Source organism: Notamacropus eugenii, chromosome 1 (genome assembly GCF_028372415.1).
Source record: "Notamacropus eugenii isolate mMacEug1 chromosome 1, mMacEug1.pri_v2, whole genome shotgun sequence".
Taxonomy (NCBI): domain Eukaryota; kingdom Metazoa; phylum Chordata; class Mammalia; order Diprotodontia; family Macropodidae; genus Notamacropus; species Notamacropus eugenii.
In genome coordinates this window covers 671,947,474-672,192,189 of record NC_092872.1, presented here as the reverse complement: position 1 = coordinate 672,192,189, position 244,716 = coordinate 671,947,474, and the positions used below count along the sequence as shown (strand labels likewise).

General features: G+C 36.4%; 1 protein-coding gene, 1 long non-coding RNA gene and 1 pseudogene across 6 annotated transcripts; 1 reads left to right on the top strand and 2 right to left on the bottom strand.

Moving 5' to 3' along the window:
- Positions 1–9,823: 9,823 nt before the first annotated feature.
- On the bottom strand, positions 9,824–200,981 carry MAP4K3 (mitogen-activated protein kinase kinase kinase kinase 3). 5 transcript variants are annotated; one of them, XM_072635804.1, is made up of 34 exons: positions 200,786–200,981; positions 149,583–149,640; positions 113,221–113,311; positions 101,614–101,678; positions 98,839–98,894; positions 98,194–98,241; positions 96,735–96,777; positions 94,710–94,782; positions 91,314–91,445; positions 91,028–91,090; positions 90,865–90,946; positions 90,660–90,770; positions 84,545–84,623; positions 76,845–76,903; positions 75,377–75,439; positions 70,156–70,214; positions 63,893–63,931; positions 63,613–63,666; positions 61,845–61,887; positions 58,062–58,221; positions 57,456–57,568; positions 54,768–54,809; positions 52,652–52,736; positions 40,607–40,686; positions 36,964–37,024; positions 36,739–36,856; positions 31,576–31,634; positions 25,474–25,577; positions 23,457–23,628; positions 18,839–18,907; positions 18,641–18,733; positions 14,492–14,562; positions 11,672–11,727; positions 9,824–11,247 (listed from the first exon to the last, which is right to left on the bottom strand). In XM_072635804.1, exons 1-34 carry the CDS (start codon positions 200,894–200,896, stop codon positions 11,160–11,162), a joined length of 2,700 nt encoding a protein of 899 aa, XP_072491905.1. In that variant the 5' UTR covers positions 200,897–200,981; the 3' UTR covers positions 9,824–11,159. The 5 variants fall into 5 exon arrangements, with proteins under 5 accessions (XP_072491905.1, XP_072491907.1, XP_072491908.1 ...); XM_072635806.1 differs by lacking the exon at positions 200,786–200,981 and adding an exon at positions 200,059–200,388; XM_072635807.1 differs by lacking the exon at positions 75,377–75,439 and having other exon boundaries at positions 200,786–200,979.
- On the top strand, positions 200,071–203,822 carry LOC140521106 (uncharacterized). Its single transcript, XR_011972798.1, has 2 exons — positions 200,071–200,159; positions 201,112–203,822. It is a non-coding gene; the product is annotated as an uncharacterized lncRNA (long non-coding RNA).
- Positions 203,823–223,554: 19,732 nt separating this feature from the next.
- LOC140519517 (uncharacterized) lies at positions 223,555–224,487 on the bottom strand (annotated as a pseudogene).
- Between the last annotated feature and the right edge of the window lie 20,229 nt (positions 224,488–244,716).

The window sequence follows — 244,716 nt, the reverse complement described above, 5'->3', positions numbered from 1 at the left end:
GTAAATTACAATCAAGACAACACCATTTATTTACTCCCTACTACGTGCCCGGGATATAAGGAAAGACAAAAACCTAATCCTTGCTCTTAAGGATCTCACAGTGTAATGGAGGAAAACAACACGCAATGATGAACAAAAAAGACGCACAGACTGAAAATGGAGAATGGTTTTAGAGGAAAGGCACTAAGATTGAAGAGGACTGGGAAAGCCTTCTTGCAAAAGATGAGACCAGGAAGCTGGGAAGTGATGAGGAGGGAAAAAGTGGAGGGGGGGAGTGGAGAGTTAGTGAAAATGCTTTGAGTTGGGAGATGGTGTCATGTATGAAGAAGTGAATGAAGGCCAGTGTCACTGGATTTCAGAATTTGATGAGGTAAGGTATGAGAACACTGGAATTGTGTATTTGATCCTGGAGGCAATAGGGAGCTACTGTAATTTGAGTGGGAGTAGGAGTGGGGAGGATGGAATCAGACTTGCCCTTTAGGAAGACCAATTTGACATCAAGTAAAGATGGACCAGAAATAGGAGGGAATTGAGAAAGGGAGACTAATTGGCAGGCTACTGCAATATCCTGTGCAAGAGGTGCTGAGGGCCTGCCCACACCAGGGTTCTGGCAGTGTCAAAGGAGAGAAGGGAGACCTTATTAAGGTAGAAACAGCAGGGTCTGATTAGAGAGGAAGAAGTGAGAGAGACTGAGGAGTCAAGGATGTCGTCCAGATTTTAAGCCTAGGTACCTGGGAGGATGGTGGTACCCTTGACAATAATACAGAAGTTTTAGGAAGTAAAAAGGGCTTGGGGGGGCGGGGTGCAGGGAAGACAACAGATTCCGTTTTGGACTTGTTGATTTTAAGATGTCAATAGAATATCCATTTTTTTGAGGTGTTTAATAAACAGTTGGAGATTATGACTATTAAATTGGGGAAAAGGTTAGAGCTAGACAAAGATGAGAGTCATCTGCAGAGATATGATAATTCAGTGCTAGAATTTCTATTAAAAGATACGTGCGTGCTTTGAAACATACTCAATATATCTAGCAGTATTTATATTTAGTATGTCAAGGTGATGGATTGTGCTTATGTTTGCTTTTTCCTATTAAAAAAACTTTTTGGATTTCTTAAAGTGATAGATCCTTTTTTAATATCAGGTGTTATGTTCGTGTATCAGGAATTGGAGTGTGAGACCTCTAAGACTCTCCCCTTGAAGTGTCCAGAGTTCCACTGAAACTTCTGAAGACTCAATCAATAAACATTTATTAAGCTTTAAGTATGTGCTAGGCACTGTGCTAAGAACAAAAGATGCAAAGAATGGCAAAAACATGATCCTAGCCTGCAAGGATTTCACATTCTAATAGAGGAAAAACATGCAAACTGCTGTGTGCATATGGCATACCTACAGGAAAATATGCATCTCACACTGAAAATCTGGCACTCTGAGATGAAGAAACAATCTCCTTATTGCCAACTGAGCAGGAAGAGCCATTGGCTCAATGGATCTTTTAATGTCAGTGGTCTGTCCTCTGTTCTGCCCTGAGTAGATGATATCAGAACTGTCTAATCTTTCTGGACTAATGGGAGGGGGTGGGAATGATGAACTCCTCCCATCCCCGCAGCATGGTAGCTGCTAACACATGGCAACAAAAGCTCATTTCTTGACTGGATGAACCTGAGCCTTGATCCCAGAACCTTGTCTGCCCCCTCTGCTTTGTGATTCTTTGTCTGAGTCTAGGTGACCTTCTAGTGATCCCAAGATGGATATATTTAGGCTTGGAGGCAGTCTTGTGAGTCTGAAAGGTTGGGTCATTCTGGTCCACAGTTGGTTCTGGCTGTACTGCAGGCAGTGTTCTATCTACATCCATTTCAGTGCTTCTGAGAGATGACCAGCATCTGGAGGATGAGCCCAGCCCCTGGCCTAGGTTGCTAGAAGACATGGATCTGGAGGAAATTATATAGGACAGTGCAGAGACAAGGTGAAATGGAAATATCTATAAAGCAGTATTGCAAATTTAATAATGTCTTAATGTTTTAAGTATCAACCTCCTGGGAGTATAATAGTAGTAATGCTATTACTGTTTAAATTTTTCAGTCAATATATGTTTGTGGGTCATGTTTTATTTTTTTTTTTCCTGTAGAGGAAATAAATAGCTGTCCTATACCTGATCTACAATATACATTGAATATTGTTCTGTTCTCTCTTCCAACCTTGAGAAGACCCTACACATACTCTAAAACCTAAACATTAAGTTATTTTTTTCTTGGGCTTCCTGGGTGGAATTGTCAAGTGCCAAAGAGTTAGAGAAAAAGAGCATGATCCTTCTTTTAAGTAATCTGGCTGTCTTACAATGGAACCTGGTCATCCTATGTGCATCCAGAGTTGAGAGGATCTCCTCAGTGGAGACAGAGATCTAGATTAAAGGGAAAAGATAAGAACATTCTAAAGGGTTGTAATGATTGTTCTGCATTGTAAAGTCTCAGAAAATTGTGGGTGCTCCAAGACTCTGTATGATGGCATTACTGACTCACCATCAGCAATCTCAGACTTTCCATTCCTTGAGGGGTTGCCAAATTTCGATCAATGACACATTTACAAGATGTATATTGTTGGTCATGGCCTGTGGCCATGCAAATGAGTAAACATAGAGGTCCTTGGCACCATGTTCTTAACCAGATGAACTAATTTTACAGATGATTTAAATTTTCATGATGATAAATATCATTTCCTTGCTTTGCATTTCTTAACACTTAGGCAGTGTATCTGCTTTTACTGTCTTTAATTTGCCTGTAATCTGAAAATTGACCTACAGGGAACAATTAATTTTCCCAACTAGGTTATGTGCCACTTGAGGGTGGAGCTTATTCAGCTTCTGTATTACCCACAGTGCCTACAGCACTTACAGAATGATGTAATTAATGCTTGGTGAAGGAAAGATGTTAAAATGTTGAATAAATTATTCGTTTTTTTAAAGTCTAGATTAACTACTGACTAGTTTGGTCAATAGCATAACAATAAAACTTATTATTTTATTTCTGCCTAATTGAAAAATTTTTCTAAGGCTATGTTATATCCACATAAATTATAAAAATTACTTTTAGATACTATTTTTTTCTATGTAGCTCAGAGGCTAATGGCAAATCAATTATCAATTTACCATGAGACTGGGGGACCAAGGCATAAAAAAGGGATCAGCGAAGTCAGCCAGTAGTGCCTTGCACACAGGCGAAGCTTAATAAATGATACTTAACTGATTTTATTTTGTCCAAAATAAAATAAAACAGGAAAGGAAAACCATTTTTTTCAAAACAACCATATTGCATGGAAATATCATATTAGAACAGAAGTGTGTTGAGACAGAGAAAAGATTGGGTATACAACAATCAGGAAGAAGTGGGCACAGTAGCCATGTGTCTGATAAACTTAAAGGTACCAGCTACTGAGGTAAGAACTATTAGAAATGTGAATAGTTGTGAAAACTGGAAAGCAGTATGGCAGAAATTCGGTTGAGACACAAATCTTGAAGTGTATATATCTAGATAAGCTCCAAATGGAGCTCCAAGTCCACATAAAAGATGACATTATATGAATTACAGAAGCAAGGAAGAAATTACCTTTCAATAAAGGGAAAGAAAAGATCTCAGAATATAAAATTGACCATTTTGATTACATAAAATATCAAAGTTTTTGCTCAAACAAAACCAATGCAACTAAATACAAGAAGCTGATTTCAAATTTATAAGAATAAGACCTATTCTCCAATATATATGAAAAAGTAGTTTTCTAAGGAAGAAGTCTAAGCTATCAATAGCCATTGGAATGAGGCAGGGAATGTTCTAAATCACTAATAATGAAATGCAAATGAAAGTCACTCTGCTATTACCTCACATACACCAGATCTGCAAAGCTGATGAAAAAGGAAAATGACAAATTTTGGAAGGATGTGGAAAAATATGCACATTACTAAACTGTTAGTGCAACTGTGAATTGGTATAATCATTCTGTAAAGCAATTTGGAATTCTGCCCCTAAAGTTACTAAACTGTACATACCCTTTCATTCATCTATTCCACTTGATTCCAAAATAAAGAACTATAGGCACAGACATATTTATAGTAGCTCCTTTTGTTGTGGCAAAGAACTGAAAACTATTGGGATACTCATTAATTGGGAAATGGATGAACCAGTTATGGCATATGAATATAGTAGAACATATTGGTTACTAGGTGGTACAGAGGATAAGTACTGGGCTTGCAATCATGAAGGCTCATTTTCATGAGTTCAAATCTGGCTTCAGACTCTTCTGAGATATGTGACCCTGGGCAAGTTACTTAATCTTCCTTTGAGTCAGCAATGTCACTTCTAGGACTGTATCCCAAAGAGATCATAAAAATAGGAAAGGGTCCCAACATGTACAAAAATATTTATAGCAGCTCTCTTTGTGGTGGCCAAAAACTGGAAATCAAAGGAATGTCCACCAATTGGGGAATGGCTGAACAAGTTGTGGTTATATGAATGTAATGGAATCCTATTGTATTGTAATAAGAAATGACGAACAGGAAGACTTCAGAGAGGCCTGGAAAGACTTCTATGAACTGATGCTGGATGAAAGAAGCAGAACCAGGAGAATTTTGCACACAGCAACAACCACAGTGTGTGAGGAATTTTTCAAGTAGATTTTGTCCTTCATAGCAATGCAAGGACCTAAAAAATTTCCAATGGACTTTTGAGGCAAAACGCTTTCCACATCCAGAGAAAGAACTATGGAATTGGATCGCAGAATGAAGCAGACCATTTTCTTTTGTGTTTCTCCCAGTCATTTTAATTCTATTTTTCTATGGTGAAATTGTATTTAATAGGAATGTATGTGTAGAACCTACATAAGACTGCAAGCTGTCTCAGGGAAGGAATGGGGAGGGAGGGGGGAAAGAGGAGGAGGGGAGGGAAAAAAATCTAAGATATATGGAGGTGATTATAGAACACTGAAAACAAAGTAATTATAAAAAATATTACTTAATCCTGTTTGCCTCATGTAAAATGAGCTGAAGAAGGAGACAGAAAACCTACTCCAGTGTCTCTCCCAAGAAAATCGCAAATGGAGTCATGAAGAGTCAGACACAATGGAAAAAGAACTCTGAAAGTCAGCCAGTACTGCCTTGTTTTGAAAAACTTTGCAAGACTTAAGAACTCTGGTCAATTCAATGACTAATCATGATTTCAGAGGACTGATGATGAAGTGTGCCTCTCATCTCCTGATAGAGAGGTCATGGACCCAGGAGGTTGAAAAACATATTTTTCAAATGTGACCAGTGTGGGAATTTGTTTTGCTTTACCCTACATACTTGTTACAAGGGCTTTGTTTTTCTTTTCTGGTTTCAATGAGGGAGGGCACAAAGTGGGAGGAAGCCAGAATATTTTTGTTCATTGAAAAGACTAAAGAAATTTTGGGTGGGGGGGATGTGGAGAGAGGAAGCATGGTACATAGGGCTGTCTTATCTGTCTGCTCTGTTTCATTTGCTGAATTTAATAGCCCCTTTAACTGTGGGTGTATTGCAATCCTGTCCCAGGCCTTTTTCTCTCTTAGTGATCTCATAAGCTTCCAAGGCTTCAATTTTCATTTCTATGCAGTTCAACTCTATAGCACTCTTTGCTCTTGAATCTTTTCCTTCGTTGTCCATGTCTTGCAAACCCCAACCCCGGATTCTTCCTGCCATCTTCCTTCAACTCCCCTCCTGCTGAACAGAGCTGATCATCCAACCATGTTGACTGGGTCTATTTGGATAAATCTATGTTATTTAAAATCAACTGGGCCCTCATTACAACAAGGCAGTCTTTTGACATTTTCCTATTCTCTTGCCCAGTCATCAGAGCAGATGTTTTCTTCTCTTAATATGCTGATAGCACCCCCTTCACTTAGAATCTAGGCTCATACTTGTGAGAAGAGACAATTTGCCTTTTTTTCTTTTCTTTTACCTCACAACTTCCTGACTCCGTCCCTTATTTCCTTTTATTCCAATCTGATGATGTTGAAGTGGTTTTTCTCCTTATCAAGGAACCCCTCAATGTATCCTCAGTCCCATCGTTCTGCATGTTCTTTAGCAGATTGTCTCCACTATGACTTTCCTCCCTCCAATCTTCAATCTGTCCCAACCTATTGATATCTTCCCTGCTGCCTATAAAAATACCCATCTTCTCTACCCTTAACAAACCTTCACTAAATTCTAAGAGCTAAGATTTATATAGTACTTCAAGGTTTAAAAACATTTTGCATGTCACCTCACTTTGTTCTCACAACCCAGTGAGGTGACAGACACTATTATTCCCATTTACATGAAACACAGGAAACTGACTGATTTTCCCATGGTTATACAGTTGCTAAGTGTCTGTAGAAGGATTTGAACTCAGGTCTTCCTTAGTCCAAGTTCAGCACTCCATGCACCTGCTAGAGCTGTCCTCATATTTCTTTTCCCTTTCTCAGCCAAACATGAAAAAGCTCTAGGTTTGTTGTCTTTACTTTCTTTCCTTTTACTCTCTTAAACCCTCTGAAATTTCATTTTCAGCCTCAGCACTTAATTTAAACTTCTATCTTCAAAGTTACCTATTCTTTAAATAAATTTTTTCTTATCTGTATCTTTTGTTTCTTAAATCCTCATAGGTATGTCCCTCTCCATCCCAGGAGCTATCCTATAGGACAAATGGTCTTTTTTTGGAAAGGAAACCCCCTTAGCACATTAGAGAAGTCTGAAAAACATGTGCAGTGTGTAACACCTGGATATCTACAACCACGAAAGGGTGGATTGGAGTGTACTCTCACATCTCTTCATTTTTGTGTCCACTTTGTATAATTTTGTTACATTTATTTTTACTTTTGGGGGGGAGATGTTCTTTCCATTTACATTACTGAAGTTACTGTATAGATTGTTTTCTTGGTTGTGCTTAGTTCAAGCTGCTTCATTTCATGTAGGTCTTTTCATGCACTTCTGCATCACAATTTCTTACAGCACAATATTTCACTGCATTCATTATATTCCACATTCAATGTTCCGTGGTTTGTTTAGCCATTCTCCAATCAATAAACATCTGCTTTGTACCCAAACGTTAGCTATCAGAAAGTGCTGTTATATATATGTTTTGGACAAATGATTTCTTAATTGCCAGGTCTAATGGTCATCTCTCAATCATCCCTCTTTTAATATTTTACAATGTTGATATCACCCTCTCCTCTAAGATACCTTCTCCTTCTTAGGCTTTTATGCCTGCTTTCTTGCATCTTCTAACACTTTTTCAGTCCTCTTTGCTGGATCATCATCCATATTATGCTACATGATGGTGACTTGACCCATAAGGCTCTGACCTGGAATCTCGTTGCTTTTTCACTTGTTTTTTCACTTGGTGACATCAACTTCCCTGGGTTCAAGTATTTCTATGCAAATGCCTCTAGACTGATACATCCAGCTTGAGTCTCTTGAGCTCCAGTCTTGACATTTCCAACTGGATATCCTCAAGATCAATATATCTAAGAACTCATTACCTTTCCCCTAAACTCCCGCCTCTTATAATGCTTCCTATTTATTGCTGGGGGCATGACTATCTTTCCTGTCACCCAGTTTGTCAGTCTTAGCATCACTCTTGAATTCTCATGTTCAGTCATCCCACATATCTAAGGCAGCTAGGGGACACAACAGAATGCTACACCTGGAGCTGGGAAGTCCAGTGTTTGAATCCGCACCAGATACTTAATTAGCTGTGTGATTCATCCTCTGTTTGCTTCAGTTTTCCTAAATGTAAAGTGAGGATAATAATAGTACTTACTTTCCAGGGTTGTTGCGAGGATCAAACGATAATAGCTGTAAAGTGCTTAGCACAGTACTGGCCCATAATCTGTTAGTTATCATTAATTACTTAATCAGTTGCCAAATCTAAATTCTATCTCTACAACTCTCACATGGATCTCCTCTAAACTCACATGATCAGTTCAGGCTCACATCACTTCTTGCATGGACAATTACAATGCCCTAATTGGTAGCTATTTGTTGTCTCTTCTACTCCAACTCCCTCTGCCCTCCCTCATATAGCTGCCATAGTCACCTCTCCTACCAATGGCCTATACTTTTAAAATCAAATAGAAATTAATCTGTTTGGAATTTAAAGCTCTTTACAACTTGGCCTCAACCTACTTTTCCAAGCTTACATTACTTCCCTCTTCTTGCTAAATTTTTGTGACACTTCTTTTTCTTGGTTTTCCTCCTATTTGACCACTCCTTCTCTATCTCCCTTGATGGATCTTCATCCATGGTCTAACTGTGGATGCCCTGACCCCTGGCTCTGTCCTAGACCCTCTTCTCCTATACAATTTCACTTGGTGATCTCATCAACACCAGAGGTTTCCATGAACATCTCTATGCAGATGACTCTCAGATCCGGCCCTAACAGCCCATGTGACTTTTATAGGAAGCCTTTTCTGACCCTGGCTGTTGATTACTCCCTTTCCGTCTTATTTATTTTGCACATACACCTATATGTCTACATGTTTTTTTCCCCCCTTGATGAAACATAAGATCCCCAGGACATCAATTCTCACTTTTCTCCAGTGCTTTGGCACAGTGGCTGGGACACTATAGATACTTAATAAGTGCTTAATTCCAAATTCTCTCCCTCCCCCTTCTCCACCATTTGAGAAAGAAACCAAACCAAACCAAACCTCAAAGCTTTGGCTTTGTTCTAATGCTGCCTGCCCTTGGTTCCTTGGCTCTTCTTTTGCTTGTGACTATTCTTTTCAGGCTCTTGTATCCTTTTCTACACACTCTGTTGGTGACTTGGTCAGCTCACAAGGGTTTAATCAACATTTCTATGCTGCTGACTACAGTATCAGCCAGCCCTACTTTCTCTCCTGGGCTTCAGTTCCGTATTACCACATTTCAAACAGGATTTCCTATAAATACCTCAAATTTAACATCCAAAATAGAACACATTATTTTTTCCCTAATCCTCTTCTCAACTTTCCCTTTTCTATTGTGGGGCCCATGATCTTTACAGATATTGATGTAATCCCACCTGATGTAATCCCAGGCTTCTCAGTCTTCTCCCATATGTTAGCTACTAATATCGTTTCTTCATTTCTCACAGGTCTTCTTTCTACTCACCTGGCCACCACCACAGCTTAAGCCCCTATCCCATTACTTGAACTTTTGTACCCAGTCTCCTGATATCCCTGCCTCAGCTCTCTCCCTAATTCAATATATTCTCCACACAGCTGCCAAAATGTTTTTCCTACAGCTCAGTCTTAACCACATATGTCACTTCTCTACTTAAACTCATGGCTTCTTTTTCCTTTGAAGATGGAATATAAACTCTGCCTTTCAAAGTCAGCCATAAGCTGGCCCTTTCCCAGTCTCACTGTACATTACTCCTCTTTCAGGCAGTCTCTGGTCCACCCAAACCAGTCATCTTAATTCTTATCCTACTACAGGACATTCCACCTCCTGTTTTTTTAAAAATAGTGGTTGAATTCCTACCTTTTTCAAAAGTTAGTTCATGTCCCATCTCTTATATGGAACCTTTCCTGGTCTCCTCATCTGTCAGTCATGGCCCCCCTCCCCCCCACCCCGGGATCACTCTGTATTTTTTATAGAAGGTACAATATCTGTATCTTCCATATGACTCCATATTTATATGTTGTCTCCCTGCCATTACACCATAAGCTCTTTGGGGACAGGTTATGGCCCACTTTTGTTTTTATCATCTCAATGCCTAGAATAGTGGCTAACACATGGTAGGCATTTAATGAACATTTATTTGTCGATGGTGTTTTATAGTAATTAATGCTGATGACAAGTTACTTTACAACAGCATGTTAAAAAACATTTTTATTTTACAATATGTACAATAAGGAACATATTCAAAAGCATTACCAATCACATTAATGAAGACCATAAATCACAATTTAGTTTGATCTTAGTGTATATACTCACATTAAAATATAAAGAACATATACAAAAAAAGAGTCAAAGTGTGCATTTTACTAAAACTTGGTATATACATATTTCATTGGAAAATAGCAATCAAAGATAACTTTGACCAAAACTAAATTCCTGTGATGTGTAGTAACCATTATTTGTCTGTATGAGGTAGTAACTAAATTATTTTGGCCATGTGTTAACACTAAATCAAAACAAATATGAAAATGATCATAAGGCCAAAAGAAGTAAAAATACAACAGGAAATTTGAACCACTTCACTCTATGGAATGTTATAGTTCTTCAGTGTGATTATGTGAAATGTTTAGTGTGGACTCTTTTCAATAATGCTAATTTTATCACTGTGTATACTATAATTAAAACAATGATTTCAGTGTTATATCATGGTACCGTTAATTCTGTGATTCAAACTCATTCCGGAAGAGATTTTTTTTAAGCAGAGAAGCAATCTTAAAGAATTTTGCTTAAATATAAAAAAGACCAGTTACTACGACAGGTGGTTAATTGGTTTGTTTCACAAAGAAAACAACCAAATAAATTTTTAAAAGGTATTTTGAAGCCCAATGCATATTGACAATGTCACAGCTTACTTTTGTGACTCAATACATCACATATCAATACTTTGTGCAAATATAAACACCAGTGTACTTGCATTAAAATAAAAACAAGATTATAAAATGATTTCAGCCTTGGTTACAATTTCAAAAGTTACAAGATTTATAGCTGTATTACTAAATTACATCATAAAAATACAATAGTGTTGTTAGATGTGTTCATTGCCAGGATCCTATTTTATAATATAATCACACCCAAAGGGGAGTTCTTCAAATAGTACCCCTAATTGCATTTTTGCATCAACCTTTACATCTGTACAGATAAGACACTTGTACATCATAAAAGGACCATTATCTACATCGATTCTTAGTGTATGTCATCAGTACTATCAAGTTTCACTGAAAAATACTGCCTCTATGTACAAAGATTACATAATCGTGAAGGAAGCACTGGTGTGGTACATATGCTAAATATGTCCACACCACGCAAACAACGTTTCTCCTTCTCTTTGTCTCACGCCACAATAAATTACAAAGTCACTGAAGCTAGGTGGCTGTAGCTTGTGTATAGCTTCAAGCATCCATTAACGTTGCAGCAGTAGTGTTCTCTTTCTAGACAGGTTAAGTGTGATGCACAACATTTCTCAGTAACTGTTCTCATGACCCGCCAGGATGTACAAATTGCTATTGGCTGTAGGATTATCAGTTGGCCTACTTTCCAAAACCACGACCCTATAAAGTAATGAAAACAAAACAGAAAGTTATTTTTGAAAGCTGATGTTAGTGAGAAGGCTCTTTCTTTTACCACATAACTATCATTTGCTGATGTTGTGAACAGAGACTACTCTGAAACCACTTACTAAAAACAGTTCCTTTTCTAGGAAGCAAACTGGCAGCTTTAGTCTTAGCATTTTAGTTTTAGCAAATGACATTTTCGTGTGTGTGTGTGTGTGTGTGTGTGTGTGTGTGTGTGTGTGTGTGTGTTGGGTTAATCTTTATTTCGTTTAAGAAGATGAACATTTCCATCTCGTTTCCTAAGAGCTGACTGTTAACTTGTAGAGTGTGAAAGATACAAAGCTTAGCAAGTTCTTGATTAGCATATTATTTAAAGATTTTTATTTCAGAGGGAAAGAAAAGCACACATTAATTTTCATACCTGTCAGATCCAAGAAGCCTGAAAATCCTTGTACTATCTGAAATTTCTTGTGTTATCTGTACAATTAAAATAGAGAATGGTTTTCAAAATTAAAGTTATAAAATTCAGAGTAATCACTTCATTTATAACATATAAGGAAAATATTATTCCTAAGTATTAGCAGTGTCCCTGGTTGACTGTCAGATTTACTAAATCAGCACAAGTAAGTGTTAGGTTGGGAAGAATAGGGTCTATCTGTTATTGTTACTACTTGTAAGGTTAACAAAGAGCTTACGTTACAACTCTGTGAAGTGAGTATATTATTCTCATTTTACAGATGAGTATGCTGAAGTTACTGAATGATTACTGAACTGAACTCATCCTGGGTCAAAAATCTTGTCAGATATTGACACTGGGTCTTCTGACCTGAAGACCTGAGTTCTTCCTACTCAACTGGATTTGTGATTTTACTGATGTGTATGTTCCCCAAATGCTGTGACCAAAACCCGGCTACGCAGTCTTTGGTAATGTAGATCAGTTTGCCCAAGGGGGCTTACCCTGGCATTCTGGGGTTTTGTTTGCTTTTCCCTTGATGTAACGGAGGTAGCATATGGCTCTCCATTGGTTATCCCTTGCTCTCATTACATGACCAAATCAACTTTTTCAATCACACATTTCTTCAATATTATTCTCTTCTCTGGTTCTTTTTCATATTTCTTATTATGAGTTCAAACCTGCTCATACTTACCATGCACTTTCCACTATAATTTTTAGTAATACTCAACTTTTGATTCTTTTAGAGACAATAACATTCTGTGACTTACGGCCATACAACATGAGTAGGATCTTGGTATTAAACTGATATTAAGTCTTTATTTCAAGGAAAAGTCTGAGATCATTATTTTCCAAAGGCAATATATGAATTAGTTTTATAATACTGGAATATGGAAAGTTATCTATTTATTGAACAGTAGTAGATCTTAAGAGAGTCACTTTTAAAATGCCCAATGTTGAATATATTTGTAGATAAAAGAAAGCAAAATATATTGATTAAAAAAAATTTGTTAGGTATAATACCCCAAAACTCAACTTAGGTGGCAGACCAATGTGAAGTTAAATATATGCTATAACTAAGAAACAGTAAAAGAAGAGAATGTTTCTTGAAAAATTTATAGTTCCATAACCACTATCTTTTAAAAACCATTTTTAATGACATGTTTTCTACCATAGTTCTTAAGATCAGTGCTCTATGGGATAGGTAACCTATTATGGTCAATAATCTTAACAAAATGGATGCCAAAGAATGAAAAAAAAAACCAACCCCAACAACAATATGATATAACTTGGACATTGAAACAGGTTGTCCTTTAAATTTGCTGGGTTGATAAAAATTGTGTAATCTTAAAGTTTAAGTTTATCCTACTTGTGAACACAAATATTCAGAAGGAACAAAGTGAGCTAAAAGGATTACAGATATTATTATTACAGCTATTTTCCTCTTGTAAAATCCTCGGTCCTCTACTCACTCCAAATGACCAACTCCACTGGTTGGAATCTGGGAAATAGTTGAAGCTAGCAGGGGAAAAGGGAGGGGAAAACTTTTGGGGCTGGAGAACAAATTCAAATAAATCTAGGTCCACATGGGAATAGGTAAATATGCTGACAGTGATATGTAGCTAGTAAGCGGGATGATCATGGTAGAAGGTTGAATGCCATGTTGGGATGGATGAGGAGGAACACTGGAGAGATTGTTGTAAGTTAAGGTGGGAGAAGGGAGGAAGAGATTTAAAAAAAATATCTTATGGTGGGTGTGAGTAAGAACTGAGCAGGTGACTGAATGAGAAAGATAGGAAGGTACCCTCCATCCTTTAAGGTCTCAGAAGGCAACAGGATACATGGAATCAACAAACAGCATTTCTGTTCTAGTTACCAGAAGAATGGGAAAGGCACCTTTTTTTGGGGGGGGGGGTGTCTCATCCAGAAATGCCAAAAATAAATCTATAAATAAGGATGATACTACCAACTCACAATTGGTAGGTCATGTACTTCAACTGTTTTGAGGTACTGGTCAAAGGCATGATTTATGGAGATCAGACTCAAGATGCAGATGCTTTTAATGGGATACACACACAACTGGCTATCACAAAGCCAGTGAGGTCACATTAAAAGGTTTCAGCCAAAAAAGAAGACAGTAAATACCTTTTAGTTAGCTCCTTTTGCTTAAATAAAACAAAAATAAACATCTGACTCTGCTTTTGCAGATACGTAGGTATGCATGTCCATGGGCAGGGTGTACCCAAAGCCCAGGTGGTAACTGCCTTCCTTACAGGCAGAGCAGTTCCTTTTGCTATTATTTAAGGCCTTGTCCTGGCTCTGAAACCTTAACTGTCTTCTTTCCTCATCTGAGCCTGCGACAATGCCCTGCTTCTTTCCTTCAAAGCACGGTTCAGATGCCGTTGTGCACCAATCACTCCAGATGTGTCAAGCAGTGGTCTCCTGAGAGAAGTCACTTGACATGTCTTGTTTGTATCCTCACTCACCAGTGCAATGTAAATTTCTTGAAGGCAAAGACTATTTCATTTTCTATCTTTATATCTCTAGTTCTTGACAAAGTGCCATGAACATAAGATCTTAATAAATATTTGCTTAATTGAATGTTATCTCTTTTTTACCCTTGCAAATACAATCATATATGCTTCCTTAAATACATGAAATGTTTATAAAATCAGCATGCCAACTGCTAACTTTCACAATTTAGGCTTTCCCTCCCCAAAATAATTAGAGAGTATTACTTTAGGTTTGATAACCTTTTATGACAGTCTCCTATTTAACATCACTCACCTCATTTGATCTAAAACTTCTTCCTTGCATTCCATGTTTCCAGAAAGCCAGCACGCTGTCTTGTAAGCAAACTGGTAGACAAGAACAGTTCAGTTACTGTAAACTGTACAAAAGTTCAACTGATAAACACATTTCCATTTCCTTTCCTGTCTTTATTTGTAGCGTTTTAATCTGCCACTAACTGGTATAACTGAGTAACAGGAGGGGAAAAAAACCACTTACATATGTAAAAAAAAAAAAAAAAAGGTTATATACCCTTACATCTCTTTCTCATAGTTATTCATGGGGAAGGGAGCTGGGAGAAGAGCAGAGTGTGCAAAGAATGAAATTCACATGCAGCTTCTCAAAGTTACCTTTGTTTTTTCTGATGTAAGATAGCCAAAGAAAAGCAAGAATAAATACAAATTAATTTTTAGTACTACTTCCCAGAATCGGCCTATGTATGAGGTGTTTGTCCTTTACTGTCTCCTAATATTAAAAAGACCTATGGATGTTTCTAGAAACAAAATGATGAAGAAAAAAATCTGCAGTGGTAAAAACATATGAAACAAGTTTATTGGATGTAGCAGTTCTAATAATTTTTTTTATCATTACAGCTTTGCTCCATTTAAAATCTAAGCAGGATAAAATGAGAGATGGTACTTTGAAAAGATACATTTTATATATTAAAAATGAATTTTGAAAGGGGATTTCTAATCAGATATGAGTTGGATCAGGTGATTAGGTCCATTCCAATATGACATTCTCTCATTCTCTAATAAATCTAACAAGTTCTATTCCATACTACAAAACAAAATGGAATATTTCTATTTGAGGGGAGAATTTTTCATAGTACGATGACCATGAGAATTATAAGTTCATTATTTGTTATTCTTCCTGAATAGTGGCAGAGTTGTTAAAAATTGTAGTTTCTTGGTAGATAAGATGATTTATACTAAAATTAAAGGATCATACAGGAAAGAATATAATAACTTGCTGGAGCACATGACACAGACATCTGTGTATGAGCAATGGGAAGTTAGGAGGGGAGAGATCACTGTGTACAACACAGAAAGATTATCATTTCAGATAAGAGATTTAGGAATAAAAAGGCTCTTCTCATTTGTCTGTGTGGAAGGGAAGAATGAAGGTTGCCCCTGGGCCAACTCAGTTTTAAAGAGTTTGTTGTTGATGTGGCATTGTCACCTGTTGCATTGTAATGCACAACTTTAAAGAGTTAGGGAACACTGTAAGGTAAGATGAGGCTTGAACACTGAACATTAAGACGAAGAATCTGAACTTTTTCTAAGATAATGGGGAGAATTCTGGTTCCCCATTGTACATATAACATCAAGTGGAAAATCCAATATATACATAGTACTAAGAGTTATATTCAGAATAAGTTTTCAATAACTTCAAATCAACATCTTGAGTTTAAGAAAAAAAGAATGTCAAAATATTATTATACTAAAGACACAGATATCTTTAATAATTCAAGTATGCCTCTGTATTTGTGTGTGTGTGTGTGTGTGTGTGTGTGTGCGCGCGTATCATCTATATCTTTGAGATTTGGATACTTTTGGAAGAAGACAAGATTTATAAAACAACCGGTTAGAATCAATATACAGATTTTATATTCTCCAAAGTGTTAGGCACATAGGATGCGGTAAATATGTAATCATTAAATTAAAGTTGCAAATTAATTGAATCCTTCCTGTCCTCATTCTGAAGTTTTCTTTCACAAGGCTGTTAGCACATAGAGTAGTATTTTTTAAAACCCACCAGAAACAAAGAAAAGCTGAAATCACTAATTTTGGGAACAAGAATTAATGGTACCTTGCTTTGCTAATAATCTGAATGAAAGCATTATGCTGAAATCAGAAGCAGGGATAATTTACTGATTATTGAAAAATAGGTACTTAATTCAGAGCTTTCAGCTGTGACACATTCAAAATCAATTCTATTTTATAGAGCTACGTAATGAGTACGATGAAGCTCTACAGATGTCAATTATGTCATGCTAGCTAAACAGATTCAGATTCTTAAACTGAGAGGTATCTTAGAAGTCATATACTCTAGAAGCTTCAAACTCTGGGCAGCATATGGCCCACAACAGAGTGCAACCAAAGGCAGATTAAAATGTAATTGGGAAATATTTAACAAAATAAATAGAAATACAATGAAAAAATCACATTTAAAAAATGAATCAATATGCAGCCCAAAGGGATCATTATGCACACATTCGTGGCCTACCACTGACCTAGTCCAACCCTTCTCCTTCCAACCCCAAGCCACATATATTTTTTTTAATAAACATATGAAGAAAATGGCATTGGAGAGATGAAGTGATTAGTCTGTGATCACACAGCGAGAAGCAGAGTTGAGACTACACCAAAGCAAACTGATTTGAAGGCTAGTTTTCTTTCTTTGACAACATTATTTTCCACCTTTTGTTTTTAACATCTTTCTAGCATTTTATTTTAAAATATTCTCCTCTCCCAAGAGCCATAACAAAGAAGTTCAGCAAAACTATGCCATGTTTCATTCTCATGATCTCCCACTTCTGTAAAGAAAGGAGATGAGCACTGTCCTTCAGAGATAAGCCTGATCATTATAATCACATAGACTGTAGCTTCATTTTTGTGGTTCATTCATTCACACTGTTTGTTGTGTTCAGTTCAGGTATCTTCTACTACCCAATGGCTTTCCCAATCCTCTGCTCTGAGGGACAACTCTCACGTATTACATCCCTGTAGCACACAGTGAACACCTGAAGGCAAGAGCTACTTGGTTTAAATTTGTATCCTCAGCACCTAACACACTATTTGCACATAGAAGGGACTTAATAAATGCTTGTTAAATGACTAAGAATAGGAAACTGTAACCAAATATAGAATCAAGTAGGAACTGTATGGTGTAGACCAGTGACTCTCAATCTTTTTATTATAAGGACTCCCTTTTTTTAAGGTAAAAAATTTGTAGACTTCCATGGTATTAAGTGTCCACCAATTGAGAAAATCTATACTGACAAAAATGACAAAGTTTGATATACATATGTGGCTCCCCAAGGTTCATAAGCTATAGACAGAATCCATGCTACAGGATGATACAGACCAATGATATCAAACTCAAATAGAAATGGATCCCTGCAGGGTCATATTGACTAAGAAAACCTCAAATTAACATTATTTATGTTGCATTGTATTTTTATTTTTGTTAAACATTTCCCGATTACATTTTAATCTGGTTTGGACTGAGACCAGTCAGGAAAGTTCGACATCTCTGGTGTACACCACAAATGTTACAGTTTAGAGGAAAGGGAGAGCAACATTTTAATGTTTATGTTATAAAAAAGGGATTTTTAAGTAAATATTCCTTCGTTAGTGGTTAAGTCTGCATGAAAAAGTGATTAGATATTTAAGCTGTAGTCATTTTCGTGATAAAATACTGTACAAAAGTAGGATATCGAAGTTTAGCGAACTCTAATTCACAAAATACATTAAGAAATCCCAAATTTAGGATCATTCACCAAAGGATCATCAAAGTAGGCCACAGAGCTCATCCTCGTCATTTACAGATGAGAAGGCTGAATAGTGTCAGAGGTGGGAAGAGAACCTAGGTTCTTTCTCTCCTCAGCCAGTGTACGTACAATCCACACTTTATCTTACAAAAATCCTATTTCTATGTAGTTATTAGGAAAAAATTTCAGGATATATTTTAACATGACATAATCAAATTCCATAAAATCTATGAATTTGGCTAGTTATATAAAGAGTTCTGTACTGACGTCTTCTACATCTTGTTTTAATAAGTTTGTTCTCTAAACCCTTAGCTACATCTAACAATTACTATGAAATATTGATAAGGAAAGAGAGAGATTTTTTTTTTTTAGCTGTAGAAGGAAGAGTGAGCACAGAGCCATGCTTTCAGTGGTATGGGGAACTCAAGTTATGGAAACTTTCTCCATTGATGCAGACTGGTCTGAAACTCTCAAGTCACTTGCCCAAGCTCACACAACAAGTGTGGGTTCAAGACAGGACTTAACTTCACATCTTTCTGAAGTAAGGGTAAGTACCCTATCTATTATGCTTGGATGTTTGGCAGTGGTTACTCGAACATATTTGAAATTTTTTCTATTATAAATTATAGCATGAAAAAACTCTGGCTTACCTATTGATTCAATCTGGAAATCAAATGTGAGTTCTGATGATAATTTTCTGCTAGATTTTAATCTGCCTTGTAGATTTACTATCTTAATACAACCTAGAGAAAAAAGAAATTGCCTCATATTAAGATAAATAAGTAGTATTATTAAAATACAAAGTTTAAAACCAATCACTTAAAAACAAAGCAAAAAAAACCACTTACAATCCAAACATACAAGAATGGTATCTCTCTCGAGTTGGGTTACATGTATAACACTTGTCTGCGGTGTGTCTACAATAAAAGATTAGATTAACAGACAATTAGATTAATTTTTATTGCAAATATTTACTCGTTTTTGAAAACAAAGTATTTCAGAGATGTGTTCTTATTTATACGAATATAGTTTTTAAATTGCATACTTGAAATATGTATTATGGTTAAATGGTCCAATATGAAACTGAGTGTCAGAGAATTCAATTTCTAGATTATGGCTATAACTTACTACTTTGATTTTTGGAAAGTGACAAATATGCTGATGTGAGGAACAAATGAGTTTTCTTCTCCACAGTCCAGTCTACCCATGCTATTCTCTCCTAGTCACCGATGTCTTATCAAGTTCAGTGGCCTGGTTTCAATCCTCATTGTTTTCTGACCTCTCTAGAACCCTTGACACAAGAGTTGATCATTTTCAACCTTCTTGATGCTCTATTCTCCCTTGTCTTCTATTTTTGTTTCTTTTTCTATTACAAATTTAACAAATACCAGCAAACGTGAACATTCTACCACATGAAGGACAATAGAAAGAGGACTGCCATGGAACTGTGACTCTATTACATAAAGGTTTTAAAATAAAAAAGTCTTTATACAACTTACTACAATATCCACACTGCCCTCTTTTCTGTGTTCCTTTCTCCTTTATGGATGCTGTCTCCTTCCTCCCCTGGCTTGTGCGCCACTATCACAGATCTATTAGAAGTTTTCCACTATCTTTCTGAGAACTACTGCCCTCTTTCCACTTCTTAAACAAAGGTTTCAAAGGCAGCCTTTTGTTGTCTTTTCTGTCATCTCTCCTGATGGCACGTGGTTTCGATGATCATCTCTATGCAGATGTCTATATGTCATCCCTCCTACTCTATCCTAGAACTCCAGTTCTGCATTTCCAAGAAATGCAGATATTTTGGTTTGATGTTTCACTGATTCTAAAACTAAACTTATCAATTATATACAACTTATCTTTCCTTTTAACTCAGGTCTTCCTGAATGTAAGTCCAGCCCTGTCTGCTAGCTTTTAAAAAGATTACCTTGCTTAGTTGACATCAGCATCTTCCCAGTTATCCAAGTTTTGATTCTTCCCTCTCCCTCACCATCTACATCCAATAACTTTCCAGGTCCTCTCAATTCTGTCTCCACAGTGTATCTCACAATCATTTCCTTTCTATTCCACTACCCTAATTTGCGTCCTCATTCCTTCTGACTCAGGCTATTAGGAAAGTCTCTTTAACAACTAATCAGTCCTTCAGATTACCAACTGAGTCATCTTTTTAAAAATGAATATGCACTGGTATCTTTTCTTGCTACAAAATTTGCTCCTCTGTCTCTGCACCTCCTTTCCTCCCACAGATTCTTTAAAAGGGAAAAAAGGAAAATTATCAGCAAACCTGATGGATACAATGAAAAATTTTGACATTATATGGAATACTCCACACTCATGGATCCTCTCATCTCTGCAAAGAAGTGGGGAGAGGTGTGTTCTCCTATCTCTTTTGTAGCCAAGGTTGTGCTTTGTAATTTTGAAGCATTCATTTCTTATTAAATTTGTAATATTAATTTTTGTAGTAGATGTTACTAGTTAATGTCATTGTGTTCAGTTTTCTTGGGCCTGTTAATTTTGTTTTGTATCAGTTCACGGAGGTCTTCCCATACTTCTCTATACTCATCATATCCATCTACACTACATCTATGCATCACAATATGTCTAACCAATTCTCAATTCATGAGTTATTTCAGGTTATTTGCTGCAACAAAAAGTGCTGCTACAAATATTTTGGTGTACATGGAGGCATAATCTTAATGTACTACTCCGATCATGTCATTCCTTTACTCAAAATCCTTCAGTGATTCCCTCATGCAAATCAAATAAAGTACAAGCTCCTTAATTTGGCATTTAAGGTCTCAATAATCTAGCTTCATTCTCTCTTTCCAGTTTTACCTCCCACTATTTTTCAATACATTCTATGTTCTAGTTTCACATTCCCCCTGTAGAGTACCCCGCTTCATGTTCTCATCCAGCTTTCTTATTTCCATTGCTGGAACAAAAATCTTCATCATCATCTTTTGAAAATTCCTTCTTTCCTTATTTTCTTAGTTCAGGACAAAGACAGACAATTCAGAGCCTATTTTGTGAATGAAGCTTTCCTTGATTCTGCCTGCCACTCTCTGTCCCCAAACCTGTCATGTCAATGAAAGTGATATGTTCCTCCTCAAATTTCTCATAGCACTCTGTACTCAACAAGTATGTCAATATTAGTTTTTCAGATAAACGTTTTGGAATTTTCAGAAATTACTTACTCATCTGATTTCAAAATACCTGCTCATTAAAAAGAGTTTCTATTCTCTCTTTCATCAGAGAAACAATCAAAGAGACTGCTGATTGGCTCCAAATATCTGCACTGTTTTAGATGATCTGTAGGATCACCAAAAGGATCCTCTTGTCATTAAAATATTCCATGTTGGTTTTTAATATGTGTGCTCAAGGTTTGTAACTGAGCTTTCTTCCTACTGAGATCTTTGGTAGTTTCAATCTTTTCCCCTAATAATTTTCTATTGTTCCCTTTCTGACTCCTTTGTTGATGATGGTTTTCCTCAGGGTACACCCCTACTTCTCATTCCCTTTTACAGACTATAACTATGAGGAAACTGAGTAACTCTTTGTTACCTGCGTTGCTTTCCTGCTTCAGTCCTTTATTTTTCTTCTTTTTCCTGACTTTTCCACCTCAAGGTCCATCTCAATGACATCCTTTTTTCCTGAAGTTTTTCTTGTTTCTTCTAATTGGAAGTAATTTCTTTCCAAATCCAACCTTCTCATATGGCCCTTCCTACATTATGCTTTATCATATTTAACTTGAATGTTTGTCTTATATTCCTACTTGAATTCTTTCAGGTAGGGAAAGTTTCTTTGAATCCTCTACAGCATAACGATCTCAATGTCTTCTTGCATATAGTATGCAGTATACAATCAAAATTCACAAAATTCACATTTTAGAATAGAGATAGTGTGGTACAATGGGAAGACTGAGGGATCGGAGGACTTAGGTTTAAATTCCATTTGGGCCTTTTACTAGTTGTATGACCTGAGGCAAGACACCTTACCCTCTCTGGGCCTTGATTTTTTTCATTTGTAAAATGAATTTGTAAAATGGCTGGGCTCTAAAGTTCTATTCCCTTAATTCACAAAGGAACCAATTTAGAAAAGCAAAAAAGTTGAACTAAGGGAAATAATTAATAATAAATAATAATAAATAATTGCAGAAATTAAATGAGCTATTCATTTGCAATGAAAGTATATTTTAAAATAGAATAGGGAATTATTTTTTAAAGTGTAAGAGATTTTAGTCCAAATGACTGATTTATATTCAAATTCTTGCCACCCACAATGTACTAAGCAACTATTACTAAGTTCAGCAACAACATGAAGGTTTCATTACTTTAGGAAGTAAAATTAAAGTTTAATTAATTAAAACTTCATTAATTCCAAACTGGCAAACATTTGGGCATGAGCTGAGATAAAGTTTACCATCTTTAATCTTTAAAGAATTCTAAGAAATTAATCACATCAAGGATGTATTAGGAAAATGTTAAAGCTAGATAAAAACACCCTGTTTTAAAACAGTCCAAAGTACTTCCTAAGAATTCATTTACTCATAATTTATAGATTTGTTACAAATAAATATTTCCCTTCCATAAAATAATTTCTCTAAAGAATCCTACACATAGTCTAGTTTCAATTACAAGGTACACTTCAAATAATAAATTACACTTAAAAACAGTTTTATTAATTCATTAATTTTATTAATCTGTTAATTAGTTGAAGACTTAAGATACACAAAAAAAATTAACAGTCCTTTTGTCTAATACACTTAGAGATCTTAGAATATAAGGTAGCATTAAGAAAATTAAAGTTCTTTAGACAGAAGGATAATGAGGATGGCAAGTCAAATGGGACTCTCCAGGTAAAGGCCCATGTAAATGGTTCATTATATTGATTATCTTAAAAGTTTGAGTCATTGTTGATAAAATTCAGTATTATTAAAGGAATTCTTTCAGATATCAGTCATCTTTCATAGAATTATATTAAAATCAACAAATACCACTCAAATTTTAAGAGTATGAATATCTTAAAAGGAAAAACAGAAAATATTCCCAGCAAAGAATGAACATGGCATTAAAATGTTATGTATATACTTGGAAGATGATAAAATTAAGATGTGTTACATTAAACTGTGGGATTCCTTTTAAAACATCATTTTTCTTACTGATTATACTATAGGTATTCCTCGTTTTGTGTAAGAGGTATTCACATAAATGGCACAGGAATGAAGATAAAATTCATTAAATCTAATCATTCTGAATTCATCAGAAGGTCTTTAAAAGTATTGTACTGTGAATCTCTTGTGCAAGTATAAAAACAAAAACTTTTGAATAGTAAATAACACTCTACAATTTAGCTTTAATTTACATACACATTTTTTATGCCAAATTTGACTAAAATAATGTGTTAACAGATGTATATTTTGCAAATCTATCAGAAAGAAGGAAGTCAATAAAAAATAAGTGCACAAACCTGATTCTGTAAACCATGAAGAGGTAGAATTTGGATTGACAGTCTCAAACCGAACCACTTGGTTGAAATCTCTCCCTCTACTAACACCAACACAAACTAAAGGGTATTCCTGTTCGGGTACTACCAGCATTTCAAACATTCTAAGTGGACATGGTATAGGAAAATCTATGTGCTAGAGAAACAAACAAAAATACTGTTAAAATAAAGAATCATCATAGTTTTATATACCAGAAAGTAAATATTATTTTTATAAGTCACAAACAAGAAACTTTGTTACTGAAATAAAATTAAGATAAAATGGTATTTCCAGAGCTATCTGCTCAAATGTTCTTGAAGAGAGAAGGTGGAGGCTCAGCCCAAGCCTACTCTGTCACTTTTCCAGCAGTGCCATATTCAAACGTGACTGAAATGAACATGATGTCAGTAGAGCAAAGGAAGAAAGACACCATGTCATGCTGGAAGGAACACTAGACTAAGGAGTGAGAACATCTGGATTTTGGCATTATTTTACTAGCTGAATAACCCCAGGCAAGTTACTTATTCTTTTCAGGTCTCCGTTTATCTGTAAAATGGAGACAATAACACATGCCCAGTCTATATAAAGTAGTTGTGGTGAGAAAAAAGAGCTGATGTATGTTCAAGTGCCTTGAAAATTATAAAGTACTATACAAATACAAGCTAGCCTTCCTAGGATTTAAAATATGGCCGAGGGAAGAGCCTGTTTACTTTCAGCTGTGAAAGGAGACACTGAAGCTGTCCTATGAGATATTTTTCTCATATATGACTATGAATGTAAAGAGCTTTGTATAACATATGAATTTAGATTCTTCTTTGTATAACATATGACTTTTAGAAACTTAGATTTCATTATAAAGGAGAAGTTTTATCACAATAATAGATCTAAAATTACTGAAACTGCTTTTCCTCTAATTCCACAGTTCATATCAAGGCTAATAAACTGTTACATGAAAATCAGAAATAAAAATCTCAAGCATGTACAAGCTTGAAAATAAGGGGAGATAACATTTTAAATAGAGATAGTTAGATGGCTCAGTGGATAGGGTGCTGGGCCTAGAGTAAGGAAGACCTGAGTTTAAATTCAGACTTACAAATTTACTAGCTGTGTTACTCTGGGAATGCCACTTAATCTCTGTTTGCCTTTATCCATTGGAGGATGAAAAGGCAAACCACTCCAGTCTCTTTGCCAAGAAAACCCCATGAACAGTACTGATATGCTATGGTCCATGGGATAAAGAGTTAAGACACAAGTGAACAACAGTAATATTTTAAATATCGTAAGACCACCTGAAACTGTTACAAAGAATCCAATCCAAATCTATCTGAAGTAATTTCTACCAAGATACCAAGCAACAAAGAAATAATTATCAAATTATGATAGTATGTTTTAGAAATTTCATTTGGCATCACATGAACAATTTATATCTTTAACACTCTGAATATTTGTAGTTCAAGTTTTAAATAAGCATGCTAGGGTAGTACAAAATGTATTAAAGAGTATTCATTACTCAAAAGACTTCTGAAACTCTGAACTTAATTTTTTAGGACAATTTGTTGATTGCCCCATGGCAAAAGAACATTCTTTGACAAGATGATCTGAGTATTTTACCCTGAGTCATCTTTTATTATCTTGGGCAAGGGACAAATCTGCAAAGGACTCTATTTTGATGGCTTTAGTCACATAGAAACCAGCTTGGTTTTCTAGCTTTGTTCCCACACTTCATCAATAGCTGTGAATACAATTCATTTTTAATTTTTCCATCTCCTTTTCAAACTTTCACACAAAATTCCTCTAGCCCAAGAATATTCTTCATTAGGACAACTGGATATCTGAAAATGGAATGGTTTTCATCAATCTGTCATACAATTTTACATAATCAAGTAACATAAGTCAACTAGGAAGAAATATTTTGTGGACTTTATGATATAAAACTTAAAAAGAACTGGAACATTAGTCTTTTTGCCCTAAGAATTATACAGGCTAGCCTTTTATGCTTACCTTAATTAACATAAACTTCTGCATTGGTTCAACCCATTCTAATAGAACAATGCTAGACTGAAGTGCTCCACAAAGGTATTTATGGCCTGTGTAAGGATTTCTCACTGTCAAGACAAAAATTATACATATTTTCTGTTATTACGTTTATAAATGGAGCTAAATAATTTTAAAGTTCATTATAAATTACCTTAACTCAAGGCTTAAAAGAAAAATTAAGTTACTTAATTTACTTATTATTAATTTGGCAAGAATTTCAAGTATACATAACCAAGCAGAAAGGACCACCCTGAAAATTCAGCTATAGGGGGAATAATCTGTTGACTTTCCCCACATGGAAGACAACTTTGTTTTTTCTTGTTCAACTTTGTTACATATTCCTCCTCTGAGATCTTATATACTTTCACAAATGAAGTCATGACCTGAAGACTTACAAATCAAGTTCTAAGTCTGACTTCTTTTCCAAGATTCAGTTTCATGTTTTCCACTGAATAATAATGGATATTACTTCCCTGGATCATTGTTTTGTCATGGCAGAGGGTCTTGTGTATCTCAAGGAAACTACAACTATGCTGTGCAGGGTGACCTAAGACAGAGAGGTAATAGTGGAGAGTTCTGACAAAAGATGATCCAATGGAGAACGAAATAGAAAACCACTCCAGAATCTCTGTTAAGGAAAACCCCATGGACAGTACTGAAATGATAAACAGCAATGACAATGAAGATGAGCCCCTCAGGTCAGAAGGTGTCCAACATGCTACTGGACAGGAGCAGATGAGAACTACAAGGAGCTCCAATGCCAACGAAGTGTCCGTCCCAGAGATGAAAGGAAGCTTGGCTGCTGATGCATCTGACTAAACATCAGCATCTTGGGTGTCAGTGTACTTAAATGGATAGGAATGGGTGAATTTAATTCACATGATCATTACATATACTCTTGTAGGCAAGAATCCCTTAAAAGAAATGGAGTAGTCCTCATAGTCAAAAGTGTGAGAAAAGCAGTATTGGACTCAAAAATGACTGAATGGTATCTGTCCGAATTCAAGGCAAACCATTCAACATCACAGTAATACAAATCTATGCTCCAACCACTGGTGCTGAAGAGGCATCAATACGTTCTATAAAGACCTTAACTACCTTCTAGAAATAACACCAAAAAAGATGTCACATTCCTCTTACAGGTTTGGAATGTTACAGTAGGAATCAAAAGAGAACTGCAATAATAGGCAAGTTTGGCCTTTGAGCACAAAATGAAGCAAGGAAGAGACTAATAGAGCTTTGTCAAGATATCTCACTCTTTTTCAACAACTCAACAGGGGACCACTACACTTGGTCAATACAGAAATCAGATTGATAATATGCTTTGCAGTCAAAGATGGATATAGTTCTATATAGTTCATTAAAATAAGGCCTGGAGCTGACTATGGATCAGATCATGAGCTTCTTATTGTAAAATTCAGATTCAAATTGAAGGAAGTAGGGAAAACCATCAGACCACATAGGTAAGACCTAAATAGCTGATTGTTGTCCTTCATTCTGGAAGAAGACCAAGATGACATCACCATGATAAAGTTAAGTTTCAGTGTGTCCAACTGTGGCTGATCAGACCAATATGAACTCGAAATGCTCTATCACAGATTGGGCACAGATAGTCCATGTGGACATTTGAGGTGGATACTCCAAATTTACCATTATGAACAAGAAGTGGAGGTTATGAACATATTTAAGGAATTAGATCTGGTAGATAAGAGAGCCTGAGGAACTATGGACAGAGGTTTGCAATACTGTACAGGAGGCAGCAACAAAAAGCATTCCAAAGAAATGAAGAGTAAGAAAGCAAAAGGTAAAGGAAGAAGGGCAAGATAGGAAGGTTTTCTAAAGTGAGCAATGCAAAGAAATGGAAGAAAACAACAGCATGGAAAAGACAGATCTCATGAAAATTTAAAAAACCAGGGGAATGTTTGGCGCAAAAATGAGCATGATAAGAGACAGAAAACACACAAAAAACTATGTAAGAAAGATTTTAACATCAGCAATAACCATAACGGTATATAGTCACTGATGTAGAGAATTAAGTCAAATGGTCTTTAGGAAGCACTGGTAACAAAAAGGCTAATGAAGGAAATGGAATTCCAGCTGAGCTATTTAAAACCATAAAAAATGATGCTGTTAAAGTGCTGCACTCAGTATGCCAACAAATTTGGAAAACACAGCAGTAGCCACAATATTGGGGAAAAAAAGCAGCTTATTTCTCAATCGTAAAGAAGGGCAATGCCAAAGAATATTCATATTGCTGAAGAACGGCACTCATTTCACATGGAGCAAGGTTATGCTTAGCATTCTGCAAGCGAGGCTTCAGCAATATATTAATGGAAAATTATCAGAAGAACAGGCTGGTTTTTGAAGGGGTGGAGGAACTAGAGAACAAACAGCTAACATTTGCTGGATCACAGAGAAAGCAAAGGATAAGCCTCCGAGTGAATCACAACAAAATGTGGCAAATGCTCAAAGAGATGGGAATACCAGATCATCTTGTCTCCTGAGGAACCTGCATGCAGGTCAAGAAGCAATAGTCAGAATTGAACATGAAACAACTGATTGGTTTAGGATTGAGAAAGGAGTATGACAAGACTGTATGTTGTCATCTTATTTAACTTGTAGAGTATGTCTATAGAGTATATCGCATGAAATGCCAGGCTGAGTGAATCCAAAGTCAGACTTAAGGTTGCTGGGAGAAATATAAACAATCTCAGATATGCAGATGACACCACTCTAATGGCAGAAAGTAAAGAGGAATTAAGAAGCCTCTTGATGAGGATGAAAGAGAAGAGGGTAAAAGCTGGCTTGAAGCTTAACACCAAAAATACGAAGATCTTGGCAACTGATCCCGTTACTTCCTTGCAAACAGAGCATGAAGAAAGGAAGCAGTGTTAGATTTTATATTTTTTGGGCTCAAAGATCATTGAAGACAGCAACTGCAGCCATGCAATTAAAAGACACTTGCACTTAAAAGACACAAAGGAAAGCTTTGGCAAATGTGGACAGCATACTAAAAAGCAGAGATGTTACCTTGCTGACAAAGGACAGCATAGTCGAAGCTATGGTTTTTTCCGTTAGAAATGTATGGTTGTGAGAGCTGGACTACAAGGAAAGCTGAATGCTGCAGAATTGATGCTTCATTTGAATTGTGGTGCTGGGAGAAGACTTTTGAGACAGCAAGGAGGTCAAATCAGTCAATATTTAAAGAAATTAATTCAGACTCTTCACTGAAAATGAAATACTGAAGCTGAAACTTAAATACTTTGGTCACATGAGAAGATGGGACTTATTGGAAAGGACCCTGATGTTGGGAAAAGAAAAAGGAGATGAGAGAGATAGATACATAATATCATGGAAATGAACATGAACTTGGACAGACTTCAAGAGACTGGAGAATAGAAGGGTCCACGGGGTAATAAAGTATCAGACATGACTAAACAACAACGCTGGATGTTCTCTCCCATTATCCTCTCATGTTAGTTAGAAGGGGATTTCAAAGTTATCTAGTTCAACCTCATGTTTCATACACAAATACCTTTTTCTAATCATGGAAAATTCTGTGTTACAAAGCGTTCCTTTAATGAGAAAACTGAAGCCATTTATCATATACAGATAAAAATCCCCTCCCCAGCATCCCTCATGTTCTCTCTTTTGCTCTGCTCTTGGAGGACAAATGCTCTAACTTACGCGCTTGACTCAGTCTTTTCCCAGACTGATCTCTTCAATTAGCCCTTCTTTGTTTCCAATGTTCAATTTCTATTTGTTCCCTGGCCCCTTCCCTGATGTGTATAAACAGGCACAGGTCTCCCCCGCAAGTCATAATCTTACATCTCTCCTCCCTTTTACAGCAATCCATCCTCCCCAAAGACATTGTCTACACACGTCACTGCCCTCCTACTCCACAACCTCTTGTAGCTCAGCTTCTGACCTTATCACTCAACTGAAAAAACATTCTCTCCTAGGTTACCATTAATCCCAATTGCTAAATTGAATGGTCTTTTCTCAGTCCTAACCCTTTCTGATCTTTCCATGTTTGACACTGTTGGCCACTTTCCTAAATACACCTTCACGACATTGCTCTCTCCTGATTATCTGCCCGACTGCTCCTTTTCTCTATCCTTTGCCAAATTATCGTCTATGTCCAGCATCCTAACAACTGATATGCACCAGGTCTCAGTCCTGAATGCTTTTCTCTTTTCTTTCCACATCCTTCCTCTTGGTGAGCAGCAGTTGCTGGGTTCAATTATCTCCACTGAGATGCCAAATCTACCAATTCAGCTCTCAACCTCCTGAGACAAACTGCTTGTTGGATATGTCCAAAATGGAATTATCTTTGCCCAAGCCCTACACCAAGCCTCTTCCTAACTTTCCGATTTCTGACAATCCCGGAAGTCCTCTTCACTTTCAATATCTAATCAGTTATCAAATTGTGTCAGTTCTAATACCACAATTTTTGCATGCATCCCCTTTTTTCCATCCAGAGAACCACCATCATAAGTCCTCATCATCTTTTCCCTGGACGACTGTAACAGTCTCTTGGTTGGTGTTCCTGTCCTCAGTTTTTCCATTATACACAGCTGCTAATGATATTCCTAAAACACAGGTCTGACCATGTCCCTCCCCTTCTCAGAAGCCTCAATAACTTCCCAGGGCCTTTAGGTTAAAATACAAACTGTTCTTTTTAGTTCATTTAAAACCGTTATTTTAAAACTGAAATTTCTTAGCCTTACATCTTTATACCCTTTCTGTTGATTCTGGTGACAGCCTCTTCCTCATGATATGCTCATCTCCTCCCCAGGTTTTCATAATAGTGCTTTCTCCTGGTTTTCTTTCCAGCTGTCTTACCATTTCTTCCCCTGTATGGGAGAACAGTAAATGTGCCTCTGGCCTGCGGACAGGACTCTCTTCTTTTTTCTCTCTCTACACCTTCTACCTGGTAAGCCTTCTATAGGCTTATCCTATCTACATGAATGGAACTGAAATGTTCTTTATCCTTCCATCTTCCTGCTAAGTTCTAATCCTATACCACCTGCCCAAAGCCTATTGGACATCTCTACCTTCGATGTCCAAAAGGAATCTTAAATTCAGTATGTCCAAATTGATGGTTATATTTGCCTCAGGAGCCCTCCCGCTTCCTAACTTCTTGATTTCTGTGAAGGGCTGCCCCTATCCTTCCACTCACCTAGGCCTGCAACCTCAGAGTCACCCCTGACTTTTCATTCTCCCTTATCTCCTATATTGAATCCATTGTCAAGTTTTGATTCTATCTCCAAAAAATCTAATGTCTGTCCTCTTCCTTTTCTCATACTGCCATGATCCTAGTTCAGGACCTCTTCACTTCTCTCCTGGACTATGAGAAGAGGGGAATCGATCTTGGTACTTTTCACATCTCCCATTCTTGCTCTTGTCAAATGGAAGCTCAAGTCTGACTGTGTTACATTTTTGCTAAGGGAGTTTCAGTGGCTCCTTATTCACTCTATGATAAATTAAAAAATACCTTTGCATGTCACTTAAAGGGCTTCACAATGTGGCTCCCATATCCTTCCCAGAATGATTTCAAATCAGTCTTTTTTGTATTCTATCTTCAACCTCAACTGGACTGCTTGGTGTTGCTGGCACCAAACATTGCATCTCCACCCTTCAAAATCCCTAGCTTCCTGAAAGATATGGATCAAATACCATTCTTAACCAAAAAGTCCATCTTTCTATTGCCTCAGAAATCACCCTGCACATTTACTTTGTATAGAACTGACCTATATGTATTCGCTTTCCCATCAATAGAATGTAAGCTTCCTGAGGGCTGTTTCATTTTCTCTTGGTATACTCAGAGCCTAGCTTAGCACTTTACACAGAGTTATGTTTAAAAAAGATTTATTGAATCAAATTGCCCAAAAGGTAGGACAGGCAGCTAGGAAACCATTTTTGTCCTGAGAGGGACAACCAAACTCTTTCAGACAGTGAGCTGTCCAATAACAAGGGCTGCCTCTACAAACTCTTTTTAAAATTCCTTTAGCATAGGATGAAAAATGAATCTCATTATATGTTCTCGTCAGCTTTAGTACTTACCAACACAACATTTCTGACACCACTTGGTTTCAGGAATTTTTGCAGATACAGCAAATTTCCTAAAAGATAAACAAAAATGGCTGATACAATCTGTCCTCCACATGGCTTTCCAAGTGGTTATTCTAAGCTGTAGGTTTGATCATGTTGTCCCCCTACTCCATTAACTCCAAGGGCTCCTCTTTCTGGGGGGAATCATGGGGGTGGTGGCAACACAGCAAGGACTTTACCATGTGGCTGGTATCCTCCAGGACCCAGCTAAACTGCTTTTCTTGCTGTTGTTCATGCATGATGGTTGTTTCCCCTTCCCTACTACATGCCTCCCTTCCTCCTTCTTCCCCTGCTCTGCATGGACGGCCTTGGGCGCTCCCTTCTCATTTCTGTCCCCCCAAACCTCCACTTTTCCTTTCAGACTCAGTTCAACCTCCAGCTCCCAAGTGAAGCCTTTCCTGGTGTCCTTTAGGTATGAGGGCTTTCTTGGTGCCCCTGCCCAGGTCCCCTTATATCACTCAACCCATTTGTCTTAGTTTCCTCAGGACAAAATGGGGATAACATTAGACCTACTCTAAAAGGCTGCTGTGAAGATCAAATGAGATGAGATTGGTAAAGCACTCAGCACCAGGCTTGGCACTTAGTAGGATGCAATCAACACTTGCTCCCTTCCCTTTTCCTCTTTCACTTCTGTATGCATTATGTACACACATATATGCATGCACATAGTCTCCCATGTTAGAATGTAAGCTTTTAGGGAAAGGACAATTTTGATTTTATCTGGGTATCCCCAGAACCCAGTACAACAGTACCTGCCACCTAGCATTTGAGAAATGCTTATTGATAGAAAGTTAAGAAGTGTGTTATCTAATAAGCTAATTTAAAATTACTGTTTACTTTTATTTGCTCTCATAATTTTCCCTCTGAAGACTGCTTTTAGGTCCGTCCCAGGAATGATGATAAATTCTCACATTATCATTTTCCTCAATATAAAAAATACCAATAGATGAGGTTAGCAATGTAGGATGAATGCAGTGCTGTATGATAGGATTCATTCAGTGTTTCCTCTGAAAAATGCCTAGTCTAGTTCTTTGCCCTTACAAAGGTTATTTCCTATTCTTAAGTTCAAATTATCTTACATTTGGTTCTTTGCAGTCTTTCTACCACTCCAGGTGCTAGCTGCCATTGAGAAGTAATATGGTTTACCTTTTGGACTGGGATGCTATCCAGAAAAAAAATCATCAGACACTTACCTCTTAGATGGTAATATTTCTTTAATAGCACCTTTAAGGGGAAAGAATGCCCCTCCTACTTCTCCTACCCCAATCCTATTCAATTCTTTCTACTGATTTCATTCTTTTCTCCTATACATAATATTCTTCTTATTGATAAGATTAAGTGATCTGCCTGGGGTCACAAAGCCAAATGTTTGTTAGGGGTGGAATCTGAACTGAGGTCTTCCTGTTTTCCAGGTCAGCTTTCCATCTCCACTAAGTTATGCTGCTTTTTGTGGTTGTTGTTGATAGACTAAATAAATTACTATCTCATCCTTTTTATACCATTTGCTCGCGTTTCTTACCTCCCTCCCTCATTCATCTAATTTTCCATTCTGTTATTTTTTTTTACACAAAACATATCTATTCAATTATAGGGAGTAAAGGTAGATTTAGTCCATGGAACACTGATTCAACTCTTCTATCTTGCCTTCCTCTACCTTTTAAAATTCCTCTTTTCATCCTTTAATGATCTCTCATTATTCTGTCTCCCTGTCAAAAACAATAACATAAACATCAGGGAAATAATTTCACTCTTTTTATTTTTTAAATAATAATTGCACACAGTTACCTTTCTTAAGTTTTGTTGTTGGGGATATTTGTAAGTTGAATAATCTGCTCATTTCTATTTTTTCCAGGAATGCCTAAAATGCCTCTCCTTAATTGAACAGTGATTCTATTTCTTTGATGCTTAGGCTCAGATTTGTAGAATGCATGAATTTTGGGTTGTAATTTGAATTTCTTTGCATTTTGCAATATTATTCCATCCTTATGAATCTGGATGAATCCTGTTTTATTATTGAAATCTGCCTTTCCTTCACATCTGAAAGTTTTTCTCCTGACTGCTTGCAAAATTTTTTTTTTTTGGTAATTGAAATTATTAATTTTAATTGCTAAAAGTTTTCTACTTTTAACTATGGGTTTTCCAATGGATATGACCTGTAGATTCTCTCAACGAATGCTTTTTTGCTAATATTTGAAACTGTCCTTATACCATTCCTTGCAATATTCTATACAGATTTAAAAAGTTTTGCTCTCACATATTTTTCTGAGAGATGTATGATGCTCAGGTTATCTGTCTGCACCCTATCTTCAAGATCAGTCATATTGTTTGTGTAGAATTTATGTGCTATTTTTAATGTTGATGCTTTTCCCTTCTCTTCTGCCAAAGTTTCTCTACTTCAGCATTTTATAATTCCAGATTTGTTTTTCTCTTTCCTAGAGCTTGTTTCTTTATAGAGATTTTATATTATACATTCGGTTTGTCTTATTCTAATTTTTTTGCTTTACAATTCTTTATTGAGGGTTGTTGACTTCCAATTTGAACTCATCCTGAATTTCTTATTTTAATTATTTAATTTTTATTTTGAACATTTCTGGAGTTACGGGAAATGGTCAGGATTCTCCCTTTCATCAAATGATATTGTTTCATTTTCCTTTATAATGGTTAGGGGGAGGGACTAGATCTAAGAGATTTCATTGGTATAGCGAACTCCCAGGTAAAGAATCCCCCTTGATCAATAGCAGTCTATAATTTCTCTCACATTTATCATTCATAAAAAATTGCCCAGAGCATTGACTGATTGGTTACTAGGTTACTAGGTTACTCAGAATCCAATGTGTGTCACAGATGGGACATGAACCTAGATCTTCCTGGCTTTGAGATCAGCTCTTGGTCTACTACAGCAGGGGTACTCGTGAGGGTGGTAAACTACAGTCTATGGGTCAAATCTACACAAAAGGAGGTGGCCCTTGGGCCACAGAACGCTAACCCCCGTACTATGCCAATCTACCTCTCTCACATATAACTATTCAAAATACTTCAATTTCTGTCCTTGAAGTTTTATTATTCTTTTTTATCATATTTCCTCTTGGTTTATCTGCTTGAAAATTAGGTTTTTACTCTTTCAAACCCCATTTTATATTCCCCATTGTTTGCCTCTTGGATTCTTCTCCCTCTTAGATATCACTCCCTTCTCCGGCTACACAGGCCCTCCACCCCTCCAGTCTAACCTGCTGGGTGGCCCTAACATTCTCATAATAGAGTATATGAGTGTCAGCTGGGCCTCCAGTGCCCTTTTCCCTAGGTCTGATACTTGTTTTCTTCTGTTATTCTCTGTTAAGACTCATTGCTCCCATTCCTTCCTATATAGTGTTCCTTTCTGTCACATGGTTGGTCAGAACTAGTGCCTGCTATTGTTTTTCGGATGGAAAGATTCAAATAGTCACTGACATGGGGGATCCCTGTATCCAGACTCTGAGTCAAAAGGTTTTTAGTTTCTTGGGCTAATTGGACTGGGAATGCACAGTAAGTAGACTGGGCACAGAGACAATAAATGGGAGCTTTAAGTATTAAAATTCCTTGTCATTAATTTATGTAATTTTTATTATTGGGGGTTCTGTATTCTTCTTATGGATTAGGTGATAATTACTTTGGATCCGGAACATGATTCTTTTAAGGTTTTGAAGTTTGAGATGTTTGCAGGAAACAAACATGTACAATGTTTCTATCTTCTTGCTGCTCTCATGATTTCTCAAAGGCAGCTTAAAACTCAATATGCCACAAAAGGTTTGTCTTCCTCCTAAACCCCACCTTCTGATCTCTCCCAAGAACATGCCACTGTATTTTCAGTGGCCTAAGTGTGCATTCTCAGAATCATTCTCTATGCCTCTTTTTTCCACATCCCTATTTCCAAGCAATTCCTAAGACTGCTGATGTAATTTCCGCAGCATCTCTCCCCTTCCTCCTCTTCTCCACTCACATGATGATCACTTGGCCTCTAACTTGATCCCCCTACCTCACATCTCTCCCTCTCCAGTCTGACCTTCATATGGCTGCTTGATGGAGATTTCTAAAAGCACGATTTTTACCACGTCAATCCCTTGCTCAACAAACTTTAGGGGCTCCCTTCACTTCTAAGAAAAAAGGAAGCCATTTGACTTTTTAAACCCTACACAATCAGAATCAAATCAACTTTTTTAGATTCTTTGACTACTACAGTATTTTCTCTTCCATTCAAATCATGCCTACCTATTTATGGTTCCCTCATGCATGACATTTCATCTGCATTTGTATCTTTGCAAAGGAGATCTCTCATTACTGGTACATTTTTCTTTTCAACTTCACCTCTTGGAGATTCTAGCTTCCTTTCAAGAATCCCTAATTTTCCCCTCTCCCCAGTATAGTTGGTGCTTCCCTCATTCCTGCGGTATACCTTGTATTTGCTTATCTATGTGCCCCGTCTCTAAAAAAATGGAAGCTTCTTGAGACAAGATATTGTCTTTTTCATTTTTCTTTGCATTCCTAGCACCTGACCCCACACCTTACATTTTGGCTATTAAATGACTATTAAACTGAACTGAATTTGGAAAGGCTCATGACCAAACTGCCTATAGGGTAAAGAATTTTTTGACCACATGAAATCCTGAGGACTGTGGTGCAGAAGGGTTGTGTTTTGTGTTGACAGGAAGATTATGTATATTAATAAAATTACTACTGTACACAATATCAATATTAAACATTAAAATGATAAATTTCCATAGATTACTGGTCAACAAAGTACTTTATTTTTCTTTGATTAAAAAAAACAGAACTGAAACAAGATGTAAAACTTTTAAAGTTTAGTGGGAAAAAACAACAAAGAAAAGTGATTTGTATGAAAGACAAGAAAAATAGAAAAGAAAAAATAAGATTAAAAAAATGAGACAAAGTTGGTGTAGGGAGAAATGAGGAAAGGCAAAATAGAATACAAAAGTTTCTATTGATCAGAATCATGGAATTTTTGAGCACAAGTCTGATGCTTTAGTAATGGGCCACCTTGAGCAGAGATGACTCTAAGAAGGTCTACAACATATTATGTCTACGACTAACCAAACAAATAACCTCTTTGTATACACTCACCTGGGCAATATTCGGTCAGGGAGTTTATGTGCTGGAATAGCAACAGGTAACTTTTGCATTTGTCTTGCATAATCAAAAAGTCCTGGTAAATTATGGGAATAAAGCTGAGATGCTTTACCTGAAAAAAAAGGTATATGTAAAATACAGCTTCAAAAACAAGAAATAATATAACAATATTTCTCTAATATTTTAATAGAGAAACACTTTAAAATATAAAAGACTTACCAGATATTGATAGTAAGCAATTATTCATTACATATAACCATGTACATCTTCGGGGAAATAGCTGGTAAGAAAAATGAATGTATTTTTAAAAGTGCTGTATATATAACATCTTAAAAATATATTTCATATTGAGAATGTAGATTTTCAAGTCAGTAAGACAACTTCAAATTTTTAAAAAAAGATACAGCTATGACTTTTAACACCTTACATCTATAACCAATTAATTTTTTAATTGTTCAGATTAACTATTACATAACCAGGAAATAAATAGTGCTCAATCAATCAGGGACAATTCTGGAGCACTTGGTGTTGGTATGCTGGGCTTCCCATTTACAGTATAGTAGTTGTCTGTGTTGTTTTCCTGGTTGTACTTATTGATACTGTCTCAATTTCTTTGTCTTTGTGGGTGTCTACAAGGAAGGTGGGACCCCCTATGGAAATGGAAATGGAAGTTTGGAAGAGGGCAAGTGTGTTGGGGGCAATCAATCCATTGATGTAAAATAACAACTGTGTACCTGATGCATGCTGGGCACCAGGTATTTAAATACAATGAATGAAAAAAATCTCTCCTTGCAGAGAACTTATACTATAATGTGGGAAACCACAAATATGGCATAAATATCAAGCTAATGAATACAAATATATACAAAAATACATACAAGATAATTGAGGGAGAGGCACTGGCACTTGGGGGCAACAGAAAAGGTTTGCTGCCAAAGAAGGTGCCCGAGTGACATCTTAAAAGAAAGAGGGGGGCTCTGAGGTGGAGTGGAGGGAGCACATTCCAGGCATGGGAGACAGTCAGTCACTGCAAAGGCATTGAAATAGGAGGCCAGTTTGACTGGGTCACAGAGTACAAGAGGGAAAGTAAAAAAGCCCAATAATTTTGTGTAGAGCTTTAAATGCTAAACAGAGGAGTTTGTATTTTCTCCTAGAGGCAAAAGGAAGCCACTAGAGTTTGCCAAATAGAGGTGTCAGATGATCAGATATCCACTTAAGGAAAATTACTTTGACAGTAGTGTATAGGGTGGACTGGAGTGGAAGGAGACTTAAGGTCCAGAAGCCAGTAAGGCAGCGGTTGCAAAAATCTACGTAAGTGGTAATGAGGATCTGAAGTCAACTGGCAGTATACAAGTGGAAAGAAGTAGAATGATAATAAGGTCTGTTTTGGACTGGAGTTTAAGCTGTTTATGGGACATCCAATTCCTCTATTCTTTCTAGGTTTTTCTCCTATCTCTCCAATGGCTCCTTCTCTGTCTCCTTTGCTAGATCTTCCTCCAGAACATGCCCTCTAACAGCAGGTGTTCCTCAGGGTTCTGTGCGGGGCCCTCATCTCTTCTCCCTCTATACTATTTTACCTGGTGATCTCATCAGCTCCCATATATTTAATTACTTGACCTATGCCAATAATTCTCAAATCCAGTCTCTTTGCTGATTGAGAATCTTACATCTCCAGCTGCCTTTTAGATATCTCAAACTGGATGTACAAAAGGCATCTTAAACTCATTATGGCCAAAAAGTAGATCAATGGAATAGACTAAATTAAGAAGAATCAGAAATGACTAAACTGACTCAGTGTTCAATAAATCTGAGAACATAAATAAATTGGGGAAGAACCTCTTTTCTGACAAGAACTAGTGGAAAACTTGAGCAGACTGGTAGAAATTAGGATTAGACCAACATCTTATGCTATATGCCATAGTAAGCTGAAAATGAATACATGACCTGGATATGAAAAGAGAGGGAGAGAAAGAACAGAAAGAAAAAGGAACAAGCAGGTAGTAGGTGCCAGGCACTGTGGCACTTTACAAGTATTATCTCGTTTAATCCTCATTACAAACCTTGGAAATAAGTGCCATTATGATGTCTATTTTGTTTGAGGAAACTGAGGCAGATAGGTTAAAGTGATTTGCTCAGGGTCACACAGATAGCAAGTGTCTGAGGCAAGATGTGAACTCAGGTCTTCCTGACTCTGGGCCCAGCACTTTATTCTTTGGCCCATTGAAAGGGGGGGAAGAAGGAGCTGGAGGAGGAAGCAGTAGGGAGATGGAAAAGAGCCAGACCAGGTACCTTTGAGCAATGACTAAGAGGAGAAATCTTGACTAAATAAAGAGATGGCAACAAAACATAAAATAGATCATTTTGATTATGAAACTGAAAAACTTTTGCAATAACAAAATCAACTTAGGATAAGAGAAGTGGAGAAAATGGCATTCAACAGCACTGATAAAGATCTGAAATCTAAGATACAGCAGGTACTGATAAAAATATACAGGACCACTATCTATTCCCAGTGGGCAAGTGGTCAAAGCTCTTCTCAAAAGAACTGCAAACTCTTAACTACCTTATGAAAACCTGCTCCAAAACACCAATAGTAAGAGAAATACAAATCAAAAGAACTCTGCAGTATCACCTCATACGTAGAAAATTGGTAAAGATAACAAAAAATAGAAACAATCAACGCTGGAAGAATCGTAGGAAGAAACACATTAAAATGCTGCTGCTGAAGCTAGGAAATGACTCAACCATCCTGGAAAGCAACTCAAATTATACCAAAAAAACTAACTCAGTACATAGCCTGTGGCCCACTGCTAAGCATAACAAGGAGGTCTAAGATAGAAAGAAAAGTCCCCAAATAAAACACACTATTTTAAGCATCACATTTTGCAGTGGTAAAGAATTAGCAACACTGATTAAGGAATGGCCGAACAGACTGTAGTATGTGAATATAGTGGACTATGTCTGTGCAATAAGAAACATTAAATATGATGAATACAGGGAACACAGATTTATACAGACTGATGCAAAGCAAAATAACAAGGAGAACCATGAAAATGATGACTATAATGACAACAGTAATATAAATTAGAAACAATTAAAACTATTGAAAGCCATGTAATTATAATGACCCAGAGAAGAGGTGAGAAAATTGCCCTCCATTCAGAAGTGGGGGATTATTCAGTGAAACAATGAATAAACTGTGAGGCTCAACAAATGTATTAGCTTTGCTAAATCATCTTTCCCCACTTTTTTATGTTGTCTAAGAGACAGCTCTGTGTATAGCAGAAGGGAAAGATAAACCAAGAAATGAAAGTGATGTAAAAACAGAAGATATCGATAAGACTTAAAAAAAAATTGTACAAAGGAAACAATAATCATAAAACTAGTTTTCAGAGCATAACTTAACTACCTAAATGTTGAGAAGTAGATGCTCTCATTAATTCCCTGAAACATAAATTAGTAGCTTTAATAATAGAAGAAAACCAATGAAATGATAAACAAGACAATTCTATCAGAAGAATAGGGAAAACAGTAGAGAAGTATTCATGATGTGTCCTCAGCCTAATCCTCATTATCTTGTCCCTCTCCCCACCCCCCCTTTCTCAGAAAACACTCTCCACCCATCCAGTTCTACTCTGATGCCTCCTCATGATAGGTAGGTGACTCTATGGTCCTTGAAAGGATAAATCAACAGAGCTGAAACACTGGCACATCCTAACAAGCTATAGAGAGAATGAAAACTCCTTGATGGCAAAGACTGTTCTGTTTTCCTCTCTGAGTCTCCAGCACCTAACACAAAGCTTGACACATTGTAGGTGCTAAATAAATGCTTTTTCAAGTGAGGTAAAACAAAATGACTAACCTGTTCCATTGATGTCTCATGTAGCTCATTAAGGTTCAAGGTATATATCCCTTCCTCAGCACCAAATATCAAATACTGATCTGCAATAAGACAGAAAAAAAATAATCTGCTACAGAGATCAATTTATATAAATACAAAACTCTTTTTAAAGATTTCTACATGCTAAAAACAAAACAGAAACAAGCCAACACGACTCATTTGTTTCTCTTATTTTTTGTTGAAAGCATTAGAAGTATTATTAACCAGTAGCAATTTACATTCAGTAAATCCACTGTTTTTTTTTAACCCAAACTAGATGTTACAAAACTCCAGTTTGGTAAGAACACTGATGGTAATGCTCCAAAAGCAATGTTTATAAGAAAACCTGTATTTTAAAACTACCTGAACCAAACAGCCTCATTTTCTAAGCATCAATGGTATTCCTACACAGGAATTGTACTGAACACTTAAGACAGGTTTAAAAAAAAAATCCTGGATAAAATGAGTAAATAAAAATTTTCCATTAAGTTCGATTATGATACCTCAAAATAGTGTTAAGGTGCTCTTGTTTCTTTAAAAATTTAATTTTTTTGAATCAGTAAGAATCCACCTTCTCTCTCTCCTACCCTTCCCACCCCACTAAAATAAGAAAAACAAAACACTTGTTACAAACCCATTCACTTAAGCAAAAGGAATTCCTGCATTAGCCAAGTTTAAAAAAACAAACAACTTGTTCTGTACTCTCAGTACTTCTTTCGTATCAGAAGGTGGGTGGCATGTTTCAATTATAAGTCCTCTGGAATCATGTTTATTCATTATGCTGATAAGCGTTCCTAAGTATTTCAAAGTTGTCTGCCTTTACAATATTGCTGTCATTGCATAAATCGTTCTGGTTCTGCTCACCTCATTTCATAATCAGTTCGTACAAATCTTTTTAGGTTTCTCTGAAACTGCACCCATCATCACTTATTATAGCACAATAGTATTCCATCACATTTATAGAGCATAACTTGTTCAGTAATTCCTCTGACAGCAATTCCCACTAATTTCCTTTTTTTCCCCCTTAAACATGTGTACTTTTATTTGAAATGGTTAAATGTCAGTGTACAGGTTAAGCTCCTCCAGAAATACTGGCACCAATCTCATGGAAGAGTGCCAAAAAACAAATAAAATTCCTACCAAACACAGGCATGCCAATCATCATGTCACACCCTTTGACAAACAAACAGAAAACAAAAATCATGCAAACACTCCATTTAGAAGCATTTCTGGTAGACAATGGAGGGTCCAGACTTGTTATATTCCTGCCTGTTGATTCACATCTGCTGGAAGGTGGAAAGAGGCCAGAATGGAGCCTTCACCCCAGATAAAGTATTTGTACTCAGTTGGAGCTGTGATCATGATTTGCACTGAGCTTGGGCGTTAGGCTAGAATCTTCTGCATACTGTCATCAATGCATTCCACCACACAACATGGTATTGGCATCCTTATGGATGTCAACATCACACTTCATGGTTGAAGTTTCATAGATTCCACAGGACTCCATACTAAGAGAGCTCCTGAGCACCTGAAGAGTTCCTATCAGCTAGGAACTGACCCAACCATCCTGGAAAGCAACTCAAATTATACTAAAAAATGGTGACAACTTCACCACCAGTGAGCTTATAGCTCTTGTCCAGAGAACAGCCAAGTTCGTTTCCTGCTCTGAAGTCTAGGGTTATGTAACCCTTAAGGTCATGAAACCTAAGGTCATTTTCCTCTAAGCTGTGATATAGTCTATATCCTCTCTTGAAAATCTCAGGATTTTCATGAGGTAGTCTGTTAGATCATGGTCAACCATATCCAGATGTAGGTGGCATGGGGAAGGGCAAAACCTTCATAGATGGGTACATGAGTCACACGATGACCAGAGTCCATCACAATACCAGAGATATAACCAGAGGCATAAAGGGACAGCACAGGCTGGATGATGGCAATGTACACGGTTGGGGTGTGGCATTTCTGTGAACAGCAAAGGGTGCTCTTCAGAAGCCACACGGAGCTCATTGTAGAAAATATGATGGCAGCTATTTTCCATGTCATCTCAGTTAGTTCAATGAAGTACTTCAGGGTCAGAATATCTCTTTTGCTCTAGGCCTCATCTCCCAAAACTGTCCTTCTGGACAACACACACTAACACAGTCATGTATGAAGCACCCAACAACTGAAGGGAAGACAGACTGAGGGATTTCACTTTCTGCAAAGCCAGCTTTGCACATTCCGAAGCCATTGTCAACAACGAGGATAACGATATCACCAACAGAAAACTCTGAACTGGGGGCAGGGTGGGGGAGTTAGAAGAGTAGGATCTAAGTGGACGCTACGGGGAAGAGTTCACAGCTACTATCATCACTCCCCTCCCCCAGTTTCTAATTCTTTGCCACCACAAAGACTTGATGAAAATATTCTCAAATATCCTTAGTTTATTTTATTTACAACTGCTCTCTTCCTTAATCTACCCTCCCTCTAAATTCCCTTCTTTCCTTTCCCTCTTGCTTCCAAATGTTATGTATTTGTTCCTCTTTTGCCCAGTTCAGATGACACTGAGGTCCAAATCATCCGTTCCCCCAATATCCTTCCTCCTTGTTCAGACACATCTATCTCCACAGGCCAATTATGTAAGGTAATCTTCCCTGACCTTCCCTGACCAACATTCTCCCTTTCCATTCTTCTTTAAAGACTAAGATACAATATAACAATTCTAGGCCCGCTGGCTAATCAGTGACCCTGATGAAGGGTTCAGAGGGGATAAATGTATCATCTCCACATTTTATGACTGTCTGCTCATCATCACTTTTTTATGTTTCTTAACTCCTGTGTTGACATTTCAAAGTTTCTATGCAGCTCTCTGGTCTTTTCATGAAGAATGATTTGGAAGTCTTCTATTTCATTCAAAGTCTATTTTTCCTCTCTGCAGAATTATAATTGGTTTTTTCCTGTTTGTAAACCTATAATATTCTTTGCCTTCAGGAATATCATATTCCAAGCCCTTTGCCTATTTACAGTGGTGGTTGCTAAATCATGTGTGACCTTGACTGTGGTTCCTCAGTACTTAAGAGCTTTCTTTCTGGCTACCTGAAGCATTTTCTTTGACTTGGAAGTTTGATTTTAGCTATAATGTTCTTGCAAGTTTTCATTTTGGGGTTTCTTCATGGAGGAGATGACTGGATTCTTTCTATTTCCACTCTGCCCTCTAATTCTAAGAATTCTGGGCATTTTTGTTTGCTGGTTTCCTAAAATATGATGTCTTGGCTCTTTTTTTGGTCATAACTTCTAGGTAGTCCAAATATTTAAACTATTTTAAACTCCCTTTCCTTAATCTGTTTTCTGGTCAGTTATTATTACCTTAAATTTTTTCTTTTTTAAAAAAAGCCTTAACTTTGTTTTTATTATTTCTTGTTGTCTCATGGAGTCATTAGGTTCCATTTCTTTCAATAAAAATTTTCAGGAAGTTTGTTGCTTGGTCAAGGTTTTATACCTCTTGTACCAAGCTGTTAATTCCTTCATCAATTCTTTCTTCCATAACTCTAATTTCTTTTTCCTCTAGCACTCTCAATTCATTGATAAAAACACGTAAAAACATTGCATCTTTTCAAGGAATTTGAGTTGAACTTGTGTTCAAGCTGTGTTTTCTTGAAGGCTTTGGATCTGAACATTTTGGAGTCATTCTCTTTTTCTGAGTTTGTGTATTGAGTGTTCCTTTCTTTGTGGTGGGATTCTTTTTTCTGGTTTGCTTGCTCATTCTTTCAGCTTACTTCCTGACTAGGAAATGGATGAACTAGTCCTGTTGTTGCCTTCATGGAACATTCAGTGTTGTGTTATTCCAGGATCTCTGGGAATTGCAAGCTTTCAGTTCTCCCAAAGTGGTTTGATCCAGGGAAAAGTCTGATGGCTGGTCCTCTAGTCTGAGCTCTGTTGCTACTAGAAGCAGTTACTATTAGCCAGCTGGAAATCTCTGCTGACTCAGAGTCAGAGAACTACAGGCTCCCTTTGGTTTTACATTCCTGTACTTGTTATTCCCCACTAAGCTTCAGACTGGGATGGAAGCTGGAAACGGGATCCTGATACAGTCCTAGGGTCTGAGCCATACAGTATACAGTGGCTGCTTGCTCCTTAACTTTCTCCTTGCTTTGCTGACTATGGACCACAACTGGTCTTTACCCTGGAAAATACTACTACTAAGCAGAAGTTGCTGTCTCAGTCAACCCTGGATCTGTGAAAGGAAACTGTTCCTGCTTTTTACACAAGTTTATGTCCTTCTAGAATCCAGTACCTGTTCATGCTCTGGTGCACACACATATATAAATATAAAATACACACACACACACACACACACACACACACACACACACACACACACACACACACACACGATGCAATGCTTTAAGTGATACATTCCTGACCAGAACCCATGCCCAGTGTCTGCAGAACTCTCTCTTTCTGTAATTAGATCCAGTATGGAAACATAAGTCATAGTGATTTTTTTTCTTGTAGTTCTCAGGATTTGGTGTGGTGTAAATTTTCTAGATCTATTTGGAAGAGCTGGGGGATTGTGGGGCTGGGAGGGAAGTGATGCAGATCTCACTGTACTCTTTTCTGCTATTCCACTATCTTGGCTCCATTCCTGGCACCCTTGGTATATAAAGGTGATTTCAATCAACTCTAAGAAGTTCCACTATGCTGAAAAGGTTTTACCCATAGTCTTGACAACAGATGATGTCTATGTTCTGAGGATCAGACTGACTAATTACATAAATGCTCATCATTAACAGGCTGGTCAACTGTGATTAAGTTCTTTGGCCAAGACAATACATGAAGCAATGCAAAATACAAACTGGCCTTTAACCTTCTGCTACCCTTCTTTATACTTTTGCAACTCAGTGGCACAGTAGTATATAAGTAGACAGAAGATGCTAAAAATGAAGTATTTTTAGACTGTCCATAAAAATGAACTCAGTTGTTGGTATTCTAAATGTTAGATCCTTGTCCAGTAGCTAGTAAAGATGAACTAAATTTTATCAATCCTGACATTCATGCCATATATTAAAGTAAAAGGCAAAACCTAGTTGCAGATAAATTAAAGGATGGGCTCACAGATTCTTACTGGAGAGGAAAATAAATGGAGGGTGGAGGAGAGCAGATTTTATTGTATGGCTAGGTTATGACTAATTCAATTTCAAATATGGTATAATCAGTTTAATACCAGGCCACATTTCATGTAAGCCAAAATTTAATTAATGTGATGCATTGAGTATTTGATGAGGATTTTAACACAATATTATGTCACTGGTCCATACTTGCCTATCATTACATTTGGATGTGACATATTGCTGCATACCATATTACCAACGGTTATGCTATTTTACTTTTTAACATAACAGATAAAAGGAAAAAATGCTTCAGATAGAAACACTGACAGTGCAAAAAAGACACTTATTATTGCATTAGGACAAAGACATGATATACTTGAATGGTATTTACACAGTTACGGTAACTCTGAAATAGGATGAAACACTGGTTGTCTGTAAGAAATAGTCTAATACATACCAGCAAAATAAAATAAAAAAATAAAGTTGCAACAGCTTTTTGTGGTTTTCAAACAACTACAGGGAACAAAATGGTTATAGTGACAGAAATGGGGTATCTTTAGCCATATGGATTGAAGGCTGCTGTAAAAAATGCCTTCCCCTTAGCAGAATAGCCATTCAGACAAAAGCTTCAAGTTTATTTAAGGTAGTGAAAGAAAACAGAAATGAAGTAGACACTGAGGATACATTTGCTACAAGAGTTGGTTTGATAGCTTTAAAAATCAAGTTCAATTGCATAATATTAAAATTATCAGAGAAGTGGCCATTGCAGATGAGGCTCAACAGCTAAATATTCTGATATTTTGAAGAAAATAATTGGAGAAAGTGGATATGCTGATCAACAAATTTTTAATGTAGATGAAAAAAGTTTATTTTGGAAAAGGATGCCTGTCAGAACTATTTTTAAGAAAGAAAAAAGTTCAATGTGTATTTAAAGTGTCTAAGGGTTGTTTAATACTTTTATTGGGAGGTGATGCAGGAGGGTATTCTAAATTAAAACCAAGGATTACTGATAGCTCTCCAAACTCCTGCATGCTGAGAGCCTACAGCTGCTTACTGCTTCTGGTTCTTTAACAGTCACATAAGAAAGCATTGATGACTAAAGCTGTTGATGAAGATCAGTTTTCAAGTTATTTTAGACCAGATGTTGAAAGACTTTACAAGGACAACAAGATCCTATTTAAAGCCCCAAGTTATCCAAATATACTTGGTGCACTATGTGACAATCATGAACACACAAATTCAAGACAAGGAAGAAACTTTCTGTATCTACCAGCACATGTAGGAAGATTTAAAGAAAGGGAAGACAATTTGGTTTCTGATGCTAAAATATTTTAAATAACAATGTTTTCATCATATCATCAGTACAAGCCTATCTTTACACACGTGATATTCAGTAATTTACCTTTAAATTTAAAAAAATTTTCTTTTTATAATTATTTTATTACTTTGGAATAAGCTTGAATAAAAAATACATTTTTGTGGAGCCAAGATTGCTAATTAGAAGCCACACGGTTGAAGTCTATCAATATTCCCCTCTAAACAACTGTAAAATAATGCCTGAAATCAAATTTTGGATGAGCAGAGACAACAAAAGGTTAGAGTGAGACACTGTTCCAGCCTAACAAAACACAGGAGGAAGTTTGTGACACTGGGGTGGAAGGCCATCTGGAACTCACATGTGATGGCAACAGCAGCAGCCACAGCAGCTTTGGGAGCTCTCTGCTAAGAGAGGGTAAGGGGGTGAAACAACTCATCAGAGCTTACTGGGACCCTTTGCTGGCACAGGGTACAGAAACTCTGTTGCCCATATGCAGTTATGGGCCATAGTTCCAGGGTGGAGAGGATTTCTGGGGTTGTTCACACGGGGACCGGTAATCCTTTCTAGATAAAAGACCAGGGTATAGACCAGGAGAGCAATGACCATACCTCTTCTAGGATCATACTGCCCTGGAAGCACCAAAAACTTATACACTCCCCAAAATTAGCTCTGAAAAAAGCAGCACGAAAAAGCCTGAAGCTTGGGACACTGCCTCCCCATCCCCAGATGAGCAGAACCCAACTTTAACATAGAGAGTTCAAACTGAAGAAATAAGCTTGGAAAATGGGCAAATAAACAAACAAACAAAAAATGACCACAGAAAGCTACTATGGTGGTAGGGAAGACTAAGACAGAAACTCGGGAGACAAGAACATGAAAACAGCTACAAACAAAGCCTCAAAGAATAATGCTAATTGGAACCAAGCCCAAGAAGAATTCCTGGAAGAGTTAAAGTAAGAGATTAAGAGTGGTAGAGCAAAAATTGGGAAAAGAAATGAGAGTGATGCAAGAAAATTATGAAAAAAGAATTAACAGCTTGGTAAAAGAGATACAAAAAATAATAATACATTATAAAACAGAGTTGGCCAAATGGTAAAAGAGGGTCAATAATTCACTCAAAAAAAAAGAATTCCTTAAAAACAGAACTGGACAAATAGGAAAAAAGTTAATAAAATTATATTAAAGAAAGAAGCTAATGACTCCATGAGACATCCAAAAAAATCAAAGAAAAAATACAAGAAAATGTGAACTATCTCATTGAAAAAACAACTGACCTGAGGAAAGCCTGATCAAAGAAAAAGCTAGACAGCATATTTCAAGAAATTATCAAGGTAAACTGCCCAGTATCTTAGGTCCAGACAATAAAATAGACATTGAAAGAACCCATTGATATCCTCTTGAAAGGGATCACTAAATGAAAACTCCCAGAAAGATTAAAGCCAAATTCCAGACCTCCTGGTCAAGGAGAAAATATTTCAACCATCCAGAAAGAAACATCAAAAAAATCATGAAGCCACAATCAGGACCACAAAGGTTTAGCAGCCTCCATATTTAAGGAGCAGAGGGCTTGGAATAAGGCAAAGGAAATTAGTATTACAACCAAGAATAACCTACCTAGCAAAACTGAGTATAAATCCTTCAGGGGAAAAAGTGAACACTTAATGAAATATGGGGACTTTCAAGCATTTGGGATGAAAAGATCAGAGATGAGTAGAAAATCTGGCATTCAAACACAAGACTCAAAAAAAGCATAAAAAGGTAAACATGAAAGAATAATCATAAGGGTCTCAATAAAGCTAAACTGTTTACATTCCTATATGGGAAGATGAGATATGTTACTCCTAAGAATTTTATCATTATTAGGGTAACTTTAAAGGAGTTTATATAGACAGAGGGCATGGATCTGAGTCAATTATGTTGGAATCTCAAAAAAAAAAATGAAGGGGTGAGAAAATGGGGTGCACTGGGAGGAAAAGAGAAAAGAGAAGTAGAATATGAAAAATGTTCTCAAATAAAAGAGGCATACAGGGACGGGCTTTTATTTGGGGGGTAAGGGGAAGTAGGCAATGCTTGAATCTCATTTTCATTGATATTGATTCAAAAAAGGAAGAATATATATAAATACTCAGTTGTGTATAGAAATGTAACTTACTCAATAGGGAAACAGAAGAAGAGGATTGGGGGAAATGGGGTTGGGGGTGGAGTGATAAAAGAGAGGACAGATTAAGGGAAGTGACAGATGCAAAACAGACTTTTTAGGAGAGAGAGGATAAAAAAAAGAGAAAGAAGAAGAAACATAAGAAAATGGGATGGAAGGAAACTGAATGTGAATGGTTTGAGCTCACCCATAAAAAAAGTGGAAAGCAGAATGGATTAGAAACAAGAATCCAACAAACTGTCTTTTTTTTTTTTTTTTAACAAGAGACACCCCTGAAAGAGAAAGAGAGTTAAAATAAAGGGCTGGAACAGAATTTAACATGCTTTAGCTGAACTAAGAAAAGGCTAGGGTAATAATCATGATCTCAGACAAAGCAAAAGTAAAAATAGACCTAATTAAAAGGGATAATCAGGGAAGCTACGTATTGTTAAAAGGTACCATAGACAACGAAGTAATAAAAGGAATTTTTACAGCAAGTTTATCTGATAAGGCCCTCACTTCTTAAATACATACTAACTATAGAATTGAGTCAAATTTATGAAAATAAATGCCATTCTTGAATTGATAATTGGTCAAAGGACCAGTTTTCAGAAGAAGAAATCAAAGTTATCTAAAGTCACATGAAAAAATGCTTTAAAACACTACTGATTAGAGAAAGGAAAATTAAAACATTTCTGAGGTCCCACCTCACACCTATCAGAAATGACAAACACTGGAGGGCTCAAGGGAGAAATAGTAAACTGGTCCAACAATTCTAAAGAACAATTTGTAACTACGCCAAAGGGCCATAAAACTGTGTATAACCTCTGACCCAGCAATACCCCAACTAGGTATATGTCCCAAAGAGATCAAAGGAAAGGATGTGGACAAATACGTTTATAGAAGCTCTTTTTGTGGTCGCAAAGAATTGGAAATAGGAGAGATGTTCACTAATTGGGGAATGGCTGAACAAGTTGTGGTATATGATTGTAATGGAGTACCGTCCTGCTATGGGAAATAAATAAAAAGGGGGATGCTTCCAGAAAAACATGGTTAAGATCTATATGAACTGATGCAAAGTGAAGTGAGAAGAACTGGGAGACTATCATGCATATACATTAACAGCAATGTTGTAATGATGATCAACTGTCAAAGACTTGGTTTTGATCACTTCAATGATCCAAGACAATTTCAAAAGACTTATGATGAAAAACATGCTGTCCACCACCAGAGACAGAAATGATGAAATGTGAGTGCAAACTGAAGTACAATCTTCTCTCTTCCTTTATTTTTCTTGACTTTTTTCCCCCATAAATATGGCTAGAATGGAAACAGATTTTGCATGATTTCACATGTATAACTTATATTGTTTGACTTAGTGAGTGGGTGAGGGGGTTGGAGGGAGAGAATTTGGAACTCAAAATTTAAAAAGAATATTAAAAATAAATAATAAATTTGAAAAATACTTCTTAAAATACATTTTATCCTTTGCTGTTTTATTATGTTATTAAATACATAAAAACTTATCTTTAATATTTACATTACGTATTTTCATTGGGCTGGAACAATGACCATATTTTACATATAACTTCAAATAGTGTCAATTAGAATAATTCAACCACTTCAAAGGATTCATTTTTGCACTAATCAGAACATAACTGTACAAAAAAGAAGCAACATTTTCTGGGACATTTGGTAACCATGTATTTCAGAGCTCATAAAAAGCTCTTACAGACCTACTACAAAAATAACCATAGTTTCTGTACCACTATCTCTTTCACTGGATTGAGAAGTAGATAAAAATTCCATAAAGAATTGGTAAGATTCTTCATATGAAATCAAAACATAATTTTAACATTAGGTGACTTCAATTTAATGACAGGACTAAGAAAAGAGACCAAAAATAATGTTAGAAAATATAGTCAAGCAGTAGGGAATGTGAGGAAAGGCTTATAGATTATATAAATGTCTCATGCTTATTCATTATGAATATTTTCTTTGAGAAAAAGATCAGGAAGTGCTGGATATGTTGAGCATAAAATGATAATCACACACAAAAATGAAATTGATTCCATTTTAACAGAAAGGAAATGACTTGTTAGTGAAATATCTGAAATAACTGCCTGTGTGCTCAGACTATGGACGTCTTAGAGCAAAGATCAAAATTATACAACCCAAGAAAAATAAAAAATGGAAAAATATAAAAGGTAGAATTTAGAACAATTTCAATCTGACTTATTTAAGTGAATTTTTTATTTTAAAATATAAAAAAGGAAAGGGGAAAATATGTTGACCCCAGCCAGGTTTGAAAGGGGTAACTTATTTTGCTAATAACCCCAAATAATTGTCACTATTTCATAGAGCCCATTAGAGTGGGAGGAACAGTGAGAGACAGTAGGTAGCCAGCCCTGACCCAAGAAGACCTGGGTTTAAAGTCTTGCCTCAGACATAACGGTTGCTAGGTGAACAGGGTCAAGCCACTTAACCCCCAAGTTTCCCAGGCAACGAAAAGTACAAGTTGTATAGCAGTTGCTTCGGCAGAAGAGGCTCAGTCAGTCCAGACCGCCTACGGCAGTGAAGGACGCCCTCTCTGTCCCCGTTTAGGGAGGGTTCTTTCACGGAATTATTACAAGGAATACAGGATACAAGATGTGAATTAAATTCAAAATAAAATGTAGGTTACCTTAAGTTGCCAAGAACAACAGTAATAAATGTGTTTGACTGCCACACAAAATAGGGTGCCCGCCAGGACACAAACCTTAATAAAAGGCATTAAGAGTTTGGTCGCAGGGTCTACTGAGATAATTACATAGCGTAAGAAAAAATAATAGTAATAACTAATGTTTATAAAGTTTCTAATTTTAACACACATTGATCTTCACAACCACTTGGAAGGTTGAGAGATGCTCATTCTTATTTTCACACATGTAACATAAGGCTCGGAGAGATTAAGTAGCTCGTCTATAGTCATGGAGCTATGACTTGTCAAAGTAAAATTCTGAGCCAGGTCTCCCCTCATCTCAAGGTCACGAGTCCTCCCACCAGAACAGGTAGTTTCCAGAATAAAAAACAGACCTAGGACTAGGAGAGTCAGATTCAAGTCCCAGATTTACCACTAAGCTTTATTATAGGGTCTCCATAAGCAGATAAATACAGATTAAATGCAGAATATAGTAAATGTCTTAAATCAGAATAACAAGTTATTACAACAATACCTTGATTTTACTAGTGGTACCAAGAAGCAAAAAGAATTCGTTGTAGTATCAAAAAAGACAGGGATAAATCATAGGTGATTGTTATAACAACACTGTACCATTAGAGCTATAAAAATTGATCGATACATAAACAAATCATATTTGACCTGAAAATCAAATGCTTAAAGGACTATTTTATCTTTGGTAGTACATCTAGAAAATGAATAAAACTGAATAGTTTCAGTGTCTCAGCTAAATGTCATCACCACATGACAAATACGAACTTACCTCTTGTGTCTGGGTTTATCCATGATGTTGCACAGTGAATTTTCAAGGGGCACCCGTTAAAAACTTTTGAAAAGCAAGCACCCATCTGAAAATAAAAACCAAAACAGAGCCAATATACATAAATAACTGAGTAAAAGGTTAATACAACTAATTTACATATTTTAAAAAAAGAATTGTTGGTAATTCCCCAAATAAGACAATCTTCCTAACTGTAAGGTAAATATGCAAAAAGTTTTAATGGCTCAAGATTTTTAATATGCAAGAGAATAAGAAAAGGAAAATAATCAAATATTTTTAGTCCTTCTGACTTTCTGAATAAATATAACAAAAGATTTTTCCCCTAACAACTTGTTTATGATACTAGCTCAATAACTAATATGAAAAGCATTATAACATTCTAGGATAATAATAAAATCATAATACTAACAAAGATAGTAAAGTTTTTTTTCCTGTTTTGCTTATAAAATGATCCCAATGGCTCCATTTAATATTTGGGAAATGAAAAGCAATATAATTGAAAGCAACTATCCTTTCTCCTTGAGTCTCATGAGAAAATGTGTCTTTTTAGCACTTTTCTTATATATAACCTACATTTTTTCTTTCTAGAAAGCTTCATTGGAGACATTTAATAAGAATTTAGATGATGCTAAAGTTCTTCAAACTTTGTGATTTCTAATAATATCTTACCAAAATAATGCTTTGCATTTCAATTCAGGTTTATGTTGATCACAAATCCAACAAAAACATCAACTGAAAATTCTCATTTTGGTCATAATCACCATTTATCTTAGACCACTGGCCAATGGTCTACTCAGAATAATTACTGAGAATATGGGCAGAACTGTGAAATGGTGTATATTTGATTAGGTAAAGTCTTTTTTTCCAAAGTTATGCTAAGTTAAAAGAGTCACCTTTGACATACTAGGCATCACACTGCAACATCAAGGCAAGCAGTAAGCTAAACAATACCAGAGAGAGCAAAAATACTTGTGTTCAATACTAGTAACTAAATGAATTTTTGTTTAAGCTGGATATTTCAAATAGTTTAACTAAAATTCCATTTTACTCACATACAACTAACAATATTTCCAAGGTCTCAAAGTATTTTTTGAAAGGGGTACAATTTTGTCTGACATTACTATTAAATGGTAGAAGGGGATCATTTAAAAAAAGATAAGGTGAAACTCATACTATATTGTAGAAATCACATAATCTTAACAATGTATTAATTATATTTTAAGATAGTGAAAGGAAAGACCTATGACTTCATTGGTAAAGGAAATTCTAAGGGTGAAGAAGCTCCCTCTACCAACGTAGGTCAGCCCCTTCTTTGTTCATTTCCAGTCATCCTGATGAACATCATGCCACTGCACTCAGGAGAAGAAAGTGAGGTTGGTGACCCTTGCATAGTCCTCCCTCACTCAGATCAAAGTCAACTGCAAGTCATGTCATCATCTTGATGTCATAGTTCTCTTTGAGAATGAAGAACAAATACACAACCCTTCTCTGTAATTCACAGTTCCAGAGGTTAAATGACTTGCTCAAAGCTACACAGCCAGTATGTGTCAGAGGCAAAAATGGAACCCAGATATTCTTAATCATCAGTCTGGTTTTCTATCTATTCCAAAAAGCTGCCTCTTGCTAAGATATCTGAAAAAAGTTAGAAATTAATTAAGGCAGCATTTGCCCGTAGAAATAAAAAAAAATGCCAAATTTCAAAAAGTGAAGTAAAAATATAAAGCAATAGCTAAAAAAGCCAATGCCAGCTCTGAATTAAAGTAATCAGTATGTCATACAATCATGACTTTCAGTAAATGGCTATCACAGTTGCATATGTCTTTGGGTTCTCAAAATAGGCTTAAGGTTAGCACTTACCTTATTTGGTTAACTGTATCAGGATTAAACATGAGGTACTCAGCAGTTTTGTCTATACTACCTGAATTTCTGGTCTTCCCAAGAGCACAAGTATTGTTGCACATTATTCATCCTCAAATGTGTGTGAATGTGCATGTATTCATGCACAGTATTTAGCCAATGATTCAAATGAACATTAATGAATGATCCTATTTTCCCGTGTTTTGCAGAATAATTTACCTTTTTACCATTTAGTACTTACATGCACTTTAGGTGTTGGAGGAAGACCATTGCTAATGGGTTTCTAGAAAAAGAAATGCATTGAACAAATTATAAGTATAGACTTTACAAAAGGTTGACTTACTTTTAAGGTTAATGTTAAACACTATGAATTAACAAAAACGAACAGAATTAACAACTGTACTGTAACTAGGAAATACAGGGTGAAAAAATTCCAATAAATGAAATTCAAAAGATATGATTCAAGACATATGAAAAGAATAATCTCCACATTAAGCACTAACTTACAGAAAGTAATTATATGACATACTTTTCAAATGCTAGCCTATACCCAACTTTTTAGACAAGGTATTTTAAAGATAAATTTCTTCATGTTAAATTTACTATTATCTCAATTGGTATTACTGCCCACTCCTAAAGAGAACTATTACCATTATATAACGAATTCAGTTTGTCTTCCCTAATTGAGGTTCCTATTATTGTGTTGTATTATCTGCTTTTGCTTAATTAAAATTTTAAATTAAGTCTTTCAAAATATGTAGCATTTACAACTAATGTCATAATATATAAACCTGACTTTTTTTTAAAAATTCCAGACAACTACATGGTTTTGAGTACAACCTAATGAAAAAAATTACAACTGTAAAGGGTTTTTTTGCTGTTGTTATTAATTCACTTTTCTATTAAGATTGGATTTGTAAAGCAAGTCTACAGTTGGAAAATAAAAAAAAAATCAGCACAAATAACTAAAAATACATGAATTCCTCAGCATGAAGATGATATTATTTTTGAAAATAAAAAGATAAGTTTTCTGCTAATGGTAGAAGTAGTCTACTATATTTTAAATTCTTTCCTGTTAATTTGCATGCCTTCACCTGTACAGAGCTATATGTAATTCCATTAAAAAATATCCAACATTCTATATTTGTCTCAAAAAAGATTTCTAAAACCTCTGTAAGATGTTACAGTGCTTTAAAATCCACAGTTTGCTTATAGAGAAAGCTATAGATCCAAGTATTTAGCTGCCTATATGGTGTATGTCACCATATATGCTGTGGAAGAAAAACTTAAGTATTCTGCATTTTAGAGTACAAGTCTGTTAAAGACATTTTGCTAGACACACAGACACACATACAGACACACACAGACACACACAGACACACACAGACACACACACAGACACACAGACACAGACACACAGACACACAGACAGACACAGACACACAGACACACAGACACACAGACACACAGACACACAGACACACACACACACACACACACACACACACACACACACACACACACACACACACACACACACACACACACACACACACACACACACACACACACCCGCCCCCCGGTCTCTCTTTCTCTCTGTCTCACTCCTTGAAGGGAAATTCAAAGGCAGAGCTAACTTAAACTCTCTCCTCAGGCTGGGTATCCAGTCAAGATTCAGCAAGGATGAAGAGCTGCACTTTAGGAAATAGTCTGTGAGCACCCCCTGGAGTATTCTTTCCTACAACCAGTCAATCTCTCTAGTCAAATAAAAGTGAACTTAAGAGGAAATTCTAATAATCAAAGATTTCTTCCTTTTTCTACGTCTAACCACTTAATTTTGACCTAAATCACATCAGAAAGGAATTCTGCCTGGGTTGAATAGGCCTCCAACTTCTAGAAAGTGGTTAAGACTTAGGATGATATAAAAAGATTTCATAGCAATATACTGTTTCTAAGCTGACAGTTAAAGGTTTCTTTGTTCAGGGAGTAATAAGAAAAATGATTTCATAATATCTCTTTTTAAAAAGGTGGGACTTAATACAATTGCATAACATGTATTACTTACTGATGAGAATGTTCCTAAATAAAAATATCACTTTAATTTAACTAGTATATACAGAATTCAATGAAATATTTTCTTAACTCAATCTCATTGGGATCTCTTCTCTATGAGAAGTAAAAAGAGTTATAGTTCCCCAGCAACAAGAGATGGACATTGATATGTGGCTGGGGTTTCTTTTCTAAATATTAAAAACCTTTTATACTTTTAGAGGACATGACAAAAATACTGTTAGAGTATCTTAATAAACAAAAACACAAATAGTTATTAGTTTGCTTTCTGCTTTTTCCCAAGTGACCTATGATAGTTACAACAAATTCATCTTGATTTTTCCTCCATCACTCAGATTATTTTCTCTGAAGACTAAGAGTGATACCACCAGCTGTGTACTGGGCAGTCCAGGTCAGAGCTAGTTGGGGGGAGCAGCTACAGATTTCCTACCCTTAACAGGAAGATGGGGCCTTCTTCCCACAAAGACAGCAAGGAGAGATTTTTGTAGTCACTCATTACTAACACCAATGGTTACTGACAAAAAAGTTTATCCAGTAAAAAAAAAAAAGTTCTTCTATATACTCAGAAGCTCAAATTTTGAATGCATTTTGGTATCATCAAGCATCCTAAAGTATATATTCTTAAAATTTAAAAAGCATCACTTACATTTAAAATAACAAAACTGTGACTTTTCCCTGTAGTATTCTATTTTGGTAATTAATTCAAACATAATTAGTTAAATAGAAATAAATAGTGACTATAGCTGAATTACTTTATATTTTCCGTTTTATAATTACATTTGTAGAATTACAACATTACTATAATAGTGAAAGAGGGTACAGAAGAGGGTACAAATACAATTTATAAATAAATACCTACTGGTACATCTTTCTTTTCTTTCCTTGAAAGGTTTGTGCCTCTATTTTCATTTTGCTGCTGGTATAAGGAGCCACTTCGTTCACCATTCAGCTGGAAGGAGTTCAGTCCATTACCTTAACAAGATATGTTTAGTTACCATACACTGTATATTTATAAGTATTGATACTACTTTAAGGAATTTCTAAAGTCTGTCTAAGGGCACTTTCTCCAATTGAAAAGAAATATGCTTTTTGAAACAAGAAGTCTTATAGATATTAATATTTTCCTTATCTTATGTCCTTAATATTTTCTTACAGAATAACATTTAAACTAGATAAATTAAGATCATTCACTAACTTAGAAATGCCATGAAAAGATATCTTTCTTTGAGATGAGAAATAAAAAACTTCTCCAAACTCAGAATTTCAATCAAACAATATTTTCAATAAAATTCTATTGTATTATGAGAAAAAGCAGGAAAGATGGATACGCTGTTCCCCAGGATCTGCCCCCAAATAGTATTCAGATTCAGTTTCTTAAGAGTTAAGATCCCTACTTTTTTTCCTTCCCCAGGATGTATGATATGTCCAGTGCTAGTGGATTTTACTTGGCTTTTCCTCTTAATACCTAACGGGGAAGGTTTCTGTGGGGGTAACCGGGGAGGTGGTGGTCTGGGTGGAACTTGTGATGGCTTTGCTGGACTCTCAGGCACAGGACATCTCTTGATTGTTCCTTGATTATCATCCTCAGTGGGAGGAGCTTCCTGTGGTATGTAGATGGATTTAGGCTGAAATGATACAGAAAAGTCATAAGGATATATAAAATTGTTATATAATGTGTATAATAAAACATGTCTTTTGAAAACAAACATCTATGAGAGCAAATCACTGCTCCTTATCTGATATTAGAAACTCAATTCGATGAAACAATTTAAAAAAATACAAACACAAGTTTAAATTTTCCTATTCAAGTCCTTGGAAACACCAAATAAATAAAAACAGTGAAATTGTATCTTAAGCAAAAGAGTAAATGCATTTTTAATAACTTTAGAGTGCTAATGCCTGAGATATGTCATTCGGTTTGGAGTCAACAGTATCAGTTTTATATAAAAATGGTAGAATGTATATTTTAAAATTTATAGTTGTGAATTAATGTCTGTAGTAGAGATTCTTAACCTTTTTGCCTCATGGTCCTCTTTGGCAGTCTGGTGACAGGCATGTGTGACTTCTCAAATCAAATATTTAAATACATAAAAGAAAATACATAGTCACAAAGGAAACTTATTGACATGCTCACAAAATATATCTTTAAAAAACTCCAAATTCATGGACACCAAGTTAAAAAAATTCTAGTCTATGTAGATGATTTCCAAATCAATATATCCAGCTTACATTGTTCCCAGTTACCAGTTTTGCACCATTTTGCCCCTGGACTATTTTACCTTGATGTCCTTCATATGTATCTCAAACCTAAAATGTCTAAATGACATTGATTATCCTCGTCCATACACCTGCCCCTCTTTGTAACTTTATTTCTGTTCACGGCATCATCATCCTTCTAGCCACCTATGTGTCTACAACTTCATTCCCAATCCCTCCTTCCTTCTTGTCACCCTTCCCCCACCATAATCAAGAAGCTGCCTTATCTTGTCACTTCCACATCATTTGAACCTATTATGCTGCTGATTCTCAAATTTACTTATATAGCCCTAACTTCTAGTGCTGCATCTCCAAAAGCCCACTATACACCTCCAGTGTCTTTTATTTTGCATTAGAGCTCTTCCTGGCTGGAAGGTTTGAGGTGCTTTGCTTCCTTTTCCACATCTTTTCTTCCCATTTCCTGAGTACTTTCTATTAATCTAGAATATCCTATGTTGAATGTTGACAGTTTCTATCTTCAAGAAGCTCATGACCTAAGGTTGGTGCTGAGAAGAGAGATGAAAGAGATACATTTCCAAATCTATGGATTGCAAGAAAAGTTGGAAAGTGGGCAGAGGAGAAAACTAGAGAGCTTTTATTCCTCCAGAAATTAGATTTTTGCTATTTATTTTTACTATTTATATTTACAATCCCTGACCTCAGACACGTTCATATTCAAATCTGTCTGCATGCACTCACACATTCTAAAGCTAATTAAAAACAAATCTAAATTATAATCAATAGAAATCTTTAATTAATTTAATTGTTGTCGACAATTTCTGTACATCCATTACTAATTATCATTGATTTTTAAAAATATATTCACTGAAGGATTAAATTGCAAGCAGATCAATAAAAATGAAATCCAAAATATCTACACATGCTAGTGATATCAAAGAAAGTTATTAGGCTACATGATTCTATCAAAATGGCTTTGAAAGTAATAGAATACCTAGACATCCTCTTTCAAGAAATTATCAAGGAAAACTGCCCTGATATTCTAGAATCAGAGGATAAAATAGAAATTGAAATAATCTGCTGATCACCTTCTGAAAGAGATTCCAAAATGGAGACTTCCAGGAATATTATAGCCAAATCCCTCCCAAGTGAAAGAGAAAATACTGCAAGCAGCCAAAAAGAAACAATTCAAATACCATGGAGTCACAGTCAGGAAAACAGAAGATTTAGCAGTTCCTAGATTAAAGGATCAGAGGGCTTGGAATGTGATATTTCGGAGGGCAAAAGATCTAGGATTACAACCAAGAATCACCTATCTACCTTCAGGGGGAAAAAATGAACATTTTACAAAACAGATGACTTTTAAACATTTTGATGAAAAGAACAGAGTTGAATAGGAAATCTGACTTTCAAATATAATTCTCAAGAGAAGAATAAAAAGGTAAAAAGGAAAGAGAAATCATAAGGGTCTTAATAAAGTTAAACTGTTTACATTCCTACATAATAGAATGATAGTTGTAACTCCTAAAAACTTTCTCTTATTTAGGGCAGTTAGAAGGAGCATACATCTAGAGAGGGCACAGGTATGAGTTGAATATGATGGGATGATCTAAAAAAAATAAAATTAAGGAGTGAGAAAGAGGAATGCACTGAGAGAAGGGGAAATGGAAGTAGAAAGGAATAAATTAACTGACATAGAAAAGCTTTGATAGTGAAGGGGAAGATAGAAGAGGTGTCAGGGAATGCTCTTAGAATTGGCTCAAAGAGGGAATAACATCTTAACATACAGGAAAGTAAGAGGGGAAGGAGATGGGTGAGGAAGACTGAGGGAGGTAAAAATCAGAAATGAATGGAGAGGGTGAAAGGAGAGAGAGAGTAGGATAAATAGGGAAAATAGGATGGAGGAAAGTATACAAGCTTCACTTTGTGAAAAAATTTTACAAGTTTCTCTGATAAAGACCTCATTTCTCAAATATATAGAGAAGAGAGTTAAAATTTATTATTATGGAAATAAGAGCCATTCCTCAATTGATAAACTGTCAAAGGATATGAACAAGGCATTTTTCAGATAAAGTATTTAAAGCTATCTCTACTCATATGAAAAAATATTTTAAATCACCATTGATTAGAAAAATGCAAATTACAACAACTCTCAGCTACCACATATCAGACTGGCTAATATAACAGAAAAGGAAAATGACAAATGTTGAAGGGAATGTGAGAAAACTGAGACACTGACGCACTGTTCGCAAAGTTGTATGGGGTTTCAAACATTATGTAGAACAACTTGGAACTGTGTCCAAAGGGCTATAAAATCACACATGCCCTTTGATCAAGCAATACCATTACTAGGTCTGTATCCCAAAGAGATTAAAAAAAAAAAATAAAAAGGAAAAGGATATACACGTACAAAAATATAGCAGCTCTTTTAATGATGGCAAAGAATTGGAAATTGAAGGGATGTTCATCAGTTGGGGAATGACTGAACAAATTGTTTTAAGTGACTATAAAGGGATACTGTTGCACTATAAGAAATGATGAGCAGAATGCTCTTAGAAAAAACCTGCAAAGACTTACACGAACTGAATCAAAGTGAAATGAACAGCACCAAGAAAACAGCAATATAATGATCCACTGTGAATGGCTTATCTATTCTCAGCAATACAATGACCCAAGACAATTCTGAAGGACTTATGAGGAAAACCTCTATCCATCTCCAGAGAAGAAATGATGGAGAATGAATGCAGATAAAAGCATAATTTTTTTCCTGAGGTTTTTTTAATCTGTATTCTTTCATAACCTGACCAACATGGAAATATGTTTTACATGACTGCACATGTATAACCTATATCAAATTACTGGTCTTCTCAATGAGGGTAGAAGGGAGAGGAAGGGAGATAATTTGGAACTCAAAAAGAATGTTAAAAATTACTTTCATATGTTATTGGGGAAAAAATATTAAATTTAAAAGAGAAAGTAATAGAACAGAATTATTTTAAATATCTCCAAAATTTGATGAGGAAAATAAACTTACCTTTGGTGGTAAAGGAGGTGGAACCTTTGCTTTCATAGTTGAACTAAAAATGGTAAATTGTAAAATTAGAAGTTTCATATGAAGTTTTAGAAGTGAAATTTCACTAGATACAATTTTTTTCAAGCTTAAAGGAACAGTCTAAATTTTTCACTTTAAAATCACAATAGAAATAAGTGATGGATACTTTGTCAGACTCTAAAGATTTTTACAAATATATGACTGAATGAAAATGTCAGTCTGAAATCTATGGAGCAGTTATGCTTTCATAATTTTTAGATACTATACGGTAATTAAAATTGGAAAAGAAAATTACTTCCCATTTGTAATTGTGGAAGGATAATTAGTCTACATGAAAAATTAAGCAAAAATTTGAAAAAGATTTAGGTAAATATAGCAAGATGATGCTTGAGAGAATATTCACATGTTATAGTTAACTACAGTTAATAGTTCCTATTGCTATTAAGCATGAAATAACAAGGCTAAAGGACTTAAAAAAACTTTATCTGGGTTCAACAGAAGTAGCTGAGATATATATATATTTATATGACAGAACTTATTTCATTAAAAAGATTCATTTAATAACCTCATCTGAAATTGTGCCATAAACATAATAGGTACTTAATTGCTTTAAAATATATTGAATTCAATGGAATTTTAAAGTGAGAAGGGACCTTAAGTTCATCCACCCAACTCAATAATGATCTCCACTAAAGCCATGCTTTAATGTCTTCTCATGGCGTAAGGACTGCCCTGGGTTCTTCAAGGGTTTTTGAAGGATCTATCAAAGTGGAAAGGCTGTGAACGTGGGGCTGGCTATGAATTATGGCTGATGTTCATCAATCAAGCACAGGTTAGTAGTCTGGAGAGGCATATCACAACACGGAATAGAGGATGATGAATGTTCTGACCACAGCAGATTCTTAAAAAGCATCTAAACTATAATTTATAATATGATTATAGTTCATGATGTCTCTGTCAGTGGAAGGAATGTTCAAAGCAATAAAATTAGTGATTCTTGAAGTAATGATATATCTAAAATGAAACTTTCCCCATTTTCTCACAAGTGTGTATAACATAGGGTTTCCTAAACATCTCAGTGATGTTTTAAGGTATTAAAGCTATATAAATAAAGAGCAAATAACATGTGGGTATGCATGTATGTATGTATACATAGTATATATCCTTATTTTAGATATTACACACACAACACACACACACATATATATGTATGCATCCTTTATTTTAAATACTTCAATGTAGTGTCTCAACCAGTGATTTTCTAAGTGTCAAAACTCCCTCTAACAATGCAGTCTGGCAACCTGTCCATAACCTATAGTTCTACGACAGCCAAGTAGAGAGTTGAGAGGTTTGGTTGCCTACCCATGACAGCCCAGCTGGCAGAGACACAGGAACAATAATGCCAAGCTGCCTTTTTCAAGTGTTTGCTCTATCTTCACCAGCTTTCTCTCTCTATAGATAAAACTGGTCCTTAATAGATGTCTGTTCAACTGAATCATGTTTCATAATAACATTACTGAAGAGGATAAGGCTACTAAATCAGCAACTGAGATTAATGAGAAAATTTTGATGAAAACCTTTTTTAAAATGTGGGCAATTAACAATTATGGAGAAAGGCAAAGCAAAAAACAGTGGTACAATCCAAGACTATTGACTGCTTTGAAAATTACACTATTACATGTAATGTATAATCAATATGAAATCTTCCTCTCACTATGAATGGCATATGAGATAAATGCTAAAGACTTACTGTTTAGATTCATCATCATCTCCTTCTTCATCTTCTAAATGTGCCACATGACCCCTAAAGAGATTAGACAAGTAAAATGGCTGAGAGTACTTAATTGATTGGAAGAGAATTTTATAATGTACGGGAATGGCTACTTCTGTTAAGAATTTATTCTTTCTAGCTCAGAAAAAATTCAATTTTGTGGCCTTTTTTTGGGAGGGAGGACAAAGAGGCAAATTGAAATTACTAGGGACAGGGATTAGTGTATAAATTTTTAAAAAATAGTATGGATGAAAATTACCTCTGATGTAATTCTTCTTCAACAGACTTCAAAAGACTCCTTTGAAAATCAAAACAAAAACATCCAGTAAATATATACAAGCAGAATAATAAAACAACTTAGATTTTTATCACTTGGGATGTGCAAAAATAGCATCATTGATATATTTAAACAATTTCAGGAATATACTACAAGAGCTAGATGCATTTCTCCTCTAATAGCACCGAAACAACACTCAGTGATGGATGTCCAATAATTCTGCCTAACAACTTTAAACATCATGAATAGATAAAATAAAGGGATCTTAATATTCAATGAAAATAATACCAATTTAAAGAGAAGACATTTACTATGGAAAATCACAGTTAAGAATGAGAAGAAAATTTCAGGCTTATATTCAGGGGTTTTCAAAACTGATAACTGAGAAAAGAGAGGTAACCTACAAAAATTTTCTCTTTCTCAAAACAAGGAATATAACATTTTCCAAAAGTCATGCTCTCAGACAATCCTACAAAATGAAACATGTCGGACCTCTCTGCAAAAGCATGCATGCATGTGATGTGAATACATGAATGTAGCAGCACTTTGCTTTCACAGAAGACAAAGTTACTTACCTGTAAAAACTGTTCTCCAGGGGTGTACTGGCAAACAAATTTACACTTTGGGGAGTTTGAGCCTGAATTAGACCAAACGGAAGGATACTACATTTAGGCCCACTTCAAAGATTTTTTTTTTTATTGCCAGGAGAGGAACAGGAAAAGTAAAGCCTTCTGGGAACCACTAAACTCTCCCTGCAAGATCCTCTATTGCAAGGATTCTTAACCTAGCGTCCTTGAACTTGTTTTAGAAAAAATTTTCTATAACTTTATTTCCTTATAGTTTTATTTGCAATCTTATGTATTTTATGAATTTAAAAACTTTATTCTGAGAAGAGTTGATAGGTTTCACTTGACTGCCAATGATGTCCAGGACATAAAAGGTCGAGGACTCAAGTGACAGTGAAATGAGTAAATATCCTTCTCTTCTATAATAACCCAAATATGCTTTCTAAATTTGAAGGGCCAGATTATCATGGCAAACATAATGTGTTTTCTCTAAAGCGTTAAATAAGCTCTTACTAGATCAGGCCTATACAACTTGCGGCCTGCTTACATCCCTCGGGCCACTTGCAGCACATCAAAGGACTTCAGGGGCCCACAAAAAATGTAGAGGAAATTATCCTTTGTATATAGAGGAAATCCTCTGGCATGTCACAGGCAGCCCCCAGGCTGTAAATGGTCCATAGGCTGCAGGTTGTGCAGACCTGCATGAGATGCTGAGCACTGGAGATAGAAATGAAGCAATCACTGCCCCCTTTTGGAATTTACATTTTATCAAGAGACAACATATTCACATGTAAGCATACAAAATGTACTTAAAACAGATACAAGGCAATTTTTTTGGTGAAGAGAAAAAAGTCAATCAGAAAAGGCTTTTGATGTACAAGGTGGAGCTTTAGCTGAGCTTTGAAAGGAACTAGGGAGGAGTTAAAGAAGTGAAGGCAAGGAGGGAATGCATTGCAGACATGGGAGACAATTTGCAAAGGTGTAGAGGTGGGAGAATGCAGGAAGGAAGAACAAGAAAGGTCAGTACTGCTGTAATTGAGTATGTGGAGGTTGAGAGGTTGGGGCCAAGTTGCAAAGACAGTGTATTTTAGTGATCTCATGCTGCACATGTTTAGTGAATTCCCTCAGAACTGCTAAAAATTAGAAGTTTAATGATAACGTTCATAAAGTCCAGAAAGTCAGTGAACCATGTCTAAGAACAGGATCTCAGAAGGGACCTTTGAGATCATGTATTCCAACTCTTTCTTTCACAGATGAGTAAAGCAAAGTAGCTTTAGACTACCAGTCCTTGGAAACTAATATTTTCAATAGGTCAAGTCATGTGTTATAGGTAATATAAACTTCTGAGTTTCAAGCCTTAGTTGTTTCTACTTTGTAAAAGAACAAATGGAGGCACTGAAAGTAAACGAATTTTCCAAATTCACAAAGCTGTTTAATACTATAGCTAGTACAAGGAGTTTCTGATTAAGTTAGTATCTATGAAGGAACATTAAAGGACTTGCCCAAATTAAATATTAGGTCACTGAAATCTATACAAGAATGTGTAAAGAAGCTACAATAGTGTCAGTAATGGAAATGCCCTCCTCCAAGTACAAAGCAACTCAGCTAAGACATAGGGAGCTGACCAAGTCATATAAAGTTAAACGATGTGTGCAAGTTGACGCAGTTAACTGAAGCATATGAAGTAGTATCTGAACCTGTCTTTTTGATTTCAAGAATACCACCTTATTCACTACACAGCCCTACCTCTGAAAATTCTGACATCTATAAAAAGAACAAAAACTTGTTGTGGGGGCATTAATTAATATTTTCTTATTTATGGATATAACAGAATTTCAGGAAAGAGCTACTTAAAAGAGGGGAGGATTTCTATCCTGGAATCTTAAAATATTAACAAAGGAAATAAAAAATATAGGTTTAAATTTTTTCAGTAAATACTTTCTTGTCAATGCTTGAGAATGAGGATGAGAGGAGTTAGAGTACTATAATCTCTCATATTGCTAGTCCTCTGAGAATAAGAAAAAAGGGATTAATAAAGTTATTTGAAATCTTATAAAATGTCATTTTTTAAAATGTGAATGCTTAGACACCTTCTCTTCACCAGGTTGTGGAAGTCATGAATTCTTGATTCCATTAACCCCCTGAAAGCAGGGATCATCTTTTATCTTCCTTTGTATCTTAGCACTTAGCACATGGTAGGTGCTTAATAACTGCTTGTTGACCAAATGACTGATTAAAAAAAGTCTATGATGTGAGAGAGTGATCTATTGTCAAGATTAATAAATTATTTATTGGCATATTCCATATTTTGTGAGCATGAGGAATAACAGGATAGTAGAACTAAGCAGGCAATGTTTGAGATTCTTTTTCAAACAACATTATTAATTTTCACTTATTTTGGACATGTTTTGCCCACCAAGATTTTATTTGGAAAGTTCTGATTCTGGAATTTAGGATTAAAAAGTAAAACATGGGAATAATTAAATAAATATAACTCAAAGCATCAAAGTACATTAAGGCACTTATTTTATCTAGACTCAACTGGGTAATCCTTTTAATTCAAAAGTCAGGAACCTGAGAAACAAGAGTCACAAATTAAAAGGAAGTAAAATTAAACAAGGAGGGAAATTATGGCCCTGATGACTGGGGTTTGACACCCAAGACTACCAGTCCTTTGAAACTAGGTAAATGTACCTCATCCCTACTCCAATGTTCAAAATAACATCACTCTCCTCAATCAGCTAAGAGGACTTCTGGCTAATTTTGTTTCCAATAATAGAAAAGGCTTGAACAGAATCATCAGATTTAATAACTTATCTTTTTTCTTTTCTTGAACACAGACATTTTATGTGGGATCTGGCTCATAAAATGAATACTTCAGTAAGACTTTAAGTGGCCAGAGGATGTTAATTCTATCCTTTTCAGGGATAAAATGCCAATGATGATATGCATGGAAAGAACAGTTTCATCACTTCTAGGAAGTTGAGAGTACTCCTCTGCTTTCTTTTAGGAAAACAGAAACAAAAATTACTACAACGTTGTTCTAATTAGATACTTCCTGCCTGGTCTAGAATAGGTAGAAACCCACAGGTGGAAATCTGTCTGCCTGAATACCTATGGAGAGAACAGAAAATACTTCTGAGTTTTAAAACACTGTCCAGTCACAAGAACAAAGCAGACACAAGTAAATACAATAGAGGGGTGCTACATCCATGCTCATGTCACATGTATGGAATATGCCTGTACATAAAACACAGTCAAAAGGCACGCCTTTTGGCCGACCTACCTTGCCAGTGAATCGTTATAAAGAGTACAATTCCTTAAGCAGTGATCCAATTAATCAAAAATGGAAGGTTGTGAAAATTATTAACATTTTTTGCCTAGTCAAAATAAGTTACACTGTAAATAATTTTTAAAATTATTTATCACAATCAAGACAGTGGAAAGTCACCTTTCTTAATTAAAGGCAACAGTTCACTTGTTGATATTGCACTTTTCTATTCTTTTGTAAGGTTTTTTTATACTTTGCAAATTATTAAAACAAAAAAGGTGAATTAAACAATTTTGTAAAACTATTTGTCCTCAATTGATATTTATGTTAAGATTTGCTCAAAAGGGCAATCTCAAGTTTAGACCAAGTCATAAGACATTCAGAAATTCTTGAGTTTTATATATGAAAGCAAATATGACTTTTCTAACTTCCAACAAGATAAAAACAACCAGAAAGAGCAATTGCATCTAATTTTCATATAGTAGATTTTTTAATATATTTGGTAATTTAAGAAATATATAGAATAATTTTGGATATTTATTAAAATTATGTTTAAATGAAAGTTAATTAAGTAACCAGGCAGATTAAAATGATTAAAGTTAGTGTTCCAAAGAATTGATATGTATTTTGGAAAAGATGGCAAGCTTGACATAATTAAGTGATCTTTAATCAAGGCATGATTTTTAATACTCAGAGTCCAAAAGAGCTATTAGTATTCAGAAGCCACTTTCCAACTGTCTGTTTTAAAACACTGAAATGGGGGAAATGATGCATAATATTAAATCTAAGCACTGAATAATTTTTAAATTATTTTGGGTATTAATATGAACTAAAGATTGCTTGAACATGCTGACAACTGAGATCTTAACTATTTAAATGTTATTCACTTTCATGAAAGATGAATATTTTTAATTTACAAATTATACAACTAGGGAAATGTGGTTTGTGGCATTCAACTTGAGCCAGGAATTTTAACAATTACTGAAGAAATGGGCTAAAAACACATTATCTGAAAAACATAATATATTTGAAAATAATAACTATTCCTTTTAAAGAAGACCTTCAAAAAGCTATATGGAGTATTTCTTGTTGCTTTCCAGTAGTTAATAACAATGAATCAAAGTACATACCTGATATGTTTGTGAATAAGTATAAGAATAAAAAAAAAAACTATATAGAGATTTAAGGTTTGAAAAGCCCTTTCTTAGGGTGGCCCTGTGGGGATAAACAGTCCAAGGATCATAATCCTATTTTACTGAGGAGGAAACAGAAATTCAGAGAGGTTCTTGCCTTGGCAACACAAGCTAATGAGTTTCAGAGTTGGGAGTCAAATCCAGGTCTTTTATTTCTAAGGCCATGATTTTTCCCCCAGTACTATATACTGCACAAAAAAAACCTTAAAATGATATTGGCTTCTGGAAATTAAAGGAACAAAAGTAATGCAAATGATTATAAAATACTCTACATGTTGTTTCGAGGTACAACTTATAGGAGACATTTTAAAAAGGAAAATGTTCTAGGACAGAAATGGGAAAATGTGCACAAACAAACAACACAAATTTGACTCATTAAAAAAACTTTTAAGGGATAGCTTAAATGGGATTTTTATTAGATTCTGAAATATACAGGAGAGAATATAAATATACAGAAGAGAAATTCCTTTAATAATTTTTGATGGGTAAATCAAATGTAAGTATGAATTAAAATACGCATACTATCTCTAAAAAAGGAACTAAGTAATGGACATAATGAAAATATGAAGAATTAATGGAATCCGTTAAGAAGAATGGATTCAATTAGGTTTTAAAAAGATTTTCAAAACCACATTATTGAAAATCTTTAGGATTTATACAGATTTGGGGTCCTCAGTTTCTAGAGCTTAATAGAATATTTTTTGATTGATACAAAAGAGATACAAGCAGCAACTGATACTCATGATCTTTTACGGTTTGAAATTTGGTATACTGTAAATCTGTCGAAGGTAGGTACCATTAGATGAAATGGAATTTTATCACTGTACTTTTATCCTCTGGCCTGTCTTTGAACTACAATGTCCCAATAAAATTCTAGTCATTAGGTATGTGCTTCAGCTCACACATGGAATAAAAAAAATATTATAGCCTGAAGACTAAATGGAAAAAATTATCACTTATTTATGTTTAGTTTAAAATGGAGTTTTGCATTTCACTTTATAACAGTGAGGGGGGCTGGTCATTCTTTCAAGTACCATTTTCTAAAAATATTGAACTGAACCGCCTATATGTAAGAAACTGTCATTATTATTAGTACAATATAATCTTAACACCTTAAAACACTCTGCTACAGAATAATTATAACTTTGGTCTGATTATAATAGTAAAGATAATTTAAATAATTTTTTATTTTGAGTTAATAAAAACTTTACTTACTTATTTCCACCTAAAAAATAACTGCTCTGGTGTCCTTGTCCATATTCTAGTTGAAGATCCTAATTTTACAAAGTAAAATATTTGGTAAGATGAAAAAGTCATAGTAAAACCAGAATTCAATTATACATTATATCAAAAGAATAAAATTACAGATAAAAAAGAAATCTGTACTTCTTATATGTTTTTAAATTTATAGTATATTTAAAGACATATGATAAAAAAAGAATTTGTAGTTGTTATAAATACTTTAAACTTATTTCTATCCAAGTGCTTAGATCACGTAAACAACTGCCATTTAAATACAATTCCATGTCTAAACCTGATCACTAAAACAACTAAAAAGGAAATTGCTTTAAAAATTGCATTTAAGACCAAGTTATAATTAACTAGGAATTATGACAGAACAACTTTGGTTTGGAAAATAAAATGAAATAGAGATGTGCTTTTCTATCACCTTGTGTTTTATCTTCCCTGGGTAAAAAAAAAAAAAAAGAAATAAGCTGCACCTTTGAAACAAATCTGTAAGCTTACACAAAACCAAAGCCTTATATAAAAGGCTAGTTTTTATATTTTATAGGAGTAAACTAATTTCTAATGAGAACTGAATACTAAAACTTAGCTTTCAATTATTCTTAAAACATCCCACAATTTTAAATCAGAAATGTATTGGCATCTACTATTATGCTAAATACATACTAATAACCCTATTAGTGCCCAAAAGATTTATGCCTGGCATTAGTGATACTGAAAATATTAGTGTAAGCCACCCTGGGTACACCTTTGTGGATTACATGTGTCAGAGCTGTGGAAAAGTGATCACTCAAACCCAACCATTTGGTTAGGAACTAAAAAGGTTTCTATGACCATGAAGGGCATGTCAAATGATGTCTTCTCCCACACATGAAGCCTATATAGCCCATATTTATACTATCTTTCAAAAAGTGTTATAACACAGAGCTGAATATTTAACCTTCTGTTTTCCTTAGGATAATCTGCATTTATGGTGTTTTTAAATGAATTTGTAGTTCTTTTTCAGGGTGCCAGTAGTTGTTGTCTATATTAGTTTTCCTGTTCTATAAATTTTGCTATTTTGCCCTAGCAGGATACATAGGTACAATTCTATACCATAAACACTGTTAAGTTCAGGGATACAGCTAAAATAATTTATTTTTACATTTCACAGAAGTGAAAAATTTCTATAAAATCTGTTTTCTGAAATCTGTCAAAAACTTTTTAGTGAAACTGAAAACAAAGATATTGCTTCAGACAAAATTTAAATCTATTTCCTTTCCTTTTGGTGTGGGTATGGGTCTACTATACATAATAATGTAATTTATTACCAGAGAAAATATAAGAAACACATAACATTCCATTGCTAAAATAAAGTTCATATCAAATTCCAATAAAAAACAGCCCATTTTACTTATTATAACAATATTTCTTAAAAGGATAAAATCAAAATGTTATCCCAGTGCTTGCAAACAATAAATAAAAAGAACTTTAATTGCATGTCGTGTTCAGAATTCCTCATGTTAACTTTTCTTTAGCCTCTTTCGGTACTATTTACCAGTTGTTTTAATTTTGTTTAAAAGATTTTTTTATATTAGTATTATTACCATGAGATGTCGTAATGACCATGGAATACAATTCTAACCCCAGATATTTTTTCCTAAACTTAGAGATAATGAAGACCTACCTACCAGGATAATGTGAATGACAAAAACGGCAAAATTTCCTAAGGACTTTCATCTCTAGCTCAGCTAGTTAACATAACCCCAGGAATATAGTCTTTTCACTTGACAGATGTGAACAAAAACGATACAAAATAAAGCGATTAATTTCTATTGCACAAGTACCATGCAAGGTAACTGGAAGGATCACCTGATTACATTAATAACAAACAAAAATTTGATGGCAGCAAAAAAATAATTACCAAGTGAGGTTAGCAATCTTCTAGGAAAGGAGGAAAAAAGTAGACTTGAAATTACTTAAGTGGGATTTTGTTAGTAATTCAGCAGATTTGCAATGAGCGGAAAGATGCATATGCTAGCAAACAGATTTTTATAGGTGGTTCCAATGTCAAGTTTAGATACAGAGAAATCTAAAAAATGGGGCAAACACTAAAAGCAGGCTAAACAGGAAATGTTCACTTATTAATAATCATTTAGTTTGCCATTTCATTTACACAGCATTTCACAGACCCAGTAAACAAAAAACTAAACAGAACACTGACATGTGAAACTAGCCCATAATGGTGATAATACTATACTGATCAAAATTTTAAGATTTTTAGAAGTATTTTTTAGATAAGGAATCTGAAGCTGCTTATATAATGAAAAGAATAGTGGGACATTTATTGGAGTTAAGTAAAAAAAAAACAACAACACTTATTGCGACCTTGAAATTCTTCAAGATAGTAACAATTCATGTAAATAATATTTCATGAATTTGTAATTTCATTGGGACAGTTATTTTCTCTATAATGCACAGCACAAGCCCTATGCCTCAGCTGACTGACTTCCCGAGTTCTGAAAAAATCTGACTACCTGGTGGAATACTTTCTAACAACATGTGGGTCAGGACAGATGGACAAAAGTAATCTAGCAGTGGTAATCTGATAATAACTTGCTGATGAATGACTACTTTTAGTTGCATAAAGAGCAAAGATAAACTAGCAAACATGGAGGCCAGGAAGATATTATTAGCCTAGAAATCTACCTAACCCTAGGAAGAAAAGTTCAAGATGACTCATTTAAAGGGACAGGAAGTGATAACTTGTTCATTTGATAATTTCCAAAACTAGGAAGACATAGAAAAGTGAGATAGCAAATTAAAAAAAGAATTGGGACAGAAAAGAAAGATGTTTGAAATGGAATAGTGGAAACAGAAAGGATGAGTTCTATCAAGGTAGCTATACAATGGTAGAAATCTTCCAGAATGAAGTAAAGTCTACATGTATTAAGGTAAAACGGTCTAAAAATATGAAACAAATATTTTAGCAAAAACACTCCAATAGTAAAAGAAAAGAATAGTAAGGCTAAAAAAGTTTTACTATTAATATTTGAGAAAAGTAGGGTTTGAATAAGGATGTCCTCAGGATAGTCAAAGAAAAGATAAACATTCAATTTGACAGAGAAATAAGCCATAAGATTTGCTGTAGAAGGCTAATTAAGTAAAAAAAGAACGTGAATCACCAACTGTTAGAAGTGGGCCTAATAGTTGAATTATGTCATAATGAAACAGTGAATTTTTAAGTGTCAGAAAATTGTGTGAATCAAATGATGAATTGATCAAATAGTATTGGACTATTAAACTATTAGAGTGGGGTGAAGATTTTCTATTTCTACTTTTTAAAATAAAATTTAGTAGCCTAAATGTTTTATAAGATGGAAAAGTTCAGAACATTCTGTGAAACTCCAAAATTAGTTTTTCCTGAATAAGTAGGCATAAAAGATTGATTACTTATATTAATTTTACAACAACTTAGTCTAAATAATACTACACTTAAATTTGGCATTATTCAATGATCTAGGAGAATAATCATTCATGTGCTATGTCTTTTATGTGGAAGGCATTCAATGTTGATTAATTATCTATTATTATACTAATAAACTTAGGAAAAGATAACATACCAGGTAAGGGTCACATGCAATATATCTTTTCAATTTAATGATGAATAAAAGGAGACTGGCAGGGTGCTTTCTTAATTTTTGAAAATAATGTGAAGTATAAGTGCTAACTGTTTTTTAAAAATTTAATAGAATTCTAAAAACTTTTAAAAGTTTGAAAGAATTTTGATGTTTCCTCTAAGTAGTTCCTTTATGGCTGTATCTATTTGCTTTTCTCAGACTGAGTTATTAAACTTCTGATAGTTAGGTATTTTATATTTTTGGAAGTAATTCTCTTTTTCTTTTGTGTTCTCATATTTGTTAGTACATAAGTGTGTATAAATAACATGCACAGTAAACTACAATAATGTAAATGGAAAAGAACACATTAAACAATCAAAAGTAAATATAACAAAAGTACAGAGATTAAGTGGGATGTGAATGACTAAAGATATAAGAGGATACCCCCAATCCACCCTTTTGTGGAGGTGGAAGGTCCCCAGGTGTACACATTGCACATGCCCCCAGCCTCTTTCAATGTATTGACTAGTTGTGCTGATTTTTTTATCCTGGGGAAAAAAAAGCTCTCTACAGTTTCCTAAACCTCAAGAGAATGAGTTTGTATTAGATAATCTTTACTATCCTTTCTATTCTCAAATTCTTAGAAATCACTAAAATACAAAAATGGGATCAAGTTTTAATTCTTCCAAGATGCCAGCCCTGCTTTCTGACTCCTATCCTGCTGGTTCTCTATGACACACTTCGGTATTTGACTCCATCTTGTGCTACACTAAATGCTCATATGTTTCAGTTCTGTTTCCCACCACAGGACTCTGTGCAAAGAGATATGCATAGAATTCCTTACAGTATCTGGCACAGGTGAAGCATATGTAAAGTACTCAATAAATACTTGTTAACTGAACTAAATTCATGAAAATTGTCTTTTAGGTCCAAAGCACACATAAAAAGCACCCAAAAATGCGACCCTGAAATAAGAGACATATTTTTTTTTTTTTTACAGGTGGGTTAAGGGCAGGAGAAAAGACTTTAAATGTAGTTTTATATCTATTGCCATGTTCGGTCACAGCCAACTTCTAATGATCTCTTTTGAATGTTCAGACACTCTTACTACCAATGGTTTCAATGATGACAAGTGTAGGATAATTCAAAGTGCTGGCCTACGAAAACTGAGCATGGCCCAATAATTCTTCTTTTAAAAAAATCCAAAGTGATTAATTTTTAAAAAATTAATTTTCTAAAAATATAGTTCTTTTAAGTATGTGAAAAACACTCTGCATTAAAATAGTGAAGAGACATCCAAAAGAAAATATATAAATGTTGCCAAGTGAGCTTTTGCGTTTGAATACAAACAATGAATATTAGGGTAAATACTGAGAGTCTCCATAAAAACAATAACAATTTATCCAGAGAAAAAATTATATCTGGTTCAGCAAAAATTACTAGTCCTTAATATATGATAGTTAGCTAATGTAAACAAAATAAACTACTAAAAATAATTAACATGATGCAACCAGACAAAACGTTAAGTGCTTTGTAAAGAAAATATAAGACAAAATCAATGCTGACAAAGAAAATCAGAAGATGAGAAATACCAGATTAGATCTTGCAGTGTAGTATATTTCTTCTGAACTGTCCAAAAAATCGTCACTGTCGGGCTGTTTAGCAGACAGAGACCAAGAAACCCAGGTTATTTACACTTAGAACAAAAGCCACAAACACACAAAGGGAAATTTTCACAAGTGGGGTAAGTCCTGCCAACATAATTTTGTTAAGGCAATGCAAAGTAATATTATATTAAAGAGCTTCAGAAAAAAATTATCTACAATAAACTTTGCATGAAAATATTTTAGTTTAGGGTTTGAATACACATAATGACAACTTAAGGGGGTAGGGAGAAGCAAAATGAACAAAGGCTGCCTTAACAAAACACAATTAGCATTTGTCAGTTTCATTTCAATTTTCTCAATATTTCCACCTCCACTTATTCTTCCTAGTTTAATTTTCCCTGGATTATGTACTGAATTGGACAATTTCCAAGAGAAAGCGAAAGATCCCCTAGAGGTTTAAAAAAACTGACCAAGTAGGTTTAAATATTAATAAAAAATTTGCCCTCTCAGTCTTTATTATTCCTTGACACTCATATTTCTGTCACTACTATATAACGATATAACAAGGAAAAAAGTTGACTAGATTTAAGATAGATTTCCAAGTTGTATATATAAAGTTTTACAGGAGGTAGTGATTTTGTCAAGGAATTATAATTTTAAAAGGTAAAATTTCAACTTCCTCCATAATATAACACAAATGATCTGAATTATTTTAAGTAATTTCCCTTTAAGAATGTGTCAAACATTACTAAATATCTTAGGAAAACAAAGCTATTTTTTTTTCAATAGGACCTGTGATTTCATCTGTATAGGGAACTCTGGAAAAAACAAGTCTTCAAAAATCAGCAACTGGTCTGCAATTAACAGTTTAAAAACTGATTGGAGGACTAAGATTCAGTGACCATCTCATGGTCACAGAGCCAGTACATCTGAGTAGAGACAAGAAAATAGGTCATTAAGTTTGATTTACTTTAAGAACTGAATTAAATTTAGTACTCTCATCATATTTTGTACTACGCTAAAGTTTTATAAATTGGCCTCTGTGCTTAAAGACAGTATTTAGTTTGAAAAACGTGTTCTTTACTGGGACAACATTCTAATTTAAACCCTTGGGAAAAATCCAGCCCCCAAAACTGAAACATATAAACAGGAAAAAAAAAATAAAAGAGTCAACTTTAAAAAAAGCTTAAACAAATAATATTAAAATTACCATTAAAGCTATTCCATTAGTTTATTAGTGATGTATGAGTCCAGATGACCTATAATAATTGATAATCTTATTAACAAATCTGACAATTTTTGAAACTGCTTACCTTATACTTCCCAAATGCTTTAAATAAATATTGTCAACACTTTTTTTTGGAGGGGGGAGTAAAACAGCATTGATATGTCATAAAGATTAAACAAAATATATACATCATCAGAGTTAACAATCACAGTTTATATTACTTACCAGCTCATGGTGTGGCTCTGTCTCCTTCCTTAAAGGTGGATCAAATTTTACTTGTCCAACTATTAAAAAGAAAAAAAAGTTTGTTAAAAAAAATTCTTAAGAGTAAGTGTATTGAAATGTTACTGAGTGACAAAAGATGCCAAATTTCTGCCACTGTACTAATGGCCTAATGGTAAAAAAAAAAAACAAAAAAATAAAAAGTTTCTTATAAAGGAGGAGAAGAGAGATGCAGGAAGGAATGAGGTAGGAGATACTAAACTTAACCAGCATTTCTGTAGACATTAAAAATTTCCTTTCCAGTCCTGACAATTTTTTTTAAATGACAGAGAACAAAAGGACTCTTTAAAACTAGGATCTCATTTGCTGCTTCACCATAGCTGGGCCTTACAATTATCAATCCAATCAACATAATCACCTGAGACATCTTAATTCTGGTCAAAGTGCAAATGAGCAGCGTTCAAGTATTCAACTCAATTGAACCAACTTATTTAAGTGCCTAAGAAATATAAGGCACTGTGCTAGGCACTGGAGATTCAAAGAGAATCACAAAATAATCATGGCCCCTAAGGAGTTTATATTCCACCCATGAGATACAGCACATATAGAATGAGTACATCCAATACATACAGAATAGTTTCAAGAGAGCAGTGTATACTAGAAAGAAAACCAGCTCTGGAGTCTGAACACACTTGCAATTCTTATGACAATAGTAGTAGGGTTAAGCCACTGAAGTTCATGTCTGACCATGTCACCTCCATTCAATAAAATCCAGTGGCTCCTTAACACCTCTGTGAACAAACACAAAATGCTCTGTTTGATATTCAAAGTCTTTCATAAGCTAGCCCTCTCCTATCTTTCCAGTCTTCTTATACCTTACCCTTGACACATGTACTCTTTGGTACAGTGACAAGATCTCCTGGACGTTACAGGAACAACACACTTGATTTTCTGCATTTTTTCTGGTTGTCATTGTGTCTGGAATGATCTCCATCCTCACCTTTGCCCACTGATTTCTTTGGCTTCCTTTCAGTACCAACTAAAAATCTCACCTTTTACTAAAAACTTTCCCTAATTCCTCTCAAATCTAGTGAATTTCATCTTTAAATTATTTCCTACTTATTTTGTATGTAGCAGCTTGCTTTGTATGTTTTTCTGCATGCTGTCTCTCCCATTAGAAGTCCCTTAAGTAAGCTCCCTGCCTTTTACATTTTTGCATATTCCTAGCGCTTAGTAAAGTGCCTGCCACACAGTAGGCATTTAATAAATGGTGGGCTGAGTGACCTTGGACACATCACTTAACCTAGAAGATCCTCAGTTTCCTCATCTGTAAAATGAAAAGGTTAGATTAGACAGACTTTCAAGTCCCTTTCATGCCTACATCTGTGATCCAGAGATGAGGATTCACAGAGGGGATAAGTGTGCGAATCTAGAATGGCTTCCCAAAATAGTAGCACCCTGGTGGCACTTCAAAGGAGTCTATCAAGTCTAGAAGATACAGGGCAAGAAGGCGATTACATTCCAGACAAGGGGAACAATCTGTGTGAAGACATGGAGGGACAAGATGGGCTACTGATAGGTTAAATGGTTCACCTGTTGTCACACTGTGTGGATGTATCAGAGGCTGAGTGAACCAGGTCTTCTTGATTCCACTGCAGGCTCTACTATATCTACTATGCTGCATCGTCTCTTATTCTGTAGCCAGACCAAGTATCAGCATTTCAACTTTAGAAATGAGGAAACAGGGACCCAGAGAAATGATCTGTGTAAGGTCACATTTGGTGAGGTTGTCTTCTTCCAAGCCTGCTGCACTTTCCAATAAACCAGAGTATCTCTCAAAGTAGCCTTTTCCCCTGGTCCCCCCCTCACCCTAGCTATTAATAACACCCACTTCTTCACGTTAATTTGTATTGATTTATCTGTATATATATTATATCCTCTATCCTATAGTATATAATGCAGTACTATTTTGCTTTCATCTTTGTGTTCCAAACAGCTGGCACAGCGCCTTGCATGTGCACAGTAGGATGTAACAAGAAGTTTACTGAAGGATAGGACTTGGTACCTCCCCAGTCTAGTAGTGGAGAGAACACACGAATGCTAGATAATATAGATTTAATAAATGCATGCTGACTGACCAAAGAACATATAGTACAAAACAGAGTACAAGTACATAGGAACACTTATTCCTATGCACACACACATATAGTCACACACATATGTATATATGTATTATAAAAGCTCAGTGGAAGGAAATATCACTAGTTGGATAGACAGGGGTGTATTGAAATCTTTGTGAAGGATGTAGAATTCAAGCTAGGTCCTGAAATATGAGAGACTGCAAAGGGCAGGAATGAGGGAGGGGCTGGAAAGGGCCATTCCAGAAGTATCAGAGTACAAGAACAGAGAGGGAATAGGTACTTGTTAATAAGAGGTATTTATTTGTCTTATTTGGCTTATGGTTGTCAAGTTAGGCCAGAAAGATAGGTTACAGTCAGACTGTGGATAAAGAGCTGAATTTTGTTTTTTTGAGTAGGAGAGTTATAAAGTTAGATGTACACATTAGGAAGATTAATCTGGAAGTGACTAAAACAATCAATAAACATTTATTAAAGCCACACACAGAGTAGTTTCCTTTTGGATTTGTCTTCCCCTTTTAGACTATAATCTCCTTGAGGACAGGGACAATCTTTTACATATTTGAGTTACATGTCTTTGTAAGATTTACAAATGACTAGACAGTGGGGTAAGGGAGAGTCAAGAGGTGAGACTATAATACCAAGGTTATGAACTAGAGTGGCTACAGGAATGGTGATACTCTCAACAGAAATAGCGAAGTTTGAGAGAGGCATGGGTTTGGAGGGAAAGATGAGTTGTTTTGGATATAAAGAATTTGAGATATTAATAGGATGCTAAGTTTGAAATGCTGACTTTTCAATTGGTGATGTGGAATGGAACTCAGAAAAAATAGTGGAGAAACAGTGGAAATGCCCATCTAAATATGTCAACCTATGAATCATCTACATATGGATGATAATAAATTCATGGGAACTGAGGAACAAGAAAGGAGTTGTTAGAAACAAATGAGATAAATATGTAAAGTGCTTTGCAAACTTAGAACACTATTTAAACATAGCTATTATTATCACTGTTCTAGATATGAGGGTGCTGAGAGATGGTGGTACCAGTAACATGAATAGGGAGTCAGGAAGAACAGTAAATTTTGGGGGAAAAGAGAACTAATTTAGTTTTGATCACGATGAATATAAGGTGCTGGTTTGACCACCTGAGGGAGTGATTTCTATTAAGTAACATAACTGAATGCTTTAATAGTCCTTTAAAACATTCAAGACATCAGGATAGAAGTGAGGACATAAGTATAAAACATTACAGCCTTTAAGACAAAATTAAACAAACATGTCATTTAAACCCTATTGTTTACAAGTCAAAATTAATACACTGGATAAGTGTGAGGATACCTTCCAATACATTATTCAGGGATATTTCATAGATATAGTATTCCCACTACCAATACAAAAAAATTATCCCTTTGTAATTAAGTACTTGTTCAGAGATGCTATTCCCCAAAAAATTATCATGATACAGCCAACTAGGTATTAATCTAGGAAGGTTGTTGGAATCTAGGAAGGTTGGTACTCATAAAAGAGACGTTCTCTTCTCCTTTTTTACTGCTTCACTTGATAATTTTATCACCTCTCACAGATTTATTATTTCTTTGTTGGTGATTCTCCGATTTACCTATCCTGCCTTAATCTCTCTGCTGACTTCCCATCTCATATCTCCAACTGCCTTTTAGGATGTCCAGTAGACATCTTACACTCAACATATCCAAAACCAAACTCATTCTTTCCTCCCAAATCCTCCCCACCTCTTACCTTCCTGATCATTGTAGAGGGCAATACCATTTTCCTAGGCTCTCAGGCTTGGAAGCCTAGGCACTATCCCCAACTCCTCCCAAACTTTCACCCTCCATACCCAATCCGTTGCTTTCACCTTCGCAGTATATCTAGATTATGCTCCCTTCTCTCCTCTGACACTGCCAACACTCTGGTACAGATGCTCATTATCTCATGCCTGGACTACTCCAAAAGCCTGCTAGTGTGCCTGCTTGCCTGCCTCAAGTCTCTTTCCACTCCAATAGAGCCTCCATTCAGTCACCAAAATGATTTTCCTAACGTGGAGGTCCAAACTCATTATGTCCCAAATCAATAAACTTTAGTGTCTCCCTCTCACCTCCAGGATGAAATATAAAATCCTGTTTGACACTCTGGTTCAAAGCTAGTTCCAGTTCACTGTATCCAAAGAAGTTATCTATGGGCTTTTGTTCCAACTCTATATTATAGTCTTGACAAGAGGCGATTTTCATTCCTTTGGGTTTTCCTGGATGACTAGTTAGATTGAACTCTTATGAGTGATAATGGATTCCATTTAGGCAGTTCCGCATTATTTCAGGGTTTGAAGGAATCAGCACAATGTTGTGAACAAGCAAGAGCATCTGTAGAACCTCATCATCAATAGCAAAGTTTCTTAACTATTTTTGTTTCATAAATCCCTTTGGCAGATTGGTGAAAGATAGGGACTGTTTCTCAGAATGTTTATAAATGCATAAAAGAAAATACATGGCATTACAAATGAAATCAATTTTATTGAAACAGTTATCAAAATATTAAAAAGACAAGTTCATAGAACCTGGATTCACTCTAGTTTTTTGGAGGTAATGGTATTCCATGTCTCAATGCCATACAGCAATGCCAGAAAACTATTAGTACTGAAAAGATGTTTTTGTCAGATGCTTGAGGTCAGGTCAAAGAGCTATGCAATTTCTCAAAAGCAATCCAGCCCACTCCCTTCTTACTGTTCAGCTATGAACCTAACTTATTGCTGAACCAGACAGAAATATTGCTGGACAAACTCTATAGAATTTCCATCTAAAGGCAGGTTGAAATTTGGACAACGGATAGTCTTATTCCACTAATATAAGAATGGACAACACAACAAACTCTTTTGTATAATTATATATCTCTTCTGGGAAAATCTGCAATATTCTGTGACTTGATGCCACCAGCAATCTCAAGCATCTCAGAGGAATGATCAACCAGAAGGAATCCCTCTTTGACCTGGATCCTATGCTGGACAGCCCCTAGTGCTCAGTGGAATATTTTTGGCAGGCACGCATTTCCCTGTCTCATACTTCACCCTAATGTTTATTATCAAAGGGCAATTGACTAGGGTTGTTTCCATCATATCTTGAACGAAAGAGAGATGACTTTTTCCTCAGCTATGCACTTAAGTCAACAAAAATGAGAGTGTAATTTAATTTTCAAGGTCTTATCAAATATTTCAAAGAATTTCTCTACCACTTTTTATCTTAAGAAACTAATGTTGTATAGGCTGCAATCATTTCCATGGTGGTCTCTTTGCAAATACTTATCGTTCATATTGCATGCAAATACTTATCATTCATATTGCAATGAACAACGACCAAACAAATTCACGAAATAATGGTTCTTGTTACTTCTGGACAACAAAACCTATTTTGCCACCTCCTTTCTTTGTCTCTCCAAGGAGTACTTGTGAGCCATCCTTCTAGCATGACAGAACCTGCTGGATCTTAAATTCTGCTGGAATAGCCTTTAAGAACTCCATAATGTGATGAGGTAATAATGTGATGAGGTAATGTTCTTCAGCAAAGAGCACAAAATTTAAAGTATAGGAACGAAAGAATGACCAGGAAGAAATGTGTTTTCTACCAAGGGCATAACTACAACATCTTTTAAAAGGATTGGACTAGCTCCAAATGACTATGACCAATCAATAAACATTTACTGAACAACTATCATGTGCTAAGTGATGGGATCCTATGAACTATGTTAGATCCTAAAAGGCAGTGTGACCCTGGTCCAGTCCCATAACCCCTCAGTGCTCTAAACAACTCTTTTGGACACCAAGTTGCCTTCTTACCTTGGTAGCTCCACAGATTCAGAACTTGAAGGGATCTTAAGTCATCTGATCTAAACCCCTCATTGTACTGAGGGGGAAGCTGAGGCCCAGGGAGGCAAAATGATTGGTCCTAAGGCAATACAGGTTAAGTGGCAGAACCAGTATTTACATTCAGGTCCTGTGACTTCCAGCTCAACGCTACCTCTATGGCAGGCTAAGTTAAGAGTATACGTTGAGAAGTTTGGAAACTTGGATTTTAAATTCAATTCTGTTTCTAATTTATTAGGAAATCTCTAAGACTTTTCATGGTTCAGTTTTTTGACAAACAGTAACAACAGGATTATTAGAACTAAATAGAATAATAAATGAGGAAATGCTCTGAAAAGTTAATAAGTCAGTCAGTCAATCAATATGTATTCAGCACCTACCATGTGCTAGGTAGTACGCTAAATCTTGGGAATATAAAGAAAGGCAAAAGATAATCCCTGATCTCAAGGAGGTCAGACTAATTAGTTCAGACAAGTGGAGGAACAGCAGAAACAAGCAATTTTTAAGTGCCCACTCTGTCAGGGACTTTACACAAATATTACTTCATTTCAGTTAACGGCAGAGACAACATGCACACAACTCTGTACAAGCAAGCTCTGTGTTAGAAAAATAGGAAATAATCAACAAAGGAAAGGCTCTAGCACTCAGAGGAATCAGGAAAGACTGCAAAAGGTGAGATTTCAGCTGGGACTTGAACGAAATCAGGAAAGCAGGGGAACAGAAATGAGGTAGGAGAAAATTCCAGGCAGGGGGTCAGAGAAAATGCCTGAAGTTAAAAGGCAGAATGCCTTGTGCAAGGAACATCAAAGAGGCAGCCAGTGTCACTGGATCACAGGATACATGGTGGTATAAAGTGTAAGAAGACTGGAAAGATAGGGAGGGAATCAAGAGATGAATCTCTCCTCAGTAAAGTGCGGTGACTCCCTATCACTTCCAGGATCAAATATAAAATTCCCTGGTGTTGAAAAGCCAGAGAATTTTGTATTTGATTCTGGAAGTGATAAGGAGTCACCGCACTTCACTGAGGAGAGAGGTGATATGGTCAGACCTTAGCTTTAGGAATGTCACTTTTGAGTGGGGAAAGGACTGGTGCAGACAGAGACTTGAGGAAGGTAGATCCACTAGCAGGCTATTGCAATAGCGTAGACCTGAGGTGATGGGGACCTGCATCAGAATGACAGTAGTGTCAAGAGAGATTGAAAGATATATTTGAGAGATGCTGCAAAAGGAAATAGATTAGATATAGAGATGGGGGAATGGAAGTCTACACAAATGAAAAGTATAACAAGGGCAACAATTATTAATACTATGGCTACTGTTGAAAGCTATCACTGTCAAGGGATGATTTCAAGTCATGATATAGATAGGAATCAGTAGTAGATACTCTAGTAAGAAAAAGCTTTTGACTCCCTAATCCCCCTGCCAAAAACACAAGACAACACCTAGGAGAGCTGTAATGAAGTAAAACATTTGAAAAGTTTTACTTAAGTTGATTAGAATGCAAACTCCTTGATTATAATAACTATCAATGACTTCATCTTTGTATCCTGGATGTCCTAATTATAATTACTGCTTAATATTTGTGAAAATAAATGAAATGAACTTAAGTATCAGTATTTTGAAAAATGCTTTATGCTCAGTGGGAAAAAATTGTATTATATTAAAGTAGTATTAATTGTGTAATATATGCTTACAGTTTATCTCAGAGCGTGTCTTTTCTTCTCTCACATTTCTACTTGTTGAATGAATTCTGTGAGGTACAACAACCAGAGGCTAGGAAAGAGAAAAAAATGAACAAAAGCAGAGCTTTTGATAATAAGAGATATAGACTAGTCCATGCATTTTCCTATTTTTGGAATAAATTCTTCATTTTAAGTGAAAACAGAAATAAAATAATATAGCACTTTTGTGACTATTAAACTCCCCCCTCCCCCATTTATGGAACTGGAAACACAAAAATCACAATTCACAGTACTTACGTGGCCTAAATGATCACTTGCTTTGAAGTAGAAAGTGATATTTTTAAGGTTTTTAAACATCAATATTAAAATAGATACCATAATGTATTTTGCATATATGTATGTGTGTGATTAAATACTTCCTCTAAAGAACAGAAAAACTAAACACTCATTTACGGATCTCTTAGTATTGGATTCAAGAAGATACTCATTTACAAATTTTTTTTCTGAGAACAGGCTACAACGTAAGAATTGCAGTGGGAATGTCATATAATGGAGAATAATAATTCATGCCGTTTTTATAGCATAGAATTTACAAAGAACTTTATCTGCATTATTTCATTTTATCTTTAAGGCAACCTTGTGCTATTATTTTCATTTTAAAGATGTGGAAGCTAAGGTCCAATGAGTCAAAAGTAACAAAGTCGATAAGTACTGGAGCTAGGATGAGAACCCAGGACTTCTTGATTCTGAAGCCGGTATCACAACCCCAAGCAATTTTCTAACAGTATACTACTGCTCATTTTCTCCTCTATTATCCATACTAGAACTCCTACCACATTGGTTTTCAATGATCATAACAATCCTCTGCTTAAGAATGTTCAATGGTTCCCCATTGCCTAAGGGATTAAAGAGCAAAGTCCTTCCCCAAACCCAAACTTGTTCCAATCTACCTTTTCTTCTTTTCCTCATAATCTGTGGAATCCTGCTGAAGTACACTGTTTACATTCACTGTTACTGAACTCATCCCACTCTTCTTACTTCTATACATTTGCTTACATCATCCCCTATACTTGGAATTCAGCTCCACATTCTCTTTCCTCCTATATATCCCAGTTAAAATCCTAAACACCCACCCAAGGCCCATATCAAAATGCCGTCTCCACCATAAAGCTTCTTTCATCACTCCCCCCTGCTCAAATTTCTTACTGAATTTCTTTGTATTTATGCTATTTCAATCAAAAGGAAGCAAGTGTTTGTTAAGGATCTACTATGTATCTGGCAGTATAGTGAGGGTGGTGATACAAACCACAAGGAGGATGTTACATTGTACTGGTTGGAAAGGACATATTTACAGATAAATAAAGGATACATACAGAATGAATAGTACTTTTTTTTTTTGGTGGCGTTAACAACAAGAGGAATCAGTATAGGCCTCCTGAAGGAAGTAGCAGTTGAGTTTTGCTTTGAAATGAGCTAGGTAGGTAGCTAGAGGTGAGCAGGAGTTGGAAGTGAGCAGGGAGATCATTTCAGGCAAAGGAAGAAGCTTGTACACAGGGAGAGCCTAAAGACAGAATGCCTTGTACAAGGAGCATCATGCAAGTTAGTTTGGCTAGAAAAGAGATTGCGAATAAATCCTGAATTATAATATTTGTGAATATTTACCATCTTCTATAATAAGATCTATAACCTCCCTTTCAGCTCTAAATGTATGATCCTACGATTCCATGAAACTTGACAACTGCTCAAGTTCAACATGGAACTCCCCATGGTTACATAATAAAAGGAAAACAGACAATTTATCAGAGGACATAGAACTTGCAACTTATCAATTGGGGGAAAAAGTTCAACCTCTGAGGAATTGAAGAAATAAAATTTTAAAGAGCTCAAATAGCACATACAATCACCAAACAAAACTGGCAATGGCAGTGATCTCATCTGTAAAAAAAAAATTACAGTATCTACTTCCCATGGTTGTAAGGATCGAAGGAGAAAATAACTGTAAAGTGCTTTCCACAGAATCTGTAAGTGCTAGGTGAATATTATTATTATTATTGAATTACCAAAGGGATAACTGTACAGAATTATAAAAAATAATAAAATTCAAAGGGTGTCACAAAGGGTCAAGAATATGAGAGGAAAGTGGTGGGACTATAATCAATTTGTATTATAAAAGAATTATTAAAACTATCTGGTTTTAGTTAATCAAAAAGAAACATAGATCAGTGAAATAGATTAGAAAAGAAGCATAATTATTCAGGAATCTATGTGTGTTTCATAAACTTAAGCAAACTATTAGGGAAACAATTCTTTATTCAAACAGAGCTTGAGAAAACTGGATGGATTTAGACAGTATTTTGTACTAAAAGTGCTATAATTTCCAAATACATGATATAAAAAATTACATCTCAAAGAATTTGATAAAAGGGGATGGAAGATTATATTTATTGTACATGACTATGGATAAGGAAGCACTTATAATCAGCTGTGGGATAGAGAATATGATAAAAGACAAGAAAGGATGACAATTAATTTATATTATAGTCTATTATTTAAAAGAATCTAATACTTGTGCTTTGGCATAAATAAAATCAATGGACCTAGAATATACAGTCATAAAAAAATCTTTGGACTAAGCATCTCTAACAAGAGTGTTAAAAATCAAAATAACTAGAGAAACACTTATTAACAAATCTCTAAGGTATCACCGATCCAATCAAAATAGTAAAGATGGTAAAAGAAAAATTAAATATTGGTGAAACTATGGGAAAACAATTAAGCCAATTCACTTTTCACTGAGCTATCCAACCATTACGGAAAGTGATTTGAATTATGTAAGAAAATGTAAAAAATTTTCATATCCTTTGACTCGGGGAGTCCACTGCTGGGATTATGCAAGAAAGTTTTTCAATGAAGCAAAGACCCATCAGTACCAAAATATTTACAGTAGAGTGATCTGAAATAGCAGACCCTTGGAAACAACATGGCAAATTAAACTGACTTCCTTTTTTGACATAATTACTAAAACTAGCATAGATGAGGGGAATGATACGGATGTAGTTTACAGTACATTTTACCAAAGCTTTGGATAATGCGTCTCATACAATTCTAGTGGAGAACACTGAGAATAGACAGTAATGCAAAGATATTAATTCAGAACTGGTTAGATGACCAGACTCAAAGAAAAGCTGTTAATGTTTAATGTCAATGTGACATAAGGTCTCCGGTGGAATATTTCAAAGATACTCAAGCTTGGTCCTGTGATGTTTAACATCTTTATCAAAGCCTTGGATAAAGGTATAGATGTTATGCTCACCAAATTGCAGATGACACCAAGCTCAGTAGAGAGCAAAGGTTGAACATCAAGATGAGTCCAATAAGATAATATTTTATAGGGATGAATGGAAAGTCTTGCGCTGGGGAACAAAAAAATCAGCTACACAAGTATAAGATGGGGGAGGCATGGATAGATGGTGGCTGTTCTGAAAAACAGCTCTGTTAAAAGGGATGCATAACCCTTAGGAATAGGAATGTGAAAGTCTCATTATAATCTGCCCTTTTCTTGTCAGACGTCATCTGGCAATTAGTGTTTACAACTGGATGACATGGTTTAAAGACCTGATAAGATGGAGAGCGACCAGGATGGTGAAGTGACTTTAGTTCATGTCACATGAAGATCAGTTGAAAGAAGTGGGATTAGCCTGGAGAAGAGTCTGGGGAAAGGCGGAAGCATCATAATTCTCTTCAGATATCTGAAGGGTTGTTATGTGGAGGAGGGATTAGACTTGTCCCATTTGGCTCCAGAGGGTGGAACCAAGAGCAATGGGTACAAGGTGCAAAGAGTCCAATTCAGGTTTAATTTCATGCAAAACTCTCAACTATCCCAAGTGGAATAGGGTGCTCTGGAGAGATATTAAATTCCCTGTATTTGGAGATTTTTAAGCAGAGACTGCATGATTATGTTAAGTGAGAGTCATAGAATAGAATAGATGGACACTAGATGGACACAGAATAGTGGTAGTATGTGCCAGTCACTATCCCAGGAGCTGAAGACAAAAAAAGATAATGCAACAGTTCTTCCTCAAGGAGCTTATATTTCACTGGAGGAGACAACATGTTTATATAAAAATGTACAAACTATAAGGTCATTTGGTGGCAGGTGAGACAGAAGGAGGGATAGGAGGAAGTGGATCAGGAAAGATTTTCTATAGAAATTGGTACTTAAGATGAATTTGGAAAGAAAATAATTTAAGTCAGAGATGAAATAAGTGCAATCCAGTCACGGGTAACAGAAAGTACAAGGGGAGAGTTGGAAATGGAATTTCTTATTTGAGGAACAGATAGAAAGCCAGTCTGGCTGGGCCACAGAGCATGAGAGGAGGGGTAATATAATATAACATAATATGTAAGGTTGGAATCAGTTTTCAGCTTAGGATTTGAAAAGTTTTTGAAAGCTAAACAGAGAAGCTAAAATTTGATCCTAGAAATAATAGGGAACCACTGGAATTTACCAAACAGGGGACTGAAATGGTCAGCCCTGAACCTCAGTAAAAATACTTTGGCAGCTGTTTGGAGGAAAGAATGGGAAGTGTAAAATTTTGAGACAAATTAATTCATTATTTCAACTTTGAGGTAAGAAGTAAAGAAAGCATGAACTTGAGTGGTGATCACAGGCACTTAGAGAAGACAGATGCAAGAGTTACTGTGGATCTTCCCCAAGGACTGAGAAAGGGCAGAACTGATGGGGACAGAACCTCTTTCTGCTGTACCCTCTCCTGCCTAAGCTCCAGGGACCTCTCATTTGGCCTTCCTGCTACTGTTATGTCCTGCCAGATCTCCAGCCTCCTTTGGAAAAAGGAATAGAGCCTTCCACTCAATGATTAACATTCACTCCTGGTCATACTTTATACATCCAAGATCCTAAATACTTTTAGGTCACCATCCAAACCCAAGAGACTGCTCTCTCCATCTCTCCACTCTATCACTTATCCTCCACCTCTCCTGGACTACTGGTTCCTTGCTGGCTGCCTAGAAACATATTCTTGTCTCCTCCATCTTCAAAAATTTTTCATTTGATCGTTCTCCTCCTGGGCAACTATCTTCCTATATCTCTTCTGTCTTTTGTGGCCAAATTTCTTGAAAAGGTGCTCTACAATAAATAGATACTTCCTTTTTTCTCTCTCTTAAGTCCCTACAATATAGCATCTTACCTTACCATTTCACCAAAACTGCTCCCTCCAAAGTTACCAAGGATCTCCTAATTGCTAAATCCAATGATCTCCTAATTGTTAAATTTTCTCAATCCTCGTCCTTTTTGACTTCTCTGTAGTTCTTGACACTGTTATCTCATTGATATTCTCTTCTCTCTCGGGTTTTCAGGACACTACTTTCTCCTGGTTCTCCTATTTATAAAACCTGCTCCTCAGTCTTGTGGCTGAAAATGGGAAGATGGAAGCCTTTTTGCAAAAGAAAGGGGTAAAGTCTATTTCCAAGTCTGGCAGGGGAACATGTTATTCAGCTCCTTTTTTTAAAGTGAGGATTTCTAATTTGCTTCCTTCATGCAAATCATTATGTTATCAAAAAAATAATGATTCTACAGGATCATCATGGACTTAGAAAGAAATCTCACTGGTAAACAAATCTAACTATCTCATTTTATAGCTGAGAAAACGGAAGTTCATTAAGGTTAAGAGACTTGTCCAAAGGAAGTAACTGGTAGTAAAACCAAGATTTGAACTCCAGACCTCTGAGTCTAAATTAGTGCTTTTTAACCTTTTTTGCATTGATTTTCAATATGCTTCCTCTTAGAGAAGCACTCTTAATGGTTTAGCAAGCATTCCCTAAGAGTAATTTATTTAGACTTAATCCTACAACTGATGAGATCTTTTTATTCACTGCTTAATCTCTAGAGTTCCTTGATAATTTCAGCATAATTTTGAATAAGCATATAAAATATTACCTACCAATAAACAAATATCTGAGTTGATTATAACTATGAATTACATATTTGAATAAACATTTAAAAATGCCAACAGTTTTTAATGGAGAAAAAATATATACCTTCCCTTTTGGGGAGAGGTGGGTTGGGAAAGAGTTAAAGAAAACTGGCTGTAGAGTGGAACAGTCTTACCTCAGGATCATCATCATCAAAATCATGGTAAGTGGTATGATCTGGATTATTCACTTTGTCCAAAAGCTCAATAGCCAAAGATCGGGTTAAAGGTTGTGTGACAAAGGGGTGCTATGAGATAAGAGGAAACAGGAAATAAAGTACATTAAAAAGGTAACTGGAAGACTTTTAACTTAAAGACAGAAATATTCAGAAAACAAAGTACCTGCAGTAACTTTTCAGCTGTTGGTCTTTTTTTTGGATTTTTGGTAAGTGCCATTTTCACAAAATGATGAAAACTATTTGACCTAATAAATTAAACAATAACATTATGAGTATTTATAGTTAAGTCACTTAAACATTTAAGTGAATATCAAGAAAATACTTACCATTTCATTTTGTCCTTTAGCTTTGGTGGCTGAAAGTTGCTTTTTGTCATTAAGAACAATGCTCTAAAATCAATAATAAATTGTTAGCCAATTATTTTAATTATTTTTAGTAAATTTCACATTGTTAAATGAATTTTTTAGTTATGATTATTTGCAATTTAGGAAGGCCAAGATTAGAGAAATTATCCGTGGATTATAAATACTTTTGCAAAATTCTCATTTAAGCATATGATTTTATATAAAAATGTACGTCCCCTCTTTTTTTAAAAAATTAAATGTAACTAACCTCATTGGATGCAAATCAAACATAGGGGGCTGAAGTTCTGCGAGCTCTATCGCAGTTATCCCCACTGCCCACAGGTCACACAGCTGGTTGTATCCACCTTTCCTTTCAACTGCAGCTACTTCAGGAGCCATCCTGAGGAATATATCACAGTAAATGTTTATTTCATGTTTTCTCCACAGATAAAAAAAACACCTCGGATGTTTAGAAGAAATCTTTTTCCCCTCAAGTTTGATATACTTTTGTTTTATAGATCCAATTTCTATACACCCAAGATACCCTGATATGTCCCAAATCTTTTTAAAGATTTTTTTCCTCTGCTTTCTTTGCTCTAGTATTTTCCTCTGATGCTGTCTAAACTGGTTGGCTTAGACAATGGCGTCCTAGGACTGAGCTCTGATGATCACTCAATCTGAATGATGCCCAAATTGTGGTCTTACTAAGTAAGTTTAAAGAAAAATTTACCCATGCTAGCATCATTTTTTCTTAACCATTCTACTTAGTAGCAAATAAGAAATTTCTGAAAAGCTTACAAATATTATAAAAATTAATGCATCTTCTTTAAAAAAATTATTTGGAAGAATTAAATTGTCATCAAATTTTACATGGTTTCTTGACCTAAATTAGAATGTTTGTTCCTTTTAAATTTGATACAACTTTGTTCTAATTACAGGTCTATCAAATTTGTTTTGCATGACTACATATACATATATCTGTATATGTAGAGTATTTTTTTCTTGTCTTCTTAATGGGGGGTTTAGGGGAGAGATAATTTGCAACTGAAAAGAAAACTGAATAAAAAATTTATCCAATCAAATAAAATATTTAGGTACTGTTCTTTACAGATATAAAAAAATGCTCGAAGTCAACAATTTTAGAAAGAAAAATACTGAGATCTCCATTCCTCCAACTTTTACATTCCAAATTGGCATTTTAAATAGTCTTAAATGGTCTTACAACAGTCACTGAAATAATTTAATTTTAAGGATCTTTGGAAACCATGCTTCCCCTACACATATTTCTCCTACTTGCATGATGCTATACTATATCATACTATTTGTATAATGCCAGAAAGTCCACTATCAGAATTTCACTCTTTTCTACTTTGGAGGGACCAAAACTCCCTAATAAAATCTAGTGGCAAAAGCACTAATAAAGCGTGTCATTCTAGTATTTCCAGAAGATCTGTCAGTACAAAGTAGATGCTAAACAAATGATTGTTGACTGACTGACCTGGATATGAGGCTAATACTTGAAGCTATTTTAAAAGACCAAAAGATTCTAAACACAAATACTCTAGGAGGGAAATAATTTTAAAACCAAAACAACTAACAACTTGATAAGAAATTCTTGTCCAAAAGGCAGACATGATGGAGACAAGAGGGGAGGAAGGGTGGGAGAACAGTAATGCTTGGTATGGAGAAGGAAACTAAAAGCGAAAGTTTCTAAGACTGACAAAAACAAACCTATTAATTTATAATTCTGTCTGAAATTAATCCAATTAATTGATACAGATTTATGAACGTGTCTGTGATTTAAACTATGTAGTTGCTTCAGCTGCGTCTGACTCTTTGTGACACCAATGCGGGTTTTCTTGGCAAAGATACTAGAGTAGTTTTCCACCTTCTTCTCCAGTTCATTTTATAGATGAGGAACTGACGCAAACAGGGTTAAGTGACTTGCCTGGAGTCACAAAACTAGCAAGTGTCTGAGGCAAGATTTGAATTCAGGAAGATAAGTATTCCTGATTTCAAGCCTAGTACTTTATCTACTGTGCCACCTAGCTGTCTTAATTTAAATTAGAGCAAAGTTTAATTTTGTAAATTTTAATTTGACCTAGCTGGATTATTTTAATAGTAAAAATTTAAAAAGGTTCTTGTTTAGTGAAAGAAACATTATCTCCTTTGTCAATAGAAAAAGGTTTTTAAGAAGGAACACTAAAAACAATGAAATATCTTACTATAATTTAATAGGTCCAGACAAGAATAAAAGAGGTTTGGACTAAATATTCTCAACTCCCTCCCAATTCTAAATCCTATCACTAATTAAATTTAACAAGTGCATTCACTTTATGTGTTTTAGTATTAGTGCATTCCTGAAGCCAGGCGGACCTTAGACAGTGTCATAAAATTAGTCTAAGAAATAAGCATCAAGCAGCATTTATTGTGCTGCCAGTCTCTGTAGGATTACTATCCCTTGGAACACAAACACAAGAATGGAAAAGTCTTTAATTTATTATTTAAGTGGAGAGATAGAACACAAGAATTTATCATACCCCCCAATAATCATAATGTATTAAAGACCAAAAGATGATGACAATAGCTATGGGACCTTACAAAACAGTACCTCCTTTAAACTTTACAAGATCCATATGAGGTCAGCACTCCAGTTATTACCTTAATTTTATAGATGATAAAAGGGTCTTAAACAGATGAAGCTAGTTGCCCATAATCCTATGATTAGTGAGTATCTGAGTGGACACTCGACCTTGAATCTCTCTTGACCCCAAGTCCAATGCTACTCTGATTGCCCCACTTGGCTTCTCTGAGGTGTGCAGACACTAAGTCCTACAAGACCTTAGAGGAGAGAAGATGGCAGGAAGGAGTAATGGCCCTGGAAATGGTTTCTGGCAGAGATGGGACCTAAAATGGGGAACCTTACAAAAAGGGTGAGGTTTAAGCAGAATACATAAGTCAGGGTAACAGGGAATGGAAAAGGAGAGAGTTCTTTAAAGGAAGGCCCAGAGGAAGGAATGCATTGCTGAGATAAATGAGCAGACTACTTTTGCTAAAGAGGATAGTTCTTAGATGAGAACAGTGGAGGATAAAGGCTGGAAAGACAAATGTGGATCAAATTCTTTAAAGCAATGCAAAGGAAATTCGGATTTATTTCAGCAGAAAATAGGATGTCATTCAGAAGAAATAGGGTATAGTGGAAAGAAGTTGAGATAGAGAGATTAGTTGGATTATTGTGATAGTGATCAAATAGGTGTGATGTGACCAGGACCCAGAGTTAACTAGTAATACACATGGAATTAGAAAGGAAATACAAGATGAGAAATTATCATTATGGAGTTTTGCTGAAATACTTCCAGTGACAGAAACATTTTCCTATAGTTCTATCTTATAAATTAATAAAACTCCAATGTTTGCATTTGTCAATTGTAGGCAGTATTTCTGTCATATCACTAACACAGTATTTCTGCCTCATATGCTTTAAAAAAAAAAAGAAGATGAAAGTCACACTTGTTTTTTTCTCTCTTGATTTAACTATCTTATTGATCTGTTCCTAGAAATTCTAGATATCTAGTTTATTTTTTTCCTGATCCAGCAGGAAAATGTTTTGTAAAACAAACTCAAATATAACTTTAATATTCAAATTCAATGAAGACAAAATTACCAATATGGTGTGCCAATGAAAGACTTCCGTTTGGCAATTGTAGCTGTTATCTGTGCAGACACTCCAAAATCAGCTATTTTAAAAAGCAGGAGAAAAATTATTAATAAAAAGGAACTATTTTTACAATGAAAAAATTTTAAATCTAAAAGCAAAAAAAAAATCTTAAAGCGTATTTTGAAATCAAACAAACAGAAACCTACTAGAAAGGCTAAAGGGTTATTTATGATTTGTGCTATTTAAGCAAATATTTAAGTAAAGAAAATATCAAATTTATACCTAATAAAGATTCTGTCATCTAATCCTAAATGAATTAAATTTCTATGGAGGCTGACTTCAATATAATATCAAAGGAAATTCCACATATGTAAGGAAAAAAGTTGGGAGATTTGTCATACGTTGTATTATTTCATTAGATTATTACTAGGAAAAGTAAAAATTAAAATATTCCAAATTAAGGGATCAAAGAATCCTGGAAACACAGGGGTCTTAAAAAGTTATATATGACCCCTTTTTCCTATTCTTCCCTAGCTTTAGGCAGAACCAAAAAAGTCACCAGGGACACACGTCAATCCATTTTATAAAATAAGATGTCCAAGGAGAATAGAAAATCTCACATTATAACTCATTACTATTATTAGGCATTATATAAGATTTTACTTTTCAGACTATAATCTCGAGTTCTAGATCACTACTGGATTATTTCTATATAGAGCAGGACTGAACCAAAATTACATGTAACATTTTGCCATGACCCACCAGGTCCAGCACTACTCATATAAATTAGAATCATATTAAAAAGTGTTCATAACTAATCACAACAATAAATATATTTACAGACCAATTACGATGAGCTGGCTAAATATCTCATCATTTTCTATGTCCTATTTGTACTTGTAAGTACATATACATCTTATCTATAATAAAGATATCTGATTTACTAATGATATAATTTTTAAATCATGTAGTTATTATATTGAGAAATTATTCCTTGTCAGAGGATTGTAGATGGTGGTATTTGGGTTGTTAACTCCCTTATATAACTACAGTTTGAACAAATGAAAGTCATGAAATAACTATCTTAGAAGAATTTTTAAACTAAGTCAATACAATCAATGTGCAAATAATTTTCCTATATAGGCTGAATCCCTAATCCAGCAACATGGCGTAGTGAATCAGGAAGACCTGACAGAGGTGGGATCCAATAAATCCTTCCTCAGACACTTACTAACTGCATCTGTGGGCAAATTCCTCAATCTTTTGGTGTCTCAGTTTCTTAATCTGTAAAATGAAGGGCTGGACATGATGTCAGCTAGGGTCCTTTTCAGATCTAATTCTACAAAATAAATCTTAACTATCTGCAGAGTAACTAATGTACCTTTTGGCATCATGCTCTACACACATCTCAATATCAGCACTTCACATATATGTGTGTACAAATATATAAAAACCTTTATACTTTTCAAAGCATTTTCACATATAATATCTAAATGGATCCTCATAACAATCTGGAAAGGAAGGTGAGGTGAAAGTACATACATCTGAAAGATGAATGAAGTTGATTTGCCTGTGTCCAAAAAACCCATACATCTCAGTACTCTTTCACTATATCATCCCATATATTTTTATTTCTATCACTTTTCTTAAATTCTTAAGTTTGAATAGAAGTTTAACAACTTTTTTCTCATACCAAACATTAGTATATTTGATGTAGAAGGTGAAATTAGTTGTTTGAAACTTAGTAAAAGCAGAAGAGGTCTAAAAATAATCCACTTCTCCTCCTCTCACATATTTACTGACTGTTATAAAGACTAAAGAATTTTCACAGTAGAAAATTACTGTAATTAAATTAGCAAAACACTATCACCTATGAGACATAGAAACAGCATCATTATTAGTTAAAATGGGATTTTACTAACTTCACTAATATTAAAAACTGTTTTACCTGTTAAAAAAATCTAATCTTACATGAAAACCATTATGTTTTAATATAGAATCTATAAATGTACAATATTTCAAATTACTTACCTAATTTCACATGGCCATTATCTGTTAATAGAATATTTGCTCCCTTCAAAGTGAGAAAATATTAGTTAAAATTATGCAACTTATATTCACATTAATTTACAAATGTACTAATGGTTAAAAATTTTTTAATTATTTGAAATGCTGACACGTAACAGTCACGGAAAAAAGTTTGTATTTTTAATTACACAGAACTCATTAATCTAATAATTAGTAAGTTTATAGCCAAATTTACCATTTCTTTTCCATGTGGTCTCATTACTTTAAGAGAGATTTTACTTTCTTCAGCACTTTAAAAAAACTGATTAGTATATGTTAATATTCAAGTGCTTTATTAATCTTTGGATACTGCCATTTTTCTATTAATAAAATTCTTCTACTAATAAGTTGCCAGAACAGAATTTGAATCCCTCATAACTTGAAATCACCTTCCTGCTTAGACCCAAATAAAATGCATCTACTTGATGGAGCCTCAGCTAGAAGACACCTTAAGCAACAGGCATCAAACAAGGGCACATCACTAGACTTCCTGGAATGATTCTCTAGCACCTGTGTGACTATGGTTACTTGTCCTGAATTCAGCGAGGATGAAGAATACTATTGTTTTTTATTTTTCAAAGCATGCTAATGAGACATTTTATGGGATTTACATAAAACTTGTTAGTAGTAAGGACAGAAAAGAGTTAGAGATAGGAGGAGAGAATAAAAACAATAGAAAAGGAAGATTCTCTAACAGGATTCTTTCCAGTTGAGGGTCCATCCATCAGTATCAGTAGAGACCTAAGAATCCCATTCAATTCAAAATAGTTTATTAAGCACTTACTATATCACAGGCCCTCTGTCAGGCTTAGGGAAAAGGAAAAAGCAAGAAAGAGAAAAGGAAAAGACACCAAGAAAATAGTAAGAGAGAAAACCCCCCACAAATGTTGAGGGGAAAAGATGTGTCAGGAGGTAGTATGCCAGTAGAAATTCTCAGAGAAGTCATAGAATAGCAGTCAGGCTACAGGCTACCCAAATGCACGGTGATTTAAAAACAGTTTGTCATTTATCAGGTCAATTGAAAACCATTGGAAAATGGTCATTTGGTTAGTCCTCAAATTACTTATTTTGATGCCCTATTAACATTACTTCACTAATGTATAAAAAGCTTTCTTGAATGTAAAGATATGAAAGTTTTAGGAAGACCTAATTTTAAGAAAGACCTAAGAATCTTAGAGACTATGGAACAAAACTAACTTAGAGACTATGCACCAGAAGAAAGTATAGATAAATTCAACTGGAGCACCATTATTAATTATCTGCTTAAGTGCTAGATGTCACTCATACAAAATGTTTTTACCAGCAACAACATTTTATTTCCAATGACAAAACAGGAAAATAAAGACAACTCTGCATAACAACAGTTTTATCAAAAGAAAAAAAACTTGAGGACTGAAAGAAAATTATAATGAAACATATATACCTTTATATCTCTGTGCATTTTTCCTTTACTGTGTAGATAATATAATCCCTGAAAATTTAAAGAAAAAGAGATATCAGAAAGCAAATCTTATACTCAGAATGCAAGAGTACTATACTTATAATGCTAAAAATTTAGGTAAAATCTATAATTTGCTCTTCTGGATTTGCTTTAAAATAAAAGGCAGAATCAAAGAAATGATAATTCAAATATCAAGAATACTAACAAAATATTCACATAGTAGACAGAGATATAATAACCAAGTGAGCAAATTCTGAAAATAGTTTAGAAACATAACATATAGTACTGATATATCATTTCCCACTGGGGTAACTCAAGTTTCTTACTTGAATGTCAAAGAAGGGTAGGGTAAACACAGTATGTATAATAACAGAAACACTGTCTGAAGGGACCTAAAGAGTGTAGTTCTAGTTACAACTGAATTTTTAAATTTTCATTTGAAAAATAAAGTCTCCCTCACAAGGGACACATCCAAGGGTACCATTCAATTATACTATTCAAAAAGTACAATGTTTAACTGGCATTTTGTTAAGATGCTAAACCCCAACCATAGAGTCAGATAAATCAGATTCTACTCATTTTTGTACAAAAAGACAAGAGTTCTTTAAAAATCAACATTTCAACTACCTGTAGTGTTTCTCTGCTAACATATGCAATCTGCTGTTCTGACAGAGGTCCAGTCACTGAAATGGGGGAAAAAAGTGTCAAAGTCTTACAAGCTTCAATCCATAAACAATGAAATCATAAATGACAGTCACCTATCTTTCCAAGATTCCCAGTTTTAAAATTTACTGATAAGGTGGTTTTTTCCCCGCTTTTTCCAGTTTGCCTCATACCAAGAAGGGAATTGGAGGAGTCTTTAATCAATTTAATTTAGCATTTACAGCAAATGAGAAGTAGCTATAAAATAATATACATTATTCCTTGAAGTGAATGAATAAATGATAAAGCTGGTCTGCAAAGCAAATACCAATTTGCAAAAGCATCCAACATCTACCTAAACTGCAAAACATTACAAAATTTTGAGAGAAGTTACTTATATTACTTCAGTCCAGTGAAAGAAAACTGTCTACTCCATTTAATCCATTAAGAGTAGGAGAGGATTTATAGGCTTAAAAACAAATTATATTAATTTCTGTGGATTTGAACCACCCAGATATGAAGCTTTGAAAATGGGCCCTTTGACGTACTAGGTAGAGGGAAATGCTCAGCATTTTTGATATGACAGAATTTTTGCTGGTCTAACACCTGCTCATGCTAGGTCAAAATGTCAATATTTCTTGACATTTTGGACCAGCAATGACACTAATTAAATATTCTGATACACTCTGGCAAATATTACAAAACACACTTTAGTAAAGACCACAATTTAGGCGAAGAGATTTATTGAAGGGCACATTTTACTGAAAATAGTAATATAGATGCTAGCAAATCTTCTGATTTGGTTCTTCAGGCTCTTGACTATCTAGCATCCCTGTCTTCCTCTCACCTTTATTTCTAACTGTTCCTCTCACATGTTCTCTGACTCAGTCAGGTATTTTCACAGGTACCATACTTAACTCAACGTGGTTTTTTTGTACATGCTGTTCCCAATATACCCTGTCTTCTCTCTGCCTTTCCAAATATTAACTTTGAGTCAAAGCCTAATTTAAGCTGCACCCCTCCACAAAGCCTTCTAAGAATAATTTGGTGACATGATACCAAGTCCATCTTGTCATTTTCTTATTTCATTTATTTTCAGGGTAAATTCATAAGCTACTATGCCCATGTATTGCCTACTATGTACAATTATTGTGACGTCTGGAAGATACAGAGGCAAATAAGAAATGCGTTCAGCCTATGGTTGTAGGAGAGAAAATAAGACAAGTACACAAAGAACTATAATATAAAACAGAAACACAATAAATATATGAAAGGTGCTAAGTAGTATGAGAAATTCTAGGAATTAATCACTTCTATTTTGAGGGGGTTGTGGAAGACTTCCTGAAACATAGGATATTTTATCTGAGTTGGGTCTTAAAGGATAGATAGGGTTTCAAGAGACAGATGATACAAAGTGTGTGTATATCTGTGCACGTAGAATCAGTTAAATACAGATGCAGCATGAGCAAAAGAGACAGGACAGTATGGGACACATTTATAAAACAGTGACTACTTGAATTTGACTATAATGTAGAGTACTTATATAAAGCTGACCAAGTGGGTTGTAGGGCCTTGAATGTTAAGTCAACAGGGGATGAATGAACTTCATTCTATATAGGCAACCAAGAGTCCCTTAATATCTTTGAGTAGAGTGACATGATCATATCTATGCATTAAGAATACTTAAAGCAGGAGTGTAGATCATTTGGACGAAGACAAAATGGCAAGATATGCGTTGGTGGTGAGGTGGGGTTTTAGAATAGTGAGGGAAGTACTCTAAACACCAAGGTGAAAAGTAAGGCAGGCCTGAACTGGTATGTCAGTATAAATGAGAGGTACTTTTGAGATTAAAAGGGCAAAGCTTGATAATGCATTTGGGGGAAAGCCTATGAGAGGAAGAACCAAAGATGACAGATTTTTAGCCAATGATTAGGAGAACAGTTACTAATAAAAGAAATACGGGAAGATATTCAGGGGAAGTAGGGTAAATTTCATTTTGGACATGCTGTGCTGAAGATACTAGTAGGACATCCTCCAGGTGCAGATTACAGTACAAAAGGATGGAAAGAAAGATCCCGTTTCCTGCCTAGTTGCACAGTTTCCTAAATACATCATTATCCACAGCCACCTTCCCCTTCTTGGAATAATCACTGATGATGATACTTTTATTTATACAATATTTTACAAAGTACAAAGTTATTTTTTCATGACAGCCCTGGACAGTTAGGTAATATGAGCATTATTATTCACACTGTACAGATGTGGAAACTGAGACTCAAGGAGGTGAAATAGTTTGTTAAAGGTTAGATAGTAAGTGGAGGAGCTAGGACTGAAACTCAAGTTTTCTGAGTCCCAGTGCTTTCTATTACACCATACCACCTGTCAAGGTGGTAATTAACCTGCCCCTGCCAAAATCAGAGGCAGAGACAATCCCATAAACTTTGTCTGTTGAATAGATGTCCTCCCTTTGAAGCCAGGACAGAATTCTCCTGCAGAGGAGGAAGACAATAAATTCTCAGAATCCCATTATCTGTTCAGATTCTCTGAAATTCTATGTGGCATGACAATCTAGAGCTTTGGATTTGCTGTACCCTATTATAAAGGATCTATACTGTTCATCTATAAACTGTTCACATATGTTTAAATATTAACCTATGGGAGTAACATAAGGCAACTTTTTCTTTCCAAATTATTTTCATCTCAATGACACTGTGAATAAAAGTCTATTCTCTTTTTATAAAAATACAAATTCTGACTTACCATGATAAATGTCCTGTAAAGAACCACCTCCACAAAACTCCATGCAAATCCATAGTTTATCTCGCCTATCAATAAAAAAGGATGCATTTATAATTTTCCCATGGTTACATTTATCTATGTAAGTTAGCAGATATCTTAATCATATTATAATAAAATGTAATCTATATTAAAAATTTCATTTAATCTCTGGGAGTTAATGACTTACATATAATAATGTATCTTTAACTCAAGAAAATAATTTTACTATGGTTAAATCAATTTTTAAAAGGGGAAAAAAGGCTGAAACACTTTAGATATAAAAAGCCAAATCAAAATATTTTCTTGTCTTCTACAATCACCTTAATGTGCTATCTTTGACTTAATATTGACCTAGGAAGAAATATTTGGAGTAATTATGATAGGCTCTCATTAGCTTCTCTAAGAAAATGGAGATCCCCCTTTCATTATTGAAAATTTAAATACACTCTACTTACCCATTTGTCTGATAGTAAACAATTATTTTCAAAGCATGTCAAATACTTCAAGATTCTAAAATAAATATTCCTGCGAAAGCATTATTGTAAGGTTATAGTTTGGGCCCATTGCAGCTTTAGAAGACAATCTGTAATCTTCAACCAAGGAAGGAGCATCCTAATCAACAATATTACAGATCTTTGAAATACTGGAGTGACCATCATTGTAAGGAAGACATGAATAATGGCGATGAAAAAGTCTGCCATCTGGGAGCAAAACCATTAAGTAAGAAGGCAGAAAAGGAAAAAAATGGCTTCACCTGGTAGACTTAAACTAAAATAATAATCCAGCAACACTCAAAATACCTCTCAGAAACAGTGCTGTTTAAAATTTTACTATTTGGTTGCCTCTAAGCAAAATATTTAAGCTCAGTTCTATTCTTACCCAAAGTCAGGGCAAGAGTATAATAGAAAATTTATTAGGAAAGATTTACTCAAGAACTATAGCACATACATATGCAGAACATATCCTTTTTTGAATAAGGTCATCAAAAAGAGCTAGATAGTTCCATAAAGTACTATGCTAGAATTCTTAAGTTTGCACTTCAGGAAACCAATGCCACGGTAAGTTATTAGTAGTTTGATGATTTCTAGCCTAGAACTTGTTCCAACACATAATGCATTACTTTGCTTTGCTGCCATCACCTCTAGGTAATATCAATTAACTTTTCCTCATTTTTAACACTAACAAACATAAAACACAAATGTTCAAAACAAAGAACAAAAATGAGGAGTACAAACAAAAGGGTGAATTTCTGTCATATGCAATTTATTTCTGTGTCTCCTAAAATTCCATTTTTTATTGATCTGTTTTTCTCTTATATATCACCCCCCCATAAGAAGCCTCCCTTGTAAACCTATATATATACATAATGAAATAAATCAATACACTGGACACATCTAAAAAAGTATGTCTTCTTTCATATCACCAATTCATCACTTCTACAGAGGCATAATATAAATTTCACCATCAATAGCCACTGTGTTGATCATAGCCTTTGAAGTCTCACAATGTTGTTTTACTTTGCATTACTGTGATTGCCATAATAATTGTTCTTCTAGTTATTTTGCTTTATATCAGTTCCCATATCTTCCCCAAGTCTCTCTGAATTCTTCATATTTATCACTTTAAAAATATTCATTTTATTTTCAATTTATGGAATAAAGCAAGCATTTCTATAATATAATAAAAGATGAGTATCCACGAAACTACAAATCTATTATGTACAATTTGGTATTTCTTTTAAATATATAATACAATTACCATGTAAATTTCTTTTTTCCCCTTTTTTCTTCCCTCCCCATTCCACCCTAGGGATGACTAACATTAGACACAAATGGGGGGGGGGGGGTTTGTGTGCATACACACATACATATATAGATAATTACTCTATACAGAAGTCTCCTTATCAGTTCTTTCTCTGCATGCAGACAGTATCTTTCTTCATATGTCCTTTATTATTACTGGGGGTATTTTTAACACTTGAAATTACTTATTTGCTCAGTCATCCTTAAAACAATATTGCTATCCCTGATATATGATGATCTCTTGGTTCTGCTTATCTTGCTCTTCATTATTTCATGCAAGCCTTACCACATTTTTCTAGGATCATTGAGCTCATTATTTCCGATAGCACATCACAATCACATTCTACAACTTGTTCAGCCATCCCCCAACTGATAGGCACCCCTGCAATTTCCAATTCTTTGCCACCACAAAGAGAGTTGCTGTAAACATTTTAAAGTATATAGTTTCTTTTTCTTTTCCCCTAATCATCTGTGGAAATAGACCCATTAGCGTTATCGCTGGGTCAAAGGGTACAGGCAGTTTAATAATTCTTTGGGCATGATTCTAGATTGCTCTCCAAAATGGTTGTTCAGTTCACAATTTCACTAATAATGAATGTATCTCAATTTTTCCACATCCCCTCCACTTCTTAGCACAAACATTACATTATATTCATATACTATAATTTTTTTAGGCATTTCTCAACTAATGGCCACACATTTTGTTTCCCATTCTTTGCTAGCACAAGAGCTGCTATGATTTTTTTTTTTGTACATATAGGTCCTTTCCCTCTAGAAGTCTTGGATCTCTTTGGGGTATGTATACCTAGTAGTAGGTATAAATGAGGTAAATAAGAATATGCTTTTTAGTGACTTTGGGCTATTAATTCAAAACCATTTTGTAATATGGTTTTGTAATATGCAATACCAATGCATTAGTGACCTGTCCTACAGTTCCTATAATATTTGTTATTTTCTTCTTTTGTTATCATTGCCAATTGGACAGACATTGACATTGTCCATTTTGCTTATTAAAATGATTGTTTCTCTTATTTAATAAAGAATTATTCCTCCAGTCATAGTAGCAAACATAGCGAAACATAATCTCTTACACTTTCCTCCATTAAGTAAGAATGTGACCTTTTATATTTAGATCCATTTGGACCTTAGCAAGGCACATGGTGTAAGAACTAGACTAAACCTAATTTCTGCCAGACTGCTTTCGAATTTAATTCCTACCCCAACAGTTGGTATCCTTGGGTTTCTAAATACTACACTATATTCAACTGCTTCTGGGTTTACCTAGGATGTCCAATGATTAACTTTTCTATTTTTTAAACATTTCCCTTGAGATTCATCCTTGACCTTTTGTTTCTACCAATACATTAATAACTCTTTGGTACTTTAACTGATATAGTAGGAAATCTGCAGATCAGTTTCAAAGATTACGGCATTTGAGACTTGAAAAGGCCTTAGGAGATCATCTAGTCTAACTTAAACACAAAATGAACCCCTCTATAATATACCTGACACAAACAGACTGGTGCCCAGCTTCCAAAGAGGGGAAAACCCAACAGCTTTTTCAGATAAACTCTACATGATGAGAAATTTTTCCTGACATTTTGAGTCTGAATTTTCAACCTCCACCCAATGCTCCTGCTTCTGCTTTTTGAAGTCAAGTAAAACAAGCTGAATTATCTCTCTCCGTGAGACAACCTTTCAAATACTTGAAGCCAGCTGTTATATTCCTCCCAAGTCTTCACTTCCTCAGGCTGAACAGAACTAGTTCCAAATGATTCTCATTTTAAACAATCCAAGGCCTTTCATTACCTTGGTTGCCCTTCTCTGGACATTTACCAGCTTACTGATGTCCTTGTTAAGTGATGCCACACAGAACAAAATGCAAAATTCCAGATGAAATATAACAAGGCAAACTACAATAGTACTATAGGCAACACACTTTCTTCCATCTTAAACCTTTTCCTTTCTCACTCCTTCCATCTTCTTCTACTCATTTAATGATGATTCTTAGATCTATTTATCTAGCTCTAACCACCTCTGAAATCTCTGTACTCATATCTCCAATTGCTTATTAGACATCTTAATAACAATGAATGTTCCACAGATACCAAACTCAACACATTCAAAATGAAACCCATTATTTTTTCCCCTGACAGGCTCTCTTCTTTGGAACTTCCCTAATACTGGTAAGGGTACCACCATCCTCCTGGACACCCAGGCACAAAAGCTAGGCATCATCTTTGACTATGTTTTATCCCTTGTGTCCAATCTGTTCCCAAATCTTGTCAATTTAGCCTTCATAACATTCCTTACATATGCCTTCTTCTATCCTCTCACACTGATAACATCCTGGTACAGGCCTGTATCATCTCATGTCTGGAATACTGCAACAACCTACAGATGAGTTGGCCTGCACCAAGTTTCTCCCCACTCCAACTGATCTTCCATTCAGCTGTCAAATCGATCTTCTTAAGGTACAGATCTGAATATGTCACTCCCCAATTCAATAAAGTCTGTGGGCCCTCTTACACTTCCAGGTTCAAATATAAAATTCTCTATTGGGCATTTTAAGTTCTTTCATGACTTGGTCCACTCCTCCTTCTATAGTATTCTTTATACTCTGCTCCCCTTTACCTCCTCTGTGGTTTAGACACTCTAATCTACAGACTGAACACTTTCACTGGCTGTCCCCATGCTTGGAGTACTTTCTTCATCTTTACCTCCTAGCTTCCTTGAGGACTCGGTTAAAATTCTGCCTTCTACAAACAGCCTTTCATGATGCCCCTTAATTCTAGTGTCATCCTTCTATGACTAACTCCAGTCTATCCTGTATATACGTGTTTGTACATAAATGTTTGCATGTTGCTTCCCCCATGAGACCATGAGCTCCCTGAGAGCAGGGGCAACCTTTTGCTTCTCTTTGCAGCTCCAATACTTAGCATGTGGTAATAAATGCTTCCTGATTCTCTCATGAAGACTTGGTTATCTCTTGATAACATCACTTTCTGGCTAGTGGTTCCAGAGCAGATTGCACTTTCAGGCACACTTCTACTCCCACCTTTTAAATTCCTTGGCTTCTTTCTTACTGTTCCTTACATTAGACCTTCCATCTCTCAACGATGCTGGCTGTGCCCCATGCATGTGATTTTCTCCTTCCTCCTCTCTGCCTCTTGGCTTCCCTGGCTTCCTTCAATTCTCAACTTATCCCACTTTCCATAAAAAGCCTTTCCCAATTCCCCTTAATGCCAGTGCATCCCTTCTTTTGATTATCTCCAATCTTTCCTGACCATAGCTTGTTTGTATCTGGCTATTTGCGTGTTGCCTTCCCCTTGGAAAAAAGGGCTGTTTTTGGCCTTTCTTTTTATCATCAGCATTTAGTGTCTGGCACTTGATAAATGCTTAGTGGCTTGACTATTGCTTGGCTATTGACCCTGCTTCTGAAGCTATGCTGCCCCTCTTAATAGAGTCCAAGTTTGCATTAGTTTTTTGGGCTATAGAATCACCCTTCTAACTCACATAAAGCTATAAAGCCAGATTTTTTTCCCCTAAATAACTGCTGTCTCTCCATGCCTTCTCCATTTTAAATTTGAAAAGCTGATAATTTTGTATATGTCCAAGATTTTACATTTCTTCTACTAAATTTCATCTAACTAGATTCACCCCAATGGTCTAATCTGTAAAGATCTTTTTAGCCATTTACTGTGTTAGCCATCCCTCCCAGCTGGTGTCCTCAAAAATTCAATGAGCATAAGATCTCCACTGTTGAGGTACTCCACTGAAGACCTTCTATCACACTAATATTGAACCATTAACCAATGTTCTTTGAGTCTGGCCATTCAACCAGTTCCAAATCCATATGATTAAATTATTACCCAAACCACAATTGCCCATCTTCTCCTCAAGAAAAGTAATTTAAGAAAATGCTATCCAGAGTATTGCTTTAATCTAGTTCCCCATAGTAGGTCAGTGATCATGTCAAAAAAAAAAAAGCAAGTAAAGTTGGTTTCCTATTACCCATTCTTGCTGGCTTTTTTCAATCATTGGTTTCCTTTCTGCCCATTTGGCAAACATTTCTTTAATTGTCTGTTATATAATTACCCTAGAGATCAATGCCAAACACACTGATCTCTAATTTGTAAACTCTGTTCCCTTCCCATTTTTAAAAATTTAAAAATCAGGTTAATCAATAAAAATCTACTAAGAGCCTACTATGTGCCTGTCACTCTGCTAAGCACTAGGGATACCAAAAAAGGCAGAAGAGTCCCTGACTATAAAGGGCTCACACTCTAATAGGAAAAACAACAAACAAATACATACAAATAGGATAAATAGGAAATAACTGAAAGGGAAGGCACTGCAATTAAGAGGAATAGGGAAAGGACTTCTGTAGAAGATAGGATTTAGTTGGGACTTAAAGGATTCAGGGAAGTAAGTAGTCAGAATGGAGCAGGGAGAGCATTTCAGGCATGGAGGATGGTCAGAGAAAATGTTCAGAGCTGAGAGATGGAGTATCTTGTTTGTAAACGAGCCAGGAGGTCATTGGAAAGATAGGAGGGTAATCCGTCTATCTTATGAAGGATTCTGAACACCAAGAAAAAGTCAACATTTGTCCTTTTCTAATCTTGTGGTACACCTCTTCCATGTTCCAAAATCTAATCTGGGTCCGTAATCAATCATACCTGCAATCTTTCTGAGAACTAAAGGATGCAGTTTAGTTGACTCCTTGAAGGGAAGCAAAACACCTTACTTTTCTTGGGCATCACTCCCCTTAGTCATTTTTGTTTTTATCATTTCTAGTATAAAGTATAATTTATTTTGGCAGAGAAAGGAGCAACAAAATCAGAACTGAGTGGCTCATCCTTCACTGTATTGTCAGTTATTATAGTAGCAGCCAAAGGCAAAGGCCCTATGTCTTCTTTGATCCTACTTTTTCTCTTTCAAAATGTTTTTCAATTAACAAAAATTGGTTTTCTCTTCCTCTCATCTATGTTCTTTCCCCATCCCACAGTGGGACATGAAGAAAAAGAAAAACAAAACATTTGTTAGAAATATGCATAGTCAAGAAAAACAAATACCCATTTCGGCTATATATTTTTTAAAAAGTCTCATTCTGCATATTAGTCCAAGACCTTCTGTCAGGAGTTAGGTAGCATGCTTCAATCACTGCTGCTCTGGAATTATGTCTGGTTATTGAGTTGATCACAGTTCTTACAACTTTCAAAGTTATTTATTTTTACAGTTGTCACTGGATATGCTATACTCCTGCTTCTACTTCATTAATTCACAGAAGACTTGTTTTCTGTTACTACAAAAAGAACTTCCATAAATATCTTTGCACAAGCCCCTTTTCCTCTTTCTTTGATCTCTTTGGGCTATAGGTTCACTACTGATAAATTTTGTTTTTATATTATCTAAATGTTTTCTTCCCTTTACCCTACTCAAAGCTATCTTTTGTTATAGTCTTTTTTTTTTTGTTAAAAGAAAAAGGGGAAGTTGAAAAAAAAGTCAGTGAAACTGAGGGATACACTGAACAAATCTGACATCCTCCTTTCTGGACCCCTCTCACAGAGGTATCTTCGCATATCTCTTCTTTGGATCCACACCTGTCCTTTGTAATTTTGCCAGCTTTTCTTTAATCTACATTTTTTGGTGAGTTCTTGTGTATCCATATTTGAATATATGGACAAATCTCATTTTTGCTTATCAGAATTGTTCCCCTTTATTTTTTCAGAAATTCATTCTTAATTATCTCCTCTTCCTCCCCCTCAAATATCTGAGTAGCATCATTGTTTTTTATTATGCTGACATAGTATAATATATACCCAATCCCTCTCCAATTATTTACTCCTTCTGTTTCACATTTCTAGAATCCTATGCAAGCAGAGTATAAATTCTGAAAGCTCTTATCACATGAAAAAGATTTAAAAGCATGGGCCTAGCGTTCACTTGCAGATCCGTCGTTTGAGCAGCAATTTAGCTAAGTTCAGAAAGGTTCATCATCATATCTGTCACAGTGTGATGAACTTTTTTGTTCACAGTCATTCTTAAACGTCATCTACTAAACTGTAGGAGATCTGAGATCTGTATTGATGAGAGAAGTATCCACACTGACAAAATCAAGATCCTTGAAATGTTGATGCAGATACATCATCATCTAATACCACACTAACACCACATTACCTCTGTGATATACTAGAAAAAAGCCTTCTTTCAAAGATATTGTATGAAATCATCAATTTAAAAATGTTTTATAAATCAATCTACACTGATTAATTTGAAGTTATTTTAGTTATTTTTTTAAAAGTCCAAATCATAAGCTTACATGCTAGCTAAGTTAAAGTATGTTTACATGGAAAAACTAAATTCTAAATTATGTGTTAATAATGCCATGTACAGGATCTCTCATGGACTTCTCTCTTTACACTGTCTTTTCCCCATGATGGCTATCTTTATGCAGATGGACCCCCAAATCTATATATCTAGCTTTAATCTTCCCTATGTTTCAGTTCTGTCTCCCAACTTCATACTGTACTATGCTCAAAACTACACAAGTAATTTTCCTGTTAAATTTCACGTCACATTCTAATTTTTCTCCTTCTCCTGAGTGTACTATTAGTCTCTTGGGCTCTAAAAAAGTCACTTTGATTCTTTCTAGTACTGTAGATTTTGCCACCATCTCTTTTGAAGTGGTCTCCTCCATCCCCACTTGGGTCACATTCTCATCTACTTAATGCTTCCTAGAATGTAACCTTCACAAAGCTGGCAAAATCTTTCCTAAAGAATAGGTCTCACTATAGTTTCAGTGGTTCCCTATTATCTACAGGATAAAATATAAGCACATTAGTCATCATTCTTGTCTTCCACAGAAAGATGACAAAGGAAACCATAGTTTCACAGTCTCATGAGCTAGTTCAGATCCTAATTACCTCTTACCTAGGCTACTACAATAGCCTTTTAATTGACCTTATTATTGCTTCTAGTCTCTTCTCTTGCCAAACTATGCTCCACACATCTAACAAAATAATTTTTCTAAAGCATAGGTTTAATAATGTCACTCCCCTACTCAAGAATTTTCAGGAGTTCAAGGATAAAAGACAAACTGTGCGGCCTGATATTTAATGTCTATTACGGGCTCTTCCTATATTTCCAATATTGTTTCACAATTTTTCTTCATGAACTAAAATTTCCAAGGAATTAGACTACTTGCTGCTTCCCAGATCCATCATTTCTTCTATTTCATGGCTTTTATATGTTTAAATGTTTCAAGCTCCAGACAGAGTGCAAGAACTTTGATTAAAATGGACTTCTTTTGTCTTTCTATTCCCAATGCCTAGAAGAATGCCTGCTGAACTGAATGTAATACAGATCAGACTAGCATCAAACCAAAGGATCCTTGACTTAAGCTTTTCTAGGACTTAAATGGGTTTCATTAATTAACAAGTTCTTGATGTAGATTTTGAAGGGGTACATACTCATCTTTAAGTGATATGGTAAAGAATCAAATCATCCTTGGATGAGAATCAGAGATAAGCTGCTTCACCCACATGGCCTCTTACCTGAAAATGAAGAGGCTAGAGCAGATAAAAGCTCTGAAATTTCTTTATTATTATCATTTAAGCTACCAACATTATAGACTCAAGATGAGATATGTACATTTTTGCACATGGTCAATGTTGGAATTTGTTTTGCTTGACTCTGCATATTCTTTTCAATTGGGGGATAGCAGGGTGGAGCAGGAGTAAGAGAAAAGAAAAGCAGCTTTCAGTACAATGTTTCTCAACACTGGACTGGATAGTCTCTAAGAGGATCTCCCAACTCTAACATTCTGTAAGGCTATGATTTTGTTAGATATGTTACAACAGTAGGAAAAGCCTCCACAGGCAGAACACCATATACATTTTTGCTCTGTTGGTCACACTCATATACCATTTTAATGGACATAAACTGACATGTTGTTTTTTCATTAAAAGGATTCAGTAATAAAAATCTAAACAAAATTCTTACCTCTAAGAGAAAATCAGACCTCCCAGGGTCCATCATTAATAAATGCATTCCCCAAACTGGGTTAAGAAGTATGTTCATTAGCTATATTATAATAAGGGCGTCCGGAGATCTTATCTCAGGAAAGGAAGAAAACAAGAAACAAAGAGAGGAGCTAAGAAGATGTCCTAGGCTATGCTCTCATTTGTGTTAACAGTATACATTCTTATTTCGTAATATAGGGAACTAAAATCAGATCTTCCAGACTCTAATCCCAGCACTGTATCCATTGCACAAAGATGGAATCCAGAGCTGCAAGACAGACCAGGCTCCTGAGAGTGAAATACTGTTTGGGAGAAGGTAAGATCCTCTCCCCTCCCCCTTCACCACACTGTCTAGATCACTGGAGAAACAGAAGCACTAAGACATCATGCACCAAGAACACTGAAGATAGATGGGTGTGTAGAGACAGTCACCTCAAGGAGGAAAGTAACCCAGGATGTAGAGATAAGTGCCAAGTGCTATGGTCTCAACACAGTAGCAGATCCTGAGAGCTCAAGTGAGGGGCCTGCACACCAGACAACTGAAAAGGGGGAGTTCCATAAGAACTTTTAAAAGGGCCAAAGGCTCAAGTACCAAGACTTATGAGTTACCCCTTTGTCACATACTCTCTTACATGTGTGCTTACTATGTTAGTATTCTAAGTATGAGCCCACTCTTCCCACAAATCGATGCATATGTAATTGTGGAAAAGTACACTTCAGGTTCTGTGGGAGAAGATTTTGTATTTTTTTTGCCAAGTTTTTGCATCAGTTTTTGCCAAGCTCTTTTATTAAATAACTTTACCTGAAGCTACCTCTACTGTCTGATTGTTAAGCAGAAGCATGGCCATGGAGGGTGGAGAGAGAGGACCAGGAGTTGCAGTATTAAGAGGCAAATCTTACACATGTAATCTTAGGTAGCAGAAAGCTCTAACTATACAACATTTAAATCAAAGGACAAGTTAGCACATTCCAGAGTCAGGAAGGGGCTGTGGCTGGGCCTCATAATATAGGGGACAAAGTGACTATTATACAGCACGCTTCCATCAGACACTGATCTGTTGAAATTATTTCTCCAAAAGTGAAGTACAGGAGAAAGAAAGGACTATGAGGTAAAATGTACAAAGGCAGATAATTGGACAGAATAGGATATTCAAACTAGGTAGTTCAGGATTTTAACCCAGAGGGATATGGAGAAAATAAAAGGACAAGTAAGGGTACAGAATATGGAATAGAAAATAAAAATCATAAAAGAATGGAAAGTCAAAACCATCTAATGGAATGTGACTCAACAGTGTAGTGAGGAATGTAATGAAGTATTACTGCACTGTAAGAGAACAACAAACATAAAGAATATAAGGAAGTAAGGAAAAACTTAATGTGAGCTGATAGTGCAAAGCAAAGTGTGTAAAACTAGGAGGATAACATAAAAGAACAAAAACCCTCTCAGCAAACTGGAAGCTGGGTAATTATAATGACTAAGTTTGGCCCAAAAAAAGAGATATGAGAACAACCTCCCTCCTTTCTTTCAAGAGGTGGGGAACTACAAAAGCATAACACTGCATGTACTAATTAGTTTTGCTTAAGTGATTGCTTTTTTTCTTTTTAAAAAGAATGGCTTTCTGTGTAGGAGAAGGAAAAAAAGAGATATAATCAAGAATAATGAATTATACAGTTTATTTTGTCAGAATACTACAGCTAAACATTCATTTTTACTCTTCATCTGATAACAGCATTTGTTAAAAACTGGAAAGCAAAGACTATACCTGAGATAGCTGCCAAAATAAGCAACAATGTTTGGGTGTTTACAGTCTTTCATCATAATAATTTCTTGCTGCACAACTGCAAAGTCTTCACCTGAAAAAAAAAAAGGATGCATATTTAGCAGTTAATCAAAATAAGTTCCAAATGTCTATTAACTTCTAGAACATGTTCATTTTATTTTTTTAAATGACAGCGTCAGTCATGATAATTATTATCTGTCATGGTACAATTATGACTACATAAGTATGAGGTGAAACTATTTAGTATGTACCAAGGGAAGCTCTGAATTCGAATTATAAAAGGTAGACAGATAGATAAGCAGACAGACAACATTCACCTTACAGATAACACTGGGTATAGACAATTTTAACAATGTTCTCTTAAAAGATGAGATATAAATATTTTTAGCTAGCACATAAATTATGGCTCATCAGGATCTATATGCAATCAAGAAGCCTAAACTTGTGTAGAAAGGCTGCCAGATGGCCTGAGTATACAGGGTTGGCTTGTATTTCAGTGCCTTGTCCCCATTTCAATTGGTTTGGAATGCAAAATAGTCCAGTATTTGAGTCTCATTTTGTCAGTACTCAGTCTCTTCTCACTGCTCCCTCATGCCTAATTAGAATATGCCTTGTATTTTCCAAAGTAAAATCTGGCAGTCCTATAGTAGTATCATATGCTGTAGCTCCTAAATGAATACTTGAAAAGGGAGCAACAGAACTGATGAAAATGTAAATGTGGGCTAACTATATAGCACATTAAAAAAAAAATGGGAAAACATGGAATCAATCTTAAATGAAGTAGCTTTACTGATTTTAAAAGCTCTTTTAAGACTAGGAATAGCTTGATTAAGGGTGTATAGAAATAATTAGTATCAAAGGAAAACGTAGACCCTAAGTTTCAGCTTTCCAAATAAATACTCAAATCATTAATTAATAGGCTTGTGTTCAGGATGAAAGGTCTGGCAACCACTAGCTTTGGCTGCTTCCTGCTATATATGCTACTTCAAATTGGAGTAACACAATCATATGTTCTGTGAACCAGTACCTGAATCTACCTAATAGGTTGAGGAAATGGGGGGTTGGGAAGGAGAGGAGTATGTGAGGTGAGGAAAGTCCTCCTTTGAGATGCCATAAGTATCTGCTACAGGGAATAGCATAAAGTAGGTACAGTAGCTCAAGTTTTTACTCCCTGCCTAATGTGGGAATTCCAAATGAGCTTTTTGAAGGTTAAGGAGCACAAGATACATATTCGTCATTGCTTCAGAGAACCTAAAATGTTATTGAGTCAATATCCCTTATGGTTTCTATCTCCCATCTCTAAGGATTTCTAGATGTCTGTACACTAAGGCACAGCTGGAAATGTCAGGTCTTCTTAGAGTCAATCACATTTACACTATCCCTCACATCTTTTATGGTTATCCCTTTAAACGACAAAACACACTCTCAGATTTAGAAGGGACCTCAAAGGCCATCTAATTCAAACCACATCTGAATAAGACTCTTCTCTACAAGACACACAAAGAGAAGCTACCTAGCTTTTACATGAAGACTTCAAGTGAAGAGGAAGCTAATTTTCTTGAGGCATCCAATTCCATTTTTACATAGCTGCAGTTGTTAACAAGTGGTTTTGTTTTGTTAAATATCAAGCCCAAATCTGCATCCCTAACAGGGAGGCAAACTTACTAACTTAGATGTTAAAATGTTTTATTTGATAACAGTAATCAGAAGGTTACTGAAGTTATCTATTCTTATATTTATCAAGGAATCTTGCAGAATCTTATATTTGTAAAGAAGATACCTTGTTGAAGGACAGCTCTTCTAATAAATGGTCAAAGGATATGAATAGGCAGAAGAAAGAAATGAAAGCAAAGATATCTTGTTGAAAGATAGCTCTTCTAATAAATGGTCCAAGGATACGCATAGGCAGAAGAAAGAAATGAAAGCTATCAATAGTCATAAAAAAGGCTCGGAATCAGTAAGAATTAGAGAAATGCTCATTAAAACAACTCTGAGATACCACCTCACACCCTTCAGATTGGTTAAATGACAAAAAAGAAAACTGACAAACTGTGGACAAGATGTGGAAAAACTGAGACAGTAACTGCACTGTTGGTGGAATTGTGAACTAGTCCAACCATTGTGGAAAACAATTTGGCACTACACCTTCTATAAAACTGTGCATACCTTTGACCCAGAAATACTACTTCTAGGTCTATATCCCAAAGAGATGAAAAAAAAAGGGGGGTGGGGTGGGGGAAGGACTTAAACATACAAAAATATTTATAGGGCCACTCTACCAACAATGTGTTGGTTGCTCTTTTTGTGGCGGCAAAGAATTGCCCATCAATTAGGGAATAGCTGAAGAAGCTCTGCTAAATGATTGTGATGTCATACTACTGTTATAGAAAAAAAAAGGCAATGAACAGGAAAAATCTGAAAAGATTTATATGAACCAATGCAAAGTGAAGCAGGCAGAACCAGGAGAACACTGTAGGCAGTAGCAGCAACAGTGAAACAATGATCAACTGTGAAAGCACAGGAAGCCAGTTCTTACTTTATTTCTCTTTTATGCCACACAGAATGACCTCTGTAACAGAAAGAACAGAAGGCAAATGGCTAAACAGAAAACGATACTAAGATAAGTAAGAAGATAGGTGGCCATCTGGCCCAGATAAACTACTGGATGATCCTACTAAACTATTATCAACCATTTTCTAAAAATCTTGGAGAATGAAAGTTTCTACAGGTCTAGAGAAGAGTGACCAGTTTTTTTTTTTTTTAAATGAAGAGAACAGAGTATACAAAAGCCAGGATGCTTGATTTGGGTTCCTGGTAAAAATCTGGAATGAATTTTATCCTCAAAAAAAAAAAAAAATCTTATTTTATGTTGTACATGATTGCACGTATATAATCTATATAAATTGCTTACCATTTTAAGGAGAAGGGAAAGAAGGGAGAAAATTTAGAAATCTAAATTTCATTTTAAAAATGAATGTTAAAATCGTCTTAACATGTAATTGGAAAAAAATACTAAAATACTAATAAAATGAACATAAATAAATAAAATACTATTTAAAAGGAAAAAAAATCTTATCATTACTGATAAACTGCCTTCATTTCTAAATATATCCTTCCTTCCCCTACCAGAAGAATCACCACTTAAAACAAAATAAAGGGGGTGGAGGGAAGAGCCAAAAAAAATTCACCAAATACATCAACCACATCTACAATATTGCACATGGTCCCAAAACCTCTGCAAGAAAAAGGGAGTAAGATACATTTCTTCAACTCTTTTCTAGGGCCAAGTTTTCTTCATTATAATTACACAGCATTTAGTTTCAGGGTTTTTTTTTTCATTTACATCAGTTATTGATATATTACTTTCCTGATTCTGCTTACTTTTTATCAGTTCATATAAGTTCTCCCATATTTCTCTGAATTTCTATTTGTAGTTTCTTATGGAACATTATAATCATACCACAGTTTGTCTAGTCATTCTCCAATCAGCAACCATCTACTTTGTTTCTAGTTCTTTACTACCAAAAAAACCAAAAGATGCTATGAATATTTTAGCATATGAAATTTTTTTTTCTGAGGAGCATATGCTTAAGTAGAGGAATTTATGAGAAAAGAGTATAGACATGTTAATCACTTTCTAGATATAACTAAAGAATGCTTTCCAGAATGGTTAAACTAATCTACAACTCCACCAATAGTGTGTTAGTATGCCTATTTTTTCCCCACAAACTCTTCAATAATATTTTTATTCTTTAAAATCCTTTCCAATTTGTTGAGTATGAAGTGGAACTTCAAAGTTGTTATGATGTGCATTTCTTGTATTATAAATGATTTGGAGTAACTTTTCAAATGGTAGTTAACGGTTTCCAATTCCCAGGAGGATCATTTATTCATATTTATTTTACCACTTATCTGTTGAGGGATCTCTATTCTTATATATTTGTGTTAATTCTCTAAACATCTCGAATATCAGTCCTTGTCAAAGATATTTGATGTAAATATTTTTCTCGGTTGATGCTTTTCTCTTTTTATCCTAGCTACATTGTTTGTATTTGTGCAAAAGCCTTTGAATTTTATGTGTTCAAAATTGCTTTTTTCTTTTGTGCTCTTGAACAAATTATTAAAAAGACAGTGAGTATGGTAAAAGGAAGTTATCATCATAAAAAGCCATGCTTGATTTATCAAGAACAGGTCATGTCAGACTAACCTTATTTTCTTTTTGAAAAGGTTATATTAAACTGGTAAGATCAAGGAGAGGCCATAAGTATGGTATAGCCAGATTTTAGCATAGAGTTTATGTTTTGAGAAAAAGATAGGGAGATGTGGGCAAGCCAATAGTACACCTAAATTGATTTTGAAATGGTTGGATGATTAGAATTAGGTCAAAGTCAACATGAAAAGGTATTTCTAAAGTAGTGGCCTAGAGATCTGTTCTTGGTCCTATGTTGTTTAAAATTTTTATTAAAATTTTGGATAAAAGGCATAGACAGTATGCTTGCTCAACCTGCAGAAGACACAATACCAGAAAAGAACAGATAACACGCTGAATTAATCTGGATCCAAAAAAGCCTGGACAGGTTAGAATATTGGGCTGGATCTAACAAGATGCACTTCATCATTAAGGATGAATAGCTTGACAAAGGCATGATGGGAGACATGAAATATAATCAGAGGGCAGTGAACTGAGAGCTAAATTAATCAATAGTGTGATATGGCAGCCTGCTGTTTGTTTCCCTTCCTGTCCTGCTACCTCCACCTCACCCCAAACCGAAACAAACTATTGCAATCTTGGTTTGCTTTAAGAGAAGCCTAGTTTCTACATGATAGTACCACTCTACTTTCCTCTGGTCAGAAAACATCCTAAATAGTGTGTTCAGTTCTAAGCTCTATAGCTTAAGAAAGATCTTAAGAGGAAGGATAAGGGCAAGCAACATAGTGAAAAAATCTCGAATCCTGTTGGTGCCTGTCTCCACAAAATGCTTTCTGATTCCAAGCCCAACATCCTCATCTCCCTTTCACTGGATGCTTTAGGTCTGATATGTGAGCAAATTTCATCTTATTTTACCAGGGCCCAGATTTTCCCCTAATATCTTTAAATAGACACAGACACAGACACAGACACAGACGCAGACATACATACACACACACACACACACACACACACACACACACACACACAGACAGCAAACCATGAGTCTACTTCTATCAACTATGTTTGAATATCGCTTGTCTATTCCTGTTTATTCCCATCTAATACCCCTATCAAGGGTAGATTTGCTATATGCATTAATTATTCACATAAAAAATTATAAATTAGCTAAGAAAGTATGTATACTGGTTGGCAGTCATTAATGTTCTCTTAATTGCTTTTTGGTACAATAAAACTGAAAATAAAGCAAGGAGGGTCTCCAGGATGTTGGGTATTCATCTTGTGATGAATTTATGGAAGGATATGGAAAACAGTACCACAAAATGTACAGATAAGGTTTTAAATGAATCTGAATCTGCTTCATGGAAAGGAATGAAAGACCACAGATGTATCTGGGCAAAATACTATTAACTAATATTCATAAAATGCTTTAACATTTGCAAAGCACTTCAGGCAAAATACTACTAACTGATATTTATAAAATGCTTTAACATTTGCAAAGCACTTTAGGAACATTCTCAGTTGAGAATCAAAACAAACCTGCAGTAGCTATTAAATTCTTATTTTAGAGATGAGGAATCTTTTTATGACTAAAGTTGTAAAAAAATAAAACAAGATTAAGTCCTTAGTGCCAATATAAAATGAGCATACTACTTGATGACGTATCCCAAGTAGAATACTCTCACCCAAACTCATCCCTCCTCCAAACTTTATCTTTAAAGTCACCCAAATTCAGAGACCTGATAGTCCATTCTGACTTTTCCCTACCCCCCGAATGTAGCCAGTTAGCCTGGTCTTGTATACTTCACCTCTACAACAACCTTCACATCCATCCACTTCTCTCCATTCTCATAACCACCACCTAGCTGAATACCACACTGCCTCTTGCCTGGACAATTACAATAACGTCCAACTGGTCTTCCCTAGTCAATACTTATTCTCCATATAGCTACCAAACTAGCTAAGATGTATGACACTATATGCCAAGGTCATCCTTTCTGATACTGGCTGCATTTTCTTATATCTCCACCCTCCCCCGCCAGTTCCACCCCAACACTCATTGATCTTTGTCGCCTACTGCCACTTCTCAATGCCATCATTAAACAATCTGAGTGTATCTGAGGTTCACTCTAACCAGATTTATCATCCAAGACACTGATGACTAGTATCTACCGACTGTTCATATTTCTCTCTTCTTACACCATGATTTAGTACTTGGCTCATTCCATTCCAACTCTTCAGTATAAATACTGAAATCACCCACATCCAGATCTGTGGATAGGGGAAGGATTATTGAGTAAATAAGAGATAGAGTCACAGAGATTAAAATTGATATTTGATCATAAAAATTTTAAAGTTTTTTATAAAAATAAATGCAACTAAGAGGAAAACCAGTAACTGAGAAAAATCCCATTAGCAAGTTTCTTTGATAAAGATTCATTTACATAAGGAATGAATTCAAATTTATGAAAAGAACTATTCAACGGCTAAATGATCAAAAAATACAAACAGGAGTTTCTCAAGGGAAGAAAATGAAGTTCTCAATAACAATTTTTAAAAATGTTCCAAATTACTAACAATTAGAGAAATGCAAATTTTAAAACTCTGAGGTTCTACTTCACATCCTTCAGAACACCAAAGTTATTTCCCCCCTCTCCCTTGCCAATGACAAACATTGGGGAGGCTAAAGGAAAACAGGCACATGGAGGCAACACTGAGGTAGCTATGAATTGGTCTAGCCATTCTGGGAAGCAATTTGGAACTATATCCCTAGATTCCCAAGTGTCCTTACAGTTTGATTCAGTAAAAGAAAAGAAAAGGTCCTAGATATACAAAAGATATACCAAAGAAAGAAGAAAAGATCCTAGATATGCAAAGATATTTATAGCAGCTCTTTTTGTGGTAGCAAAGCACTGAAAATTAAAGGGCTACCCATCTATTGAGGAATGGCTGGACAAATTTTGCTATATGAATGTATCTGAATACTACTGGGCTGCAAGAAATGGTAAAAGGGGATGGCTTCAGAAAAACCTAAGACACAACACAATGATCATTCATAATTCCGGAGCATCAATAATTAAGAATATGAAAAATGCTGTGCATTTCCTGACATAGATGACAGACTAAAAATACGTAGAATAAGAGAGATACTTTTGGACATGGCCACTCTAGAAGTTTGTTTTGTTTGATTATGCATATTTGTTAGAAGGGTTTTCTTTTTCTTTTTTTTTTTTTCAAATACCTGACTGATCAAAGAATCAACTGGATTTATTCTGTGAAAATAGCTTGGGCTACTCATCTCAGATATGTGGAAATTGCATTCACATACCTACCCTTCTTCATGTCTCTTTTCTATGGTTAGGACATAGGGATTTCATATAGGTAAAGCAAGAAACTTATTTTAATTAAATGTCTAGTAAATGTCACTTATCTTTTAACCTGTATGCCTGTATTGGTATCATTCAAAATAATTTCTAAGCTCCGTATTATTACTGCAGAAACAATGAATGGAATTAACAGTAATTCAGTAATAAATGGCTGAGTTCCCAGAGCTGTGATTCTCTCAAACAAACCTCAATTATTATTTCAAAGTGCCAAAGTACAATGAAATAAACAAGATTCAACTGTTGAATTCTAAAGAATAAGAAATGTGGTTTATGTAATTACAATAAACAATTAAAATATTTATTCTAAAACTATCATCATTATCCTTCTTCAATTATTTTTGTGTTTCCAGAAAAATCTTTCAATTCTAATGTAGCATACAAATGACAAAAAAAACCTGGAATTCATATAGGGAAGGATTAAATGTTAATAATTTCAAGGAGTCACAAAAGCAAGAAAGGTAAAGTTCATTTAGTCCAGTGCTGTCCAAGCAAAATCAAGAGAGTGAAGAGGAGGGCTCCCAGCACACTGGGCTGAAGAAAACACAAACAAAAGTCACATTGATTGAGAAGTTATAAATTAGACTGCACTGGAGGGCACAGCCATATTAATGATATCACAGATCCATGGAAACACGTAACACCTAATCCAAATTCTAAAATAGTGCAAAACATACATGACTAATTTTTATCTACTAGATTTACCTAATTTCCCATGATCAAAACTTTCACATATACTTGACGATTGAGTGCCAGGGGTGGTGAACCTGTGGCCTCAAGGCCACATGCAGCCCTCCAAGTCATCAAATGTGGCCCTTTGACTGAATCCAAACTTCACAGAACAAATTTCCCTGTTCTGTAAAACTTGGACTCAGTCAAAAGGCTGTACCCAAGTACCTATAAGGCCACATGTGGCCTGGAGGCCCACAGGTTCCCCACCCCTGCACTGTTCCCTCAGTTAATCACCAAGTCCAACAATGCTAGAATCCATTCCATCCCTCTCTGTTGCTGCTATAATCACCTTTTTACAAGTTTGAACGTGATAATCCAATAGGTCCTGCTTCCACGGTCTCTTCCTTCAATTCATTCATCTTATCACCACAAGATAACACTTTTTTTATGAACGAATAGGTCTAACCATGGAATACTTCTGCTCAGAAATCTTTTGTGCTTCTCTCCTACGTAAAGTTCAAGGTGTTTTGTTTGGCATTCCAGGCCCTCCCAAAAAAAGGAGTTAAACCTACCCTTCCAGCTTTATTTCATATTCCTTTCTATGTACCTTGCTCTTGCCAAATTAGGCCATTATTATCATGGTGTGTCTTTTCAAATTAATCTCAAATAAAATCTACTCAAAGAAGCTTCCTGATGTCCAGTTGGTAAGGAGACTCCTCCCTCAAGCCTTCCTTTGCATTTCTTATATATTATTTTGTATTACCGTTACCTGTTTATATGTCTATATATTTACGTGTCATATAGTATAATTTCAGTGAGGTTGGGGAACTCTGTCCTACCTAAACATCATCTCCTACCAGTACCTAGCATACTGCTCTGTACATGGTGGGAACGAACAAATACCATTTGTACTTTGTTAGATGATTTCACAGGAAGAGTATAGCTTTTCAAGAAGAACATATGATTCTAATTATTCAAATAATAACTTTGGTGGATATATAAAATTCCCACTGAGATAATGAAGCAATTCTTAGTCAAGTGAAAACTAGTTTTTAATAAGTTTAAGATGAGGCAGAACTGTGTTGGATTCAAGAGTTAGAAGGATGAATTTTAACTCTTAATTAATAGCAAGCTGACAGCCAACCTGTCTAGGCTTTTGTTTTCTTTCTCTAAGGTCACTTCCAATTCTAAATATAAGCAGCTGATGGTGCAGTTAAGAGAGGAGTGAAGTTAGGAAGACCTGAGATCAGACCTGTGTGATGCAGGGTAAGTCACTGTAAAATGGGGATGATAACGTCTCTCACCTTTCAGAGTCATTGTTAGGATAAAAGGAATTAATGTTTATAAAGTTCTTTGGGCAGCTAGCCAGCATAGTAGATACAATGCTGGGTCTGGAGTCAGGAAGACTCATCTTCCTGAGTTCAAATATGGTTTTATACACTTACTAGCTGTGTGACTCTGGGCAAGTCACTTAATCCTGCTTGCCTCAGTTTCCTCATCTATAAAAATGAGCTGGAGAAGGAAATGGCAAGTTGCTCCAGTATCTTTGCTAAGAAAATCCCAAATGTGGTCACAATGAATGGGACATGACTGAAAAACAACTGGACAAAAAGTACTTTACAAACTTTAAAGCACTATAGAAATTCTAGCTATTATTATTACTATTAGAAAATACATGATCTTAAAGGTTATGAAAAAGTTGTTTCCTGAGGCTAAAGTAAAAAAGACTTCAATGATCCAGATCACCTATCATCAGTACATCCAATGACTAAAGATTATATTCAGTTCAATCAAATTGTCACAATTCACAACAATTAACTTTTTTTTTAAAAAATCATTCTTATGGAACCATTTGTTCTATATGTTATTGGCAGTGTCATATCTAATACAATGGAGTACCTAAAATTTGCAGTCAAGCTGATTTCTGATTTTTAAATGGACTTAAGACATATGGGCTACATATTACCAGGGCAATGTTTTACATAAAAAGCAGATTCTAAACAGGTGAATTGTGTTTTGACAAATATCATTTTTATGCTCAATTTTCCCTACTAGCTAAGATATTAGATAATGAACATGTCAATGCAGATGCAGTTTCAAAATCTAACAGAAACAACTGGTGATAATGAAATTCTCTCTGCTTTGGACTTTGCTACATTTTAAGGAAATGATATCTCAGTACTTCAATACTTGTATAATGCCTTACACTTTACAAAATAATTTCACAGATATCTTATTTGATCTTAACAAAAAAGACAGGGGATTATACAGAAAAAACTTCACATAATACAAGACAAACATCATTACAAAGTTGCTAACTCAACAATTCTATCAATTGCCCATTTAGAAGACTATTCTGCTACAGTTTATGCCTATTGTAATACTGTATTTAACAATTTACATATACCCAATGATAGGTAGAACCTTACTGTTATAGATAAGGAAACTATAGCTTAAAGGTTCTCCCTAAAATTAATCTAATGCCATTCCTACTGCTTCACTGCCACATTTTAATGCTTAGAGCACGGAATAGCTTAACACGCTACGACTACAAAGCTTCAGTACTATTATTTTATTACACATTTCATTTATTCTGTACTGAATATGCCCCTTCCACATGCTTACCATCCTCTGCCACTGAACAATTAAAAAATAAAATCCTCATAAAAATATGCATAGTCCAGCAAAACAAATTCCTACCATAAAAATGTATGTCTCAGTCTACATTTTAGTCCATCATCTCTTTGGCAGGAGGGGAGCAGCATGCTTGATGAAACTTTCCTCCTCTGGAAACATGGTGTGATGACAAGCAAAGCAGGATTTTTTTTTGCTGTTTTTGTTGTAGTGTAATCAAGTGTCTCTGATTCAAGCTTGCCTTTATCAACCAAGAGTCTTTACTAGGAGTAAAATATAGAAACAAGAGTTTCTTCGACTAGAAAGGGTATATGTATTTGTATTGTTAATTATTTTAATGTGATTAACTTTTTATCACATTAAAATAATTAACAATACAAATACATATACATCATAAAATACACAAATACATAATAATCATACAGAATAAACATACACAAATACATTTCCATTTACCTAAATGCAATAAAACTTCATGGATGCACCCTTGCAGCAAACATTGGCATCTGATAGACTATGTGATTGTAAGAAGAGACAGACAAAATGTGAGAGTGACAAAGGCAATATGTAGCGCAGAGTGCTGAACTGATCATAGGCTTATCCTTTCCTTGCATTCATCAAAAGTGCTGCCCCAAGGCAAAATGACTACCAGAAGAATTAACATCAACAAATTAGAGCTCTTCTCTGAGCGTGAACAGTCTGTTGCAGACTTGGAGGGAAAGTTAAGCCAACACACAGCTGGCAACAGTGGAGCAGAAAAGGAGTGGGCAGCGTTCAGAGATTTGGTGTACAGCCCTGCATTTGCTCATTTACGTCAGAACACTCACAAACACCAAGACTGGTTTGATGAAAATGATGGGGAAATTCAGAAGCTGCTAAATGCAAAACAAGAACTCCACAGGATACACCAGCAGGATAGTTCATCTACCTTTAAGAAGGCGGCACTTAATTCCATCAAAAGTAAAGCACAAGCAAAGCTTAGAGAGATGTAGAATTCCTGGCTCAGTAAGAAGGCAGATGAAATTCAGTTTTATGCTGATAGTAACACTCCAAAGTACTTTCATGATTTCCGGAAAGCTATTTATGGACCAAAAACCTATGGTACATCACAACAACTCAATGCTGACAGAATCACACTGATTAGTGATAAGGACATGATCCTAGAGAGATGGGCTGAAGACTTCCATAGTGTTCCAGAACGTTATCAGTCAATGCTAAGGGCATTGACCATTTACCTCAGGTTCAAGTCAAATCCTCCTTAGCTGAACTTCCAACTGAAGAAGAGATTTTGAGGGCCATTAGGCTCCTTTCATGTGGCAAAGTACCTGGTGCTCATTCAAATTCAGCTGAGATGTACAAGGCAGTGGGACCACTGCTCACACAAAAGCTGACTGAAATTTTCCAGGTTATATGGCAAAGGAGGTTATACCCCAGGAGTTCCAAGGATGCCTCCATCGTCCAGCTCTATAAAGGTAAAGGAAATAGATTGTCCAGCGACAATCACAGGGCGAGGATCTCTCTCTTAGTCACTGCTGGCAAAACTCTTGCTAGAGTCCTCCCTAACAGGCTGATCTTCCATCTGGAAGATGGTCATCTACCTGAGAGCCAATGTGGCTTCAGACAGCGCTGAGGAACAATTAATATGGTATTTGCTGCCTGACAACTCCAGGAGAAATGCCAGGAGCAGAATAGAGGACTATATACAACATTTGTAGATATGACCAAGGCCTTTGGCACTTAGTCATGAGGGCTTATGGAAAATTATGTCAAAATTTAGTTGTCCAGAAGTTCAACAGCATTGTACATCAATTTCTTGATGGCATGTCTGCCCAGGTTCTGGATGGTGGACAATGCTCTCGTGCCTTCCCAGTCACCAATGGAGTGAAACAGGACTGTGTGCTTGCACCCATGCTTTTCAGCATGATGTTTTCAGCCATGCTGTCAAAAGCTTTCAATGAGGATGAACACAGCATCAAGATCAACTACTGTACTGATGGTAAGTTCTTCAATTTGAAATGGCTATAAGCCAAGACCAAAGTGGAGGGAGTGTTGGTGCATGATTTTCTGTTTGCAGATGACTGTGCACTCAATGCAGCCTCTGAAGCTGAAATGCAACAAAGTATGGATCAATTCTCTGCAGCCTGTGCTAATTTTGGCCTAATAACTAACAGCAAGAAAATACAAGTGCTCCATCAGCCACCACCACACCATCCATATGTGGAACCATCAGTTACAACAAATGGAGGAGTTTTGAATGCTGTGGATAAGTTCACTCATCTTGATAGTGTACTTTCCAGGGATGGGGACATTGATAATGAGATTGATGCACACATGGCAAAATGTATGCTTGCCAAAAAGACTCTTTTTTGGAGAACTCACATGGGGCAGGTGATTACATGGTGGTCAGAAGAAGCGACAAGGACACTCTCAAAGTCTCTCTCAAGAACTTTGGGTTTGACTGTGCAATGTGGGAGACACTGGCACAGGACCATTCAGCAAGGGGTGCCCACATCTGAAAAGGTACTGTGCTCTATGAGCAAAGCACAATTGAAACAGCTCAAAGGAAATGTAGGATGTGAAAATTTGGAGTAACCACCCCAAATGTTCACACAGACTATCTGTGCCCAATCTGTGATTGAGCATTCCAAGCTCATATTGGTCTGATCAGCCACAGTTGTACACATTGAAACTTCACTTTATTATAGTTTTGTCATTTTGGTCCTCTTCAAGAATGAAGGAGGACAACAACCAACCAACCCATGTGGATTTAATCTTGGTACATATGATGTGAGGTGTTGATTTATACCTAATTTCTTCAAGATAGCTTTCTAGTTTTTCCTCAAGTTTTTGTAAAACAGTAGCTTTGACTCCAGTAATGGGAGTCTTTGGGTTAATTAAACATTATGATAAAGTTAAAGTGCTGATTTGTTGTGTTTGTCCTTTGTTCTCAAAGAGGACTATAATATTAAGATGATGATATGACTTGAGTGAGACAGTGTGCATGGCCATCAACCTCACTTTCTTTTCCAGAGCCATCTGAGTCCAGTGGCCTGATATTCATCAGGATGGCTAGAGATGGCCCAGGATGCAATGTGAGAGCCTGGCCCTTCAGGCTAAGGTCTTATCACATTCTCACTTTAAGTAAGATATACCCAGAGTCAGTCCAGTGATTTTAAAATTTTCTTTCCTTGATCTGTTTTTCATATGAGATGTCTAATATTACAGTGGGTTTATGCCTTTGTGCTCATTGAGTACCAAATCATTTTAATGATTACTGCAGTATAGCATAATTTAAGAACTAGTATTGTTAGGTCCTCTTCTTTCCCATTTTTAAAAACTTATTTCCCTTGAAATTCTTGACCTTTCATTCCTCTGTTTGTTCCTCTGTATAAATTTCATCATTTTTTTAGTTATATAATATAATCCTTTGGTAGTCTGGTATGGCACTGAATAAGTTAAAGTTAGATAATGCTGTCATTTCTTTTGTACTGACTTAATCTACCCATGACAAATTAACATTTCATAAATTGTTTATGTCTATATTTCTGCAAAGAGGGTGTTTTAGTTTTATTCATACAGTTTCTAGGTGTCATGGTAGACAGACTGCTAGATATTTTGTACATTCTGTATTTATCTTGAATGGAGTTTCATTTTTTATCTCTTCCTTAATGTTTTGTTGGTAATAAAAAGAAATACTGGTGATTTACAAGTTTATTTTATATCCTGTAAGTGTTCTGAATTTATTCTTTCAATGAGTTTCAGCTGACTCTTCAGGGTTTTCTAAATAAGTTACATCATCTGTAAAAGGGGATAATATTGCTTCCTCTTTGCCTATGCTTATTCTTTCATTTTTTTTTTTTTTTGGTCTTACTGCTACAGCTAATATCTCTGGCCTCACGTTAAGCAGGAGTGGTAACAATGGACACCACTATTTTACTCCTAATTTTAATAGAAAAGTTTCTATCTTTTTGTCCATATATTTGTTTGTTCTTGATTTTAAATAGACATTATTTATTACATTAAAGACAGCCTCATTTTTGTCAAAAGTCTTTTCATTACCTATTGAGACAATTGCATCTGTTTTAAAAATTTTTCCATATAATTTACATTTTTTCCATTTTGAGAATGATTTTAGATTTAAAAAAATTAATGGCTTTTGTTTTCCCAACTGGTTATCTTTTAATCTTAATGATATCATTTAATAGAATATTTGGGCTTTCAGGCTGAAGTTTTCTCTTAGGAGTAAATATTAGAAGCCAACATCAGAGAAAGTATAATGCTACATAGGACTTAGTAAACCATTTTGTTGGAATTGACATAAAGAATTACTACAAACACTAAATTTCATGTTAAAGATCATTAGCACCTAAGGAGGCTTTCCTCTTAATGTAATCAGAAGAACTAAAGATGACAGATGCCCAGCACACAGACAGTTGTTTGAAGCTCACATGAGCATACAGATATGACTTTATCTGTAAAAGGTAATGTATGAATAGTAACAGCACTCTCTCCACAGGTAGTTGTGAGGATAAAATGACATAATATTTGTAAAACACTTAGCATAATGCTTGGCACATATCAGGTGTTTAAAAAATGATTGTTCCCTTTCCTCCTCACTCCTCCAAAATGGAAGTCCAACATCTGGATTATTTTTTATGTCCCTTTCCCAAATTTTGGAATAAAAGCTAACGAACAATAAAAACAGCAAATTATGGACAACTAAGTTGCCTTACTCACTAGAATGAATGTTACTGGAACACAGAAACTACTGTTTTTTCTTTGTATCCCAGGCTATGAGACCTGTGCTTGGCACGTGATAATCACTAAATGTCTGATGATTAATTGAACCAGATAAAGAGAGAAAAAACAAGAGTCCTTCTTCTTGAGAGCAGGGGCTGTGCTTCCCAGGACCACTCCCTATAACATGGGTAAAGGAGAAATTGAGATCCCAAGAGTACAGCACTCATTAACAGGGGATGGGAGTTTGAGAGCAGAGAAGAGGCATGAAAGGTCCAAAATGATAATAATACAGCAAGATGAAAAGTCAAAGAAGGAAAGGGCAATCAACAGAAGAGGCTACTGGACTTCTGTTGTCAAAAGTTCATCACTAGGTTCCCATTTCCTCTTTCATGAAATAATATAACTGGGAACAATGTCCCTTGGAAGAACTTCCAACAAGACATAAAAGGTAAAGTAAGGCAAGGGAGAGTGCTCTAATAGAACCAACAAGTGTGACTGTTAAGAATAAAGAACAAAGCTTTTATTTCTCGTCCCAACCAATAAGAGGGTCATAATGAGTACAAAGAAGGACTTTTGAAGTATAAAAGTTTCCTGCTAAAATTCTGCCTTCCACAAGCTTGTTTTGACCCCTTAATGCTAATGCCTCCCCTCTACGACTATCTCCAATTTCTTCTGTGTATAGTTTGTACACAGTTGTTTGCTTGTTTCCCCCATTAGACTGAGAGGTCTTGAGAACAGGGATTATCTTTTGAGCACAGTGTCTGGCACAAAGTAAGTAGTTAATAAGTGCTTATTGAATGACAAAGGTCATAAATGTGATAACAGCTGAAAGAAAATACAAGAAAAAGATAGTAAGAAGGAAGGATATAGAATTACTTATATGTAGCAGATCTTGGAAAAGAACATGAAACAGTTATGTCATCAAAAATGAAATCATGGGGGTAGAGATGGAGGGAAAGGATTCAATATTATACTCTGAACTGAAAAAGGGAAGGGTAAAAAGAGAAAATAGCACTAAAAGTAAACTATGATTTTTCTGATTTAGCTGGGGAAGGGGAGACTGGAAGGAGACAGGGATCAGATTAACATAAGCAAAACAAACCTCAAAGACTAAGTTCTGGTTTAAAAAAAAAGACTAATAAATATAATAAAAATACATTTTATTTATATAAACCTATATTTATACAAATATATCTACATAAATAAAATGATGAAAACAACGTGAAAAAAAGCAAGGAGATCAGTTAATATTTAAAGAAATTACTTTTGACTTTCTTGGAAAGACAAATACTGAAGCTGAAGTTTAAATTCTTTGTGAAGACAGGACTCACTGGAAAAGACTCCAATGCCGAAAAAGATCGAAGGCAAAAGGAGGAGACAGTGGAGGATGAAATGGATAGATAATATCACGGAAACAATAAACATGAGCTTGGACAGACTTTGGGAGATAGTGGAGGAGTGCTAGTCCTTGAGGTCATGTACAGTGGGGCACAACTGAACAACAAAGAATAATATAAAGAAGCCTTCACTCTTTGGGCAGGTGGATGGCAGAGTGGCTAGAGCATTCAGGAAGACTCATGCTCATGAGTTCAAATGTTACCCCTGACATTTACTAGCTATGTGACCCTGGGCAAGTCACTTAACCCTATTTGCCTCTGTTCCTATCTATAAAAAGAGCTGGAGAATGAAATGGTAAACTATTCCAGTATCTTTGCCAAGAAAACCCCCAATGGGGTCATAAAGATTGAGATAAAACTTAAAAATGACTAAAAAGAGAATAGGAAGATAGGTAGACTACAACATTCATGTAATGTGTAGGTCCACATTGTTAGCAGAAGACTATAAAGCAAAAGCTACTTGTCCACTGTCCTGATCCTGTTCCTTGTTGAGAAGAGGGATTAGTAAGTATTTATGGGAACTCAGAAAGGGGTAGGTTATAGCTTTAAAAGTCAAAGCAAGCACTCACAATAAAGAAGCCAAGATTCCTGCAGAATTGGGCTAGGTTAATTAAGCACTTTGACTTTTGAGAAGGTGTGTGTGTGTGTGTGTGTGTGTGTGTGTGTGTGTGTACATATGTTATGTATACATATGTGTATGCATGTATAAATCCCTTCTGGTCATTAATTATCGGAATACCCAGTTCCCAGCTGACACTATAACTAAAATAAATTGTCCTATCTCCTGCAAAACTAGCTCTTCTTTCTCTCTCTCTCTCTCTCTCGCTCTCTTTCTCGCTCTCTTTCTCTCTCTCTTTCTTTCTCTCTCTCGCGCGCACACACGTTAATGTTACCTCAGACTCTATTTCTTCTTCACCTCAAATATCTGGTCCCTAAATTCTGTTCTTCTATCACTTTATTCACACTTTCTTTTCCACTCTGCTATCATTACCTAGTTTATTCCCTAGCCTAGTTTTTCCAGGACCACAGGATTATTTTTTAAATGGGAAAAGAGTAATACAGCCTCCAGTCCATATTTCCTCTACTTAGTCCCAAACACTTGTATATAATTTTGGGGTAAATTAATATCTAATCTGGGAAAGAAAAGGGAACCCATGGCACAAAACTTACTCTTCCAACACTGCAGCTTCTCTCTACTGTAGCTTAGTGCACACACTTGGATAATTTCTCTTTATCAGTTCTGGGTGCTATTGTGAGGGAAGGACATGACAAACTAGTGAATGCCCAGAGAGAGGCAACCAAGATGGTAAAGTCCTGACAATGCCATTTGATTACCAGTCGAAGTAACTGGGAATGCTGAACTGAGAGCAGTGGACTCAGGGAGTACACAGGATCATGGAAGTATAACTTCAAATATCCATGTCATTTCCTTCTCCAGCTCTTTTTACAGGTAGAAACTGAGGCAAATAGGGTCATCTAGCTCAACCCTCCTCATTTCATGGATAAAGAAGCAAATGAAAAAGTATTTATTACGAACTTACTATGTAGCAAAACACTATGCTAGGTACTGGGGACACAAACTGATGAAGAGGAAGACAGTCCTTGCTCACATTCTAATGGAAAAGATAACATACATAGGAGGTTTAAGCTACACACACCAACGGAATGGTCCACTGGTCCTAAAGGAGCAATGCCAAACCAGATGGCAATCCCTCTTCTTTAGTGTTATTTCCATTGATAAAAGCATATCCATTTCTAGTTATGAATCATGTGACAACCAAAGGCTTTGTTTTTTCTGAGTTTTCAGAAGCTGTGGCTGTGCAGAAAGCAGGGACTACAGCACCTAAAAATAGTTACCAGGTCATATCTTCACAAGGGAAGATTTCTGGGACAATGGCCTGGGTGGGAAACAGAGCCAGTGTTGGGGATGGGGGTGGTAGAGCCCTTCCCAGGATTTTAGACTGAAGCTCCTGCGTTTTCAGTAGCAGTTGGTCAGCACTGAGAGTGGTTTGACAGCCCGGAAAATGCCATATCCTACGGTGGAACACAGTAAATTTCAGAATTATCTGATATTCTGGTTAGTTTTTCTCAACTTGTTTTCTTTTATTCTTTGTAATAAGGGATGACACTCTTGAAGGGAGAAAGGCATTCACTGGAAAATGATCAATGAAAACTTATTTTTAAAAAGAAAATCAAGGAGAACTAGTGTGGCATTTGAAAAGAATCATGATGTCTAGGTTTGAGAAGAATTTTCTTTTAAATGTAAGGATGTTTCTTATTTGAGAAAATTTAATGACTACCAATAAATTCATCAATATTTATTAAGAACCGACAAAGCTGGAGATATACAGACAAAAATGAGTGCCTGCCCTCATGAAACTTATGCTGAATTGGAGGAAGCAACATATATGAGTACAAAGAAATATAAAATATATACAAATGAAGCAAAGAAGGAAGCAGGTACTTATTAAGCATCTACTACGTGCCTGGTACAGTGCTAAGTGCTTTAACAAATACCTCATTTGATCCTCACAACAAAATCCCCATTTTACCACTGAGAAAACTGAGGTAGACAGAGAGAGGCTAAGTGATGTGTCCAGAGTCATACAGCTACTATCTAGGGCCAAATGTGAACTTGGGTCTTCCTGACTCCCAATTCTAGCACTCTATTTACTGTGCCACCTAACTACCTCTAAGTAAATACAAGGTAATATGTTACAAAGTAAATGGCAAGTAATGAAGGGGACCACCTCTGCTTTTGAGGCTAAGGTAAATGAGGGGAGGTAGGAAGACTTAACCTGAGCCCTGAAAGAAACTAGGGATTCTAAGAGTTAAAGGTGAAAGGAGAAAAGTGCACTGTGGGGTGGTGGAGATGGGACTGTGCAAAGGCTCAGATACAGGAGGAATGTCATGCATGAGGCAGAATATGTGGGCTACGCTGGCTGGAACAAAGAATGGGTGAAGGAGGGTCATGGACATACTGCAAAGGGCTTTAAATACCCAACAGCAAGATTTGTATTTAATTCCAAAGACATTAGGGAGCCACTGGAAGGAACTTTCTGAGTAGAGGAGTAAACATAGTCAGACCTGGGTTTCTTTAATAAATCTTTGCCAACTGTGTTAAAAGGGAAGACATTTCAGACAAGGAGATGAGACTACTGCAGTGGCTTAGGTGAGTGAAGATGAGAATGGAACCAATGTGGTTTCTGTGTGCGTGGAGGGGCCAGGTACAAGAGATGTTCCAAAGGTAGAATCAATATCTGACAACTGATAGAATTGGAGTGAAGAGTCAAGAAGCAGTCTGGGGTCCAGATAAATGAAGCGTGGTGCTCTTGACAGAAACAAACAAGTTGAAAAGAATGGCTGATTTGGGTAAGTAGGGGTTGGGGAGAGTGCAGAATGAGTTCTAGTTTGGAAATGTTGAATTTCAGATACCTATGAAGTTTGCACTTACAAGTGTCCAATAGGTAACTGGTGACATGGGATCAAAAATGGGATCAGGATAAAGGACTAGGGACTATACAGAGAGATCTGGAAGTCATCTTGTATAGCAAGAACTAAACCTGTGGGAGCAGCTAAGATCACTGAGAATCAAGTAAGGGCTTTGGCGCATCCCCACAAGTTAGGGTGCAGAATGTGGATGACATTCAACAAAGGAGACATGGAAAAGGAGCAGTCAGACAGTCAGACAACCACAAGAGAACAATGTCATCAAAATCCAGGGAGAACTATCCAGGAGAAGAGGTTGGTCACCAGTGCCAAATGCTGCAGACAGGTCAAGAAGGATAACGGATGGGGGCGGAGCCAAGATGGCAGAGTAGAAAGACATACATACACTAGCTCTTACCCCACAGTCCATAAAATACCTGTAAAAAAATGACTCTCAACAAATTCTAGAGCAGCAGAAGCCACAGAATGACAGTGAAAGAGATTTCTAGCTCTAGGTAACCTGTAAGGCTGACAGGAAAGGTCTATTGCATGGGGCATGGAGCGGAGTGCAGCCCAGCTTTGGCCCAATGGCACCAGGAGGAACAGGACCAGAACAGGCCTTGGGGGTGGAATCCCCAGCAGCAGCAGTGGTCCTCAGATCCCTCAACCCACAAACGCCAAAGAAAGCTTCAAAGGTCAGTGAGAGGGCTTTTTCAACTGGGCAAGAAGGGAGCAGGGTCCTCCCCTAGCCCTGAACCCAGCAGCTGCCACAGCAGCAGCGTCCATTTGTGGAACTCTGCCTAAAGCACGTGGGGGAAGTGAGCAGCTGCCCTGAACCTCTGCCCTGAGTGGCAGCCCTGCCCTCTGCCTAAAGCCCCTGGAGGAATTGGGAATTGAGCAGCTGATGTGATTTTCAGCCCTGAGCACCATCCTGGGGCATGGTAGGTCTAGAGGCCACTGTGGAGAGAGAAGTCTACTACTCCCAGATTCCGGGCAGAAAAGTTTTTGGTTGCTCCCAGACCAGTACACAGGCCAGGAGAGCTGAATAAACTCCTCTCCCTTGATTGTGCCACCTTGGAGGAATTGAGAACTTACAGGTCCCCAGAGTATACCCTCCTCTTGACAAAGGAGTGAAAAGTCAAGTAACTGTATGGGAAAATGCCCCAAAAAGGGAAACAAAATAAGACTATAGAGGATTACTTTCTTGGTGAACAGGTATTTTCTTCCATCCTTTCAGATGAGGAAGAAAAATTTTTACCATCAGAGGCCTCCAAAATAAATATGCAATGGTTTCAGGACATGGAAGAATTCAAAAAGGATTCTGAAAATAAAGTAAGAGAGGTGGAGGAAAAATTGGGAAGACAAATGAGAGAGATGCAAGAAAATCATCAACAGCTTGCTAAATGAGACCCCAAAAAATGCTGAAGAAAATAATACCTTTAAAAACAGGCAAACTCAATTGGAAAAAGAGGTACAAAAAGCCAATGAGAATCAGCCAAATGGAAAAGGAGGTTCAAAAGTTCACTAAAGAAAAAAGTTCTTTAAAAATGAGAATGGAGCAGATGGAAGCTAATGACTTTATGAGAAACCAAGAAATTACAAAACAAAATCAAAAGAATGGAAAAATAGAAGGAAATGTGAAATATCTCACTAGAAAAACAACTGACCTGGAAAACAGATCCAGGAGAAACAATCCAAAAATTATGGGACTACCTGAAAATCATGATCAAAAAAAAGAGCCCAGACATCATCTTTCATGAAATTATCAAGGAAAACTGTCCTGATATTCTACAATCAGAGGGCAAAATCAATATTGAAAGAATCCACCAATCACCTCCTGAAAGAGATCCAAAAAGAGAAACTCCTAGGAATACTGTAACCAAATTCCAGAGTTCCCAGGTCAAGGAGAAAATATTGCAAGCAGCTAGAAAGAAACAATTGTATTGTGGAAATACAATCAGGATAACACAGGATCTGGCAGCTTCTACATTAAGGGATCGAAGGGTGTGGAATATGATATTCCAGAAGTCAAAGGAGCTGGGATTAAAACCAAGAATCACCTACCCAGCAAAGCTGAGTATAATACTTCAGGGGAAAAAATGGTCATTCAATGATATAGAGGACTTTCAAGCATTCTTGCTGAAAAGATCAGAACTGAAGAGAAAATCTGACTTTCAAACATCAGAATCAAGAGAAGTACGAAAAGGTAAACAGGAAAGAAATCATAAAGGACTTTCTAAAGTTGAAAACTGTTTACATTCCTACATGGAAAGATAATATTTCTAACTCTTGAGATTTTTCTCAGCATTTGGGTAGTTGGAGGGATTATACACACACACACACACACACACACAGAACACAGGCTGAGTTGAATAAGAAGGGATGATACCTAAAAAAATAAACTTAAGGGGTGAGAGAGGAATATATTGGGAGGGGAAAGGGAGAAATGGAATGGGACAAATTATCACTCATAAAAGAGGCAAGGAAAAGCTATTTCAACGAAGGAGAAAAGGGAGGAGGTAAGAGGGAAAAAGTGAAGCTTACTCTCCTCACATTTGGCTTAAGAAGGGAAAAACATGCTCACTCAATTTGGTATGAAAATCTATCTTACACTACAGGAAAGTAGGGGAAAAGAGGGCAAGTGCGGTGAGGGGGATGATAGAAGGGAGGGCAAATGGAAGGGAGTAATTAGAAGTAAACACTTTTGGGGAGGGACAAGGTCAAGTGAGAGAATAGAATAAATGGGTGGCAGGATAGGATGGAGGGAAATATAGTTAGTCTTACACAATACGTCTATTTTGGAAGTCTTTTGCAAAACTACACATATATGGCCTATATTGAATTGCTTGCCTTCTCAGTGGGGATGGGTGGGGAGGGAGGAAGAGACAGAAGTTGGAATTCAAAGTATTAGAAACGAATGTTGAGAATTGTTTTTGCATACAACTGGGAAATAAGAAATACAGGTAATGGGGTATAGAAATCTATCTTGCACTACAAGAAAAGAGAGAAGATGGGGACAAGGGAAGGGTGGAATGTGATAGAAGAGAGGCAGATTGGGGAAGGGGTAATCAGAATGCAAGGCGTTATGGGGTGGGAGGAGGGGAGAGATGGGGAGAAAATTGGGAACTCAAAATTTTCAGGAAATGAATGTGGAAAACAAAATAAATAAACACTAAAAAAAAGGATAATGGACTGAGCAGAAGTCATTAGACTTGCTAATTATGGAATTACTAGGAACTTTAGAGAAAGCATTTTCAGCTGCATTGGTCTGGAGGGCAGGAAGCAACAGGCTAGGAATAAGAAGAGAGAAAGTAAGGCCAACAAGTGTATATAGCTTTTTTTCTAGGCATATTTGTACAAGGAAGTACATATAAAAATAGGAAGAGATATGAGATCAAGTCAGATTGATTTTATTTTCCTGCATCAAACACTCATAACCAGTGGGGAAATCAATTCAACAACTCAAGAAACATTAAGTTTGTATTATGTTTAAGGCACTATTCTAGGCACTGGGTTACAAAGAGGAAAAAGTAGCCCCTGCCCTCCTAGGAAGTAATGATATAATATGTATGCAAACAAGTATGATACAGTGTAGACTACCTAAGGTAAAGATTTATTAAAAATTTGTACAGAATGAGATACAAATTTTTGGATATAACCAATATCCAAATTCATTTTGTTTAACTATGCTTATTTGTTACAAAGAACTTTTTTTTTGAGGGGAGGGAAGAGAAAAAAATAAATGCTTAAATGTAAAAGATAAAAGCATATAAAAACATTTTTCTAAAAATATCAAGAAATTTTTTTCTAAGTGACTTATATACAATAATCTAATGAAAAGAAATGAAAAAAAACAAAATTCATATTTGGTAGTGCGTCTGCTAAAGCAGGGGTGGGGAAACCCTCAAGTGTGACCCTTTGACAGAATCCTTAAGGGCCTAGAAGGTCCCAGGTAGCCTTGAGGTCACAGGTTCCCCAGTCCTATGCTAAAGATTTTTCTCTAGATGAACAGTTCTTAAACTGCTTTGTAACATGAATCTTCTGTTAGTCTCATGAAGCCTATGGACTCCCTTCTCAGAGTAATGTTTTTCTAAAAGACATAAAACAAAACACATAAGATTACAAAGAGTAACCAAGTTGTTTTTAATAATCATAGCAATAGCTACAATTCATACGGCACCCTTTCCATGTTAACTCATTTGACCCTTCCAACAACCCTGTGATACAGGTGCTATTATTATTTCCATCTTAGAGATGAGGAAGGCAGCTAGGTGGCACAGTGAATAGATCTGGGTCTGCAGTCAGGAACACCTTGGTTCAAATCCAGCCTCAGACACTAACTGTGTGACCCTGGGCAAGTCATTTAACGCTGCCTGACTCAATGTCCTCATCTGTAAAATAAGCTAGAGAAGGAAATGGCAAAATACTTCAATATTTCTGACAAAAAAAAACCTCAAATGGAGTCACAAAGAGACAAACATGACTGAATAATGAATAAACAACAAGAGGCTTAGAAGTGAAGGGACTTGTGGCTAATAAGAATCTTTAAAAAAAAATCTGAAAAATCAAACTCAGATCTTCCTGACATCAATTTCAACAATTTAGTCATTACACCACCTACTTGAAAACTGATAAAGATACAACTATTTTGGATGAATCACTGCCTGTTCAGAGCCAGTAACCATGACTTTCTTGGTCAGCACCTGTTGATTTTGATGACTAGGGAAATCTGGTCAACTAAACTCCCTATAGCTTCTGCAATATAGTCTTAGAAAGCTGCCTATGGTACTGAAAACTTAAGTTACTCTCCTCTGTTCAGCCAACCAGGATATGTCAGAGGAAGAACCTGTGTCCACTACACCATGCTGCAATGAAAAGAGACTCCATATTAAATAAACAAATACTTTAGTATTCAGTGACTTCAATACAAAGCAGATAATAGAAGAGAAAGGTGGAAATACAGTAAAAGCATTGTTCTGCAGTAAGAAAGTAAAAAGGTCAAACACTTGAACTATTCAAAAATCTGCTGCATATAAATATGCATACAATGACTTTTTTCACTAAGGAGAATTAGGAATCACTGTGCATAGTAAGCACTTAATAAAAATAATGAAATTCACTGGCTTTTTTTTTTAACAGAAACAACTGCTTACTGATGTGGAAATCATCTTTGTACAGTCAGACAACAAACTTCTTAGAGCAAAGAAAAATCAGTATCAAATTATAAGACTATGACAGGATAACAGTATAGATCACCAGACTAACAGTCAGGAAGACCAGAGTTCAAATCCAGCCCCCAGACAAGTTACTTAGCCTCGGTTTACCTCAGTTTCCTCATCTGTAAAATGGGGATAGTAACAGTACCTCCTTTGCAGAGGTGTGAAGGTCAAATGAAATAATAACTGTAAAGTGCTTAACACAGTGCCTGGCCTAAGTTATATGAATGCAATTATTATTATACTTGGTTGCCCCATCTTTCCACTTCGCAAGGAAGGTCAAGTATTTTTTGACAGAAGATGTTTCTAGACTCTTGGTCTCTTTATTGTGCTAACTGATTTATAACAGTTAAACTTCTTTAGGAAAGGTTAAGAGTCTAATTTAATATATTCTCCTTTCCTAATTTTCCATTTTTGGAGGGCATCAGAATAACTGCATAGAGTTGCTTTATTGGAATACTGTTCTCTCCACTTCAATCCATTCTCCATTCAGCCATTAAAGTAATTTTCCCAAAGTGCGTGACTAATCATGCCACCCCCAAAACTCAATAAATTCTAGCGGCTTCCTTTGACCCCTCAAGATCAAGTACAAAATTCTCTGCATCACATTCAAAGCTCTTCATAACCTAACCCCCTCAACCTTTCCAGTCTTCTTATACCTTACTCCCTGGCACATATTCTTTGATCCAATGACATTAGTCTCACTGTTCCCAACCTATCTCTCAGCTACAGTCATTTTCTCTGTCTGTTCTCTATGTCTGGAATGCTCTCCCTTCTTCATCTCTGTTTACCACCCAAAACCTCTTAATTCTAGTGCCTTCCCTCTGCTAATTATTTCCTATTTTTCCTGAATATAGCTTGTCTGAATTTTTTTGTTATTTGTGTGTAGTCTCTACCATTAGACTGTCAGCTCCCTGAAAGCAGGCACACCGTCTTTTGCAGCTCTTTGTATCCCGAGTGCTTAGAAAATTAAGACTGTTACATAGTATATGCTTATTAAATATTTACTGACTGAAAAGGAAAAAATAATCTTAAAATCATCCATGAACTCAGGCAGAAGAAAATTCAGTCAAAAATCTAGAGCATAAGTAGATAAAATCAACAGAAAAGATAAAAAATCACATGGAAAGATGAATAACAAGACTTTAAAAGTTTGTTAATGATATCTTTAAGTAAATATTGTAAGTCAAAAAACAGCAGAATGTTCCAGAATGGTTCAAAGAGATATTATTATAACCTTGAGAGAAGAATTTTGATGAGAACGAAATGCATAATTTATGGTCGGTGCAGTAGAAATAATTAGAACAGAAAAACCTGAATCCTCAGTGGCAAAGAGAAGCAAAAGAGAGGAAAACAGATTGGAAATACAAACATGATGAGGTGAAAGACAATCTAGAAGAAGAGAAAGGAAAAGCAAAAATGTTCAAAGAACACGATTTCTCTACAAGCAAAACATACTGCTCTCAAAGTCAACTTAAGGACTGCAAGTCTCCCAGAAGAACTAGTCAAAAAACTTGAATATAACAATGAAAGATTAACTATAAGAAAACTGCCTAAACCTGTGAATACAAACAACAAAGCATCAATAAGGCAGCTAAATGGTACAGTGAATCAAGTGCTGAACTTGGACAGGGAGTTCAAATTTGCATTCAGACAGCTTATGAATAGTTGTGTGACCCCTGGGCAAGTCACTGAACTTCTGCCTCAGCTTTCTCACCGTAAAAAGAGGATAATAACAGCACCTATTTCACAGGGTTGTTTTGAAGATCAAATGAAATACCTGTAAAGCACTTAAAACTCTGGCACAGAGTAGGCACTTTATAAATACTCATTCTCTTCAACAATCAAAAGAACACACAAAGCATCTCCAGCAAACAAAACAAACCTACCTAATGTTTCAAAGTCCAAGGCACAGAGTGTTTAGATTTCAAAATTCCAATTATAAACAACAAATTCCGCAAGAATCCAGTAGGAAAACCTTAAAACATAAAGAAAAGCAAATTTGAATAACCCCAAAAACTATTCTATACCTACTAGTAATCACAAAAGGAAGAGAATAAGGTATACTGAAAAACAAAGGAACCAAAGATGCGACCGAAAATGATGTATGTCCTACAAACCTGAGTCTAATCATCAATGAAAAAAGGGCTTCAATAAAAGAGAGACACTTGAAGTATTCTTGCAAGAAAATGTTTTTTTAAAAATTTATTTGTGAACAGATTTTTTTGACCTACAAATATCACAAACAGAAAAAGAAGAAAAGACCATAATTACAACTACCAAACAAAGCAAAAAACAACGTATCTAGATTCTAGAGACTATTAAAAGAAAAAAAAGATTAAAAAACTAAAAAGAAAAAGATACTGGGTTAAAAAAAATAACAGAGCTCATTAAAAGATTTCTTTCTAATGTCAACAAAGAAATGAAGATGAAAGAGAAATGTAAAGAAACAGGAGAGGTGACGGTGGAAGAGCAGACCTGAATCAACATAGACCCAGCTACTGCTCCTCCTGGATCAATATATTTTGTGGAACTAAACTGCACAATGAAGAGAGTACATGAATGGGAAGAGTGAAGGTGGAGGATTGAGCAGAATGCGTGCTATATCCTAGTCAAGTCCATGGTAAACAAAGAAAGGGAAATAATTCTTGTGGACTTTGAGCAGGAGGAAAAGGGGCTACTGGAAAATGGGTGAAGCAGCAAAGACAGGGAGGATTAGAATTAGGGGGAGAAAGAAAAGGAGACATCTCAATGGAATGAGGAATAAACTTGAGTGAGGGGAAAATGGAGACCTTACCATGAATTTAACCTGCAATGATTTGGTGCACAGACATATTAGCCTCTTGCCTCAAGAGAAAAATCAGCATCTGAGGGCAACTGACATAGAACGGTGGGATTTATGGATCCTGGGAGCAGATTTTATGACAAATAGAAAAGAAAATGATCATGTGGTAAGGCAGGAGGTAGAACTGGACCAAACAACTGGAACATGAGAAAATGTGAGGAAAATTCTACCATGGGACACTACTTCTGTTCTCATTACCTCCTTCAGGAATTTATACTTCTAAGAATGAAGTGCACCAGAAAAAAAGAATGAGGGAAGAAAATCTATAAGGCAGTAATACAGAAATTGTTTAGAAGAATGCACATAAATTTGGTATTTTAGAAGTTCTGATTCCATGAGGAACACAAAGGCACTAAAGAAGGAATAAATCTAAAGACCATGAATCAAAGAATAAAAGTTTATTACAGACAGAAAAGGAAAAAAGAAGGTTAATGAAGAGATCACTGTAAAAGAAATCCTTTTTAGAAAAAAGACAAGAAAAGAGGTTGGAGAAGAGAGGAGGAAGGATTTTGAATTAAACTCCTAGCTGAGAAAAAGGGAGAAAGTTAGAAAGAACTATATAACTAAATGGAACAAGGAAAAAAGGAATAAATAAATGAACTAAATCCTCAGAACTAGGGGGAGAAGACCAAGATGGAGGTAAAAGGAAGAGTACCAGTGGGAATAAGGTTTTCTTAAAAGCACATTATGCAAAAATAATTGTAGGAACAAAATATAATCTTAAAAGAGGAAGTAAAACAACAAAAAAAAGTCACAAATTTTTTTTATAGAGCTATTAAAGACAGAGCATAAAACCTGCAATTTTAATAAAATCTTGCTAATATTTAATATATACTTTCAGGGATCCCTGAACTCAATAATATGGATACTGCAACCTATCCACATTCCCTCTGTAATTCTTGTCCAGATTCTCCCTCCCATAAATCATCCAAAGAGGTTCTAATGCACTGGAAGCATCTCCTCTGAGAATTTACCATTCATTAGATACTTTGGGCTAGCTCTCTGTTGTCCTTTACTCTAGTTTCATATAACCAATTCACTTCCTTTCTTGACTATTAATTTCACGAATGATTCTTTTTAGGCCACTTCTTGCAGGCAAGTCATCAAGCACAATACGCTAAAGCCTTCTTATACCCACAGTGATAATGACAATGACTAACAATAACAACATCTCCCATTTCTATTCTACTTTAAGGTTTGCAAACTGCTTCACAAACATGATCACACTTTATCTTCACAACAAGTCTAATAAGCAGGTGCTACTTAGCATCATACTATCTCCATTTTGCAAATGTAAAAAAGAAAAAAGAGGCTTCATGAGGTTAAGTGACTTGCCCAGGGTCACACAGCTGGGAAGTATCAAAAGCTGGACTTGAACTAAGGTCTTCCTGCCTCCAGCTCCAGTGTTCTAATCCACTGCAATACTAATTCTCTGAAGACTGTGCTGTTTGGTGACTTGTAACCATATAGCACATGTGGAAAAAACAAAACAAAACAAAAAACTTGTCTTAAAAATAAGACTTTTTTCTGTCAAGGAGCCATTTAGGACAGTTTGAGCAGGAGGAAATGCAATTTCATAAATGAAACTCAAACCAATCTCATTCTCCTATTCAATTTTGAGACTAGCTCATTGTCTAACTGCAGTGCCCATCCAAAATATGATTAATAATCAATTAACTCAGTGGACTGCACAGCCAATGTACCAACAGGCATTTCCTTATCCATTTAGTTTTTCTGGTGTGGATTGTTAGGCCAACCTTTATTAAGGAGCTATGACTCTCACTGAGGAGGCTCTGTAGCTTTCTCATGGTTGATACAGTCGGCATAACACCATCCACAAATAGAAACACCCAGAGAACCTCACCGTCTATAGGGAATCCCTCTTCAATTTGACCTATGGCAAATACACTAAGTGAGCAAGTTATCCTATTTTTGCTTAGCCTGAGGTTGCTAATAATAAGAGTGCTGAAGAAAATTATCACTGTGATACATCTATCAAGGAATCAATAGGATTTTAAGTACAGCCTCTGTCTGCTTTAGATTACTTCTGCTCTCCAAGGACAAGTCTACATAAAAAAAAAAAAAAGGATACGTATTTGTAGGTTAGCCATTAGATGACTAGTTCTAGAATCCATGACATACCATGAAAAAAAAGTTTATATACTAAATAGAAAATCATCATCTAACAGTTTATAATATATATTATAGTATGTAGTATATAATAATAGTTTATCCTATTACTTGAGAAGAGACAATATTGGTCTTGTATTGTGATAAACTATAAAAAAAAAATAAGGGTCTAGTCAACTTAAAAAGTGAACTGCCAAACAGTATCATTCACAGAAAACATGGAGGGAATACAGGACAATGCAGCATCTAAGAATTCAAATCTAGGAATTTTAACATAACAATCTAATCTCCTCTCAACAAGTAAAATTTTCTTTAGGTTCTGAAGGAAAATCACCCAATTTTCCCCTCCTATAATATCTAATTTCATTTTTGTCTACCTTCCACTTAATTTTCATGACAAAATGACAGCTATTTCCTCAAAAAACAATGGAGGGGAGAGTAAAGGAATGGCTTGCTGACCTTTACCCAGTTTGTTTTTCTATAACAAGATGAAAAAAATTCTAACATTTACAATGTTAATAAAAATATATGATTGGACCACTCATGTGAATCTAGCAGACTGCAAACTATCCTTTAATATATGATGTTCAAGCCAAACATTTTTATGAAGCCTCCTGATGTCAGTTACTACTCTTATCATATAAGCAACTTTCAACTCAATTTAACAAATACTAACCCCCTCAGTCAAGTATTACTAGTCTCTTAAGTTTACCAATAATTTGTTGAATAATATCTTAATCTCCACTCCTCATCAAAACTAAAATCTATAGCCAACAAATTGGTTATACGAACAACTTATGACAGCAAAAGCCAAGAGAACAGGCATTAGCAGAGATGTGGAACGTACTGCATCTAGCTAAAGAAAAAAAAAAAAGGAAATCATAAACTCCACGAGGAATAAAGCTTAGTGTAGGAAAAGTTTAGACTTATGAATCTAAGGGAAGATACATAATATTTTAAGAAAAGAATGGACCAAACTACCAGTTATATGACCAAGAACTCAAAAAATAACTAAACTGGAAGGAAGTAAATCCTGATTGCTATGAGAAAATGAGATGTCACCTGTTTTCTGTGGTGGGTTTGACTTTGTTAGAGAAAAATTGTCAATGGCATTAAAGTTAAGAATTTAGTCTTTATATAGGCTGGTTATGTTTAATCTGTTTTATAGCTATTATTAATCCCATCGCATAAATAGGTACCAGTTCATAAGGAGGATCAGAAGGTCTACCCAACATATAGGAATTTTTTTCTGTCTTTTAATTTCAATACAAGAATGACAGAGAAATGTAGCAGAGAAAGAACATGCTCAGATCCAGGACATCCTGGGTTCAAGTCCCACTACTGACACATAGTGACTGTGTGACTCTGGGTAGGTCACTCAACGTCTTTCAATGTATAGGCAACTACAGTGGTCAGCTGCAGAGGTGCCAACATTAATTGGAAGAGGGAGTGTTTTATGCAAATGAATCAAGGTCCAGTCCTTATCTCCTGTCCCTACAACAATCAGATCATATCTTATCCCTTGCTCATGTATATAACTCACTCACCTTCTCTTCTTCTGGTCATAAATGTTTTTGATGTTTTCTTATAAGGCGATTAACAAACCCAAGTTAAAATGAGCAACATACCACAGTCTACTTACACCCTTTGTGTTGTCTTTCCATTGTGCTTTAGATAACCTGCAATTTGGATTATTCAGTAATTGTGGGGTGCTAGGATTCAGAGACACATCAGCAGGAGAATATTGGGAGTGGAATCCAGCTCATTCTGTCTGGAAGTACCAAAATATATACGCATGCACTAATTCAATAGGCTCTCTAACCAAGTGTCTCTCATAATGAAGACAATCTGAATTCTTTATTTACTTGGTTTTTCCTTCATGAATTCTAGGCTAATTATTTTGTGCTGTTATGAATCTCACTGAGGTAACTCTATGGTGCACTGTTGCTCAAAGCAACTGGTGCAAACTTATCTGGCCTCAGACACTTACTACAGTGTGACTTAACCCTGTTTGCCTCAGTTCTTCATTTGTAAAATGAGCAGGAGAAGGAAATGACAAACCACTCCAGTATCTTTGCTAAGAAAACTCCAAATGGGGTCACAAAGAGCTGGACATGACTGAAAAACAAAACCTCAGCAAATGTTCATAAACAATTCTTAAATACTTAATGAGATAGTCAAGCAGATAAGATAGGTTGGTAATTAATGTTTTCTTGGTAACTCCCTTTTTGGGTAATAATACCATCTGTCATTTTTTTCCATTTCTTTAGGATCTCTCTGCAATAAAGATATACTGAAAATAAATTCCTGAATATCTTGAAATTTGTGTGATAATCTATACATTACAGGAGAGTTCTGAAGTCAAAACTTTTAGAATCATTCAATCTAGCACTAGACATTCAACCAAACATATACAAAAATTAACATTTCACATGCCTTTAGAAAAGAAAAACAAGGGGAAAATGGAGTCCACACTATGAAACCACCACTACCACTGCTGCTACTATTACTACCACCACCACCTTTCATATAGCACCTACTACGTGTCAGATACCTTCTGCACTGTGCTACTAGCCACCAGTGAAGAAAAGGAAGAACTATATCATCTTAAAGAAGGATCTGTACTTAAATAAAAATGGCAGTCATCATCTTTTCTTGGCAATTCCATCAAAACAAAAACCACAACCCTTGTAAGAAAAAAGCAATCAACCAAAACAAATCTACATATCTGCCATGTGAAAAAGTTATTCTCTATCTTGAATCTCTCATCCCTATGTCAGGAGGTGGGTAACATGCTTCCAGATCAGTTCTCTGAAGTTGTGGTTAGTCACTGCCTTCATCAGAATGTTTAAGTCTTTCCAAGGTGTTTTCCAATTGATAAATACCTAGCTAAGTTTCTCTGAAATCATCCCATTCATAATTTCTTAGGGAACAATAATATACCATTTTATTCATACCACAATTTTTTCAACTGTTCCCCAGTTCTCTCCTGGGGAGAGTGCTACCATAAATATTTTTGTATGTAAGCCATTTCCTTCTTTTTTTAATCTTTTTTTAATCTCTTTGGAGTAATAATCTTAGGAGTAGCATTGTTGGGTCAAAAGGTATAAAAAATTTGGTGAATTTTGTGTGATTCAAAATTACTTTTGGTACTAGACTGACCAATTCATAGTGCCATCAACAGTGAGCCTGTATTCCCACAGCTCCCATCAACAAATGCCACTTTCATTACATGGAAATCCATGTATCTGGCTCAATCAATTTTCAAAGAGTCTGTTACTTGAGTTAATTTCTGTACATTCTGTACTCACCTGTTTATATCCATTACTCTTTCCTCTTAGAAGGGGGGCTCTTAACCTAGACAGACTCTTCAGAGGGTCTATAAACTTAAATGGCAAGAAAAACACATTATTTCTTTTGCCTCTTCTGTGTTCCCAGCACAGTGCCTGGTACACTGTAGGCACTTAATAAATGTTTACTTACTGACTAGTCTTTGCTAGAACATTTCCATGCGCTGCACAATCCTGGGTCAGGGTTTTCTGGTTGACCCCCCTTGCCTCTTGCCCACAGAGTTCTGGTTACCTCTTTGCGGAGACCTAGGCTGGCAATACGTATCCACTGAAGTTTCTTCTTGGATTTCTTAATCATTTCTCAATTTGGTGTTCTAATTCTTATCCTTGATGGAATAGTTATTAGAGCTGGAATTTTCCGCTTCCTTTCACTCTACTACCTTGAAAATAACTCTCCTGGCACACTACTTCTAACAAAGCTCTATAGCTAATGCTGTCTCTTCCATGACAGAGATAGGTCTATTCAAGGCCTTAGACAAAACTGCCCATAATTTCTAGTGGTTTGGACTGAAATAACATTAGCTGAAATGTCTAGCTGTACGAAGTGTGTGCCAAGGCCTCAAATGCAGTATGCTAGCCTGAAATCTTTCTGTAACCTTTAGGAAACTGCCACTTAACCTCAACTGGAGTTAGTAGTAAAACTATATTTCAACACTTATTTGCTCCAGCTCAAGAGAGCAATGACATTTAAGTAAAGGTAATTGTCCCAACCAAGATGATTTCATCTCTCCTAAGTGCCAAAACTGTACCCTAGTTGATGCTGTCCATCTACTCCTGAAAGAACCAGTTGGCGTCTACACCTGTCTCTCACATATAACCTCTGATTGGGAGCCACTCCACCTCACATTTTAGACTACTTTAATCACATCTATTCAGATGAACAGTCACCTTTCCACATCACATCACACCTAATTCAATGTATGACCAGAAATAAACGCTGAAATAGGATCTTCTGCATGATAATCTGTATCATATGGAGGGCTGTGCTGCCTTATTTCCCATTTTCAAAATGCTTTATAATAATTCAGTCCACCTATTTCACATATCCTTATCAGTGAGTTAGAAGATATAGTCCAACTCTTTCATTTTATATATGAGTAAAATGAGTTCAAGAGATATTAAATAACCTGCCTAAAGCAATATTTTCCCCTTTATCAGAGTGCCTGCCATCAATAACATGATGGTGACTCATAGCATATATCCTACCCTTCAAGCAACCAGTGGCATTCAAATAGGGGGCTGAATATCAAATTCTTGCAAAGCCCTTGGAAATCAGCCAGCCTGTGTATCTACTTGCAATATTCACACTAACGGATCTTTGAAAAAATTGGGGGAAAAGGCAATGGATCAATGGTTCTTTTGCCTAGCAAACCAGGTTTCCTCACTCCGTATTTATCCTTCTGTGAGCCACTGATCTTTGCGATGACAGTCTCACAACATTCATAGCCTACACCATTGTTGCTTGTGAATGAGAATATAGTATGCACAATAACCAAAATTAAAATAACTAAAAACAGGAAAAGATGTAGGTCTGCAGAGAGGACATGGGAGCCAGGACACAACTTACACAGCTCAGAACTAGTACTAGTCTCTAACACCACCTCATAAACCATGGCCTTCACACCTAGGAAGATAATCTTAGGACCTTTTCTAAGTTTCCAATTCAAAGGGAAAAGAAACAGGCCTCAAGCTAGGGGAATATTAATATACTTTTAGAATAAAAAATCCTAACCTCTAAGTAATATCTAGATACAGGGGTGGGGAACCTGCAGTCTCAAGGCCACATGTGACCTTCTAGGTCCTTGGGTGTGGTCTTTTGACTGAGTCCAAGTTTTATAGAACAACTCCTTTTATTATGGGGATTTGTTCTCTGAAATTTGGGTTCAGTTGAAGGACTATACTTGAGGACCTAGAGGGCCACATGTGGTCTCAAGGCCACAGGTTCCCTATTCTTGATAGAATTTTGTCCAGAGTGTTGTGTCTCTACATATTCTAGCTTCTTAATCATCAATACGCTCTCTAAAACTTTGAATTTTCTGTTTTTAAACTCTCTTAGGGAAACTAGCTATCTGAAGGCACCTGTATATATAACCATGGCCTGCCCTGTGGAAAATCCACAATTTCCCATTTTCCATATTCATGTCCCCTTAATTAAAAATCCACTCCCAAAGAGTACTATCTAGCCATCCTCCCTGCCCCTGCCCTTCCCTCCCACAAGAATTTCCTAAATACACTCCATGCCAAGTTTCTATCAGGGAGTGTACAACAATGGTTTCATATAAACAGAGCTGAAGCAGAAGGAAATATAAATGTTGACAGGTACAGAAATTTCACAAAGATAATCCGCAGTCAACAATTTTCTGAAAAATGGCAAATTTCAAAATATAGAAAACTTTACCTGGTTCCAATTTTATTACTTTAATTGCTGCCAGTTCACCAGTGTTAACATTTCGAGCCTAAGAAAGAAGGGAAAAAAAGTTTTAAAGTTTTATTTAAAGGTCATATTGAAAGTTTTAAAGTTTTACTTAAAGGTTATATTGGGTTAACATTTGATTCTTCAGCTATCTGATAAATAAGTCACAGTATGATAGTTTACATTTCAAAATGCAATAGCAAAATTGTGAAACTCTTTGCTAATTTAATTTATTCATGGTTTAAATCAGATCCCTTAGAACCATGGTAAGGCCAGTTAGGATAAATTTCGACTAGATGATGACACTAAAAAATAATTCTATGTCAAAGAAAGGTCCTATATATGTATGAAAGTACAGTGCTTTTGGGAACAACAAACAAAATTAAAAACAAAGTAGGCATTTATATTAATGGGGAAATAGCTAAACAAATTATGGCACATGAATGTAACAAAATGCTACTTTACTGTCAGAAATAATAAATATGAAGAATTCAGAAAAACCTGGGAAGACAAATTGACATGTATACAGTAAGCATAATATAAAATAAAATGAAAATTAGTCTTAAAAATCATGATACATGGTCTAATATTAGTGAACTAGAAGATAAATATGAAGACTACATAGATGACAAGACTGATATGAACAGATACAAACTGAAGTAAGCAGAACGAGGAAAATAACAGGTATAACAAGGTGAAGAGAAAGTTCAGCTACACCCAAAAGAAACAATGCTGCGTGATTATAATGTCTCCCTTCACTGTAGAGGTATATGGCTATGGGTGTGGCCAATACTTTAGCTTGCTTTGTTCAACTGCGTTTTCCTCCCTTAAGCTTTTATCAAAGGAAGGTTCACCTGCCAGGGTAGGGTGAAAAAGGAACATCTGAAAATAAGTATGATGTAAAAACAAAAATAGTTTTTTTAAAGAAAAAAATCCTAGAATATAAGTAGCTAGTTGTTGCATAAATGTAAAATCAGAATGGGCACCTTGCACATTTGAAAATATATATAATCTGGCAACTACCTAGAAAGGTATCCTCAGATGAAAAAGTACGAGAATTTATTAAACACCCATTATGTGCCAGTTACTGTGCTAAACACTGGGAATACCAAAAGGCAAAAAATCAGTCCCTGTTCTCAAGAGCTCACAGTCTAACAGGAGACACAACATGTAAACAACTATGAATAAACAAGATACTGAGAAGATAAATTAGAGATAAGCAACAGAGGAAAGACACCAGTACAGAAGGGGACCAGAAAAGTCTTCTTCCAGAAGGCAGGGTTTTAGCTGAGACATGAAGGAAGCCAGAGAAGGCAGAGGTGAGGAGGAAAAGAAAGGATTCCAGGCCTTGGGAAAAACCAGTGAAAACTCCCAGTGGCAAGATGGAATGTGTAAGGAAAAGCAAGGAGGGCACAATTACTAAATTAGAGTATGCAGAAGGGGGAAAGGTAGGAAGGGGTCAGATTGTGAAGGAATTTAAAGGACAAAGAAAGGATTTTATATTTGATCTTGGAGGCACTAGGGAGTCAATGGAATTTATTCAATATGTGAGTGACAGTAGACCTATGCTTCAGAAAGAACAATTTGATAGCTGAGAGGAGGGTGGAATGAAGTGGGGAGAGACCAGAGGTCTAACATGTCAAACAGGCTACTGGAATAGAAGTGAGGAGATGAGGCCCTATCTTTGGGTGGTGTCAGGAGAAAGAAATGAATGTTTTTGTGTGTGTGTGTGTGTGTGTGTGTGTGTGTGTGTGTGTATACACACACACACACATATTGAAATAGTTCTCAAAACTTTTTTTTTTAAAAGGTCACAGAATTCTAGTTAAGAACCCCTGCCCTAGGAAAAAACGGTGCTTAAAATATGGGCAGAATAAAGCAGCATTTTATCCTCAATCCTTCTAAAGGACAATAAGATCCTGCCATAATTTTTTTGGTGGTAAGATGATTCATAGTACAAGAGTTAACAGAATATGTATGACTTAAATAGTTCAGCAATAGAAAGATTATACATACAAAGCTTTAGAACTGAAGCATAACTGACCACAGGAGGGCACAATTTGCTAGTCACAAAAATGATACAAAACTTCATGTCCCACAAGGGGTTTTGTTGTCATTACTGCATTAACTACAACAGTCGATTTGCTAATAATAAAACCAGCTTATGTTTAACAATCATGAGTAAAATATAACTGCCAAAAGGTTAAAAAAAAAGAGCTTCACAATAAATCAATATTTAATATATGGTCTGTTTTATTTTTAATACACCTGTGGTTTTATGTGCAAGATGTTCCCAATAAGAAACTTTCTCCAGCAGATCCAAACACACTCTGCAACTCAGTTTTAGAGAGTTTCAAGGAGTTGCCCAAGGCCACACAGCCTATATAGTTAAGAGGTGAAGCCTGAACACAGATCTTCCAAACTCTGAGGGCACAGTTTATAAAAGTCTCTTTTAGATCCGCTTATAAAATATTAAGAGTTAAGAAGGAGCCAAATATTCTTCAGTTCAACCCCATTATTCTAAGAAAAGTTAAATGACCAAAGTCACATTCTCATTAAGGAGTAGAATCCCACCACTCTTTGCCTGTTTGAACTCAAGGAAGTCTCAATCTCCCCAAGCAGCATTTTTCTCATCTGTAAAATTAGGGGTGTTAGATGATTGGGCTTCTGGGATACCTTCTAGCTCTAGATCTAGGAACTGTAAGAACCTGACAGGATTTGAACCTAGAGTTCAAAACTCTAAGTTTGTATGATTTCTATCACATCACAATGCTTCTTACTTGTAAATAAAATTATTCGAAAGACATTTCAGTTTGAAATTTCCTTAACGCATAAAGGATAACACATAAGGAGTGAACTTTAAATGTAAATCAATTTTTCAGTGTCAACTGAAAAGCACTCAAAATCTTTTTTTTTTTTTTTTGCCTTTTCAACTCTGAAATATTTTCCAGCATATGACTTAGCTGGCAGTACATTAGCTCATCACAAAGGAAACTATTCCAGACTATTCTTCAATATGCTTTGTAAGAAAACTCTGACATATGTGCAGCTTCATTTTTGATATCTGAGAAAACCAACAAGTCCCTTTCAAATTTTGAATCTCTACCTTCATAGAAATTGGTTTATAATCATGATCTGATACCTTGGCCTTCTGCCTAAAAACTATATCCTATAGTTGACTCAGTAGTCAAGGTTTTACAAAGAGAAATAATGCTTAATTAATATTATTTAAAATTCTGAAGATGGATTATTCTCTCATGGAATCTCATGATTAAATGTAATTGTTCTTAAAAATGCAAACGAAGAATAAGCAAGACAAAAAATTCTAGGGCTCTAGCAATGACTACAAGTAGGCAAATAAAAACAAAAACCTGGGACTGACTGTCCTTCCCTAAATACCTAGCAAAAGTGAAAATCCATAGGATGATAACTCTGTCTTCCCATTACTTCATTCTCAATGTACTTCTAAGACAGGAAGAGACAGCTATAATGACTTTGATGGCAATTAACATTTTTAGTTGTGTCACCACAACACTGCAGAATTCTATTTGACTGTGTCAAGGAAATTCGGCAGAATGGCACATAACCAGTATATATACCAGTCATACATATGTTAGGTTTCCAAAAATTATATGATATCATATCTGAGTGAGCCTGACAGAGAGGTTGGAGATCCAAATCTGGCCTTAGTTTAAATGATCTCGCAGAGGAGGTTAGTTCCAGGCCTGCTTCAGGCTTCTTAATCTAGTCAGCCCTTTGGGAGTCATATAAACTGGGGTTAGTGTCTCCTGAGGTGATTTCATGATGGAGAAACAGCTTGCCATGACATCATGTGCTGGTCACAAATAAAAATTTTAAATGAGGAACTTAAGAAGCAATTATTAAATACCCAATTTGAAAAATTACTATTCTAAGTACCAATCTACCAAACAAGAAAAATCACTCATTTACTACCTATTTAGAAAACGCCTAAGCTCCTCCTCAGAAGGTAGTATCAAAAAGTTTCTCTATGGATCTGTGAACTTATCCAGTAGACAGCAACCCATTCACATATTCTCTTCCTTGCGTGACTCTTTTAAGTATTCTCTAATAAATGGTCTTAGAGGGGTTATCCAACATACTCCAAGTCTATTAGATTTCTTGATGTTAGATGAATGCCACATGAGCCCACAGGCTGCCCATCAATTCCCTCTTACCACATGACTTGCCCAACTTCTTTTCTAATCATACATCTCTCTGATGGAGACAGTCTCTCTATGGAGTAGTCATACTAAAAGAAATGCTCTGTTCTCTAGGAATTTACAACTATCATGATAGGAAACAAGTAATGAAAAGAACCTTAATGAAATGATGAGATAGCACCTCCATTTATGATTCAATATCAAAATAATATTAATAATGACTAGCACTTATACAGCATTTTAAGGTTTGCAAAGTGCTGTATCTATTCTGATCCTCAAAACCACGTTGGAAAACAGGTACTATTATTTTTCTATTTTACAGATGAGAAGATGGAGGCATTTCTATGAAGTGCATTCCATTTTTTTTCTAGTGAAAATGAGTGAACAAACTTTAATAAGTTTTTGCAAACCTGGAAAGAGAGCCTGTGTATAGAGAAGGAACAGAGGAAATGTTGATAGATCTCTACAATATCATGTGTAGGCACCAAAGGTCAAAACTACTTAAATTCTTTATGTATCACATCATCCAGCAACTGTTTGAATACCATTAACACATTATGCACAGTTAAATTCAAGTACCTAGGTTGTTTTATTAAGAAGGTTTACTGAAATGATGACAGAGTACCTCTATTTTTGACTCAATATTAAAATAATACTAATGACTAGCATTTATATAGTATCTTAAGGTTTGCAAAGTGCTTTATAAATATCTCATTTGATCCTCAAAACAAACCTGGAAAATAGGTGCTATTATTATCCCATTTTACAGATGAGGAAACTGAGATAGACAATGGTTAGGTAATTTTCCCAAGTCAAACAGCCAGTAAGTCTCTGCATCTGAATTTGAAGAGAGGTCTTCATGACTCCAGGTCTAGTGCTTTATGCACTACAGTAGAGTGAGTCATGCGATTTTTCTGCTGGTTTTCTCCGGCACTTGCAAATTCAGACATAACATTGGAAGTATGGTGGGGTTTTTAAAATCCTCAGCATATTGCGCATAAGACTTCTGTCATTATTTCAGAGAACTCACTTCAAAATAATGTATCCCCTGAAAGTTTTACATTTGTAATAAAATTATTTGTTTTGATGATACCTCATTATTTTTCTTTAAAAACATACAGATACTCAAAGGTCTGCAGGCTTAAATAGAATAATGACACACAGACTGCTTCTACAGGTGCTGATGTTGTAAGGATCTCCCAAATGAAGGCTTTGGTGACTGGAAAATTACAACCTGTGAGAACTTTTTAAGTTGTCACAACCTTTTGGTGTTGTCCAAAGAATGCAAGCCAATTTGTGAAAGATAGAAATATTTCTCTACTGTTTTAACACTTATACTCAGAATCATGAGCTTGCCTTAGGATAGAAAAGCCATTCTGATGCTTTACTTTTGTGGAGACTAACCATCCTGAGGAAGCAAGGTACCTAACATTTCTACTATCTTCCTGCTTACCAATGTTGCTTTGTTTATGTAAGCCATGAACAAGATTCATTATGTTACCAAGAAAACAAAATATTAATACAAAAATGATTTAAGTCTGTTCATCTTTCAGACAACCAATATAGAGATTCCAAGTCTCTTTATAAGATGCTTATATAATCTTAAATGATTCTTGTGCCTGGAATTCTATAAAAAGTATAAAATTAAGAATAGGCTTAGAGATAATTAATTACAACCTAGAAGAGGTGTTATTTTCTGACAAAAATTAAAAAAGATAGGTTAGTTGGGATTTGTAAAAATCCTTGCCCTAGAACAAATTCTTAAAAACTTATTTACAAATAAAAGCCTGAGTCGTATCGACATGTACTTGTTTGTAGTTTGTTCACTGTTAGTAACGTAGGTATTGTGAAAACTGCTAACAAGTCAAAAGCATGTGAATTCAATAAAAGAACTTTCTTGGGAAGGCACAACTGCTTTCTTTGAGTTTGTAATTAATTTTGACAAAAGACATCTATTTGATACTAATCAAAAGGTTCTGAATCTACACATTTTTTACTCAGTTTTATGAGCAAGGACCAAAAAGCTAGCTGTCACCAGACTTTATCAAGAAAGCAAGTTCCAGAAGCACTGCTGAATACATTAATCTAAAACTGCATTTGCATCTATAGCTACATCTATATAGGAGACAGTGCAATATCTGATATTCAGGAGTGACTGAATTCTAAAGGAAAATCTGTATAAGCAGTAAGCTCTGTGTTTAAGGCACATACTCAAGTCACATTTTGAAAATATTTGCATTAGAAAAGTTAACATTAAATTGTTCCTGGGCATTAGCTCTCTATAAAATTGATTTATCCAGAACATCTCATTCCCTAAAGCTTACTTAACTTAGAATCCAATTAGGTCACTTGAAACTTATTACCTGATTCTCATAAGGTACAAAGTACCAACATGCAACAACAGTGCTACTATGATTTCTACATCACAGCTCTACAAATCCAAGACAACCAACCAGAGAAAAATTCTTCCAATCAGGCCAATTTTCCAATTTCATTTAATCCTTACTTATTTCTAGGGTTTTTTTTTAAATAGTTCACTTCAATGCATTTTGCCTCAGTGTGATCTGTAGTGCTGACCCTGATACAAAAATTCACAAGTAGGGAGCTGAATTATGCTATAATACCTACTTGGCCTATTGTTTTATTGTCTGTCTTTTTTATGATTAGAAATTTCACAAATGCAAAGCTATTCAAATAATCCTAATTCTCTTCCACCATTTTCATTACTAAATAAAGCCTTGTTTACTAAAAGTGATTGTGTCAATAAAGGGAGCAAAATGTGTAAATCCCTTTTCTGTCTCCCATTTCTATGAGGAATCTAAAATCCAAATGTCATTTACTGTGAAGCCTGCTAGCAAATTATATTACAAATAAAAATAAAACAACACATGAAGTACTCCTCTTTCCATTTTATAAAGCAGTACAGCAACAACAACAACAAAAAAAGCTACATTCTAAATTCCTTCTACACAGTCATGATCATCTTAAAAGCACTCCCTGAAATGACCAGACAAGACGGTAGACCAGTAGAAAGAAATGCAGCTGAGCTTCTATGCTCACAAAGATCGAGGAAAGATCAGTGAGTCCTGATCATTAAATCCAAGCCAAAAAAAAATAAAAAGCATTCCTGATGTGATTTGTTCAAAACCTGAAAAAACTAGAAACCACAAAAATCTAAAAGCAAGAAAGGACTATAATTGCTCACTACAAAAGATATATATGTACAGTTAAAATATTTAAAGAAATGATGATTCCTCTCATAGTGCTGCTTTTTAGGCAACACTAAATTGATATTTGAGTGAGGCCAGCTAGAAAAAGGGAGAATGGGGGTAAATAATAAGTCAGGGAGGTCAAGAATTAGAAGAGCGAGGGCATTCTAGGTTTGAGGGACAACCAAAAAAGTTGCCTGGAGACAAGAGATGGAGTGTCTTGTTTATGGAATATCCTGGAGGCCAGTGACACTGGATCATACAGTACCCTGTGGGGAGTTAGGGGTAGAAAAACTAGAAAAGTAGGATTAGGAAAGTATAATAGGATTTCTTAATAGAAATGAGGGTCCAGTTAAGGCTGTGTAACACAGATTTGTGGTAAACTCAATCAGAACAGTTGTGTGACTTTCTGCACCTTCTTTCAGCAGCACATGTGAAGGAGAGAAGGCAACAAATAGTGAGACTGAACAAAGGTGGAGGTTTGGCAGGCATAATCAGTGACATAAGGGCACAAGAGATTCAAAGGGAGGCCAGTATAGAGTTGAACTGGTTCATCAAGGGTCCAGATGGGGAAAAGAGAAAAGAGCAGAGAAGATGGCTTGGGAGTTATCTGAAAGGTCAAGTGACTGGGGGGAGGGGTTGTCATAGTTTGGATGAAGAGCAGGGTTTCATCAGGGGAGGCAGATGGAAAGGTGAAAACCCAAGTGATTATGGTCTAATAAGGAGATTACAGGTGATTATGGGTGATGGCAAGATATGACCATCTTGGTGTGTGGCTGAGGTAGGGTGAAGGAGTAGCTCATGGGAGGTGAGTAGGTAGGGTAGAATATATACATATACACATGTAAACATATATACACACATGTATGCATATACATACATGTGCCGATACACATGTGTATCTATGTATATGTGTGTATACACGTATGTATATCTAGGAGTTGGGGAGGAGAGGAAAAACTATTAAGCCAGTTATAAAACTCACTGAGAAAGTAAGAGGAGTGACCTGGGAGTCTGCAGACAACAGATTTAAGTGTTTTGATTAACTGGTACATCATATAAATGGATAGCATGAACCTCAAAGGAAGAGATTTTACTGAGTGATGGAGGAAAGCAGGTTCCAGGAAGAACCTGAAAGTGGCAATGGGAAGCAAGGTGTATTTTGATTCTCCTGCCTTGCCTATTGAGCCAAGAATGAGTTAACGTACAGGCATATTGGAAAGGGAGGCTAGGGAGACTGCGTCATTAGGACAAAGTCAGATTTCAGTGGCAGGAAAGGATTTAAGATGAAGGCTTGTTGTCTCTAAGAGGCATTCCAGAAGGTACAGTGGAAGGCTGAGTGGAATTAGGTTAAAACCTTGAGGTGGGAGGGTTGAGGGCGATGGGAATGAGGGATAAGGTGGTAGGGGTTGCGGAATGAGAGCTGGATGTTGATCTTTAGGAGTTCAGAGTCATTGGGATATGTTGTTCATCCTTCCTTTTTGAAAAGGACCAATGACATCACAACATTGAAGAAGAAGCACAGTGTGTTTGGCTATGGCTGATCAGTCCAACATAAATTTGGAAGACTCTACCACAGGTCAGGCACAAGTAGTCCATTAGAACATTTGGGATGGAGATATCTCTGGATTTGCACAACTCATGTTGTTCCTTTGTGCTACTGCAATTTTGCTTTGCTTGTTAAGTACAATACCTTCTCTACTGTGGGAAGTCCCAGCACCTCCCAGTCTCACAACTGATATTCAAGTACTTCAGAGAGACCTTCAGAGTGTCTGTGTATTGCTTCTGCTGACCATGGTGTGAGTGCTTGTTGTATGTGACTTCTCCAAAAACAGTTTTTGTGTTTGATATTTGGGCTACGTACCCAGCCCATAGCAGGTGTGTGGTCTGCAGTAGAGTTTGCAGGTTTGGAAATTCAGCTTGAAAGAAGACTTGAGTGTCTGGTACCTTATCTTGTCAGATAATCTTCAGACTCTTCCTAAAACAATTCAAATGCTGATAGACTGACTGTCAAGGTATCTCAGGCATAAAGCACAGAGGTCAGCACAGCAGCTCTGCAGACTTAGTTTAGCCTAACATCTCTTCTCTCCTACACTTTCTTTTGGAGCTTCCCAAATGCTGACCTAGCCCTGCAACGTGTGCATCAGCTTCCACATCTACAGATGAATGGTGTGGGACCTTTGTTTTCTGGGGTTCAGAATCACTGGGATATGAAGCACATGAATGGCTATGGGAATGTTCATCACCAAGTGGAGGGTGCCATTCCTCTACCCTTTAAAGACAGGTACAGCAGAAAATGAGAGGCCTGAAGTCAAAAGGAGGGTTGCTCTTCTTTGCACCATAAGATCTCCACATCCCAGTGAGAAAACTGAGCAGGCAGCAGGAAGAAAAAGTTACTTTGTGCTGACACAGATGGAAGTGGTTGCTTTGGGGTAGATGGAAGAAAGCCAGCCCAGCCCCTAGCAATCTTTTCTTGGGACACTCTGTGCCCAATGGGAGATGGAAGGCACACAAAACTTATTGGGTAGTGACCTCACCTGAGGATGCTGGCTGTAAAACAGCAGAGGAAGTGCAAGATTTTTGATCCTATGATCCAGTTGTCTTAAATTTAAGCTTGTTTTCCTATCTATAAAGTGGGGGAAGGGGTAGTGGTGGACTAGCGGACTTGAATTCTGAAGTCCCTTCTACATTTAAGTCTATGATCTATAAATTGTTTCTATAACCACATGAGAGCATCATAACTATTTTTCATTAATTAGAATAAAAGTTTTCACTAAAAAAAATTATTACATTAGTTCTGAAAGCAATTTAAGGTTTGTGTTTTCTTTACAAGAATCCAATGATATATAGTATATTTACTGTTATTCTCATTTTTATAGTTTAAAAAATGTTATTTAGCAGGACACAAACAAAATAACTGAATTTCATTCTCAAATAACATGTCTTTCTATTAAAAGATTGTAATATTTCATTTGAAAATTCATCACTATTCCTAATTTCCCTATTACTATTGAGGGTACTGCCATCCTCCCAGTCCAGGTTCTCCAGGCTCACAATCTGGGTGTTATTCTCAACTCTTTCTCAAACTCTAACCAATCTATGGCCAGGTACTCTCGATTCTCCTTTTAGAGCATCTCTCATCTATGTTTTCTTTGACACTGATACCATCTAAGTCTAGGCTTTCATCACTTGATACCTAAAGTATCCCAATTACCTTCTGGTTGGGCTCTCTGTCTCAAACCTCTTCCCACTTTAGTCAATCCTCCACTCAGATATCAAGTAGATAAATGCAGGTCTGATCATGTCACCTCTCCCCAACTCAGTAAACTCCAGTTGCTCCCTATTATCTCCAGGATCCAACAGAAAACTCTCTGTTTGGCCATTTAAAGAGTTGTATAAACTGGACTCCTCCTAAGTTTCCAGACAGATCCAGTGACTGAACTTCTTCCTGCTATACTCTTTACTTAACTCCCAGTTTCTCTAGCTTCCTACAAGTTTCACCCAAAATCCCACCTTCTGCAAAAAGCCTTTCTTGGTCTCCCTTAATGTAAATGTCTTGTATCTGAGATATAATTTCCAATTTATCCTGTGTATATCTTGTTTGTATCTAGTTATTTGCACATTTTCTCCTCCAATTAGATTTTTAAGGGCAAGAATTGTTTTTGCCTTTCCTTATAAATAACCCCAGCACTTCGCACAGTGCCTATGTACATTAATAGATGTTTAACAGATGCTTATTTACTTGACAGGTATTTAAGATATGAATGGCATTCTGGGATTCATAGTTCAAAATGACCAGACTACGAAGCTGCCCCTTCACAGTCCTGACTATCCAGATCTTTGAGCTAAGTAATTTTGAAAAGGGGGACATAATCTGCAATAGGCAAATGAGACAGATGGAAAAGAGATGACAACACACAGCCTGCTTGTGAGAGAATATGACAGGACAGCAGTACTGAGAGTAAGAATCTGACAAATAGCCTACCAAATATGAAAACATGGAGAGACAAAGACCAACTCTTGGGAGAATATTGAAAAGATTTACTCTCCCCTCAATTTCCCTCCCCATCTCTATTTAAATATGATACTTTAATGATTCTTTAGAAATCTAAGCTTTAGTTTGTTTTTTGTTTTGTCTTAAAATCCATGATCAATTATGGAAGCTTACACATATCTGCATATGTAGTATATCCATGTTTATATAGAGAGACACACACATATGTATGTATGTATGTATGTATGTATGTATGTATGTATCTATCTATCTATCTATCTATCTATCTATCTATCTATCTATCTATCCATGGCAAACAAAGGGCCTGGAGGAAGTCAAACACAGAATGTAAAATGGTCATAAATCTAAATACTGTGTGAATGTTAAAAATTTTCCTTAAATAACTGGGAGCTCTGAGTTGTTATGATTTTAATATTTTTTGTCTTATATGAAAACGTCTTGCCCTAATAGAGAAAATGGTCAACTTGTCCAAGGTTAAAACACTCAACTGCTATATCCAGTTGAGACTGCTTAATTTTCAGGAGCCTCAGTCAAATTCCAGGTCCCGAGTGGGCTGGAATGGAGTGGGGGGGGGGGGTACTGGGGCAGAGACAGAATGTCTTGAGCCAGCTCAGCAGACAGAAAAGTGTATTCTGGAAGGATTCAACTCTTCTGCCTTTTTCTACTGAGGTTCTAAAAAAATGGGTGTTCAGCCTATTCTGCCTAACAAGACACCTACAGTTACATATGTATGTATAGTGTGGGATGTGGGGGAGATACAATCCTCTTTATTTTGAAAAGGGTCTCAGAGAGTGAATGCCCAACCTACTCTGCCTCAGATGATACTTACTAGTGACATATATACGTGTGTGTGTGTGTGTGTGTGTGTGTGTGTGGTACAGAGTATGTTATGAAGGAAAACAATAGACAAGCAGGAGGCTGGAATTTGAGTTCCCAGCCAAGTCACTATGTGACTTTGGGAAAAATCACATGACACCCTTAGGACTTGTTTTCCTCTACCACAACACGTTTGAGATTGGAGTTCAGTTGACCTTTTAAGGTCCATTCCAGATGTAACAATCTCAGGTGAAATGAATCTCTGTTTCTATAAGAAATATCATTTCCAGGCAGCAAATCTTATAAGCTTCAGCAGAAACAGTGCTTAATAAATTAATTCAGAGCAAGGGAGATCAGGATGGGATTAACTAAAATTTGCAGACCAGAGGTAATAAAGCAAATGCAAAATCTTAACCCAAATCACAGAGAAGGGAGACAGAAAAGATAAAAGGCCCAAAGCAAACCCCCCAAGGGAACATATATTACCTACACTCCAGTTCAAGGCTACTCTCTGACAGGAAAAATAAAGTCACTGGAAACAGTAAGAAAGGAGGAAACCTGTCATCTTTGGGTCTTTTGGTTTTCCTTTTCTTTAAGTTTAGCTTAAATCCAAGTCCCTACAAAGAGAGGTAGGGGTGAGTCTGCAGTCTCAATACAAAGATAGCTCATTTTAGAAAACCCAAGTACTCAATTGGCCAAATGAAAGGTGAGCTTGCTAATCCTAAGGAATTGGCTTGAGGAAAGCTGAGTCACTGGCTGGGACAGAGACAGATATGCTAGACAGAAGGATGATAAGAAGTCATTTCTTATAAACTATAGAACCATATTTCTCAGAAAAATCAAGAGAATTTTGTTTACAGATAGTGTTAAAGAAACAAGTTATTCTGGTTTGACCACAAAATGTTATGTTTACAAAAGTTTTGTTTTGAGTAAACTAATATTTTGGCACCTATATACACTTAATTTTGTTAATGTATAAAATAATATTTTCTCAATAAATGGTTTCATGCAGTTGAGAAGGTATGGGTTCAATATTCTTGAATTTTTCTAAGTTTATCTTACCAAAAGTCAACAGGGTCATAAAGAGTTAGGGCTGTAAGCAACTCTTAAAGGTCTTACAAATGAAGACACAGGCACAGAGAAGTGATTTGCTGAGGGTAACATACAACTAGGAAACATGTGAGGTAGGACTTAAACACAGATCACCTGGACTCCATCCATGTCTAATTAACTAATACTCATGCTACCTTTCAGAGATAGCACTGCTAGGCATATTCCTCAAAAAGATCAAATAAATACCTTCATAAAAAAAAGTGTGTATCAATGTATTAGAGTATAAAAATAAGTGCATCACAACAGGAAGGGATTCAGGAAAATCTAGGAATACCAGTATGAACTGATACACAGTGAAGTAAGCAGAACAATTTAAACAATAGCCCCAACATTGCAAAGAAAAACAACTTTGAAGGCTTTAACTCTACTTTATTCAAGAACCAATCAGAATTCCAGAGGATCACTGATAAGTCACTCTACACACTGTCTAACAAAGGTAGGGGACTAAAGACACAAATTCAGACATCATTTTTATGCATGGCCAATGTATGGATTAGTTTTTTCATAGCTACAGTTCTTGCTACAAGGTGCTTTTTTTTTTTAACCTGAGAGATGTGGAAATGAGAGATAAACTAGCAATACTGATGCAAAAAAAAAAAAAAAAAGAGAAAGAAGGAGTCACTGCAGGATTTTTTTTTAACGCACAGAACAGGAGGAGATTCAGGAGACAGACAAAAAGACAGCTCTGAAGCAAACGCTGAATTTTTTTAATACAAGTCATACAGAAAAGGTTCAGTGTTTCATGTACAATCAATTCTTTTCCTGTTCTGCGTACATGGAAATGCTTGGTTTTTTTGCTCTTTGTCAAATTTAGAATAACAAAAATAAGTTTAAAGCAGAAAAAATATATAGTGATAGTCCAAAGAAAATCTCTCTGGTTTGAGGGAACTTTACTATCAAAGGCTGTCTCTACTTTGGTTCTCAAGCCCATTCATATCTAGAGCCAGAAACTTCCATATCTGGAAATTTCCATACCCCAACTTTGTATATACTGGTCTCTCATTCTAGCCAATCCCCTAGTGTTTCCCTGACCATTATGACATTAGAAATGAGAAAACCACCATAATGAACTGAACAAGAAGCCACTTTTCCTTGTAAAACCTGGATGCAGTGATCTGTCCTGATATACAGAGGTGACCAAGGACACAGAAGTGATAAAGACGTAATAAAGGCAGAGCAGTCTCTCCTTAGAACTATCACAGACTGCCACTACCCCTTTTTTCTCCTCTAGCGACTCTAAAATCATCATACTCATAAGCAACTAGCAGTCCTTGATAGTTTCCCCTTTCATCCCCTGGTTTGGAGGTTACTGACTGATGCCACAGACTAGGGGTGTCAACCACTAACCATATGTGGGAGGCACTGAACTGCCCTCCTTATAACCTATTTCTGCCTCTGCCTCTGTACCCGTGCCTTTGCCCCTGCCTTTAGAAAGCTCCTTCTCCTGTGTGTTTTAAAAGGTACCAAAATAAAGGTACACTATTTTTCAAGCAATTATTGGCTTGTCTTATTCTTTTGTTAAGCTTTCTTAAGTCCCCAAGGTGAAAGAGATGGAGACACATCCCTTCATGCCCTTCACATTTTGGTCAAACTAGCTTCCTAGCTGTTCTCCAAAACCAAGATTCCATTTCCTGTTCCCAAATCTCTGCACAACTTGTTCTGCACACTCTCTTCTACCTCATACAATCCCTAATTTTCTTCAATGCCCAGCTCAGATGACATCTACTCAAAAATTTTCCTGATATTCCATAGTTATCAGTGTTTAATTCTCAAATTATCTTATTATTTACCTGATTATGAATGTCTTTCATCTCCCCAACAAAAAGGGACCATATTTCACTATCCTTTGCTTGTACTTTGTAGACCTGAATAAATATTTCTTGAATTATATCACATCTACCCTTTTGTGTCAAAATGGAAAACAAAATGCCCCCAAATAAAATTTATAATGTGCAGAATAGCCTTTTGTATTATACAGCCAACTTCTTTCAAAACAAATCAAAATATTGAGATCTCAGTTTGTTCTAGTAAATTAGAAAATGTCACAAACCTAAAAACTGTGAAATCATTGATTAAATTTTACCTGAACAAACACCTTTGACCAAAGTAAAAAGATATGCAAGAATTTTGACAGCAATTGACTAATAAGTATTTATTAAGGCAAGCACTACTGCAATACTATTCTTAAGAGGATGACATTCTGCGGAAGGAAAGTGGGGGAAGAAATATGTCACAGGTAAATAAATATGATATATATTGAAATCAATGGAAGGGAGGGAGCACTAATGATTCTTATTACCTAAATTTAATGAGTTATAAAAACTCATACAGAAACTTTAGTGATCATCTAATTTTAGCTCAAAAAGCTTATTTTAAAGCGATTAAGTGAATTTTTCCTGGGTCACTTGGCTTTATCCACTTCCATGTTACATCAAGATCAATCAACTGTTGTAAAAGTTATTATTTAAAGTCCTTATTCAAATCAGTAATTTTTCCTTTCCATTTTCTCTACACTAAAACTTAGAGGAGTAGGGTGGTATAATGGTTAGGAGGGCCATATCTGAACAAAGAGGACCTAGCCAGATTTAAATCTAATATTTGCACCATACTAGTTCTGTGACCTAGAGCAAATCCTTTAAGTTAGTGGCCTAGGCAACTCTCAAGATTAAACTTCATTTTCTAATTCTGCCCTTCCCTGCAAAAACAAAACACAGCAAAAAAGAACTATATTAAATTATCATGATGTATTATTAATGTATTTTTAATGGAGTGGGAAGATCTCTCTCATCCATTAATAGGCCTATGTGACCTATTTAAGTCACATGAGTTTGAGTCACCTGAAGTCTGTGGTGGGAGGAGCTTGTGGAACAGGAAAAGGTAGACCTGGAGCAGAGCTGAGAGGAAGTTGGTCAGACTAGTCAGAGCTGGGAAGGACAGAGGAAGCAGGCAGCTGGCTGTGCGTGAGAAAAGGGCATTGTGCTTAGAGGAGGCCTGTTTGTGGGAAGGCCTGATAATGTGTATAGACTTCTCAGCTACTATGACGGATTTCTTTGTTGCTGTGATGGACTGGGTTTTCTGGTGTTTGAATAAATGTTTCAGTTCTGTCTTCCATGTGGAGAGTCTGTTGTACTCTGCAATTTCAGAACTGTGCCTGCATATCTGCCTTAGGTGTAATGAATATCACCTTGCCACTACACGTTATAGAAATACTGGAGAGCATACAAAAATAATGCATTCACCTTATGTACTAATACTCACAAATAAATTTTAATATGGAATGTTTTCTGCTCATAGTGCCTCCGAGGGACCAATTTTTCCCATTAAAAAAAGTAAAAATTTCCTTGTTGTTCAGTCGTGTTTGACTCTTCATGATTCCACCTGGGGTTTTCTTGGCAAAGATACCGAAATGGTTTGGCATTTCCTTCTCCAGCTCATTTTACAGATAGGAACTGAAGCAAATAGGGTTAAGTGATTTGCCCAGGGTCACAAAGCTAGGAAATGTACTGAGGCTGAATCTGAACTCAAGAAGATGAGTCTTTCTGACTCCAGTATCAGCACTCTATGCACTGTATCACCTATCTCCCCTAAGGAAAAAAAAAACACAGTAGATTTAAATAGATTTAAAATTATCTGACATTTTCTCAGAACCAGTTCCATCCATCAGTTGCTATATTCCTGAAAAGTACCCTTCAACAATGAAAACAAAAAAGTGGTTATCAGCAATCACACCAAATCTCAACTTTAAAAATAAAATAAAAATTTCTTTGTATTTTAGTACTCTGATTCTTTGACAAATTCTTCCCTTATCTAAGTATCACTTTGCTATCTGTTAATAAGTATTTTAAGTGCTTAAAGAAATACTGCAAAACTCAACAGCTAAAGGCGAGAGGGACAGAAGATATCAACATATAATACCCTGAAAACAAATTATGAACAGGGAAGAGGAAACTACTTGCTGGTTGTAGTAAAATCTTCCTAAGTTTCTCACAGCTACATTTAAAGAGTTTAACTTCCTTTTCCAAAACAATTTTTGGCAGCTGGGGGACAGATTGAGTACTGTACTTAGAAATGGGAAGACATAACTTTGAATCCTATTTCAGACATTTACTAGTTGTATGAGCCAGGACAAGTTACCCAAGTTATCTCCCAGCCTCAGTTTCTTCATCTATAAAATGGGAGTGCTAATAACATCTACTTCACAGGGTTATTATGAGGATCAAATGAGACAACACATAAAACACTCTGTAACCCTTAAAGTGGTAAATAAATGCTAGCTGCTTTTATTATCTGCCCAAAGAGGGCAAATCCTAAATTCAAAAATAAAATGTCCCACTGCAAAATAATAAGCATCAAGTGCACATCTAACTATAGGATGCCCTATGTTTTTCAAGCAAAGTTCCCAAGTTCAGTTTCCTTTAATTTTCATGTGAAAAGCAACTTATTCTGATAAAAGAAAAACAAAATACTATAAAAATATTTCCCATAAGAAAAAATCAAGACCAATTTTGGATACAATGACAACTACAGCAACAACATGGAAAATCAGCAATCCCTATTATTTCAACTTTGCAGATAATTACTGTCATTTTATATATACTCAAAAGTTTTCACCATTATTTTCAATCCTTATGAGATGGCCTAACATTGGCACATGTTATTAATGGGCATAATATTAAAGTACAGGACAACTAGAAGGTAGACCCAATTAAAGAAGAGACTGTACAGAAAAAATATAAGACAAGAACAGTAGAGGAATCTGTTAGTTGGGGACATTTCTAATAAATGATCTGGAAATATGTTTTCTCTCCTTCTCTCTACTCACATTTGCTGTTCTTCATACAGGCTCCACTTCTCCTATAGATCTCATCAGAAATACATAATTTTATCCATGGAAATGACATTAAAGATGATGCACTGCCATCCACTTTGCTACTGCAGTTTAGGGAACACTGGACCTTTCTATCTGAAACGTAGAAGAATGTTTCTCTCTATGTTATCTCCCCTCTATTAAAATATGTGTTCCTCGAGAGCAAAGCCTTAGTTTTCTTTGTGTATCTTCATCATTTAGGACAGTGTCTTGCATATGGTGAATGTTTAATAAATGGCTTATTTATTCATTCATTTATTCTCAACAGTTATCTTCAAACTCTCTCCTTACATTTAATCAGACAGTTTTCATATGTATGGTGCTCAAATTCTCATTCATTTTCTTGCCTCTGTGTCAAAAGTAGAGGAACTATGCATTTTTGACTTGTCTTAATGATAATTTCATTCTTCAAAACGTGTAACAACCAATATTTTACCAACAAAGAAGAACCAGTTGGTGGGAAATGTTAGGAACTTTCAAAGAAAGTTATTAACCTAGATTATAGAAAGTCATGTACAGAGATAGACATAAGATCACGTTAACAGAGGGATTAATTTTTTTTTAATGTGACAAAATCCTAAGGAAAAATTCAGAATGATTCAACATAGAAAAACAACACAAATAAACATATTAAATACGTTAAAAAAAATTACATGATTTTATCAATAAATGAAAAGGCCTGTTAAAACAAAAAGCTGAAGGATTCAAGGAAAAGGGCTAATGTTAGAAATTTTCCCAATAAATAAAGTACGTATGCCCTCTTTCCCCACTATAATTTGAGACAGTTGTAGAAATACTAACAAAGAAAGTTGAAAGTATAAATAAACATAGGCAAAGGGGGTTCATAATTATCCTTCTCTATTTGAAAATTAGATTACAAAATTCTGGAGAATCAGTCAAAAAAACCCCAAATCCTAATTTAGATAATTAATAGTTTCAGTAAAGATGAAGGATATAAAATAAACACACAAATATCAGCAACATTTGCATATACTAATGACAACATTCAGGAAGAAATAATAGAAAGGGAATTCTTATTCACAATAACTATAATTATGATTACATGAAAGTGGAAAAACTTTTACAAAAATGAAATTAATGAAACTAGTATGAAATCAATAGCTGGGGTGGAGGTGTGATGGGGGAGGGGATAAGAGAAGTCTTCTATCAAATATTTCAGATAAGAGTGATATTTATGTGATAAAGGAAACTAACAGAAAACCAAAAGCCACACCCCAATAAATAAGTGGTCAAAGATAGGAACAATCCTAAAAAAAACAGGAGAGAGAGATTTATAATCTATTAACAACTTATGTAACATTGTTCCAAATCACTTACTAAGAGAAATGCAAATCAAAACAACTCTGAAGTGTCTGAAATTAGCAAAGGTGAAAAGAGGAGGAGTCACTTTTGGAGGTTTGTGGGAAAAGATAGAGAAAGAGCTAGGAACCGGTTCAGACATTCAGGAGAACAACAATATCTCTCCTCTAATCCAAACAGGCATATACACAGAAGTAAATTCAACCCTCCCAACCCCTCCACCCCCAAGCCCTTTAAAATCCAAAATAGAGCAGCATTTTTTAAATAGTAAAGAACTAGAAAGAATATAGGCCCTACTGATTGTTGTTCATGGCTAAACAAGTTGCTATACATGAGTAATAGAAAATTACTGTGGAAAGAATAAAGAAAAGCATAGGAAGAGTTGTATGAGCTGAAACAAAGCGAAAAGAACCAGGAAAAAAATAGACATGATACAATAATACAAAGAGAAAAAAACAAGGACATAAAAACTGAAAAACTAATGTTGGGAAATAATGCTGAATGTTTCATCCCAAAGAAAAGATAAAAGAACTCATCTTACCCTTCTCTGAAAAAAAAACCAAGGGGGAGTTAGGTAAGGCATATTGCACGCTAGGTCAGACTTTTGATTTGTTGGATTGCTCTACTTAAACTGACCCCTCTCCCCCTTTTTAGTATCTGTTTTAAGATATAACTCCCACAGGGTGAAAAGGGATCCATTAGGAAATGTAAATTATATAAAAACAAAAAGTATGAATAGACTTCTTTTTAAAAAAAATTAATGTCAAAGTGTTTCTAGAACTGAGGAGGAAGCTAAAAATAACCAAAAGGGGTTTTGAACTGTTGGCTCAGGAGGGAGAGGACAAAGTAAATTCAAGGCCGAGCTACTTGATTCTCATTTTACTTCTGTCTTCTCTGCCCCCACAAAGTTTTATTTCTGACGCCCTATCAAGGCACAGGGGGGCAACCCTAGGTTCTTGAAGGTTAGGCCTGTGCAGCACAAGCTCTAACAGGTCCCACCATGTTGGAAATTGTACAAGTAACATTTTAGCAACATTCTATATTGAGCCATCCCACAAAGCTTCTGTTTTACTCTTTGCTGATATTAATTTGTTCCACCAATTACTGATGCAGAAAAGGAAACAGTTAAACAGATGCATTATATTTATGCAGTGATGTTATATGTTTTACAGTAATTATAAACAATGGAACTTAATGTATGAATCCACTGAAACTATTTGTTTGTAATCCTGTTTTGGTATTAGCCCTATAAAAGGTTAGAAGACCACACTGGTGTCATATACTATTCATTTAGTGGAGCTGGTGAAATGTCAACTCGCCAACAGGGAGTGGAGGAGCGGGGGTGGGATGGGAGAGAAGAACAAACCCTCATGAATGAAATTTTGAAATAGTAATGACTCGATCCCGCTGCACTACTAAAATCAGTCACAAGGTCAACAGATCAATAAGAACAAGGAACGGACAATAACCTCATAAAATGAGAACATTTTTAAATACCTCACTCTTTCTCTGCCTTAAAAGGGAACTTTACTTGGTTTTTTATCATACCCTTTTGAGGCATTCCAGCCAGTAAAACCACTATATGGAGATTGGAGATAATGCTGTTTTTTGTTTCTGAGCAAGAAGGCCAATATAACTGGATTACAGAGTTTGTAGGTGAAGACAAGAGTAAGAAGAACAGAAAAGTAGGAAAATGTGAGGGTATGAAGACTTTTAATTGAGAAACAGAAAAGGTTACATTTTTACTCTGGAGGTAATAAGGAGCCACAAGAGCCTGCTAAGTGCTGGGCTAACACTGTCAGACTTATGAATTAAAGCACTTTGGTAGCTCAGTGGAGGATGTGATGTAACGCAATACGGGGAAGCTGGAGGCAAGGAGAATAATTAGAAGGTTGCTGGAATAGTCCAAGTGAGAGGTGATAAGGGCCTGTACTAGGGTAGTAGCTATGTTAAATGAGACATGTGCAAAGGTAGAAATATCAAGATCTGGCAATGCAATGGATATGTATGGGAGGAATAATAGTGAGAAGTTGAGGATAAAACTAATATTGTGGGCCTGGGAGGATGTGGTAACAGGAAAGTTGCCCTACCCCTACTCACCATAGCAGCTTTTCAAACCTTTTTATTCCTCCTCAAACTCCCCTCATTCACTTCAAATTCCCCTTAAATATTATATATTTAGCAATATTTAGGGAGACAGGTAGACAGAATTGTAGTGTGGTACTCTCTTTTTAGAGGAGAACTGAAGAGAGAGTCTCACTGCCCCTCTCCTTCTTCCCTTCAGGCATCAATCAGTCTCCCTAGGGGAAAAGTGCACAAAATTCCAGCATTTCTACCAATGCTCCCCCAGGAACTTCATTAAGCAACTCATGCAGTCATTCTCATAAGCTTATATGGTCAAAACATATATTCTACAGCTCATAAATGGAGTATATGAGAAGAATATACAAAACATGGAGGAATGGGTGGGGAAAGCAGGCAGTAAAGAAATCTTTCTCTTAGAGCTGAAATGTAAAAGAGAGTTGAAAATACACACATCTGTCACAAAAATACATTGAATTCAACAGAACAGTGAGTGGATTAGAGAACAGTTAAAAGAGAAAACAATAAAACCTGAATGGGAATAGCATACACCACCACCCCTCCACCAGGAGATGGGGGAAAAAAAACTTTCTGGAGAGGGTATAAAAGGAAAAAAGAAAGAAGGAAACAAACCTAGAATCTAAAAGGGTGCCTATCAAAGGTGGAAACACTGAACAAAGTGTGATATATGTATATAACAATATTATTTAATGTAAGAAATGATGACTAGATGATTATCCCAATAGCACTATGGTGTTATGGACTTTACTATTACCTGTTACTGGGCAGCTATATGGTAGTTGGTGGGAGGATCAGCTATATGGTGCAGTGGACAGAGTGACAGGCCTGGAGTCAGGAAGATTTGTCTTCCTGAGTTCAAATCTGTCCTCAGGACTTCCTAGCTGTGTGACCCTAGATAAATCACTTCATACTGTTAGCCTCAGTGTCCATATCTATAAATTGAGCTGGAGAAGGAAAATCACTACCATATCTTTTGCCAAGAAAATCCCAAATGGGGTCATAAAGAGTTGTACACAACAAACAACTGAACAAGAACATTACATCAGCTAAGTGCTGAAGTTACAAACACAAAAATAAAAAAAAATCCTATCCTTAAAAAGCTATCATTCTATTGGGTGCCAAGAGTGGGGACTAATACAAATATAAGTCAATACAAAATATCCACAAAGTAAAGATACAGTAATATGGCAGGGGTGGAGAAACTAATAACTGGGAGAATTGGGAAAGGTTACCACATGGTAATGGTGCTTGAGCTAAGCCTAGAAGAAATCTAGAGAGTCTAAAAGGCAGAAATGACAGGAGTGAATTTTAGTTATAGGAGATCACCAAGGAGAAAGACATAGAAATGGGAGATAAAAGAAAACTGCTTTTCCAGTCACAGTAACTCATGAAAGATATCTATCAAGGCACAGAGGAGTTGCGATCTGTGTTGATAAAGTAATCGCAATGATGAAATCACAGGTCTTAAACTCACTTATGTCCAAAAGAGAATTCATTATCTTTCTCCTCAAACCTACCCCCCTTTCCTAACTTCCCTATTACTTTAGCAAGGATACTGAGGATACCATCATCCTCCTAATTCTCCAGGTTCACAACCTAGATGTCATCAACTACTACTCACTCTCTCTCATTCTCATCAAATCCTGCCATTTTCACTTTTATAACATCCCTCAGATCTGTCCCTTTTTCTCCTCTGATACTATGACCAACTTTGTGCAGGTTCTCATCACCTCATGCCAGACTATTGCAATAGCCTGCTGATAGATCTTCTCCCCACCTCAAGTCTCTCCCAACTCCAAATCATCCCCCACTCTGCTATCAAACTGATCTTCCTAAAATCAGATCTGACCATATCACTCCACACCCTCAATATATTCTAATGGTTCCCTTTTACCTCCAGGATCAAATATTTTTGTTTGCTTGTTTTTTGTTTGTTGTTCAAAGTCCTTCATACTATTTTTTTCTTACACCGTGCACATCTCTCCCTCTTCCACACATAAACATTCTTCAATCCAGTGACAGTGGTCACCCTGCTGTGCCTTAAACAAGATTCTCCATCTCCCAACTTCAGGCATTTTCATGGCTGTCTCCCATGCCTGGAACGCTAATCTTCCACATCTATGAGGTAAGCATTCCTCTCCTCTACCTCTAGGTCATTTGCACTGCTTCTAGTCCAGCCCTATCAGCCATCATCCAGGAAGCAATCCCTTAGAGATGTAATCTGCCAACTGCCTTCTGCAGTTCCCACCTCCCTCAGTAGTCACAATTTCTAAAGACTAGAAAAGGCATGAAAAGGTAAACAGGAAAGAGAAATCATGAAGGACTTACTAAAGTTGAACTGTTTACATTCCTACATGGAAAGACAATATTTGTAACTACTGAAACTTTTTTCAGTATCTGGGTAGTTGGTGAGATTATACACACATACACACACACACACAGAAAGAGACAGAGACAGAGAGCACAGAATGAGCTGAATAGGAAGGGATCATATCTAAAAAAGTGAAATTAAGGGGTGAGAAAGAAATATATTGGGAGGAAAAAGGGAGAAATGGAATGGGGCAAATTATCTCATAAAAGAGGCAAGAAAAAGCCTTTTCAATGGAAGGAAAAAGGGGGAGATGAAAGGGAAAATGTGAAGCTTACTCATCACATTTGACTCAAGAAAGGAATAAAATGCACACTCATTTTGGTATGAAAACCTATCTTACAATACAGGAAAGTGGGGGAGAAGGGGATAAGCAGGATGCGGGGGGATGATGGAAGGGAGGGCAATGGGAGGAGCGAGCAATTAGAAGTCAACACTCCTGGGAGGGACAAGGTCAAAAGAGAGAATAGAAGAAATGGGGGGCAGGATAGGATGGAGGGAAATATAGTTAGTCTTACACAACATGACTATTATGGAAGTCATTTGCAAAACTACACACATATAGCCTGCACTGAATTGCTTGCCTTCCCCATGGGGATGGGTGGGGAGGGAGGAAGGAGGAGAAGTTGAGTATTGTTCTTGCATACAACTGGGAAACAAGAAATACAGGTAATGGGGTACAGAAATTTATTTTGCCCTACAGGACAAAAGAGAAGATGGGGATAAGGGAAGGGAGGGATGTTAGAAGGGAGGGCAGATTGGTGGTAGGGGTCATGAGAATGCTTGGCATTTTGGGGTGAGGGAAGGGGAGAGATGGGGAGAAAATTTGGAACTCAAAATTTTGTGGAGATGAATGTTGAAAACTTAAACAAATTTTTAAAAAATAAAATAAATAAACAATAAAGACTAGAAAAGAAAATCCCACCACCAAAATTCTTGGTACTGTCAAATGACTCAATGTCAGAAAAAGATGCCATTTTATCAATGCCAATGATACTGAAGCTGTACATATTAACATATGAATGAAAAGGACCAGTAGTGAATTTTTGATCTGACTTGCACAAGAAATCTCCTGTATATGTTCTGTGTCTACTCCCTCCCCCCGTTAAAATGAGAACTTCTGAAATATTTTGCTTTTCCATCTGTATCTCAAGTACTTAGTGCAGTGTTTCTCAAAGAATGAGTACCTAACACTTTTTATTCATTTATTCAAAGTTCAGCATCCTCAAAGTGGTGAGAGATAGTTTTATGAGACAGAAAGGTTTAAGTTATGAGCATGCTGATGTGTGTGGCTGAAACAGAATAGAGAAGGTGGCCACAAGAGTTGTTGAGATGATTCAAAATGAGAAACTAATATGACACAGTCTTCACAATCTAAAACTCTGCCAATATGAGACCAGATCTTGCTTTTTCCTCTGGGCTATACCTTTAACACATGTATATAGGCAGTATACATCCTTTATTTTCCTCACTGAATATACAATTATTAACAATAATAAAAGATACATAAATCATTTACAATATTTTAGCTATGAAGATCAGAGTTGCCTGAAATCAAAAGATGATTTTTCTTAACTTCTGAAGCAATATTTCATGATTTAGTTCACTTGGAATACTGAAAAAAATTTCTCAAGAATCCTCTTCATATTTCTCTACAAGAACACTCTCAGAAAATGTTATTTTTGTCTCTTTTCTTGTTCCTTTCTGTAGCCATCACAGATGACAGTCCTTTCAGAATTATATGGTAAACTTCAAATTCTTCACAGAATTGTTCGTAATGTTTTTTCATAAAATAATAGTCAAGACAATTCTAACAAGAAAGAAACTTCTCATCTTCTGACTTCCCCACAGATTCCTCGTAGATCCAAATGAACCTATACTTATTTTCTCCCCAACTCCACAGAGAAAGAAGCATCTCAAAAAGACTCCAAACTATAAGTTCAAACTTCTGCCACACTATATTTGGCTCTTAAAGACAGACTAATAGTATCTTTAAGTCTCATTGAGCTAGCTTAATATACTTCTAAATATCCTAGTCTACTCAATTAAAACATTTGCTAAGTATAGATTATGTATAAGACACTGCTGATCTCCACTCCAGATCCTTTAAGGTCTAATCACAAAAAGAAGGTATCTTACAACTTAAAAAATCTCTAAAAAGAAGCCAGTGAGCAAAGAAAACTATAAATCCCTTTCTCCTTTTCTTAGGAAAGTAGTGGGGTCTATGAAGTCAGAACTACAGCTTGGTATTTGATTTGAAAGAATGAATGAATGGAAAATTTATTAAGCTCCTGTTTCTTTTCAATGCACTATGGTAAGCACTAGAGACAGAAATAGGAATAGTAAGACAGCCTCAGCTTTCAAGGAGCTCACACTAATTAAACAATTGCATTGTGCTCACATTCTAATTACTATATTGCCTATCCACAACAGGAAGAAATTCTAATGATATTAAAGATAGGAATTTTTTTTAACAGTTTTCTAATCCTTAACATTATTTTAAAAACAAATTTTCTTCAAGATGCAAAAAGCTTAGTTTAATAGGTTCTTAGGAATTCTGAGCCATCAGGTGTTCTTTAGTTGTTTGCAAAGAAATTTACAAAAACCAGGGTATTTCAGAAACTGTGTAGTGAGAGGATAAAGCACAGGAAGAACCAAGTTCAAACACTACCTCAGGCAAGCAATAATTTTGTGAAGTTGGATGACTCAATCTCTCTGGGGACCTCAGTCTTCTCATCTGTAAAATGAAGGGGTTGGATTCAATGACCTCTAAGGTCCTTTCTATCTCTAAATATATGATACAATGAACCTATTCTCACTAGTTAGTCTTCCTGTCTGTGAAATGACAGCCAGTAGTTGGGCCCAAACTCCTTGATATTTTTCTAGGAAATAAATAATACTACTGTTTAAAAGTCACATTTCTCAAATAATAGTTAAAATACAGGCTTCATTTTTAAAAGCCATAGCAAAACTGGGGTTCCAGAATAACATGCTCTCATTTTCTATAGATTTTTATTTCAAAGCCAATTGATTTGCTAAATGAATAATCTTGATGCCCTCTACCATGATGTGGGAAGACCTTGACTTTTATGACACTTTTATGATACTTCCTGTTTAGCCAATGACAATTCTCAATTTCCTCTTTTTCCTTGACGTTTAACTTTAGATCTTATGTTTTTTGTTCTGGGCTTCTGATTTCGTTAGTATGAGGAAGCTTTCACTACCAGTGGTAGATTGGCAGATAACTGGTCTTGCACCTAGGCATGCGATGGTTCAAGTGCCTTGCCCAAGGTGACAGGCCCTCTGGACTGTGTACATCAGGTCATCCTGACTCTCAGATGAGAATTTTTACAAAATTGCAAATCTAGATTTGGATGACATGCATTCACATCCCGGTACTAACACTTATTACAATAGGAAAATAGTCTCTCCAATTCCTAGACTCCTTTTATCTTTAAAGTTGTGGTGACATCATGTGCTACCTACCTTGGTGGGCTGTTGTGAGTAACATACAATAAACTGTAAGGAACCATGGAAATATGACCTATGATGATGATATTGTTTGGTAATAAGTTACCTGTCAGAGTCAGTTGAAAGCAGAAATGAAAAAGTTAATTTAAATAAGCAGAATTACAGCATTAAACAATTCAAAATGTAAAAGATCCCTTCATTAAGCCTTGCAAGTACTTCTGTGTATCAAGTCTAAGGAATACAAATGGAGAAAATGATGAGCAAAATGCTGACTTACAGGACCTATCAATGAATCCAAGAGAATGAAAAAGTATAAAAAGGACAGAGAGACTAAACAGATATATCTAAAGTGTTAATAGTTCGGTCCTAGCCTTGATTAGCACTCAGCTGCATGCCTTTGGTAACTAAAACTCTGATTTACTCATTTACTCCTCTGTGCAAGAGATATATGTTAAGAAGGTGAAAACCAGATATTCCCATCAGAAGCGAAGCATAATCTCCTGGCAACTGTCCTGAATTTTGGGGGTGTGGGGGTGAGAGGAATAAAAAAAAAAGAAAAGGGGCAGAAGAGAGTGGGAGAAGGGAGAGGTTATATCTTATTCTAGTACATTTTCAAAAACAACTACTTTAAAAATACATTTTTCTCCTCAAACACTTGGAAGAGAGAGCTAAATCTCTGGCTTTTAATTTGTCTTTTAGTCATGTCAGGCTCTTCACGACCCCATTTGGAGTTTTCTTGGCAGAGATACTGGAATGCTTTGTCATTTCCTTCTCCAATTCATTTTACAGATGAGGAACAGAGGCAAACAGGGTCAAGTGACTTGCCCAAGGTCACACAGCTAGGGTCTAAAACAGATTTGAACTCAGGATGAGTCTTCCAGACTTGAAGCCCAGCACTCTTTCTACTGTGCCACTGAAGCTCTCCACAACCTGGCCCTTTTCTTCCTTTCTAGTCTTCTTACATTTTCCTCTTCTCTACTTACTCTAGATCCAATGACACCAGTCTTCTTGTTGTTCAACATAAAAAACGGTCACATTTCCCAACTCCATGCCTTTTCGCTGGCTGTCCCCCACTGCTGGAATGCTCTACTTTCTTGTCAATTTCCCCTGCTTCCTTTAAGATTCAACTTAAATACCACATTTTGAAAGAGGCATTTCCCAGCTTCCCCACTCCCTTTAATGCTAATGCCTTCCCTCTTCCAAACTGGCAAGACCCAAGGAGAGTTGTGGTCAACCATTCTCCTGGTCTGTGAGAAACTTTGAACACTCTTCTCTACTATGAAAGCATGACCAGTACCCCTGTACCCTACTGTTCTGGCCAGAAACTTTGAGGGTCTTCACCTTCCAGAATGATTTTGTGTGTGACAATAAATTAAGCCATCTTTTGTCTCAATTCTTATTTAGCCCTTAGTCACTGAAAGGGCTGTGCCTCAGACAAACTGAGGCCTGAGAAAGACCTTTATTTAGAAAGACCTAGGTCACCTACTATATCCTGGGTCATTGATAGTTGTCTTGACACTATGCCATACCACTGGACTTTGATGACTAGAGGAGAGTGAGGCTGATGATGACTTTGCACTGCTTTGCCTCACTTAAATCACTCTCATGATGTCACTGTTCCTCTCTGAGAATGAAAGATGAACAACAAGCTTCTCTCTGAAATTAGCTTCCATTTAAACCATGTATATTCTACATGTACAATTCTTTTACATGCTATTCCTCCACTGGAATGTGAGCTCTTTCTTTTGCTTTTCTTTGTATTTGCAACACTTAGTACAGTGCCTGGCACATATTAAAGTATTTAATAAATGTTTGTTGACTGACCAAAGTCTTTTTTTCTCTCCTAGCAAAGTTTGAAATACAACTTTGTTCAGTGTTGTTCCCTTAAGGAAAAGGAAATTTAATAAAACAAAACAAAACAAAACAAAACTTAAAGGGATAGATTGTGGGCATTTAGGAGACAGTATGATTTCATCATGAACAATTCCTATCATATGAAACTTAATTTTCTTTTTTGACAGATTATCAAGAAAATGTCAAAGATCTGGACTTCAATAAGGCATCTGACAAAGTCTCTCATGCTATTACTGGGGTACCATGAGGGAAAAATGTGGGCGAGAAGACAGAAAAGTTAGATGGCTTTAGAGCTGGTTCAGTGGTAGGACCCAAGAACAATCATTAATAAGTTGAAATTAGCACTGAGAGAGATCTCTAGTAGTGTATGCCAGAGATCTGTTATTGATCTTATGAGAGTCAACATTTTTATAAGGAACCTAGCTGAAGGCACAGATTGTCTCATTATCAAGTACGCATATGATGCATATGATGCACATGCCTATGATAAAAAATTAGGAGGAACAGCTAGTATGCTGGATGGAAGAGTCAGATCAGTCAAAGAGATTGCAACAGACCAGAATAAAAGACTAAATTTAATAGGATGAAATTAAATGATGATCAACAACTATGCTTGGGTTCCAAAACTCAACCTCACAAAAACAATGAAGTACTCCACAATTCATGTGAAAATAACTTGGAAATTTCAAGGAAATGCAAGCTTAATATAAATCAAGCAATCAAATACCTGCCTAGGTATAGTTATGCTAGGTGGATGACATCTATGGTTCTTCCAAATGTGATATTCTGTGTTACTTTTATCCAATATATGAATCCCCATCATTACCAGGGGAATATTTGGCATATTTTTCTTTCGATTCTTCTGTAACTGGACTATTTTCAACTCTCCCTTAACTTACTAATGAAGGTACATACTGTAAACATTAGAAAGCAACATTACAAACACCTAGGCTTCCCCTGTACTAATGTCAAAATTGACATTATCATCTTTGAAAAGCAAAATGAATTTAAAGGAAAATATCTAACCTTATTAAGAGAGCAATGCACTTGGTAGAATGTTTTTCTCTACCTTCTAGACAGGAAAATATGAAGTGTTTTTTAAACAGGTGACCATGTATATTGATATTCTAAGGTATATTTATAGAACATTATGCTAAGTACCTTAATTATCATATTAAAATGACACTTTTTTCTTATGTCCACCAAAACAAGTTATACTATTTTAGAAAGGATCATTGCTTATAAAACTTGGTATAATTTAAACTCCAAATATTATGTGATTTTTTTCAGCAGAAATATAGGTAGATTTGGGGTTTTTAAAGCTAATTTTTCATTTTTACTCAAATATTTAAATACTACAATCTGACAGAAATAGCAAAAAAAAAAAAAATGCAAAGGACTATATAATCTTGATGTAAAAAATAGCAACTATGCCCCATAATTAACAAAGGGCTTCAATTTGGGGATTTGAGAGAGTTTGCCAAATATCATGCAACATGTTACTAGCGAAAAAACAAATTCTGTGGTTTAAAAAAAACCCCAAAACATTTCATATAGTTTTAAAAGGCAGGTTCTGCTTGTGTTAGCAAATCAACCTAGTAGCACCAGCTCAATTTATGAAACTTCAAAACAATGGCAAGAAACTGATATAAAGCAGAAATAACACTATGAAATCAAAACATCAGTGACCAGCATATTACTGTTCAATCTGAGTGGCACTCAAAAAGTAAACATTACATAATGTGTAGCCTGTCTGTTCCTATGAAAGGCATCATGTTCTTTGCTCAAGGGGACAAAAGCCCTAAAGTTGTGAAAGTAAACACCCAGAAAGCAGGATAAGTGAGAAGCTCAGGGCCTACCTAAATTTGCAGCTTCTGTACCTTCTAGTCATTCTTCCTCTCACCTATTCTCCTATCTCAAAGAAATTGAGACTGAAAAAAAAGGAAAGGAGGGAATCTATAAACCTTTGTGTGGGACAGGGTAGGGGTTAAAAGAAAAAAGAAAGAGAAGACAACAGCAAGAATATTATACTCCCACAGCACTGATCTGAACGTGGCATTCAAAAAAAAAAATACGGTCTAAATGACATACAGGCAACAGAATAGAAGTACTTTGCAAAACTTCTAAACACCCCTAACTCCTGCATCTACTTCTAGCAAACACTATTCAATTTTCCTCTGAAAAGATGTGAACACCCCTAACTCCTGCATCTACTTCTAGCAAACACTATTCAATTTTCCTCTGAAAAGATGTGAAAATGTCAAAAAGCCCAATAACTTTCTTCTTCCTTCACTATTTATAACTACATTGTTTACAACTTACCAGTGGAACAAAGGATCTTAAAGAGACTGAAGGACTACTATCAGAAAAGGATATCCTATTACACTGCTAAACCCCTCCCCCCCATATTGTCACGGGACCTAAAAGAAAATCTCCAGTAAGTGGGGTACAGCATTATGGAAGACTTATGAGACAAACATGAAAAATTATAACATGAGAAAGCATGAATAGGTTGAGATTCACACCCTAAAGAGTACCTACCTCCTCCCAGGGTTGCTGTGAGGATAAAATGAAATGATGTATGTTAAAGCATTTTGAAAACCTTAAAGAGTCATATAAAGGTCAGTTATCATCATCATCATCGCCGTCATCATCATCATCCTTGAAGGATTTAAGTCTATCTGCACTTCTTTCTCATAGTCTCAGGAAGCTGTTCCTCCTTTAAATCTGACACTATCCTTTGCACCAAAGGAGGAATACTGCCTCTAATCTCCTCTTCAACTTTTCCCTCTCCATGGGCTCCTTCTCTTCTATCTTCAGAAACATTCTCTAATCTTACCTTGTTTATAAAAGTTTTCAGCTGATATTTCTATTTGAAAGTCTTAGCATCACCTCAAAATCAACAAGTCCAAAAGCTAACTCATGATCTGCCCCAGCCAGCATAATTTACTATTTTCCAAAACACAGTGTCCACTCTAATTAGGTCTGTCTCTCCTTAGAATCCCATATAAACCTACCCTTCTTTATTCACATTGCTCGTCACTCTGAATGTCTTCTCTCCCCTTTTAATTCTAATGAATCTTTGAGGCTCATAATGCCTCTTTTTTCCTTTTCAGTGCTCTGCTCAGTGCCCAGCACACAGAAGGCACTTAATAACTGCTTACTGACCTAACTACTTCCTGTTTTAGGTCTTCCTTACCTTTATAGAGTTTTATAAGTGCTTTCCCCATCTAACTAATCCTACAAACTAATGCCAGAAAAATTCTCCACAGTTCCGATATATCAAAATATAGAATACATTAAGTGTGAAACCCTTAGTACAGCTTTCAAAGAAAAGGGAAGGAGAAAGCAATAAGCATGTATATGGTTGCCTACTATGTGCCAGGCACTGTGCTAAGTACTTCACAAGTATTACTTCATTTGTTCCTTAAGAACCTCCACACTTCAGCCCAAACCTATCTTTCTATCCCTATGACTCTACTTCAAACAAGGTCACTCAGTGGCCCCTCAAAGACAACCTATACCTTCCCAACTCCATGTTTTATACATGAAATGCCTCATTTTTATCTCCACCTGTCAAAATTCTAACACATTCTTCGAGATACAATTTAACACCAATTCTTTCATTACACCCTTCTTGATTTGCCCTAATCAACAGGAATTTTTTTTCTTTCCTCTATATATCACCTAGTAGATTCCCCTATGGAACCCAGACTCACATATACAAAGAATGTTAGAGTCTAGAGCTTACCTATCCCAACTCAATTGTTTAGAAGAAGAGAAAATGAAGAAAGAGAAGTTCAGTGACTTGTTCTCAAGTGTCTTTTTACAAGGTATGACAATTATTTGTACATTCTATTTCCTAAAATATGATCTACTTCAATTAACCTATCTGCACACCAATTTCTTAACCTATAAAATGAGCATCTTTGTACTACCTACAATGTAAGGTTATGATGATTAAAGATATGTGTGTATGTATAAGCACTGTGCAACCACAAAGATAAATTAGTATCACATGTTATTTATCCAGACTGTAAATTCAAGGTTACAAGCGAACAGGAGAGGGAGGACTCAACCTGGGATTTTGGTGAGAACTGCCCAGTGAGAAGGCAAGTGTCTTCTCTGCAACGTCTGAGCACCCAAAACACTAAAACCTGAAGTGACTTGCTCAGGTCACAGCCAGAAGGTGACAAAGGTAGCCCTGTTTCAGAGACCAACTCTCTATCCACTACACCAGGCTACCCTCCTACAGGAAAGACTCCTAAAATCGTTACAGGTTAACAATGGTTACAAAAAAAAGGAAAAAAAAGGCTAATTTAAGACAACAAATCTGGGTACTCACTTTTCTTGTACATGCAACACCAGACATAACATCTTGAATTAGGTCTGAGAAATATGTTACAATGTTTCTTGAGACAGTAAGTACCACTGAAACAATGTTATAAGAAGTTTGGCTGTGATGTACTTGGAAATGGTCAAATAAAAAATTTTCCCTTAGTTACTCCTTTCTCTTTCTCATTGTTGAATTTTTCAGCTTAACTTTCAATGTTACATGATTAGCAACAGACTTACAGAAATATATTTTTAAAGTATCCTTAATTTCTGAAATGGCAAAGCTTGATGCTTTAGCATCAAGGAGATAAAGTTCTGAAAGATTTGAAATCTAGAAGGGAAAGGAGAGAATGGAATAAGCATTTACATAGTGTCTGCTACTAAGTGCAGGTACTTAATAGCTATTATTATCTAACTTGATAACAAATTAGCATTTATACAACCCTTTAAGATTTCCAAAGCACTTTTCAAAGGCTCACAACATAACCTATTTTTTAAAATTTTTTTATTTAACTTTTAACATTCATTTTCACAAAATTTTGGGTTCCAAATTTTCTCCCCATTTCTCCCCTCCCCCACCCCAAAACGCCCAGCATTCTAATTGCCCCTATCACCGATCTGCCCTCTCTTCTAACATACCTCCCTTCCCTTGTCCCCATCTTCTCTTTTGACCTGTAGGGCCAGATAACTTCCTATACCCCATTACCTGTATTTCTTATTTCCTAGTAGTAAGAACAATAGTCGACAGCACAACATAACTTTTAAAGGAAGATGCTATTATTATTCTCATTTTACAGATGATAAAACTGAGGCAAACATGATACATGACTCACCCAGGGTCATACATCCAGTAACTATATAAGGCCAGATTTTAACTCAGGTCTTTCTACTAGGTGCCAAGCACTGTGTGAGGCACTGGGAATACAAGAAAAGGAAGAAAACAGTCCCTGTTCCTGTTATTAAGCAGCTCAGGTTCTAACGGGGAAACAGAGTGCAAACAAGTATCTACAAACTAGATTATATGAGGATACCAGAGTCACTGGATCCTAGAGTATGTCAAGGTGAGCAAGATGGAAGAAACCTGGAAAAGAAAAGAGGTCTAGATGATGAAGGGCTTTAAAATCCAAAATGAAGATTGTGTATTTTTAAACCTGAAAGAGACAGGGAGCCACTGGAGTTTAATGAGTGTTTGTGGGGGGAGGGCCACTTCACTGGATCCACTTAATAGCCAATTGGAGGATGGACAGTGACAGGGAAAGACAAGGCAGGGAGACTAATCAGAGGGCTACTACAGTGGTCCAGGGATTAGGCAATGAGACGCTGCACCAGGATGGTGGTGGTGTCAGAAGAGAGGTAGCGAATGAGAAAGCAGAAACAACATGACTGGAAAACTAACTGGATACGGGGAGTGAGAGAATGAGAAGTCAAGGACAACACCTAAGTGGCTGGGCCTGAGGGACTGGGAGAATAGTTGTACCACTGACAGTAAGAGAGAAGTTAGGAACAGGAAAGGGTTTGGGGGAAAGATAATGTTTTGGACAAAGTGAGTTTAAGTTGTTTAAGGGACATCAGATTCGTCCAGATAATTTCAGTTTCCTCATCCATAGAATAGGAACAATAATAGCACCTAACTCACAAGCTTATATTGTGAGGCCCAAATGAGAAAATGACTTTGTGCAAACCTTAGTTATTACTAATATTAATATTATTCCTCAGTCAACTATAGGTAAAGTTAATTTTTCCTAAGGTCTAACTTTACAGTTATTTGAAGCATTATAACATGGTTCTTATAGAATGAGTTAAGCATGTTCCATAGTTGGTACCAGGGTACAAAAACCATAAAATCACTGTCTTCTCATTTCTTTCACTTTTTCTACTTCTCTTGGAATTATAGGTGAGACTGAAGCTGAGGATGTCTAAGTCACAAATCTGAGCACCTGGACAGACAGTGGTGCCCTTGGGGAAAATGGGGAAATTTGGAAGAGGGGTGGGTCTTGATAAGGCATGCTTAGCAATGGAGGACAAGAGTATATGGAATACAATGGTAGCAGATAATGCTTGATGGTACATTACTGAAGAAGTCAACATAACAAGAGTTAAGGCTATGGAAGGACAAAAGGAAGGACCAGAGCAAGGGCTATAGACTAGGGAGAGTGAGGGGTACTGGAGGTCACAGTGAGCTAGGAGACACTGAAGAACAGAACTGCAGAGTTACGAATCATCAAAGTAGAACGCTTATGGATGATAGTCAAACCAAAGGCAGACCATCATTATATGAAATCGAGAGGTAATAAAGACAAGGGTCATAGGAACTGAGAAAGGGTAATACACTGAAAGCCAGAAACTTTAAGGAGATATCAGTATGTATGCTGAAATCTTCAAATAGAAGGGAAAGTATGAGGTAGAGGGAAAAACAGTAAACTGGATGCTAAATTTCTGGAGAAAAGAGGGAGAATGAGTTAGAGGGGTGGTGGATGTATGTCAGTGACAAGGATTTGAACTAAATAAATATTAAGAACGAATTTCAAAGAAAGAGGGGTTGCTGAAGGCCAAAATAAGAATAAACAAGTATCTTAATGCACAGCTCTTCCACATCAAATAGCTTTTCCTCTCTCCTGACCTCACTGACTTTCCTATCTTTGCCTTTCTACAGCACTTCTAATCTTTACCATACAGTTTAGAACTAAAGTAGATACAGTGGAAGGAACACTGGACCTGGAGGTAAGACAACCTGAGTTCAAATTCTACTGCAGACACTTACTAGCTGTGTGACCCTAGGCAGTACAAAGCCCCTTTTATGCTAGAGTTATTAATGATGATATTTTCAGTGAGAGCAATGTGATAGAATATGCTTCATTATTTTGAAAATTATGAGAGTAATCTGAGTTACTTTCACCTTTGTTAAGGTTTTCGGCAAGCCTTCCCACTTCCCTTCAGATTAAAACAAAAACAAAAGTCTTTTGAGAAATAAAAATCTAAACTCTTGTTACTGGTATTCAAGACCTACCACGATATGGCTTTGACCTACCTTTCCAGCCTTATCTCATACTACATTCTAGCCAAAATGAACTGTTCACCATCTCCAGTTCTTTTCTCATCCTTTCCCATCTCCACACCTCTGCCTTTCTTCCCCCTTATCTCTTCTTGAATCCTCAATGAAACCTTCTCTGACAGCTTCTACCCTTACTCCCTTCAAGTGATTTCCTTCATCTCAAAACACTGTCTTTTCCATTTCTCTCAATTCCACTGTGTAATATTTATTAGTATTTGTCATTCTCCTCCCCACTAAACTGTAAGCTTCTTGAGAACAAGCTCTGTTATATAGCTACATGAGTATATGTATATACATATACACATAAACATTAACTATGTCTTTGTATCCCCCAAAACTAATACCATGCCTTGCACTCGCAGATGCTTTAATAAATGTTTGTGGGGGAAGGAAGGAACAAATGCATTCAAGGCCCTTCACAACCTGCTTCTAACCTACCTTTCCATACTACCTCCCTTCACATATTCTTAGGTTCTAGAAAAGCCAAACCAATTGTTTTTCCTAGCTCTTGTTACTGTGTCTTTATAATGCTACCTCATGTCCCATCACATTTCTGCCTACTGAAATCGCTCCTCCTTCCTTCAACACTCAGTCTTCAACATTTCAAACTGGCTGTCCCACAAACATCTTAAACTCAACATGTCCAAAACTGAAGTCATTTCTATTGTCAAATCTTGTTGATATTTACCTTTGTAACATCTCTCACATAGACCCCTGACTTCCTCCCAGCCTTTCTCTCTTCTGATGCAGGTATATATCACCTTTTATCCAGGCTATCCCAATATCCTGCTGCCACAAGTCTCTCCCCACTCTAGTCTACCTTCCACTGCTGTTCCTCAAGCTCAGGCCTGATCATGTCACACAAGCCCCCCTCCCCACGAACACCAATGAAATTCAATGGATTTCTTTCACCTCCACCACTCCTGCTTATTTCCAATCTTCTTATGTCTCCCTTCCATATATTCTGAGATTGAGTGATGGTCAACTGCCCTAATAGTCCTCACATAAAGACACTACATGTCCCAACTCCAAGCATTTTCACTGTCTCCTATGCCTAGTATTTTCTCCCTCCTCTTCCCTGCCTCCTAGCTTCTCTGGCTTTCCTTCAAGTCTTAACTAAAATCTCACTTCCTATAAGAAGCCTTTCTGGAGTCCCCTTACTGCTACTGCCTTCCCTCTGTTGACTATTTCAATACATATATATGTCTTGTCTGTACACAGTTGTTTGCATACTGTCTCCCCTTTAGATAGTGAGCTCCCTCAAAGCAGGGACTGCCTTTTCTCTTTGTATCCTCAGTGCTTAGAACAGGGTAGGTTCTTAATTAATGTTTAATGACTGGTTTACTCAGTTCAGGGTTCTTCCAGGAAGCCTCTCTCCTAATCTCAATTAGAAGTTGCCTCTTCCTCCTTGAAATTCTCCTGCCTTGGTTAGAAGTTTGCTAAGCACTAAATTGTATTCTATTTTGTATCATCATTATTTGTATATGTGTGTATGTATGTATACATGTGTATACACACACATATATATGATCTGAGACAGTGTAGGACAGAGGAAACTGGACTCAAAGTCAAGAGAAGCCTGAATTTGAATCCCACTTCAAATGTTATTTGTAGGACCTCAGGCACAAGTCATTAATCATTAGCAAGCATTTTTTGAGCTTACCACGAGCCAAGCACCATGCAGAATGCTAGGGATACAAAGAAATAACCCCTCCCCCAAAATCAACAACAGCAACAACAACTGTTTTTTTCCCATCAGCAGCTCCGCTTGGACTGACTCCATAGAGTATCAGGCCTTACTCAGGATAAGCTCTTCACCAGAAGTCTCATCACCATGTAGAATGACTCAGTTGTTAATGTCAGTACCTTTTCAACTCCCTCAGTCACCTATTCCCTCTGAAAGGAAGGACGGAAGGTGAAGCAAGAAATTCCTCTGAAAGCATTCCCTGAGAGACATCTCAGACCCACACTTTCCAGGGAATTTCATTTTCCATCACATCTCTTCTTGGTTTTGACTCCTTGGAACATCATGCCCCATCAGGTACCCTTCCCATGCCCTCCTTTCTTTTTCACTCCCTTTTGTGTGTTATCTTCCTCCATTAGATTATAAGCTACTTGAGGGCAGGGCTTATCTTTCTTTTTCTTATTTATATCCCCAGCACTTAGAATAGTGATTGGCATTGAGTAGGTGCTTCATAAATATTTATTTGAGTACGTACAAGATATATACAACATAAACTGGAGGTAATCTTTCTGGGTCTTAGTCTTCTCATTTGTAAAATGGGATAACAGCTATAGTACCTATGTTACTGTGTTGTTTCAAAGAACAAATGATAAATGCATTTAAGAACTAGGTGCTTAAGTCTACCTGTTTGGTTTTTTTTTTTAAAAAAGGAAACAATACCATTTAGAGGCCTCTCAATAGTTTTTTTTTTTAATTTATTATTTGTGACCTCAAAGTTTAAATGTTGGTATGTAGGAATTTTAAGACACAGCATATCAAGTGACCAGTTTTCATTTCTCATGTCTTAGGTATTTAAATAACAAAGAAAAAGATATATTTGAGATACACTGCAAAGTGATGCAGAGGATAGAATAAGGTTGAGGAACCATAAACTAAAGATAATAACAGCACTCACCTCCTTGGAGTCACTGTGAGCATCAAATGAATAATAATTGTAAAGCTAACATAGCACAGTGCCTGACTGATAGTAAGCACAATATAAATGCTAGCTATTATTATCTGAAATTTATTTCCTAAATGAGATATGATCAAAAATAAATGTGGACCATTTGAACTCAGAACATGTGAGTTTCTAAATTATAAGGTTTTATTTGAACTATGTTTCATTTAAGGAATGTCTGTGATTTCCCTCAGTACGTTAATTTGATACACGTGATAAGGAAGCAAAATGGTATAGCCTAAAGTAATGTCTGTCACTGCTCAGAGCACAGCCCCTCACGTGTTTGTTCATCATATTTGCACACAATGTAATAAACATTTACGAAGCACCTACTAAGTGCTGTGCTAAGTACTAGGGGTACAAATAAAGACAGCTCCTGTCCTCAAGGAGCTTACAATTTAATGGAGAAAGGTAACACACAAAAGTGGGGGGATGCCTATTATTGACATACATATAGTATTACCTACGCACATCATTACATAGGGAATAAATGCTTAACTGTTGTAATGATCATTTTTAGCTTTTCTTAAGATATTTTCTTAAGATATTTTCAATTAAAATCAATGTTATATAGGTAAGGTTATTTAGCTAAACAGTTTAGCTAAACACTTTTACTAATCAGTAAATAATGAAAAAAGTTTCAGCTAAATTATAACATCTCCAAAGCTTTAAGTAGCAAATACAGTTACTACTATTGATAAGGAATTTTCTTTTGAATTATAAGAATAAAGAAATGCTCTAACTTACAATCTCTCTGCCATGATTGTGAAGGTAACCCTTGGTCCTAAACTCTACCAGTAGAGAACAAGTTCTGTCATGTCCTATGTCAAGCCAGAAATGCAGGCAATAATCTCTGTGTACGTTGATCAGTGATCAGCCTCTCTAAATCTCTAAATTCACATATTCAGAGCTCCTAAGGGCCCTTAGATGCAGCATTTGAGTCCAACCTTACATGGAAACTGAGCTTAAGTGACTTGCCTAGGGTCACATAATGAGAAAAGTTCTAAAGCAGCCTCATTTGAACCCAGGTCATTCTGACAACAAATCCATGAATAGCCATTTCCATGAAGCCCATGAGAATTTTTATTTTGGGGAGAGAGGGAAAAAAATATCAAGTGTAATGTACTAAGGGAAATCATAGACATTCTAAATACTAAAGTAGTTTAAAACAGTACGTATAATTCATCTAACTAAAATGGAGAAGGAAATGGAGAGACCAGACAATTTTCAAGAAGTTCTGAACATTAACATGATTTATAAAAATATTTTTTGACAGGGGAAAAATAGCAATGAATGGTCAGGAGCATAAAACATGACTGAGAAATGGCTTCTGCTTCATAGAATTCTATGTAAAATAAGAATAAACATAGATTGTGAAAAAGTATCTGGCAGCTCTCTTTTGTTCTTGTTGTTTAGTCATGTCCAACTCTTCATGACCCTGTGGACCATAACATACCAATACTGTCCATGGGGTTTCCTTGCCAAAGATACTGGAGTGGTTTGCCATTTCCTTCTCCAGGGGATTAAGTTAAACAGAGGTTAAGTGACTTGCCCAGGATCACACAGCTAGTGAGTTTCTGAAGCTGGATTTGAATGCTGGTCTTCCTGATTCTAGGCCCAGCATTATATCCATTGAGCCACCTACTAACTAGCAGCTGCTGTTAAATCTGGCAGCTCTGCTATGAGTAAAGAGACAGTAAGTTTTAGTGATGAATGAATCTGACATTATTTCAGGGTGCCTCATTTTGCTGCCTATGAGATTGTATTTTTAACATTCCAAGCTAACTGAAGTTGCAGGAAAGAGGCCTGTAAATAATTTAAGTATTACTATATGTTCCATGTACAGTGCTTGAGGTGTTATTTTGTAGGTCTCTGATAAAGAAATTTTAAATGCACAATAGAATTATTTTTATTGTGGATTTGCAGTGTCCTTGACTTCAAAAACAACATTTAACATGATTCAGCAGCACCAGTCACCCATTATAAAGAGTTTAGAATGTAGTTTATTACCTTTGACTGATTAAAAGGCAAAACCAAAAATGCTTTAAGTATTCAGAACACTTTTCCTGATACAAGTAACCTCAGTATTCTCCTTGGAATCAAAAACCTTTTTAATTCCCCAATGGATAAATGTTCAAAGGATATGAACAGGCAGTTTTCAGAGCAAGAAATTAAAAATATATTTGGCATGTGAAAAAATGCTCTAAATCACTACTGATTAGAGAGATGCAAATCAAAACAACTCTGAGATACCACATCACACCTATCAGATTGACTAACATGACAGAACAGGAAGATGATAAATGTTGGAGAAGATGTGGGAGAACTGGAACATTAATTCATTGTTGGTGGAGCTGTGAGCTGATCCAACCATTCTGGAGAGCAATTTAGAATTATGCCCAAAGGGCTACAAAAATGTGCATATTCTTTGACCCAGCAATACCACTTCTAGGACTGTATCCCCAAGAGATCATAAAAATGGGAAAGGGTCCTACATGTACAAAAATATTTATAGCAGCTCTCTTTGTAGTGGCCAAAAACTGGAAATCAAGGGGATGCCCATCAACTGGGGAATGGCTGAATAAATTAAAGTATATGAATGTAATAGAATACTATTGTGATATAAGAAATGATGAACAGGAAGACTTTAGAGAGGCCTGGCAAGACTTATATGACCTGATGCTGAGTGAAAGGAGCAGAACCAGGAAACTTTGTACATACCAACAACCACATTGTGCAAGGATATTTTCTAGTAGACTTAGAACTTCATTGCAATACAAGGACTTAAAAAATTCCCAGTGGTCTTTTAAGGCAAAATGTCTTCCACATCCAGAGAAACAACTATGGAATTCAATCGCAGATCCTAGCAGACCATTTTCTTTTGTGTTACGTTTTGGTTTGTTATATGATTTCTCCCACTCATTTTAATTCTTCTATACAACATGACTATGGTGAAAATGTATTTAATAGGAATGTATGTGTAGAACCTATATAAAATTGTATGCCGTCTCAGGGAGGGAGAAGGGAAGTAGGAGGGAGGGAGGGAGAGGGAGGGAAAGAAAAAAATCTAGGTTGTATGGCAGTGATTGTGGAACACTGAAAATAAAAAAAAAATTAAAATGAAATTAAAAAAAACCTTTTTAGACTCTAATTTTCTTGAGGACAAGGACTGTCATTTTTTTCCCTAAGTATTCTCAACAGCTAGCAGCATGCCTTAAATATACTTGGTGGCAGAGGGTAGAAACTTGTGTCAGCAAAGATTCACAACTATTCTTCACCTTATAGTCTTATGTAGTCTGAGGACACTGAGAAATCAAACATCTTGGTCACATAGCCAATGTGTCAAAGGGATCCTTGAATGGAGTCCAGGCTGGCCAAAGGGCCTCTTTCTTCAATATCTCTATCAAGGATAGCAAGCTCTGTGGGAGAAGAGATTTTCACTTTTCATTTTTGTATCCCCCAGTACCCAGCAAAGACATTTTGCAAATGGTAGGCACTTAATTACTAAAAAGATGAACTCAATGAATTCATGCTAGAGCATGTATTTTAGGATAAAAAGTGACTTTAAAGGTCTTGTCCAACTCCCTCATTTTATAAAGGACAGAGAGGCCTATATGAGTTAAGGGCTCCGTTCAAACCTTCTACAAGTATGAATAGCATCAGAGACCAAATCTGAACACAGAGCTTCTGACACCTCGAGGTAATTCAGTGTTTTCTCCCCCTACAGCTAGGTGTCATAGTGGATAAAGTACCAAAGCCAGGAGTCACAAAGACCCAAGCTCAAAATTGGCTTTAGACACTCACTAAGCTATGTGTCTCAAGGAAAGTCATTTAACCCTCTTTGCCCTTTTCCTCATCTATAAAACAAGCTGGAGAAAGAAATGATAAACCACTCTATCTCTTCCAAGAAAACCCCAAATGGGGTCATGAAGAGTTGGACGTAACTGATATAGACTGAACAACTTCACTACACACTTAGAAACACTATTTTGTAAATAGCATTTTAAAATAACAGATACATGCTAAGGTGTTAAATTTCAAAATCAGAATTAAAGTGACCCTAACTAACTGTTGGGTACCTCAGGTACACAAGTCATTTAGTCTCTCAAGGCTTTAGTTTCCTCATTTGTAAAATGAAGCTAGAAGAGATGACCTCTAAAATTCTACCGAGACAGACATTAAACTGTTACTTGCATTAAGTCTATGCAAATTTCATTTAATACAAGATTTACAAAAAGTTACCATTAATACTTTAAAATGCACACACCCTTAATTGAAACTCTGGAATATGAATATGAAGATCAGATTGCTTCCTCTTTCCATACTAGGAGCTCAGACACAAAAATCAAGGAAGCCTAGTACCTCAGTTTGAACATTTAGTAAGTTTTTAGACCTGTTCTAACCTTTTTTCCCAACAACTTTTTCATTTATTCTCCTCTCTTATTCTCATACAGTTATTAGTATAATGTATTACTAAACAGTTCACAAAGAAAGTGAAGAAAAATATAATTAAACATGTAGCAGTACAATGGTATAATTTCATAAATATCTAGAAAAAAACATGTCAAAAAAGAATCACAACTCATCCTCCAAATTAAAATGTTAGATATGCTTTTAAAGAAGATGAATAATAACTAATCACATAACTAAAAAGAACATCTCCGTGACTTGTGACAGAATCATAATTAAACTAAAAAATGGTATGAAACCTGACTTTTTCATGAGTTTTCCAGAGGAGATCCCATAATTGTCTGGCCTGCCCATTCACATAGCAAATGACAGGAAATCCTTTGTCTAACAAGCCATACTCCTGAAGCTTAGATCCTTTTTCTCTAGTTTTGCCCTCAATAAGATGAACTAGTCACCATCCATTCACCCTTCATATTTTTTTAAAATAATTACTGACATTTATATAGTATTCTCAGGTTTATAAACATTTTATTCGAACCTCAATAAACCTGAGAGGTGTTGAGGAATTTACTTACCAGCATTTATCCCCATTTGACTGAAGAGAAAAGTAAAGCTCAGAGAAGTTAGGTGATTTTCCTATGGTGACACAGCTAATGAGAATCTGATGAAAGACTGGAGTTCTTCCTACCTGCAAGTTCAGCTCTCTTCCCACTACAGCAGTTGTCACACTCAAATAGAAAAGGAGGGAAGGATGTAAGGATCACCTTGCATACTGACTTTGAAAACTGCACATTTACATTACATGTTATATTTTATTTTTATTTACTTTGTTAAACACTTCCCAATTACATGTTAATCTGGTTCAGGCCACTCCTGGGAGTGTTATGCCTAAGTGTTTACCACCTCTGTACTACTCTGTGCTGCCTTTATTCGCTTCATAAATCTTAAGACATGTTCATTTATCCTTCAATACTTTTTTTTTCCAAGTTAAATAATCTTGTCTCTTTGCCTCATCTGTGCAGAAATCACAATGTGTTAAAGCTGGATGATGACCATCTATCTGGTACATTTTAGACATGAGAAAACTGAAACTCACTGAAACTGCCTAAAGTCACAGAACAAGTTAGAACCAAGATATGAAATTCAAAGTCAGCAGAGCTGGTGATCTTTCCACTACCACTCCAAACAAGTTAACTCTTTCTATTTTTTTTATCTTTGTTCTTCTCTTCTGAACCTTCTTTATGTTCTTCATATCTCTCTTATATAATGAGTCCAAGAAAGACAATGTCTGACAATTACTGGCTCTAAAAGATTTATCAAGAATTCTGCAGATTACACAACCCTGTAAAATATTCCTGGTCTTACAAGTCAAATACACTGCTTTGACATCACAAGAAACTGACATATCACTTATCAAAGATCCATTTCCTTTTCTTTTCTATCACTGTCACTTTTTCACTAACTAGAAGGAAAGGTCTCCTTTTTTATTCATACTATGCTAATACCTGTGGCAAGGAGTTTATAATCTAGGAGGGGAAAGATTAAACAAATAATTTAAAGACAAAGTGGTAAATGCCATAAGAGAACTACAAAGGGAAGAGGCACATATGAGTACATCAACATCTGATTCAATAATTTGTACATACACTATGTGCACAGGAATTTGGAAGAGGGAAAGCTACTTTCAGAAGGTTACAAGACAGTGACATTTTAGCAGAGCCTTGAAGATAGAGGTAGGTAAAGTGTAAGGGAATGTTTCAGGTAAAGAAAATATTGAGTGAGGGGAAAATGTTCTAGAAGCAGCAAATAGCTGTTTATCTGAAACATAGGATATATGAAAGGGACAGGGGTAGACCATATTGGAAAAAGCCAGGCAAGGGTCAGAATGTAGATTTTTGAATGCCAGCTAAGTGTGGACTTTAATTGGTAGGCAAAGGCAGGCAACATGTCACAGTGCTTGGGAAAATTAATCTGGCAGTAGTTTATCAGATGGAACAGAGGGGCAAAGAAACTGAAAGCAGTGAAACCACTAAAGAATAATTATTACAATATTTTGAGGGAAAGTATGAAGGCCTCAACTATTAAAGAGAAAGGGAGGGAATAAGTTTGAAAGACAGTGGAATCAACAGGATTTTGTTGTGTAAGGGGACAGTTAAAATAATCCCATGGTTTCCAGTGTGGGTTACTATGAAAATGACAGTACCATAAACCAAAGTAGGAAATTCAAAAAGAAGAGAGGAGAGGTAGCACATAAATATATCAACATTTGCTTTTGATAAAATTTGCACATTAACAGTTACAGATCTCTAATCAACTTTTAAGTTAAAATCATATGATTGCTACCCTACAGTTATTTCTTGACTGTTTTCCATTCTTTACCACCACTAGTAAAAATGTTTCATATCACTTATGTGAGGAACAAGGGAAATAAGGCAATTGGAGAAGAACAGTGGAGGACTCAAAAGATTATTTTGAAATTACTGTGACATCTTGAACTGTAATGATGAGTTCCATTTTGGATGAGTCTGAGATGTGAACAAGTCATCCTGGTGGATATGGCAAGAAAACTGTTCTGAAGCTACAATGCAATATGTTATATTAGGGAGAGCAAAAAGTTTGGAGGCAGAGGATCTATGTGCAAACCCTGGTTTGATTATTCCCTACCTACTGCAGTCTTGGAAAAGATACTTTATTTGCCCTCGAGACTAAAGCTGTCTCATTGGACAATGAAGGAGTTGGGACTCTTAAAAACACATAGGTCCCTTCACACACTGCCAGCCCAAACAAATCTATCATTCCACTATCTTAAATCATGTTAAGTAAATTATATCACCAAGGAACAGAAAAAAAATGTCACATGCTTTGAATAAGCAGCTCTGGGTTCAAATCCTAGCTTTAGCACTTACCAATTACATGAACCCTGGCAATCACTGTACTTCATGAGTCTCAGTTCTCTCCTTTGTTCAACTTGCACTATACACCCCTTTGAGTTGTTAAGAATGAGATTTGCAAACTTTTAAGAACTATATAAATATATTACTATCATTGTTATTTAGGGGATAGAAAGAAGCCATTGGAGGAGACAAAACAATGTTTTATCCTATTTTATACCTCGAATACATATTTTTAAAAATGCTTGATTTTCTTCCATTTCAACCCTCAGGAAAAATGATAATAGTAAACGTTTATAAAGCACTTTTAAGGTTTGCAAAGCACTTATTATATATCATATTATTTCATTTAATCCATACAATAAACCCATGTCACAGGGTCACAGAGCTAGTAAGTGCCTGAGGAGGGACTCAGTCCCAGGTGTCTCCAAGACTAAACCTAGAACACTTTCCACATTATGCTGCCTAAGTAATCTGACTCATTTTGTGATACAGAGATAGAAAGGAACATAGAAGAGGCAAGAATGACAGCTTTAGGTATGACAATAATACCACTTTAACTAAATAGACTAATTGCACAAATATAAAATGCTTACAAATAAGTGAAAAGTAAATACTGTTATATTTGTGTCCCTCTTATATTATAAATATGGTACTCAGGGAAATCTTGAAGAGATCAGAGAGTTCCTATAACGAAACAATACCTTGTTCTATCATTTTGCTTTTCAAAGATCTATAAATTGCATCTCAATGGGTCTCAATTTCTTCACATGTAAAATGAGAGATTAAGTGGTTCCTTTCAATGCTAACAATTTATAAAAAGAATCATGGGTCAGTGAAAAGAGTGGTGAACCTAAGAATCGGAAAATCAGAGTTAAAATTTCAGCTGTAAAACCTACTACTTTCTACTTGCATAATCTTGGGGAAGTCACAATTTATATGGGTCTCAGTTTCCTTCTATGTTTAAAAAAAGTTGAGGGGGAAGGTTTGGATTAAACTTCTGGGATTCCTTACAGTTTATGAACCTACTGATTCTCTGTCCTTCCACTTTCCAAAAATGAAGTCATCAGAGCTCTATTTAACCCAAAAGCAGCTTTCTCTTCATTCTTCTCTAGGGTTAATGAACATGTCCAGGTTGTTACCAAGTGTATATATGTCACATTAAGATTATGAATTAAATATGGACTTAATGGTTTGCAACTATAAAACAAAATTACATAAATCTAAGATTATTCCGTAAAGAAAGATAAATTTTTTTTGAGAAAGTAAGAGCTCTTTGTAGAAGACCAAGCTTAAAAGGGCTACTAGAATGCTAAGTATAACCAGCAGTAATACAGAATATTATTCCTGAAAATTCTATGACTTGGCACATCAGCTTTCTAGGACTTAACTGAAATGTCTTCTGTTTATGCCTTTTTGTGTGTTTAATCTATAAATGCTGACAGGAAAAGTGGAGAAACTACTTATATGCTTGTTTTTTTTAAAATAAACCACTTAGAAGATTGTTTTCAATCAGAGCAAGATACTGTTTCAAGCCGGGCTTAACACTCAAAAGAGTGAGACTTTTAACCAACAGAATTGTATGAGTAGCAGGCATTTGCTTTAAGGTGAAAAAACACATACGCGTAGTATAATCTCTGGGTAATTTTAGCAGGCAGGAGGTAAACTGAATGATTCAAAGATCTGATACCACTACAACTAGGACATTCTATCCTTTTGATTTCTGATTCAAGCTCCACTTAGATGGAAGAAATCAAAAATCTACTACCTGATAGTTGTTTGGCAAGCCTGTACAAAAACAGAAAGTGTGATCTAGCTGTACAACAGGAGTCAGGTATCTCCATTTCTATTTAAAGCTCTACATTAACTCAGCATGTTGCAAAAGAAAGTCAATGACACTCAAAACATGCCTTAATTTCACTGATATAAAATTGAGACTCAACTACTGTACCTATTTACTTCTATCTTGAAGTATTAAGCAACTTTAAAGCACTTTTTGGTACCTGAGTACTGATATAATGAAATGGCTAGTAACACAAAATTACAAATCATTTTAAAAGGTTTTAGTATATCCTAACAATTCCTGCTGTTACTTTGTGCTTTTGTACATCTTTCAAAGGACCTGATACAGTGTTTTGCATAATAAGCACTCCAGAAAAGTTGGCTTCACTAACTGCCACTCAAACTAGGATTCTCCTTTACCATCTTTCCATTTTCAGTTATAGGTATATTCCCTTTCTTTCCCAACCCTCTTAATAAATATAAACTTGAAAAAAACTAAAGTGTGATTATTTGCACTTACAAAGGATACCTTACTAAAGGTCTCAATTTTTTTCTAAAAACCTTAATATATTTGAAAGATTGATTTATATACAACATTTCAGGAGGACAGCTACTGCCTGTGTAAGTACTGTATATTTATAGACATTTCCATTTTCACCAAGAACTGACATAACTAATCACTGTAAAAAGTTAACAACAAATTAAAAATGACTGGGAAGAAACCAGGGCAAATGAAAAATCATACACCTGTTTTTGGAATTTTCCTCAACTTTACCTATTTATTTATATGCTTTATAAACACTTCACATATACTATTTATAAACAGAAGAACACTTTAGACTTGATATGTGTTGGCCACACTAGCACCATAAGCTCTCAAATGAATTGATGATAAAGTGATAGTGAACATGTGTGATGTGTGAACACACATATGTGACCAATATTTATCAGGTACTAATAAACTCAGTTTATAAACTGAGAATGAAGAAGAAATCAAACTGAAACCTACGCTTGAAGTTTTTGTTGATTGTTTCCTTAGGTGTTCAGTTTTAGTTACCAGTAAGGAGATACTCAACTAAATCAAAAGCGCTGTCACATTTGGCCCTACGCTCTCGGTTCCCTTCTCGGCAGTCGAAGTCGCCGCCAAGAGCTAAGTTGGCTGGCTGAAGGGTGATTTATCCTCACATTTAGAAGTGGCCCCTCTAAAACAGGAACGCCATATAACCAATGGACTAACCTTGTCAAACCAGTATTTTTCGTAAGTGCTCGGTTCAACTTAAAAAAAAAAAAGAGGGAGAGAAAAAAAAAAACCCTATTCCTGGGTTATTAACAAAGGCAAGTTTTGTAAGGCATTAATCTGATTCCACCTACGGAAAACATTGAAGTTATTGTTTTCTCAGGTCGGCCGTCCACCAAATAAACCCACTTTTAATGCATCTAAGAAAGGCATTATGAGAGAATCGTGCCAAGAAACAATGAAAACAAAACGTGAGTGCCAAGGGGCAGGGGGGCACCAGTGGGTGCTGCGTGCGGGGTGGTTACTGTGGTACGTGAAAGGCTCCAGGAGGGTAAGTATCCCAGGCACGGGCGGCTGCGGACTCCCGGGCCGCCGCCACCGCCGCCTCCTCCCACGGTCCGTCCGTCTGTCCGTCCGTCCAAGGCGCAGGTTTGACATCGGGCGAACTAGCGTCGACTTGAACACCAGACACCCACCATTGCAACAAACGCCCAGCCAAGCCCGCTGCCAGCTGGCAGATGCCGAGGGCCCGCCCCCTCCCCAAGTCCGGCTCTCCCCCGGGGAGCCAGGCGGGGGAAGGGTGTCCCTGAAGCCCGAGTTGCGGGGCCAGGTCCAGGGCCGTGGAGGGTCGGGGGGGGCGGTTCTTTGTTTCTCGCGAGCCTCTTCTCAGACTGGGGGGCTCGGGAGGGAGCGCCCCGGGCTGGGGGGAGGGGCGGGCTGGGGGGAGGGGCGGGGGCGGCCGCCGCCGTTTACCTTGTAGACGTCCCCGTAGGTGCCGCTGCCGATGCGCTGGATCAGCTCGAAGTCTTCCTGCGGGTTCCGGCGGGACAAATCGAAGCCGGGGTTCATGGCGGGTCCGAGGGGGTCCCCCGCCTCCCTCCCGGGGCCGGGGAGGGGGGGGGGCCGCTCCGGGGACACAGGGAGAGCGGACGCCGCTCTGTGCCCGGCGCCTCCGCCGCCGCCGCCTCTGCCTCCGCCGCTCCGGGGCGGGCAGTCACAATCGCCCCGGCTGCACGCGGGGCCCGCCGCCGCGCTGGCCGCTCTCACCCCGCCGCCGATCTCGGCCAACCGTCCGCGACCTCCCCTCCCCGCCCCGCCCGGCCCCGCCCCGCCTCAAGCCCAGGCCCCCCGCAGGGAGAGAAGAAGGACGCTCGCAGCCCCGAGCCCCGGCAGAAACTCCAACATGGCTTCCGCTTCCCCTCCTCCTCCTCCTCCTCCTCCTCCTCCTGCCCCCGCCCCTCTCCCAAGGCTCTGGCTCATCCTCCCTCCCTCCTCCCCCTTTTCCCAACTTGGAGCTACGGCGCAGCCGCCGCCACCGCCGGAGGGAGCGAGCCCGATCCGCGAGCCCGATCCGTGCGCGCGCCTGCGCGTTCCGACGGCCTCCTCTCATCCCCCCTCCGCGCCCCTCCCCCCTGCGCATGCCTAGTTGGGGGCAGCCGTACCACCTACCCTTCCCCAGGCGCTAACCCGAGGGTCGTACCTCTGGGGATCGAGTGAACCCACCCAGGGATGCTGATGAGCACGTAGTGGGCCTGCGAATTCCTTGAGGGCACGGACGGTTTATGTATCCAGCGCTTAGCTCCTGGCACATAGTAGGCACTTGATGAATGCTAATGGACCAACGTAGTAGGGCGCTTAACAAACGCTTGTGGACCGACTGGCTCGGAGGAGCTGGGGCGGGGTACTCATTGAGACCAGACTAGGCTGTGCTGGTGAATGTTTAACTATCGGCTGTGGGCGGGGCGAGAGGGGACAGACCTGCTTTTTAAGTAATTAAGTTTGCATTTTTAACATTTTCTCTGCCAGACAATCCAAACCATCGAGCCCTGAGTGGTAACCTTGGCCAATTTCCGAGGGGCACATGCTGAAATCTCGACTTTAACGAGGGCCTCTTAAGCTGGCTCCATCGAGGACTACAGTCCATTCTGCTGACCTGGCTCGGGTGGCCCAGCCAACCTGGTTTAGTAACAATGTTACTGTAACTTGACGTCCTGGTATGTGAATGAGGCGGTAGCCAGGACAGCCTTCTCGGCGAGACGACCAGAGTCCTGTTTATTTGAGGGCGGTGGTTCTTAATCGTTTCAAGCCAGGAGAATTTATTAAGCTAAGCACCTAAGAGGGAAGGCGCCCAGGGAGGACCCCTTTGGCAGGCGGGTGAAACTCGTGAAGCCCTCCTCAAAATAAAGTTTGTAAATGCATAGAGTGATCCCTGTAGGGTTGCAAAGTAAAATTTATATTGAAATAGTGTTTTACAGTTTTAAGTTCGAGAACACCACATGCTAAGAACAATTGAGGGGAATTTGCAGATGGACGAATCAGAGCTACCGCCCTGTGCATGTTTTTGCAAGACTTTCATACGATGTGCTTGAACGGTGCAAAGTAATACTAAGCTGCCCCATCCCCCATACATGCCTTAGAGCACCCTGCTAGTCGGGCTGACGCTGAAACTCATTGTGGGTAGGTGCTCCCTGGCTCACCTACACACCACTCCCCCCAAAGAAGATGGGGGAAGCTGAGACAGAGACCTTGGAGAGGTGCCCTGATTCTTCTGGCCCTCATAGAATTCCGTACTATTTAAGGGCTGTCACTCATGAGAAGAAGGAATACAGAACTAGAGAAATGGAGGGAGGTTCTGGCTTGATTTGACCAAAAGAAAAAATCCTGCATCACCAGCTGAGACAGGATGATGATTACCTCTGAATGTTGTAGCATGAGTTAAGTACTGGTTGGAATAGATAGCCTCTGAGGTCTATTTTAGTTCTAAGATAATGTAAAATGATGGGACTAAGGAAGTAAGGCACTTTTAACAGTGCAAGGAGGAGATGGTAAGGAAATACATCGGTTGGGGTATGAAAATGACCAATTCTACTATATATAATGCAATTATGCTGATGAGCTGAAACGGGAAAAATTCCGAATTTGGATCCAGAATAGTAGGGTTTCCTGTTGGCTCTCCTACTTAATGTCTTCAGCAAATCAATAATAATAAGTAATATTGATGTGACAATCTATGGTTAAAAACGATTCACATATATGATCTCGTTTGATCCTCACAACAATCCTGGGAAGACACTTATTATTCCCATTTTCCTGATAGGGTGAATGAGAATCTGTGAACGAAAAAGATTAAGATTATTTACCAGCTAGTAAAGGATATGAAGAGGGTTTTCAGCCCAGCTCTTCCTAATTCCAAGTTCACTACTAAATTCTCTAGGTCTCAGTTTCTTCAGGTACAAAATAAGGGCAGTTGGACTCGAGGATCCCTAAATTCTCTTCCATCTTTAAGTATATGATCTGGAAAAAGTTCAAGTCAGGACTTTTTTCAGTCTAGCTTAAGGCCATGTGTAAATTTCCTGTGTAGCAATTTTTCCAAAAACTAAACTATTGTGATAGATTGCCCAACTGTAGTTAATAACCTGATACTAAGAAAATGAGTAGATGATGTAAGATTAATTTTTAACTCCCAATGAACTGTCTCATTGGTCATTTTTGGCTGCTTTGATCTACAAGCTGCCTGCCACCACACTGCCCCTGGGCAATACTTTTGCCTCTGGAACAGTTTTCTAGAATCCTTCAGCATCAGTCTTTTTAATGTCTAAATCAACCTCTTAAACTTTTTTAATAGGCTAAAATAGAAGCGTAATAAAATCAGTCAAGCAGGCTGCCTCTTTCCCTTACGTTTTCCAAACCTTCAGTTCTGGCCAAAATTATACATAATAACTTGGTATAGTCAAAAGAGCACAGTCAGAGAACCTGTGTTTGCATTCTGGCTTTGCTACATCCTCCTTGTTTAAGGCACAGAGAGCTTGGTGTGAAACCCAAATAAGTCATATCATAGAATTAAATCGGAAAAGAAACGGAAAAATCATCTAAGTGCTAGTCCAAAGCCACTCAGTTTACATATGAGCAAACTGACACCCAGAATGTGTTATTAAATCAAATTTTAAAAGCTGACACACTGTTTCTCTGCCTCTGCCTCTGTCTCTCTGTGTGTGTATACACACACACGCACACACACACACACACACACACACACACACACACGAAAAAATTACGTATATAATTACATATATAAAAAGCTACCCCTTTAAGGTTTTCAGAGTACTTAACTATATTATCTCACAGTAAGGAGTAGAGTGATGATTAGAACCTAAATTTTCTTACTACAAACTGAATGCCCTTTCCACCACTGGGCAAGTAGCTTCACTTGTTTGAGCCTCACTTTCCTCATTTAAAAAATGACAAGATTGGATAAAATGATCCCTAATCATTTAGGGATGTAAGATCCTAATGCCCCTTCCAGTGGAAAAATTGCATTATCCTCCATAGGATATCATAATGGCACCACATTGTCATTTACTCTAAATATCCAAAAGATCTCTGTTTCAATTTAGTCTCCAAATGAAAACCTTTTCTATATTTAAAAGAGTTAAACTTTCAGATTTGAGGTTGTGGGATGGGAAGCAGAGTATGTAAATATCGTGTGTCAAATAAAATTTTGCTGTTGCTAGTTTTCAGTCATGTCCTTAAAAGTATCAATTGTATAGCAGCTTAATTTGTTTTACTGTTTGAAGGACATCTTATAGGTACCTCATAATAACGTTATTACTGGTATTTCAATAAATTTATATTGCTTCCTGCTTTATTAAGAAATGCCTTAAATCTGGGTTTTGGAATGGAAAATTTTGCAAGTATTTTTGTGTAAAACTATAGCTCACATGCAAAAACTACAAATTCGCCAGTGCTTGACCCAAAGTAAAATGGCTAAAGCTATTCAAAAATTGTTAGCATGATTAGCATTCTAAAGTTAGCAGCACAAACATAACACAGTCAAAACGGGAAATAGCTTTACTATCTTTTTCTGCCTTTGTAAATCACAAAGGCAGAGTCTCAAAGCCTGACAGTGGTGCCACTAGTAACTTCTAATGGTTTCACTCTTTTGTTTATTAAGATTATCACAAATCCAGATAACTCCACATTTGCATCACTAACAGACCTCTTTGAAAGTGTGTTGACATTTCTCTTTGTTTTGAGTGCTTTAAAATAAATGTCTTTCCACTTTGGAAAGTCTCAGCCAGCTCTTTAGAAAGCAGAGATACTTAATAAAATAACCTGTTGTCAGGAGCAATTCCATGCACAGAGATTATCTAATCCAACTTATCATTTTACAAATTAGAAAACTGAAGTCAAGAGAAATCAACAAATTTTTCCAAGGTCACAAAGGAATTTTGTGGGAGTACTGGGGATAGATATACATGCTCCCTACCCCCCTTCTTAGTATAATAGATCTCAAAAATGGAAGAGACTCTTAGGGGTCACCTAATAATAACTTCTCAACACAATGCAGGAATTTCCTCCACAGCACCTCTGACAAAAGATCATCATCTAGCCTCAGCTTTTGAACACTTCCAGTGATGAGGAATTCACTGTCATAGTGTCATTCTCTTCCATTTTGGGGCAATTCTAAATTGATTATTTTGTAGACTGCCTACATATTCTGAAAATTCCCACTCATTTGTCTTGGTCCTCCTGCTGGAATAATAATGAACAAAAATAAATTCTCTAGTATCTAACAGCCCTTCAAAAATTTTACTTTTTAAAAACATTTTATTCTGCTATCACAACTTTTTCTCTCAACTTTCTTTCATCTGCAATTTTGATAGCTCTATCTTCTATGTCTTCATCCAAGACACTGATTTAAAAAAAAAAAATGTAAACAGCAATGGAAGCCTTTCAAGTTAACTTTAGCCATCAACAGTCTCCTGCAATCTGGTTTAATCAACATTCAGTGTTTTTTCCCTAGGACAATGTGATCTGCTTGAGAGCAGAGTCCATTTTTCTTTTGTCTTTGTATCTCCAGTTCTACTGTAATGCTAACAAGTGCTTTTTGAAATGAAATCTTGCTCACCTTTTACTCTTATTCACAATGACAAACTTTATCAAAAGCTTTTCTGCCAAGTAGTAAAAGGTCATATGCAAAAAAGTACTCCATTTCACTAATAATTAGAGAAACACAAAATAAAGCAAATTTGAAGTTCCATAAACCCAGTAGACTGGCAAAGTTGGCAAAAAAAGGAAGATGACAAATGCTGGAAGGCTGGAGAAAACCAAGCGCATTATACCTTTTTGGTGGAGCTGTGATTTGATTCTGGAAAGTAATTTGTAACTTTGCCAAAAAATTACTAACCTGAGCATACCCATTGCTATGCCTATATTCCAAAGAGGTATGAATATAATGAAATACTATTGTACTATAAGAAATAATGAAGGGGATTACTTCAAAAAACATCTGGGAAAACTTGTATGAACTGATAGAGTGAAGTGAGTAGAACCATGAGAGCAATATAGTAAAAAAAAAAAAATACAACCACATTGTAAAGAAAAAACAACTTTGAAAGAACATTGACGAACATAGTAACTAAACAGGATTCCAGAGGACTCATGATGAAAAATGCTATCCATCTTCTGGCATAGAGGGTGATGGATTCAGGGTGTAAATTGAGACACATATCTTTTGGATGTGGCCAATATAGGAATTTGTTTTGCTTATACACTCAAATTTATTGCAAGGATTTTTTTCTCACTAGAGAAGAGGGAAGGTGGGACAGAGACAATATAATTATTTTTTATTGGGAAAAAATATTTTTTTTAGCAAAATTTGTTTTGAAATTTCAATCATGAAAATCTCCCTTGGCCGTTATTGATTTCATACTATCCTGGTTCTATTTTTCTGATGATTTTTTTCACTATTTCTCTTCTTTAAACACTTTTTGAAAATAAGAAGACCTTAAGTATGGGCATTTCTCAAGAATCAGTCTTAAATACTCTGCTTTTGTCTGTATATTCCTTCTCTTTTCAATTCAAGTTGAGAAACTTATTAAGAGCATATTATATATGTGGCACTGAGCCAACTGCTGAAGTTTAGCATCTATTATTACAAAGTACTGTGCTAGTCTCTGGGGATATAGGAATGAAATAAAAGTTTACAATGTAATAGATGTAAGGGTTTGAGTTCCATTTGGTTCCCCCAGTCTTGGGAAGACAGAATCAGTTTGTATATTAAAGCCTCACTTGACAATCTAGATAGAAGCAGAACAAAGTATTTTTTTGAGAAGCCCAGCCAGCTGCTATAATCTGGTTTCCAGCATCTTGACCCCTATTCCTTAATTCTAGTATCTTTGGATTCGAATTTTGCTGTGATACCTCTTGTTCCTGATAAAAATTCCAGTTCACATGATATATTCACCTTAGGCAAAAAATTAACCAGACTATTTTAATATTCCCTTCATTCTTCTAGTTTTAAATCTTATGCACTGACTCTAGCCCCTGCCTTTAACCTGTTTCTCATCATCCCATTCAAGGTATGCTCAGCCAGCCTTTCCCACTGTTAAATCCTGCTCCTCCACAATATGTTTCATGGGAAGAGTCTGGCTGAGTTTGTACTGATCCTTAACCACCAGATGGTCAGCATAACTCCAAGTCCACAGTCATGCTAATGGATAAGACTGGAGTTTAGCCTTCCAGCAGTTTATTATATAACCATCTATATATTTATCTCTCCCATCAGAATGTAAACTCCTTGAGGGCTCTTTGCATTTGTCCTTATATCCCTGATGCTTAGTATAGTGCTTATCACATAGGTAGTGCTTAATAAATGTTTTTTCAATCATTTAATCATTCATTCATACCATTTTCTTTATTCCCTTTCTTTTGAATATGTTATATCCATCCAGAGCCCTATGGATTTCATCCCAACAAGTCTTAATAAAACCATTAAGGACAAATTTCCCCTAGCACTAAGACTTTTTGTTTTGTTTTGTTTTCGTTACCTAAACTTTTGGCATTTATGTGTAGATATTTGAGGCCAGGAATTTTCCTGCTGGGCCCTTTCTTGGATTTTGTCTCCTGTGAATTTCTGGGTATCTTAACTGGTATTCTTTCATCTTTGCTGTTCCTTTATGTGGCATCTACCTTAAGATACGTACGTAGGCAATTGTTTACCTCCCCTATCCTTTTTAAAGTCAGATTTGACCAGACTTGCAAGATGACATCAATATACAGAGACAGATAAAGCATTTATTAAGCACTTACATTATACCAGGCACAATGCCAGAGGCTATGGCTACAAATATAAGAAAACAAAATAATTCCTAGGAACCTGAAAAGGGGAAGGAGGGGTGGGTTAATGCCGTAGGTAGGGAAGGCAAAGCTGCTGGTAGGGAAGTGGAACAGTCCAGAGCATGAGTTGAGCTGAGAGTGAAGTGAGAAGCCTACCCAACAAATACATACTTAACAAGCCTTTTTAGGTGCATTTCATCTCTAATTAAGTGCACCCCTATATTATAAACTTTGGTCTGTAAGGACAAATCCCATTCTCAAACACCACTTTCTTAGTCAGCTGTTCTCTTCTTAGATCGATTTTTCTCTTCTATGTCCCTTGCCTTCAATGGATATCAATGAGGAAAATACAACCTATACCCCAGCAGTCTTCAGTTTCTTGCCCAAAATTTTGTCATCGTTGGCAATGAGTTTTAGTTTCCTTCTGGAAGTATCATTTAGTTGCCATAATGCCCCTTCATGAATTTTTTGCTTTAGCCAAAGCAGCCTCCTTGCTGTTTCATGATCTTGGCATTCTCTCTTGCCTCTGTTCCTTTGCATATGCTGTCCTCCATGCCAAGAACACACTCCCTTCTTACTTCCACCTCTTCCTTTAAGGGCTCAGTTTTCATGGTACTTCATGAGGGAAGCATTTCCTGATCTCCTGACTTGTTTCTGGTTTCTCCCTTCTAAAATAATAGTGTATATGCTTATCTGTCTGTATAGTATATCCTTCCTATGTTAGCTCCTTGAAAGCAAGGGCTATTGCTCATTTTCTTTTTGTACTACAAATATGCAGGGTGAGATCCTACTTAAAACACAGACCTAATTTTTTTTGAACTGAAAACTACCAAGTAATCTACAGAGGTATCTTTCCTGGCTCTTGACCCTCATACAAAAATCCTTTGCTTTGAATATGGGTTAGACAAGGTGGTCTTTAGATTCTAGGTCTAAGATTCTAGGATTCTAAAATCTGTATATCACTGCATTGTTCTACATAGCTTCAGATATTACTATTTCCATAGCATGCCAATACAGTCCATGGGGTTTTCTTGGCTATTTCTTGGGGTTTACCGGAGCAGTTTGCCACTTCTTTCTCCAGTGGATTAAGGCAAAGAGAGGTTATGTGACTTGCCCAGGATCAGGTAGTAAATGTCTAAGGTCTGATTTGAACTCAGGTCTTCCTGACACCAGGTCCAATGCTCTATCCACTGACCCACCTGACTGCCTCTATCTAAGGTGCCTTCTACCTCTTAAATCCTTATCATAGTGGCCTGAGAGGTACCTCAAAAGTCATCTAGTCATAAAATGATAGGATCGTAGATTTAGAGCTATAAGAAATCTTATGGGCCATTAAGTCCAAACCTCTCATTTTACAAATGAGGAAACTGAGGCCTAGAGAGATGAAGTGAACTGTCCAGTACTATATAGCCTATTAATATCTAAGGCCAAATTTGAATTAAACTCTTCCTGACTCCAGTCTAGTGTTCTACTACATTATGCTGCCTCTCTCTAGACCACCCCACCCTTATTTTACAAATTAATCAATCAACAACCATTTAAGTACCTACTAAGTGTCAGGCAATGGGCTACAAATTGGGGATAAAAATACAAGGAGTGAAACAACTCCTACTTAAATTCTAATTGTGAATACAAGGACACACACAACTATAAGCAGAACAAATAGAAAGAGAATAAATGTAAAGAAACACAAGAGAGTTTGGGGGGAAGAGTATGGGTAGCTGGGAAGATCATGGAAGACTTCATGTAGACTTCATGGTGCTTGAGCTGTGTCTTGAAGGAAGAAAGAAATCCTTTGAGATGAAAAGAGAAAGGAGTGCATTCCAGGCATGGGGACTGGTTATTTCGAAGGAACAAAGAGAGATAGAGTATTAAGTATGAAGGACAGAGAAAAAGCCAGTTTTCATAGATCACAGAGTGCTAGAGAAAGAGTAATATTCAATGAGACGAGAAAGAAGGTTGGGTCCGGGTTGTAAAGGTCTTTAAAAGATAAAGGGGAGTTTATATTTTAACCTAGAAGCAATAGAGAGCTACTGAATACAGTAAGGGTGTGACATGCTTAAGAAAAATTACCTTGGTAGCACTAGGGAGAATGGGGGAGAACAGACTAGAAGCAGGAGAACCAGTTAGAGGGCTGTTGCAATAATCCAGCAAGAGACAAAAAGAGCCTGAACTAAAGTGGTAGCTGTAGGAGTAGGAATAAAGGGGTCAAGGTGCAGGAGGCTGTGGAGGGAGGATCAATGAGATTTGACATCTGATTGGTTATGTGTCCAAGATCCTGTAAATCCTGTCTCAGCACAAGCAGGGTCCTTGATCCAGTGATTTTCAGAGGTGATGGTGGGACATCAGGATGACAATGTCTAGCAGGTGACTAGAGATAAAAGGCTAGAGCTCAGAGATAGAAGGAAAGGCTATGGCTAGAGATTTAACAGTCATTTGCATGGATGTGCTGGTTGAATCTATGAGAAAATATATATATATCTGTGTGAGAGAGTATAGAACAAGAAAAGCAGATGGCCTAGGACTTAATTTTTTTAGTATGGCCCATTTAACAGTTAAGAAGGAAACATAAAACTGAGAAAGCACTTGGCCAAGCAAGATAGTAAGTGTCTTTCACAGTGTCTACAAAATAGAGCAGTGGATTGAGTGAGAACTTGGAGTCAGGAAGGCCTGACTTCCACTCCTGCTTCAGACACTTAGTTGTATAATCTAGGGCAAGTGACTTAACTTCTTTCAGTCTTAGTTTCCTCATCTGTAAAATGGTTAATAATAGCCAATACCTCACATGGTGGTTATGAGGATCCAGTTTTACCAGGTCTAATAATACTAATAGCTGGTATTTATGCTTGAAGGTTTGCTTACACATATGCATACACAATACTTATACATGCACACTATATATATGTATATGTATACATATATACATACATATACTTACATAAATATGTATACACACAGATATTGATATATCTGGCCTCTGACACTAGCTGTGTGATGCTGGGCAAGTCACTTCACCCTGTTTGCCTCAGTTTCCTCATTTGTAAAATAAGCTGGAGAAAGAAATGGCAAACCACTTCAGATCTTTGACAACAAAACCCCAGCCGGAGTCATGAAGAGGCAAAATGACTGAAGAACAATTCAACAACACTAACAAAAAATTCATTTAAAAATCCCATAAAATATATGCCACAAGTGCTAGCTATTATTACTGTAATTATTGTTATTATATCTGGCATTCACAGTCATATACAGACTAGCTCTGCTCACCCATCACCTGAACTCGCCTTGTTTTTTTCCATCTTCTAGCCTTTGCCCATGCTTTTCTACACACCTGGAATGCCGTCTGCCTTCTCATTTCTATCCATCCTTCACAGTCTAGCTTGCCTTACCTTTCCCACAAAGCCTTTTCTGATAATCAGGATGCAGCGATCTCTCCTTCAGCTTAACATATTTTAGAACCTGATTTAGTGGTGTTTTGCCTAGTTATTTTATTGTTTCATATGCACATGCCTCTCTAACTAGATGATAGGATCCTTGCGGGAAAGAACTATGGTTTGTATTCATTTGTATCCCCCAGACTTCCAGAGCACCTGGCACAAACTCACTGCATCCTCCCTGAAAATAACAGATGTCTAACTAAAACTTTAGTTTAGTTAATAATTATAACTTTATCTACTTCGATAGCCATTTGAAAAATTTACTGGTTTGAGCTACATTTGCTTTTATTTCCCTGGGGAGAGAATGGTAATGAGCTGTGAAATGACCACAAGTCAGGCAGCAGAAGGAAAGTAGAGAAATGAAGGGTTTGGATATTTCAGAAACTGGATAATCAGCCTCTGAATGATTAAGTGTTACAAATCCTGCAGGACCGGAGATACTTAATAACCAATACATTGTCTTCACAACAGTTTTTCAAGCATATATAGACCCTTCCCAGTTGGAAGATGATCTTAGGGAGTATTGCAAATCATTTTAGTAAATTGTTTGCTTTTTCAGAACACTACTTACTTACACACAAACAATTGTTTCCTTTCTATGGCTGGGGATGGTGGCTCAGGGGAAAGTATAGAAAACTGTTCCACTTGGAGATCAGGAGAGAAGTAGATGTTGAAGCAGTTGCTGAGAGCGTAAAATGCCCTGAATGAAACTTGAGAAAGGAAGCGTGAAGTACTCCAGGTAGTAATTTCCCTTTCTGCAACTAACTAGTTACTTGACATTGGGCAAGTCATTTATCTACTCTGTACTGTACTTTCCTTATTTGTAAGATGCTTTCATTTACTTCTAACTATTTATGGCCAAGCTCTGTGCTATGTGCTGAGGGAATTAAAAGGACACTTAGGACATCTTCATTGCCCTCATGGATTTTATAACGTAGGAAAAGGAGACAGTTGTACTTAACGGTCTCTAAGGTCATATACGGGTCACTTAGTTCATTGCTTCTCAGAGTGCAGTCTGGGAATGAATGCCTGAGGACCTGAGACTCTTTCAGAGGGTTTTCATGGTCAAAACTCTTTTCATAATAATACTATTTTTAAATCTAATGCAGAAAATATTGTACTATAATCCAAATAAATAAAAGCTCTTTGGGGGAATTCTCAATAATTTTTATGCATGTAAAGAGAATCTAAGACGAAAAAGTTTGAGAACCTCTGATCTTGTCCGATCTACTCTGTTTAAAGATGAGGAAACTGAGGTCCAGATTTGGGAAAGTGACTTGCTCATGGTCACACAGGTAGTGCGCAACATATCCTACTCTTTCTACTGTAATATGCTGCTGACTTCCAGCCAAGAAATGGAATAATTCCTTATAAGTTTGGATCCTGTATAGAATCACCTTAATAGTAAGTAAAAGACTGACGTATGCTACTTCTATGTGAAATTTGATGAACTAGAGCGTAGCTGGTTGTCTTGATCTGTAACTTGCTGCTGAACTCTGATTACTCTGGAGAAGAGAGTGAGGCTGGTAACTTTGCATAGCTTTGCCTCACTTAAATCCAATTCACTTGCAAGTCAAGACATCACCCTTTTGATGTCTTTTGGTCCTTTTCTACAGACTGATGAAGCCAAGAAAGATGGAAATATAGCCCTTTATCATCCTGGGAGTGGGAGAAGGGTACAAAAAGAAAGGATTAGGGTTGATTATACCCAATACTTTGGGACTGAGAGGGAATTAAGAAAAGAGTGATACTTGTAACAAAATTAGAAACTACTCTAGTCTGGCTTGAAATCGTCACTCTTTAGTTCAGACCATCAAGATTTCTGTTAATGAGATAGGCTCATAGGATCATAGACTTTAGAACTCAATCATTTATTTTGTTTAGAGATTTCTGATCATTTTTGTGTTACAGATCTCTTTTGTCAGAGGAAATCCCTTCACCATTTCTCAGAATGTTTTAAAATCCATCAAATGAAACATACTTACAGAGAAAACAATTATGTTAAAGTATAATTATAAAATTTTAAAAAATCCCCCAAAGTTCTTGGACTTCAGGTTAAAAACTCTCGATATAGTTTAATATCAGGCGATTACCACAACTGACTTTAGACCGTGGCATGGATTATATTATTGGAAAGATATTGTACTTCTGGTTATAACCCTACAGCAATAATCTTTAAAATTTTGATCACATACCCCTATCAGTAATAAAAAAAATTTTGAGTATGCACTCCTTCAAAGTATGTATGTACATATGTATTATGTATAATATTATATAATATTTACACATATGGATAGATATATATGCATACACATATATGTATCAGTATATAGTTATATATTTCTACATATCCATATACACACATATTTTAGGGTGCATACCCGCATTTTTTATATATGTTTTGTTGCTGTTCAGGCATTTCAGTTGTGTCCAAGTCTTCATGATCCCATCTTGGATTTTCTTGGCAAAGATACTGGAGTGGTTTGCTGTTTTCTTCTCAAGCTCATTTTATAGATGAGGAACTGAGACAAACAGGATTAGGTGACTTGTCCAGAGTCACACAGCTAGTAAGTGTTTGAATCTAGATTTGAATTCATGAAAATGTGTGTTCCTGACTCCAGGTCCAGCACTCTATCCACTGTGCCACCTAGTTGCCCTTATATATGTATATAGATGCTTACAAATTATATATGTACGAACATATCTATTAAAGGAATTTTAAAACAATGTCAACATAAAAATTTCAAAAAGACAAGATGAAGAAATAAATAATGTTAGATAATTTTAATTTTATTTCATCATCAGTACAAAAATCCTTTTTGCTTTCACTTTAAAGTTTTTATTAATAATATTTTAGTGAACTCAATATAATAATGTCCTTTAATTATTTTTGAGAATCTTGTTTAAAAAAATATTTTGTGATAAAATTCAGGTGTCTAGTTCTAAATTCTTAAATATTTTGTTTTAATTATTGTTATAGCTAAAATGGGAAGAATCTGCAGACCTTAATCTCTTGAACCCACAAAATACCATTTTTAAAGGTAATAGGGTGATTGGTTAGTGAAGAGGTATTATTTTCCTCTCCATCTCACTATGCCCAGAAGTTTTCCTCCCTAACCTTGAACAAAAGTTCAACTTAGAAAGCAAAAGTCCTTAGTTCCCAGAAATAGCCTTTTCAGATTCTCCCATTGTTAACATTCTACCTCCAATCTTTCTCCCCTAAATTACTTTGGGTTTATTTTCTGTTTCCTCTCTCTCTCACTCTCACTCTCTCTAACTCTCTCTCTCTCTCTCTCTCTCTCTCTCTCTCTCTCTCTCTCTCTCTCTCTCTCACTCTCACTTCCTCTCTCTCTGTCTCTGTCTCTTTCTCTCTGTCTGTCTGTCTCTCTCTGTCTGTCTCCCTGTCTCTTTCTCTCCCCCTTCCTCTCTCAGTCTCTCTCCCTTCTTCCCTTCCTTCATCTACCTCTCTCCCTTTCAGACTGCTCTCTCCAAAGTTATCAATGATTTCTCCCTCTCCCTCTCCTGTCTCTGTTGTTTTTCCGCAGTAGAGGGTAAGCTCCTGAAGGCAGGCATTTGTCTTTGTAATCACTCAGCTTGGCCTTGGGGCTTAATAAGTGCTTGTTGAATTAAACTGAGGTATCTACCTTTCTCATCCTCTTCTCTATTATGCACAACCTTTTCCTTCCTTTATATATTGAGAAACAAGTGGCTATGAAAACTAAGGACTAGTCACTTTTCCCAGAGTTTGTAAAGAACGTTCCATTACAGATCACACCATCGGGGACAAATGAGCAAAAAACTTCCAGAATTTTATACTTTTAACCCATCAGTGTAATAACTATACCATTACACATTTCCCTATCCCCTCCATAAACATGCTCCTTGGCTTCAACTCGTTACAGAAAACAATTTCATTCTGTGTTCATTCTAGGATTCCATCCCGGTTACAAAATCACTGATCCTAACTTTCTAAGCATATACAGTTATCCCTTTCATATCTCACCTTTCCCCATTTTGTTTTCCGTATGTCAGGGGTCAGCATAAGAAGTTAAATTGGGAATTTTGGGGGGTTGAGTTTTGTGGATACTGCAGATGAGACATGAAGGCCAACAGACAAAAAAAGTTTAGAAACTCAGAATTGCATAAAATAATGTATGATATTTTTTATTTTTCATACAGTATTTTTACTGAACATATTAGCCTATATATAGACTACATATAGCCTATGACCAAATACTTAACCCAAATTTTCAATAAGGTATTGTAAACACCCTATAAAAGAAAAAGAAAAAAACTCAGATTTCTCTGGCATGAAGTGAGGGCCAAAAAGTTTTACATGGATTTTCCAGATTTGGAAGGGACAACTGTACTGCCCATTAGAGTGGATAGAATGGAGGGATGGGTGGGGAGGGATAAGAGAGTGGGGTAAGGAAGGGAAATGATTTATGAGCAGTGGAAAATGAGACCAGGAAATACAAAGGTGGGACACTCTAGTTTACATCCAGAATTTTTACAAACCTCTCTTTTACTCATATGAGATCACTCTTTAACCAAAGAATTTGCTGGGGCTTCCTCACTGGGGCTTTTTGGAACTAAGTGCATGGAGCTGCTTAATCTAACCCATTTGGGTCATACCTAGCCCAGATCGGCTCAGTACACTCCAGCAGACCCAGCTATCTGGCCTAGACAGTGCTGCACTGGGGAAGTAATAGGGTCAGAAAGGGTAATCAGAAGAAGGAGGAGAGTATTGAGTGTGGAAAGTAAGGCTGAGGCCACCTGGGGCTGCCAAGAGATAATCACCTCTCCTATTTACCAAGGGGACAGGGTTACAGGGCTGACTTACCTGAACCATCTGCAGTGCGCTGGTTGCTTGCCCTGCTGCATAAGGAGTCTGTCTGTGTAGCACAAAAGCCTTTCTGCTTACAGAATAAGCCTGCCCTGCCTTTGAAACATGTATCGTCCCAATACAAGTTCCCAACGAACTGCATTCTGTTATATCATTTCTCCCCATTTTTCCATTCAGAAGGATGGGGAGCACTAGCCATTTGATATATGGACCAAATGAGCATGTCAGTATCAATCAATTTATTAATCACATTACTTTTTATTTTTTTTAAAGACTAATAAATATGTTTTAATATATTTTTTCATCCCCAAGGATAATTTTTCATACTCTACTTTGGAAATCACGTAGAGACCTCATAAATATCTAGTGACAATGAGCATCTTAAACCCAACACATGCAATTAGTCAGTCAAATAGCATTTATTTTGTGCCTACTAGGTGCCAAGCACTATGCTAGATGCTGGGTATACAAAGAAAAAGCAAACAAAAATGGTACCTGCCCTTGAGGAACTCACAGTCGAATGGGGGAGAGAACTTATGGATAACTGTGTATAAACAAGATCTATACAGAGTAAACTGGAGATAGGGAAGGCATGAAACAGGATCAGGAAAGACTTCTTGCAAATAGAAGGACTTTAGCCAAGATCTGAAGGAAACCAGGGAAGCTAGGAGGGGATAAGGAAGGGGAGAATTCCAGCTATGAGTGAAAAAACTCAGTCAGGAGATATAGTATGTGTGTGAGGATCAGCAAGGAATCCAGTCACTGGATGACAGAGTACATGGAGGTATGTAATACATAAGAAGATAAGAAAGGGAGGAGGGTACTGCCATCTTTCCTTTGGCTGCCATAGCCGCCACTCTAGTGCAGGCCCTTTTCGCCTCACACATGGACTATCTTGATAGCCTTCTCATTGGTCTCCCTACTTTAAGTATCTCACCAATTCAGTTCATCCTTAGCTGCCTAAGTGATATTCTTAAAGCACAGGTATGACCATGTCACTTCCCTACTCAGTAAATTGCACTGGCTCCATATTGCTTCCAAGTTCTAACAGAAAATCTTTTTTGGCTTTTAAAGCCCTTTTTATCCTGGACCCTTTTTTTTTTCCTTACCTTTTCAGTCTTTTTATATCTTACCCACTCCATCCATGTGTTTCACTAGCTTCCTTCAAGAATCAGCGCAAATCTTAAATTCTTTCCTAGTCCTCCCTATGTCTCCAGTACTAGCACCTCCCTTCTGAAATTAAGTCCCATGTATATTATATATACCTGGGATGTACACAGTACCTTATATAGTGTTTTCCCCCATTAGAATGTGACCTTCTTGAGGACAGGGACTGTTTTTGCCTTTCTTTCTATCCATACCCCTTAGCACAGAGCCTGGTGAATAGTAAATTCTCAATAAATATGTAATGACTTATTGAACATTCTATTGCTCTTTTATTGGGTTCTCCAGAAGAAAAACCTATTTACCCATCACTTCTCTTCATCTCTAAAGTGACTATTTGTCTTCAGAGTCTCTCTTGGAATGTCTGTCTGCATAGAGGTATTCTCCTTGAAACTACCCACTCTTCATTTTCTTTTCTTTTAGGAAGCAATGGGGGTAAGTGATTTGCCTAGGGCTGCACAGCTAATAAGTATCTGATTTGAACTCAGGTCCTCCTGGCTCCAGGGCCAGTGTTCTATGTACTGTGCCACCTAGCTGCCCCTGTTAATTTTCTTTTAACCAAACCAAAATAAATACTCTTCATCTTATAATGAAGAGTCTGTACTAGATAATCTCTGAGGACTAACTAGCTCTGAATCCAATGATCCTATGAATAGCCTAAAATAAAAATATTCCTGCTTATAAGATCTCAGGGTTGGATTACATCCTGGGATAGGCTGTAGTTGGGGTTGTCCTGACTTGTGATTTCATCTATGCAAGAGAACTTCACATAAGGAAATTCTTTTCACTGATACAGGTAGGCAACTCATAGTTGCTTAGAGTTGTTTAAAATCCTGAGTATTTAAGTGACTTGCCCATGGTCACTCAGATACATCATCAGCAGGCTTGAAACACCACCGGGGGGGGGGGGGGGGGGTGGGGGGTGGTGGTGGTGGTGGTGGAGGTGTCTTCCTTACTTTAGTGAGAAACCTCTATCCATAGGTGGCACAGTGTTTTAGAGAGCGCTGGGCCTGGAGACAGGAAGACTCATCTTCCTGATTTCAGATCTGACCTCAGACACTTACCAACTGTGTGATCCCGGGAAAGTCATTTAACCTTATTTGCCTCAGTTCCTCATCCGTAAAATGACATAGAAAATGGCAAACCATTCCAGTATCTGCCAAGGAAACCCCAAATAGGGTATGAAGAATTGGACATGACTAAAACAACTGGACAACAACTGTAACCAGCTGTTTCAGGCTCCTCTTGAAATCAAATTTAAAAGTATAATGAATGTATAGCACCCACACCAGGGCACTAGCCCAGCTCACATGGCTCTGGCTTCTCCTTGAAGGGTTCTACAGATAACACTGAGGGATTATGCTGCTGGTACTACTATTCATGAGCCCCTATCTGGTGTGCTCCAGTATGTAATCAGTAAAACTCTCTTAGTTTTTAGCAAAAGACATTTATTAACAATAGCAAAAGCAGTAGTTAAAAAATAATCCTCCCAAACAAGAGTCATTGTCTCCCCTGAGACAATACAAGATCCCTGAGGACAGTAGGCTCAGACTTAAAGTACAAAGCCAGTTAGGCACACATAGGGTCAAAACGTGGGACCAGTGGGCAATTTGAGACTCCTGGCTACATTGGTTGAGTCCTTCTAAGGTGGTCCCTTAGGTATAACTCTTGGCTTAGTGACTTTCTAGAGTCCATAGACTCTTCTAGAGTCCCTAGAGCAGTTCTCTCTGGCCAAGAACTCCTGAAGCTACTACTTGGGTGAGTGGCTTTACACCTCCATCTGCAGGCTGTTTTTCAATTGTCAGTCAGTGCTACTACCTCTGGTAGATTCTGTTACTGACTCTAGCTGCTTTAGTTATGATAGTTCTATGATAAGATAAATCTTCCAGCCATTCAAAACTCCGGAAGCCATAATCTTGTCAATTGTTTTTTCCAGTTACAGGTTCACCTAAGATAAGGAATGAATAGAGGCACCATGTATGTATGGATGTATGGCAGCCAGGTGGGAAATTCGGTAGAGGCGACTTTCTCTTGGAGACAGTATATATTTGTTAGAGAATATGTCACAGACTTTCAGAAATAGTTCTTATGTGGACTATTCTTAATGTACCACTAAAAAGGGGTATTCCTAATTATCCCTTTATTGAATTAGTTAATACCAGGAAAAAGAGAGTATTAGTAAATGTTTACTAAATGTATTAAATTATTTGATGTTATAAACATTTAATAATCATGAATTTTATATATTATGAATATTCTTAAATGAGTCAATACTAATAAAGGAGTATTACTAAATAATTATTAAATATGCACTATTGTTCACTTTATAAATACTTCATATTTAATAATTGTGAATTATTAGGTTTTTATTCATATTTAACAGTAGTCATTAAATTAGTTAAAACTAGTAATAGAATATTACTAAAATTTATTCAACAGATAAATTATATAATAAATTTTTAATATCAAATACTTATAAGTGCTAATATCAGCAAAAGGGGTATTAATAAATAATCATTTAATATATGACATTATTTAATGCATGTTTAATATTTCATAGTTGTATTTATATTGTTAATATTCAATAATTATTATTAATTGTTACTGTGTTTTGCCCTTCGTTCTCGAAGAGGACCATGACATCAGGATGATGACATGACTTGCAGTTGACTTTGATTTGAGTGAGGGAGGGCTGTGCAAGGTCACCAGCCTCACTTTCTCCTCCTGAGCTTTCTGGGTGCAGTGGACTGATATTCCTCAGGATGGCTGGAGATGACCCAGAATGCAATGTGGGACCCTGGCTATTTTCAGCTAAGGTCTCATCAGATCCTCACTTTGAGTGAGATACACCCATTTAATGAATAGGCCTCTTTAAGTAGTTACTCAAGGGATGATCTCTTGTAATAAAATAATAACAATTAATTAATGCTGGTAAAATTGATACCAGTAAAGAAGGGTATTAGTAAATTAGTAAATATCCCTTTCTAAATGCTTCTTAAGTCTAAGACTGACTAAAATTATTCTCAAATGTAGGGTAAGGGGAAGCACACTGATGAGCTCTTGAACTGATGGCAATAGAAAATCACACCTGACTCCTCAAGGGTACCCCTAGGACTCTAAGAGGAAGATAAACATTGCACTGGGACCTGAGCCTGTGAGAGTGGGAGTTGGGACAAAAGGCCTCAGAGTTTATGTAGGCTACTTTTATCTCTATAATGCCTCCCACTGTGACTAATACAGTGCCTAGCACTGATTGACATCAGAAAAGATGGAAATTTACTAGCCATATCTCAAAAATATCCCTCGCATAATTAGCAGTCCAGAGTTGAACAAAAAATCATGATTTGGTTAGAACAGAAAAAGATACACTTTTTCCATGTATCTTTGTACATGTATCTTTGTGAAGTATCTTTTTCAATTCTGATAGCCGTTCAAATCAATTATCAAAATAAATTTGAAATTTATCGTATTACAAAATGTTAAACCAAGATTTAAAAATATAACAAAGCATACTGAATCACATTTGTCCCACTAAATTGCTACTAGTGATAACTTTTAGTGAGCAAAAAAAGTTCAATAAATAAATTATTTTTAAAATACTGCTTATTTCATATTTTTCTTTTTAAAAAATCTGTTTTCTCTGTGTTTTAGAATGTTGTTGCTGTTTGTCCTTTGTTCTTGAAGAGGACCATGGTATCAGGAAGGTGATGCCATGACTTGCTGGTGAATTTAATTTTTTTAAATTATTTTATTTGTTTTTTTTAATGTTCTACAATCACTACCATAAAACTTAGATTTTTACCCCCCCCACACACCTACCTCCTCCACCTCTCTCCCTCCTCAAGACGGCATACAATTCTATATAGGATCTACATATACTTTCCTATTAAATATGTTTTTGACTATAGTCATGCTATGTAGATGAACTAAAATAAATGGAAGAAATCATATAACAAATCAAAACATAATACACACACACATACACACACACAGACACACACACAAAAACATGATCTGCTACATTCTGCAGGTGAATTCTATAGTTCTTTCTCTGAGTGTGGAAGGCATTTTGCCTTAGAAAACCATTGGGAATTTTTTTTTTTTAAGCTCTTGGGTTATTGCGAAGTTCCAAGTCTACCAGAAAAAACTCTTGCACACTGTGGTTGTTGCTGTGCACAAAGTTCTCCTGGTTCTGCTCCTTTCACTCAGCATCAGATCATATAAGTTCTTCCAGGCCTCTCTGAAGTCTTCTTGTTCATCATTTCTTATGGTGCAATAGTACTCCATTACATTCATATACCATAATTTATTCAGCCATTCCCCAATTGATGGGCATCCCCTTGATTTCCAGTTTTTGGCAACTACACAGAGTGCTGCTATAAATATTTTTGTACATGTGGGACCCTTTCCCATTTTTATGATCTCTTGGGGATATAGCCCTAGTAGTGATATTGTTGGGTCAAAGAGTATGCACATTTTTGTAGCCCTTCGGGCATAGTTCTAAATTGCTCTCCAGAATGGTTGGATCAGCTCACAATTCCACCAACAATGAATTAGTGTTCCAATTCTCCCACTTCCTCTCCAACATTTATCATCTTCCTGTTCTGTCATGTTAGTCAATCTGATAGGTGTGATGTGGTATCTCAGAGTTGTTTTGATTTGCATCTCTCTAATCAGTAGTGATTTAGAGCATTTTTTCACATGCCAAATATATTTTTAATTTCTTGCTCTGAAAACTGCCTGTTCATATCCTTTGAACATTTATCCATTGGAGATGGTGAATTGAATTTAAGAGAGGGAGGGCTGTGCAAAGTCACCAACTTCACTTTCTCCTCTACAGTCATCTGAGTCCAGTGGCAAGGTATAAATTACGATGATTGGAGGTAGCCCCAGATATGATAGGAGACCATGTTTTATAATGTAATAATATATTAATCAAATATTACTTGTATAGTTAAATTCACATATGAATCTGGTGTTTCATCAATTTGTAAAATTCCCACCAATGATGAAGATCACAAGCCATTTGTATCTGCCCATTTTGGGTGACTGTAGTCTACGTCCTTTCATAAGTTCCCCATAAAGGGTAGCTCAATGTTTTGGAGGCCTATGTCAATTTCTCCTGCTAGTAAAAAATGTTTGAGTATGCACGCTAATATTTTTTAATTGATAGGAGTGTGCAATCAAAAAACTTTGGAGACTACTTATCCAGAAAAGATTTAGGTGAAAAAATTTTGATTACTTAAAGAATTGTCATGATTAAGAGAAAATAGATTTGCTCTGTTTCACCCCAGAGAGCGGACTTAGAAATAATGACTGGAATTTGCAGAGAGGCAAATTTAGACTTGATTTTAGGGAAAATTTCCTAATAACTAGAACTCTCCAAAAGTAGAATGGCCTGTGTGGGAAAAACACTCAGTTCCCTCTCATTAGGACTTCAAGCAAAGTCCGGATGACAAGTTAGCTATGTTATAGAGGAGATCCTTCTTTAAGTATGGGTTGGATTAGATGGACTCTGAGATTTTGTGATTTTTAATCTAGTCTAGGATAACATTAGCTTCTTTGTCTGTCAGGTCATTCTTTCACTTCATTTTGAGCTTGAAGTTCATTAAATCCACCAGGTTTTTTTTTTTTTAACATAGAAAATATTATACAGACACATTTTTTAATATGTAAAATCCCACTTAAAAAAGCATATTGCACTGTCAAATTGTATACAGTAGTAACAAACAGGAAACTATGGAGGGTGAAGTATATAGGCATGCCATTTCCAATTTCATAAAAAGTTGTATTTACATTAAACATTTTACAATATTCTGAGAAGTTTCCCCCTCCCTTTTCTCCCAGAAACACTTCAAAATGTGCTGCAAACTACCAGAAGCAGGAATTAATGATATGCAGACAAAAATGGATAATTGGTGATATAACAGTATCTATTAAACGCACATAAGAGGTAATTAACTAAACAGAAGATTAAAAGACATTTCACTACAAGGCCAGTGAAACTGGGTGATAGAAAGCCAGAAACTTAGATGATTGTAGAACTAGATGTGTAAGGGACATCTTTTAAAAAGATATGGAACATTTAGTTAAGGAAAATTCATGATATGATGAAATCTATCTATTCTAAAAAGTTAGAAATTTAGGTGTTTGTTGATTCAGCTTATATATAATATAAATTGAAACCCTTCCTTTGACTACATCGGGAGAGTTGGCAAGGAACATCACCAAAGTTTTTTGGAACTTCCTAGTAATAGAAGCAGATTTTCCCCCTTAAAAACAAAAATAAAAAAAAACAACAACAAAAAAAATGGAAAGAGGGGAAAAAAGATAGAAAGGGAGGAAGCAAGGAAGGAAAGAAGGAAGAAAGAAGGAAGGGAGGAAGGAAGGAAGGGAGAGAGGAAAGAAGGAAGGAAGAAAGAAAGAAAAAGAGGGAGGAAGAAAAGGAAGGAAGGAAGAAATGGATTCATTTGTAAAATAAAGCAGATACTGTTTCTTCTCATTAGGCTACCCATTCCAGGGAAGAAAAACGGGGATTTTCCCTTGAATTGAGAAACTGCATTCTCAAATGTTTTAGTTCTTGTCTCACAGGATCTACTTCTTCTTGATACAATCTCTAACATGATATCCCAAAAGCTGATCAGTTACTCTTCCAAAGTTTGTTTCATCTTGTTCTAATGTAAGTTATGTTGTCATATTTTCTGTGGCTTGACTAGTTGAAATCTTGATATTAGTATGGCCTTATAATGTCTGTATAATGTTTCATCTGAAAGTTCCAAATGCAAACCAGATTATCTTCTGACTCAGATACAATCTACTTCCAAAAGTGACAGAAAAATTAACAAAAACGCAGTTTTTCATTCTTATAGCCAGTATCTCTTGACTATAGTCCCATAACTTAAGAGTGTTGTACAGAGTTGCAGCACAAATATATTCACTATTTGAAGAGTTTCACAAAACACCTGGGGGGGGGTGGAGATTATCATCAATAAATATTTTTAAACATTAACCTGATGCTGTTTCCCAGATTCAGTCGATACCATCATGATTACTTGCCATTATTGAGGATCCATCATGATTAAAATGAACAGCTGAAACTGGGTCAGAATGAACAGGTAAAGTCTTGAGGCACTTTCTGTTTTCATATCCCATGTCTTTAAACTTTCATCAAAAGAACCTAAAACAAAGATGTCTGATTGGGGCTTGAAATTGTAGCAAAAGATGTAATGAATGAGCCTTCAGGATTTTTTAGATATTTCATACTGTTAACATCCCATATATTAAGAGTTTTATCCTGAGTTGGATAAGATGATAAAATCTGATGATGACCAGGTAATATTTGAGATTCCAAGTTTGTGCCCAGACATTGTTTTCTCGAAATTTTCATCATATGCTCCTCAAATTTTAATGATCTTATCTGCAGAAGAACTTGTTAACCAATCTCCAATTGGACTAAATTTTAATGGAGATACAGCTTTGGTGTGCCCCAGGTAGTCTAAACTTTAACGTATAGTTCAATTTTACAGGAGCAACCTTGCTCTGATTGGTTGATGAGAAAAAAGGTAGAGCTTGGGTTTTTGTGGTTTCTGCTTCTGGTTTCTTTTCTTTTGTTGCCATGGTTCTGAAATCACTAAGTCAAACTTAGAGTGTTTAAGGATGAATGGACAAATTAATTCAGAGTTTCAACCAAGATGGTTCATAGAGAAAAGAAAACCTGTGTTTGATCATTTAAACAAAGTTTTAGGACTATTCTTTGCTGCTACAGTTTCCATATTATACTGAAGAAAAGATGTTTTCTAGAATATTTCCTTTGGCTGAGAAATTCATTTCCTTATGAGACAACCAGGAATAATACCTCAACTCTTCATAGCTCTGCTTTGGGGCTCAGGGTAAAGCTTTCTCTATTGCCTCCATTACCACTTATGGTAGTAAGAATAAGACAAACACTTCTCCTTTATCCTGTACTTGTGGAGTTGGTAATCAAAAAAGATGTCAACAGATCCTTTTTTTCCACCAGAGAGGGGCCCCGAAAACTGTTGCTACTGGATGTGGAATATCCTATAGCACCCTTCTCTCATTTTGGTCTTGATGCTACTATAGTCAATAAAGATGCCTCCCCTTTAAAGTAACTATCAACAGATTAAGATAGTGGGCTAAATCTAATAAGGTAAAATTTATTAAAGATGTGTGTAAAGTTCCACATTAGGATTTAAAATCTCAACTCTTAAAATTCTGACCTTTCTCCACTTAGTCATTTAACATGACCTGCTCCTCCACCCTATTTCAGTTATACACTAAAATGGTCACAACCTTGATCTTGACATGATACACATACACCACAAGAACTCTGAAATTGTCTGCTCATGACCTCTTGTCATCTCAGGTCTCCCTGACCACTGACTTTTGGGAAGATAGTAGTAAACTCAAGGGATGGAATGGATTGGAACATGTAGTTACCTCTTGAAGAAGCAGTAATGGGAAGAGGGGTGGTCAAGATCCAGTCAAGAGTAGATAGACAATAAATATATTCTACAGCAAGGAAAAAAAATCAAGTAAAACCTCTAGAAGGAAAGGACAAGACATTAACAACTACTACTACACATTTGAAAGAAAATAAATATATCTTAAGAATCTTCCATTTATTTTAGATTCTTCTCTGTTAGTATCATGTGGATTCTAGGCATTTGACCTCTACCCTCTGTTTCCAATTAAACTTTAACATTCATCTACAAAATGAGAGGATTGTACTAGATGGTGGCTTCCAACTCTTGATCTATGATCCTTTATTAAGAAAGGTCTGGTTTCTATAAAACTGGGGAGAGCGATATCTTTAAGAATTTTAAAACTTGGCCATGAATGAACAAATTAAAAAGCATTTATTATGTTTTACTAGGTGCCAAACATTGTGTTAGATGCTAGGTTTACCAACAAAAAAAGCAAGATAGTCCATGCTCTCAAGAAGTTCACATTTTAATTAGACTTATGGAAGATAATAGGACTCTATGTGCTTGACAAAATGGCCTAAAGAGGTTGAGGGGAAAGTGAGCCTCCAGAAAGCCTCCAGTGAGATTCAAATAATCCAGATCATCCTAGGAACATTCACAAAAGATATAGCAAAAAAGACAACAAATAACCATAAAGTGGAACAGATTTGCTGAAATTTACGTAGTGACACGACTGTGTTATTAGTCATTGCTAGTAATAAAATGTATATCTCTGAGAATATGATATGAAGTGTAGAATATGATATGAAGTATCATGCGTAGTCTATTGAATTAGCTCATCAGTAAAATAAAGAATATATAATAAGCACTGCAGATGGATGATGAATTCAGATTCAAACAGAAGGAAAAGAATGGGCTGAATTTCATTTGGAAACTGTATAGGATGTTCAGTGATCCCAAACTATTCCTTTTCATCAAAGTTTATTGTTTTATCATTTGTGAATCTAAACAACTGTATCACCATCTTGGAAGACTCAAAACTGTAGGTGACACAAAATCTGAATACCATATTCTACAAAGTCATGTAATAAACAATAGAAAAATTCATGGTGGACAAAATTAGATTGTAGCATATTACTAGTCATTATGACTTGAGCACAAGAAGTGGCATGAGATATAATCAAGGGTAAATATGAAATGGAAATGGGATGGCTTTGTCATGGAATGAGAATGAGAGAGAGATAGACTGCTCAAGTGCTATAAGGGTCTTCATGAAATACTAAAAGACCAAGAAGAAGCCTTGAAGCACACTGAGTAGATATTCTATGAAGGATGTATAGAAATTGATGGACAAGAATCACCCATTTGAGCTGTGATCTGCCCCACTGGAAGAATTAACAACAACTATGAAATATAGATCCACGAAAACATTAATCAATCATTGCCTCCAAATCATTCCCTCTGTATACATATGTCCCCTTCTCATTTAGCAATTCTTCCACTCCATGATATGTTTTAGCTTGTCTTGTGGAATCTCATTGATATGAGGCTACTTGACTGAAATAGTGACTTAGTCAATTCTCAGTTGCCTGGAAAGATCATAGGAACTGAAGTTATAAAACATACCTTCTAGTCCCTGCTCTGCTACTAACCCATTATATACCCTTAGACAAATTACTTCACCCCACTTGGGTCTAAGTTTCCTCAACAGCAAAATCAAGATAACAGACTAAATGACATCAGAGGTCTTCTGATTCTAAAATTCCATGATCTGTGTTAACAGAAAGGATCAATAACATAAACACAATCTTAAAATAATAGATGAACGAAAAACCATTTATATTTAAATGTGGATTAGGATCTACTTTATCCCTGTGTATAATGTGAGTTCTGTTGTAAGGACAACTTGGTTCCACTTTAGGCCAGGGGTCAAACGCTGCCCACCACCTGTTTTTGTACAGCTCTCAAACTAAGAATGGTTTTTACATTTTTATTCATGATAAAACTTTTTTCTAAATGTAAAAACCATTCTTAGTTCTAGGGCCGTACAAAAACAGGCTGCAGGCTGGATTGGGTCTGAAGGTCTTAGTTTACAGATCTCTGCTCTAGACTAATAGGAACAAAAAAGAACTGGCAAACCTTGAGAAGAACAGTTGAAACTGGCAACCTAAAAGAATTCTGGAGAGAGAATAGGGAACAGTTCAGAATTTAAATGTTTCCAAATCAGTATATGCATCATCAGGGGCTGAGTATGACAGCTCGGGTCATAGTAAGGGAAAAACTAGCAAAGAGGAAATGTCTGGCTTCATAACATAAAGCACCTATATTCTGTTAGTCTGAGAGCTGGGTAAATATAAAGCGGAAAAAAAAATCTTTCCATGAGTCATTCTTCACATTTTCACCAGCTCCCTCATCCTGTTCAGTTTCCTACGGTGTTTACAAAAGGAGAAATGAACAGCCCATTAAAAGGGGAAAAGGTGAAGGAAATCTTAGGTCTGGAAAGAAGGAAGAGGAGAATGAGGAAGAAAGAGCTTAAAATGTCCTGTAGGAGAGTGGACAGGAAGTGAACACAAAGTCAAGTAGAAGAAAAGCTAAATGACCAGGGCTTTCCTTACCTCTTTTTCTAAGCCAAGGGTTCTTAAACCGAAGCCTACTAACTTTTTATTTTTTTGGCAATTGTATTTCAGTATAACTGTTTCCTCTGTAATCTTGTGTATTTTATTTTGTGCATTAAAAAAAAAAAAACATTCTGTATAGGAGTCCATGGGTTTCATGAGATTGACAAAGGAGCCCATGACCACAAAAGGGTGAAGAATGCCCTCCCTTAAGAGATCTGAGTAGAGCCCACAGATTGCTTGGCTCATGGTTACTGGCACTAATGTTCACAATAGTCTAATTTTCCCTCCTTTATAAAAAGAGTTGAGACAGCCTCTGTGCCTGCTGGGATCTTTTCAAAAGACAAACAGTTCTACCGCTGCTCCAAAGAGTCCACCACCTACCCACCAACACAGAACTGCTTCTCTCTGTTCTGGCTCTAAGAAGTTGACACATCTTGCTAGGCAAGAAACTCATGTGACCACAGGGACAGAAAATAAGACAATCTGTGGGTTTTTAAAAAAAAAAATCATTAAATCTTTCAACTTCACTTCCTAATTTAAGGATTGAGGAACTTTAGGAATCTTAGGAATACAAAACAACTGAGGAATGGTCTTTATTGAGCTGTGGCTGAGCCAGCGGAAACCATGAACGTTTCTGTCTTCTGGCAGGTTGGCAGAGACCAAGATGAAATGAAAAACAACTTAACAATCCCAGCCAAACACTCAAAAGGCTTTGAATGCTGCTGCTATTTTTTTCCTTCCAACGTGGTTTGCCTTTCCTCCAAACTGGCAATTTTTACAGAATATGAGATTTTTTGAGGGGAGTGGGATGGAATAAGGGAAGAGGGAATTTAGTGTTTGGAAAAGAGAATGACATAGTCTGCTATGTTCTTTAAGATTTTTAGTTTGAATGACTGTTTTACAGATAATTGTCTCAGTTCCTTGGATGAGTAGCTTGGCTTTGACCTCTAAATAAGACATTTACACATTGGCTCCTCTCAGTATTTACATTCTTCCTGGCCAGGCTTAAGAGCTCTATCTGGGTAGTTTGTTTATGCCCTCTCTCAAGAAATAGATATCTGACCCAAGGATAAAGTGCTTTTTTTTTGGCCACAACAAGGATCATATAAAGGCCCTGGTATCCTTGTAAGGTGTGGAGGGAACAATTTTCTTCCCCTAAAGGTTTCCATCCCATGTCTCACCAGTTTGCCCAGCTGTGTACGAAGTAAGCAAGTCTTCTTTCTCTTTCCTACTGCCAAGAGGCAGTACAAAATAGTGGTGAGAATGCTAGAGTCAGAGTCAGGAAAACCTGACTTCAAATTCTGCCATAGCCACTTCTAAGTTGCATGACCCTGGGCAAATCACTTAACTACGCTGTGCCTCAATTTCTTCATCTATAAAATAACAGGGTCAAAGCTGATGATCCTTAAGGTCTCCCCTAGTTCTTATTCTATGATCCTGTCATGAGGAGGCAACTTATTTTGTTTTGACTCTTTTTGGGGGGATTAACAGGGGAAGGCTCAGATGAGATCTTGCCAGAAAATCAACCACATAGTTAAAGATGATGAAACAGACGGATTTAATAGATGAATCAGGATTATACTACAGAATGGTTGTTTCAATACCTAGCCCTTAGATACATTACTGAGTCACTGACTTACCACTCAGAAATATTCATAGTACATGGCCCCTGTTTTCTTTCTTTCTTTTCTCTTTCTTTTTTAATTTTTTCCCAGTTACATGCAAAAACAATTTCAACATTCTTTTATCAAATTTTGATTTCCAAATTTTCTCCCACCCTCCCTCACCACATTGAGAAGGTATGCAATTTGACATAGGTTAACATGAGCAGTTATGCAAAACACATTTTTATCTAAGTCATGCCATGATAGAAAACACCGACAAAAAAAAAAACCCCAAGAAAAATAAAGAAAATGTATTTTCAACTTGCATTCAGGTTCTACCAGTTCTTTTCTCTGGACATGGACAGCACCTTTTATAATATAATAATATATAATATAACATATGTAATATAAAATATAATAAGCATAATAATAATATAATAAATCCTTCAGGATTGTCTTGGTTATTTTCACTGCTGACAATAACCAAGTCATTCACAGTAGATCATCTTGCAACATTACTGTGTACACAATTCTCCTGGTTCTGTTCATTTCACTTTGCATCAGTTCATGTAATTCTTTCCAGCTTTTTCTGAGAGCATCCTCCTCATCATTTCTTATAGTACAATATAATTCCATCACAATCATATACAATTTCTTTTTCAGCCATTCCCCTCAATTTCCAATTCTTTGCCACTGCTAAGAGAGCTGCTATGTTTTCGTACATATAGGTCTGTTTTCTTTTTGTTTTTTATCTCTGAGATACAGACTCAGTAGTGGTGCTTGGTCAAAGGATATGCATGGTTTTATAGCTCTTTGAGCTTAATTCTAAATTGTTCTCCAGAATGGTTAATTTCACTAACAGTACATTAGTGGTTTAATTTTTCCACATCTCCTCCAACATTTGTCATTTTCCTTTCCTGTCATATTAGTCAATTTGATAGGTGTGTGGTGGTAGCTCAGAATTGTTTTATTGTTCAATCAATAGTGATTTAGAGCATTTTTTCATGTGATTGTATATAGCCTTCATTACTTTATTTAAAAACTGCCTATTCATATCCTTTGACCATTTATCAATTGAGGAATGACTTTTTATTTTTATAATTTTTTATAAACTTCTATTTGAGAAATGACTTTTTTATCATAGAAACTTACTGTAAATTTTTTTCTATACTAATGATTAATAGTTATTTCCCTCTATTGTATTTCCTGTTTATCCTACTGTCTCCTTTTACCCTGTCCATTCTCAAAAGTGTTTTGCTTCTGATTTTTAACTCCATCCATCTGCCCTTCCTTCTACTAGCCCTCCCTCCCCCTTTTCTTATCTCTTTTCCTTCTTACTTTACTATATGGTAAGATAGATTTCTATGCCCAACTGAGTGTGTATTCCCTCTTTGAGACATGGCCCCTATATTCATGGTAAACTATCAAGGCAAGGTCCTCTGCAGAAACAGTGAAGGAAAGGTGGTGTGGGAGGCCTGAGGACTGAAAAGCAGTTGTGAAGCAGCTGCTGTGGAAAGTGCAATGAAGGACCAATTAGGGAGGAGCAAAGGGCTTGTTTTGCTGCAGTAAAAGCCCAGATGAGCTTAGAGAAAATAAATTTGTACCAGACCCAGTCAGCACCGTTATGACTTTCTCTACCATTATTCAGCAGCTTTGAAGCAGGATCAGGTCATGAGTAGGGAGAGGGCAAAAGTGCATGACACTCAAGAGTAGAGGACAGTGTAATACGGAACCACTTAGCTATTGGGCTAACTATAGTAAGACGCAGCTACTGATGGAGTGGATAGAGCATTAGAAGACCTGAGTTCCAGTCTAGCACGAGACACTTACCAGCTGTGTGATCCTGAGCAAATCTTTTAAGCCACATTTGTCTCAGTTTCCTCAATTCTAAAATGGTGTTAATAATAGCACTTACCTCCCAGTGGTGTTGTGAATCTCAGAATATCTATCTATCTGTCTATCTACATATATATGTGTATATATATGTATGTGCATGTATGTGTGTGTGTGTAATTTATGTTTAAAGTACACTTAGCAAAGTGTGTGGTAGATACTATATAAATGTTTGTCTCCTTCCATTTTTTCTCCCATAGGGTAAAGATTGGGAAGGGAGAAAAGTGAAGCTATATTAAGGAAGAGGCCTGAGTGGGGCTCAGGGTGGCAGAGGGATCAGAGATCAAGGTAAACATGAAAAATAAGTCTTGGAAGAGTGAATCATGGGGAGGGATGGAATGCTAGGAGGTTATAGGCCAGATAAGTGAATTTCAGAATTCGTTATCATGAAAGTACCAGACTAGGGAGTAATGATGGGATGAAGGGTGTGATTTTCTCTGTATGTGGTTGAGATGGAGTGAAGAGTAAAGGAATAGGTCATGAGATTTGAGGAAAATGAAGAACTGGGAAAACAGAGTTTTTGAGGTAATATCAATGTGAATGTTGAAGTTCTTTTAGTATAAGAAGGGAACATGAAAATGGAGCCTCCATTGGGAGTCAAATATTAAACTCTTTTATTTATCTATTTATTATTTTTATTTTTTAATGTTTAACAATCACTGCCATACAATTGAGATTTTATCCCCCCCACACCTACCCCCCACTACCCCCCTCCCTCCCCACGACTGCATACAATTCTGTATAGGTTCTACATATACTTTCCCATTGAGTATATTTTCACTATAGTCATGCTATGTAGTCAGACTAAAATAAATGAAAGAAATCATATAACAAATCAAAACATGATACACAAACACATACACATACACAAACATGATCTGCTACATTTTGCGAATGACTTCCATATTTCTTTCTCTGAGTGTGGAAGGCATTTTGCCTTAGAGAACCACCATTGGGATTTTTTTTTTTTAAGAAGTTCTTGCGTTATTACCAAATTCCAAGTCTACCAGAAAAAACTCTCGCACACTGTGGTCGTTGCTGTGCTCAAAGTTCTCCTGGTCCTGCTCCTTTCACTCAGCATCAGGTCATATAAGTCCTTCCAGGCCTCTCTGAAGTCTTCTTGTTCATTATTTCTTATGGCACAGTAGTACTCCATTACATTCATATACCATAATTTATTCAGCCATTCCCCAATTGATGGACATCCCCTTGACTTCCAGTTTTTGGCAACTACAAAAAGTGCTGCTATAAATATTTTTGTACATGTGGGACCCTTTCCCATTTTTATGATCTCTTGGGGATACAGTCCCAGAAGTGATATTGCTGGGTCAAAGGGTATGCACATTTTTGTAGCCCTTTGGGCATAGTTCCAAATTGCTCTCCAGAATGGTTGGATGCGCTCCCAGCTCCACCAACAATGAATTAGTGTTCCAACTCTCCCACATCCTCTCCAGCATTTATCATTTTCTTGTTCTTATAGGTGTGATGTGGTACCTCAGAGTTGTTTTGATTTGCATCTCTCTAATCAATAGTGATTTAGAGCATTTTTTCATATGATTATACATATCTTTAATTTCTTCTTCCAAAAATTGCCTGTTCATATCCTTTGACCATTTATCAATTGGGGAATGACTTGTATGATTATACATTTGAGTCAGTTCTCTATATATTCTAGAAATGAGGCCTTTATCCCCGAGCTTAGCTGTAAAAATTCTTTCCCAATTTACTACATCCCTCCGGATTTTGGTTGCATTGGGTTTGGTTGTGCAAAAACTTCTCAGTTTAATGTAATCAAAGTTATCCATTTTGCATTTCATAATGCTTTCTATCTCTCCTTCAGTAAAAAATTCTTCCCTTCTCCATAGATCTGATAAATACACTATTCCTTGCTTCTCCAGTTTATTCATGGTATCAATCTTTATACCTAAATCATGTACCCATTTGGACTTTATTCTTGTGTACTGTGTCAGGTATGGGTCTATGCCTAATTTCCGCCACACTGTTATCCAGTTTTTCCAGCAATTTTTGTCAAACAGTGAGTTCTTATCCCAGAAGCTGGGGTCCTTGGGTTTATCAAACAGAAGGTTGCTATATTCCTTGCCTACTGCATCTTGAGTGCCAAGTCTATTCCACTTGTCTACCTCTCTGTTTCTTAGCCAATACCAAGTGGTTTTGATAATTGCTGCTTTATAGTACAGTTTGAGGTCTGGTAGTGCTAGGCCACCTTCCCAAGCATTTCTTTTCATTAGTCCCTTTGATATTCTGGACCTTTTGTTTTTCCAAATGAATTTTGATATTATTTTATCCAGCTCTAGAAAATAATTGTCTGATAGTTTAATTGGTATGGCACTAAATAAGTAAATTAATTTAGGTAGAATTGTCATTTTTATTATATTAGCACGGCCTACCCATGAGCAACTAATGTTTTTCCACTTACTTAAATCTGACTTTATTTGTGCAAAAAGTGTCTTGTAATTGTGTTCATATAATCCCTGGGTTTGTTTTGGCAGGTAAACTCCTAAGTATTTTATACTGTCTACCCTAGCTTTAAATGGGATTTCTCTTTCTATCTCTTGCTGTTGGACTTTGTTGCTAATATATAGGAAAAATATTAAACTCTTTGAGAAAGAAGTGAGAGCAATCTAGGACAGACATAAGGTCTAGTAAATGCCTGTCTCCAAGATCTAGTTTGGATGATACATCTAGATAGAATAAACCATAGAAGAGAGGTTGCTGGGTGATGGAAGCAGAGAAAGAGACTGAAAAAAGCGATAAGGAGTTAAAAAGTGTTTCCTCTCCCCCCAAGACTGGTGTGTTAGGGTCATGAAATAAGATGCACTCAGTATTAGAAAAGATGGCATGTCTCTAGCCATTGTCCAAATGGCACCTGAGTGGAAGGAGAGATATACAGTGGATGTAAGTTGCTGTATATTGCTCGAAATGAGTTGCATGTGAAAATAGAGCAAGTGTATAATAAATACTTGGTGATAAATTGATAATGGGTGTTGCCAAAGGTAGTTCTGACTGAGAAAGAATGCTGACTGGTCTTGTAGAAAGAGCAGAGGATACCAGATGGACAGTCTGAGTGCTATGTCAGTACGTACCCCTAAAAAAATAAAAGAATCAGTCTTATGAACAGTAACTAGGGCCTCTGTGAAAAGTTTATAGATATTAAAAGACAAAAATTATCTAGGATGAGAAGGTATAAAGAGTTTTCATAGCATTCCAGTGGAGGAAGTACCAATATAAATAAGATCACAGTCTTAAAATTATCAAAATAAAAATTTTTGTCTCATAAAAAAAAGGTGGCTCGGGATATCCAAGAGGAAGCCAGGGCTCCAGTAGAGGACAAGCATGAGAGGAAGAGGTCTAAGATTAAGAGAAGGTGCCTAATAAAAGAATTGAAATTCCAGAGCATATGATTAGAAAAGGTTTTGAGCCACGTTGCTGTCATAAAGATTGCCAAGATGTTATTCTACTTCTCTTTTGAAGTCCATACCACAATTCTTGATGTTTTCTACCGTTTCTTTCGCAACATAATTCTACCTTTCTTAATAATTATCTGAACCCAATGTTTTTGTCATCAGCCTGTTTTCCTGTCGTGATCTTTAGTGGCTTCAACTTTTACACTGGTATCATATCTGACACTTTGTCTTCCTAGTTCCCCAGCAGACTCAATTTTTATTAGCTTTCATCTTAACTCCACTTCAGCTTCAATTCTTACCTAGTCTTTAATTAGTAAATGGGCTTTGCCTCAGACAAACTGAGACCTGGAAAGACCTTAGCTTAAAAAGGCCAGGGTCTCCCCCATTGTATCCAAGGCCATTACCTGTTATCTTGACCTATGTCTTGCCCCTGGATTCCAATGACTGGAGGAAAGAGTGAGGTTGATTGCTTTGCACAGCTTTGCCTCACTTAAATTCAGTTCACTTGCAAGTCAAGACATCACTCTCCTGATGCAGCTGGTCCTCTTCAAGAATGAAGGATGAGCAACACCTCCAGCTATTCACCTGCATGGCCACCCCTTATGGTTTGGTTGTTGTCCTTCATTCTTGAAGAGAACCAGAATGACATTGCCATGATAAAGTGAAGTTTCAATGTGTCCTACTGTAGCTGATCAGACCAACATGAGCTCAGAATGCTCTACCACAGATTGAGTACAGATAGTCCATGTGAACATTTGGGGTGGATACTCCAAATTTGCACATTCTATGTTTCCTTTGTGCTGTTTCAATTCTACTTTACTCAAAGAGCACAGTACCCTTTCTGTTGTGGGCATGCCATGCTGAGTGTACCAGTGTCTACTGTGTCCTACGATCAAATCCAAAGTTCCTAAGAGAGACTTTGAGAGTATCTTTGTATTGCTTCTTCTGACCACCACATGATCATCTTCCCCATATGAGTTTTCCATAAAATAGTCTTTTTGGCAAGCGTACATTTTGCATTTGAACAATGTGGCCAACCCATTGGAGCTGCACCATCTGAAGCATAGTTTGAATGCTTGGCACTTCAGTTCAAGCAAGGACCTCAGTGTCTGGTACCTTATCCTGCCAGGTGATCTTCAGAATCTTCCTAAGACAGTTCAAATAGAAGCGATTCAATTTCTTGGCATGGCACTGGTAGACTGTTCGTGTTTCATAGACATACAACAATGAGGTCAGCACAACAATTCTGTAGACCTTCAGTTTGGTAGTCTAATACTTCTTGTTGCAGCTTCTTGGAGCCACAGGTGAGAATTGGGTGGAACAGGTAGACACCAAAGGTGGAAGGAGCCCTGAAAAGGGCTCAGCAGCTATCGCACCAAAGGTACTAGTCCTCCCTGAACACATTCTACCTACACCCTGGTCATCCCTTGTACTCATCATGTGAAAGAATTCTCTTCCCAAAATCTCAAAATCACAAACTTGGATTTAGAAAGGATCTCAGAAGTCAACCTGTACCTGAACTAAAAGAAATGGTCATTCAACATACACTGAAAACTTCTTGTGAAAAATGCATTCTTACTGGAGGTGGTATGCTCTATTTTAGGTCTGCTCTAATTGTTAAGAAGTTTTTCCTTTCCATTGATCCAAAATTGCCTCTCTTTAACTTCTACCTGCTGGTTGTAGTACTGCTCTCTTGGTCCAAGTAGAACAAAATTAATCTTTCTTTTTTTATGGCATGCTGTCACATATGTTTGTTGTTGTTCAGTCATTTTGTTTTGCTCAAGTCTTCATGATCCCATTTAGGGTTTACTTGGCAGAGATACTGGAGCAGTTTGCCATTTCCTTCTCCAGATCATTTTACAGATGAGGAAACTGAGGTCAACAGGAGTAGGTGGCTTGTTCAGAGTCACATAGCTTGTAAGGGTCTGAGGTCAGATTTGAACTCACAGAGATGAATCTTTCTGACTCCAGGCCTTGCACTCTATCCTTTATACCACTTAGCTGCCCAGTTTTCTCTTCTCTAGGTAACATATACATTTCCTTCAACCACACCTTATATACCAGGGTCCTCTCATTAGAATTGTAACTATGGCTGGGTGAATGGGGCTTTTCCCCACAGTGCTGCATTTAGAGGTTGCCAAATTCAGAGGACACAGAGTTTGGAAGGCTTTAACACTCAATAGAGCTTATCACCTAATAACAATAATAATGAGTTAAATTAGGAAGCTCTTAGAAGGCAGTCTGTATTTCCCTGGGTGCAGTTTATGGTACTTGTCAAGTGTGCACATTTTCCTAGTTATAACTCTGCCCTTTAACATCTTCCTCATCCTCTGCTGGATGTGCTGCTCTGGTTTGTCAATTCCCCTCCTGACCTCCAGAACTAAACACAATATTGAGATGTTGTCTGGTCATAGCTGAGCTATCGGGACACTACCCCTCTCTCAGTGCAACTAAAGTAAACTTTTATCTTTTTTTTTTTTTTTTTTGACTGCTACATAACATTGCTAACTCATTGAGTTTTTAGTTCACTAAAATCCACAGGGTTTTTTGTTTGTTTTTTTTTATTCCAGGCAAACCAATGTCTGATCATATTCCCTTATACTTGTGACATTTATTCTTTGAATTCAAGTGTAGAATTTTATACTTATCCCTATTAAATTTCATATTGTAAGATTGTCAGTTGAGATCTTTTTCGATTCTGACTGTTGTCCAAAGCTTCAACTATCTCTTGCAACTTTTGTGATTTACACATCTGATAAGCATGACATCAACCTATCAACAATCATTTATTAAGGGCCTTTAATGTGTTTGGCACTGGGGTTCCAAAGAGAAACGTGTAACAGTCTCTGCCATCAAGCTTACATCCTGTTAGGGGAAACAACATCATAATTTTTGTGTCTGGAAGGGAACCCAGAAACTATAAGAGTCCAACCTTGTCATTTTACAGATGAGGAAGCCAGGGTCTAGAGAAATCAAGTGACTTCCCCAGGGTCATATAGTTAGTAACTCTCTAGCTAAGTTTTGAACTCTGGACTTCTTGACCTATACAGTTTAGCCTGCTGCTGAAAATGTTGAATCGTACAAGGGAGATACTTAGGGCCATCTACCAGAAACCACCTTTTACATTGGCATCAATAATCTTACTCTTTGTCCATTCACTGAACAATATCTGAATCCATCTTACTGTCCTGTCTACTCTTCTCTGTCTATTCCAAAAGAAAGACTTTGTTAACCACTTTGCTAAAATCCAGTTATACTATGTTTATTGACCAGTCTGGTTTGATCTACCAGTCTAGTAACACTTTCAAAAATGGAATGAAGTTAGTCTGGTTTGACCTGTTCTGGATGGAGCCATACTGGATCTTTGTGATCACTGCTTAATTTTCTAAATGCTCATAAACCATCCCCTTAATAATATGTTGTAGAAATTTGCTAGCAATCAAAGTCAAGCTCCCTAGTCTATACTTTGAAGTCTTTGCTCTCTTCCCTTTTCTGAAAATCTGGACAAAATTTGCCTGCCTCTAATCTTCTTTAATTCTCTGCATTTTTTCATGCCAGGAAAGCAGTGTAGTAATACCATTTATCAGATTTTTTCTTATCCCAGGAAGAAATCGGTCTGAGCTTAGAACTTGTCAAGAACTCTGGAACCCATCAAGAACAAATAGAAATTTTTTTGGTTTCTTCATATTTGGGGGTTTCAACTCCCTGGTACCTATTGGTTTTCCATTCCTAACCATCCAAAGATGATTATTCTTGGAGGAGAAAGCAGAAGCAACATAAGAATTAGGTAGTTCTACCTTCTTTCCATCTTCCATCACCATTGTTTATCCATTCTGAACAGCAGTTTGATATTCTCTTTGCTCTCCATTTTTTTCTCCAACAAAGCTTTTTAAAAGACCCTTTTGTGTCCTTTCTGACATCACAGTCAGGGAGATACTAGGTGTTGACCAAGTGTTGTGGAGGATATAAGTTTCTAAAAAAATATCAAGGAGAAGGGGACATTAGGCAGAAGTAGGGGATAGACTTAATTTCCAGAGCAGAGGCAGACTACTGAAGGTGAGTTTACTTAAGAGAGGCCCATTGGCTTCAGGTTTTTTTTGGGGTATCGCACTATATTAGATGATCTCTTTTGTTACACCTGTGGGTCCATAGAATGACTTTTCTTTGGAACATTATATTTTTGCCTCTTTAGAGGGTCCAGTTCTAACATCTATGGGAAGAGACCCATCTTAAATAGCTCCAAGTGTTTAGTGATCTTTCTTTCCTTCCATCTCTGTGTCCCATCCTTCCATTCTCCATCCTCTTGACTCAGTTAGGATTCCCCTTTTCCTCTTCAGATTCTTCATTTTCTCTTTGAAGCATTTCCCCCTTTATTTCAAGGAATACGTCATTCTCTCTGATAACTTGAGGAATAAGAATTCACTCTTCTAACAATTTTATTTTCTTCTCTACTAGGGAGACCAACCTACGCTTTGACTATACATAGCTATTACTTGTTGCTAACTGAAATACAAATAGAATACACTCATATTTCTCTGCAAAATTTTCTGTAGCTTTCATGCCTACTCTTGGAAGCAAACTACCCAGTCCCATTATTCTTACTCCAAGTTCCAGTGCTTACCACAGTGCCTGGCACATAGTAGGCATTTAATAAATACTTGTTGACTTGACTTGTGGCTAACTCCTATGGTGAACTGTTATAGCAAATTACCACTCTACTATGGTTATTCACCAAATTGTAGGAGGTGGAGAAGAAGGACAATCAGTTGCTAGGGTTCTTGAGTAGGGTTTTATTTATTTGTAGAGGTCTTCCCAGCTTTTTTTTCTTGTCAGCCTACCCAGCTGCTTTTGACTGGCAATTAACAGATTTCTGCCAAAGCCTTAAGACAAACAGAAGCTTTTGTTTTTGAGAGATTTTCAAACAAAATTCAATCCAATTACCAGCCACTTCACACCTATTCCTACCTCTTCTGTCCTGTCCTGCTGTTTCAGATTTTAAACTTTGTTTTGCCACTTTTACGTTCCTTCTTTTTGCCCCCTGTCAATCTTTGATCCAGATTCTGTAAGTTAGATGCTTCACAGAAGTACCAATGGGATAAAGCTATAGTAATGATGGTCGAGGGAGAAGTGCTTAGATCTTAATTTCCCATAATACTTAGATCCAAAGAGCATCATTTATTGGGGGAAATTCCCAGAACTCCTTTTCTGATGAGACTAAGTGTCTGAATGCAGGGCAAATACAACATAAGGTGAAGACTCATTTATTGTAGATTCATCTGAGAAATAGGAGTCTGAATGGGAAAGGGAGATGAGCTGAAACAGTAGGCAGTATGACTAGATAAGACTCATAATACTACCAAATCAAGAATCTCAGGAGCATTCTGAGGGTACCATAGAGAAAACCAAGATGAATGCCAGCATAAGAAAGCATTCAGGGACCCTAAGAATGGCTTCTCACAGAGGAAAGAAAGGGTAGGTGTGAGTACCTAGACGGTAGAAATTTTCCAGTTGTAATACAAAGTAGATGGACCACTGATGCCTGACTTCCTGTGAATCTGTAAGAAGCTGTACTCATTTGTATTTGAATCCAGGGAATACTTCTGTTGCTTGACTTTCTCCTGTTGTTCATTTTACAATTCTATCTGGATTAAATACTTTGTTGTTTAACTTACAGTTCCTGTATGGAGGCTCCTGAATGGTTCCTGTTAATAGGGTAGAAAGTAGATATCTGGACCTGAGTTTGACTTTAGAGGTTTTTGGTCTAGTCTGGCATAGGGGCTTGAACCATATGGGGATAAGTTCAACTCAAATGCCATTTCCTACATGAAATTTTTCCTTATCCCATCTCCCTCCCCACCAGCTACTAGTACCTTACCTACAAAATTATCATGCATTTATTTTGTATATTTGTTGTATATACTTGTATTTGTACTTGTCTCTCCTAATACCATTTTTCTTGGGATCCTTTTCATCTTTTTAGATGAGATCTTGATACTTTTGACCTGGCAGATTATCCTAGAGGATTTTCAACAACTTTCATAAGAGTTAGCTAATGTGCTTAATTTTTTTTCATTTGCCAAGTATGTATATTTTCTTTCTCCCCTGGATAAAACAAACAAACAAACAAACAACACAGCCTTTGTAGAAAATAAGCACAATCAAACAAAACAACTACCAGCATTGACCAAGTCTGAAAATTCGTGTCTCATTTTGCATATTAGTCTATCACTTCTTTCTCAGGAGTTGAGTAGCATTGTTTACTATTATTCCTCTGGGATAATGGTTGATTACTCCATTTACCAGAGTTCTTAGATCTTTCCAAATTGTTCATTTTTTTATTTTATAGTATAAATTGTTCTAGTGGTTCTGTTCATTTCACTATTCATCAGTTCATATAAGTCTTCCTAGGTTTCTCTGAAATTATTTCTTACAGCACAAGAATATTTAATTACATTCATATACCATAATTTATTCAACTCTTCCCTAATTGATGGGCTCCTTAGTTCCCAGTTCTTTGCTATCACAAAAAAAGATGCTATAAATATTTGTGTATTTGTTGTTGTTGTTGTATGTTTGTCCTTTGTTCTCAAAGAGAACATCAAGATGATGACATGACTTGCAGCTGACTTTGATCTGAGTGAGGGGGAGGGCTGTGCAAGGTTACCAATCCTGGGTCCAGTGGCCTGATATTATCATGATGACTGGAGATGGCCCAGGATGCAATGTGAGACCCTGTCCCTTTCAGGCTAGTCTTATCTCACTTTGAGTAAGATACATCCATTCAATGAACAGGCTTCTTTAAATTACCCAAGGGATGGCCCCTTTAATAAAAAATAATCAAACTGGGAGGTGAAGACCCTTAGGGTTCCTGGGTAAAAGAGAAGCAATTACTATTTAGTTATATTCACTCTTTGCTAGGTGGGTGGAGACTTGTTGTCTAGTCTATGAGCTCCATAGTGAATTGGGTTTAAAGCTTGATCTTTGAGCAAAAAATGTAGCCAGTAAACACAAAGGAAAAAAAGGCAACTTTTGGCCATGGAGTTTACTTTCCCCTGGGCAGAACACCAGAGGAGAAAAGAGAAGAGGAAGGGAGAGGAGAGAAGAGGAGAGGAGTTGTTACTCACTCATGGGTTGTGTTTGTCCTTTGTTCTCAAAGAGGACCATAACATCAAGATGATGACATAACTTGCAGTTGACTTTGATTTTAGTGAGGGAGGGCTGTGCAAGATCACTAACTTCACTTTCATCTCCTGAGCCATCTGAGTTCAGTGGCCTAATATTCATCAGGAATACTGGAGATGGCCCAGGATGTAATGCGAGACCCATTCAATGAATAGGTTTCTTTAAGTTACTCAAGGTATGGCCCCTTTAATAAAAAAAATCAAACTGGGAGGGGAAAACTCCCAGGGTTCCTGGATAAAAGAGCAACAGTTGCTATTTAGTTATTACTTGTGTACTTATAAGAAGAAGGAAGGAAGGAAAGTGAGGAAGAATGAAAGGAGAGAAATAAGGGGCAAAGGAAAGCAAAGAAGGAAGGAAAATGAGAAAGGAAGGGAGGGAGGAAGAGAGAAACAGAAAGGAGGAAGGGAGGGAAGAAGTGGAAAAATGGAGGAAAGGAGGTAGGCAAGAAAAAATGGACTTAGGGAAGAAAGAAAGACAAGATTTATGAATTAGAATATCATAATGGAGGGTGGATAGAATTCTCAGTCTGGAAATAAGAAACAAAGGTACAAACCAAGTGCCTTTTTTTTTCTTTTTGCCATTTCTACCCTTATGATGTAATACTCTATCTCTTCTATAATATCTCAATAACTGCTATAAAAAGAGACAATCAGAGTATTTTAGTGGAATATAAGCTTAAAATAAGTCAATAGTGTGATATAACGACCAAAAGGACTAATACTTTCCTCAGTAGCACTGAGTGACACATAGTGTCACGAATAAGGGAGGTGAGTGGTCTCATGGTAGAATGACAATCTGGTTCTGGAATCAGAGGACCTTGGTTCAATTCCTGCCACTGATACTTACTATTTATGTCACCTTCAGAAAGTCACTTAGTCCTAGGCCTCAATTTCCCCATTTGTAAAATGAGAGTGGTAGACTAGATGACCTCTGAGTTCCTAACCAGATGATCTGGTATTCTCGCTAAATCACATATAGAGAATTCTGTTTATTTCTGGGTATCACATTTTACAAAGGATATTAGCACATTAGAGAATGGCCAGAGGAGAACTAGGATGATGGGGTAACTAAAGATCACCATACCATATGAGGTTTGGTTGAAGGATCTGGGGATGTTTAATTTGGAGAAGGAAAGACTTGGAACATGATAGTTGATTTTGAATACTTTTTTCTTTTTCCCTACAAATTCATTGATTTATTTGTTTTCAGTTTTCAACAATCACTTTCATAAGTTCCAAATTTTCTTCCTCTCCTCCTTCCCTCCCCAAGATGGCATGCAATTTTATATGGGTTCTACACATACATTCTTATTAAATATATTTTCACATTAGTCTGTTGCATAGAAGAATTAAAGGAATGGGAGAAACCATGAGAAAATCAAATCAAAACAAAATCTGATTCATTCTGTGTTCTGACTCCATAGTTCTTTCTCTGGATGTGGATGACATTTTGCATCATGAGTTCTTTGGAAATGTGTTAGGTCCTTGCATTGCTGTGAAGGGCTAAGTCTATCAAAAACAATTCTCTCATATGGTGACTGTTACTGGCTTGTTACTTGGCTCTGCTCACTTCACTCAGTGTCAGTTCATATAAGTCTTTCCAGATTTTTCTGAAGTCTGCTTGCTCAACATTTCTTATAGCACAATAGTATTTCATTACATTTATATACCACATCTTGTTCATCCATTCCCCAATTGATGGGCATCCCCTCAATTTCCAGTTCTTGGCCACCACAAAAAGAGCTGCCATAAATATTTTTGTACATATGAGTCCTTTCCCTATTTTTACAATCTCTTTGGAATACAGCCCTAGAAGCAGTATTGCTGGGTCAAAGTGTATGCACAGTTTTATAGCCATTTGGACACAGTTCCAAATTGCTCTCCAGAATGGTTGAATCAACTCATAGCTCCACCAACAATGAATTAGTGTTCCAATTCTCCCACACTTCTCCAACATTTATCATCTTCCTGTTTTGTCATGTAAGCCATTCTGATAGGTGTGATGTGGTACCTCAGAGTTGTTCTGATTTGTATCTCTCTAATCAATAGTTATTTGGAGCATTTTTTCATATGACTATAGATAGCTTTCATTTCTTCCTCTGAAAACTGTCTGTTCATATGTTTTGACCATCAATTGGGGAATGACTTGTTTTCTTGTACATTTGACTCAGTTCTCTATGTATTTTAGAAATGAGGCCTTTATTACAGACACTAGTTGTAAAAATTCTTTCCCAGTTTTCTACTTCCCTCCTAATCTTGGTTGCATTGGCTTTGTTTGTGCAAAACCTTTTCAATTTAAAGTAAAGTAAAGTACTTCATTTTGCATTTCATAATGTTCTCTCTCTTTTTTTGTCATAAATTCCTCCATTCTTTATAAATCTGATAAATTAACTATTCCTTGTTCCCCTAGTTTACTTATAGTATCAGCCTTTATGCCTAGATTGTGTACCCATTTGAACCTTATTCTGGTATTTGGTGTCAGGCATCAATCTATACCCAGTTTGAACCATGCTATTTTCCAATTTTTCCAGCAGTTTGTGTCAAACAGTGAGTTCTTATCCCAGAAGCTGGTGTCCTTGGGCTTATCAAACAGTAGATTGCTATAGTTATTGACTACTATGTCTGTGTACCTAACCTATTCCACTGATTTACCCCTCTATTTCTTAGCCAGTACCAAATGG

Excerpts from the sequence above, each read along its gene's own strand:
- MAP4K3 (XM_072635804.1), bottom strand. The coding sequence starts at position 200,896 with ATGTGCCAGGAGCTAAGCGCTGGATACATAAACCGTCCGTGCCCTCAA. Across the intron at positions 84,624-90,659 it reads TTGATGATGATGATCCTGAG|CCTCTGGTTGTTGTACCTCA; the intron begins GTAAGACTGTTC and ends TCTCTTTCCTAG. Across the intron at positions 31,635-36,738 it reads CCTGACCGAATATTGCCCAG|GAAATTTGCTGTATCTGCAA; the intron begins GTGAGTGTATAC and ends TTTATCTTTTAG.